The sequence below is a fragment of the Podarcis liolepis genome, assembly GCF_965112155.1.
Source record: "Podarcis liolepis genome assembly, chromosome: 1".
Lineage (NCBI taxonomy): Eukaryota > Metazoa > Chordata > Lepidosauria > Squamata > Lacertidae > Podarcis > Podarcis liolepis.
The window spans coordinates 84903324-85185983 of record NC_139554.1 but is presented as its reverse complement, the minus strand read 5'-3'; the positions used below and the strand labels follow the sequence as shown (position 1 = coordinate 85185983).

At 47.3% G+C, this 282660-nt stretch overlaps 9 protein-coding genes, 2 long non-coding RNA genes and 1 pseudogene across 19 annotated transcripts in view; 7 read left to right on the top strand and 5 right to left on the bottom strand.

Moving 5' to 3' along the window:
* The window catches only part of LOC310705737 (dnaJ homolog subfamily B member 6-like), a 10549-nt gene extending 6511 nt beyond the window's left edge, over nt 1-4038 (top strand). The window contains exons 5-8 of the mRNA XM_083500523.1: nt 1-50; nt 635-737; nt 2340-2410; nt 3313-4038. The exon at nt 1-50 is cut by the window's left edge and continues 61 nt beyond it. Coding sequence (XP_083356649.1) covers nt 1-50; nt 635-737; nt 2340-2410; nt 3313-3581 — 493 coding nt within the window. The 3' untranslated portion in view covers nt 3582-4038. The remainder of the gene's footprint in view (nt 51-634; nt 738-2339; nt 2411-3312) is intronic.
* Nucleotides 4039-6415: 2377 nt separating this feature from the next.
* On the top strand, nt 6416-16001 carry LOC310693259 (uncharacterized protein). 2 transcript variants are annotated; one of them, XM_083475158.1, is made up of 5 exons: nt 6416-6526; nt 8162-8324; nt 9368-9477; nt 10919-10969; nt 14284-16001. In XM_083475158.1, the coding sequence occupies exons 2-5, from the start codon at nt 8200-8202 to the stop codon at nt 15921-15923; spliced, it is 1926 nt and encodes a 641-aa protein (XP_083331284.1). In that variant the 5' UTR covers nt 6416-6526; nt 8162-8199; the 3' UTR covers nt 15924-16001. The 2 variants fall into 2 exon arrangements, with proteins under 2 accessions (XP_083331284.1, XP_083331285.1); XM_083475159.1 differs by lacking the exon at nt 10919-10969.
* A 3083-nt stretch (nt 16002-19084) lies between these two features.
* On the top strand, nt 19085-53314 carry LOC310689515 (uncharacterized protein). The gene is made up of 22 exons (XM_083467310.1): nt 19085-19190; nt 20748-20840; nt 22282-22391; nt 23446-23505; nt 24140-24256; nt 25607-25711; nt 26061-26163; nt 27325-27395; nt 27981-28521; nt 31734-31956; nt 32067-32171; nt 33737-33802; nt 38991-39082; nt 40876-40985; nt 42275-42328; nt 43366-43482; nt 44597-44677; nt 44992-45097; nt 46159-46229; nt 47269-47505; nt 49320-49374; nt 52042-53314. Exons 2-21 carry the CDS (start codon nt 20776-20778, stop codon nt 49346-49348), a joined length of 2463 nt encoding a protein of 820 aa, XP_083323436.1. The 5' UTR covers nt 19085-19190; nt 20748-20775; the 3' UTR covers nt 49349-49374; nt 52042-53314.
* Nucleotides 38151-38753, bottom strand: LOC310693380 (large ribosomal subunit protein eL20-like; annotated as a pseudogene). Its single transcript has one exon. The product of its transcript is annotated as a large ribosomal subunit protein eL20-like (transcript).
* Nucleotides 53315-53669: 355 nt separating the features above from the next.
* Nucleotides 53670-88980, bottom strand: PTPRN (protein tyrosine phosphatase receptor type N). Of its 2 annotated transcripts, none has more exons than XM_083474924.1 (23): nt 88702-88980; nt 79810-79860; nt 79298-79411; nt 78233-78338; nt 77189-77372; nt 76397-76595; nt 75884-76000; nt 75396-75433; nt 74649-74974; nt 73679-73765; nt 70241-70320; nt 69628-69692; nt 68439-68651; nt 68002-68217; nt 66793-66940; nt 66118-66191; nt 64876-64953; nt 63460-63579; nt 61970-62136; nt 57352-57405; nt 57006-57070; nt 56661-56734; nt 53670-54949 (listed from the first exon to the last, which is right to left on the bottom strand). In XM_083474924.1, exons 1-23 carry the CDS (start codon nt 88808-88810, stop codon nt 54878-54880), a joined length of 2757 nt encoding a protein of 918 aa, XP_083331050.1. In that variant the 5' UTR covers nt 88811-88980; the 3' UTR covers nt 53670-54877. The 2 variants fall into 2 exon arrangements, with proteins under 2 accessions (XP_083331050.1, XP_083331049.1); XM_083474923.1 differs by having other exon boundaries at nt 76280-76595; nt 88702-88957.
* A 3911-nt stretch (nt 88981-92891) lies between these two features.
* On the bottom strand, nt 92892-110335 carry DNPEP (aspartyl aminopeptidase). The gene is made up of 15 exons (XM_083474825.1): nt 110198-110335; nt 109976-110042; nt 106523-106611; nt 106239-106352; nt 104867-104992; nt 102016-102146; nt 100684-100768; nt 100414-100518; nt 99878-99955; nt 98032-98115; nt 97091-97251; nt 95917-95956; nt 94747-94848; nt 94009-94176; nt 92892-93309 (listed from the first exon to the last, which is right to left on the bottom strand). Exons 1-15 carry the CDS (start codon nt 110201-110203, stop codon nt 93259-93261), a joined length of 1407 nt encoding a protein of 468 aa, XP_083330951.1. The 5' UTR covers nt 110204-110335; the 3' UTR covers nt 92892-93258.
* A 10199-nt stretch (nt 110336-120534) lies between these two features.
* Nucleotides 120535-129541, bottom strand: LOC310693068. The gene is made up of 3 exons (XR_014518982.1): nt 129437-129541; nt 123326-123467; nt 120535-121377 (listed from the first exon to the last, which is right to left on the bottom strand). It is a non-coding gene; the product is annotated as an uncharacterized lncRNA (long non-coding RNA).
* Nucleotides 128236-142672, top strand: DES (desmin). Its single transcript, XM_083473752.1, has 9 exons — nt 128236-130390; nt 134597-134657; nt 135858-135953; nt 136191-136352; nt 136504-136629; nt 137424-137644; nt 138432-138475; nt 140552-140634; nt 141318-142672. Exons 1-9 carry the CDS (start codon nt 129840-129842, stop codon nt 141357-141359), a joined length of 1386 nt encoding a protein of 461 aa, XP_083329878.1. The 5' UTR covers nt 128236-129839; the 3' UTR covers nt 141360-142672.
* LOC310693042 lies at nt 142415-145099 on the bottom strand. The gene is made up of 2 exons (XR_014518977.1): nt 143713-145099; nt 142415-143452 (listed from the first exon to the last, which is right to left on the bottom strand). It is a non-coding gene; the product is annotated as an uncharacterized lncRNA (long non-coding RNA).
* A 4306-nt stretch (nt 145100-149405) lies between these two features.
* SPEG (striated muscle enriched protein kinase) lies at nt 149406-250588 on the top strand. 4 transcript variants are annotated; one of them, XM_083471271.1, is made up of 43 exons: nt 176747-176933; nt 180005-180044; nt 181796-181825; nt 184344-184433; nt 186365-186539; nt 190132-191525; nt 193193-193336; nt 194438-194620; nt 198302-198510; nt 198815-198903; nt 199554-199729; nt 205656-205916; nt 210779-210937; nt 211767-211956; nt 214077-214306; nt 215000-215119; nt 216155-216259; nt 217222-217428; nt 218399-218522; nt 220511-220683; nt 221093-221205; nt 221845-222013; nt 223266-223359; nt 224290-224490; nt 224678-224738; nt 225148-225225; nt 228600-228772; nt 230757-230783; nt 231138-231290; nt 232512-232554; nt 232849-232917; nt 233303-235526; nt 236331-236486; nt 237152-237268; nt 237821-237988; nt 238506-238628; nt 239578-239742; nt 240248-241019; nt 242144-242383; nt 245124-245347; nt 246536-246611; nt 246883-247032; nt 248579-250588. In XM_083471271.1, exons 1-43 carry the CDS (start codon nt 176901-176903, stop codon nt 248781-248783), a joined length of 9933 nt encoding a protein of 3310 aa, XP_083327397.1. In that variant the 5' UTR covers nt 176747-176900; the 3' UTR covers nt 248784-250588. The 4 variants fall into 4 exon arrangements, with proteins under 4 accessions (XP_083327395.1, XP_083327396.1, XP_083327397.1 ...); XM_083471272.1 differs by lacking the exon at nt 181796-181825; XM_083471269.1 differs by lacking the exons at nt 176747-176933; nt 180005-180044; nt 181796-181825 and adding an exon at nt 149406-151346 and having other exon boundaries at nt 186365-186707.
* Nucleotides 250589-252874: 2286 nt separating this feature from the next.
* Nucleotides 252875-264639, top strand: SPEGNB (SPEG neighbor). 2 transcript variants are annotated; one of them, XM_083474481.1, is made up of 5 exons: nt 252875-252976; nt 258243-258376; nt 261637-261944; nt 262933-263074; nt 264007-264639. In XM_083474481.1, exons 2-5 carry the CDS (start codon nt 258243-258245, stop codon nt 264143-264145), a joined length of 723 nt encoding a protein of 240 aa, XP_083330607.1. In that variant the 5' UTR covers nt 252875-252976; the 3' UTR covers nt 264146-264639. The 2 variants fall into 2 exon arrangements, with proteins under 2 accessions (XP_083330607.1, XP_083330606.1); XM_083474480.1 differs by lacking the exon at nt 252875-252976 and adding an exon at nt 257445-257555.
* Nucleotides 264640-266701: 2062 nt separating this feature from the next.
* On the top strand, nt 266702-281487 carry GMPPA (GDP-mannose pyrophosphorylase A). 2 transcript variants are annotated; one of them, XM_083473079.1, is made up of 12 exons: nt 266705-267167; nt 267944-268041; nt 269421-269524; nt 270223-270415; nt 270775-270834; nt 271164-271294; nt 271846-271980; nt 272903-273000; nt 275620-275666; nt 275854-275946; nt 278250-278418; nt 278984-281487. In XM_083473079.1, exons 1-12 carry the CDS (start codon nt 267128-267130, stop codon nt 279082-279084), a joined length of 1269 nt encoding a protein of 422 aa, XP_083329205.1. In that variant the 5' UTR covers nt 266705-267127; the 3' UTR covers nt 279085-281487. The 2 variants fall into 2 exon arrangements, with proteins under 2 accessions (XP_083329206.1, XP_083329205.1); XM_083473080.1 differs by lacking the exon at nt 275854-275946 and having other exon boundaries at nt 266702-267167.
* The last annotated feature ends 1173 nt before the right edge of the window (nt 281488-282660 follow it).

Here is a 282660-nt window from a genome sequence, read left to right as displayed (position 1 = left end):
TGCCCATGATGTCTTCAGGGACTTCTTTGGAGGACGGGACCCTTTCTTTGGTAAGTGGTGATTCCTCTCAGAGGACTGGAAGGTACCTAAAAGTCAATTGGTCTAACTCTCTGCCTGTCAACTCACATAATCTCTCTGGCCTACAACCTGCCACAAGGAAAGAAAGGGTGCTATATAAGAGGTGTTTCTGGAGAAATAGTTTCAGGTGAGTCAAGAAAGAAAGCCAAGACACACATGGTAGAACCAGGCAAAATAAAAATCTCACTCCAAGTAGCCAGCTGTCAAGGCTGGAGACAGAGGCAGGTCACCACTAAAATAATCAGATGTCTGTTTTCAGTGAAGTTGACTCTTTATTCAAGGAAATGAACATACACTTGGCCTAGTGGCCTCAGCAACACCAGTGGGTCTTGCCCCTATGCAGCAGTTACCAGGATGGAAGGTTCACCCTTTCTGTGGCTCTTCCTCTCCTGGATGTTTCCTAAGCTGTCTCAAACTGCCCGATGGGAAAACTACTCCAAAAGCCAGGCCCAGGAGAGCTGAAGGTCCACTGAAGTATCTACTGTGTTCCTACCTGTGTATCTCTTGGCTTTCATTTCAAGTGCTTGAGGCCTGATGTTGCCATCTTGATTTTCAGGAGACACACTGCCATTTGGTGCATGTGCTGGTGGAGGAAATGGGTTCTGCTTCTACTCTTCATCAACTAATTTCGTCAACGGCAAACAGATCACAACCAAAAGGTGAGGGTGGACTAGTGGACAGCCAAGACTGAACCATTGTAGCTTTCACTCACTAAGTCACATGGTTTCCTTAGGGTGACCAGTTTCCTCGCTAGAACTGTTCCTGTGCCTTGAACAGCAACTTGACATGTATCCATGTGTCAGTCTGTTCTTGAAGGTACTTGAATAGGACAAATTAAAATCTGGCAAGCATTGGCACTCAGGGGAGGGAACAAGAAGATCTATTGTGGGTTGTGGCAGGAGGAGGAGAAGGGGCAAGCCATAGCAAGGGCAGGTGTCATTGGGCTACCGCCAAGGCCCACATCCCTTCTGGGGGCCCATTGCCCAGTCTCTGGAGCCACTGAGGCCTGCTCCTCTTCCTTGCTATTGCAGCCTGTTCACACTAGCCCCTCTACAAGTATGCTGTGACAGGAGCAAGGAGATGGAACAGCAGCTTCCTCTTGACCACTGTTTCCCATACTTGGGTCTGCAACTGTTTTTAGACTACAATTCCCACCACTATTCCTGCTAGCTAGAGATGATGGGAGTTGTAGTTAAAAAAACAACTGGAGAGCCAAGTTTTGGAAACTCTGCTGTGGACAAATGATCAGGGTGGGCCCAGAGAGGAGAAGTAAGTGGGCAACAGTGCCTTGGTGAGGAGAGGGGCTCACTGAGGGCCCCTTGCCCAAGGGGTCACCAGAACCCGGAGCCAGCACTCATTACAGACTTATGGGCGGTATAAACCCAGCCTGTGAATTAGGAGAGTGCAGAATTAAAACCTGACATTTCACTGTTGTAATTCTTGCTTTTGACCATCATTACCATTTTAATTATGTGCGTTGTTGTTGTTTTTAAAAAAATACTATGCAACTGCTTGTTTTTGGAGTGAGAGATATATTTAACAACTTCTGAGAGGTAATGATATGAATATTAGTTAACTACCCAGGTTCAGATTTGATTTCTGTTCTTGAAGACAGGATGTTTATGGTGTGTGTGTGTGTGTGTGTGTGTGTGTGTTTGTGTGACATACAAACGCACAAAAAAGCAATGTACCTGTTTCATTTAAATGCATAATTCTTGTACAACCCATTTAGCCATACATTAAAATCTTTTTATTTTAGAGCTGTGTTGCATACATTGAAATTAATTTTAATATAAAAGAATAATAATTAAAAAGGTACATCAAATATAGTATAAACTTATAAATTACACTTATAAATGATAACTTGATTTACAGTATTGACATTTTACTTCTAGGCCACATCTGGGAAAAGTAACATCACATATGTAGCCAGGTTTTTAGTCACACAAAACTTTCTTAGATGTGAAAGGAGCTGACTCTCCCACCAAGGTTCACTTCTTCCTACAACCAGTTGTCAGCTTATAGGGCAGGGATGCAGAATCAGTGGCCCTCCAGATGTTGTTAGACTCCAGCCTCATCAGCCCCAGCCAACATGGCCAATAGTTGTTGCTGGTGGTGGGAGTTGCAGTTCAGCATCATCTGGAGGGTACCCATTTCTCATCCCTGGTTTGGGAGGCCAACTGGATTTGATTAACCCAGAAAGAGTTTGGCTTTCTCCTCTGCTGGCAGAGTAACTTATTCAGCATTTCTCTCCTTCCCAGGATTGTTGAGGATGGACAGGAGCGAGTAGAAGTTGAAGAGGATGGAGAGCTTAAATCTGTTCTTGTTAATGGTAAGGTTCTGAAGTAGAGAATGGGACTTTTTAAGAAAGCCTCAGGTGCCGTGTGGGGCAGATGTATCTGTGGGTGCCCCAGTGCTCATAGCCACCATGTTATGGAAAGCAGATTTAAGCTATGCAGAGAGACACAGACAAGATAGTCTTGCAGTTTCATGGATGTGATGTCCGATCCTACTGACCTTGTTTGGCACTGATATATCTAACCCAGTGGTTTTCAAACAGTGTGCTGTGGCACTCTGGGGTGTCTTGGATGATGGTCAGGGGTGCCGCAGGCAACACTGGCCTCTGTCCCTCTTTCCTTCCCTTCCTCCTCCGATACTCTCTCGCATCTCTGCCTGCCAAAGGCTTCCACAGCTGTTTATTGCAGCAGCCCTGGGCAGTGGCGAAGCTACCTGCTCTGGCACCGGGAGCGGTGTACATCTGGGGGCGTGGCTGGTGTGCATCCCAGGGGGTGTGACGCGTGTCCCAGGGGGTGTGGCGTGCCGCCCGTGGGGGACATAGCGCTCATCGGGGGGGTGGATGGCATGGGGTGCACGTCCCGGGGTGTGCGTGGTGAGTGGTGTGCGTCCCAGGGGTGCGTGGCAAGTGGTGAGCACCCCGGGGGGCACCGGCTGCGATGTCACCCCCTGGATGGCACCCAGAGCGGACCGTCCCCTCTCCCCTTAGTCTGCCAGTGGCTCTCGGTATTGGCTCCGCAGGCAAATGGTGCCTCTGGGAGGCACCTCTCTTTTGGGTGGGGGGGGGGGCAGCTCAGAGACCAGGGACAGCAGCAGCAGCTGCCCAGAGGACAGGAGAGGAGAGGAGGCTGGGGAACACTCAGTGTAGTTGGTTAAGAGAGCTGTGGACTCAAAAGTGTTGGAAACCTCTGGTCTAACCTGTCTCGCCCTTTCTTGCAGGTGTGCCCACTGAGAGAGCATCCATTAGAGAAGCTGGAGGGCATCATGGTGAGCCCAACAGATACAGGTCCGCACCTCAGTTCGGTTACCATGATGACTCCGATTCTGAACCCATCTATGAGGTGCGCACCATCAGGCATGCGTTCCCCAACCAAAGGAATAAAGGCTACAGAGCAGGAAATATGTCCCCTGCAGAAGACACAGACAGCGAGTCTCATGATGAGTTCCAGACTGAGGATGATGATGAATCCCATATCCCTGAGTTCTAGCAGCATGATGCACATGAATTAAATCCCATATATTGGTGGCAAGTCGGGAGGAACTTGTTGCCACGTGTGCCTGATACAAACACACTGAAGACACTGATAAGAAGAAGTAGGTGCAAAATGGACCCTGGGTGGAGCTAGGCAGCTGCTGAGTGGGGAGAGGCTGGCTGCCAAGAAACATGTCATGACAACTAGGAGGGATGGGCAGAAGGAAGAGGGGGGCAATGCAGTAGTGAATGCCACCCCTCAGGCAGAGAAAAAAACAGTCCCATGCCGAAAGGAATAGCTTCACTCTCACAAGTCACCAATCGACTCCACTATGGTGAAGAAGACTCAGGCAGAAACATGTCCTCTAAGTCTACTTGCTTACCAGTATAGTGAGAACTGAAAATTATGGGATCCATTAGGACGGAGGTTAGCAAAGGGCAATGGGCTGTTTAATAAAGGTTGGGAACAGTGACGTTCGTTTCCATGTTCTTTTCTGATCAGCCATGGATCAGATACTTGTGTTCCTCAAGACGAAAGAATGCAGTATGGTAAAGATTTCTCTGGCTCTGGGGCCTACAGCCTTGTGGTGGGGGCTGCCTGAGAGATGTGATGCATCTTCATTCACAGATCTAGTTCTTTAAACGGGAAAGCTGAAGACATTCAAGAAGAGGCCACACCAGGTCACCTTCCAAGCAAACATCTTTCTGGCAGTTTTTAGCTGTCCAACTTCCTTCAGCTTTGACGATGTCTGGGCATACTTTATGGGTGTTCCAGAGTCATTATCCATAGCAATAAAGAGAACAATAATTTAGGACATGAAGAGACATTGGTCTCTGTAGAGGGTGCTTACTATGGTCCACAAAAATGTGTAGAGAAAGAGTGGCTAACCTGTGGGCTTCTATATGATGTTCGACTCCAACAGCCCCAGCCAGCATGGCCTATGGGTCAAGGTTAGGAATGGGAAGAAATTGGATTTAGTTCTCATTTAAAGCCAAATTTATCAATTTTACACTTTCTGAAACAATATCAGAACCAAAAAACAACCACTCTTTGAAATTTGCTCATATCAGAATTGAGTGATTCACTTCTCCCACCGAACACTGTTTACAAAAATGCATATATTAGATAAAAAGTGTGCATGAAAAAGAATATATTAGGGAAAATAACATGCAGAAATGCATTGTACTGGGAGAAACTGCATACAAAAATGTGTTCCTTGAGAGAAATTTAAAAATCCTGAATTTTTATGAGGATTTTCAAAAGTTAAAATTGAAGATTGCTGCAGAAATGTGCAAAACCAAATTTAAGATTGGAAAAAGGAGAAACTGAAAGATCCATCCACCCAGAATCAAGGATGATTGAGGTTGGAGTTCAAGAGCATTTGGAGAGGCTGAGTTTGGTCCTTGTGGCTCCCTTCTGGAATTCCTGGTTTAGCAGGATCACCTGTATCTTAAAGAAATGGATTAGTATCAGAGCGGAAATAGCTTGTTTGTTAGGAACACTCCTGTCTTGAGTGTCAGTTGTTCAGTTTGGGGGGCTGCACAGAAAGCGGGGTTTGCGGCACACCACTTTGGTACCAGTTTAGAGTCTATAGGACGTGGTTGGGTTTTGGGGTGTCCTTGTGGCCCCCAGGTTTTGGTACTGGTTTGGAGTCGATTGGACAAGGTTGGGATTTTTGGCATCAACTTGTGACCCCAATTTGCTTTGTCAATTACTTGTTTGGGGGTGGCAGCACAAAACGCAGGGTTCGCAGCACAAAACGGCACAAAACTTTGGCATCAGTTTGAGGGGATCCGGAATTTTGGGGTCACATGTTAATGACGCTCTCTCAAACCACTGTTGGAGGTTATGGTGAAATATGAGTCACCTCCTAGCTAGCAACTCCATTACAATCAGCAGAGCTACTGTGTTTTAAGGTTGTTGTGCAACTGTCATAGGTACCTATCAGCACCAGTGACATCATGGATTACAAGGGACACACTTCCCACCTCTGTGTCCAGGTAGTCTGAGGCATTTTTAGTGGGGGTTGCTTTTGTCTTCTTTTTTTATAAAGACTATTTTAGGCTAGATCAGGGTGGTCTAACCTCTTAGACCAAATGGGCTGCAAGAGTGACACACAACCTGCGGGCCACACAGTGAATTAAATTTCCATATCATAAATTAAAGTGTTCACAATATAGTTAATATTATCTTAATATGCACTATTAATGAATTTAATTAAATATATCTATTTAAATATAAACTTAATATATTTAATTAAATACAAAATGTTAAATACACAACATGAATTTATTAAACAGATTTAATACACAAACACATGTATGTACTTTCACTAACAACGCAGACATCTGAGCTAGAGAATTCTTCGCAAATTGATTGATGTCTGCTGTGGTTGGTTTTTGACATCTGCAGGCACCTCTCAAGTGAATTGTCTGCCAAGTTGCTTTGAGTTTTGGAATTTAATGAAGTTTATGTTTGAAAATGCTTGAAGTTAAGCCCCATCACATTTCTGAATCACTATTTTGGTGAATCAACCATATGAATCAACCAATGAATGCTGCTTCTTGCCATCTTTGCCATGGCATCTTGCTACTTGGAACTGGTCCATGGATAGATAGCAAACAGAGTTATTGATAAATTAATTACAGGCTTAAATGTGGAGACTACACCATTTCATTTATGGGCTGTGGCATGTCAATTTGGGTTGTTACAGCTGGTGCGTATTTCTGAGGTTCTGCCCAAGAGCCAGGATGCCCTGGAGCTTACACCATACTTCCTACTGCCTGTTGCCAGCCAACCGCAAATCATGAGTGCAAGTTGCAGAGCCCCTGACATCACAATCAAGCTCCTCTTTTCTTACCCCGGGCAGCAGCTTTGAGTGACTAGGGCTCTGCCTACATGGAAAATGAATATACCAAAGGATGTGTCAATCATCAGGAAAAATCCATTGAGACTGTGAGGTAGGGCCTGGGTTTCAGCTGTTCAGATACTTAGTGGAACTACCCACCAAGCCTTCATCCTGGGTTGACTAGCTCATCTTATGCCACCTGAAAACAATTGCCTTTGATACGTAAGGCCAGGGTCACTGCTGTGCTAAGTATTGTTGGTTCAAGGGGAAAAAATAGGTATAAAAGGAGAATTTCTGGATGCCAAGTTCTACGTTTGGGGCAAATACTCTTTGTTGAGAGAACCACAGCAGAGATTTAAAATCACAAAATATGCAGCAAAGTGAAATGTGGATGTATAGCCTGTTAGACCTTTAAAATATGCCCTTGTGAGTTCCAAAACTTCCAAAGACCACATGTTTGGTAAGTTAAGATTGGTTTACTTACAAATTCTTCAAAGATCTGGTTCATGTACTTTTTTCCCTCCAGCATTCAGAAAAAAGTTGCACTGGCAGTAAAACTTGCCAGTTACAGAGGTGAAAGTTCCTAAGTTATTGGTATAGGAATGCAAAGAGTGGCTTGAGAGAGCTATGCAGCTAAGCTGTAGCAACCAGGTTAGCCTTTTCACTCACTGAGCTTCTCAGAAAGACTGAAGGGGAACAAAGTCTTGATTACCTAGTCCCTCCCACAGTGAACTAAACTTGGCAGGACAGCTTACTCTATGGTCTTAACTCCTTCATGCATTAATTAGACTTACGTATGTTGGTTATATGAGGCTGGTTATCCCACAAATAGGTCATAGACTTGGGCTCTAATCATGTCAAAGGGTCGATTTAAGGCAGCCTTCCACCAGTGCTCTCCAGGTGTTGCTGGACTCTAGTATTTCCCATCCCTGACCACTGAGTTGGAACTCATCAGCACTTGGAGGGCATCAGCTAGAGAACTCTGTTTTAAAGCAACATTTCATTTCAGTGAAGTGTAAACATCTTGTTGCTTGCTCTGGTGGCAAGAAATATTCACTGCATATAAATGTGCGGCTAATTTGACAGTGAAGAAAACTATAGCACAGCACTTACCCTCTGAGGGACTATGTCATTTCTTAGGCCACATCCATACCATACATTTACAGAACTAATATACCACTTTAACATTATGGCTTCCCCCAAAGAATCCTGGGAACTGTAGTTTGTTAAGGGTGCTGAGAGTAATTAGGAGACCTCTATTCCCTTCACAGAGCTTCAATTACTAGAGTGGTTTTACAACCAATTCTTCTTCCCAGGGAACTCTATGAATTGTAGCTATGAAGTGGTATGATACTGATTGAAATGTATACTCTGCATATACTCTGTTTCCTGTAGTGATGCATGTGGCCCTGAAAGGCAAAGACTAATTCTCAGATGCACCCAGCTGAGGTTTAAACCAATGGCTTTTAAATTTTCATTTGTATACCGCTTTTCTACTTTGCTATACACAAAGCAGTTTAAAACCATAGATATGAGAATATATACAGCAAAGATCTCACATCCTATAACAGTCCGATCTAATGCAAATAATTGTTAATTAAAAACACGAGTATAAAAACAAACTTAAACCAATTAAAATAATTGGCATTGATCCAAGATCGAAGCTGGTTTTATAATTTATAGACTAATGTCAAGACAGCAAGCCTGCTCTTTCTGCCTAGTTCTCCTTCTGCTTTCTATTCTGCAGGGCCAGGTACTTACGGCATCTCCTTGTCTCTGCCCTGCATGGGTCAGCCAAGACACACCAGTGTCCCTCCAAGTCTCTCAACAGGACAGACAAAAGATGAGAAGGACTATTATGAAGTCCTGGGCATTCCCCAGGGGGCAACGCATCACGACATTAAAACGGCGTAAGTCAGCCTTCAGAGCATTCCGTTCGCCCGAGGAATCGCCAGCCTTGAGGCAGCTCTGTCTGGCTCACAGCCTCCATTCTTCCCTCCTCATCCCCAGCACCACATTTAGGCTTCAAAAGACTTTCCTACTGAAGCCAATAGGATTTGTTTTCAAGCCTAATTGATTTCTTTTCAAGCCAGAGTCACAGCTAGGGAGGGAAAGGTTAACCTTCCCCCTTGCCAAAAATGCCTTTGCACCATACTTATTTAGGCTGGAGAAACTCTTCTGTTGGCTTCAGTAGGAAGGTTTCGTGAGGCCTAAATGCAGCTAGGGAAGGGGGAGGCAACATTGTGTGTATAGGACAGAGAGGAGGGGCAGACTGAATGAATGGGTTGTGTGGATGAGATAACAAAAGAGTATGTGCTGTTTTCAAAAGAGAAGCCAGCACTGAATCCTGAGTCACCTATTATGAAATGGACAAGTATACTTATATATACTTTTAATGGCTAGGAATGGGGATTTGTTATGTTGGGGCAATGAAGAAGCACTGAATTCTAATACCTTCAGAAGTCAATGAAGTAAGCATTTTCCTTCTTTAGGGTTGGCAAAGTGTTTGATTTTGAGTTGCAGAAATAGATTCCAAAATATACCGGGTATATATTTGCCCAGGTGGTTAACGGGTGGTCCCAAACAGACTAAGTTGTTTCCAGACGGTCAGGAGGTTTGCACAGATCTCTCACCCATTCAGGTAGATACCATCTTATGTCCTTTGTGCAATAAATAACACCTACATAACCCACCTGTGAGGAAGGGGTACAGGGTGATAAGTAGCAAGGAGCACTACAGTACTCTTGTACAACAAACCTGGTTCTATTTGTAGAATTTTGCAGTTAAAAAAAAAGTGATGGGGAAAGCACTGGAAAGTGGGAGATAATTACCAATTGGCAGAGTGGTATAACCTCTGCACAAATTTTGTGCAAACAAATCAGGATGAATTGCTCAAAAAACAAACAGGCCATCAGGAACCTAATTCTTTACATCCTTTTCTTTAACTGAACAGGTACAGAGCGAAACTGAAGATGTGGCATCCTGACAAAAACCCAGATAACAAAAAAGAAGCTGAAGAGAAGTCAAAGGAGATAATGGAAGCATACAAAGTGCTGTCAAACTGTAAGGGCTCAGACTCCTAGACCCTTCTGCTGTTCTCACTTCACTGGGGCCTTGGTTTCCCAATGAGACACAAATTGACCCTAGTTGCTGATCAGCAAGAGAGTGAGGGAGAGTGTCTTTTCAACCTGCCCTATGCACTGAAGCAATCCTGGTTAGAAATCCACACCAGTAATCTTCAGTCTTTTCCCACCTGAGAAGCATCCTTAACCCCAACCTGCAGCATGGGACCCACATTTATTTATTTTCTAACATATATATTCCCCTTCTCCTTCTCTCTGGATCTCTTTAAGAGTCTACGGGCTTAACCGTCTTCTCCCTGGGAAATGCAGTTCTGGGTGGGAACCAGGCGGTGATAGATCTCTCTTAGCCCCTGTGCCAAACTGCAATTCCCAGGCTTGCAGGGGGAGAGGCAAACAAGAAATGGCACCAGTATTTAGAGTGGATATATACCCACACTATTTTCTCTGCCCACTTTTCTTTTTCTTTTAAAGCAAACTTTGTGACGCCATTGCTATAACCCACCTTATGTCAGACTGGTCCAAACCCAATAGATAAAGAGCAGCAGTCTACACACATCTGGAGGCATCGCCCTCTTTGTTTATATGCACAGGAGGCTGGTGTCCCATTCGTGCCTCAATGTTTCCATCCTCCTTTTGGGGAATTGCTTTGGGGTGCTCTTCTGAAGTAGTAGAGCTGCAGGGAAACATGCAGTTTCGCCATCAGTCCAGGTCCTATTAGTAGGTGCCTAGAGCTTCTCTCCTGCAATATGCCTTCTTCTTTAGACGGCTGCCAGCATTTCTGCACATTTTCATGGCTCCCTATGCTGCTGCAATTGACTATAACTAGGGACAGGGGCATAAATTTGTTTCAGCTTGCATTTTAATGCAACTCTACCTTATTCGCGCTTCCCAAACCAAAACACAAACCAAAATGCAGCTGTCCTTCGAAATTCACACTTACCTGAATTTTGCAATGCAGTTCTGAAAACAACAACAACAACCCCTAAACACCTGTGTATACATTAGAGGAAAGTAAAAATGCATATAGCAAAAACAACAAACAAAAATGATTCATGTTAAGAGAAAATAGCTTGCAAAAACTAGGCAAAATTGCATACAGATATTAGAAGAAATGTTGATGAATTTTCACATAGACTTAAAAAAGAAAAGCAAACTGGTGCAGGAATGTGGTGAATTGAATTTAAAGATGGAAAAAACTAAAAAAAAGGGAGAGAAACTGAAACTGGCAGGTTTGTTTATCCCTAACTGTAAGCTTCTTAAAAAGCTGGTTAGTCACCAGGGGGGAGGGGGAATACAATAAGTTTCCGTTTTATGGATGCCTTGTGCCTAGAGGAGTGGTAGTTTTCCAAATCCTGAGCCAAGTGCTTGCAGCTGGCTGCAGCAGGGCTGGAGAACTTTCAGGTATATCTTCTGCCTTTCAGCAAACAAGCGTAACCTGGATTGCTCCCTCCAGAACAGACAGAATGAAAAAGGTGAGTGATTTCACAATTCAGTCTCACGTTCCTGAGAGGAAATGGAGAAAGCCGCCATTAGGAGTGTCTTTGTGGAGTTCTTCTTGATCCGCACAGCTGCAACCATTGGCCAAATAACATGCGATGAGGAATGTGTGGCAGCCAGTGACCTGCCTTTCCTATCTTGCCCCGGTAATATTTAGCTAAAGTAGAGCTCCAGTGCCTTGTCATTGGGTGCTGCTTGCAGGGGTGAGGAAATTCAGAGTGTGATGATGCCACATGGCACTTCTTCTTTAATTACATGTTACCAGGGAGACCGAGATCAGCAGCAGCCACTTGTTCCTTGTAACATGTGTTTGGGACCCAAGGCAGCGGAAGGGAAAGAGTGAAACATCTTTCTAATTGGATCCAGCTTTGACTTAATCCCACTGAGGTTGTCAGCTCAGCTGACCTGCACTGAATCCTGGGTCAGCCAGCCAGAGGCCACACAATTAATATAAGAATGCTGTTTGCCTCTGGTTGACCTGGCAGACAGAGATCAGATCGAGCATAATCAAAATCATTATCTGGTGCATGACAGAAAGTGCTGTATTGACATGCTGGGTGTTAGCTGGCTAGCTCAGTTGTGGGTGCCTTATTCCTGCCCACCACTCTGTTGCAGGTTTATAACCTATTTCAAAGCATGTCATGTACTTTTTAATTTTCATAGCTTTTCAGCTCTCATTAACCTGCACTGCATAGCCTTTTGCGCTTAGCTACTCCAAGTGGAACTTCCCTTGACGACTGTTCCAAAGCTGTAGCTTGTGCAGAATGTGTTGGCTGACTTTTTATAACCTTGGAGCCACGATTCAAGTGCTGGTTCGACCTATAGAAGAGCTAAAAAGCTGGTATCTGGCATATCTAATAAACAGTTTCCACCCCTTCCTTTGCATAATTATTGTTGGCTGCCTTCCCAGTAATGTCCTCCATCCAACAATAGGCCAGGCGCACCATTTGCGGTTGCTGCTCCCCAGAATCTCTCCCTCTGGGATTTGAACATTTAAAGATGGGAAGCACTGTTTTGAGTGAGGCAGGCATCAATAGCTAGGAGATGTTAATGAGCAGTGTCAGGTTTATCTGCATATATTATTTAGAATTTAGTTTTAGTTTTAAAATATGTACAATGGATGTTTCCAAACATGTTTGAAGTCTAAAATAAAAGGGGCAAAAACCCGTTGGCTAATAACACACTTTCTCAGTCAGCTCCTTATGCTTGAAATTTCAACTCCTTCATGGAGAACCAATTACTTAGCTGGCCAGAAGGTTGCTTAAGCAGGTGTTTGCCCAGCCGAGCCCAAACTTGCTTTCCAATTAAGGGTATAACATGCTGTTGAGAACTAGCATTGCTGCAGCTCGTCTGCCTACCCTGCAGCCTGACAGTCTGGCTGGCAGGTGAGTCAAGCAGAGCAAGGTAGCATCACTAAAGCTGTAGGGATGCCTGAACAGCCAGAGAATAAAGGCAGGACTGATGGTGCTCTGAAGTAGGTTAAAGAGAAAGCAGAAGAGACTGGAAGCTAGCAGAGGAGGATAATGGATGCAACTCGGAAGGAGGGAGCTAAAGTAGGAGGCAAGGGAGAGGAGGAAGACTAGGAAGACAGAGAAGATGGAATAAAAAAAATCCTTCCAGTAGCACCTTTAAGACCAACTAAGTTAGTTCTTGGTATGAGCTTTCGTGTGCAAGCACACTTCTTCAGATACACTTTCTCCATCTTCAGAGAAGATGGAGAAAGCAAAGGCAGTATAGAAATAGAGGAGAATGAAAAGGTCAAAGGGGGACAGGGCTCCCTTAGAGGAGCAGGGTACAAGTGGGTAGAAGTGGGTGGAGTTATAGAGCAGAATGCCCCAGTAGTGAGTCAGAAAACAGGAGAAGGAAGTGTAGAGGTTGGCAAGATCCCACCACTACAGAAACCATTGGGATCAATAGGAAAAGTTACCTATTAGAATAAACTTTAACCACCATGATATATTAATTGATGAGTCATCCATTGTTATTTAATCTTTCTTGTCTTCTGTTGCTTGTATTGTCATATATGTTAATTCAATGATCCAGCTATCTATGAATGAACAGAGAACAATTTGGGTCTAATGACGCTAAGAGCCCTGACCACTTCAGAATAATGGGCTCACCAGGTGGTCTCTAAGAGAACCCTGGGGCTCTGAAGACCCTTGGGGTCTTATAGGAAATATGGTGTGGTTCGCACGTGAGCTTTGCTGGTTTTTGCCTTCAAGTAAGTTGGAAGTGCTGAGTATTCCAGGCCACTAACTGAACTGTCCTTTAAATAAACTGTGGCAAATAGGCCCACTTCTGAATTCATTTTTGCATCCATTTTGATTGGTTCTGGAAACACTAGAACATACCCTATAAGCTAATTTACCTCACCATAAGGCTTCACAATTAAAGTTGTAACATGGAAATCAAAGACATCTTTCTGATTTTGTAATATCCTTCAAAGGTAGCCTAGACCTGTGTGTCAAACTAGCACATCACTATTCCCCATTTCCTATCTTGCAACGAAATGCTTTTGTCTCTTTTTAGGAGAAAATATTGAATTAGCCTGACTTAATCAAAACACCTGTATAGATTATTTGAACAAGTTGTGTTCACAGCAATGCTATTTTTATAACTTATACTTTTATTATGCTCAGGTGTGAGCCAAACACATTTTTGTACCAGTTAGGTTTTTATAATACAATATATCTATGTAACTTACATCCATATACACTAAAAAAAGAAAGAAACTGTATTTGATGTAGTTCTATTAGATGTTGCTAAAATTATTTTGCTTTGATGATAGTAAGCTATGTTTAATCAAAATTGTTGCAGAAGTTGCATTGTATGTACTTCGGGCATATGATTATCAGATCCTTTCAAGTTGTATATTTTGTGGAATGCAGTCTTGTTTTTCTTTGATAATTGAGAAAGATTAGAAAAATGCATCTCCTTCAAAGGAAGTTGGATATAAGTATCTTTCTGATACATTAAATTGTGACTTATGCTTTTAATTTCACTTATCTTCTTTTCTGAAATGCTTAAGTTCTACTAACTAAAGGAAATGTATTTGTTATGCGTCTGAAGATTCATCCTTGAACATTAAATTTTCTGTGTGCTTATAAGAAAGGGGACTTATCCCCCCGTTAACATGGCGGTTGTTGCAGAGGGAACCAAGGTGAAAAACCTGTCAGACTACAGTCTGACAGACTACAGACAACTGTTTCCACTGCATAGAAATCAGGCTTAGATTTGTCCTGTGAACAGAGCAAAATAGTCACAAGACTAAAAACTTGGTTTATTGCAGGTGTGATGCCTGCCCATGAGAAACACAAGAGTAATACGGTAGACGAGAAAGACCACACCAAGCCAGACAAACCAAGTTCTCAGGATGACGAGTTGAGTGTGGAGAATGACAAGAGCTCTTGTTCTGAGTATGATGACTCAACATTTGAGTCTGATGATGAGTCGTCGAGTTCAGAGCATTATTCCACCTTGAACTCTGATGAGTCTAATGAATCCAGTTCTGAGTCCAGTTCTGAGTGTAGCAGGTCGAGCTCCAAATCCAGTGAACCGAATTCAGAGTCAGATTCTGAGTCCAACGATCCAGGTCAGAAGCCTAGCAAGCCCCTTCCTTTGCATCCACGTAGAAAGCCTCACAAAAGACAGGGGGCAAAGCATAACCAATTGTCTCCTGAGAAAAAGGATTTTCCAGTCGGGAAGGGTAAGCAGACCCAGGATGGGAGAAAGAGATTGCAGATTAGGGAGAAAAGCCTGCCTGTCGAGAACAGCGCATTGCACACTAGGAGCAGCAAGTCTGGTAAAGAACCTCTTGTGGAGAATAGCGAGAGCACCAATGGGAAGAGGAAAGCCCCAACTGAGAAGAAGGGGGCCTATGCAGAAAAGGCCATGCAACAGAACGAAGATTGGGAGACCCATACGGGGAAGGCTAAGCTTCCCAAGCTAAAAACTGAGCTGCATGGTGAGAATAAGCTTCATACAGGGAAGATGAAACAGCGGCATGAGAAGTCAGAGTCAAGCACCAAGAACAAGCTTCGGAATGGGGAAGCTGATGCCGCCCCTGGAAAGCATGAGATGCAAACTGAGAAATTTTCAGCACAGAAACGTAGATCCCATCCAGGACGTGAACCTGATCATGGGACAGAGCAGTGTGCTGGGCAGAAGGAACGATCTGACAAGCAGGAGCCACGTATTGGACACCTGAGGTACACTAGGAGGAAAACCTCACCAATCAAAAGTAAGGAGATGTCAGGGAGGATGACTAAGTTGATATCGCCAAAGATGAAAGATGGAAAAGCAATACATTCCCAAAAGGGTGAGCTGCAGGCTAGGGAAAACAAGACGCACGCCGGGAAGAGCAAGGCTAATGTCCAAAAGAAGGCACTGAATGATGAGAGGAGTAGGATGAAAGTCCAGAAAAATGAGTTGCATGCTGTGAAGAACAACATGGCAGTCCAGAAGAAGCAGCTGAATGCTGGGAAGAGCAAGGTGCAGGTCCAAAACAGTGATGGGAGAGGTAACAAAGCAGACCCCCAGCACACTGAGAGCACTATGCCTGCTTATACATGGAAGGTGCCAGCTACCGTCTGGCTTGGCCCAGCAGAAAATACAGCAAGGTTTCTCTTTGGTGGGGCCCCCGAGTTCTCTGGTGCTGGCCAAGCCCCACTTCCGGCTAAAAGAAAACCACGTGGAACGAATCAGGCCATGCAAGTAAACCAGTGGGAAAATATCCAAGCCTGGAATAGAATAAACCAGTTAAATCCAAGGAAGAGCATGCTTCTTCCACATATTGACGCTCCAGCTCATAATGGAAAGACTTGGTCTCCATATTTAAGTAGCCAAGGGGAAATGTTTGACCCAAATGCCCCATCTTCCTGCCCACGATGCTCCCAATGCTGGTGCAAGCTCTTTCAAGACAACCTGTGAGTGTGGATGAGTGCTGGGCACCTCCAGGAGTGAGTGTTTGAGAGTACAATAAAGGAAGGGTCAGGAACCCAAATTTTATTTGTTCATACTTGGTGCTTGCTCTTACTCAACAAGATACATGGGAATTATTATGAGGCTACTCAGATGCTGGACTCCCAGAATCCCTCAGCCCCAGCCAGCAAGGGATGATGGGGGTTGTAATCCAGTAACATCGAGAGAGTCACAGGTTTTCCATCCCTGAACTACTGTAACAGATGCAGCAGTGGGAACACTGAGTATCCAGGGGCTGATGTGGAGAGGAACAATAGTGCTTTGGCTCAGGGATCCTTTTGCTGAAATAGTTTTCTGCCCCCAATATCCATGACACTTAAGCCACTTGCAGCTTTGTCTGAATTTATCCCCATAGCATTTACATATCCTCCTCAACACTCTGATAATTTCTGCCCCGATTGCCCATGCCTACATATGAACATCCAAAGACCTCAGCGGAATGAAACTACTGGACAACCTAGTTCAGCACTTGACTTTCCACAGTGGCTAACCATATGTCTTCAGTAAGTTCAAAAATGGGTATGAAGGCAATAGGCCCAGTGCTATTTTTAAAGGAAAAGAGATGTTGGAACTCACCATGAACACCTTATATGGCAATGGCGCCAACCTGAGAGGTGCCAGAACTGAGTTCTGGTGAGTTCCAGCTGGGGGAAAAGCCCTGAGTAGGCCTCTTATGGCATGCACCTCCCAGCCTCAATCAACTGGTATTCAGTTGAATACTGCTCTTGAACATGGAAGCTCTGCTTATCCAGAATTTGTCACACTGAGTTCACTGGAACTTACTTCCCTAGTAAGTGTTTAGAACAACAGAAGTTTTGTTCCCTCCCTGCTTATAAATAAAATGTCCATGACAGGAAGTGAACAATGTAACACCAATTTTTGAGACAGGGATCCAGTGGTGGGGGGGGGGCAGGAAATTATATTATGGTTAGCTTAACATCTATTCTGGGAAAACTAGTGGGAAGCATTATTAAAGACTTAATTACAAAGTATACAGGTGGGCGATTCCACTATCTCTGGCACCACATTAAGGGGCTATTATCCAGGTTTTATTCAGGTTTCATTATTGAAGAGATGGGGGATCAGCCATTAGGAATGCTTATTTTCCCCAGGAGGTCTTAGTGTAACCTGATACCTGGCTAGTACATAACTAGCCTGTTTTGAATGTCTACTGCCACCTCCCCCACTCCATCTTGAGACTGTAATCAGATGATGGTCACATGGCTTTTTCCTACCCTTACTCTGCTTTCTGTCTGCCGTCTAGCCTGATGTAGTTCTGGAGAAGTCGAAGGCTTGTACACCATTTTGGTTGACCTGCTAAAGGTATTTTCCCTAATATGGATTGTGACTGCCATGAGTTGTAACTGAGTGCATGGACATATTTCAAGAGGTTTGTTTTTGTTGTTGCAGATTCCCCCCCCCCCATTTATCACTCTGCAAACAGGAGCAGAGCAGGACAAATCCCTTAGGAGATGTATGTCAATCACGATCATTACTGTTTTATGGCCTGTCTGAAGCTTCCTACCTCAGGAATTACTGGGACACTCTATGCACTACCTATTAATTATATGCACCTATTCATTACATGACATGCATCACTTATTAACAACCATGCCGGCAGTTTGGCTTGAGAAAATTCATGGATTATCTTCCACTGGGATGAGCCAGAACGAAAAACACCACAGGAGGGTACCAAGGCACTCATTGCAGTGTGAACCTTTATAAGCACAAATAGGAACAACTGGTTAGGTTGTTATCCAAAGCAACTTGTCCAACACTCACAGATTTAGCTTTCTATGGCATTGAAAAAAACTGAGATTGTGACAGACTGTGGGGGGCACCTCTGTAATATCAGTTGCTGGCACCACCTCAGCTTTTCCCTAGCTTTGAAGCCCAAAGGCACCTCAAAATTATGGGCTTTCTCATGATCAGGGAAATAACATTCCTCAGCCAACTGATCATCATAATTGGACCGACCTCTGATTCCCATACACCTAACTAAGCAGGCATTTACTGCAGACCCTCAAAGTGTCCCTATTTTCCAGGGTCATTCCTGGATTTACAGAAGCCGTCCCGGTTTCTGATTTGATCCTGGAATGTCCTGCTTTTCCTTAGGACATCCTTATTTTCATTGGAAAAATGTTGGAGGGTGTGGAGTTATGCGACCCTGAGCCAAGAAGACAAGTACAGTGGTACCTCTGGTTACGAACTTAATTTTTTCTGGAGGTCCGTTCTTAACCTGAAACCGTTCTTAACCTGAGGTACCACTTTAGCTAATGGGGCCTCCTGCCTCCGCCATGCAATTTCTGTTCTCATCCTGAGGTAAAGTTCTTAACCCGAGGTACTACTTCCGGGTTAGTGGAGTCTGTAACCCGAAGTGTTTGTAACCTGAGGTGTTTGTAACCCAAGGTACCACTGTAGCTGTACTGTCTTAGAAGACACCTGAAGTCAGCCCTGTATAGGGAAGTTTTTTTAATGTTTAATGTTTTATCATGTTTTTATATATGCTGGAAGTCGTCCAGAGTGCCTGGGGTAACCACGTGTAAAGAAGAGGTTTCTTTCTAAATCCCCATGATGCAACTCAGACTAGCTTGGAAGCCATGTGTTCTGACACATTAATGCCCATTCATCCCAGACACATGGAGATTGATGGTAGTTCCTCAGGGGTGAGCAAAAGAATACTTGACACATGCTCAGACACACACTCTTCTTTATTATTCCTTTGCATGTTCTAGAACTGAGCCCTGTCATGTCTGGCTGCAGGTGGATCCTAGCCAACCCTACACACAATGGGAAGCCAATGACAAAACAGTGTTATTCAGGGACCCACAGAAATGCTGCATGACTTTGTGTTACAGAGATGTTATTTCACAGTTTCATACGTTCATTTTGTACAACAGATCACACACAGTGCCATATATTCCTTACCATTTCCTCTCCGTGTCTGTGATGAATCCCAGCCTCTAGTTGTCACGTGGTGATGCCCTGGCTTGGAGTCCCCCTCCCTCAATTACTAACCCCTCCCAAGTACCATACACCTGGGCCATGACCAAGAGCTTGCAGCCTCACCCCCCTGACATCACAATCTGCAGAAGATTGTCATTGGTTGCAGTATATGCTCATCAAGAGAGGGTAGATGCAAAAGGATGATGGAGAGGTCCTGCTGTCCTTTCCTATGTCCAAGGCAGCCAGAGCAGAAACAGAGGCTTTGGGCAGGTATGAAGAGCCAGAGGTATTGAGTTCATGATGCAGATAGCATGCACCTTCTCCCTCCCTCCTGAAACAATAAGATGAATCCAGAACTCCACAGCAAGAGGGTGGAAGAAGCCAAATGAGGTCTTTGTCTCCAGGGATGCAGATGGAGAAGAGTAAAGTCTAGAGAGACCCTGGAATACAGAGATCAGAATCGGGAGGTTAGACCCTTAAGCACAAAAATGTAAGATGAGCCTGCTGGATCAGGCCAATGGCTCACCTAGTCCAGCATCCTGTTCTCACAATGGCCTTCCTGCTCTTTTATATCTGCATTCTTGAACTACAAGTCCAGATGGCAACTCAGTGGTGGGTGGCTGTGGGTAATCCGTCCAGATATCCGCAAAGCAATTCCACATATCCATAAAGCATGTCCTTGGCATTGCTTAAAAATACATAAAAATATGTAGGTGGGAGAAAACTTAATGGAATTCCCTTCAGAATATGGATCAATGTATTAATATTCCTAATAATCTTTACCTGGCCTTGCAGTGGTATAACCTATTGCTATTATACCACAATGACCCCTTTTGGACATCTCATGTCCTAGTGATCTTGTGTGCATAACATGGATTAGTGCAGGGGTGCCCAAACTTTTTTCAAAGAGGGCCAGATTTGAAGCGTGAGGGCCAACCAAAGTTGTTGAGCTTCTTATAGGATTGAAGTTGCTGAGTGAATATGTGTTGCAGTGCAAATCTTGTAATATTGTCTGCAGTCTGCGCTAAATGAAGGAGATGTTGCCACTGTTTCCACTTGTAAAGATCTAGGGCAATTTACTGCAGGTATATATACTTAATGATTTACAACTTGGTTATCAACACAGGCCAAAGACCTTTTTATTTTACTTAAGTAGAATAATTTGTGCCTTTGTGATGCTTAGCCAGGACCTAAGGCCACTTATTCATTTATAATACTGTATAGTGCAGCGGGCGGTGCTGTGGGTTATACCACAGAGCCTAGGACTTGCCGATCAGAAGGTTGGCGGTTGGAATCCCCGCTCCCATTGCTCAGTCCCTGCTCCTGCCAACCTAGCAGTTCGAAAGCACCTTAAAGTGCAAGTAGATAAATAGATACCCCTCCGGCAGGAAGGTAAACGGTGTCTCCGTGCGCTGCTCTGGTTTGCCAGAAGCGGCTTAGTCATGCTAGCCACATGACCCAGAAGCTGTACACCGGCTCCCTCGGCCAATAAAGCGAGATGAGCGCCGCAACCCCAGAGTCATCCACGACTGGACCTAATGGTCAGGGGTCCCTTTACCCTTTTATAGTGTAAAACAAGGGAGTTGGTCAGCAATGTCCTCCTGAGGTGGAAGCACATGCCACCTGCAACTTATGAGAGGATGGGATAGTGGTGGCTGCACATAAAGCTAAACTGTGTTTTGAACAGACATCTTGTATTAGGTACTTTCAGCAGAAGATGTTTTGCATCTGGCATCATTTGAGTGCTTCTGAGAGCTGGAGTGGGTGAGTGTGGAAGCCTGGCTGGAGGATGATCAATGTCCTACCATGTTCTCCCCTAATTTACAGCTGGCCTCTGCGCTAAACAAGCTGCATCATGGTTGACTACTACCAAACACTGGACATCCCCCAAACGGCCTCCTCAGATGACATTAAGAAGGCGTAAGTAGCACAGTGTGCACCAACCACAAGATGTTATATGGACCTGAATTTGGCACTTCATAAAATAGCCCAGTTTGGCTCAGATCAGTTTGGAGCCTGCCCAGTTCAGCTTGGGAAAGTCTATCTTACCCTGCTTCCTTCTCCTCACCCTTATTCACTATTGGGAATTTTTTTAAATGTCTATGACTTTTTTCACCTTTGACAGAAGTGGATACATAGCAGCCCTTCTAGAGTAGATAAAACTGCCAAATTGCAGGTAAATAGTCCAGGGGCTTTTGTGCTGGGCACATCTAAACTGTGATTCACCCCTATCCCTTTAGGAATATCTGTGCAATCTGCCCTTTATTTATGTTGTTTGGCACATTCAATTTCTAGCCTACCTTTTCCCAAGGATTCCAGGTAGATTACAGTATTGCACTTCAAAGAAATCATACAATAGCTTAGCTAAATAAATTAAAATCATCCCATGCTTTTTAAAAATATCATTTATTGAAAAATAAAAAGGATGTAATTACAAGTGCACAGAGTAATATGACATACACAAACAAAAAGAAGATGAAATAGTACTCATGTAGAAAGCAAAACAAAAAAAGATCACCCCATGCTTGATTAACCCTGGCCACAGAATGCCAGACCAAAGAAAAAAAGTTCTGCAACCATTCTGGAGAGCTTAAAGGCCCAGAATTTGATTGGACAAAGGACTCTAGGACAAAGGAGTTCCGCAATTATAGGTCAGCCACCAAACTCACCTATCTACAGTACATGCCCTTGCTATTTGAATTTGGTGCATGGACAATGTATTCAAGAAGGCACTCAGTAATAATAACGGCCAAAGGGGCTTAAGAGGTCAGATTTAGCACCTTGCATTGTGCATGGAATGCAACAGGACAGGGAGCCAATGCAGATGCTACATCACAGGTGTCATTCATCTTTTGAGGCATACCCCGGCATGGAAGCAGGATCCCACACTGTCTCCTAGCTGAACCCACCAGATAGTAACTGAATGCAACCCAAACAGAGTCCATCATAGTAGCCTATCCTTGAGGTTACAAAGGCATTCCTCCAAATTGGTTGTACGCCGGCTACGTGTTGGTCCTTTCTGTAATATCTGTAATATCTGGGGAATGCAGAAATTACATAATTGCCAATATTAGGGTTTCCATATTTTAAAAAGTAAAAACCAGTACACCCCAAATTTTGTTGAGCTTTCTTGGAAATCCACACCCCCCCCCCAGGATGTCAATTCCGCCTTTGAAATCCCGAATGTATGGCAGCCCTAGCCAATATTGCTTCTTCTAATGTGAAGACACCAACAGATTATGTAGTTTGGGCATGCACCACAGCATGTACTGCTGGTATCGGGGAAGAAATGACACCTCTCCTCTTGACATTCTTTTAATGGTAATCTTACAGTTCAGTCTCTCCTTTTGGACTGCTGTAGGTACAGGAAGAATGCACTGAAATGGCACCCAGACAAAAACCCAGGGAACAAGGAATATGCGGAGAAGAAATTCAAGGAGATAGCAGAAGCATATGAAGTGCTATCAGACAGTAAGACATTGGACCATTCTCACCATTCCCCATCCCAGGGGTCTCCCATCTCTGAGCTGTTCCCTATGTGCCCTATGTGCCTTGTTGTGGTCTTTTAGAGACCTTCCCTATAATGCACACATGCCTCTTCCTGAGCTGCTGCTGGCTCCCAGTTCTCACTCCCTGCAGAAGAAGAAGAAGAGGAGGAGTTTGGATTTGATATCCCGCCTTTCACTCCCTTTAAGGAGTCTCAAAGCAGCTAACATTCTCCTGTCCCTTCCTCCCCCACAACAAACACTCTGTGAGGTGAGTGGGGCTGAGAGACTTCAAAGAAGTGTGACTGGCCCAAGGTCACCCAGCAGCTGCATGTGGAGGAGCGGGGAAGCGAACCCGGTTCCCCAGATTACAAGACTACCGCTCTTAACCACTACACCACACTGGCTCTCCAGTGTGCAGAAGTGAGAGCTCAGCCCAATCACAGTCCACCCAACATGAGTTCCCTGTACAACCCCTTCTCCAGGCACCTGGCATCCCCTTTGGTTCACTGCTAGGCTTGCCGGTTCACTGCCAGTCTGCCTTCCACCCATCTCTTGAAAAGGAAGAACGAGGGGCACTTTTAGCAAGTATATTTTCTGCTACTTTGCTGCTGTTTGGGGCCACAGTGCTTAGCGTTGGAGGGAGAGGTTGTGGTGTCTCAGGGCAGCAGCGGAGCAAGCCGATCGGGCACCTGGGGCGGTGTGCTTGCCCTGTGTCTGGGAGCGGGGCCAGCTGCTTGCAGGGGTGGCGCCATCTGGGGCAAGATGCTCTGCAGGACCTCCAAGGAGTCTGCCTGCCTCCTCCCACTCAGCTGCCCTACAGCTGAGGTGGAGGGCAGACCATTTGGGGAGAGACGTGTGGCTCGGGCACGCTGCAGAACCCGTGATGAGTGCTGCCTGGCATTTTGCCACCACCGCTCCCACCTTGCTCTGCTACTGTCTCAGGAGTCTTGTAGCTAAAGCATATGCACAGGATTGTAGCAAAAGTTGAATGGGCTTCAAGATGGGACTGGCCTCCTCTCATTCCTTATTTCTGGCAGGTTATAAGCGGGACCTTTATGACCTCTACGGACTCGAGGGGCTGATAGGACTAAGCACAGGTGAGTGGAGGTTGGTGTGTAGACATACAGGACATATTATCCATATGCACCTCTGTTCTGGGCTCAGTCCTCACCACAAGCACTTCCTGGTGCTCTCACCAACTGGTGCTCCTCCCTGATACCCTGAAAGCATAGAGTTTGTTTAGCACTGGAGGGCAGGAGCCTACCCTGTGCAGGCTGTCCCAGGCTTGCACTTGGAAATTTTCTTCCCTACTAGAAATCTCACAGGGAGAAAAAATCCCGATGAAAATCTGGGTGGCTCAAAACACATTGTTGCTTCACTGTGTCCTTTACCCCTGCCCCCTATCTCTCTATCTTTGTGTGTTTTCATTTTGGGAGCTGTCCTCTTGCTTGACCACTGTTTGCAAAGGGGTGCATGCATGGAGACCCCTCTTGCATCAAGTGGGAATAATGAACCCTGGGAACTGAATTGTTGTCTTTTGTGGTTTGGGCTGCTTCCTGCTCTGTGTTTCTTCCTTTCTGGCTCTGCATCTTGCTTTGGGCCAAGAGATCATGCCTAGATTCAGCTGTCCTCAGCATATCATCCCCTTTCCCTTCTTCTTTCACCCCCTGAAAGACATCCACAGTGTGCTGAGAAGTGATGGTGACAGATATCTGGTTTGTTTTCTTGAAGGTGCTGGGTTTTATCCAAGCGCCACTGAGACTCCGGACTTCATGTTCGCCTTCCGTGATGCAGATGAGGTCTTCAGAGAATTTTTCGAAGGACAAGATCCCTTCAGTGAACTCTGTGGTATGTGCTGGCACGAGGGGAACAAGGGGTAGGCAACATAAAGCTGCCTTATAATGGTGTCTCTGGCTCACAGCTGTCTCCTCTGGTGGGCAGCAGCTCAGGCCTCAGGCAGAGGGGTCTTCATCAGCCTTTGCACCTGAGACTTCTCTTCATTTAACCTGGAGATGCCAGAGACTAAACGCAATGTGTTCTGCCAAGAGAGATTTATTTTAAAACAGCAGTGCTACACCCCCAATTCCCCAGGCTGCATCCCTTACTGACCCTCCCTTGCACCACCCTCCTTAAGTACTTTCTTCTGGTGGGAAAGTGTCTTTGAACCTTGGTAGTAGCTTTGGCTTGCCGTGACAGAGAGATGTGGAAAGGAGGAGATGCAGAAGCGGCTGAGTTTTGCATGGCTGGGCTGCCGCTTACTATACCAAGGTGAGAGCCGCATTTGTGTCCCTGCCCACTTTGCACCTGGCCCCACCCACCGCTAGAAGTCTGCCTGGGAGGGAATGTGGTCCTTGGGCTGCAAAAGTTTCACCACCCTGCTTAAAAATGTCTATAACTTGCTTCTTCTGCTAAAAAATAAAGGCACTAACACCCTGTTCTCAAGACGCAGTACCTTTCTCAGAGACAAAGGAGCTAGATGTTATTATAGCTTGCAGGATCAAGGTTACAAGACAACGGCCTCACTCACATTTTTCTTATTTGCATTCTTTTTCAACAGTGGAAACAACTAAAATGTTTCCTCCCCTCGCCAACGGTTCATCCCTGTGCATGTTTGCTCAGATAGCGGTCGCACTGTCTTCAGAGGGTCTTGTGCCCAGATAAGTGTGTGTTGGATTGCTGTGTCACCAGGCTGCTGAAACGGAGCCATTTGGAGAGGAACAGGAGTGGACTTTTGAGAGAGAGAGAAGAGAGAGAGAGAGAGAGAGAGAGAGAGAGAGAGAGAGAGAGAGAGGATTGTTTGAGCTCTGTCCTCCCAGCCTGAGCCTGAGCTCAGAGCAGTGTTCTGTGCACCCTAATGAATCAGCCACCACAGCAGTGGATTATATTCATGACCATGATCCACAGGGCTTTTCTACTTTGTGCTTTGACAGAGACAAGGACAGGGGGAAGGTTCCAGGTCTAGCTTGGCTGCAATCTTTCTGCTCTGTCCTCGCTCTTACTGAAGGGGTGCATGTCACATAAGACATCCTCTCTGTGTCTTGGGGTATGGTATAATCATGGATTTGTATTGCATTATATCACCTGATCTGCTTAGGCTCATTGCACCAAACAATGGAACTGAACATGTCCCTGTATTATTTGGGTTATAATGTGTAACTGGAAAGTCTTCCACTTATCAGCCTCCTCCTCCCTTTCCAGAGGAGTTGTCCCCATATACAGATCTTCAAGGAGGAATACCCCAGTGGGTCTTGCCAGGCTGTACCACCTACTCCTATTGCTCCTACAGCTCTCCATTCCAGACAGGTAAGGCAAGGACGCATCACCTTGCAGCCTTGAGCAGCTCAGTGGGCAATCTGCTGCACATGCTCATTGCAGGGCTTGCCTCTGTGCTTCTCCAATACACTTTGCCTCTTCCATATCTGCTTCTCTACCTCATTCTGGCTCTGTCATCTCACAAGGACCCAATTCACCCCTGCTTTTAAATGTCTGAGGAACAATTCTCCTGTTAAGTGTTAGTGCCTCCTTTGTCCAGTCCCTTCATTCCCACTGACATTTGCAGTATGGGAAGGCCTCTGCCATTTGGCTGGTATTGAGGCCTGCGCTAGCTGCCTCCCTCCCCCTCAGCAGTGATGTTGTCACTTTCCCCTCCTAGATTTCTTCACTACGTTTGGGCCTGGTGCTGAATTAGGAATAGGCTTCTGCTCTGTCTCCACATCTACTAAGTACATCAATGGCAAACGGATAACCACCAGGAGGTGAGGTGACAAGGAGGGGCCAGGCGCACGCGAGTTAGCCTGCCCCCTAATCAGATGTAATGGCAAACTATCATTTTCTGCAAAAGCAGAAACAACTCACTAAAGCAAATTGTGCAAAAGGAGAATGGAGAGTGAAGGGGGAAGAGGGAGTTTGTGACTTCGGGACTTTGCCAAACCATCATTTGGCATTTTGTTTGAACTTAGAATATATGTTCCTTTTTTATTACCTGTCCTCCATTAACCCAAATTAATGTGCTGTGCAAATAATACAATAGAAGAGACCTTTAAAAGCACTTCATGTGGGATGAAATGCTCTTACAAATGGGAAATTCTTCCTTATGTTTAACCTAAAACTGCTTCCCTTCAATTATTTTTGCCATGTCCACCTACCTGATCACCGTCTGAGATTTTTAAAATACTATTTAAAACAACCAGTATATTGTCCTTCCTTAATCTGTAGGCGGATCCTTTGCTCAGATTGTTTAACCTTTTATCTTCTTACAGTTCATTTATGAACTGGTATGGGTTTAAAAACCTTTAGTGTCTAAGCCTCAACACAGTACTGCAAATACAGAATTATCCTTGCTGTAACATTTCAGATTTGCCCTTGCTTAATTTCATTTTGTTCCTCTTGACCAGTTCTCATTATTATTGAGACAATTTTGAATGCGTAGCTTGTCCTTTGGATTCCTTGCAAGTCCACTCCATCCCCTGTACATCTGACTCTTCTCACTCTTGCATAATAATACTGGTAACTAATAACTCCTAACCCTGTGGAGTAGATCTTGACAATCGTTTCCTGCTTACTATCTGTGGTTTCCCAATCAATCAGTTTATTTGTTTAGATATATAACTAGCCCCCATGCTGTGCTTGTGTTAGTTAAAAACTGTTAAGGCAGAAAAAAATGAAGTGAAACATTCTCAGTGTTGACGATAAAAATAGCCACTGTATTAACTTTGTCCTAAGTCTTACAGTGCTTCTGAGCAATGCTCAGGTTTGGATTGTGCTGAGCTTCTAGCAAGAGGGAATTTAGGGAAGAAGTCACCGAGAATGCCTCTGTTGGAGTGTGGGTGTGGGGTGGGATGTGGCGACAGCGCATGCTTGACCAGAATGCAATGTGGCAAGTGCTGCAATGCAATGTGGCAAGGCCTCTTTTGCAGGATCCTTGAGAATGGGCAGGAGAGAATGGAGATTGACGCGGACGGGGAGCTCAAAGTGGCAGACGTGCGTGGTAAGAAATCAAACTCAGAGGGCACTAGAGTTGGGCACACATCTAGAAGGGAAGATGGGGGTCTTGGCCTGCATCTCAGTCAGTGGTGACTGGTGTTTACTATGATTGCCAGAGCCAATGGATGACACTGAGCCTAAGTTGAGGAGGAGCAGGAGCAGCTCTATGGCTCACTCTAGGCTGGACAGTCCCTGGAGTAATAAGGGCATCCATTGTACTTCATCTCCCATTAGCGGCTGTGCAAGGATTAAGACTATTTGGGTCCAGGCTTGAACTGGTCCATGTTTCTCCCACATTAAAATAAGCAGAGAAATCCATTGAGGTCAGGATATTCTTTTCACATTGGCAGTGGGTCCTCCTTGATGGAGGGCTGTTGAAGGGGCACTGGGAAGGCTTCCCATTCTATGTTGCTATCTCAGGTGCTAAAGAACCCTGCCCCTGCTCCCATTGTCTCTCATTCCTATCCAAATGACACTGCTGCATGCTGGGGCAGAGCGCAAAGCCCCTTTGAGCCTCAGGGGTGCTGGGCCCACAGAGTGATGCTGAAGGGGCTGCTTCCCCACCCCTTGCTTTGTTCACCTCCTCCAGACCTCACCAACGACAACTTGAAGGCCACGGTGGAGCTCATCCAGCCGGAGCAACACGAGATCCTGCGCTCGTCTGCTACGGACATCCCGACTCCGCCACGCCCGCAGAGCGCAGGGTTCTCTTTCACCCACCCTGAAGACGAAGACAAGGAGCTGCATCGGGCCACCCTGGCCTACAGCCTGTCTGAGATGGAGACCGTGGGGCAGCAGCACCTGGCGGGCGCCTCCCGAGACAGCTCCAGGAAGAGGCGAGGTAGCGCGAGGCGGGCACACAAAAGGACGCCAGGGCCCAGCGAGGAAGTGGCGGGTGCTCCCTTTCCCATTAGAGCCAGGAGCCCGGGCGCAGGAGACAACACAAAGGAGGACAAGCCAGCAGAAGGCCCAAAGGGCAGAGGCTGCACTGAAGAGCCAGAGAGGCAGCAGCTTGCCTTGCCGGCAGCCCCTGAAGAGAATGACTCGGTCCTCAGTGACATGCGGTATGTCTTCCCCGACATTATCCCTTCCCACAGGGAGAGGGAATCCATCATGTGCACTGTCCTCTGAGCCTCACCGACATGCAAGAGAAGAACGCTCCCGTGTCCAATAAAGGTCACAGCCTGGCTGTTGGTCTCCACAGTGGCATTATTCCCCTGAGAGGGGGGCATGCAGGGTACCCCAGCCCAGGCTCTGCCTGAACTGCCAAGCTCAGAGGTGTGCACTTAGTTTATTTAAAACCGTTTACGTATCACATTTTTTTAAAAAAAATCTCTTACGAAAGCAGTGTATCATGAAAACATTAATGATTTTACTACGTGCACTTCATTTGCATAATTCAGACATGGGGAATTAGATCTAGCTGGTAGAATGGATCCTTATTTCCCCCACAGACCAGCTTTGAGCCCTGGGCTCCTTGGGAATGAAGGGTGGGGTACAAATTCAATAAATAATTGAGTCAGTCATTATGATGTCAAGTGACCACTTTGAGGCATCCTACCAGTGCCAAATAATTATTCTGATGTCAGAACTTGGTTTTTCTGGGAGCAGCCTAATTGAAAGTGTGTTGGTGAGGAGAACCAGTCAAACCAGAAAAGAGTGGAGGAGCTTCAAACAGCTGTGGTTGCCTGATAAATGGATCATCTCTAGGATTTGTCCTCTTCCCCTGCCACCATATTACTGGCTTGCAAAATTACGAAGAACTAGAAGGGACCCAAATCCTGTCTTGTTGAAGAAAGGGCAGCCTTCTACCCTACAGCTCACTTACTATTCAGTGTTCTTAGTGAGGAAGGGAGATGTTCAAGCCTAGCTGAAAGCTGCACCCTCTAGTCCAGATGCATGGGAGCAGGTTACAAAGATTCAGTAGCAAGGCAGGTGCTTTGCACATGTAGAGATGCCAATCACCTTTCCATCACTGCCTGCAGACACTGAGAAAGGCTGTCCCAGCAGATACATACAAGATGGATGGTGCATCATGTCAGCAAAAGATCAACCTGTTGAATGAGTTGTGGTTAACACCTGCTCTGCATCATACCCTTGAGTGAAGATAATGGCACCTGGAAAAGGTGTATGCTAGTAGGGTGAGGAACCTGGAGGCAGTTCTTAGAAGCAGGACACCCACACAGATTAATATCCCACTGCATAGGTCCTGTGATGGGGCACTGCTTTTATAAATATATAAACTGTTAGGATCTCACCACAAAGTTAGGAACATAGCACCAAGAGCAGACTCTGGTCCCTCCCATAGCACCGTAAGACACCCTGTCATCCTCCCCCGCCCCCATTTCATTTGTTTTTAAAATAAGCAAGTTTCTACCCTTTGCAAAAACATATGCAGACTTGCCAGGTAAAGACACTGTTACAGTCTCTCTACATTGACCACTATTCTCTCTCACACACAAAAAGACAACAACCTATTTGCGTATGCTAATTTTTAAAATATAAACCAATTTAGCATTGCTAAGCATTAAGCATAAGCAATTAAAGAAAACACAGGTCAGGATGATTTAAGCGTCTACCCTGACACTGTCCTATTGATTTGATGCATAGCCTTACCAATTTTTCTGGATTACTGTAAGAACATGGAATTCCCCATGCATCCAGTAATTCCTTATAACTTTGGGTGTTCACCAGGAAAGCACTCCTTTCTGTGGCTTCCATCCACTAGGGGTGAGTAACACACACTGGGGAATTGGCATCAAGGCCTTCTGCCAGGATGGTTTCTTCTTTGTGTGTTAACTAGCTGGCAAATGCCTGCCTGTGGTAACTATTACTCATGTGATTTGTGTATCTAGCACCACCAGTTACAAACAGCACACAGGACTAGCTGAGAAGCATATGGAATTGAGGGATAGTGCTATAAAAGGTCTCTTACTCATCATTCATAAGAGGTTTTCCATTCTCTCTCTTTCATCCCCCATTGCAAAACAAAGTGTTTCCTTATTCGCTTGCCCCCCTTTTTCTGATCTGTCACATCTCTAGCTCTTTTGCTGCCAAATTCCACCCTTTCATTCTGGGGCCATGCACCCAGGCCCAAGCCAATTATCAGATTCTTATTGTTGTTTTTGAAGACTAGGTAACCCTGTGACATCACCAAGACCCACCTCTTGAGTCTCAGGCCTTAGGATCCTGGTGGAGACCTGGCTGACAAGCTTCTATAATAGCAGCAATATTCCCCTAATGCTGAGTCACTGCAGCTGGCTTCTACCATCCACCCTGCCTGTTCTAAATTGCTACATCATATCTCAGTTGTGCTACCGCTACCACCCACCAGTTTATAACAACAATTATGTTCTGGTATTTTCTCAGCTGACCTGCTGCCTCCATGTTGTGCTCATGTTGACAGAGCTTGCAGCCAACTACCCACCTCACCTCCCTCACACACCATTTCACACAAGTCCTTACTTTCTAAAACAAGAAATTTATAGTGTAAGACACAGCTGGAGATTATCATTCCCCCCCCCCCCATGGAACATCTATATTAGGGAAATTACCTCTACTAGGGTCTTTATGAGGCTGCCTTGTGGGACATCTTTGGGAGAAGGAAAGGCTAAGGAGTAAACCTTACACAAATCCGGAGTAGAGTCCCTAAGGCTGTTGGATGGTGTCTTGTACACCTCTTCCTGGCAACTCCTGCAGCCAAGCTGGTGCCAAACATACCGGTATTACTTTCCTCTCCTTTGGAAAAGGAAAACTTTGTGTTTGCAGGTGTCTGTAAACAGGCAAGACCCCCCCCCCATTTCCTTTGTTGTGTGAGGTAACTTGTGGTACATCATTTATAATTTTACAATTCTATAATTTCACAATTGCACCCAGTTCATTTACTCATGATTTGTTTTTAATCTTTTGACTTGATCATTGAAAGCTCCTTGTGTTGCATTTATATTATTTTGCTGTTAAACCTGTTTTTCTTTTCATGGGTATTTTTATTGTTTAGAAAAAATTAAATACTTAAGTCTGCTACCCTTTATGCAGAGAGGGATGGTAATGTGGCACTAGTACAGAAGGGTTTTAATAATAATAATAATAATAATAATAATAATAATAATAATAATAATAATAATAATAATATAGTTGTTGTTGTTATTGTTATTTTATTAACCGAACACTAGTGGGAATGAAATCCATGTAGCACTGAGCATCAGGTTCAGAGAGAAAAGCTGCAACCTGAGACCCAGGGTTGCCTGACAGTGTAACCCTAGACGTGTCTACTCTGAAGTCAGCCCCAGCGAGTTCGACGAGCCTTACTCCCAGGTAAGAGCGCGTCCTGCACCCGTTGCAGCCTGAGATGCTGCGAGATGTTTCCACGCACAAAAGGGGGGCGGCTTCCCCGGCTGCGCAAGGGGTTCCGCCGGCGTACCAGAGTCGTAGCGCACATCCGCGTGGGGCCGGGAGGGGGCTTCACGCGCCGCCCGTGGCAAGCGCGCTCCAGAGAATTCCACCGGAGCCCCGAGCAGCTGTTGGCCGCGGCCTCCTCGCCTTACCTCACCGGTTCAGAGTGCAGGGTTCGACGTCACAATGGAGGCGCGCGTTCCATTGGCCGGCGCCGGCGCCAGTCCCCGGGGCCGAGCTGGGGCTTGCAGGCCGGGGCCCTCCTCCGCTCTTCCCTTGACAGCCGCAGCAGGAGGCGAGAGCGGCGAAAAACTCGCGTCCCAAGCGAGCGGGGCTGCGGAGCTGCGGAGCATGGTGCAGTCCGCACGGAGCCTCCTCCAGCGCTGAGGTACGATTGCTTGCTGGCTTTGCCTGCTGCCTGCTTGTTTCTTGGAGCATCGGGTGCCATTGCAATAAAACAAAAGCAAGGCAGATGACGGCCAGGGGAGAGCGGCCGCATGAAGAGATCTGGAGATGCAGATCTCTTGTAGGATCCCCGGGATAGGAATGTGGAGCAGCTGGCAGATCCCCTGAGAGAGGCTATCTGCCGACCCACCGACGAGGCTCTAGCAGCTCTGACAAGCAGAAGTGTTTCGAAGTTGCGCTTGCTGTCAATACGATTTAAAAACCGCTTTACCCCTATAGAGGGGTGGGAGGGTATTGTTTTTCCTATTTCGTGTCTTTGCACTGTAAACCGCACTTCTGATCGTCGGGCGAAGGGCGGTATATAAAGTCAACGAATAATAAATAAAAACAACAATTACGATCCTTTGCTATCGCCTTGTCGTCCCCGCATCTAGCAGGACTGAAGGGTCAAAGGGTGGCATCCACCCCTAGTCTCCCTGCTTTCAAGTCACGCTCTTGTGTCGGGTGGGCGTTGCGTGTGTGTATACGTACGTTACGCGGAGAGAGCAGCTGAGTTTCGTTCCGCAGTAACTAACGCGCTGTCCAAAAATAGGGTTTAAGATGCGAGAGGCTGTGGGTAGTTTTAGGCATGCCTGTTTCTTCCCCACCCAAAATGCCATCAGAAAAAGAGGCGTTTGCAACCCGCCGGTGCTGCCCTGCACGGAATGCGTGTTGGTTGTTTTTTCCTGCCGGCACGAAAATGGGTGCTATGGGGAAAGGCGCTGTTAGAACAGTCGAGAAGCTGAAACGCGATCGGTCCCTCGCACCGGCCGGATGTTGTGCTTGTTGTTGATCCGGTGGCGCACCGCAAAACAAAGGGAGAGGCGAGGGCCCAGAGCCAGCCCCGAGAGGGACAAATAAGCATTTTCGCCGAGAAACGGCAACAAAAGCACTCACGCTTTCTAGGAGAACTCGGGAGAAGGCCTGCCCCTGATTGCAGGCTGCTGCAAACAAAATTGCAGGATTCTACCAACGGATGGAGATAAATGGGAAGGGGCGGTGGGAGCTCCTTAGAGGAAGGGCTGTTTTAAAAGATCAGCTTGATGGGATGAGCAAGGGCGAACTGACTACGCAGGGAGTTGGTGACGATTTTATTCAGATTTAATTTGATTCAAACACAAATGTGCACTAGGCGAGGCGGGAAAGAGAATATTATGTTCGAGCAACTTTTGAAGAAGTGAGCTGGTGCCATAAAAAAGTCAAATGAAATGAAAGGTGTAGGAAGGTGCCACCCCCCCCCCAGGGAACTTGATGAGGTTCTGAAGAGTGTCTCAAGTCAAATACTTTGACTTGGAAACCCATCTCCCTGATCTCGGAGTCCTTAATATTACTTAGTATTGGTTTGCATATTTTAGGGTGGTGTTGGAAAGTCATTCTTGACAGAGGGTGACCTCAAATGGAATGTCTCTGCATAACTTGGGGGGGGGGGCAGAAGGGAAATACTTTTAATGTGGAAATGGGGTTAGTGTAACAATGTTAAGGTGGGGTCTTTCTGCTTCTTTCCCAGAGGAGGAGAAAAGAAAACCACCCTATTGCAAAAGGCTTCTCTGCCTCTTCTACTCCAGCAAAGTAGAGGTAAGGAAGGTACCCCTGTCAGAGAGTTTAGGCAGAACCCAGCTCAGAGGAGGATAGCAAGTGAAGGGGCACCCTGTCATCTCCACACCAGCTTCCAAATTTGTTTAAATTTTGGAGGACACGTTGACAGAAGAGTGGATGATCCACAAAGGAAATGGCAACAGGGAGTGGTGTATCATGAATCTGATAAATTGAAAACCCAAGACTGAAGAGCTCAAAGGAGTCAGCACTGATGAGTATCAGCATTAAAAAACAAACAACCCCACAGAGTCAACATCTTTGCATTGTAACTGCAAAGAGCATGGGGTTGTGATTTCATTTCTTATCATTCATATAGCAACTAGCCTGCAGGAGTTCTCCTTGTGAGTTAAATGCCCGAGCATCCATTTGTATGATCCAAACAGGTAAGCAACGATCTGCAGGTCAGCAGGCAAAGCTGAGCTTCAGAACTGGGCTGCAACACTGAGACAGAAAACCCTCCTTGGTCGTTTTCCTGCCTTAGTGTTGTCACAGCAGCTATTCTTGCTCCTCCCGCAGCCTCCTAATCTCTTAAAAACTTAATGGCCACTAAACCGCTTAATGCATAAAGATACTTAATGAGGAAGGCAATGGGCCAGTAGTATCCTTTTGGGTGCACTGGGCCTGGGTCAGCTCAGGTGCTTGTCCAGTGTTGTCTTTGGGTTTCCCCGTGGATCCCAGATTCATAGGCTCCATGGCAAGGGATGGTCAGGGATGATAGATGTTGGGGGTATCTGGAGGCTCACAGATCCCACCCCCCTGCTTTGCTTCATGATCCAAAACCATGGTGCAAGCAACAGTGTTGTGTTCTGGATGCATCTCCACACCAAGGGGCTTTTAGGTTGCAAAGCAGCTCTTTGCTGGCTGGAGGCAATTTCATCCGCAGTCTGTGGTTGACATAACCCAAGCAGCTTCCTATATTTCTTGTGTTTTAAGCAGTACTCTTCATATATGAATCTGGCCTAAGGCTCCAACCAGCAGACAGTTTAGTAGCATGGGCTGCTAAACCTGTCTGGGCTTCAGGAGGCACGGGCCAGGATTGCTATGCACTTGAAGTTTTGTAGGAGGAGTTTTGGAATTGGAACAACTTCCCTTAAATCCTGATGCAACCAAGTAGGGGCCATTCAGAAGCTTTCTTTCAAGCACCACCCTACTTGCATGCATGAATGGGTTTAGCAATAAGCATCCTAAGGTGATTCCTGTAAAACCAGATGTCTTTCTGTCTATCCATCCTGGAAGAAGAGACTTTTCAGTGAGAGGGAGTGTCATCTAACTAGTGTTTATGCAGAGTAGTTGTTTCAAAAGCAGCAGCACCAGGTCATGGCAATTATAGATCCAAGCTAGGAAATGTGTGGACCATGTCTGCTGAAGTCAGGCTTCTTTAGTCAGAGAACAGGAGGCTTGTACCTCCCACGTTATTCTCTGCCCTTTCATAAGGCTATCAGTCCCTGTTAGCAGCACCTTGGGACACCGTGATAAGCACAGAGTAAAAGAGGCACCCCATACAGCTCAGATCCAGGCAGATAGTCGTAGGAAGATGCATGAGATTGGGACCTGCCTGATTTATCCTTGTGGTGGCTTTGTCCCATTCTTGGACTTATGAAGAGTTTTCCGCAGATAGTTTCATAAGATACAAACTTGCAGCATAAGCCTGTTCATGTTTCCATGGAAGTAAGATCTTCCGTGGTACTCTCATGTGAGCATATATATAAGATTGCAGCTGCAATCCATTTATTTTGGAGTAAATTAAAAGACGCCCGCTTCTTGGGAGAAAAGCAATGACAAACCTAGACAGCATCTTAAAAAGCAGAGACATCATCTTGCCAACAAAGGTCCGTATAGTTAAAGCTATGGTTTTCCCAGTAGTGATGTATGGAAGTGAGAGCTGGACCATAAAGAAGGCTGATCGCCGAAGAATTGATGCTTTTGAATTATGATGCTGGAGGAGACTCTTGAGAGTCCCATGGACTGAAAGAAGATCAAACCTATCCATTCTTAAGGAAATCAGCCCTGAGTGGTCACTGGAAGGACAGATCGTGAAGCTGAGGCTCCAATACTTTGGCCACCTCATGAGAAGAGAGGACTCCCTGGAAAAGACCCTGATGTTGGGAAAGATTGAGGGCACAAGAAGAAGGGGACAACAGAGGACGAGATGGTTGGACAGTGTTCTCAAAGCTACCAGCATGAGTTTGACCAAACTGCGGGAGGCAGTGAAAGACAGGAGTGCCTGGCGTGCTCTGGTCCATGGGGTCACGAAGAGTCAGACACGACTAAACGACTAAACAACAACAACAAGAAGAAGTTCCACTGAACTCAATGCTTAACAGGCATGTGTAGGATTGCATATTCAAAGAGTAATCTTAAACCTGTTTCTAAGAACTGCCACTGTGTCAGGCAGGGATTACTCCCAGGGAAGTTGTGCATAGGATTGCAGTTGTAATCTCTTAACTGGGCACTGCTGAATACAGCCCATAATGTGTGCTCTGGTTATTTGAGCTATTTTATTTTTTAAAAATAAATATTTATGAAGCACTTCATGGGCTGGGGAAAAAGCTAACTGTATGCACATCTAAAGCTGTTCAGAGCTTTGAGTGGAAGTCATCGTAGTGCTACATCGCTCATTCTGTAAGTGCAAGGATTTCTCTTTGCTTAGCCGATCTCCCCCATCTTCTCCCTGCCCCCACATGCCCTCTAAATCTCTTTTAGGGGTTCCCTCAGTGCTCTGGAGCAGATTAAAAGAGGACACAGGGCAGGAGGGGTCCTCTTGCCCAAGCAGAAATTGTGGTGCTGACAGGATGCACTGGCTGAATACTACCCCTAATCTAGTAAGATGATAAAAAAAAAATTGCAGTTACAACCCTAAATAAACTTACTAAGAAGTAACCCTTATTGAACCCAGTGGGACTGACTTCTGAGTTCACACTGCATTTCAAACTACCCAGGTTGCAACTCTATGCCACAAAGAGCAGTTTCCTTTGTGACCATTAAGCTTCTCTTGCAGTTTTTGTTGTAAATGTGAAAGATAAAGAGAGGCATTTGGTATGAGAATAAGTCTTCCAGACAATCTAGTTTTTACTTCCACTTTCAGGGAAAATATGCAATACCTTCTCAAGCTGAAATGTGTTTTACTGCTTTTGCAACATAAAATACGTGATGTAATAACTTTGCTTACAAAATTTCACTATTTGACATATTTATGAAAGGTACTGAGGAATCCTATGCATATTTCATAATGCCTACTCTAGTTTAGTCTAGTTTATTCACTTAGGATTGCAGCTTCAAAAACGTTAGGCTGGATTCCTGTTTGCATTTACGTGGAAGTAAGTCCCTTTAAACAATGGTACGTATGTTTGAGTAGATATGCAAAGGTTTGCACTGTTACATCTGTAGCTGGAAGTCTGTGGCACAGTTAGAAGATTGGGACCAGGTCAAAAGGACAGTACACATAGGCTAGTTGCTTCTAGTTTCTCCAAACTAGATCAGATGTCACCAAAAGATTAGCAGCAATTTACCAGCAGGGAAGGCCCTTTCATAAAAGATGACAGCACCCTCTAGGTGTGGAAATGCAGCTTGTATCTGAGTGTTGTATACATCCAAAGCATACACTTCCTTCTCTAATGATGTAGAGAATACATACATAGAAATCCTACATAGAAATCATTACAATACACGTTTTGAGTGGGTAGAAGCTTAAGCATTTCACTCATTCAAATAATGAAACTATTGCATAGGAGCTTCCCCGCCCACACCCCAGTGTTAAGAGAGAGAGAGAGATATGAGAAGGCATTCCCACCCTCCCTGGATATTCACATCTCTATCTATGCACTTTTTAGATCCCTCTTCCTTCTCTTTAAATGACTGGGCATTTATTTACAGTGCAAACATAGCAAGCGCATATGTGGATCTTTCACGTCCCTTACTGTTTTCCTTAGAATGTGCGAATGCCACACCTGTTGCTTTTTATCCATTTGTCTAGGCTTGGGTGGTTGGTTGGTTTTTTTGGTGTGTGTTTTTTATAAGCACTGATTTCTTATGGTGTGTATAGTCAAGGTGTGTGTAGGAGAAGAAAGTATGGTTCTCATAGCATTGGGAACATCACGGTTAGACATGATCAAAATAGCTGTGAATCAACTAATGTCCATTGTGTGTGAAGCAGCTTGGAAAGAAGGAGGACACTGTTGAGATGTGGTGTTTTCTGGCAACTCATAGGAGCCCCTTTTCCAGACATACCTGACTTTGCCAGAGCAGCTCATGGCCTATCCTTGGTTGGCTACGCCTGATGGATTCTGTTTTTCTCACATTAGAGTTGTGCACCCTTCCCTGCTGCAGGTTTTTTTTCTCTCAAAAAGAACTTTATTGAAACTCAGAGCTAATGAACCAAGTCTGCATTTAGAGGAACGTGTTTGGTCTCTTGGTGGTGAAGCGTGGCTTATGTTGATGATGCAGAACTCTATGTGGCAGAGGGAACTTGATTTTGGAATCATGGAACTGCTTGACAGCTGGTCTGTGGCACTTGCTAGCAGCAATCTCTTCAACCTTCATGATCTGAATTGAGTGAGCACGAGCTCTAGGATGGGCTCCCATATTGCGACAGCTCCAGTAGTTATCAAAGCTCCAGCAGTTGTCAAATCCCTGTATTCCCTGTACATGTTATGAGTTCCACTACGAGAATCATAGTGCAGCCAGATATCGAAATTTTTCACCTTCAACGGAGACTTCTCAAAAACCTGTCCACAGTACACAATTTCCCCAGAAGATTTCTTTGTCTTCTTCAGCTGAGAGATAAAGTACCAGAAACGGGGCTTTGCAATGACATGATTAGGAGCAAAGATGTGCATATGATAGAGAGGTGGTGTTGGGCACTTAGGAGTAGGGAGGCATCTCCCAACAACTTCCTCAGGGTGCCTGACGCCTTCATGGTGCTGCCTCTTTCCTTCTCTGCTGCAGTTGTACCAGTTGTTTTAAGGGCTCAGGAACGGCAAAGATCTTGGTCTGGTTGTATCCGTGAACCCTTTTCATGTGTTACGACAAGACTCTTGACACAACCATTCCGCTGTAGTTTCTGACCGGCGATAAAGGGTGGGTGGGAGGGCTATTTTAATTTGGATGGTGTTAGCTTGGGTAATGCCCAACAGAGGTGTGCTATACTAACCTTTCCCTCTTACTCTAGGTTTGCAGCGTAGCACATTTGGGCACCATGGTGGATTACTATGAAGTCCTGGGGGTGCCCCATGGCGCCTCACCGGATGACATCAAAAAGGCGTAAGTGGCATTCTCTTCATTTCTGACTAAGGCTACTGACTGCTAGTCCTGGTGTGGTGGTTATGAGTGTGGCTGTGAGATGTGGAAGTGGTGGCATAGTGTACCTGGCCACAGTTTTGTGGAGGGCAGCCAGTTTAAGTTTGTGACAAGAATAATGAGCACTCAGAACACTGTGTTTCCCAGTGTTAGGGGATACAGGCTGGTTTTGTGGCTGTAAGTTGTATTGCCAATTTTGCCTTGGACTCTGATTAGCCTTGGACACTGCATTTTCCCAGTGCTTTGGGTTTTTTCCTTTCTGCTTCCATCTTTTGGTTCCACTCGAGCTCCTAGTTTTCCTGTGGAGAACATGGTAGCTACTAGTTTCAGGTCTAATGTACTTGATCTGAGAATCTGTTCTAGTTCTTGGGGCTGTTATGCAGGTACTTAGTTGCCAAATACTGAAAATTCACTTTTCTTGCGACTCCTCAATTGAGGGCTTCCTTATATTATGTTTGTCTGATTTCCCTTCACTGCCTAATTAACGTTCACAAACTTTCTGCCTGCAGGAATACTATAGCATATAAAAAGGAGGCTTTAGATTGCCAAGAGAACAGATCAACATAAGTATTTAAATTCAGTTTCCAAACTACATTTTGTATATTTTCCAAAAACCAAAGCACATGCTGATTGGTTGCCATAACCATTAAAGCAGGTTGACGTGCAGAAATAGTGCCTTGGAGACTGATCCAAGCAGGCTGATCCAAAACCTTTGCTTGTGCAGCTTGTGTGAAGATTCAGATTTGATTTGATTTTTAAATGAGAAATCTACTAGAAGTAAAACTAAAAAAAACAAAAAACCAGAATAGCCTTTTTCATGCAAAATTATTGTTTTTAACCCACCTTACAGAAAGATAATTGAATGGGAGAGGGGTGGGCTGTTTGTAGGGCTGCTTTTGTTTTTGGAATGGGCACAGGGAGGTCTGCACTCCAGAGGTGGACAACTTGGGTGTGTCCCCTTGCACAAGAATGAACAGAGGGAGAATGTGTCGACACTTAATGCTGTGCCAGGAGATCTTTGTGGCTTCAGTATAATGAAAGCTGTAGGATCCAAGAGCCTTTTGGCCCAAAATTTCCCCTTAGGGGAATGCCTCCACTCTGCTCCTTGTGTTAGTGCAGGCTGGAGCTGCCCTAAGGTAGCAGCACACCTGTAACAGGAGAGAGGTATTGTAGAAACCCTTGTTCCTCAGCCTCCCATGAAGCAAATTATCAGGTGAGCAAATCTCCAGGCTTGTTGTCTGCTCTTCCTGTGTGAAAGAGACTCTGTGGATCCTGTTTTGGAAGTGCAGCAATCTACTTGCCTTTGAAAAGCCAAGGAACAGTAAATTGGCTTTCAGTTTTCATTTTGTGGGTTTTGTGCTACTGTGGGAGTGAAGTGCCCCCTCGTGGAGGACAGATGGCAGAACAATGACCGATGACCACTCTTGGTTGAGCTGGAGCTTCAGCTGCTATGGCCATCAGCTGCTATCAGCTCCTGTGGGAAGAGAGAGAAGTCTAGTTTCACCTGGAAGCAAACAAGGATCATTTAGTCCCATGTGTTGAAACTCCCTTCCCACAGAAGCAGAATGTCCACATAAGCAGAAAGGGGGAGGTGTAGGGTTGCTGCTAACTACAAGGGGGTGAATGTGTAGGCCAGTATGTGACCTGGGGTGGGGGGGGGGGAGAGAGAAATTGTCTGTGGGCTTGGTTCTTGACAGGGCCTATACTGTAAGAATATACACCAACCAAGCTATCATGGTTGTCTTGTTGTCAAACAGGTACAGGAAGAAAGCTTTGCAGTGGCATCCGGATAAAAACCCAGATAACAAGGAACATGCTGAGCAGAAGTTCAAGGAGATAGCAGAAGCCTACGAAGTGCTATCGGACAGTAAGCATTGACTCTCTCCTCCCCTTTTCTTTTCTTCAGGCTGTTTTGGGTCATGTAGGGTCTTGGCCCTGGTTGTGGGGTGTTTCTGGAGACTGAGGAGATTTCCTGTTCCTTGTAAGAGAAGGGAGAAGAGTTTTATTCACAGGGCTAAGGTGCAGATGTGGGACCTGTGGCCATCAAGATATGGTTGGGCAACAGCTCCTGTAAGCCCAGGCCTTTGGCCATACTGGCTGGGGCTGGTGGGAGGTTCCTCCCTCCCCCCAGCCCCCATTTTTATTTACCAAAATAAAGTGAAGCAGAGAAGGGAGAAAAAGAGGCATGTTTTTCAAGCAGAGGCAGAGCACTAGCAAGCGAAGGCATATAAAAGCACTTAGCAAAAGTGCCCTTTGGAGACGCCTTTAAATGAGTGGGTGGAGGCTGCTTTGAAGGGTGCGTTGCACGTCTCTTCGTGTTCCTGTTTTCCTTGCAGGTTTTTAAGCAGAGGTTGGATGGCCCTCTGTCATGGATGCTTTAGCTGAGATTCCTGCATTGCAGGGGGTTGGACTAGATGACCCTCGGCGTCCCTTCCAACACCTCAATTCTACGATTCTTCTTTTAAACATCCCACACTGTGTTTAAAGGGGAAGTGTGGAATGACTTTCCCAAAGCTCTGGGAAGAATTTTGACAGGTGTTAGCCCCACCCTCCTGTCAGACATGTGATGCCATCATTATGTCATGTGATTGGCTGGCCAGTTGTTCTGCCCACCTGTCCAATTGGGCCCTGTGGCCAAACCTCCTCCAGTGTCTGGCCTCTGGAGCCAAAAAGGTTTCCCATCCCTGTAATAGTGGAACTAGAAGCTGAGAGGTAAAGTCGAGAGCACCCACCTAAGCCTTGTGGGACAACTGGCCATTAGGACAGGCTACTTGAGGAAGATTGGGCTTCCTTTGAAATGAGAGCCTTCTAAGCTAGACTAAATGGAAGGTGTGTTTCATTAACTGTTCTTTCTCTCAGCCCCTAGCTGTAATATGATTCCAATTTTGCTGGCTGACATTTCACAGTTGTTGCAAGTTTTTTCTGAAATAATTCAATGTTTTCTGAGCATGCTATGCAAATTAATACTAATTATTAACCCAAGCAGGACTAGCTTTGGGTAGACAAGGCAAGGACTCAGTAACACTCCCTGCCCCTGCAGTCCATGTGTGTGGGGGGGGCAGCTGTGTCCCAACTAAGTCAATGGCAAACACGTCTGCTTGAGCCTCACCTCTTTTTTGTGGGCAGCTATCTAACCCAGGTGCTTTCTGATTTCAGAGAGCAAGCGTGAAGTCTATGACCGATATGGCAAAGATGGGCTCATGGGTCAAGGTAAGGAGCTTGGTCAAGATCTGGGTTATCCTGACAAATATCATTAAAAACCAGGATCGGTTTCAAAGCAGGTTTCTGCATTGCTAAGAGGGCGAGAGCAAAGACAGCAACAGATAGCTTATGTGCAGCTCCGAAACACACAGGCCTTCTGCATTAGCTACTTTAGCTGTTGTCATAGCAGTGTGATAGAGCGACTTTCACAGGGAGCAATTTCCTGGGAGAAATTTGCAGAGTTGGGTAACTTCTTTGGGAGCAGAATATTACTAAGGTCTTGGCTGCCTTGTCAGTTCCAAACCAAAGCAGCTGTGGCGCAGTTAGGCCTTTCATGGCCCAAACAGCCATTTTTTGTTATTCTTAACAGTTTTGTTTTTCTTTTCTGTAAAATGGGTTTTTCTAGCTCTGTAGCCCTTTTGTGGCTTTTGACCCATGAATCAGTGCTTGATTAAACTATTTCCAGGGGGCGCAGACATAACAAGGCATGGCTGGCTGGCAGGCTGCAGGTTTGCTGGGTCTTGGATGTAAATGATTTTAGTTATCTAGTACCCCTAAGCCAGAGGTTTTCAAGCTTTCTGAGTCCATGGCTCCCTTGACCAGCTACATTATTTCTGCGGCACCCCTGTGGGGCTCAGGAGTCCAGTTATGTCACCCCTTGCCTGCAGAACTGACAGCTTCTCACCCATTTTCAAACACCCTTTCTTCTAGGGTGTTCCCAGGCCACAGCTGCCCCAAAGAGAGGTGCCTTCTCACACTGTCTCACAGGGCCCTGGGAAGCACCCCCTGGCCAGAGGCACCATTTGCCTAAGGAGCTTGTAGCCAGGGCTGCTGCAACAAACAGCTGTGCAAGCCTTTGGTAGGCAAAGACACAAGAGGGCATCAGAGGAGGGAGAGAAGAAAAGAGGGACAGAAACCAACGTTGCTTGTGGCACCCCTGACCATCATTCAAGGCGCTCCAGGGTGCCACAGCCTTAACCTTGGTAAACAGCAAGCCAGTGTCTTGGTGTGAGGAAAATAACATTTGGTCTCTGCTTCCCCCACAGGTGGGCCCTCCGGGTCAAGACCACACCCAGGACCCGAATTCACCTTCACTTTCCGCAGCGCCCACGACGTCTTCCGGGATTTCTTTGGAGGGCATGATCCATTTGCTGACTTTTTTGGTGTGCATTGGGTTTGATCCTCATTTGTTTTGCAAGGGGATTTTGTCTGAGTAGGGAGGGAAGACCCTATTTGCTGTCTCTGGACTTCAAAACTATGAGGACAGTCAGTGGTATCCCAAAGACAACCAGTACCTGAGAGATGGAAGGAACTAGTAACGAAGAATATCATTGCTATCTGGTTGTGTCAGGCCCAGGGTTCCTCTAGCTGGGTTTTCCTTTTACCATATAGGGCACTTCTGTGGAGAGTGCAGTAGGGTTTTGTCACTCATTCCCTGCTCCACCCTGCCCCAATCCTACAGGAAATTCTATTACCTACATGCTACTGTTGTGGTTTGGGTTATGCCAGGTCTGTTGGTGTTTTCTTGTGTGAACTTGGTGTTACTTTATTCTACTTGCATTTAAGTTCCTTCGTGAGGAAGCTCAGAGTGATTAAGCAGTGCAGTCTCCCATCCAGGATTCATGAGGCTGAGACCCAATGTAACCCTGTTGTCCTCCTGGCATTTCTGGACTGCAATTCCCATCATTCTTCCCTCACCATTGAACATGGTGCCTGGTGCTGATGGGAGATGGAGTCCAACGGCATCTGGAGGACTCACAGCCTTAAAGCCACGCTAGAACATTCTCCAGAACTCCCTGTGCAGCTGAGGAGAGTAAAGGGAGAGGAGGGGGGTCTTAGACAGTGAACAGTCCCTCCTTTTTGGATCGTTTCCAGATTACAAGAAACCAGATCCTTTCTGGGAAACCAGATCCCTCCTAGTTAGACATGGGCCAAATGTTGGCACTGGCTTTAGTACAGACCTCGTGCTTATCCAGAACTTCTGTGTTAGGGAAGGGAAATGCTCCCCTCTGTGTGGTGCAATTGGATCAGCTCAGTGGCTGTCCACACCCACTCCTGGCACTGGGTGGTTTCTTGCAGCTCAGGGAGGCTCTGACAAGGCAATAAAGCTTTTGTGTGGAAGGAAGCAGCAGCAATGTGGTGCAAGATACATGAATCAGAACTGCGGGCAGATAATAGGCCAGAAAACAAAGGGTATGGATCTGCATGCTTTTGAGTAGCAGTCTCCCTGCAGAGGAATGTAGTGGTTGATGATCTCTTCTTTGGACCTCTTTCCAGATGATCCATTTGCGGACCTTCGCCCTGGACCACGACACCATGGGGCAGGGCCGTTTTTCTCTCCCTTTGCAGCATCGCCAGGTAAGGAAGGAACAGCTGGAAGGATTTGCCTGCCCACCTGCTCCTCGCTGTGGCCTCCAGCCCCCCCCCCCCGGTTCCAACTGCACGTGGACCCTTGCTGTAGGGTTGACCTCTCCCTTGGACTGTGTGCTTTGCACACTGTGACCTGGTGGCCACTTTTACAAGGCCACATTCTTTCTATTTGCCCCTCCTTGGAATCTCAAAGGAAAGTTTTCCTGCCTGGTATCTCTTTTCCTTTGCTGGTTCATCTCCCCTGGCCTTGGTGCCAGCTGCACCCTTCCTTGTCAGTGATTCTGGCGCACTCTCTCTTTCAGACTTCTTCTCCCCAGGGCTTGGTCCTGCTATGAATGCAGGAATGGGCTTCCGCTCTGTCTCCACCTCCACCAGATTCATTAATGGCAAGCGGATCACTACCAAGAGGTAAGCTTAGGAGGACGTTTTAATCCATTTGCCTACTGTCTTCTGGCCTTGTCACACAGATTTTGGGCCCCCTTGGGGAACGACCAAGCCCATTCTTTCCGTTCTCCATGGCCCTCCTCTCCTGCTCATTTCTGCTATCTTGTATCTGTATGAGGTACAGAGTAAGCTATGGGGAGGAGATCTAGAAGTTTTATATTGACTCAGGCCACTGGTCCATCTAGGTGAAGGGAGGGGAAACCCACACAATCTGTACCAGATTGGGGATGCATTCCTTATTTACGTGTGTGTGTGTGTGTGAGTGAGAGAGAGAGAGAGAGAGAGAGAGCGCACACACACTAGCTCTTTCTTGTTATTGGTTATCTTATCAGGAGCAAGTTGGGGAAATCCCATGGCTCCTGGTATTTTAGACCTTTTAGCAGCTTGCTCACATGTTGTGTCCCAGAGAGTTAGAGGTTACTTGCCTTGTAACTTTTATAAACCCTCTGGTGATCATGTGTTTGCGGTAGATTGTACAGGGTAACACCTCTCTCTCTCTCCCCCCCCCCACTGTCCTACAGCCTAGCTGAAAAGGTTAAAGTGTACAGGAGAAGTCAAATTTGTGCACTGATGCTGACCTTTCTACACCCCAAACCTGTCCCTCAAATCTAGTGGAATGAGGCTGGCCTCATAAAAAACACGAAAGACATAATACATTAAAAAAAATGAGATTCTAAGTTGATGCTTTTGCGCAGAAACCCTCATCTGTAGAACAAAATATATTTATTGGTTTCTCTTCTTCAAAAATAAATTTTAAGAGCAGCTTCAAATAATTTTTTGGTGTTTGTCTTTGAAAAATCTAATGAAGGCGAGCAGGTGCATAATTACAGGTATGGTAGTAAGAGAACTGTGGTTGCTATTATGGGATTAATCATGCACCCAAAATGTAAGCAAAGGCTAAATAATAGACATGTTTGTAGCCATGCAACTTAATGTTTTCTCCAGTTCAGCATTCCATGATTTTATGTGTTCTTCACAAAGTCATTTCACTTTTCTATCCCCTCCCCTTCCCCCCTGTTCTCCAGGATCATCGAAAATGGGCAGGAGAGGGTGGAAGTGGAAGAAAATGGGGAGCTGAAATCCATCCAAATTAATGGTGAGGGACTAAAAGGGGAGAGGTATCCCAAGTTTCTTTTCTCTGTAGTCAGCCATGCACAGCTCTCTCCAGCTGAGAGCAGAAATGTGAGCTTCTCTGGACGCCTGCTGCCTTCTGTGTGATCTCAACCTGTCTCCTGGGAGACAGAGAAAGTAATAGACCCTCATCCCCATGGAGTGCCTCTGACATTTAATCTACAACTTGTGAAAAGCTTTGTGAAAAATGTGCCCTCCCACCAAGCGGTAGGATGCCTGTGTGCCAACGTCTGAGACATTTGGGGGTTGGAAGGGATCTCCCCAGCACTCCTGGCCTCTTTCAGAAACACAGGCAGAAGGAAGGAGGGGGGCTTTTCAGACTTGTGGTGGAACGGCTTAGAGAGGTAAAATAAGAGATGAATGTGATAATAGCATATGCCAGGCTGGTGGCTGAGGAATGGAAGAGAGCTGTGGGAGAGCTAGGAAAGTTTTCACCTGGGCCTTAAGACATCCATTACCCACAAAGTGTGGTGCATATATTGGAGAAGGGAAAGCAGCCTAGGGTAGTCACCTTCCATTTTTTCAGACCCAGATCTTGCCTTTAGTTTCAAAAATGCATTCAGGGATCAACTTCTTCATTATTATTATTATTTTCTAACCATATATTTCTCTGGTGGTAGCATTGCTGTTGCAACCGTCTTTAGGCCAGGCTGCAAATCCTTAGCCACCAGCTGAAGATCTTGGGGCAGGAGTCCTCAACCATTTTGGGTGGTTTTGGAAATTTCAAAAACCGTTGTGGGCACCACAACAACTGGCAATACTCGGGCATAATAGCTGCGTGCCCCCCACAAGTCAATTAAAAATATTGTTTGGAAATGGCAGGCCTCTTGTTGGGTCTCAAGGAGGTGTCTGAGGATGCTGTTGTGTCAGCCGGCACCACGTTGGGGACCCCACATCTAGGGTGCTTGGCCTTTCTGGGCAAGCCCATAGCAATGATGGGAGGGGGAAAGTATACTTGGGGTGCCTTCTTTGGACAACTGATGGCTCAATCCCTTCCCTTTCAGGTGTTCCAGACGACTTGGCCCTCGGCCTGGAGCTGAGCCGGCGGGACCAGCAAGCTGTGCAAAGCCGCAAGCCAGCCCCTTCCTCGCCGGCACCGCAGCACCCGGCCCCCAAGCGCCCCTCCCCCAGTTCGTCCCCTGTGATCGTGTACACCGACAGCGACGAGGACGATGAGGACCTGCAGCTGGCGATGGCCTACAGCCTGTCTGAAATGGAGGCCAAGGGCCAGCACAGAGCAGGTGCGAGAAGCCCCTCGAAAAAGCAGCCCCCTGGAAAAGCGCAGTTGCCACAGGGGAGCCACGCCACGGACAGCCAGGCGGACAGGCTGTCCAAGCCCCCCTCTAAATCCCCCTCGGGGGCCGTGGGAGGGAGCGGACGGGGAAAGGGCAGAGGCAAAGACTCCTCCCCTAAGAAGAAGAAAGATGCGCAGTGCAGCCTCCTCTGAGCCGGCCTGAGACTGGGCTTTCATTGGTTGGTGCGCTTGGGACCCTGGCCAATGGAGGAGCGGGGGGCTGTTCCATCAGGACCGGCTGCCGTGATGCATCACTGGCAGAATTGCCCGAAGGCCCACCCAGTCAGAAGAGGAGGTGCTACTGCTACTGCTGCTACTGAGTAAAGGGCAGGAGCAAATTCTATTAGCTCTATGTGTGTGTAATTTGGCATGGAGAGGCATTGGCCCAGGCAGCTCCTGCACAGCAAAGCCCTGGTGCCTTCAGCAAGTTCAGGCTGCGCTGTCTGCCTTGCTGCTCTAGTGCATGGCTTGGCTGTATGTCCCTGTCGTTCTCCTGTATGCATAGATCCATGAGGGTGGGGGTGGGTGGGAGGGGGCTGTGCTCTTGGCTGCCACTGCTTGCCCTGGGCACTAAAGGAAGTGAATGCATTGCTTCCGCCCCAGGGATTGTATCAGCAATTTGGGGGAGCTGATATATATATATTATTATTATTAATATTTTATTTATTTTTATTTATTTTTATTATTGTTACGTCCCAATTAACAGAATGTGATGGCCTGTGTTGAGGGCCGTCCTCTAAATTTGCCCTGGATCTGAGTGCCTTTTCTGCACTAACATCCCCTCCCATCTCCATGAATTGTACCAAATCCTGTGCCTTTATCCCCCAACCACTGCTACTGGGGGGAGGCAACAAAACAACCCCTATATGCGAAGGGCTAGTGAGAACTCAACCTGCGCTGAAGGTGGTGGCCATCCTACAGTGGCTAGCAGCAGAGCGGTCTGTTGATGGGCTGAGATGTCAGAGAAGGCACAGCTCTGAGAGAAGAATCTGCTCTCTTCCGCTTACTTGGCAGCGCTGCCCGTCTTCAGCCTTTGGGGGGGGGGCAGCCTAGGCATGGAGACTCACGTAGGAACTGCCTTAGGCCCTAACGCTTGAGCACCCAATTTCCTGTGCAGAGGAAGAGAGGGGAGGTACCACAAGGGGGCAGGGAGGTCTGAGCACGGACCAGGCTACGTTAGTTGTGTCTGTCATGACAATGTAGTTGAAAGGCACTTCCTGCTTTTGGAACTTCCTGGGGACTGAGGAATGTGTGAGGCATAACACATGTAGGTTTATACCTCTGTGGAGAACCTGTGGCTCCTCCAGATGGTGCTGGAATGCAACTCCCAGTATCCCTGACTTTTGGCTGAAGCTGATGGGAGCAACATCTGGATGGCTGCAGAGGTTCCCCTTGCCTGCCCTGTAGTTTGCAAGTGCATGCCATCTTCCCCTGCAGCTTTTGCCTGCCCCTAAACCAGCGGTTCTCAACCCTGCTTGCTGGCGTCTTGCACCACTCCCTGCAGCTGTGACCTTCTCCTTTCCCCCTCCCCTGCTTCCCAGGGCCTTTGCACCCTCCTCTTTCTCTCCCTGATCCCTTTTGTGTCTAATGTAACCCCCGGTGGCAGGCCCTGGATAAGGCTTCGGTGGATGCTCGATGTAGGAATGTAACTTGTTGGTGCCCTTTCTCTCTCTCTCTGCTGTTGTTGCTGCTGCTGCCGCTGCCACCACTGCTTGTCTCCTCACCTGCCCATCCCTCCCTCCTGTGCTTCCCATGCCACAGACCCTGATGGACAGGCATACTCTGTCTGATGCCCCTCCATGCTGCCTCTCTGCAGGTAACCCTCAAGTGTTCATTTTGTCCAGTTGGTTGAAATGGCAAAAGATCTGCAGGGTGGTTCTGTTGGTGGTGGTGGTTTTTTTTTTTAAAAAAAAAAATAACAACAGAGCTGTGTATATTTCCTACACAGCCTGGCATTTTGCCATACAAGACTGCTTATCTTTTAAAGTGAGTTTCTGGCTGCTGAGATGCAGCCACCTCCATGTGCTTTTCCCTTCCTCTCTTCTTTTCTATCACCTGTTCCTGGATTCCAAAATATCCAGAGGTTGGGGGTTTTTTTGGGGGGGGGTAGGTGGTGTTAATTGACTTGTAGAGCCAGGGGGGGCAAATGCATTTTTGAAAATGCTTAAATATTTGTTGATAGGAAAGTGCAGTTTAAGTCTATCAACAGACCTTAGATTTGCTGGTTGCAGTGTATTAGTCTGGGTTTGGAGCAGAATGCATGAACCTCAGGCCCATTAGGCCGCTTCCCCCCAAACCATGCTCCTATCAATCTGCTGACATCAGCTGATGAGCCGGGGATGATGTTTTGTTTTGTGTTGGCTGCACATGTCAGTTCCCCACAATGTGTTGTTGTGCAGCCAAAGCAGCAGGATGCAACCCCCTCCCCCAATCAGCTGATGAGAGAGAGGCTAAATCTTGTTCAGAATTCTTCAGTCCTGCTGGGTGCTGCTTTGCCAGTGTCTTTCCTGAGGCAAACATGTTGGCAAAGCAGACCACCCCCATGGGTCAACTTTGACAGGTGAGTGGAATCATCACATGATTGACTGGTGGTCAAAGTTGGCTTGTGGGGTGTGAGGAGATAAAGACCTGGCTGATGGGGCCCAAAGGGTTGTCCACTCCTAGTTTGGCAGTACAGAATATGCACAGCCCTAGTGATTTTGATTGTGGGAATTGATCTGCCCCAAATCTCTCTTGCCTTTGTGTGCACATGCCACACTACAAGATTCCTCATTAGTCCTTGCCCTGGTGTATCCCTGCACTGGGTACCCTTTTTGAGGGAGGGTGATAGATCCCCTCACAGCTGTATCAGCTAGGGGCACCCAACAGTTTCTTGGGCGGATTCACATAATTCAATTGGCAAGGTGAGGACATGGCTTCAGCGTGTGGCTGTGGCAAAGTGGGGCCTAGAAACCGTTTCAATTCATAAGCCTCAGCTGCAGTGCTCTCCCTAATTCATCACATCATTATAGAAGCACCGCATAGCTCAGTTGGTAGAGCAGGAGACTCTTAATCTCAGGGTCGTGGTTTGAGCCCCACGTTGGGTAAAAGAGTCCTGCATTGCAGGAGCTTGGACTGGTTGACCCTTGTGGTCTCTTCCAACTCTACATTTCTATTATTCTGTGTGAAGGCTTCTAAGAGCTCCACTGGTTAATATAGAATTGGGTGTTGAACATTGCCCATATGTGAGGCCACCAAGAGAACACATTTAATCTGCTCTGAGCTCCTTTTGTAGGAAGGATTGCCTATAAATAACAAAAACAGGTGAGTTTGCCTCTCCTTTGTGTACAACCTGGGGCTCCACTTCTCCATAAGCACAGCTTGAACCTAGTGCTCTTCAGCTTTGGAGCCCAAGGTGATGTTGGACTACAACTCCCAACATGCCTGATCATTGGCTAAGCTGGCTGGGGATGATGGGAGTTGTAGTTCAACAACATCCAGGGGCCCAAGGTTGAACAACACTGTGTCTAACCCATGTTCTCCCTGTGCCTACTTAGATTCTCTCATAGATGAAAGCAGCAGCCTCTCACTCAGGAGTGGCTCACCTGTGGCCCTCCAGATGCTGCTGAATCACAACGCCACATCAGCCCTGACCATCCTGGGTGTGAGGCTGATGAAAGTTGGAGTCCAGCAAGTTTTGGAGGGTCACAACTTAGTCACCCATCTTCAGCCTCTTGCTCCAGAAAAGTTTCCTGGAACTGAGTGTTGCATATGACTGCAGTATCCACAGGAATGGTCATTCTCTAAAGCTCTAGGTCCTTTTACGTTTAAAAAAACTTCCAACCACACATTTTCAGCAACTAAAATCAGGTCTTAAAAAAGAATTTCACTCATTCCAAATATTTCATAGAAGGTACATGTGCACCTGCCACACCCCCAAGTTCCCCCAATTTTGTACATTGGAAAAAATGTATCCCCTCGTTTCCCCCCTCCCCAGGTCTTCATACCTCTGGTTCCCTTTTCCCTTCCTTATGAGCAATTTGCAACCAAGCCTTTGCAGGGTGAATATTTTCATGTCATGTTTAACCCTTTAACTGGCAGGGGACCATGGATGGGTGGGAAGGGGATGGTTCTGCAGAGCAACCGGCTACAGTTCCTTATTTTGCATGCTTGGATGCACCCTTTCCTCCCCTGATTTGTTAAAGGCCAGTGGCTCTTTCTTGACCTTATCATTAATCCTGAGCCCACAGCAGCTGTGCCTTGATGCTAGAGCCCCTCACCAGCCCCTCCACCCCACTCCCTCTCAGTACTGCAAGTCTTACTCCTGCTTGGTGAAGCCTGACCTCCGGGGGCGGGGGGGGGGGGATGATGTAGTGCACAGCCCAGGCTCTGCTTGCTGTCACAACACTTTTCACTGCTGTCTGATTCACTCGGTGTCTGTTTTTCTCCCCCCTCCTCCTCCTCCCCCCTCCCTCCTGTCCTGTCTCCTTGCTTGTCTCCCCAGGTGTGTTCTGAGTCTGGAAGAGCCATGGGAGAATTGCCTCTCTAGCACTCTGTGCTCCCAGAAGGCTACTCAAGCCTGGACTTCGCTTTCTGTTCCCTCCCTGAGCCCTGCCTGGGGGAACGATTGATGGGCAGGTGCCGAGTGTGTGACTTCCTCCCCGCTAGTTCTCTCTCTGCTGCGTGTCCTGTAGCACTCAGTAGCTGAAAAGGGTCGGGCTCGGCGCAGCCCATCTTTTTTTAAAACAACAACAATGTACTTGTAGCTATGCTGCTGCTGCTCCTGAGTTAACAGCACCTCTTGGTGGGGTTGGGCGGAGGTATCCCCAAGCTCCCCGCTGCCTGTAGCTCCCTTTTCACCGGTGCCCTGTTCCCTTGCAAGAGAGGACTGTGGCTAAAGGAGCACGATGGACTTTTTTCGCTGGACCATTTTATGAATAAGTTATGAAGGAGACGGCGGTGCTGTGTGAACTGTGGTGGGCACAGGAAGTGATAAGCCTTTCCGATGCAGCTTGGCCTTCTGGTCCTCTTTAGCTCCTGCAGGAACTCTCTGGGCTGCAGCAGAACAACACTCTTCCTGTTTATAGTGTTGACTGACTGACTGGGTGTGGGTAGGTGTGGAAGTGTTGGGACAGAAACCGTGGGAGAAGGGCTTCCAGTTTTAGCATAGAAGACTTTGTGCTCGACAGCAGCTGTGGGCAACTTTTGGCCCTCCAGATATTGCTGGACCACAGTTCTCCTCAGCCCTGGCCAATGGCCCTGATGGGAACTACTGTAGTTCAGCAGCACCTAGAGAGCCAAAGATCCCCCCTCACCTCCACAGCAGCATTTCTCAGCCTGGTAGTCCATCAACATATGGGGAGCAATGGGGGTTGGACTCCCAGCAGCCACCTGCAGACCCAAGGGTGGGGGAGGCTGCTCTAGGGCCAAAGGGCTATAAACCAAATTTTCCCTCAGAGCGGCAGGGATGTCACTTTTCCAGACCAGGCCTTGCAGAGAGAGTGGGCGTGTAGTATAGGCCTCTCATGCCAGGAAGGAGAGGGCTGGGGCTGTCTCTCTCTCTCTCTCTCTCCCCCCCCCCCCATTCTCTCTCTCCCTTTTCTTTTCTCTCCAATCAATCCCTTGGAGGAAATCCTCTCCCAGAAGGTAACAGGGCTGGAGTTAACTTGCTCAGTGTATCTCTTGACTTGGGAGTGAGATTGATCTGTTTTGTAATTCAAAGCACTGGCCTGGTATATTGAGTGGAAAACATTGTCAATAAATTTATTTGCAATGAATGCTGCGTCAGAATTTCATCGCTGGTATCAAGTACTTCAACTAAGTTACAAATGCTGACACGTGCCAGCTAGGAAAGGAAATAAATGGGCCCCCTAGGAGTGGGGTTGTTGTCTGCCGTGACTCAAGCTAACCCCCAGATGCTGAGGATTGAACCTAGAACCTTGTTCATACAATACAAATGCAGCTGAAGGCAAGCAGTCCCCTTTGTATTCCTACCCTTTCAAGGAAGCGGCTCAGGGCAGTGAATGGGTTGTGTGCCTGGCATGCGTTGGGACGCTTTTGCAGCCCACAATGCAAGTAGTGCTGCCCCACCCCCACCCCTTCTGGATGACACACAACATGAGTAGGCTGGGCTGCAGCTGCACAAACGCGACACAAAAACTTTATTCACATCAAATACAAAATTAGATTCTCTAGAAATGTCTCTTGGTGTACATAACATCACAGAGAGAAAGTGAATGGGGCAACATAGTGGAGAGGAGCAGGCATAGGTCCATCTCTCCCAGAGTGACACCCTGCCCCCTTTTTGGGAAAAGGAGGGAAAGGCTGCTAGGCTGTAAGTAACAGGGAATATACATAGGGCAGGCATGGCCAAACTTGGCCCTCCAGTTGTTTTGGGGCTACAATTCCCATCATCCCTGACCACTGGTCCTGTTAGCTAGGGATGATGGGAGTTGTAGTCCCAAAACAGCTGGAGGGCCCAGTTTAGCCATGCCTGACATAGGGGAAAGGAGTGATTGGGGTAGAAGCCTTGTTACGCTTTCCCCACTCTCACCTGTCATAGACCTAGGGACCCTTTGGGGGCTGCTCCAAATCGAGGGTGAGGAGATGATTGGAGGAGGAAGAGATGGAAGGTGCATGAGGACCACATGGTTTAATTAGATAGACTTCCCTAGCAGTGCCTTGTCGTGGATATTACCCCCGATTATGGCACAGGGACAAAGCAGCATTCTGTATAGACGAGGAGCCCACATGCACCCACAAAGTCTACACCTCTCACCTTTGTAGAAGCAGGCACATCTACAGAGGCTGGACACACAAAGGAGGCTCCTTGGAAAACTTGCCTTGAAATATGTCTAACTCGGTGTCTGAGCGCAGAGCCCCTTGTATTGCTCTGTGGCACATCCAGCTATGATTATTAGGGCACAGACAAACCTCCAAAGTGTGTCAAAGTACCCACTTCCCACTAACTAAGGGCTGCGTCCAGAGCAAGGGCAGTCAACCTCCAGAAGTTGCTAGACGACAAACTGGCTAGTTGCAATGCTAGCTCGGGCTCCTGGGAGTTGTAGTTGCCCAGCAGCATGTGGAGGGCACAACACTGGCAACCCCTGTTCCAGGAGAACATGGGCAGGGTAGCACCCCACAGTATGAGGAGGGTTAGGGGCTGAGGGGTGGGGCAGGCAGGTGAGGGGCCACCACCCGTAGCTGAAATTCAGTCATGGTTGATAACATGGAAATAGACTTTATGAAGGAAGAACATCCCAGGCAAGGACACGGCACAGCAGAGGCAAAAGGGATCGAGTTGGGGGGAGTCACAAAGCTGGGGTACGCCGAGTGGGGCATCACTGTGGCAGGGCCTTCAGGATGGCATTCACCTCCTCCGCCACGGCTGTCAGTGCAAACTCAAACTGGTCCTGGGGATACATAAAATCAGTCTGGTTGTCTGCATCCCCCACATCATGTTCTTAATCCCCCTCACCTCAATATTAGAAAAAAGGCAGCAAAGATGGGGAACCTGTGGACTCCAACTCCCATCAGCCGCTGCCAGTCCTGGATGCTGGGAGTTGGAGTCCAGCAACATCTTCTCAACGGAAGGGGGTGGGGAATGTGTGGCACTGTGGCTGGTGCTGCACTCCCATCCGTCCTAGCCAGCATGGTCAATGGGCAGGGATTTGGGAAGTTGCAGATTGGCAACATCAGAGGGACCTCACTTTCCTACCACTGCAGGTGTAAAGAGCTTTAGGGACAGGGAATGGGGTGGGGATGTACCTGGCCCTGCTTCACAGAAGGGGCTTTTGCCTGTTCTTGTTTTGACAATGCTTCTTGCTTGCCCAGATGGAGAATAAAGAGGTAGAGGGTGTGTGTGTGTGTGTGTGTGTGTGTGTGTGTGTGTGTGTGTGTAGAAGCTATCCTACTGTACAAAGGTAGACTTGAGCATCCTCACTCTGCCCACTTTTGTAAGCTTGGCCAGGAAGGAGCACAGCGTCGGCCTGCTCTGGATAGGGTTTGACAACCCAAAAGTCCTTAGTTTCTTCCTTTTTTTTTTTTTTTTTACTTCCATCCTCCTCATTCCAAACCTAGGCACTCTTATCTCCTGGGTAGAAAACCCCTGACCTTTAGTATGCTACCAAGCACCATGTCTGACCCCCCCTCCCCCAATAGGCAGGGACAAAGAGTACAGTGGTGCCTCGCAAGACGAAAAGAATCCGTTCTGTGATTCTCTTCGTCTAGCGGTTTTTTCGTCTTGTGAAGCAAGCCCATTGAAGGATTAGCGGATTAGCGCTATTAGCGGCTTTTAGCGGCTTAGCTGCTGATCGGATCAGCTGATAAGCGGCTTAGCGGCTTAGAAAAAGAGGGGGGGGGGAGAAAAAAATCCAGCAGGAACTCGCAAGACATTGTAGTCTTGCGAAGCAAGCCCATAGGAAATTCGTTTTGCGAAGCACCTCCAAAATGGAAAACTCTTTCGTCTAGCGAGTTTTCCGTCTTGCGAGGCATTCGTCTTGCGGGGCACCACTGTACAATGGTTGCTTGACTTAGGCCTCATCTGCACTACACATACAAAGCCACATCAGACCACTTTAAACCACCACAACTTCCCCCAAAGAATCCCGGGATCTGTAGCTTGTTAAGAGTACTGAGAGCTATAAAGAAGAAAGACCCCCTATTCCCCTCAAAGAGCTATAATTCTCAAAGTGGTTGAACATTCGATCCCTCTTCAAAGGGGCCTCTGAGAATTACAGGTCTGTGAGGGGAATAGTGGTCTCCCAACAATTCTCGGCACCCTTAACAAACTACAGCTCCCAGGATTCTTTGGGGGTTCGTGGCTGCTTGAAGTAATGTGATACCACTTTAAATGCATAGTGCAGGTGGAGCCTACACTTCCCTTCCACCCTGTCACTGCCAGAAGGTCCCAATGCATTCTTATTCCATGCCCTCCAGGAACCAATTATGCCACCAGCAGGCGTTTCAGGTTTTGCCCACAAGTAGTGGGCACAGAGCAGGGATAGCACAGGTGATGCCTGCCAGATGTTGGCCTATGATTCCCATCATCCCTGACCATTGATGATGCTGGCTGGGGCTGCAGAGCCTTACATTGGCTACCTGAAAGCAAGCATCCCAACATACCTTTGTCTGCACCATGCCAGGTCGCTGATCTCGCACGTGCTCCAGGGTGGCTGCGATGTCAATCTCCTTCACACCTAGCAGGCAGGAGGAGAGGTAAAGTCAGAATCGAGTGAAGGGGTAAGAAGCAGTGAAGAGGGAAACTCCATACACCCATGAACGAAATGGTGGCTGTGGAATATGAAGGTAATCGGGGGTAAATGCAGAAGAGACAGGAGGAGATGGTGGGCTGGAGGCCTTCAAACAGCAGGGGCCTGTCTTTGTGCAGTAGTTTGTGCACCTGGAGGCTTGGCCAAGACCAGGTTGTGTGCATGGAATAGAGCTGCCTTCCCTCCCATCCCTTCTCACCTTTGGCCATTCGGTTCAGAACCATGTCGATAAGGATATACGTCCCGGTCCTTCCTGCGCCATCACTGCAAAAAGACAAGAGGTTTGGCACTGCTGCTGAGAACAACACAACAAAAGAGGAGATCCAACTCTGCTGTTTCCCTCAGAAGGGGACCTATTGACCTGACAGTACAATTTAGTTCTATGACATGGGCTGCTTCTGATGGGCAAATCCCCCACCCACCCCAGCAAAATCCATCGCACTTTCCGATGTGCTTCTGAAAAGAACCGGTCTCTGTACCTCAGCGGGGTGGTGTTTCCATGGCAACACCACAACCAATTAGACTCAGCCTTCCCAGGGCATTACCTGCAGTGGATGACGATTGGGCATGAGCGGCCGCGGTAGCACTTGTTCACCTTCCTGCCAGAACAAGGAAAGGTTGGGATCAGAGAGCAGCCCTGCTTTGGGTTTCAACTGATCGCTTAGAAGTCGCAGGGCAGCTGCACAGATTAAGGCAATACCCTCCCCACCTCACTTACCAAGCCAAGGAGAACTAGGCATGGGTGCAAGGATGGTTCTCAACGAGCTCTTGACAGCAGGAGCTCAGCACCAAGTGGGAACAAAACACTTTACTCACAACTATCAGCAGTATACAGGCAGGACACTGTGCACAGATGGAACTTTGCAAAGTCAACTGGCAGAGATCCTCCTACGTGGCCCATGGGACATTTTCCAAATCGTCAAAAAAAAGGTGAAAGTGCAGAAGCCTCCAAGAGGCATGGAGCCTAAAATGCTACTTTGCAGGACAAGTGCCCCTTTTCAAAGCCCGTTCCAAGTGTCTCCCAGTAATCCCCCAAATGGATTTTTCAAATTCGGTTCATCACATTGGATTTTCAATCCTCTTCACCCACCAAAAATGCTATTTTTAAAATCACATATTAATTGATCCACTGGAGAGCAAAATGTCATTCTGTTTAATCCACCCCCTGCAACACACCATTAAATAACCCAAGTATTACCTTCATGAGTGCATTAAAGCAATCCGATTACTATGGTGCACATGGTAAAATGCAGTGAACAAGTGATTGAGATTGCTTGCACCAGTCCATATATTTTTCCTAACAAAAACATTTATTTCACATTTACATATCCAATATGAAATGGGTATCCTTCACATGGCCAGTGTTCCACTGTAGCAACATGAGAGTCCTCTGTTTTGTAATTTGGGGTCCTTTTCGCAGCTATACATCTGATTCCACAAAGCGAGTGATGCTGCTCTCATCACTTCACCTTGATTGCTCTTCTGGAGGTGAAGAGCCTTGTTTTCTTGCTAGTTACAGAACTAGAGTTTTTGCTGGCAAGGGGGAAATTTCTTTATTTCTTGTATCCATGCCATGGGGTGTCACAGATCAGCTAGTCAAATTGTCTGAACAATGAGAAGGAATTATCTCAAATGAATCTAACATATAAATAAGATGATATTCTGGTTATTTGATTGCTGCACATGTTGAAGGGGCTCGGGTTGGATCAAAAAGGACACATTACTCTGCAGAGCATCAGTCAGGCAGCCTGACATTTTGGAGCACTTTGATATATATAAGGTTCCAAAAAGCAGGTGCAGTATGCCAAAATATCTCAGAGGTGGGGAAGAAAGCATATTATTGAAGATGACTGCAGGCTGATTTGCAAAACTTCTGCCTGCAGCATTCAGCTGTGAAAAATACGATCTTATAGCAGGAAAAGGGAACCTGTGACCCTCCAGATGTTGTTGGGCTCCAACTCTCATCAGCCCCACCCAGCAAAGCCAATGGCCAGGAATGATGAGAGCCAGAGGTGTTGCATCCACTGCCTGCAAACTGCAGGTTTAACTGGCAGGCTATGAGCAAGGGACCTGCTCCGTATCAAAGTGCCATTTCCATTTCCATGGGCTCATGGTGGCAGAGAGTCATGGGCTCCTCGCCCTCGTGGATCAAATCCCCTCTCTTGCCTTATGGCACAGACCCTCCATCCACTCACAACCGCCACACACAGCTTCCTTGTTCTCCAATGGCAATCTGCACGTAAGAGACTGGATCTAGTTTTGGGCCTCTTTTGCTCTGGTGGACGAGGGCAGAGCAGGGAGGGAGGGCAGAAGGTGGAGCACGACAGCAGCTGAGGCCCTGTCTCGTTCCATGCAGCCAGCACGGCGGCCAATGATCACTTTTGTGACTATGCAACTGGGCCAGGATTACTAGCTGCAAATCACAAAAATGACACTGGCGGCTGTGAGAGAAAAAAGAGAGAGGAAAAAGGAAGGAAGGAAGAAGAGGAGGAGGAGGAGAGGTGATGGTGAAGAAGAGAGAGAGAGCGCAATGGTGTAATGCAGGCAGAGGAAAGAATTAAGCGAGCTCCATAGGGAACTAGAGAGGCAAAGAGCACCGACAGGACACAGATGGGAGAGAAAGGCAGAGCTGAGAGCAAGCTGGGATCCTCTCGTATTTCAGCTTGCTTAGGTAGCACATGTGCCCTGGGCCCCCAAATGCTGCCCATTGGTGGGGGGAGCTCAGAAGGCCACAGGAACCGTTGAACCCCAAGCCGTGACACCGGGATCCTTTCCTCTCTGTCATCTTCCAAGCCTGAAGCCACACAGAGAGTTTTCCTAATGGATCTGGAAATGCACAGTGGCGATTATCCCACGCCCAGAGATGCCTCTTTTTGCAATGGCTGCCGGGGAAGCTAAGCAGCCCCACGTCCACACCCACCGCCAGCACAGATGTCAAGGCAGCAGGAGTCCCCTTGCGCAAGGAGGATGGGTGAAGGCAGAGAGAGAGAAAGGGAGAGAGGCTTATTGGAGCACGCGGGAGGGACAAGACAGAGGGGATAAAACAGGTTAGAAATAATTCGGAAGCAGGTTGCGTAAGATGGGCCAATCGCTCCAGACACAAACTCTCTATAAGGGGGGGGGGGGGAGGACCCAATTTCGCAGTCTCCCTCTGCTCCTTTACAGTGTTTTCTCCACTTTTTTGCCCCACATAGTGTTTTTATCCATTGGATCTCATCTCACTGTGAGGCTGGGTGGTGGGGAGAACCCACACAACATAGAACCACAGCTGAATTTGGGACCCTCACAAACGTTGATCCTTGCCTGCTGTCAGAAAACATGCAGAATAATGGCACATATTTGCATAGTTACCTTCATTAGACTAAGATAAGTGGGGACCCCCTTTGGCCCTCCAGTTAATGCTGAACAAACAGTTCACATCAACCCCAGCCACTGGCCATGCTTGCTGGGACTGATGGGAGCTGTATTTCAGCAACATCTGGAGGGCCAAAGGGTCCTCACAGCTGGCGTAAGACATCCCACTTGGTTTTCCCCATATGGAAACTGGACTGGGGAGGGAGGCAGCACAGGGGGCCATTTCCAGATCTTGGTAGGAGGTGGGGAGGAAGATGCCCAGCAAAGTCCAAAAGCCCCATTCTTTGAACCCTGCTGTAACTAAAGCAAACATTCGTTGCCTTTCAAAAATGCTCCATAACATTTCTTGTGATTCTGTGTTCATACTTCACAATAATCAGGGGAAATGGCCCGTCCTGAAGAATAAATTGTATCTGGTGTGAACTGTGTTTCATACTGCACCTCAATGGCACCCTTTTGAGTGAGGTGTGTGGAATTCAAAGGGTCCAGCTGCACACAACTCCCCTGTCTATATCTGAAGTGTGTTTTCCAGTCATGAAACTTTTCTCACTTAATTAGAGGCATTCGGAGTCCCCACCCCCCCTCCATCCTTGCCTCTTTTGAAGTCCGCATCTCCCAAAACGCATTCCAGTTAAAGCATTCACAGGACTGCGGTGACGGTGCAGAGAGGCAGTCTCTCTAGTACATGTAAATCCTGATTCATTCGTGACCTTGCAGGGCCTTCGTCATCTGCACTGCAAGTGTGGGCGCATGTGCGCGCACACCCAAAGTATCAAGCATCCTATATTAAATGCCAAATTATGCTTCCCCCACATCAGTACCTTCTGAGGTTACCTTTCTCTAAGGCTGATACTAAAGCTGAAAGGCAAAGGGTTCGTCATCTACGTTAAGCGTCACTACCAGCCCACACGCCACACTCTGACCCACACAAATAATGCAGCACAGTGTGTAATTATGTTACTTCCAGGTAGCCCCTCAGCACTGCAGCCTATATAGTCAGAGCGGATGCTCCACAGAGCTAAAGCCCAGAGGCACACTATTTCCCAACCATTACAGGGACTCCCAGCATGACTCATGCGCCAGAACATTCCTTCCTGCACAAAGTTAACGCCATCGGGCTAAATGCTGACAGTTAAGAGAAAACGACACAGTCGGCATCAATGCAATTTACTTTTGAGTGACACCTCCAGTTCCCAAGTCTGGAGTGATGAAGGTAACTGGTTCTGGGAATGGAGGGGGGAAAAGGCTGCTGAAGAGGACTTTGATGGCTACCTTAGAGCCTTTGGGATGCAAGGAAAATGGAGTGCCTCAACGCATAAAAATCAGCCTTCTCATCTGTATTGCAAAGGGTGGGGAAGGAGATAGTACTGTAAGGGTCATCAGCACACATTATGACTCTGTTTCCACCGATCTTAACTGTGACCTGCCTGTGACACCCATTCTGAGGGGATGTCAAGCTCATGGGGGGGAAAGGCGGAGCTTTTGTCTTGGGTGCCTTCAAATGGCTCCAAGGGGCACAAGTAATGTAGTAGTTAACTTGTGCCTTCTTTCTATGGTACTCAAGTCTTCCTCCCTTTCCCCTGAAGGCTTCCTAGCACTGGTCCTGAAGATCTTCCTCTGGACCAGAATAGCTAGGAAAGATTCGAAACATGGCCTAGCCTATTTCCAGGAACTCAGCTACATAAGCTCTGACTCCTAACCCTCCTCTTTGCCCAGTGCTGTCACAGACACCATGTGCCAGAGCCCCCCCCCCCCCGCAACATCTCATCCTAGTTGACTACTGAGGGGGGGAGGCACGAAATCCCACACCTGCGGAAGTCGAGGAGAGGCCGTGTGGTGGTGGGGATGCCCTCTGCAGGCCAGCTCAGGAAGTGAAACTGTGTCAGAGTTCGTGTCTCCTGAGACTGGACGTTCTTCAGGTAGAAGCTGCGCACCAGGAAATCCTCACACCAGATGTGTTCAGAGACCAGGTTCACCTGTAAGGTGGGGAAAGGGGGAGAGAGGGAGAAAAATAGCATATTAACTGAGAGGCCTTATCCTTCCCTAGCCAACTATACATAAGCCAACCAGCCCCCAGTTTCCCCTGCTGCTATTCCCCCAGCCCAGCCCAGCCCCAATGCTTTATTCTGCTCAGTCAATTGTAATTCCTTTCCTAGCATTCCCCCAAGTGGCTAGAGTGGGAGTAGCTTGCGTGGTTCCTCTCCAGAAGTTGCAGGACTCCAACTCCCATCAGTCCCAGCCAGCGTGGCCAGCAGTCAGGGACCATGGGAGCTGAAGTCCAACAACATCTAGAGATTACCACATTGGCTCTCCCTGGACCAGGGGAAGTGGGACTCTGTTTACCCCTGCAGTTGTCAGGCCCATGTAGGACTTGTCTTGCTCTTCCCTCGTGAGCACTGTGTCCATACAGCCAGCTGACTTGGGGTTTGTCTGCACCATTTGGTTTTCACAGGCAGTTCCTCTCAGGGCTGCAGACCCAGTGAGCGTATCAACCAGGCAGCCCTTGCAGAAGTTACCTTGGGCCAATCACATCACTTCCTGGCCCTTTGCAGGGTTACAGAATTGTGCAAAGCAGTAAGAGTTTGGGTCAGGGATGGCCAACGGTGTTACCTTGCGAGGCCACAAAGCAGTTTAGCACTCCGTGATTCAAGGAGTTTGTTTCCTTATGCTCTTTGTACATAGAGGATGCCTTTTGCGTTGCCCAAGAGGGCTTAAGAACCAAGGATTTGGTGGGTGGTAGGCAGCTAGCTATCCAGGATCAGGGAAGAGATTGTGGCAGGAGGAGGAGGAACTGGCTCCATAGCAGGTAGTTCTCTCTGACGGGGGGAGGGGAGAGGTGCATGTAAATGGTGTGCCCATGTGGGTGGGGCAGATGTCACAAGCCTTTCCCACAGAGCCAGCATCTCTGTGCTTCTCAGTACGGCTGTGCTCAGCTCAGTCACACAGCAGGGAGCTGAATGAAAAGGATGTCACTGCCACTTTGTGAGACAAGAGGAAGCTAGGGAAGGGGCGCAGCTCAGTGGCAGAGCATCCGCCTTGAATGCAGAAGGTCCCTAGTTCAGTCCCCACCATCTCCAGGTAGGACTAGGAGACAGCCACTGCCAGTCACTGTAGTCAGTACTGAGCTAGATGGACCACTGTGACAACTCAGTATGTTCCCTAGATGCCCATAAAAAGAGTGGCAACTTGGGATTCCTTTTCCTTGAATCACGTAAATAGGAGACTGGGACAAGTTCAGGGATGCTGATCACAAAATAACTGTGTCCGCAGGCCCTTGGGCCACCGCTCACCAGACTCACCTCATAGATGTGGTACAGGGAGGAGCCCTCATCAGGCCAGTAGCGGTCACACTGCTTGACGCCGTCCTCCACTAGAGGGCTCAGCATGACAATGACGGTGCAGCCGTTCTCCCACACCATCTATGCACAAGCAACAGACATTGAATTCCCAGCCCTCAAAATGCAAACACCCTTCTTCTCGAGACCAGAAGAAGGCAGAGCCCACAGCAGGTACTAAGGAGCAGGTGTGGGTCGAGGGAAAGGGGCCCAGGTTGTATGTTCTCATAGGACAGAGTCACAGAGGATAAAGCTACCAATGGCTGCTAGTTACAAGGGCTTTGTTCCAAACACTGTTGGAGGCAGCGTGCCTCTGAAGGCCAGACACAAGCTGAGTGCTGTTGTGCTTAGGTCCTGCTCACAGGCTTCCCAGAGGCATCTGGTAGGCCATTGTGAGAAGAGGATGCTAGACTAGGAGGGCCTTTGGCCTGACCCAGCAGTGCTTGTGTTCTTACAGGGCAAGTCAGAGACCAAAACCATCTAGCACACAGGAATGAAGAGGTTGTTCCTCTCCCTCCTGTCCAGGATGGGCCCCACCTCTACTTCATGTCCAGGTAGGATGTGAACCAGAGTGGCCTGAAAGCTACCTCAGGGCTGTGTGTAGGGCCAGACATCCATAGCCACCCCATGAAACTTGGCACTGTGTCAGGCACAGAATTTAGTAAATCTTAGCTTCAGTTTAAAAACAAAGCAAAAGGACAAGTTTCATTCCCTCATGGCTGCAGAGGTAAGCTTGGAAATGTACAGGCCATGGTCTTGCCAAATTAAGAATTTAGAGGGGAGCCAAGGAGGACTTTTACAGATTGAGCTCCAATGCTTTGTGTACCTCCTTCTTCTGGCTAGCAAAAGCAGCATAAAATCACACAAAGGGCAAAACTAATCGTGCAAAAACAAGCCAATATTCAGGACCTTTGCCAATTCACAAAATTTATTCACGGAAGTGCCTCAGCGTGGAGCATGCAGAGCTTCATCCATGGCCAGGATTGAAGCAGGGATGGGGAATCCATGAGCCCCTAGATGAGGTGGCAACCATGAATTGCCTGTAGGGCAAGGACGTAGCTGCTCCTGTTGTTGGACTACAACTCCCATCATCCCTGACCATTAGCCATGGTGGTTGGGGCTGATGGAGTCCCAACAACACCTGAAAGGCCACAGGTTCCCGATCTTTGCCTGCCCTTTGCTATTCATTGCCACCACCTCATCTAAGGGCTCCGTATAGCATGTTAATGCAGACAGCGTGAATCTCTGCCAAACAAGGGTCAGTCAGCTTTCTCACACAGTGCGGGAGTAAGGGCCACATCCTAAATGCCTCTTTGCCCCCACACCACCCTTGAGCAAGGTCTTCCCTGAATAGGCTACCATGAGCCATGCTTGCCTCACCTGCCAGAAGTCAGCGATGGTGTGGGACGGTGGCCCCTGTGTGGCAATGTATGCTGGCATCCGTGGATCATGGTCAATCTGCGGAGAAAATAATATGCATTATACTCATCTTGGAGGGAAGGGGAAGAGTGGAACTAGGGGTAAAAGAGGTCAAGGTCCAAGGGCAGGACTCTAATCTGCCTGAACTTTGCTAACTGCGATAATTCTGGATGGAAATCTTGTGCCAAGACAGCAATCATGCTTAGCTGTACCCTGAACATTAGAAATTAATTCTTTCCCCATGGCGTGCCATTGTCCAGGCTCACAAATCGACAAGCAGCAAACTACCCCACCCTCCCAAATGAATTGTTAGTTAGAAGGATAAGTCACCGTGCCTGGGTGGGTATGGGGGTGAGGGGGAGAAGAGAAAAATTAAACCCAATCTCAACTATATAGGGTTGTACTCAACTAGCTTTTGTTTAGAGCAGACCAGTCAAAATGAATGAACATTACTTAGGTCCATTTATTCCAATGGATCTACTCTGAGTAAAAGTTAGTTAAATACAATTCATATTGTCCAATCTACTGCACTTAAGTCGTACATGTTGCTATTCAAGATAGATCTCCTTTAAGCATCCACGATAGAAGGTTGATTGGCTGAAGGACTTTCTCTAAAGGGGTTACAGTCAGTAGAGCATGAGACTCTTAATTTCATGGTTGGGGGTTTGAGCCCCATGTTGGGCAAAAGTTTCCTGCATTGCAGTGAATTGGACTAGATGATCCACGTGGTCCCTTCCAACTCTACAGTTCTATGAGTCCCCTATGATACACAGACAGTCTGAAAGGGGAGAGTTTAGGTTAGTGGAAGGGCATTTGCCCAGTTTCAACACTAGGAGGAGCCGGGCTGCATGACAAGAGAGCAAGAAAGTTTACCTGATTCTGGAAGGCAGGTAAGATAGCACTTGGGAAAGCATCCAGCTTTTCCCTCCAGTTTGGCAGCACTGGGAGGGCACATTCAGAAAAACAAGTTTGTTGGACTCAGGGAAGAGCTTGTGGCCAGGAGAGGGGGGGAGAGTCTCTGCTTTCATTTATGATGGGTCTGTCGTATTTTAGTGGCTTTGAGGACATCACTTAAAAGTGAGCCACAGTTGATAGACTTGACCGAGCAAAAGGTTGCCTCTTACACGAGGGCAGTGTGACAGACTCAGTGGATTCAAGGGGGCAGTTCAGTGGAGAGTGTGAATCTGAGTTTGTGGCACTCACAATAGGGCTGGCATTGATGAAGTCACTGCGGGAAGGATTGCTCTCTGCCTTCAGCTTGATGCGGGCATGATCGTCTGGAAAAGCAAAAAAGTGCAATGAGTCAATGTAACAGGACCCAACTGAGAAGCCAGGGACCCCTGAAGGGTTCTGGGCCTCAGTCCTGGAGTTCTCAGAGAACTAAGGACAGATGAATCCTTCCATTCCAGTTTCTCTCAGTTTCTCATTTTTCCATTCTTAAGTTCAGCTCTCCACACTGCCACATCAGTTTGCTTTTACAAAAAAAAATCCTTCAAGTCACTAGCATTTTAGTGAAAATTTATCGTAATATACACATTCCCCCTAATACCATTTTAGTATCTTATTTTCAGTAATATATGCATTTCTATGCACACTGGCATATGCATTTTTGTGCACATCCCTTGGTGGGAGAACTCCCCCGGAAACTTTGGAGAAGTCCGAATTTCAAAGAATGGCTGTGCTTCCGTTTGCGGATTGTTTTAGAAAGTGCAAACTAGGCAAATTTGCTTTTAAATGCAAATTGAAACTGGGAAAAAGCAAGTCATTGGTCATGCAATCATTCAACAACCCCCATGCAGAAGAGCCTCAGAACTGGCATGCCAGCAGTGGCCCTGGAAACAGGGATACCAGGAAGAAGCACCGTTCTGTGCTACTCACAGGGCACATAGTCAGGGTTGCGGTTTTTCTTGATGTTTGCTTCACGCTGCGCAGCCTCACAGGCATTAGGTTCAGCCTGGTATGCACACAGCGCCTGCCACTCCTTGGCTAAGCGGTCACGGTTGCGCAGGTGGTCCTCCATGTATGCCTACGGGCGACGGGGGGGGGGGGGCCAGCATCATTACCACCTCCTAAACATGTCCACTTGCACAAGCACATCTGCACATACACTACCCCAGACAAGTAATTTTAAACATGCAATTTTATTACGCAGATGTTGTTTGAAACTGCGGGTTTTATTTATATTATGAAAAAAAATGTTTTTAATGTTCACTCTTACCAGTGTTCTTCATTTATATTTTTGTTAATATTTATTTTACTAACTTTTCAAAGTTTGCAAATTCTTTTAAACAATCATCAGAACAAATCTCTCATTTCCATTGACTTTCTATTAACCTTTCCACGGCAGTTCTTTTCTGACCTTATAAAGCTGCTATATTACTTATATTTTACCCATTATATATGTTAATTATAAATTATTAAACTACAATTCTCATCTGCTGCTATACTTCAAATCCTGCATATGTTTTAACATAACCATGGTATTTATTTTCCAAATGTTACTTTATGTTTCATATTGTTTTATGTAAACCACTTAAGAGGTTCTTGTTGATTAAGCAGAATATCAGTTCTGCCAAATAAAGAAATAAAAGGTCCAGGGGTAGCCAATATGGTGCTGCCCAGATGTTCTGGACTGGAGCTGTGGCCCTAAACATCTGGATGACACTGTGTTGGCTGCCCCAGAAATAGCCAATCATCAAAAAGGAGACTGCTGATATCTATAGGCCAAGATCCATGGGGAGCAAAAGACAGCAGGGGCACTGCTGCGTACTATCTGAAATCAGAAATCTTGTCATTTCATCTACTATCATTTTGCCCACACATAATAATTGTATGTCTAAAGATGGGAACCTGTGTTGCTTCAGATATGGTTGAACTCCACTGTCCCTTTGCCTCAGCCAGTGTGGCCAATGTCCGGGGATGATGGGAGTTGGGGTCCAATGTCACTTTTAAGACCACAGGTTCCCCACCACTAGTCCATAGCACCCCTGGTTGTTGCAAAGCTGTTATCTGGCAACTTTGCACCTCAATAAAGCCTGTACCTCCACACACACACACACACACACACACGGTGCAAACACGCCTCACCAGAATCATGTGCCCAGTAGAGATGTCCATGTTGGATTGCACAGGCTCCTCGCACCAGGATGGTGTGCTGCTATGGGAGCTGGGGCTGGCCTGGGGCGCATCGCTGAACTGTGAGGAGACACTGCTGACGCGGGAATTCTCCGCCGGAGCGGAGGGCGAGGGAGCTTCGGCACGGCCAAACAGTGATTTGGCAGCCATGTGCTGCCGACACAACTCCTGTGGGAAAGACACAGCTGCAGCAGCTAATGCACTAAAGATCTGCCACAGGCAGGGCGAACGTCAGGTCGGAGCTTGGCAGAACGTCAGAGGCAACAAAGCAGTGTCCTTGCAGACAAAGCCCCTCTTCCAGGACAGAAGCTTTGTGGCTCCTCCCAAACTTTGGGGAAACAGCCCCAATTTGCAGCTCTTTGCAAAGGGCAAAATGGGCTGCACCGTACCTGGTATTCAAAGGTGCTGTCAGCCGCTCCCTCAGGCCCCAGCCCTGCCAACCGCTCCTTCTCTCGCTGCTTGGCATGCTGGCGCAGACAGAAGACCACCGCGGCGGCTATCACAATGCCAGCCACGCAGGCCAGCAGGACAAAGGTGAGCAGCACCGAGCGGAAGGTGTCGCCAAAGTGTGTGGGGTGCGGGTAGGTCGCAGCCTCATTGCGCTGTGGGGAAGGAGACGGGAGTCAAGAGCAGCACAGTGAAATAGGAAGGGACTCCTGGGACATGCAAAGGCAGAAGAGGAAGTCAAAATTGGCACATGTGGCAGTCGGTGGCTGCTGGCACTCCCACGATCTTTGTATCATGGAAACCAACCAGGATTTCCTCTGGCTCCTTGAAAAAAAAAGTTCTCATTTCCTTCATCAACTGTGAAAACCCCAGCAGTCCATGGGAGTCCCTGCCGAACTCTTCTTCCCTATGTTACATAACCTGCAGCCAGTACGTTTCCTCCCACTCTGAACCTGCATGCTGGAAGCACCACCACACGTGATCCAATCTTTCGGTTTGTCTCTTGCTGCCAGGGCACTGCAGGGCTGGGGAGCTCCAGGAGCTGTTGGACTACAACTCCCAGCATCCCTGATTACTGGCCACACTGGCTGATGCAAGCTGCGGTCCAATAGCATCTGGAGGGCCCCTGCCCCACTCACTTTCAAATTTGACTTAGGCGATGCTGGGCTGGTAATCCAGGATTCTCCAAGCTCCACTTCTTGACTAATCCCCAGCCCTATTCAGGTACTCGGCCTGCTCACATGTAGATAAACATGCAAGGAAGAGCAGGGCCATGCGGCTAAGCTCCACCCCATCATCTCTACACAGTCTAGAGCCTTCCATGAGTTTTGAAGGTAAATGTCAGAAGCAAGGCGCCTCTTCCACTCCTACAGGCCTCCTGTAAGGATTTAAAGCCAAGCACAACCAGGGATTCAAATTGCACAGGGTGCTTCCACCAAGTTGAGGGCAGATCTCTGCTTTAGAGCTGTGAAGGGCTCTGAACTGTGCAGAGGTGGGTGTGCTTCAGGGGGCAGGTCTGAGCAGCACAACCCACCCTGCTTCTCCGTTATGTTGCTTAAACTCTTAAATAGGGCTATGGTCAAAACCCAAAGAGCACTGCAAATCCCAAGGCCTATGACCCCCCAGCTTTACCTGCCCAACACCTGTCTGTAGGATCTTCACTCCCACCTCCGTCTCCAGCTGTGGCTTCACCAGTGCTAGATGGGAAAGGGGGACAAAAAAGGAGGGACAGCTGGCAAAAGGGCAAAGGCAGGCTGGCAGGCAGTTGCTGGGGGAGTGAAAGCTTTTGAGTGGCCCAGGGAGTGGTGTGCTAAATCTCTGGATCACTGCCATGTTGCATGATAGCCTTCCTTACTTTGTTTACTAAAGGCAGCTGCCTTCACTGATGTTTGCCTATTGCATCTGAAGGAAGAAATGGATACTCTGCACATGGACATTAACTGGGCAGATGGACAGCGGGATAAAGGGTGGCCAAGCATCAAGTCAGGAGGGAGTACAATGTTGTAGGGCAGGAGTGGGGAAGCTGCACTCCTCCCAGCCTTGCTGGTCTACCTCCTCCCTGACTATTGATCATGCTGGCTGCAACTAATGGGATTTGGAGTCCATCTGGAGTATTCTCCAGCCCTCCTGTTCCATATCTAATTGAGAAGAACCACTAGAGTCCTTCTAGATCCAGGATGGCGAAATGAGTCTGTAACCAGATGCATTTTCATATGTTGCAACTATTGTTTCAGAGTCAACTTACCAGCCCTGTTGGCCACATCACCCAGAGACAGGTTTTGGTGGTTTTGACGGATGCGGAAGGTGAGAGCTGGGCCCACAACACTGCAAGGTGAGAGGTTTGAGGTTACAAGGTGTCCCGATTCCATCCTAGCACAAGATACACCCACAAAGCAGGTTGCCTCTGCTGCTTTGTGTATCACCATGTTCAATAATAATAATAATAAATTTTATTTATATCCCGCCCGCCCCAGCCGAAGCCGGGGTCAGGGCGGCTAACAACAATAAAACAGTACAAAAGTACAGCATAAACAACATTCTAAAATCATTCATTATAAAATTAATTAATTCAAGCCACTGGCAACCATTGGGCCAGAGCTCCACGAAGATTGCCGAGGGAGGGAGTCAGGCTGTGCCCTGGCCAAAGGCCTGGTGGAACAGCTCTGTCTTGCAGGCCCTGTGGAAAGATGTTAAGTCCCGCAGGGCCCTGGTCTCTTGTGACAGAGTGTTCCACCAGATCGGAGCCACAGCCGAAAAAGCCCTGGCTCTAGTTGAGGCCAGCCTAACTTCTCTGTGGCCTGGGACCTTCAAGATGTTTTTATTTGAAGACCGTAAGTTTCTATGTGGGACATACCAGGAGAGGCGGTCCCGTAGGTACGAGGGTCCTAGGCCGTATAGGGCTTTAAAGGTTAAAACCAGCACCTTAAACCTGATCCTGTACTCCACCGGGAGCCAGTGCAGCTGGTATAGCACCGGGTGAATGTGATCTCGCAGCGAAGACCTCGTAAGGAGTCTTGCTGCAGCATTCTGCACCCGCTGGAGTTTCTGGGTCAGTCTCAAGGGCAGCCCCACGTAGAGCGAGTTACAATAATCCACTCTGGAGGTGACCGTCGTGTGGATCACAGTGGCTAGGTCAGGGTGAGAGAGGTAAGGAGCCAACTGCTTAGCTTGGCGGAGATGGAAAAATGCCGCCTTTGTTATAGCTGCAATCTGTGCCTCCATGGAAAGGGAGGTGTCGAAGATTACACCCAAACTCTTAACGGACGGTGCTGGCACTAATTGCGCCCCTGCAAGAGAAGGGAGTTGCCCCCCCCCCAATCCCATATCGCCCCGTCCCAGCCACAGGACCTCTGTCTTCGAAGGATTTAGCTTCAACCGGCTCCCACGTAACCATCCAGCCACAGCTTCCAAACATCTGGTCAGGGTGTCTGGGGCCAAGTCAGGATGGCCATCCATCAACAGATAGAGTTGGGAGTCATCGGCATACTGATGGCAACCCAGCCCAAAACTCCGAACAAGCTGGGCGAGGGGGCGCATAAAGATGTTGAAAAGCATCGGGGAGAGTATCGCACCCTGAGGTACTCCACACACCAAGGAGTGGTGCGATGACAATTCCCCCCCAAGCGCCACCCTCTGTCCCCAACCAGAGAGAAACGAGCGCAGCCATTGAAGGACTGTGCCCTGGATCCCCACGTCAGCAAGGCGGTGGTCCAGAAGTTCATGATCGACCATGTCGAAAGCTGCTGACAGATCTAGAAAAATCAGCAGCTCCGACCCGCCTCGATCCAGCTGTCTACGAAGATCATCTGTTAGGGCAACCAGAGCCGTCTCGGTCCCTGACCAGCGTGGAAGCTGGACTGGAATGGATCCAGAGCCGATGTTTCATCCAGAAACCCACCAAGCTGTTCAGTAACCACTCTCTCAATCACCTTACCCAGGAACGGAAGATTCGAAACCGGGCGGTAATTGGATAGATCTAAAGGATCTAATGATGTTTTCTTTAAGAGCGGGCGCACCACTGCCTCCTTCAGTTCCCCTAGGAATGTCCCCATGCCAAGGGACAAATTGATGATATCCCCCAGGAGGACCCGCACCTTGTCTGGACACGCTCTAATCAGCCAAGACGGGCATGGGTCGAGAGGACAGGTGGTGGGCTTTCCAGCTCGGAGGAGTCTGTCCACATCGGCTGGGGATATCCGGTCGAAGTGGTCCAATACTGGACCCGAGGACAGTCGAGGGGCCTCCAGTTCCTTTATTGTATCCAAATTGACAGGGAGGTCATGGCGGAGTAACAAGACCTTCTCCGCAAAAAAGCTCGCAAATGCCTCACAGCTGTGTGCCAAATTGTTATTTAAATTTGGCTGTCCCTCAAGGGACGTTAAAGACCTGATTATACTAAATAATTGCGCTGGGCGAGAGCTAGTGGATGCAATGGAGGCCCAGAAGTATGACTTCTTAGCAGCCTTCACCGCCATCTCGTAGGTTTTCATAAAAGCCCTATAAGATGTTCTTGAGGCTCCGTCACGGGCACCCCGCCATACTCGCTCTAGCCGTCTGAGGTTCCGCTTCATTTTCTGGAGCTCCTCGGTAAACCAGGGAGCCCGGTTTCTGCGGGGTCGCAGAGGGCGCTTAGGTGCGATCTCATCGATGGCTGCCAGGAGCTGGGTATTCCAGCCCTCAACAAGCTCAGTCAATGAGTCGCCAGGGGGAGCAAGGTCCCGCAAGGCTTGGCGGAATCTATCAGGGTCCATCAGCCTCTGCGGGCGAGCCCAAATCGGCTCGCCACCTAAGCAGGGTGGGGGTGGAAAGTCAATCTTGGCTTTCAGAGCGTAGTGATCAGACCATGGCACCTTCATCGAAGGAGATATGATCACATCTATACCTACGCCAGAGATCAAATCCAGCGTGTGGCCTGCTTGATGTGTGGGGCCCGAAACAAAGTGGGACAGTCCTAGTATCGACAACAATATCAACAATATCCAGTGCTATTTTTCTAGAAAAAGATGTGCCAGGACTCAACCTTGTTCTCTTATATTAGCAATGGCACCCACCTGAGGTGCCGGAACTGAGTTTCAGTGATTTCTGGCTTAAAAAAAAAAAAAAAGCCCTGGCAATATCTAATCCTCTAATCTCATGACACCTCCTTTATTTACCAATTAGCAGCTTGGAGTCAGGCACAGTAAAGGCCACCTGTGTTTTGTCTCAGGCCAAGAAGTGATATCACAATCATAATGTTGGGTATGCAGAAGGGTTGGGGCCTAGTTCCAATTTCAATGCAAGCATGCAACAATATGAGAAGGGGAAGGAAAGAGAGACTGTGGCCACAATGTCCTCCAGTTCCTTGCCCATTTTTAATAAAAGTTGTGTCTTCGGGATGAGCCAGCTGACGCAACAACTTCCAATGCCACTTCAGGTAACCGTATTTATATAAATAGGCAAGCACCTTGTGACCATCCAGCAATGGGAACCTACCAGGACAGGATACATTAGCTACTTGAAAAGGATTGTGGAGATCCCAAAAGACCCCTCAGTCTTAGGAAAGGCATCTTCCTCAGGATATGCTTCCAGAACCCTCTCCAGCCTGCCTCACCAGGCTCCTCCCCTTCCTGAGGCGCCAGAGGCAACAACACACTCCAGTTCCTTATGGATCCCCACCTCTCAGTTAAGTCCCAGCAGCACTTGCCTGATGTTGATGAAACTGGCAGTGGACAAGTGCACGTGCTCAGCCAGGATCTCCAGGAGCCGGATGCCAGCAGCAAGACCCAGTGGCCTGCAGGTGGTGGAGACAGAGGAGAGGCCAGGAGCCAATGGGGAAAGCATGCATGGGAGAAACATTGGGAGGCAGAAAGCGGGAGGGCAACACTTTCCTTGTACTGGTATACAAGGAGCAAATGCCACCAACCTCCTGCCACCCACTCTAAGGAAACACCTAAGCAATGTAGCCCATGAGAGCTGTCAAGACAACCCAACAATCTGAACAAGATGGCAAATATGTGTTGGGATTGAAGTCCAGCTTTGCCCAAGTGCAACAGCAAGAAGCCATAGGATTTGAGGGACCAGGTGTTGAGAGAAGAACATTCCTTGTTCTCCGTCACTGAAACCTCATTTCCCCACACGCCTGATGCCCTTCTTCATGTGCCCCCTCCTCCACAAGAGGTCCAGAGGGTGGCAACACAAGAACGGGCCTTTTCTGCAGTGGCTCCCCACTTGTGGAATGCTCTCCCCAGGGAGGCTAGCCTAGCGCCTTCATTACATCTCTTCAGGTGCCATACGAAAACGTTTCTCAATAACTAGGCCTTTGGCTGATTAAGCATTCTATGGCTTTTTAAATGCGCTTATGGGAGCAGGGTTCTTTTTAAATGTATTTTGTGTTATCATTTTGTGCTTTTAAGTTGTGAACTGCCCTGTAATCTTCAGATGAAGGGCAGAATACAAATTTAATGAATAATAATAATAATAATAATAATAATAAATATTAATAGTGTGAGTCTTGATCTCGTGCCTATGTTAGACAAGCACATGCATTTTTACCTCTCAAATAGCATCCTATCTCCCAAATGTTAGAGAGCACACACCTCGCCCCCACTGGCCTAACTCCTATTTCCTTGGCCCTTCCCCTTCCCCTTCCCCCCATGTCCCGCCCCTTCTCTCACTTTTGGTCAGTGACAATGTAGCCGTATTCCTCAGCAGCCAGCGCTGTCTCTGGCCGGTCCTCGTCCTTGCCAGGTCCCCCTACTGATGTGTGGCTCTTCTTCATCACTGCCACCTGCCTCTTGAGGCCAGCTGCTTCCCCCTCACCAGCATGGAGGGGCTCAGGTTGTTCTGGGGAAGCTGTCGTCATGGTTATTTTGGCCTTAGTTGGGCTAAGCGTCTCCCTCTGTGCCTGCACCTGCCCCTCTGTGGGCACGGCACTGACATAGCTCTCTTGAGAGGGGGGTGGCTCCAGCTCCTCCCCATGTTGCATTTCAGCTTCTGTCACCTGAGGAGAGAGAGGCACATCACTCACCAGCACCTCAACACTTCCAATCTGCAACCACCAGCGGTTGGGTGATCCCTCCTGCCCTCTACTCCAACCAAAGCCCCTGAATCGTTAACTGTGCCTGTTCATTATCAGCCGCAGGCTGGCCAACTCTGCCTTCAGGTCTCAGGGGCACACACCCAATCTTCTCCACAGGCTGTCCATCTAGAAACTAGCTGTGGAGGATTGTACTGTAGGGGCTGGAACAGGTTAGGTACAGGCCAAGTCTACTCCTCAGGGCAAGACGTTGTTTCATCAACTCAGGCTTCCCATACCGTTTGCCCCCTGTAAACTGTGTGAAAGCGAATTCCAACAATCTTAAGAGGGCCTTAGGAACTCTGGGCTGGAGACTGCCCCTTGCATCTAGAAGGTGCTGCCTTACCCGCTTAGATTCTGGAGTGTCTGGTCCAAGCCTACCAGCTGGGGAGAGAATTAGAAGAGTATTTAGTTTCTAAGATATGAGATCTTAAATCCTCAAGCCAACCTGGAAATCAAACTACCCACTTTGGAACCTCTCAGGAGGGGGTACGGTTGGCATTTTGATTACATAGCAGTAAAGGTATTCCATACAGCAAGTACATGCTCCCTTTCATTACTACTTCATGGGCTCCACAGCTAAGCACCAACACAGAAAAACAGGTTCTGGATAGAGCTCCAACTCAGATTTATCCCCAGATTGTGAGGAGCAGGGCTGGATCAGCACAATAATAGCACAGCTCGGTCCTTGTCAATGCAGACATAGTCCGGATATTGTTCCATGTTATCCCCAGACACACAGAACCCTCTCTCCATCTCCTCTCCTTCAGCTATAGACATCCCAGCTGCCTCTTCTCCCAGATCCTCTTACATATACCATCTTGCCGATCTTACCTGGACTCCTGAGGAGCCGGAGAAGACCAGTAAGGGAGCTGAGATGCTGGGGAGTGAGATCCTGGGGCCTGATGCCATAGCTGGCAAGCACTGCTGCCAGCCTCTCTAGTGCTCTATCTGTGGAAGGGAAATTGGGGAAACGGGAAGGTGTTGCAACTGCAGCCCCACCAGCACCAAGGCTTCTAGGTTGAGATAACAAGCTACAACAGGGGTGGGGATCCTGCGGCCTCCATAGGCCATTGTACTACAACTCCCATTAATCTTGACCGTTGGCCAAGACTGACTGGAGCAGATGGGAGGAGTCCAACAGCATCCACAACAGCACAGATTCCTCACCCCTGAGCTATAAAGTGCTTGAGGAACCCCTTAGTGAAACACAGGTAGGAACAGTCTCACCTGGCTCTGCCAGGAGTGCCCGGGGCTCTCCTCTGTATTCAGAGCTGTCGCCATAGTCCGGAAAGGGGCCATCCGTCCTGGAATCGTGCTTCTGCTGCGCCATAGTTCTCGATTTACCTGCCTGCTCCTGTGTTAGGTAAAGTGCTCCCAGGTCCTGGAAAAGTTGACCTCCATCCGCTCCCTGCTGCCCCCTATAGGAGGGAGCAGTGCTGGCACCAAACAGGGCCTTAGAAGCAGCAGCTCGGTCCAGCAGAACAGGGTGCTCAGCGCTGTGAGCATTGGGGTTGTCCCGGAAGGTACCATCTGGGTAGCTGAACTGAACACAGGGAAACAGAAAGGCAATCTTGAAGTGTTCACGGCAGAGGGCAGCAGAGTTTGTTCTAACATGCAGCTAGACCCATTTTGTGCAATGTAAAAAAACAAAAGTACAGTGCAAAATACGTTTTTGTGCATTTAGGCATATGGGGTATAATAAGGAGTTGGTGGGTTCCTAAAAACAAATAGATGAGAAAAGGAACTTTTAGGTTGAAAGGATATAGTAAAAAATTAGCAACTGAAGTCACTGATTGGAACTTATGGGTTAAAATAAAACACTATAAGCATCCCACCCCCTCTAAATATCCTTCATCCTAGCCAGCAAGAAACTTTTTCCGAAGGCAAAGTGGTGCAGTTTAGAATTCAGTGGCCTGCAGTCCAAAATCTATCATCAGCAGTTACAGTTCTGCTCAGGCTTTGAAGTGACTCCTTCCTACTCAACGCTTCAGTAAAACTTAGGCCTCCTAAGCACATTCAGTTCTCTCCGTTTGAAGAGGCCACCTTGTAAATCACAGGACAGTCCCTTGACTCTCCTTCCAGCTCTTTGTGCAGACTCCTTGCCCTTACTCTGTATGCAGCACTGCTGAGACACACCTGGTGATGTGGATATGAAGATAAGAAGGGCTCCTTGTAGCCTAGCTCAGGCTGAGAAGCCAACAGCAGCTCCAGGTACCGCTGCAGGAGGACTGGAGGGAGAGGAGGCTGATGAGCTGTCTGGAGGGAGGCAGGCTCTGGTGGCGAAGAGGTTCTCCTTGGAGACAGGTGACTAGGCGGGAACCTGAAAAGAAAACAGTCATAGGCAATGTATTATGCTATCAATATGCAGCTTGGCATCTAGAAGCTCACATTTCCCAGTCCAACAATATTATCAGTGGCAGCGCCTCAAACTCTCTGTAGGGAAATTTTCCCATCCTGATACAGTTAAGTGTTCTTGCATTGATGGCCACTGCTTGGACATCTTGTGGACATCATCACAGGGAGTTTCCGGACCTCATAGTGGGCTGTCTCTGTTTATTTTTAAGTCCTGCCATTTCCAGTCCTCTTCCTGGCACTTTTTGAGTTTGTCTCCGGAATGATTTGCTGCCTTATTTCTTAGGCTCTCAAGAGTATTTGCCTTCAAAACAGTTATGTACAGAAAGAGGGGGGAAAGCACCACAAAGAAGCAAGAGAAAGAGATTTTATAGATGTGGAGAGAATAAAATGTTGCCTTAAGATTTGTTCAAAGGTGGTTCTTACGTTGAGAGTTTAAGAACAAGACATTTCTAAATGTCTTGCAAGCTTTACAAGCTCCTGGAAGAGGAGTGTTCTGCTCTGAAATTAGTGTTGTACTAGTGAGCACTGGAGTCGGATCTCAAACCACCTACAACAGCTTCCTTTCCCTTGAATGTGGATAAGTGGGTCTTGGCTGAGAGAAGCACAGACTTCTCTGTCCTTCCTTTTGTGTTTGAGTTGTCCCTTCTTAAAAATTGTCATTCTGAGTGACAGACAGATGACTATCAGCTAGGAGACAAGCGAGTTCCCATTTATTCTCCAAGAGACGTTTCCCCCCCTCTCAGTTGTGATAAGCAGATATTGGATGAAAATTAATGGCAGCAACTCAAGTAAAAGCTCACATTCCAAATGAACTGTTCCCCTTACCTGTTCTCAGCTACAGACTCCCAAGGAGGTGGAAGGTGAAGTCTGGGGATGCGTTCGATCTCCCGGGAGATCACGTGCTGGGTAAGGTCATCCTGCCACGATAAACCTGCCATGAAGATGGAGAGCTAAGTCAAAGCATGGCCACAATAGCCAAGTATTGAATCCAGCGCTGAAACCTATGAATATCATCCAATCCTTGGGAAGCAGCTGTACTCCAAAGAATGACCAACTGCAGAAACTAAGACTAAAGATTTTAGCACGGCATTCCCAAAATATAGGGACAGGTATTTGCCAGAGACAAATAGTAAAATACAGGGTCCCATCCATTTTATTGTGAATTGTATTGTGGCTGTTATATATGCTTCTCCTTTCAATACTGTTTGCACCTGCAAATGTTTTGGGGAAGATACACTGCTTTGTTTCTAAGTCCTACAACTTCCTGCTGAAATGCTGCACCTATTTATACCATAAATGTTCCCGTTTACTTTTTGTCCTGCTTTTGTTGTGCAATAATGCAGCAATCTTGGGGAAGCATCACAGAACAACTAATAAAGTGGATTGAGGCATGGTTGGTCCAGTATAAGTCCACTTCTAATGCACTATTATTGCCACAATATGTTGCAAAATACACACACCAAAAACAACAACAACAACATCCAGCTTGGAGGAACCCATAGTCTGAGCGTATGTTAGATGTGCCTGACTATAGTATGCATTTATAGCATGATGTCATAGCTCAGTGCTAAAGCATCTGATTTGCATGCAGAAGATCTCAAGTTCAATGCCCAGCATTTCCAGGTGGGGCTGGGAGAGAATTTCGTCTGAAACCCTGAGAGCTGATGCCACTGCCAGTCAGTTCACACAATACTGCACTAAATGGACCAGTGGTCTCACTTGGTAGAAGGTTCTGTGGTACTGGGAGGTTGGACAGACTCCCAAGTAATGTTGCCAAGACTAGAAGAAGGGGCATAGAGTGCTCTTAATTCCCTCTCCTGGTTTGTGGAGAGCTGGCTCATTTCCCTCATCTTACGTTAATTCTCCTCCTCCTCAAGCACGGACACTTACCTTGTGCCATGAGATGCCGTAGCACATCCTGCAAACGCTGGAGCACAGAGGCTGTGACTTGGAAGTACGGCTTATCTCGAAGGGAACCTTCCTGGCACTGACCAAACAATCCATCTGCAAAGATAACATGACTATGAGACAGTGGTCATGCAACTCAGGGCGGAAAGATCGGTGAAAGGAGGGGGAAGAGAAAAGTAGGGTCAGAGAATAACACACAGCTAGGCAGATGAGATGGTGGTTAGTAGGCTGCTGCACAGCTTATGAGAAGCATCGAGGAGGAAACATGCCAACATGGAAAAGAGGCAAGCACTTGTCCCATTCTTGGGGCAGAAAGGCTTCCAGATCAGAGCCTGTTGCACATGTGGTCCTCCCCCCCCCCACTTCATAACAAATGCAGAAAGCATATTTTAACACAGCAGGGGAAATAAGTGTACATCACTCTGCAGCAACAGGTGCTTTTCCACCCTATGGACTTAATGCCCTTAATTCCAATCCACCCCAAGCTTATTTACCTTGCACACAGACTTCCTGTTGGGAGCAGAGTCTCCTGTCAAATAGGCAGCCTGGAAAGAGAGTGACAGAGACACACCAGAGTTTTCCAGAGAGACAGTATTATAATTCATATAAGAGATGCTCCAGCTTGACTGCTTCGCAGGGATGCAAATCTACTTGGCTACTGCAAATAGTATGTATTTCAAGACCTAAATTATATTACAATGTTTCAAATGAATAGAACTCATTTCTTCCTGCCTTCAGGATGTCTTTATGTACGTATGATCTTGTTGGACTCAATTGCCACAGTGCAGTCACTGATGCATGAGTTGTATCCACAAAGAGTGGTGTGCTCCATATTGTGGGCTCAATTTTATGGAATGCCCTTCCAGTAGAGGTCAGACAGGCCTCCTCCCAGTTGGACTTCCAGCACCTACTGATGACTTTTTAAATTATTATTCCAGCAGGCACTTAAACTGAAGTCTGATTTTATACTTTTAATAAGTGTTTACTTTTTTATACAAGGTATTTCTTCTACCCTGCTTAGACGTGACTGTTGTCAAGTGGTAAATGAACTGTTTAAACAATAATAACAAGTTAAATAATAATCTAATCACATGGATCTATATCTAACCCAGCAATAACCATCACCTTCAAGGACAATTCAGGAATACCATAAGCAATGGTCACCATGACTGAATAAAGAAGCTAGTGATTAGCCTTTAAAAAAAAAAAAGGAGGGGGCAGGGTTGACAGAAAATACAGGAATCCAACCTTTTGATAATGACATCGCCTGGATTCCTTTCTAAAGCCTGAGTGAATGAAGGATGCGAAAGCAACTTTTAAACTTGTCAATGGTGCTTTATGGCTGAGCCAAAAGTCAGACTCAAGCTGTCTGCAAGGAGCTAACCATGGTGCTGAAACTTACCAGCCCCAATCTTTGCCACAACTGAGGCAAGGAAATTAAGTCCCCTTGAAGAACAGGCACAGATTCCCTATTCCCCCAAATATTAGAATGGCTTTGCTACAGGGGGTAAAGCTGGAGCACCTCTCTCTCTCATTAGTTGGGCCTTATCACTTAAAATAGTAAATAAACAGAGGAAAGGAATCAGGCAAAATATCTGGGAGAACTGTTTCAGGAATTACCAGATATTGTGTATGGGTGTTAGGATAACCTTTCTGGAGGCAAAACCAACACAAAAAGGGCATTGCAGTGTTTTTTCCTTTGTTAGGCTTTCAGTATTCCCTACTTTTCCCCAACCTGCCCCCCCCCCAAATGGTGGCACCGCTTTCAAACATTTAGAAAATGACATTTAATAGCAAACAAGAGGGAAATGTAGAATGAAGTATATAAACTAAGAACGTTCCCTAAGGGTAGATTCATATTTTATGGAGCAGATGCCTGCCATGTGTGTGTTTGTGTCTTTCAGCAACTACCATGAATCATGAAGAGCAGACCCATCTCTCTAAAGGCACAGGGACACACAGTATGTGCATCAAGGCTTAAACTGGACATTGCTCCCTCCCAGATATCTATCACCTGTGCGCACACACACACACACACACACACACACACTTCATTTTATGGCAATCATCAAGGCAAACACTGCTATATAAGCCGTAGACATGATTGCCGTGTAAAATGTGAAAATCCCCAGAAGCTTCCAGGTGTGGCACTGATTCTCTGGGAGGAGAAAATACTGTTATACAACGTAGCTCACCCATCCAATATGGATACAGATACTGCTAGACTATACCAATAGCCCTGAGCCTACAATATCTACCCAGCCAAGCTAGGCTTGGTATTGGCAACTGACTGAGAACCATCCTTCCTGCTCCTTTGTCCAAGTGTTTATTATCCTCCTTTTTGAACCAAAAGGACAGGGCTTTTCCAGTTACTGCAGTCACAGTTCTGGAGCTCTCTTCCTTGGAAAGCTCACTTAGCTATTTGCTTTTGGTGACTTGTGAATATATCCTTATTTCAGAAGGCATTGAGGGGTGTTTTTTAAGCATGAACAACTGCTGCTTGCATTTCTTTTCTTTTCAGTTTTTGTACTGAAGATCTTACTGCTGTTTTTAGTTACAGTTTTATTGTTAGTTTTATGTACATGTGTCTTCTAAAATTTTAAGAGCTGCCTTCAGTGATTTGTTAAAGCAGAAAGGCATAATAAAAATGTATTTTTAAAATGAATAGAGAAGGTGGCTAACAAGGACAAAATTCAAAGTGGTAATAATTTTTTAAAAAACCCTCAACAATTAAAAGGTCATATACAAGATAATGAAAGAAGTGGCAGAACGAATCATTCCCTGGAAGGCTAGACAGTTATGTTGACCATGTGCCTCACTAAAGACTCCTTAGTAAGGTTAGCAACAGGAAAAACTAAAAAGTGATGTTAATTGCATGAATGCACCCAATGTGTTTTTGCTATATAAAAAGCAGCAGAGAGGGAAATTGAGCTACTGGGGGACAGCGAAGGTGAGGAGGAGACTAGTATGGCTCATAAGCTCCCACTGGCAGGAGTGGATGTTCCCTTGAAATGCAGGTAGCAGTTTGAGCAGCATGGAGACCTTGACAGGAAGATAAGAGAATTAACCCTCCCCAGGCCCTAAATGTTTACCCAGCAGCATAGGCTTCACTCAGCTATTTGTCTAACAAAACCCATGCACATTAACAGCACTCACACAATTAAGGTTGATTCTAGTTTGGCCCTAACAAGTTGGGGACCCGATTCAAAATTCCCTCCCTCCCTGGAACTGTGTGCACCAATTATAATTTCTTATTGTAAGCATCCTTGTGTGGGCTTGCCCTAAAAGATGGGATACAAACAGCTAAAATAAAACAATAAAGCAATTGTCCCAGGGGCCCACCCCACAAGTGGAAAACCCAGGGGTTATCCTATTCATATTCTTACTAAAAGCTACCCAGAGCGGTTCTGAAAATGACGAGCAGTGGGGGGGCACTACCCCCCCCCCCCAGATCTTCTATCAGGAGATAATCAGAGAGGCTATGAATCACACAAAGAAGTCTCTGGAACTGTGACGGATCGTTTGGCATTCCTGGTGTTCCGATGCATCAGAACTACACAGATTAATGCTACCGGTATCAGGACTGGAGAGAAACCTATGGGGGTCATCTGATTCAAAAGCGTGTAATTATAATTTACACAGATGGGGGGCATGGGCATACAATACCCAGCTCTGGCAAATGCTGGGTGCAAGGGACAGCCCATGAAGGCAGGTTGCTAGAAGGCGGTTTCACATCCACAGGGAGAAACGGTCTCAAAAGTAGATACGTAGTTTGTGTCACTCTCTCCTCTTCATTTATAATGCCATGAAATGTAGAAGAAAGCAGTATAGGCTGCAGAGCACCAGAGCACAAAAATAGTAGGTCTCGTTGCCCATCAGCCACATCCACAATGAAGATCACAGCTGCCCAGCCAGTGAGTCAGAGCAGGCCGCGGAAACACACTTGCGTTGCACTACCACTGACGTCTTTGTCGGTGTGAGTCAGAGGCCTCCAGAGGAATGGGATTCTGCAGCCAAGCACAGCAAGGATGGCTCTGGCTCTGTCAGCACACCTGTCCTAGGCAAATTCTAGTTACATGTTCAGCAGAGTCCAATACGGACCTTTCAAAATGAGATTTAAGCAAAAATGTCAAAAGGTGCTGGTTGGGGATAGGTCTCAATCTCTACAGACGGCAGGTGGCAGCTCCTTAGAATCTGTCTACACCACCACCAAGGTGCTAGGCAGCATTGTTCCCCACAAGGGGGAGAAGGAGTACACTCTTAGATGAGGCAGGGCTCCTAATTAGGAAAGGAAGTCCCTTCTACAATCCTCTCTCTGCACATCCTTTCCTATTTATCCCAGTAGAACATTATTTATATTAACCAAGGGTGTCTGCTGCTCCTACGTAGCTAACAGGGCTCAAGATCAGGGTAGTCCAAAAAGACAATGACAGGTTTTCCAAGCCCCTACAATGAAGCAATTTCCAAGTTTCATGGTTTCACCTTAATACCCCTCATTGGTCCAAGGTACTTCCTTTTTTCTTTTTCATCTGCTACAGCACAACCCATTCTTCCTCCTCTTGAGATCCTATGCACAAATGACATGCCAGGGGAAATCCCAGCATGTTTCTTGGCACCTCCAAATGTCCACAGAGAATATATTCAATCAAGAAGGGCTGTGCACTGCAAACCCCAAATACAACCAGGCCGGGGTGGGGCAAGTTTTCAGCTAGTGGCTCTTCCATCATGCCAATATTTTTTGGTTGTTTGTTAACATAACAATTGGCATCTTGGATTAATTTGTCCAGCCTTTGCAACTAACTGCCCCTTGATATTTTTGAAAGGAAGAAATGGGCTAATAGCTTTAGGAAATAGTCACTTGTCATGTTGGGTGGGGTGGGGAAGATGGACAGGAAGAACAGCCTGGTTTTAGGGAAGTTTTTAATATTTAATGCTGTATTGTTTTTAACACTCAACTGGGAGCCACCCAGAGTGGCTGGGGAAAACTCAGCCAGATGGGCGGGGTATAAATAATATTTTTTTATTAATATTATTATTATTATTTCCAAGAATTAAGAAGGGGAGCCAAAAACTTTCCCCATCTGCAGTGAGAGAGAGATCCCAGGATAGACTGCTTGATCATTCTTCCCCAGTTCTGAAATCCATACACATAGAGAAGAACTCTCAAAATGGTTGAATACAAGAAGTTCCATCTGTGTTGCAGCCAGAGTTGGTGTGGTGCAAGCAGTTGTTTAAAATGCCCCTGGCCTTCCTCAATGCTTGGAGCATTCAGGAAGCTACAGACCAAAATATTTATACATTGCAAGGCTGATCTCAAGCCATGAACTGCTGCCTCATTCCTGCACTGTAGCCCGAGTATTCCCTATGAATGCATGCAAGCCAGGATAGCAAAAGGCCTGCAGAAGTCTTTCAGCCAGATTTCTTACCCAACCCCACACACTCCAAACAGACTGAGAAGACTTTGAAGTATTTTTAAAGCCCAGCTTTTCCACTTGACAGACATAGAAGCAAAAGAGCAACATGATGGGAGATAGGGCACTCCAGAACCTGACTGAAAAACAAGTTTATAACAAAGCCACAACATACACATTATGTACACCCAGTATGTATGCCCAACATGCAGAGCTATTTTTAAAATGTATTTCATTAAACCTTGATATATTTTTAATGCTACATTAAAAATACATTTTCTCTCTCATACACACACACACATGCATACACAGAGAGATTAATATCACTGCAGATGCTGTACTGGCAATAGGATTTGGCTTCTAGTCAAAATGTGGAAGGCCGTGAGAAACTTGCTGTTTACAAATGCTTGCTGAAGCTGCAATTGCCTTCCCCCTGTAAACAGTACTTGGTGTTCAATTCCTAGCAGCTAATAAAGATCAGGGAAACAATTCTGCCACATTAGGATTCTCAAAGGGCAAGAAATGGGTTTTAGAAAGTGAATGAGGGAGAAATAGGCTCATGAGCAATATTTTGATTTTTGACCAGGGAAGAGTTCTTTGTCTGCTGCAAGGTTTCTTTAGTGTGTAGATGGACACAAAATGTGCAGCTGGAAAGCTAAGGGGGAAACTAGACACACCAGGTGTTATGTGTTATTCAAGTACTTAAATAACAGGCAATGTCAGGGACAGCATGTACACAAACAATATACGGGCAGAATATGCTCAGTTTCCATTTCTGAGCTGCCCAAACCTCATTAAAATACCTTCACATTTTGGTCACAACCTCTTGTACTTCAGACCCATTTTCAGGCAGGTAATGATGCATAGGTTTTCCTTTTCCACAGACAGCCAAGTCTTTCTTTTACTTCTGAGCACAATGTTTGCGCTCAGAACCAACTCCTCATCAGAACTATGGAGTCTGATAGAGAGTATGCTGGCAAGGATCAAAGAGATGTTCTTGCAAATTGGTGACCAAACAAATAATTTTACCTTTCCATATTTTGGTCTCGCTCTTGTGCAGCCACAGCTCAGTGCCTCTACAATTCTTTTCATCTCCTCAGTTACTGCACAATTTTGCAAGTAGGGCGAGAGAATGTCAAATCTAACCTGGAAAGCACTGTCTCAAACTCTTTACCATATATGCCAGTGCTGAATGGAGTCCGAGTTACATAAATCAGGTGCTATTGTTTTGCTGAGTGAATGAACAAGGCCGACTAAGTTTACAAATAACAACTTGCCACTATATTTAGCAAGCTGGTTGTCTATTGACCTGTTATGTGACAAGAAGAACCTTTCCACTTCCCCTCCTCTTCCCTGGATTTCAGATGATGTGCAGAAGTGTGGAAAGATTTTCCTCAACAGTTGGCACAACAATATAGATGGGTAGCTTGCCATGTGGTTATATGCACATCATGGTAGCTAACCACCGGGTAACTGGTTATCAGTAGCCACCCTTTTTTCTTTATTTCAGGAGTGAAGAATCTGTGGCCTTCCAGCTGTTAGACTCCCAACTCCCATTAGCCACAGCTAGCATGGCCAATGGTCAAGGGTGATGGGAATTGTAGTCCAACAGCATCCAAAGGGCTACCCCTGCTATAAGAGTTGTGCAAATAAGTTCAGAAGAATAGGAAATGCTTCTGCCATCTTCATCCACAGCAATATGAATGCTGACATGTGGATTTTTGGCAGGAAAGAAAGGTACAGATCTACCATACTCTGACACATTATTGTAGGTTGCCAAAAAGCATCCTATTCATTGACACTGATCTAGACTTCTAACATGTCATAGGAGGTAGAAGGAGTGGGAGTTTGGTTGAACAACAAACATCAAGCTCAATATTTTTGCCTTCAAGCCTTCTATGTCTATAAACACACCAGGCAGAATTTTCTAAATGGGCTGGAAATCTCTTAATTTTACCCCCATATTAACCCATGCTCATTACTGTTCAGCCTAGTCTCAGACAGCTTTACCAGCATCCCCACAGGTCAAGGGAAAGCACAAGTCAAGTTTTAAATACAAAAAGGCAGCAAAGTATCCACACGCGGATTACCATCATGGCCTTGGGCTAATGATAAGACCTATCCAACCCTTCCCTTAAATGAGCCAGTTCAGCAGCTCTTTGATTTTATACCATCTGGCCACAACTCAAGCCTCCATGCTGCCACAAGTGTCCTTCGTGGTTCCTGTACATTAAAGGCCCATGGCCGAAGCATTGCACTCATATTCCATGGCCATCACTGGATTCAGTGTGAGGGATTTTGCCCCCCCCCCCTCATTCCAGCATTCCCACTTCCCACCACACAGTCTCTAATGCACCCTCACTGCCAAGCAGGGCAGGAAACTGATCAGCAAAGGAGGGTGGTCCAAGAGCAAACATCCAAAAGATTCATGAACCTTCACATTTGTTCAGTGCATGGCTGAGTTGTGGTTCTGGAAGGGGTTGCTGTACATCCATCCTATTCAGCCAAGTGCTACTGAAGCACTGAACCAAGATGCAGATTTGCTCAAGTTTGAGAGTTGCAAGGAAAAAGGAACGTTGACCTTCCTGCGCCATTTCCTGATGCAACCTCATTAAAAAGAAAAAGTGACCTATGGATTCATTTTGCAAATAAGGAACTGCCAAGAAGGAAGCCGAAATCAATAACCAGGCCCAGAGGGGGTACCAGGCTGAGCTTATTTCTCTGCACTTTTATAGCACTTGATGGAGAGAGCTCTGCTGTTTCCTAGAAGGAATCCCTCTCAGCATCCCAGCTTTCTTCAGCCAGTGAGAGGAAGGAAGGAAGGAAGGAAGGAAGGAAGGAAGGAAGGAAGGAAGGCAGTTTCTAAAGGGGCACAGTGGATGTTTGCAACAGGCAGCTGGGTCAGGGTGGAAAAGGGGAGGGGGTGAAGAGAAAGGCCCAGCGAGAGAGAATGACGTCAGTGACTGAATTGAGGAGGAAAACACGGCGGCGGGGGGGGGGGGAAGAGGTCTACTCTGGAGCTGAACAGAGAAAGGGGAGGCAAAGCCAGCCAAGGCTAACAACGCTGTGACGTGCACATGACAGGCTGCCACGCAAAATGGTGACAATCTCCCTTTGGCGGGGGCTGAAGCCGCACCAGGGAAAAGGAGGAAAACATCCCATGGGAGAGTGGGGTGCGTGTGGGTAGAGAAATACATCGAGAGCTGTGCAAGGAAAAGGGGGCATCGGGGGGAGGTGGGGGGAGGGGGAACCAGCACCAACACCCAGCCAGGACCCTAAAGCCCGAGGGAAAATTCTGGAGGATTCAGAGGCGAAGCAAAATAGGGAAAGGGGGTGGGAAGACAGCATGGGGGGGAGGGGGGAGAGATGCTCCACTCCATGTTTCCAGCGGAACTGATGCAGACGTGTTACATGGGCTGTTTAAAGAAAACAACAACAGCCAAGGGATCCCCACTTCTCACCGCCTCCCACTGGGAAAGAGCAACCTGCGGGAAGGGTAAGAGCCAAGGGGCCGGCATCTCCCTTCGTTTCCACCACCTTTCCGTCTCCAAGAGCGACCTCCCCCTCCCCAACCCCCCACCATATTTAATAGTCGAAACCTAATCCTCCTCCAAGGATACTTTTCCAATCCTCAGGGCGGAAAGAAATACGGATTTATTCGGGGGCGGGGGGAGACCAGGACTAGGGAGCTCCAGCGTGCACGAAAAATAGGAAGCGGAGCTCCAGGCTGCCATATGGAAGCAAAGGGGCTGCCCCTAATCTCTGCCAGCCGGGAAGGAAGGAGCTCCTTGGCTCCTCCAAGACCCCCCCCCCCGTTCACCCCGCCCACTCCAGTTCCGAGCATCCCAAGCGAAGAATCCTTCCCCTTCCCTCTCCGGCGTCCAGAGTCCTACCCTTCTGGCCACCCTCCCTCCTTCCCGCCCGCTTGCATCCTCCTCTTTCTCCTCCTCGCTACCCCCAGGTGATCCATCTCACCGTGCAGCACTTGCAGCGGGCGATCCGCGGCAGCGCCGGCCCCGAGGAGCGGCAGCAGCGAGAGGAAGAAACAGCCGAGCGCCCGGAGCAGGCTCCGCCACCGCCCCATGCCGGCCGGTGCCCCCGCGCTCACAACCCAGGCAGCCGCCGCCTCCACGGCCGCTGCACCATCCTTAACCCGGCAATCAGCGCCCCCTCCAGGCCGAGACAAGGACGCGCACCTCCAACCAGCCAATCTCAATGAGCATGCAAAGCACACTCTGGGGCCCCAGTGACCTATCGCAAAGCAGGGAAAGGACACGCCTCCACAGGGAAAGCCAATAATAAAAAAGCCACGGCCACACCCTGCTTGGGGAAAAAAAGTTACGCCTCCCTATTACACGAGAGGCCACGCCCCTCTCGCCTCGTATTATACTCGCCGCATTCTCAAATCCATGTTCCGCCTCCGACCAGTCGCAACGACTTCGCCAGGCAAGGCTGGCACACACCCCTCGCTGCTGATGCATTAAGCTTCACCAATCGCTCCGTTAGCGGAGGCTGTTGAATTACACCTCCTGCAGGCAGGCGCAGCCACAGTCTGGGGTTTGGCCACATTCCACTGAAATCACCACCACGATCCCCCCAAAGAGAGCGGCAACCAAAAATAGCTGTGTGTGACACGCTCGGTTATAAATCGGCAGTGCCTCTTTTTCTACCTGAATGGGGAAGGGAGGCTAAGAAAACTGAATCCATGGGGGCTTTCCTATACTGTATGTCCTATTTTTCCTATAGATCCAAAGCTCCCGCTCTTCACTCAAAAGGAATGATACAGGGGACTCCGCAAGGCAGCATTATGTCATTCCACTCTCACGTGATCCAGACTTCTGCATATATCATTGAGGATTCCTGCCAGATGGATTGTGCAGAATCGACCCTCTCTCCATTGGTAGGGTAAAGCAGATCTCTAGATGATTTGCAAGCCAGCAAGGAGGTCTGGCTCCCAACTACTTAATAGTAGCTATGGGCAATGAAGGTGTGAGTCTGTGTGTGTGTGTGAGAGAGAGCGAGAGAGTGCGCAGGTGCATTCACTCTTCCAGCAAGACTCTTCTTAATATGCTCTCTGGCTTCTAGAGGCCTGCACAATCATAGTAAACACATTTCCCCTAAAAATGGCCAGTAGTAAAATGGCTTAATAGACCTATTTGCCGCTTTCAGACGGAATGCCACCAACAAAAGTGAGTGGCCCCCTTGCCTTCCTGATGCAACCTCATTAAAAAGAAAAAAGTGACCTATGGATTCATTTTGCAAATAAAAGACTGCACCAGAAACAAGAGCACTTCTCAAAAGCAGAGCATGTGCACTTGATTCAGGCCAGTCATCACACACTCTCCTCACCAGTTCCAATAAAACAGGAAAGGCCCAATGCACTTACTAGAGGGGCTAAGCCAGAACAACAGCTGTTGTATTGAAGAGCCAGTGTTAAGTACTCCTGCCAGCTTTCAATACAGAACAGCTCCAACCCAAAAGATGCAAGTTTAGGCTCTTGTGACAAAATAACCTTAAGCAAATTCACACGGTTCTGCCATATTTTTTGGCATTCCACAACAACAACTTTCATAGGTTAATTTAGTGGTTAAGGGGCAGCAGGAAGAGGGAAATGCTATTTGCTCATTTCAGCTGGTACCTCCTCACATGCTGTAGGAATACAGTGGTACCTCGGGTTACATACGCTTCAGGTTACATACGCTTCAGGTTACAGACTCCGCTAACCCAGAAATAGTACCTTGGGTTAAGAACTTTGCTTCAGGATGAGAACAGAAATCGCGCGGCAGCGGCGGCATGGCAGCAGCGGGAGGCCCCATTAGCTAAAGGGGTGCTTCAGGTTAAGAACAGTTTCAGGTTAAGAACGGACCTCCGGAATGAATTAAGTACTTAACCCGAGGTACCATTGTAAAGCTGTTTACTTTTTCAAACTCCCTGTGTCTTTCTATAGAACTAGAAACTAGAAACTAGGGCAGCATACAACAAGACTGCCTCTCTTTTTTTGTTTCCCTACAATTTTGTTATAGTTGGAAGAACATGTTTCACCATCAACTGGAGGACTATATAGCAGGCAAGAGATTGCTTGTGTGCCATCTAGGAAACGGGGATATGGAAATAGAAGTTAGGGGCACAACAAAAAAGCATGAAGTTTTTGCAAATGGAAATGTTTGATTTTGCCTTGGAAGACAGCGTGTCGACTGCTTGGGTCAAAGGATCAGACAAGAGACCCAATTCTTGCCCAGGGGCTGCCACTGCTGGCATTTGCCAGTGGAAAAAAAGATGTCTTCCACATAGAGCAGTGATAGGTAGGAACCTCAGATTTGGGGGCTGAATGCAGCCCTCCAAGCCTCTTTATCTGGCCCTCCTGATTCTTCTCATGCCACATCCCTCAATGGCTCTGCTCTTTCCTGGCAGCAATGCGTCCCTGACCTGTGACCATGCCCCTGGCTTGTCTGGATGAAGGATACAGATGAGGGATGGGTGGAAGGTGTATGTAAACACTTCTGATTTTACTGTACAAAGGTTAAAAATCACACCTGTTGCTCCCCACACTTTTGCCTCTGACACCACCCATCACAGACACACAGCATCCACAGGTGGCTGCCATTGAGCAAACAGAGGCCTGCAGCTGAAAAGGTTCTTCACTACACCATGCATGGTGACACTGCAGTCAGCTTCTTGTGTTATTCCCTTCCAACAGAACACCTGAAGGAGAAACTATGGGGGTATTAAGCAAATGGTACAAGACTGGAGGAAGGTGACCAGGTTGACAAGGCAGTCATGTCTGTGTCTTTTCTGTCCACTTTTCATTAACACCACTTGTCCAGATTAGAGCTAAAACCACAGGCTCTGCTAAAGACAGGCATGTATTGTTTGATGATGCTTTGAACCTCCAGTCACTATTTTAGATTAGAACGGTCAATCCTCCGCCCTGATATGGAGAGCTGGGAAACCCATATTCCTACTTCCCAGGACCAGGCCTGCATAGGGGCTGAGGGCACTTTCAGACTATCAGTATTTTCAGATTGGATTCAACCAAATAGTGGCAAACTCTGGCTGCACAATTACAGTGGACCAGGACATCCTGCATCACAAACCTCCTTCTCCTAAAGGCTATGCTCTTTGCAATAAGGAAAGTGTGGGATAACACTTGCATTGATGCAATGTCATCTAACCTCCTTGCAAACAATTCAGGAGGAATGCTCAGTGAACAAGTCTTCTGGAGCTCCCCGAGTAAGGAGATTCCATTCATTGGTATCTTATGGCTGCCATACACCCAGAATTTCCTGGAAATTGCTGGGACTTGGCTGTCAAAAACAGTGTCCAGGTGGAATTATCTGGGAAAATCAGAACGTACGTCAACCCAATTTTTGTGTCCGGATTTTCACTTTTGAAATATGGCAACTCTATGGTATCTAGGCAGCCATGTTTCTGGGGATTCCCTCATCCATGGCAAGATAAAATAATCCCCCCCCCCAGCTACTAGAATTATAAATAGAAAATGGTGCTGAACAGCAGTGGCATAGCGTGGGGGGTGCAGGGGGGGCCGGCCGCACCGGGCGCAACAATGGGGGGGGGGGCGCTCGCACTCGCAGCTCTCTGCCCCTACCTGGCTCACTCTCTCTCACTGCAGTGCTGGCTGTGCGAATCCGAGCCGCTGGGTCGCTGCCCACTGTGGAGGGGGTGGGTGGCAGGCGTGCGGTGCGGAGAGAGAGCGAGGGACTATCTGGGGGAGGGACAGTGCAGCGGCCGCCCAGCGCAGCGCTGAGCGCGGAGAGAACCACACCAGACCAGACCAGGCAGCAGCAAGAAGAAGCTGGCAGCGGTGGCAGGTTAGGGGTTAGGGGGCGCAAATTACTTGCCTTGCCCCAGGTTAGGGGGCGCAAATTACTTGCCTTGCCCCGGGTTAGGGGGCGCAAATTACTTGCCTTGCCCCGGGTGCTGACAACCCACGCTACGCCGCTGCTGAACAGTGCATTCCCACAAACGTAATCTACCTGGTGTGATCTTGTGTACTTGCCTGTGTATATAATGCCTCTCAGACATTGCTTGCTTGGCAGCCAGTATCTCTCATTGACATTTTGAGAGAGGCACTTCACACAGGGCGGTAGCTAATTTAGAACCCAACCAAGTGAATGAGCAAAGGATGTGGGAGTGGGATGATCCAATTAAAAGTATGCATCACTTGGCATTTATTCAATGCTGGAATTTCACCCATAATTTCAGTGCCCACTTAAAGCACCACGATGACTGTAGATAGCCCTTTAACATGTCATTATCTTGAATAAAGTTTTCTTTCAGCTATGAAGGAGCGAGGATGAGCTGTTCTATGGCACAGGCTCTCTGGATCAGGCCCTCCTGGCTGTACGCAAGCCTCAAGTGCCCAGCCTCTTTTGGAAAATGACTGTAGAAAGGGGGGAAAAGATGCAACTCTCCAGAAGCAGTCGTTCCATGAGCCGCTGTACAACATGTGCCTTAATTGCTATCTGGCCAGGGAGAGGGGGCGTTAGCCGCTTCCTGTGCTTGAGATGCTCTTCAGTTGCTCAGCAGTCCTTGATCCAGCACTGGGAACAGCTCAAAGAAGGCCTGGGAAAGAAGGAAGGAAGGAAGGAAGGAAGGAAGGAAGGAAGGAAGGAAGGAAGGAAGGAAGGGAGAAAGAGGAGGAAGAGTCAGGTTTGGTGGGGGAAGAACAACCCTCAGGGGGGGGGGAACGGGGCAGCTGTCAAACACACACATATGATGGCGTCACCATGGCAGCAGGAGAATCGTGAGGCACCATGTTGCCACAGAAACCGATCACCGACTGGAGGGCACCATCGTTGCCATGGTAACATACAGACAAGATTACAAGGAAGAGATAGGGAGTGGGCGGCAGCAGGGCTCAACCTGCAACCCGGGGCGGGGAAGATAGTGACCTCGATACGTATGGAAACCTTGTTCCTGTCTGCCAAGCTCTTCTCACACTTTGTGCCCCCCTCCTCCCCAAACAATACATAGGGCCAGAGGGAAAGCTCTCTGTTTACATTGCCCTTCCCTCTTTCCTGGTCTGCTCCCAACCGTACAGCCAAGGCCCATGACAAGAGTGTTTCTTTGCTAAGGGGATACTCCTCTCTCACGCCATTCAGGCTTCCTCAGTCTAGCCTAACTCACAGGGTTGTTGTGAGGACAACCTGGGAAAGGGGTGGGTGGGAGACCAGGGCACACACCCACACCCTGGGAAGCAACAGAAAACAGCTCCGCTCAATGCAAATGCTTTCCCTCTGCCCCACCTGAGCTGCCACCCACCTTGAAGAGAGTGATGGACTGCAGGACGCTGGAAGTGCAGCACATCTCGCGGATGGAGTGCATGGCCAGCTGCGGGGAGCCCATGTCCAGGACACGCAAGCCAAGGCGGGAGGCCAAGATGGGCCCAATGGTGCTGCCGCAGGGAGAGTCATTCCGAACCATGAATTCCTGCAATAGGCAAATGAATTTTCTTTTAAGGCTCCTGAGCAGCTGATTTGGCCTTGACACTGTCCAGGGGTTGGGGACTCCCTTTAGCTGTTGGACGAGGCCATTAAGAAGGGCGGCCAGATATGGATCTACCGAGCGTCGATGATGGGAGTGGAGGAGGTCTTTGGGGAGAAGGTTCTGGGCACCTATGTGCACAGTCCCAGCATCAAGAGACAGCCATGAGGTGGAAATGCTTCAACACTCTACAGACCTTAAAACCCAAGAAGGAACAGCCAGGGGTTGGAGACAGAAGGAAGCGGGGAAAAAACCATCTTCAGATAAGGGGTAAGGCCTTCCCCATAGCATTTAATCCTGAAGGCCCACCATTTCTGGTCCTATCTCCCGCCCCCAATGGCAGATGGGGCATCTTGCCCCATTGGTCCCTGGCTGCAGAATCTACAGTACAGGGACATAGCACTTATGTATTTCCCTATGCTGGCCGATCCAAACTCACCCTCTAGTGGCCACAGTCATTAAGTGCAAGGGGAAAGCTTGGGAATAGCTCTTGAGGTAGAGAGGAACAATGCTTACTTGCAGGGGGACGTCCACACGGCTGGCAATTTCTCGGATCAGGGCCTCAGTGACAGCAGTAGAGGCATAGCGCTGGTTGCTGTTCACTTTTATTGTAGGGCCCTGCATGAGAAACCAGAGGATTCAGAACAAAAAGATGTACTAAGAAAGGAGATGCGGTCTGCATGCATCAAGAACATAAAGCTTTGCTTCCCGAAAGCATGAGCTGCAACAGAGAGAAGGCGGTGTGGAAGCCAAAAGGAACCACTGGAAAGCAGAGACCTACCCCACGGCAATCTTGCCCCAGAATAATGCAGTAGTTCTATGTATCCCCACACAGAAACAAGCGCAGGCCTGAGTCTTCCTTTGGGCTTTCAGACATTCTTCCCTCTGCTTTTCTGGCTTGTGGGATCAGGAGATGAGCAACCACCATGAGCCCCCCAGTCATGGGATGGGACCAATGCTTGCCACCAGACATCCAAAGTCATAGAACAAGCCCGCTGCCCCACTAAATACAACAACAGAAAAATCCACTGGCATAATCATTCCTTCCATCTACCGTAGCTAGGTGTGAGTGACATTGCTTATGTAGGCAAAACAGCACCACTACCCCAATACAAAATCTTAAGGGGCTTAGGCAAGCTCCTAAAGTTTGCAGAAGTGCTACAATATTTTTATTTTGGGGGAGGAATACCCAAAAGCCAAAGGAGGATTGAGCATGCTCAGTGGGCACACGATACTGAATAATGGGCAAGGGGGAATGAAATGAAACACCCTATCAGAATGGCAGGGGCAGTTGGCTGAATCCAGAACAAAAGCACTGCACACTACAATATTCTGTTGCAGCTCCAGCCTGTAAGGTATACATCACAAATATTGAAAAGGACAACATGTTGTTTCCAGCAATTGAATAACCTTTGGCATGCTTCCCAACATCTAGGCTACGGGAGCAAAAGCAAATCCTCCACACACCCCACCAGCATCTCCAAAAGCTCATTCTTGCATTCAGAGGCAAAGTTTTGTGTATTAAAAACCAATGTTATCAGGTCTTAAAGAAGAATTAACTTCAGTTTCAGGAGTAAGTTTTGCTATCTCCCCCGTTCAACTTGCGCTGACGACTCTGCTACTGCTTGCAGAGAGTCTGCCTTAGTTTTCCACATTTTATTGTTGCCACGTGGCCCTGTCACCTACCTTGTGGAACTCTGGACGGTGGTTCTTATCGTGCTTGTCGCTGTAAAAGGGAGCATCAAATTAGACCCTGGCCAAGTAGATCCCAAACTCTTAGAAACATGAGACTGAATTTCGAAGAAGAGACAGTGGAATGAAACTAAGAAGAGATGTGGTGTTATTTCAATGCCTGGGAGCAATTTCAAAAGAAGCAGGTTGTGTTTTTTTGGGGGGGGTGGCAGAGTGGCGCTCCTGATGTGTCAGTAGAACACCTGTACGCAGATTTATGCACAAAGGACTTTTATTAGAGTGGAGACAGGCATTCTGGGGAAGAGGAGCACTGCCATATGCCAGTGGCAGGATGAGAAAGACCCTCTTGACAGTGATGCCTAAGAGCTGCATCTAGCCCAAGGGCACCATTTGCCAGGGGGCAGATTCAGCGCTGGGTACATCATCTGGAACAAGTACAAGCCAAACTCGGAAGGCAGAAGACTTTCTGACTTTCAGCATACGCTGCCTTCGACACTGCCAAACTGTTTTCTAGGACCATGAGGCCTGGGAGAGAGAAAGTGCATTTGTCGGGGAAGGCTGAACATAACTACTGGTTCTGCCTCAATCCGTGTCCTTTGCCAAAACGCTACCCCTGAGGGTGGTTCCAAATGTTGTAGGACGACAACTCCCGTCATCCCTGACCACCGGCCATGCTGGCTGGGGCTAATGGGATTTGGAGTCCAACAATGTCTGCAGAGGTGGGGGGGGGCAGATTCCCCAGTTCTGCTCTGGAGGGGTCCAAGGCCCAGGACCTCTGCTCAACAGTTTAGGGAGCCTTACTCCCTTGTTATAATTGAGGGGAGGGCCTTTAAATTGATGACTTGGATTTTGCAGATTAGCCTAAACTGATAAAGAGATGTTTCTGACCTCAGGATTTTCAAGTTTGAGAGTTGGTAAGTCAGACAGCTTGCATTTCTATCCTACAGTTTTAAGTATCAAACAATTTCGTTTATAAAACCATGGGACTAGATTTTATTTTATTTTTTAATGAAAGCAGAGCCTCTTTGAAAGCCGAATTCCACAACCGATGCCAACTTTTCAGCTTGTACCGCAAGCCAGCAAATTCACAGCAGAATGCCTAATATTTAGTAAAATACTTGCTAAACCCTCGTGCATTTCTTCCTGCTGGGCACAGCAACATACTCACGCATAATTGGGGTGCACGGCATGGGCCATGTCAGCACTGATCATACAGGACTTTGGCACGGCTTCCTCAAAGGCTGTCAAGTTCTGGGGCGAAGCAGAGATGCGCCGAAGGACAAGTTCAGTGAGGAGCGAGCCAGCCCCCTGTGCACTCTGGGAGCCAACCTGCCAGATAAGTCAAGTCAGTAAAGGAGCCAGCAAGAAGAGCCTTTTTAACCCAGAAATATTCCACCTCCCATCTCAGTATGATGTAGCAGTTAGGAATGCTGGCTTATGATGGGTGTGGGGAACCTTTGCCCCTCTAGATGCTGCTGATATACAGCCCCCATCAAGCAGGGGCAACGGTCAAGGACAACAGGAGTCAGCAACAAGGAGCAAACATTTCCCACCCCTGGACTAGGACCTGGAAGACGAGGGCTCAAATCACCGCCCAACCAGCGAGGTTGATGGGTGAGCTTGGGCCAGTCCCTCTCAGCTGAGCCTACTTCACAGGGTTGTTCTGAGGATAAAATGGAGACAGGGAGAAGCAGGAATGCCACCCTTGACCTCCTTAGAAGAAAGGTGTTTCATAAATGAATTAATAATGTTTCAGAGAGCAGACCTGTTCCTGCCCCTTAAATTGTCATAACATTTCCCTTCATCATCTATCAAACCATCAGGTGGAGCCACTCTCCAAATAATAATATTCATCTAATGCTCAGAAAAGGATTTCACTTTCCACTTCTGCAGCAACATAGGAGGCTGCCTTATACCGAGTCAGACCACTGATCCATCTAGCTCAGTATTGTCTACACTGATTAGGAGCAGTTCTCCTACCTGGAGATGCCGGGGATTGAACCTGGGACCTTCTGCATGAAAAGCAGATGCTCTACCCCTGGGCTATGGCCCTTCCCTCTTTTCTACCCAGAATGTAGCCTTGCCCATCCACAACTGTCTCGTACTGACCTCTTCATTGTCATAAAGTGCAACCAGGCGCACATTTGGCTCTTTGGCAAGAGCTCCAGGCTCTTTGCTGGATTCAATCAGAGCCTGTAGAAAAACATAGGGGGAAAAGGTTAGGGAGTGCCTAATGGGGCAGGATAGGGAGTGCCCTGGGACAAAAATATTTGCTACTAGTCTATGCGTTGCTATCTTGTGAGCTGACTTCTTAAAGAAACCATGTCAGCGTCTCCCTTCATGTTCTCAGTACATTAAATTCTGTACTTGCAATTGAACTATTTTTCTTTAGTCTGTAGGTTAGACTGGCCTCCGTGGCCTGAACATTTGCAAAGGTTCTCTACTGAGCCGACTTCTTAAAGAGTCCCAGTTTCTCTGCAATGCTAGATCCCTTCTGGCACCACAGGAAAGACTACTTATGGCTTCTGACTAGATGTCTGCCCCCCCCCCACCTGTGCCCCTCCTAGGTATCTGGGAAAGTATACAAGCTCAGGGACTGTGAGTTTTGTGCTTCCAGCTGTCTTGGGCCTCTAACTACAGCAAATGGAAGGACTCCCTTGGGCTCAACTCTTAAGCTGCAGTCCCATGTCGGAAAGCTGGTGTACTGGGGAGAAGAGTGTCACCAGGGTAGATAACTGGTGCCTTTATAGTCATTTCACAAAAAGGGGAATTTAAAATCACATGCTGCTTCCGCTGTAGTGCAACAGTTCTGGAAAAAGCTGTACCTGGGCTTCTGGGAATTGATATATAATGAGTTGAAAAAGATGTTGAAATATACATTTGTTAAGAAACCAGAGGCTTTTCTTTTAGGAATAGTAGGAAATGAGATAAATAGAAAGGACTGCAAACTTTTCCAATACGCAGTAACTGCAGCGAGAATACTACTGGCCCAAAGATGGAAACAGGAACAACTACCGACGTTAGAAGAATGGAGAATGAAACTGATGGACTATGCAGAACTAGATAAACTAACGGGGAAGATCAGATATCTACGAGACCAAAAGTTCATCGAAGATTGGGGAAAATGTTCAGATTATTTGAAATGTACTTGTGATGAGAAAATAACGCTAGTGGGATTTCAAGAAGCTCTGTGAATGTTTGAGTAATATTGTGTTGAAGAAAAATAAGAGAGTGAAGGTATATAAAATGCAATATAAAAATTAGGAAATGTGTAGTTAAAAAATTGAATAATGGATGATTGTTAGAGAGGCTGAAGGAAGTCCAAAAGAGAAAATATGTGATAAATTTAGGTTGGATATTATAAATGTATGTTGGAAAATTAATAAAAATATTTATTTAAAAAAAGGAAAAAGCTGTACCTGTCAATGCCCTACCTTTTGGCAAATCTTTACAAAAGACCCAAGGCCCATGCCTGATGCTACATAAATAAACACTGCACTTGGCTGCTTCTGACTTTCCCCTCACCTCCCCCCCCCCCCACATGTTTGGTTTACTTCCATGTAAACCACAGTATTCCATTTCATCTGAGCTGGAACCCTTGTGGTTCTGCATAACCCCTCCATTATTTGAAATGCTTCTCTACCTGTTGCTACACACAGAGAGAGCCCCAGAGGTATATTTCTGCACACAGCCATTCCCACAAACATAGGAATAGTTTCACCATGCTGGGTCACCCCACCTTTTGGCTGCAAGAGTGATGGGTGATTTTAGTACATGGGGTGGGGATGGAATGTGAAACAATAGAGCAAGGGTTAGAAGTAGTTTCTAGGTGACTTCTGGGGGAAACACAAGTTATTAGAGCAGATTAGAGGATGGCTCCTTTGCATGGCACTGATGGATCACAGAAGAGGATTCATCTCTGACCCCCCCTCCCCCAACCGTACAAAGTACTTACCTGCAGGGCACAGTAGCTGCTGTGGAGATTGTCCAGGCGAGGGGAGAAAATAAACTCACCGAAGGCGCCACCTAGTGTCTGGAGGAAGATTCACCAGAAAGAAAAAATCCTGAGCTGGGACCAACCTTTCCCTGGTTCAGTCTGTCTGCCACACCACACATTCTCCCTGCAGGTTTTGCAAACGGGTTGGAGAGTGGCAGCTGAGATCTTTCCCCAGGAGATGAATGAGAATCTGGAAGAAGCATCTCTCTCTACGCCTCTCTCTCTCTCAGACCAAAGGGTGGGGGACCTGTGGTTCTCCTGATGTTGCTAGACTACAACCCCCACCACTGACCATGCTGGCTGGTAGGAAGCTCACAGGTTCCCCATTGCTGTGCTAAAGGAAAGTTGCATGGAGCTAGAAAATGTAATGAGTTCAACCATGTGAACCTTAGAAAGCTAGCTCTGTCCAAAACCAAAACCCCACTGCCAACCCCTAATGCACTATCTGTCTGTCTGTCTGTCTGTCTATTTATTTAATAAAAAAGGGCACTCACAGGAGGCTGCGTATCCACCAGGCACAACTCCATCTCCACCACCTGCTCCGGTTTCACCTTCAGCTGGGAGCAGAGGAGGGCCAGCAGGGCTGGAGAGTGACGACTCTGTGAGAAAGAAAAGTTGTGAGAAGGTAAAAGAGACTTACTCCACTCTGGAAAGCTGTCAATTCTCCCCTTTGTTTTGGACCTGCCTACTGCACCTCTCCAGCCAATTCAACAGCATCCTTGTTTCTCTCCCCCCCCCGCCCCCCGCTGCCTCCCCAGCCTTACCTGGAGAGATGAGGTACAAGCTGTGTCTGTCTTGGACGTCTTCTTTTCCAGGGCCTCCTGGACTTCTGTGGCCAGAATCGGGACCCTGGGAACGGCAGGTGTGTTGGCTGTTTAACTGGCTTGCTCATTATTGCTGCTTCCTGTGAAATTTGGCTCCAAGAAGCAACTGGAGCCCACGGAGCCACCAAGACCCAACAGCACAAGACACTTCCAAAGAAGTGAAAGTCAGCCCCCCGGCAGAGCGAGAAACTCCGTAACTATGCCTCACCTTTTTTTCTCAGGGAACATCCCCTCCCATTGCCATCACATCCCTTGCCATCGTATTGGTAGCATGGTCCTGGTACCCAACAGCCAAGTGCTGAGGAACCTGTGGTCCTCTAGACCAAGGGTGGAGAACTGGATCCAGCCAGCAGCCTGGATCCTTATCATCTCCAGGGGCCAAGTTTGACATACTGGCAGGGCCACCCCATTGTCAACCACCTGGTGTCACAACGATGTCAGGTGGGCCACTTTCTTGCTTGAAATCCTGACAATCAGCTGAGTGTCAGGGTTCCAGCACATTATGCACAGCTCTGTGCAAGCACCACCTGATTGTTGGGGCTGGCACAGAGCCATGCAAGGAGCTATGCACAAGGCTTGGCAGGTGATGCTGATCACACAGGCAAGGTGTAGGGCAAGTGGGTATGGCTTGGTTAAAACTTAGACAGGCACGTGACAAAGACCATTATTTCAGCAGGCATTTTCCACTGGTTTTCTGCTTTTATAATGAATTTTAATTATTCTTTTTTCTCTATAAGGTGTAGTTTTTTAAAAAAACAAACTTATGTACGCTGCTTAGGAATTCTGAACATTAAGTGGCCTATAAATATTGGAAGTAAAAAACACACCAAATAAAGATGGGGTGCCAGTAAGCCCTCCAGTCCCAGCCAGTCTGATTCGACTTATACACAGAATCCAGACCAGGGCCTCTCTAGGCAATCCTAGAGCACAGAGTATTGTATCAACATAGAAAGCTGTCATATATACCAAGTCAGGTCTACCTAGCTCGGTGCTGTTCAGACCGGCAGTGGCTCTTCAGGGTTTCAGACAGGGACCATTCCCAGCCCCCACCCCTGGAGATGCTGGGGGGCTTGAGCCTGGAACCTTCTGCATGCCAAGCAGATGGTCTTCCTCTGAGCTAAGGTCATTCCCCATCACCAAAGGGGATCAAACTCTGCAGCTGACTCTCTTGCTGAAAGGCAAATGACAGGAGTGCCAGCCAGGCCTGCTGCCCCTCGCCCCAACCCACCATGGAATATATGAGCACAGAGGAACAGCAGTTTACACACTCACAAGTGCTGCTCTGTGTTTGGCCCGAAGCTCTCATTCACATTGCGCTGGAGGTGGATGGCCAGGTGTGGGATGCGGAGGATGGGCTGCTCCACCCACACCAGCTGCTGCTCCAGGCGCCCTGTGCCCAGGTCCTGAAATGGAAAACAGAAGGGGGACGTCAGTGTAGGGTGTGGGTCATTCTGCCACTTTCACCCACTGGCATAATGTGGGAGAGGGGAGGAACAGGAGAGCGGGATTAAGGCAGCAGCTGGGAGCTAAAGGCTCTCATTGAACCAATGGTCCACCCAGCCTAGTGTTGTCTACACTGACTGGCAGAAGGACTCCTTCACCGCACAACTTGTAAATTCCAGAGATCAAACCAGGGATCTAATTGCAAAGCAGGTGATCTTCCACCAAGATATGGCCCTTCTGGAAAATAGAGCTATCATGAACAATCTAACAAAAGTGCCCGGGGGGGGGGGAGCAGCTTTGCAGGGGGGAGAGGCTGGAAAAGATTGGACCAATAGTGTAACTATGCCCATGGTTTCACCAATACTGACAATTAGCGCTTTCAGAGGTAGAGGTGGGTGGGTGTGTGTGTGTGTGTGTGTGTGTGTGTGTGTGTGTGTATGCTTCCTTCCCCCTATGCTACTGGCTTGGATGAAAATGGGAGATCCTCCCCCCTTTAAAGTTGTTTAAAAACAACAACAAAAAGAAGAAGAGATCTGTTTCAGCCCTGAGCACCTGTCTTTAAGCAACTCAGAAAGAATGCAAAAAAGAGACCCTTGTTCTCAAAATATGCCAACTAAGAGCATTTATGACAGCATTTTAGAACATGAGTTTGGAGGAACTTTTAGAAAGTTTCACATTTCAATTTGGTAAGAGTGTCACCATAACTATGCACGCTTCCATTCCCACTTCCCTAATAAATCTTCTGGCCCACACAGACCATGCACCTATGCTTGCAGGAACCTCATCTCCACTTGGTTTAAATTAATGTTTAATTTTACTCTCAAGTAGGTGTAGGTGTGAACAGAATTCCAGAATGGAACAAAGCCCCCAACATCTTTTTGATCAGAACTTTCATCTCTTCATTGCTTTTGGTTTCAGTCACATTCAAACAAGTACTTTAAAGTATGCAAAGTATGACACACTTTGAACTAGACTACAGTCCTACTCAAGTGTAGCTAGGCAACCAGCTCCACTGAACACACTCATGTTTACCAGGGCAGAAAGCACTGATAGGGTAATTCATTAAACAGAAGATTAAAATCGCTGGTTTTTAATAACACTTTTATGGACTTTGTCTCCAGGGAAGGATATTCGCTGTTGGAACCTTTGTTGTATCTCAGTCTCAATCAAAACAATGCAATGCATGCAGCTTGATTATTCCACATGATAAACACTTCAGTTTCCTTCATCAAGCACCCTCAGAGTATGTCAATTCATGTTAGCATTTAACAAACTACTTAAAAAAAAAACCCAAGACAACCAACTAAAATCTTCAGTTTAACAGCATATAATAGCAAGAACCCCAAACGAAAAAAGCAACAACTGGGCAATAGAGCTATCTAGAGTTTGAACTTGTGGAAACTGAGCTATTTCTCACACCTAACCCAGGGCAGTGGTGGAGAGGAAGTAGCCACATTCAAATTTCAGCCATGTGACTCCAAGGTTCTCACATTACTGGAGTGGCAACCGAAGACGTCATGCTGTAGGACAAGACAACATCTGGCCCTCAGATGTTGTTGGGAGTCTCCCAACTTCCGTCAGCCCCAACCAGTGTGGCCAATGATCAGGAATGATGCATGGTGGGAATCCAATGCCATCTAGAAGGCCAAGTTCACCAGTCCTACTGCAGCAGCTCCCAGGCTGCAGAGCAAATATAAGAATAGGCCTTGATGTGCAGGTGATGGAAACTTCAGGCCAATGCAGCCCACCAAAGCTGCCATATGTCTGGATTTCCCCGGACATTATCTGGATTTCAAAGGGGGGAGAGATTTCCGAAAGGTGGCGCTTTGTCCTGGACCTTAGGCAAGTTCTTTTGGCTCAACAATTTTGGAGGTGTCCTGGTTTTTGAAATATGGCAACCCTACCCACCAAGTCTATCTGGCCCTTGGTACTCTTCCCTCCTCAGCCATACCCTTTAGTAAGTCTACTTCCTGCCCTCCTTGAGTGTTTCTTCCTAACTGGAATATGTCCTTGTCCTTGTCAGTGTTTGTAAAAAAACAAAAAGGGTTCTGACCTCCCTTTGTTGCTTCAGCCTGGTCCTCAGACCCTTGTCGGCATAAAAGAGTCCACGAGAAAAGTATTCTTGCAGAGTTTTATTCTTAAAAGTCTTTCTGCAAAAGCGACTGACCAACTGTACACACATCAACACTACCAGCTTTCACTAACCAACCAACCAACCCAACCAACATTTCTCACTCTATATATACGGTGCAGGCCGCTGACTCATGCTGACCCAGCTTTTTAAGCATTAAAGAAACTGCGGCCAATTTTCAGCTGTGACAGTCCTCTGATAATACCTTGTGGGTGTCTGGATAGAAGATAGAGAGGACTGTGTGTGTGTGCGTGTGTGTGTGTGTAGAAATTACTCAGCTGTCCAAAGATAAAAACTGCATTAGCTTCTTTTGTGCACTTTTTGTCTCTGGCCCTCCCCACCCCCCACTGGCATGTGGCCCCTGGAAGGCTGTCCAGAAATGAATTTGGCTCTTAGGCTGGCAAGTGTTCCTCACCCCTGCCCTAATGTGACATGGCTGCAATATTGGAGGTAAAGCCAGGTCTCTTCCAGTTGGCAAAACCTAAGCATTGAAGAGCTCCTAAAGTCACATAGTATACACCACAGTGCAGGGCCCCGGCCAGGACTAACCTTGACGATGACTCTTCCTGCAACAGAGAGGTCACGGTCGAACCAGGTGCTCCAGATGCCCCCTCCATATGTCTCCACAGCCACCTGGACTGTGCCCTCCTGGCTACGTTTTGAGCAGCGTTTCACCTGGATGACACACAAGGACATTCATATGTATATCCCAACAGCACACACTGAATTAGCTCCTCACATTGTAAGGAACTGACCCAACAACAAGAAATGGGGCCAGAGTTATTGTCATAAGAGTGGGTGGCAGCTTTGGATTTTTTGCAGTTACATTCACCGTATACATATATACCAAGTTGTGCACTCAGTTGGTTGGTATTCTGTATGCATTTATTTGGTCCATTGCTTTTTCTTTAGTGTTAAAAGATGTATTTCAGTAAGTCCAGTTAAAAAATCCCAACCAACAGTTGTTGTTTTTTTAAAAAAGGAGTGGAAGAAGGCAAATCCAAAGGGATGTTGTCCAGACTGCTGCCAGAAGGAGGAAGCAAGTTTATCACAATTCTGCAAACACTGGCAATCCAATAACATAGGCAAAAGGAGCGGCCGAAAACAGTATTTGCAGGGATGGGGAACCTGTGGCCCTCCAGTTTTTGTTGGGAGCCCTACCTCTCACCACGACTACTGGCCATGCTGGTGGGAGTTGGAATTCAACAGCATCTGGGCGGAAATAACTGGCAGAATCCGAGACCAGGGAGAAGAGTCGGTGGAAGAAGATTGGAAGAAATTTAAAGACTACTTACAGAAATATTGTAAAATTAATGAATGTTAGAATGATGTCAGAATGAAGTTAAGTGGTTTTAGCAGTAATGTCATAAAGGTGTATGTAAAAATGGATGGTTAATAGGTGAGAATCTAAAGCTATAATATATTAAGTTAAAGGACTAAGACAAAAACAAAGAGGGAAAGGAATTGCTGAATTAACCAATTGAACTGGAATACAAAAAAGGCAGGTGAGAGGAGGTCAGGAAAGTAAGGAAATGAAATGTAAGATACGGAAGGATTAATTTGTTTTTAAGTGTTTTTTCCAAAAAAAAAATTCTATACATTGTATTTTGTATGTTTTTTCTCTTTTTCCTATATTTTTCCTTGTCTTTTTTATTTTTAACTATGTAATTTTTTTGGTTTCTGAAATTTTAATAAATATCATTTTTTTAAAAAAGGAATTCAGCAGCATCTGGGGGGGGATTGGCTCCCCACACCATCCATATTGGGTATCGGGACAGGCCTGTTCACAGAAAGTCAATGCAAAGGGGAGACAACAAATAATGCAGGACTGAGACAAGAGAGGGCTGCAGGAAGGAAGGAATGCTAAAGAGTACCCAGGGGCATGCTAGGCAGTATTGAGAGGGGGGGGGTTGCTGCTTACCCGCAGACATGGACTGTCTGTGTGGGCTCCGATCAAGCTGAAGCCATTGCCTGGCTGGTACTGTCCCCCAACAGCAAAGGCGATCAATGTCGAGAGGTTTCTGGTCACAAAATACTAATATGGCAGGGGGAGGGGTTAAAGAAAGAGTGGGAGACATCAGTGTTTTACCCAGTTCCCTAGATGGGGTGCCTGGCCGAGGCCTCATCTGGAGCACCCCACTCCTTCTCCCACCACCCCAATTCCCAAATAAGAAAGGGAAGGAAGAAGCCACTCTCTTTCCTCACCTTTCGGTCAGGCTGGATATCCCAGTGTTCAGTTTCCTTCAGCTCCTGGAAACCAGCCTGAAGCAGGCGGCTCCGACATTCGGCCACCACTGCAGGAGAGGAAAACACAAGCAGTCATGGAGGGGGCATGAAGACACTCACCCCCAGCTGGCCAAGCTGCATGCAGAAGCAGGCTTCAAGGAGACATTTGGCTGCCCTGAATAAGGTGGACATTTGTGGGACTGCTTCCCCCTCCCCCAATTTTGGGACAACTGTAATGCTCTTCACTTCGGTATAGCCTAAAGCTTCAGCTGATGCAGAATTCTCCTCCCAGAAATTTAACTGGGGACAAGTGCTGGGATCCTGGGATCTCCTTTATCACATCAGATGCATTGGCTCCTGGTCCATCCCCAAGTTCAATTCACGGGGCTGGCTATTCTTCAAAGCCCTTTATGGCTTGGGAACAGACACCTTCAGGTCTCGCCTCTTCCCAATATGTCTGAGTCCTAAGGTCAGCTTGTAGGTAGTCTTTCACTGGGTGCATTTGTCTTAGAGCCTCCCAGAGTGGCTGGGGAAACCCAGCCAGATGGGCGGGATATAAACAGTAAAATTTATTATTATTATTATTATTATTATTATTATTATTATTATTATTATTATTAGTTTTTAGGAAGGCTTACAAGGTCTTTCTCTGTGGCAGGCTCCCTACTTGGAATTCACTGTCCCACAAGTTTTGATGGCAGAGCTTTGAAAGACTGGGGTATAGGTAGGTAACTGAATTATGAAATTTCCCCTGACACATGAGACTCTGAATGATACCCCGCATCCCTGCCAAAAAAACCCCCCAAAATTAGCATGATGCAGCTTAAACTGCACTCACGGGCCTATTTGTACTCTTGAACCCAAGCGTGAGAGTCATATTGTAATGTTATCACCCTGACTTGCTTACCCTACCCTAGCAGCAAGCATAGCCTCAGCTACAAAGCCTTTTGTGGCTTCCCAGCCACTGCAGGTGAACATCCATGTTACCACACCTTCACAGAAATGATTAGGATTTGCTGCCGCCCCTGCACATGGAAGGATAGGCAGCTGCTCAGAACATCCTCTGGGTTCAGATGTCCACAGAGAGCAAACAAGAAATGTATTAAGGAAAGCAAGATAAACATGTGAGGAAAGGCGAGGCCAGACTGAGCCGAAGAGGGTACAGAGAAAAAGCACTTGTGGTAAATAAATTCTCATCTGCACAGGGCTCAAGCATTTACCCTTCTAAAGTTCCTTCCCTAGAAATGTTTCTTGTGACATCTCTGCACAACAAGCAGAATTAAGTGTGAAACCCTGACAAAGAATGGTGGGTGATATTCAGTGTTAGTCCAGATCAGATCAGATCCACTGAAATTAATGGGCATGACTAACTTGGATTCATTTATTTCAATAGGTTTACTCTGATTAGAATTTAGCGGAATACAAGCCTGAGCTTGTACTTCTGCCCACTGAGCATCCAACACAGTGGAGAAGATAAACCACCCTCCTTGTGCTTTAAAATGCTCCAGTGAACCTCCTTGAATCAAGCAGAACCTGTTTGAGCCTCTACAAGGGAAATGAAACAGATGATTCAATGAATGGCACATTATGCTCACCAAGACTTGCAGATAAGGAACATGTTGCATGCATTAAAGTTCTGCAGAAAATTATGAAAGTGGAATGAAAAGCATCCCATAATCTTCCAAAAGTTTAATTATTAAAAACATTTAAACACCAACTTATTCATAATTTCAAGTAGTGAACAATCAACTGCATCACAGTACAAATACAGTAAGACGAATGAGAATCCTTAAAAGTTACTCAAGTTACAAGTTAGAAATGATTGGGCAAATAACATTTTCCCCCCTGCCTGGTGCCAAAAAGAGAGCATAAGTACCAGGCAAGGCAATTTAGGAAGGTTGCTCCCAGGGGGACTATAGGCTGATAAAAGCCCTTTATTTTGTTGCTGGATGCCAAACATCTGACACAGTAGTCACCTGGAGAGGTTACGTCTACACCATACATTTAAAATATTCATACCACTGTTGTCATTGTAACCCCCTAGGAATCCTGGGAACTGCAATTTGTTAAGGGTGCTGATCTCACAGAACTACAATTCCTAGCACCCATAAACTATAGTTTCCAGGATTCTCCATGTATGTTAAACTGCTATAAGAGTGCTTAATGGTGCAAGTGTGACCACAGTCTCAGCAAAAGATCTTAAAGGTGGGTGCCCTCAGGCTTAAGGGCTGAATGCACCATCCAAGGTCTCTATCTGGCCCTCAGGCCTTTACCCACTCCACAGCCCTAATGGCTCTGCTTTTTCTTGACTAGAATGCATACACCTCACATTTATTTATTTCTAATACAATTTTATTTTTTATTTTGACAGAGTAATAAGAATAAATAAGAATAAAAATGTGCACCCCACCCCCGAGACCATTCCATGGTAACTATCCAACCTCCCAAAATTTCAACACCTCTTGCGATGGTTTGACCCCTTTCCGTTTTAACAGTACGAATTCTACAAACACTTTCCATATCTCCTCAAATTCATTTCTCCTGCATACAACCCGTCTTACCTTAATAGCACATATTAATATATCATTAATGGCTATACAGTGGTGCCTCGCAAGACGAAATTAATCCGTTCCGCGAGTCTCTTCATCTTGCGGTTTTTTCGTCTTGCGAAGCACGGCTATTAGCGGCTTACTGGCTATTAGCGGCTTAGCGGCTATTAACGGCTTAGCGGCTTTAAGAAAAAGGAAACAAACTCGCAAGAACTTGCGAAGCAAGCCCATAGGGAAATTCGTCTTGCGGAACGACTCAAAAAATGGAAAACTCTTTCGTCTAGCGAGTTTTTCGTCTTGCGAGGCATTCATCTTGCGGGGCACCACTGTATCCCACACCACTTTATACCATTTTTCCATTTTATATCCACCTTGCCCCTTTCCACTTCCTAGCCATAGCTGGCAACTTTTCCCTTGTTTAAAGGGAAATTCCCTTATTCCGAATAGGATTCCTCGCAAGAAAAGGGAAAAGTTGACAGCTATGTTCCTAGCTATAATAACTCGTGCAACTGTCAATAAATTTGTGAGCAAGTCCTTCCCAGCCTGTGAACCTTCCACGCCATCATAAATTGATAATAATGGTACTGCTGGACTTTCGGCCAGCTTTAACCCAGTGATTTCTGTTATCTCCTTATGTACCCTCCGCCCCGCCCCCCCAATTGTGCATATTTACATCCCTCACACCGCGCATTTAAAGCACACTGCTTACCCCCCCCCCCGAATCCTGGGAAGTGTAGTTTACTCCTTCGGAAGAGCTACAATTCTCAACACCCAGTTCCTGGGATTCTTCAGGGGGAAGACGTGTGCTTTAAATGCATGGCAGACCTCCCGTTGGAGAAGTACTTCCCGGGCGTGAAGCCCCCGGTCCCGGGCTCCGTCTTACCGTGATAAGGGGAGGGGCTCCGGCTGATAAACTTGAGCAGCTCCTGCGCCGCCTGCTTGGAGCTCGTCTGCGGAAGGAAAGGGAGCGAGTCACCAGGGGGCACCGGAGCAACCCGGCTTCGCCTCTACGCGGACGCCCCAAGGCCACGAGGCCTCCCGAGAGACCCTCCGCGCTCCTGCCGCCCCCGTCCCTCTCAGCAAAGCCCCCTCAAGCTTATACTACCTGCATGGTTGCCCTGCTCCGGCCCGGCCAAAGAACGAAACCCACGCCGCTTCCCTCTCTAGCAAGAACCGGCCCCGCCCCGCCCGGCTGCGCTGGGCCTGCTGGGCCTTGGGAAGGGAAGTGGCGGGCGGAGCCCCCTCTGCAGGCAGCTCTCGGTAGGGCCCGGGACGCAGCTTCAGAGGTCCGCCGCCGGCGCGGAGAGCTGGCCGTACGTTGCAAACGCGATGCTTGCCATAATAAGCCACCTTTTCATAGAATCACAGAACTATAGTTGGAAGGGACCCGAGGGTCATTCTAGTCCAACCCCCTGCAGTTGGCATAAGTGTGTTCCTGCTCTGTGCAACCAAAGGCCTACCAAGTGCCTTTTTCTGGTGGGACGCATACTCCTAAGCATTTTGTGACTCAGTTTGGCCTCATTGAGGGGCAGTATTTCAATATCAGTAGGAAAATGAGAGTACACCTAAACAATTTTTAAAAACACACACAAACCACTGGTCCTACCCATGACTTTTAAGGCTCCGTTTTCAGCGCGTCTGAGTGTTCCACCACTGTAACTTATGTGTGTCGCCGTCGGCATCGCCAGCGTAAGGAGTCTTGCACCATATCCTAAGGCGCAGGGATGGGGAACCTGAAGCCTAGGGTTCATATGCAGCCCTCCAGGTCTCTCTGGCTGGACCCTTCTCACCAATGCCCTCAAGTGCTTTTGCCTTCCAGGAATGTGTCTTTGAATCGTGGTTGCCTAGAGGGAGGATGCAGAGAAAAATTTGGGGAGTGAGCAAACCTCTGGTTTTTGCATTACTGGAACGTACCCTCCTACACAAAGGTAAGAATCACATCTCTTGCCCCACATGTGGTCCCCAGAAAGTTGTCGATGAGAGAATATGGCCTTCCAGCTGAAGATTTCCCAACCCCTCATGCAGCCCATCAGCCAGCACAGCTTCAGTGTAGGATTCTGCCCTAAAGCATAGAACAGGGAATAATCACATTTGCAGGTGAGATCAAACTCTCTGATTCTATATTCTCTGCATAATGAGGTGTTTGTGCCAGGGCAGGGAATTAGAATGTCTGTTTTCACGAGCAGGCTGCGATCCTATGCCCACTTACTTGGGAGAAAGCTCTTTTGAACAAGATGGGGCTTACTTTTGAGTAAATATGCTTTGGCTTGCTAGGTCAGATTCTCACTTTGCAATTCTTTTGGTTGTAAGCATACCTGAATCTGGTGTGGGGACTTGCTTCCTGACAAGTGTTTTTTGCTGATTTTCTTTAAGATAGAAATCAATTTTCCAGTTGTCACGGTTGCGGAAATAGTGCAGCACAGTATGTGCGAAAGGCTGGGGAAACCATACAGAGATGTTAGACATGGTGTACCTACATAATGGCAAGTGGCTTGCCTGACTGTTCTAAACGCGGCTCTCTGTTTAGTTTTGCCTTATCTTAATATCTGTTCCCTCTACTTCAGCACGTATTCCTCTGGCCTTTATAAGCTCATATGAACCTCTCTTTCCTTGTTTACTATCTCGGCATTTGTGAAAACATTGTGCACCCTGCTGTCAGAATAAAATTCATATGCTTTACCAATTAAGTCTATTTCTGAGAAAATAATTCAGCGCCACAGGTTGGAGTGAAGATGAATACTGGATTGAAAATACATGCAAATTACTTCAGAGCCCTTATTTTATTATCACTGTTGCATATAGCAATTGAATCTAGATGTGATGTACAGTATATTTTTACCCTCCTTGTTTCTCACAACATTCCTATGAGGTAGGTCCTTTTCAAAATCCCTATTTTGCAAATAAATAACTTGTTTTGAGCAAGTTGGTGCCTTGAGTAGAACTGAAATCCATGTTTCTCCAAGGTTTTCATCTAGCTCATATCTGCCAGCTCTCCAGCTTTAATGAAGTCACAACACATGTAAGACACGCATGGGTTTCCTTCCCTAAGCAAATGTGCTGGATAGAAGGAGTACCCTTCCCTCAAAGAAGATTTTGACTGATATTGTGGGGCTGAATTCTTGCGACATTCTGTAGCTATTCCAGGGGACTTTTGCTATGATGTGCTTTAGTTTACAGTCCCTCTGAATTGTGTTCTAATGGATCTCTGAAGACCTGGCATAGCTCAGTCGGCAGAGCATGAGACTCTTATTCTCAAGGTTGTGGGTTCAAGCCTCACATTGGGCAAAAGATTCCTGCCTTGCAGGGGGTTGGATTAGATGACCCTCATCGTCTCTTCCAACTCTATGATTCTATGGTCACAAGTACATGTACCTGATTTAACTCTTTACAGCCATTGCATATTGTTTCCTCTATGGCTCTTGGTTCAGAGCCTCGGACTGAGCAAAACATTTTTATATCCTGCCTTTCTTTCAAAGAGCTCAAGGCGGTGTACATGCAGCCTCACAAAAACCTTGTGAGGTAGATTAAGGTGTGTGAGAGAGAAAATAAACAACTGTTTGACTTTTAGAAGACATCTGAAGACAGCCCTGTTCAAGGAAGTTTTTAATGGTTGATGTTTTATTGTGGTTTTTAATATTTTGTTGGAAGCTGCCCTGAGTGGCTGGGACAAACAAACAAACAAACAAACATGACTGGGTCCAAGTTGACTTATTGAGCTTTGTGGCTGTGTGTGGATCTGAACTTGGCTCTCCAAGACCTAGGGATTCTTAGCCACTGGATTGCCTCTTACAAGGGTCAAGTGAACTGCAAGCCATGGCACTGCAGAGTGCTGTATACACTCCTGCTGCATACAGGCTCCTGCTCTTCTGCAGCTTTGCTGTTGGTATTGATTGTTCTCCCACTTGGGGGAGCTGCTGCTGCAGGAATCTCTTGCTAATAAACTCCAGGGACTCTACCCTCTTGCCTGCTCTCTAAATCAACCTACGGTAATTTTGATTTGATTTGTCTAACACACACACATACACACAAAACATAAGGAAGGGCACATCAATGACCAACTCGTGCAGACAGAGCACTGTCAGTGGCCAGAGCAGAGGAAGGGAGGAGATTTACACCAGTGGATCCTGCAAAAACAGAAACAAACAACAACAACAACAAAAGTCAACAGCAAAGTAATTAAAAAGAAGAAGAGAAACAGCCAGCAGGGCTCGTACTTTTCATAGCATCATAGAATTGTAGAGTTGGAAGGGATCGTGTCCAACCCTCTGCAATGCAGGAATGTCAGCTGTTGTTCTCTTGTGAAACTGATGTTGCATATGGAGTCAAAACTTACTATGCTTGTGTCCAGTGCTTTGGTCAAAAGTGTGGCAAGCTTCAAAGGGTGGGCTGTACAGATGGAGACTAACAGCAGTTTCCATATGGCTTGGGTGCCATGGTGCAAGGCAATTCAGCCATTACTATAGGTGCATTGGTTTCTCTTCAAAACCCTTTCCGATTTCTTCAGCAGTTCCCTTTTTGCCAGGCCACTTCAACAGTATCTCTTTTACATTTCCTTAAAGTATCCTCATAAAACAGTGAAAATCTGGATGATCATGGACATGGGCGTAGCCAGGATTTTTGTTAGGGGGGACAGAAACTCAGTTTGCTATGTATTTTTATTGATTTAGGGGGAGGGCAGCTGCCCCCCTACTCCCCCCTAGCTACGCCCATGATCATGGATGTTGCTGCCATGGCCTCCACCCCAGCATAAGATGATCAAAGTTACTACAGTGCGCCTTGTGCAAAGCCTTTATTGCTTTTGCAGTAGATCTCAGTTTTAAGATAAATAAATAAATGCACCCCCCTAAAAAAACCACAACCCTGTTTTTCCTCATTTTAATGCAAGATAACTGTCGTGACTGCTGAAAGGAACAGAAAAACGCAGCCCAAATACAGTCTACCAAACTTCACCCACTGGTGTGTGATGGCCAGCGGCAAAATAACAATCAATATTATAAATGAAGAAGCTGGAATGTGAGGAAGCTAACTTGTCAAATGCTCACACAGAAAAATCAGATCTGAATGACCCACCATTTGTGGAAGCCGCCTCTGTTCACTATGACTTGCCCTATCTAAGAGGTTCTTTCTGTAGTTTACAGGAAAAAATATTTGCTCAGCCAACAGATCAGTGCTACCCCCACCCCCAGTCAACAAGATCAATGCTTTAAAAGCTCATGGTAACAGTTTTTTGCTACCAGCTAATTTTAAATGATATGCATGTACTCTCTGTAAAACAGTGTATAAAATAAGAAAGTACAAAATGTGTTTTTCGGCTGATAAGACAAAGATATTATAAAGTAGGATCCTTGCAAATATATACAGAGTAGTTTTGTACCTTTGCCCAGTATTCTAATGCAGCCATATTAATCCTTTGCAGCCCTATAAACTCTTTGTACTGTATCTCACTTATAGACAAAAAACCTTTTTCCCGTATGAGGCTACATTTCAGGAAATTAGTAAATTTTGCCCCATTTCATATTCTCAGATTATGTGATGCCCATCTAATGTATCATTTGTATGGATATGTTGCATTTTTTATTTTTTTTAAGATTGCAAATATGACAGAAAAAGAAATATGTAACATCAGCTGACATTAGTGATAAGATTAACAAAAATTATATCTTAAAGGAACTCCATGTGTCCAAACAGGTATCTAAATGAGAAAGCAATGCATTTGAATGCATAAAAACTAGCGAGATCTTCAGACCACTTAGTAGGAGATGGTGGGTGTTTATCCTTCAAGTCTTGTAGTAGAAGCATCTTTGGAACCATAATGGCTTGCTGGATTCACTTTTGTTGTTCATCAGTCCCCACACCACAAAAATATAATTAGAGAGTATGTGGATATCTGCAAACACCAAGGATTTTGCAAAAGCAAAGTTAATTTCTGACCAGAAAGAAGACACCATAGGGCATGGCCACATCATATGCTTCAAAGTGGTGTTTTCAGCATTACATTTTATAATTATTTTGAACTACAATCTGTTCCCAAAATTATACAGTGGTACCTCTGATTGTGAATGGGATCCATTCTGGAGGCCCGTTCGCAACATGAGCAGAATGCAACCCGCGTCTGCGCATGCACGGGTCGCAATTCACCGCTTCTTCACATGCATGTGACGTCATTTTGTACGTCTGCACATGCACGAGCGGCAAAACCTGGAAGTAACCCTTTCCGGTACTTCCGGGTCGCTGCGGGACGCAACCTGAAGCAAACGTAACATGAGGTTTGACTGTATTGAGATGAACTATTCTTCTTTTATACAATTCTGTGGCTTCGTTGAATTCTTTTGTGCTTGGTTACTGTTGTAGAATACGTGGATTATGGCCTGATATATGTATGCCCTAAAAGCAAAAGCTAGGAATATTTTCAACAAGAAAACTGCCTATTTGGGAGAAATGATATAAATTCAGACATAGAAGTAAACAATCAACTATTGTGCTTCCATTTTAAGCACTTGAAGGTAGCATTGAGTTTCCACTTGGAAATTAGTGTCACTGCTAAAAATAAACATTTATCGTAATTGTCCTTGATAACTTTGTTATTAGGTGGCCTAAAAATGCAGCAAAATGAATAGTAATTTCATCACTTTTCTGATCCCATTTAAGGCTGTGTATACATAACACAGCTAGGTTGTTCCTTTTCTCAATTCAGATTGAACCAGTTTGGGGGAAATGCATCAAAATGTAGACAGGGTAGATATGAATTATGACTATTGGTTTGTGTATGTCCCACATTACTTCCCAATCCAGTGGTGGGAGCACATTAGGTGCAGGGTAAATAGGCCTAAGAATCATATGTTGGGTACATTAGACTACAAGGGGAGTAGTCACTTTACTAAGGCTACATCCTTTTGTGGCGGTAAGGCCTATCCAATATGGTAGAACTGCACTATGAGGACACCCAATTAAATTATATGTGTGACTAGCTTAGAAAGGCTAAAACGCAATTGCCCACTTTGATCCTCTGTTGACAGTGAAAACTACAATTTGGAAACAAGATCAGCAGAAGACAAATTAAAGTGCAGGTATAAATATGACGAAGATCTGCAGAAGGGACATGGAAAAGAGTTAAGAGCCTCGGATAGAAGATCACCAGGTTGATGGACTAAATGGAATGGATAGAAAGGACTGACAGAACCCGAGACCAGGAAGAAGAGACAGTGGATGAAGATTGGAAGAAAGTTTAAAAATTCATTTAGAGAAATATTGTAAAATTAATGAGTGTTAGAAAAAATGTTGGAATGAATCTATTTGGCTTTAGTAGAAATGCTATAAGGAGTTATGTACAAATAAGTTTTAAGTTTTAGGGCTTTTTATGGTAAGATAAGGTTAAAATAAATTAAGACAATTTAATGACAGAACATAGTGAAAGATGGAAAGGATTTGCTGAGATAATTAATAACTAGAATACAAAAAAGGGAGGTGTGAGGAGGTCGATGAAACGATAACGAAAGATAATGATTTGGGAATATTGGATTTGTTTTTAATTTTTTGTTTGCTTTTGTTTTTGGTTTTGATGTATTTGATGTATTGTGTGTTTTGTTCTCTTCTTTCTTTTTATTGACTTGTATTGTTTAATTTCTTTTTTTTCTTTCTTTTCTTTTTCTTTTTTTCTTTGTAATTTTAAATTCTCAATAAATATCATTTAAAAAAAAAAGAAAACTACAATTTGGGATGGGTGCCAATGACAAAATACTAGAGAATATGGAAAACCTTTGCCCATTGACATTATCTGGGAGCAGCTTACATGGAGCCAGCAATGCTTTTCTGGACCCAGTAGTAAAGGAAGGTTTCACGTGACATTATTCAAGGGCTTATCATCTGGCTTTACCTCCCAGTTCCCTGGCTAGATTGAAGGAGGCAGGCTGCAGCAGGAAAAGACCAGCAGGACCCTGGAACTAGGAGCAATGCAAGGGGCAGATGAACTAGTTTCAGTTCATCTGCCCCTCTCCATCTCCAAGCGCCAGTGACATGTTGTGTGCCACACAGAGGGGAGCAATGCTCAAAAGTGCTTGAACACCCCATCAAGAATTCAGACTAGCAGACCCACCCTGAAATCCAAGCCCTTTCAAGCGGAGAACTGTGAATTCTCACATCAAATGCTGGAGACAGCACCCCCACCAGTACCTCTCAATCTCTGGGACACCCCCTGCTGCCACTCAAAACATCAGTTCAGCTGCCAGATCTCCATGACAACCATAGACAGTCAGGGCAAACATCAAACAGGACAGGAATAGGTCAAGTTACCGTCATTACCCAAGCAACAACTGATATCTCCTCCCTTTCTAAGAAGTAGGGGGTGACAGTGGCAGAAGCCAGAGCTCTTGACAGTAATGTGGTAAGCACTGAAGGGTAGAAAGGCACACCTTATTTCTTCCTCCCCTCCTCTTTGAGCATTTTTGCAGGTGAAGCTAAGAACTGTTTTTAAGTCTTATACTACTTGTAATGAAGACTCGTTTTAAATCTGAGGGCCCAGTTGTAAGGTGAATTTACACACAAAGTATAAATGTTCTCAACCAAATGCCAAGCACAGAGCGAAGAGTTCTGCTCAACTGTGAATGAATGGTACCTTGAAGAGATGTTTTAGCTTCATTACAGGAAGTGATGCACCTGGGGTTAAGAACTTAAGAAGAGCCCTGCTTGGCCAGACTAGTAGCCTACCTCGCTGAGAATTTTGTTCCTATGGTGGCCAACCAGATGCCTAGAAGAAGCTCACAAGCAGAACATGTGGAGTGCAATAGTGCTGCCACCAACTAGTATTCAGAGGCATAGTGACTCCAATATTGTATGCAATATACAGTGGTACCTCGGGTTAAGAACTTAATTCGTTCTGGAGGTCCGTTCTTAACCTGAAACTGTTCTTAACCTGAGGTACCACTTTAGCTAATGGAGCCTCCCACTGCCGCCGTGCCGCCATCGTGCGATTTCTGTTCTCATCCTGAAGCAAAGTTCTTAACCCGAGGTACTATTTCTGAGTTAGCGGAGTCTGTAACCTGAAGTGTCTGTAACCTGAAGCATCTGTAACCCGAGGTACCACTGTATAGCCATCATGACTAACAGCCATGATGACATGGCCTCTTTTGAGTTATTAAAAAAGGCGAGAGGTGGCTGGGGGATGGCCATGCCAGTTGAGGAAAATGGGAAGCAGGCTCCTGGGTCCTCTGCTGACAAGAACTGGGTTGTCATGTTAACTACCCCTACTCTGCAGAGATGATAATCAGATGGTTTTCTTGTGCAGTTGAGATACATACATACATATATATATATATATATATATATATATATATATATATGCAGGTTTTGGTGAAAATCTACGAAAGCATATATATATATATATATATATATATCTTTAAAAATCCATTTTACATGCATTTTTCACAAACTGCTCTGGAAACCCCAATGGGCAGATTTAAACAAAAATAATCAACTTTTTAAAATGTGTGTCTTTCCCCCGTGCTTCAGTTCCAAACTTTGAGTGAGAGGTTAAATCCATTTGGGCTGTGTCAGTGGCAGCACCCATACTAGAAGCAGTTGTCATCTAAAATGTCCTTGAAACTGATCGCTCTGGGCGGGAGGGGATTGGAAGGGTGGGAGAGGCCTCCAGTGGACCTTCGAGAGAGAAAGGGGAACCGATATCTCTCTAAAGGTCTATTCAGTGAAAAGATGGACTGATTCCCCAAGTGTAACAATCCCAATGGGAAATTCTATTTCCGGGACCGTCTCCCATCGTTGTAGGGTGATTGGCAGCAGCTGCTGCAGCCCCTCCCTAGACACCCACACGAGAAGGCCAGGGTGGTCACGGCAGCAGCTATTCTGAGCGCAGGCAACGACAGAGGGGCCGCCAAAAACAGATCATCCCACCCTCACTATCTACGGCTGTTTCCCATCTGTCACTGGTCCAGAATCAGCTACAGGCACTATCACCACCCCACGTTGCGATTGTCTGAAGAAACTAAGTTATCAAAAAAAGAAAAAAGGGAGTGTGTGCAGGGGGAGACACTTCAGAGCTTTAACACGCCCGGAATAAAATAAGCAGCCTCCATTCTAATCTATGGACTTGGTGAAACGAAGAACACCCGCTACAGTCAATAGGAAGGCAATGTCCTGAAATAGGGGATGAGCCTGAAAAATCAAGTGGCAACTCCGACTGCTTATGTGACAATCCCACATAATACATTAAGCAACCCGCTTCCCCAGAACATTGACTCACAACTTTCCCCTGCCCCCCCACCCCCATAGGCTTCCAGGAGTTATATACACCGTTCCCCTAAAAGAAATATATCATTGTTTCGTTTTGCTAATGCGTCACTGCCTGCTGGCTGCGGCTACTTCACCGCCTGATGTCTGTCAACATGAGGAGAGAAAATGTGGTTGACACCCCGCCTTCCCAAACATAATGTGGAATGAATGACAGATATGAAATCTGTATAATTTCTCCCCTCTTGCCAACTACTCACCCTGTGCATAGCCTGCCTCTTGTACTAACTGGGGCAGTGGGGGAGCATTAAACTCACCTGCCATTGATAGCCTAGTACTCAGTAGTACAGCTAGTTCATTTTAGAGCTTTGGTATCATAATGGAGTTATAGAAAGAGGGGACTCCTTTAGAGGGCCATGTGTGTTACTTCAAATATGAAGCACACAATTAACATTTTCCCTCTCTTCGCCACCACTCCCTGCATTACTAATGCTTCTACATTCCCAGTGCGCTAGCACAAAAATGTTTTGCCAACCCTCTTCTATCTATCTATCTATCTATCTATCTATCTATCTATCTATTCACAGCACCATAAACAGGAGCAAAAGGGGGACAGCACCATAAACAGGAGCAAAAGGGGGATTGCTTCTGTTGTCTTGGTGGTAAACACATTTACTTGGGAATAAGCCCCATTTTGTTGTAGAAAAGGATATTCCCTCCCTTCCCTTCTGAACGAACAACATTTTTTAAAGTAAAAATAATGAAATTAATGCCTATAGCCATGTAGATGCCTGGGCAGCCAGTCCAGTTTATAAAATGTTATTAAGAAAAAAAATGATTCTGCAGAGCATCATTCCTGGCAGGTCCCATCATGCCTGTGCTGGGGTAGATGCTGATAGGAAGCCTGCTTGCCACTGTGCCCATCCTTTGCCACTCTCTGCCTGGACTTTGGCCTCAAGGTCCAGCTCTAACTGCCCCACTACTGGCACTAAAAGCCTCCATCTGTCCTTGCAGCTTCTACATATCTGAGGGGCACACATCCTTCCCTTCTCATCTCAAATAGCATTGCTGAGCCCTGCAGATGCTTCTCTGCTTGCCGAAACCTTGACTCCCACCACACCTTGCAAATCTTCCATGAAATGAATGGTTTTTCTCTCAGACCAGACCCATCCAGGCTTCCCTGGAAGAAACATTCCTAAGACCTGTCAGAAATATTTAGGATTTATTGATATCTTGAAGCTCTAGGAGAAAGCAGATCAGAGCTGTTTAAAGTGCTTTAAAGCACAGAGGAAGTGGGGTTTGATATATAAAGTAAAAGCAAATAGTTGCACTGAGGAAATACAAGCTGTAGATCACCACAGATCAGAGAATCTGGTCCAAATGGAGTAATTTCTGCTACTTCGATCACGCCTGGCTGTGACAGCATAAGGCAGCAGGTAGAAAAGGCAGTGTTGAGAGCATTTCTTCTGTAAAGGGCCACATTCCCTTGGGGTAATCTTTTGAAGGCCATACCAGCAAGAAGCAGGGCCAGAACCACACCATAGTCCTCCTCTCTCATCCATGTACAAACACCCACTCACCATTCATTCTCTCACACACCCAGGCAACAACTATTATGGAATTATATTCCATCTGGAATATTTGGTCCATCTGGGACCAAAAACGGAACCCAACCCTTCCTCATCATGGGAGGTGGCTGATGGGAGTTGTAGTCCAAAACTTCTGGTGGGCATCAGTTTGGGGGAAGACTGTGTCAAACCATAGGGACGTCACTCGCACAAGTGCCTCACTGTGTGGAGTTCCATGTTGCCTACTTGCACTGAAGGCCCCTGTTTCTATGGCTGCTTGCATGTAGAAAACGAACCTGTATGTCAAGTGGCAGACAGTCAGAATTAAAGATCTGTTTCTGCAGTGGAGTTTCTCTGTGGATTCTCCCAAGGATCTTCACTGGGATTGGTGCCATTTAGTTTGTTCATAAAAGATCTGGAGTCGAGGTGAGGTGACCCACTTTGTGGATGACATCCAATTCTCCAAGGTGCTGAAATCCTAAGCAGAATTCAAAGAGATTTAAATGTACCCCTCCTAGCTCTGTGATAAGGCAGCTAAACATCCCATGAGAGTCAATAATAAAGTGAGGATCCTGTTCCTTCTTGGCTTCTGACCACTTGGTTAATATTAACTGATATTATGATATATTTATTTATACCCTGCTTTTTCCCCTGATGGGACTCAAGGCAGCTTACAGATAAGAACAAGAACTGGTACAAACATAAGATAAAAACAATTATTTTAAAACAATTAAACATGGATAGAATTATATACATGTATTAAAGTTATATGCTTTGTTACTCAAAACAAGGCAGCTGGTGTTACCCAAGGGCCTAGGCATTAGCCTGAAGAGCCAAAAGGTTTCAATGTCCCATCCCTGGCCATATTCCCTGATGGGGCTTCCTCTGCCTCATTCAAGCTGTATGCATAAGATCAGAGAGAAACACGGGACATCACTTGCCTCCTTTTCAGCTTCTGACTCCCGCTCCTTTTACAGACATGAAACTCCACAGAAAATTTCCCTAAGTTGGAAGTGTCTCTGCTGCCTTGCTCCCTTGCACTCATTGTCTAAATATGAGATTGTTTGGGGCTAGGCTAGGCCAAGCAGGCAACGTAGAACATGGCCTGGCCATTCTTCCCTGCTGGGATAGTCATAAAGGATACCAACCCCACATAGAGCTAAGTGAATGAAAGCAGTAACCACCTTGGAGGAGCCAATAAACACAGTCGTTGAGGAGTGACGTGGGAAAGGCATGCTATAGTCCTGCTTTAGAAAAGGATGGCAGCACCGAATATTGTACAGATTATAAAGGCAGTTGCGTTCCCCCCTCCCCAATAGTTTCTGCGATTGTAACCTTTTATGTTGTGCATTGCTTTGAACTATTTGGGAAATGTGTGCATTTTATACAAATCAGATTTATATTACTGTACTTGGTTTGATGCCAGACTGTCAGTATTTCGTAGGAGGGGAGCTAATGCATATTGGAGATTTAGCTTTGCACAACTGAAGTGAATTAAAGCACTCTCTCTCCCTGGCACAACAAATACACTTAGGAAAGCAATAAGGTAATGCACTGGAAAGTATGGGGTGAACAGATCAGAACCAGGAAGACACCACGGCACAAGCAAATCAGGACAAATGCTCATTTTCATATAACCTCCCTGCAAACGAATCAGAATGAATTCACAATGAAGATCAGACTTCTTTGTGTAAGCAAATCAGGATGAATGCTCAATAAACAGGTCATCTGGAGGAGCCCATTGTCACTTCTATATTCTTTGCACATTAAACAGTTCATACAAGTGGCCTAAATCACAGAAGATGTTGTAATGTGAAATACTGCAGCAGCAGGGTGTGTAGAAGGGTGTAGCAGCTGCTGCCAGAGATTGCAGCAGGACCCCCAAGTTCCACTGCTTATGAGAGTGAGTGCTTGAGTAACCACTAGAGTGAACAGCTAGAGAGGCACACACAAAATCAGAGAAATGTTTCATAAGAGACTCATTCTTATTCTCTGCCCTGCACAGATGAAACGACACTTTAGGTGGATGCTGCCAGGGACTCCCTCTTCTTCCTTGTATGTGAATATTATCAGGAACTTGCCAAGGGGCAACTTGGTTGTGTAGGAAGTCCTTTTATATATTTCTCACATCACATTTGTATCCTCCAGTGAGCTCATGGCAGGATGGGTTGTCCCATTTTATCCACAGGGGGAATATTTAGGATTGCCATACGCCCGGAAATTCCCAGACATATCTGGAATACCGCAGTCAGAAACAGTGTCTGGGAAAATCCGGACGCATGGCAATCCATGTTGGCAGTGTAGTTTTTGGTGATTTCCCATAAAAATAGCTCAAATAAATATGAAGTATTTATTTTGCGCGCGCGCACACACACACACGCACACACACACAGGGTTTCAGCTGTTTTAAGCATACTTTCTCTTACATTCATATCCTGGCTATGACTCTCCCTCCAGATGGCTCCCTTCCTGGTGCACCCATCCATCCACATTGGGGGAGCACGTAGATGGAATGATGGGAGTCAGGAGAAGTGACATGAGTGTAATTAGGGCCCAATTTGGGTCTGTCTTAGGGGAGAAGTCAGTTCTCTCAAGTACATAGAATAGGTTTCTGTCTGGCAGGAAGATAGAGAAATATTGCAGCAGTTAACACCACAATAGCTCATCTCCCAACTTCCAAAAGACATCAAGCCATCTTCTTGATGGAGGTGACTGACTTGTGACTGGCTGGCCACAGTCACCTGTCAATCAAGGCACAGCTGGGTCAGATACTCTAAAAGATGGCTGTTGCCCAACAGTTCTATGCCCCTCAAATTCCCCCTCCCTCATTGACCATCTACACCGATGCACATGAGGAGACCAGAAGCCTATTTGTAAGTAGCTGCATTAGACTTGAAATGAAACAATTTCTTTCTTTTTAAAGTACTATTCTGGTTTTACTATTCTAAATAAACTTCATAACTATGGTGTTTGGGGGTCTTGGGTGCATTTCTGCCAGACTGATAGGCAATTTCCCCCATATCAATTTGGTCCATGGTGTGTGTTTTGTGTGTGTGTGTAAATAGGTTTGAAAGAGAAAAGAAAGCTACCTTGGTCTCTGGGGAGGGACGGGTAAGCAGGATGCTCTCTCTCCTTCCCATCCTAAGGATTTGCCACAGAAAGCACTCTTGAGCCTATCTGAGAGCCCCTGGTGTGACTGGCCTACCCAGCTGGCAAGACCTATTCCTTAGAAGAAGGCTGAAATGAAAGCCATGTAGGCTCATAGGAGATGCTAGTGCTCCACACCCAGGCAGTATTGGCCACCTCTCATTTCATTCCCTTCCCCCCACCTGACCATCCCCAAGATGAACATATGTGGCTGAATCCTTCTCCATAAATCACCCCCCACCCAAACTCCTGGCAGAAACCAGCTTGTCTGCCCCATGTCTCCTTGGCACTGGGATGTACTGCTTGGATGGGGTGTGGCTGACGCCAGCTCTAATTTCAATTCCCCCTTCCCTTCCCCCTGCTCATAACTCGCCCTTTGCCACATATTGAGGTCTCAGCTTTCCAAAACCCAGCAGACAAGGGCGTTGTTAGGGGGTGGCCCATGGCTCCCAAGCCCCAGACCTTTTTGGAACTTAGAAGCTGCCTTTATACTGAATTAGACCATTGGGCTAGATGATACTGAACTATCATCTAGCCCAGTATAGATGATCAGACACTTTCAGATGGTAAAGTAGCAGCTTTCAAGTCTGCTGAAGTCCATACTGGACAATGCAGTTAATTCCAAGAAGCCAAGTCTAAGTCTCCGTTCATGTTCTCAGTATGTTAAATTCTGTACTTGCAATTAAACTATTTTTTCTTTAGTCTGTAGGTCAGATTGGCCTCCATGGCCTGAACATTTGCAAAGGTTCTCATACAGTTAAACAAATACAAGAATGTGCATCATCCAGAAGCTTATGCATGCAGAGCAACAGTGCTCAGTAACATCACAGACAGTTCTTATTCTGCCACTCAATCACCAGCCAACACTGTCATGCATAAATCATAGTGAGAGCTGCAGCAGACGCAAATTACCACCCTTCAACAGTATCTCCCTTGCTTTAGTTACATCTCTTTTGCGTCTACGGGCTCCATTTATGAAAAACACAAGGGAACAAGATTGCTTGTAACTATATAAGGATGCATTTTATTCTAAAGCAAGCAATAAAAAACCCCATCCTTTCTTCAGCTCCCACGTCTTTAACTAGAACCCGAGCTGGCAGGTCTTCTGAAGGATCCATTTTGTTGTCAAAAGCCATATTAAAAACAGTGTCAGTACACTATCTGGTCATTCAGCCCTATAATTCCTTATTAGGGGGCCTTGTGTTTTGGAGGCTAGAAGTGGGAAGGAGAGGAGAGGAAGGGTTAGGAAGGGAGCAAGAAGAGGTCAAGGCTGGAAGAAGGCTGTGGAGGAGGAGGCAGGCATCATGGATGAATGGGAAGGAGGAGGGGAGAGGGAGGGGGGAACGGTGGTTGCTTTGGAGCCTGTGCTTTGTTTTCTTCTCCATCTCCATTATTTCCACCTCCCGCACAGCATTGGGATGAGACAATCCCCATCTGGAAATACCTTCCCTTTTACAGTCAGGCAAGAAGGCGCAGGCTGCAGCAGTGGGATGAGCCCCAGACTTACCCTCTCCTTAGAGGTGCTCCATTTGTGAGGGAGTGGAGGAAGGGAGATCCAGGATGTGAGGAGGCACTGGCAGTCGCAGAGAGGGTCATTGCCTCCAGGGCCACAGCTCCAGGGATGGGGGAAGAATGTGAACCATGCTACCAAGGTCAGGCTGATGCACAGCAGCTTCACTCTAGACTTTTCTCCTCCTTGTGAAAACGGCAGCTTGCAAGACAGAAATGATGGCTGCTCCACCATTGACTGTTCCACTATTACAGTCCGTTCCCTTTCCCTCTCACTTCTGATTGTTGGTTTTATTGAGCAGGGCAGCATGCTTATCCACTTCCTCTGGTCCCACTGCTTTCCCCTAGGGAAATCTGCTCTTTGGTGCTCAATTGGAGCAAATGGCAATTGTATCAGCTTGTGATTATTCCATAGTCAATGTGACAGAGATAATCGAGGTGCTTCCCCATGATTCATGGAGAACCTAGTGCCACTCCACATTCTGTTATTTACCATGGGCATTCACCTCTGTACTTACAAAGCGAGAATGAATACTCGGCATCTCTTAACATTAGAGGCACAAGAAAGCTGTGTTGAGCAATCTGGTGTATGTACTCTTTCTTAAGAGCATGGGGGCCTTGCTGGATCAAACCAAAGTGAACCTTATCTAATTTTCTTTCCAAGAATCCCAGCAACCAGAAATCGAGCAGTGGATCAAGCTCTGCCTTTTGCTTAACCCTGGTCCACCATACCTCTTGCAGCATAGGATGTGGGCTGTGGCTGGCCTTCTTAATCTGTTTCCATCCACTCCCTAAAGACATGCAAAGGGCTTCTCCATCCCAGGCATCCCCTCTCCAATTGCAAGTATTTGGATTCTCATGAGCTTCCTGCTGTGCCAAGTACTGGAATGCACTGTGATGTCATTGAGGGGAGGAGGAGTGTAACACAAAGGTAGAACTGAGCTTGGAAAGACAATGAAATATTACGCTGTCACTTGGGTAAAGGAGGGTGATCACCCAGAAAGGAAATCAGGGCCCCTGCAGTGGTTCAGAATATTGCAGGGGTAGCATTGCACTGTGTGGAAACCTGAACCACACAGTTGGATCCTTGTCCATTGATGTCAGATGATTGTAGGTTTTGTGGGTATGTAAGGAACTGCTTTTCAAGTGTATGTGTGAAACACACATACACACATATTTTAGTGTTACAGTGGTACCTCGGGATGCGAACAGGATCCGTTCCGGAGCTCCGGTCGCATCCCGAACAGAACGTAAGACACGACACACGTCTGCGCTTGCGCAGGTTGCGTCTTGCCACTTCCGCACATGCACGTGATGTCATTTTGACCGTCTGCGCATGCACAAGCGGCGAAACCCAGAAGTAATGCACACCATTACTTCAAGGTCGCCGTGGAGCGCAACCCGAAAACGCTCAACCTGAAGCGTATTTATCCCGAGGTATGACTGTATTCTGACTCTTCATGCTTCTCTCTCATATGAATTTCTTTGCATGTTTAACTTTGGGCTTGTCCACATTGCCACTTGTCCTGTGCCTAGAAAACGTGGGTCCAAGCGGTTATTGTGTCAAGCAAATATTCTCCTCTATTTTTTCTAGTGCATTTTCCTTATCGTAAAAAGTCCAGTCTTATGGGAGGGTAAAACAGGTTTGTTGAGCAAAAGCACCAAATCAGCTTTAATGATACAACCTGAATCAGCTGGCATGTGATTGCATCTCACCTGAAAATGGCAATACCATATATTCCAGTAGTTCTCATAACCTTTTCACCCCTGACTGTGCATTGAGAGATATGAATAGATGCTAGGAGGGGATTTATTTATTAGATATCCTTCCTTCCTCACATTTGTGAGTTCAGCAGAGTGCCATCCCTTTTGCAGCTTAAAAGGGAAGCTTAGATAGGCTAGTTTTAGACATTTAGCTTAAGTAATTTAAGATGCTTTAAAGCAGACTGTATTCTCCTGGTATTCCCCCTTTTCTCCCCCTTAAAGCAATAATCACATAGTCTTGTAAAAGGTAAAATAATATTTGCACACTCAGAATACTTGCTGAAGAGTAACACATACAGCAGCTTTGTTCAGTTAGGCTTAAAATGGTAATTCAGTTATAATGAATACTTAAGTCTTGCTTAAGATGGAGTCTGAGCGTTGGAGCTCAGCAGATGTTCTCACATTTCTGGCAGAGGGGAAAAAGATGGAAAGAGAGGAAGGGGGTGTGCCCAGGCAGGTAGGAAAATAAACAGCTTCCCCTGTCAGGGCACAGTGGGAATGTCTCTCACAGAGTTCTCTCTAGCAAGTTTACAGGAAAACCTTGTGAGCTTCAGTTCCTGTCTTGTGCCTATCTAGCAGAAACATGAATTGTTGGTTTGACTGCATTTTAAATACCACTTGAAAATTGCTGAGGGTCATTAAGTAGTCTACTAACTTTTTATTAATTCAGCGGTGGCATTGAAATCATCATCTTCAGAACCATGGCATCACAGGCCTCTAGGTCAGGGCCTTGTTAGCAAGGAAGGGGACATGACAGAGGTGCATTAAATTATGCACAGTGTGAAGTTTCCCCATTCCTCAGGTCACTTTAAAAGGGGATTGGCCAAATTCATGGAGGATAAAGCTATCAATCACTGTTTCGCCATTCTGGCAATATTCTACCACCAAGATCAGAGGCATTGTGCCTCTAGATATGAGTCACATGGGAGAAGGCTATTGGGCTTATGTCCTCTTTGTGGATTTCCCATAAGCATCTGGTTAGCCATTGTAGGAAACAGGATGCTAGACTAGATTAGGGCTTTGGCCTGGCCCAGCAGGACTCTTCTAATACTCTTATGTCCGCAAGGGCAGAAAGGGTTAATTTCACTTTCACCAGCCCCTCCTCTTCCCCCTGGCTCTGAATAGCACTCTGACAAGCAGGCAGCATAGCAGCAGGGCTATTTAGGTTTAGTGGCTGCCACCTGGGGAATGCAAAGGGGGAGGAGATTCAGGGAGCATAGGCTCTGACATCACTGGCTGGCTCCATTCTGGGCACATGGACAAACAGGGTGATTCACTGCAGGCTGGTATTATCTTGCAAGGAGGTTGCCAGTGACTCAGCCCCCAAAGTGGGAGGCGAAGGAGTACAGGCCAGGATACCTCAGTCTTGTTGGGCATATAGCTTGTTTTTGGTTTCATAATCTAAGCCCAGGAGATTGCAATGCCCTTTGGGTTTTTAGTTTTGGTTTCAAAATATAAGCCTAGGAGACCGTAATTCCCTTTGGGTTTTGTATGAGGTGAGATGAAGGGCACTAGAAGCCTGTGGACATTACAGGCAGTGCTTTTTTTTCTGGGGGTGCACATACACCTAAAAATTCTGTGAATCTTTGTACTTTTGTCCATTTACTATTTATTTTTCCCGATTTGAACTATAAAACGGTGATTTTCTTGAGTCAAAATGAGAGTATCTCTAAACATTTTTAGGAAAAAAAGCAAACAGGCTTATTGACTCCCCTCACTCTCCACAGCTTGGAACTTGCCTGAGGAAATATATAAAGACTAATCCCTGGCATGATAACTGGCTGCACTAAAACCCATAAGTAGGAAATGGTATCCAGAACCCATCTAGTCCATTAGCTAGGAATAAATATCAGGTTAAATATGCTTCAACTACTCTGGGAAAGATTCCTTTTTGCCTCTTTTTGCAAGTTATTTGGCTTCATTCCAAGAACTTGCTTCTCTGCCAAAACCTTTAGGGTTGTGTGTGGTTTTGTACTGAATGTTTGTTTTGTTATGTTTCTCATTGTGGGATTTCAATGTCCTAATATAGCGTTTGCTTCTTTCCCCCTATTCCCAAACCATGGTCCTGGCATAGCTGTTTACATATCCGAAAGTTTTCCCCCGTCATCAAGCCTGACCTATTCTTTCAGTGATCTCACATCCCCTTTCACTTTCCAAAGCTGGTACTTTCCACTTCACCCCCTCCTTCACAGTATCCCTTGACCATCGTCCTCAGGGCCCACGGGCATGATCTGGGCCCACTCCCAGATGAGGCCTAGCCGTTGCCTAGCAGAACGGAACTGTTGCATCCCATGACTGGCTTGTTCCCGCCCCACAAGAGATTTCTCACTGACAAGAGGAATCCACAGCTGTTCCAAAATGGGAGCTGGAGGAGGGCAAGGGGGAAACGGGGAGGGAACAGTGGGATGATGTCAACACTCAGGGATACAAATAGCCAGACCTCAGATCCCCGTCCCGACTCTGACTTGCTCACCCAGAGCAGCTGTTCTCTCTCTGCCTCCGTCCTGTCCAGCCGCCACCATGAGCCAGTCCTACTCCTCCAGCCAGAGACTCTCTTCATACCGCCGCACCTTTGGTGCTGGCTCAGCCTCACCTTCCTTCCCGCGCGCCTCCTTCGGTAGCAAGGGCTCTTCTTCCAGCTCCGTCTCCTCTCGGGTCTACCAAGTGTCCCGCAGCGCCGCACCACCCAGCCTGTCCAGCTTCCGAGCCAGCTACTCGGCCCCACTGCGCTCAGCCTACCAGGGTGCCGGCGAGCTCCTCGACTTCTCCCTGGCCGATGCCATGAACCAGGAGTTCCTGCAGACACGCACCAACGAGAAGGTGGAGCTGCAGGAGCTCAACGACCGCTTCGCCAACTACATTGAGAAGGTGCGTTACCTGGAGCAGCAGAATGCACTCATGGTGGCCGAAGTCAACCGGCTCAAGGGCAAGGAACCCACGAGGGTGGCCGAGATCTATGAAGAGGAGCTGCGGGAGCTGAGGCGCCAGGTGGAGATGCTGACCAACCAGAGAGCACGTGTTGATGTGGAGAGGGACAATCTGCTGGATGACCTCCAGAAGCTGAAGCAGAGGTGAGATTAAGGTGCCAGCAGCCCTTGCTAAGCTCATCCCCTCCCCATGCTTGCTTGAGTAGCTGGGGCTCTTTCCTTGTCCTGAGCAAGAGACCTTCCTTGACCAGAAGCAGAGTGAACAGGGCAAGGCAGGGCATATTCACTTTGCGGTTGTCATCATCTCCCATCCCTGGCCTTTCAAAAAGAAATACAGAGGCTGCGCTACCTTTTGCCACCCTTGACCAGGGCCTTGGCTGGTGATAGTGCCTTGCCTATGCACTGGGCATCCTTCACCCTCATGCTGTCCTTTTCCCCAAACTACCCTACTCTGGCCCAAACTGCCATCAACACTCACCCCAGTCCTTGCCCAAGACTCCAGTCCCTTTCATGGAAGGTATTTAGGCGTTCTCCTTCTTTGTAGAAAGTTGATCTTAAAGGCCTTGACACCCGAAGGCTTCTAGATAACTGATGCCCCAGGACTGTGCTATATCTCAGACAAGTGGGTCATTTTCCTAAGGCACAGCAAAAACCAAGCATCTCTTCCCCATATAGGCTCCAAGACCCCATGCCAAGATGCTTATTCTTAGAACAGGGTTCAGGGTGTGTCAAGTGATGGTCCAGACTCCTCTGCCGCACCAGCCCTGCCTCTCACTTTTAAGCTTCTTTTAAATCTTTATAAACATAAGAAGCCCAGATGGTTTGGTAAAACGTAGACATTTGTTGTAAAGAGGCACAATCAGGTTTAAGTGCAACTATTTCTGTCTAAGATGAAAGGGTCTTCAGAAATTTTTACACTAGTTTAGAGAGTTGTATATTTTAAAGACACAGTGTGCTGATGAGACTGTGCCATCTGTCCCCAAGCCAAGAAACCCCACCACTGCTTTTATTGAGCTAAGGGGACTAAATTGTGTTCGTTAAACACTCTTGTTTTGATTTGGAAGATGTGGATAACTGAACACATGTATGCCTGTATCAGATGCACACACATGCAGGTAGTGTTTAATGCTTCAGTATTAGACACTGAGGTTTGTTCTCTCATGAGAATAAATATTGCCTGAATTCCCAACCAAAAGTGACTGTTATGCCCTCACTATTTGAGACGAAAACCATTTGACACTTGGCCTGCAAATAGCTGCTTACACTTCTTATCAGATCACCACTTATCCTCTCTTTTGATAAGCTGAAGAGACTGAGCACCTTACTCCTAAGCTTATCTCTCATTCCTAAGGTCACTCTTAAGCCTTTTCTCTGTCTGTTGCAAACTGTCCATTTACATCCCAGCTCCAGACAGGATCTACCAACCACAGGCCCATAAAATGGCCATAATAGTAGCCTACCTCAAACAATTGGTGTAAGGACTAATTGAAATAAGAAAACATTGTAACCTTTACCCTGGTCCTTAGGAATAGGGTAGGCTTTAAAAATAACCAGCTCCAAGCTACATGCCCCAAACGTGCACAAATATTTGTGGGATGGTCATAAGATCTTGTTTCCTGATTTTGCTCTCGTCCTTCAATTATTATGCTGAAGAGCTGCAGCAGGTACAGTGGTGAGGATGCTAACATACCCAGCACATCATTAATTGTCTAAGCCAGGGATGGAAAACCTGTAGCCCCCCAGATGAGTTTTTTCTTTCATAGAATTGTAGAGTTGGAAGGTACCACAAGGATCATCCAGTCCAACTCCCTGCAAGGCAGGGATCTTTTGCCCCACATGGGGCTTGAACCCACAACCTTGAGGTTAAGCGTCTCATGTTGTACACCCTGAGCTATATGGGTTGTTGGGCTCCAGTTTCTCAGTCAGTATGGCCCATGATAAGGAGTGATGGGAGAATTTCAACAACATCCAGAGGACCACAGGTCTTCATCCGGTGCCAATCCTGATTTATTTCCTTCTCAGCAATCTCTCTCCTAGCGCTTCAGCGGCAAAGCATTACTTGTTATTGGGAAGGGCACCGTTCCCTGCAGCTCATCCTATTTATTCGGCCTAGTTCCCATCTGTACCAGCCCCCAATACCAAGGGTTGGCTATGCAAGTACAGGAGCAGCTGCCCCTGGTGGGACTTCCACCTTTTTCTCCTGAGGGAAGCTCTATGCCAGCATTCACCAACACCTTTCAGATGTTTGGACTACAATTCTCATCTGCCCCAGGGAGGGTAGTCATGCTGGCTGTGCCTGATAGGAGTTGTAGTTCAAAAATTCTGGTGAAGGTTGCACAGTTTAATTCAAGACCTCTGGTGAAGGTTGCACTATATCTTTAGCAGCTACAGGACACAAGAAATGCAGCTGTTTCGGTGGAGAGATGCAATCACTGAGAAAGCCAGACTTGCTCAGTTTCTGCCTGCCATGCCGGTTTTACACTGTTGCAGCCACAAACCATAAATTCCAGGTCAGGGCAAGAAGAAGCCTATAGATCACTAGGTACAGGACTTCTGAGCATGAGTCAAAATGAAGAAGAATAAAGTCAACTTCAGGCCTGCAAGTGAGTCACAAGCAGCACCAAACAGTGAAGCAAGGACTCCTTCAACACTGCCTCCTCTCCATTAAAGCAGCCTTCTAGGTAGCAATGGATTCTGGGTAATACTGGGTAATAATTCAGGGCCTGGGGTGAGAAAGTTTAAGCAGCCTCTTAGAAATGTAGGCCCTTGAGGGGGAAGCATCTTAGTATCTTCCTTTCATGAAGGATGAGGCCTAGTCCCCCATACCATGGCCAGCTTGAGGGAATCGGACACTTTAGATTTTCTCCTCCTGATTTAGCTCCCTTATGACAGACAGGGCACAACTGGGCACAGCCGGAAACAGGGAATGCTGAGCCATCAAGGCTGGGCACGTTGACAGGAAATCCTGGCATTTCAGAAGGATAAAGAAAGGAGAAATCATGATAGAGGGTCCCGGGGAGCAAAGACCTCTCCCAGGCCACACTGGGGGAAGTTTGCATGACAAAGCTACGCCCGCTGAACTGCCCTCTTCTGTGCAACTTTGAAAGTTGCAAGAGCCCTACTCGTTTTGGTGCCCCAGTTGTGGTCACATCCACACATATTTAGAGCACACTTATACCACTTTCATGGCTTCCCCCAAGGAATCCTGGGAACTGTAGTCTGTCAAGGGTGCTGGGAACTGCACCTCTGTGAGGAGGTCTCTTAACAACTCTCAGCACCCTTAGCAAACTACAGTTGGGGGAAGTCAGACCTGCTATAGTAGTATGAGAGTGCTTTAAATGTATGTTGCAGGCATGGACCGTGATGGAGCACTTTTGCAGTGAACTGGGAACTCCATGGCCCTTTGTAACCACAGGGAAGAAGCTGGTCCCTCTGCTAGAGCACCCACTCTAGTTGGAAGTATAGTAAATCAGCCACATTAGGATAGTCTACCAAGAGTACTACACAAACACTGATGCTGTAGTAGTCATAGGTAGCTGTTTCCAGTCTGGTCCTGAATGTCAGAAGCTTAGAACAGTCTGGGGCCAGGGCCTTGCAGCCGCCACTGTAGAGTATGTGGGGGCTTGGTGTGTGGAGTTCAATAGTAAAGGGGTCAGTATTTGCCAGAAACTGGATCCCAGTGCTGTCTGTGATCAGAGTTTCAGATGCCCACAGCCGGCCCTTAATGTCCAAATCTCCCCCTAGGTGATGTCACGCATCTTCCATGTCAAAACGCCTGGAAGACCATCCCTGGCATTCTGGCACCTCAATGGCATTCCACCTGTCTCCATATCTTTATAGCTCGTGCCATGCCTTTGCCATTTCCCAGTACCCCAGGCTGGGGGTTCACATTATTCCCTGGAATCCCAGTCTGGAGACCCCTCCCCTCTCAGCACTTGTTCCATGATTCTTCTTTGTAGTCTCTGCCCTGTCCCATGCTCTGTGCAGCCAAGCACTGCTACCCTAAAAGGGAAAGGGAAGTGAGCATTATCCACGAGTGAGCTCATGCCTTTTGTGCCTGGGCCTTTGACTATAACAGGCAATGAGAGGACATGTTCCAGCTCCCATCCCTGCCTGGCTCCCAGCCAGATCCCACTCCACCCCCTGGAATGCAAGAGAATCGCTCATTCCAGACACACACATTACTCCTGCTGCTTGGATGGAGTCACAGGTCACGGGCTCTGGGGGAGCCACACACAGGCTTTAGCCCCCTGGGATGTGTGTGTGCAATGCAGTGTTATATATCCAGGCCTTGGAGGGCCTGGTTCATCTGTCAGTCTGACACCCCTCCTTTCTGGCTCACTCTCCCAGGCTGCAGGAGGAGATTCATCTCAAGGAAGAAGCGGAGAACAACTTGGCTGCTTTCCGAGCTGTAAGTCCAGACCTTACCTGGGTTGCCTCTGGTGTGGTCAGTTGGGGTGGGTAAGTGGGTGTGAATGAGAAAAATGCTCATGAAATAGCAGAGCGAGTCTTGCTCCATCGAAAGTCAATGGTCCCACTGTCTGACAGAGGCTGTTTGGGCACCATATTCCAAAGAGCAAAGTTTTCCTTGTAGGAGCATTCGCAAGGTCTGGGGAGAATGTATTGCTTCTCTCGCCCCTTCTGCTCAGCTTCTTCCTAAAGTTTAGTGTCACCGTTAAATTAATGCAGCGCCCTCTACTGTTTTACATTCTCTCTCTCTTTCTCACTGTATAGTGCAACATCAGTTAACAATCCAACATGTATAACCTTTGGGTGTGAAGTTTCGTTCTGGACTGATGTTTTCAGTCATTCTGGGGTACCTATAGCAAAATGGGTGTTGAGGGGCTCCCTCATGGGTACAGATCTTCAGATTAAGGGAGGTACAACAACAACAACAACAACGATATAATAAATGTATCAGCTCCCTTTAAGTGGTGTTCAGTGGGGTCAGGCATGAATGCCAGAAAATGAGTGTCCTGCTCCTAGTTCAGGGATCTCGTCCCACACATTTCCTAAACTTACGATTGGCTAAATTCCCAGATGATGTTAGTTAGCGATCGGAGGGGCAGCTTCATGGTCTTTTCATAAGCAAATAGTTAAACATAAGCATCTTTCCCCGTTAACATATTTGTGCCACTGGGAAAGTATCACTGAGAGGAAGTGCTTGAATAAAGATTTAGTTCAGGCCCAACACATTTTGGAATAATCCTTTGGGAGATTTGCACTCCTGATCAAGTACGTAAACCACTATGATAACTTGTATTGGAAAAAAGCATCCAAAATGACACCTACACAAACTACTAGAACCAGTAGCCTTTGTAGTTGGGTGTTGCTTCTATGCAGGCACCTGTCTGCACAGGCAACTGGTTCTAGTTTCTAAAAAAGGTGCTTTTTGGAAGAGTTACTATGGTGGTTTGATGCACTTCATTGGATTTGCTATTCAGAATGTGCCTCCAAATAAGTATTATTCCAAAACATGTCAGGCCTGAAATAAATGTTTCTTCAAGGACCTGGAGTTCCTTCCTCTCCACCTCACCCCCTAAAATAGTGGCCAGCCTCTATTGCATTTATTACCCTTGAAACCAAGTCTCCTTTTTTTCTGCCATCACAGGATGTTGATGCAGCCACTCTGGCCCGCATTGACTTGGAGAGACGTATTGAGTCACTGCAGGAAGAAATTGCATTCCTCAAAAAGGTGCACGAAGAGGTAAGTGTGTACCTTTGTAAGTGCCTTTACAAAGCACTGCCATAGGGGGAGTGGCAGATGGAAAGAGGGGGAGTCATTGAAGGGGATGGTGACTAAGTAGGAGTGGAGATGGAGGTTTAGCTATAGGGATGTGGGTGGAACATGGGGTTGTATGGGAACATGTTACTATGCTATAAGACTTTCAGTCTAGCCCTACTTGCACTGGTCCTGATCTTCTGCTGCCATTGGTTCCTCCAGGAAATCAGAGAGCTGCAATCACAGCTACAAGAGCAGCAAGTCCAGGTGGAGATGGATGTGTCCAAGCCAGACCTGACAGCAGCACTGCGTGATATCCGTGCCCAGTATGAGACCATTGCTGCAAAGAATATCTCTGAAGCTGAGGAATGGTACAAGTCCAAGGTATGGGACACCCACTCTCCTAAGAAACAAGTTGCATTGGCAGTGGGGTCAGGGGAGCTTTGTGTGGGCTGCTGCTTATGGTATGGTAAAGGTTTGTTTCTTATATTAATCTGCACACACACCTTATCTTATCCCTTCTCTCTGCATATAGGTGTCTGACCTGACCCAGGCGGCAAATAAGAACAATGATGCCCTGCGCCAAGCCAAGCAGGAGATGATGGAATATCGGCACCAGATACAGTCATACACCTGTGAGATTGACGCACTCAAGGGCACGGTGAGGTGCCATGCCAAGTTGATGGCAGAGTCAGATCACGTATTCAAGTATTTCCCATTGAGCAACATTTGCCCCCACAGCAATTGGTGTTAATCACTTTTTACTAATGTCATTAATTAGTGATAGTGAGGTGTAAGAGACCTGTGCAAGACACAAAAAGGACTCTTGATTTTACCAGGCTGCATTTCTGTGTTGATGGCTGATGTGATTGCCATTCGTAGCCCTTTTGAGAGGGCCTGTAGCGCAATGATCAAACACATATTATGCACAACTGAGGTCCCAGCTTCAATCTCGGGCATCTACAGCTAAAGGATCTCATGTGGAAGGACTAGTAAACACCTCTGGATGAGATACTAAAGTCCCTGCCAGTCAAAATAGAGATCGGGGTAGCCAATATGGAGCCCTCCAGATGTTGGAATCTACCTCCCATGTCCAATGGGATATGTCATCCCACAAAATCTGGAGGGTCTGTTTTGCACTTCCTTGAAATTCAGCATACTGGAGGTGGAACAGAGTTGTTCTTTTCTGGGCTTTTGAGGAAGCTCTGGCTTCTTGAGTCCTGCCTCCTTTCTTGATTGCCAATCCTGTCCTTCCACTCTGCAATTTCCCCTCATTCATCAAGTTTAGTTCTTGCTCCTCTAAAATGCTGTAACCCATCCTCATCCTGCTGCTATGGTTTTCATCAGATAACAACTGCAGCTAGAGAACAAAGAATCTGAGACGTGACTATTGTTCTCCTACGCAGACACATACAGAGGTTCTGAAGTGCTTATTTCCCCATCTTATGCTTCCAGAACGACTCCTTGATGAGACAGATGAGGGAGATGGAGGAACGTTTTGCTGGCGAGGCCGGCACTTATCAGGACACCATCCAGAGGCTTGAAGAGGAGATCCGACACTTGAAGGATGAGATGGCAAGGCACCTGCGCGAGTACCAGGACCTGCTCAATGTCAAGATGGCCCTTGATGTTGAGATTGCCACTTACCGCAAGCTGCTGGAGGGTGAAGAAAGCAGGTGAGTGCTCCCCCCCCCACCTGCAATTTTTCAGGCCTGGGACATGCATTTGGGCACTGTCTGACAGTTTAATCCCAGATATATTTGCTCTGAGGCACTGCAAGCAGCAGATTCTGAGCAGCTGACCCTCTGGTCCTAGTGTGGTGGTGAGGCACAAAGGCCCATTATATTCCTTGTGTTTCCTAACAGCAAAGAGGTACCGTAGTTGGGAAGAAAATTTGCTCTTCTATGGTGACATATGATTTAATGCTCATCCAGACTTCTACTTGTCCCACACGTCCCCTGGGAAAACTTGATCTTTACTGTTGAATCAAAGCAAACGTCTGTTGGGTTTTCCTCTGATTCAATGCCAAAGAGCAGGTATTCCTGGAGAAAGCTGTGGGGCAAACAGAAAACCATTCGGATCTGTGTTTTCTAGGCATAGGGCAAGTGGACGTGTGGACAAGCCATAAGTTAACCTTCAGCTGTGAAAGAAAGAGGCTAGCTAGTATCTCAAAGGTCAAATTGCACCTTGTTTTTCCCCTTTTGCTAAATATGTTGGTGTACTGACAACCATGTTTTAGAATGAAGCTGGATGATGTGAGGAGCAGGTTTAGAAATCATGATGAGAGAACTGGAAACGATCTTCCAGTAAATGAGCAAAAGGCACACAATCTGTTCAACTTCATAAAGAGAAGTGGAAGGTGCAGCATAGTGATTGTTGGTTCAGGGCTGTTAGACCAAAGGGAGTCTGAGCAGGAAGATGTCCATGGCTGAACTGACTCTCCTCCTCTCCTTTTCTGTGTAGAATTTCACTGCCCATTCAGACTTTTTCTGCAATCAACTTCCGAGGTACGTTACACAATGCCTGTGTGCATTATGCATTTGGTAAAAGAAAGGGGGACGGGGAATGTTAATGTGTTCACTTAAAAAGAAAAAAAGAGGGGAGCAGCAGTTGAAGAGTCAGTCCCAATTTAGGGAGCGTCAAATGGTGGTGAGTTACATGCTAAATATCCCTGCCAGCACCAGCATATGCAAGGGAATGGAGCCATTTGGAGGGCAAAGTGGGGAGGGAGGGGTGTTTTCTGTTAAAAATTGTGCCTCTCCCAACATGCCCCCCCCAAGTTCCAGACATGCATTTGCAAGGGTAAATGTGGCTGAAAGTACCCAGTAGATGGACTGAAAGTAGTACCTTGGTTAAGGCTAGGGGTTAAGTTTCAGCGGAAGAGAAGGAGGTGGAGGAAGGATGAAGCATTTCCTTCCACCCTCCACTTCTGGATTTCAAATCCACCTCCAAAACGGATTTGCCCTACAGCTGAAAATCCTACAACTAACACTTGGTGTTCTGTTACATGCATTTGTACACAACAAGTAGTTCCACCTGGAGATGTTCTGACTGCCTCCTGAGCTGAACAGACCCCATCTCCCGCTCTGAGTGCCCCCAATGTCCTTCTGACGCATTTGTTCTGCACTGACATCATGAGCTGATGCCAGCAGAGATGACCACTGCTTTTCAAATAATATATCAAAGCAACAACAACTCCCCATGTATAAAACTAAATTATAAAGGCTGAAATTCAATACAATGAAATAGTTACTCAATACCATGACATGTTATTTTAGCTATGTAACAAACTGTTGCAAGTCCATCACATATCATCATTCAATTCTGTGTTCTGAGACTTCTGCTCTTCACGCAAATGCACGTTCCCTTAGAAGATTATTCATTCAATAATAGGTTATTCAAACAGTTCATTTGGCAAAAGTTCAAAGCCAAATCAGTATCATTGTTGTTGTTTCCAATTCTGACTCCGACCTTGGCTTGGAGCTGCTGCTGTAGCTGAGCCAGCAGCTGGGTTTGGAGATGGCTTGCTTTGCCACAAGTGGGTAGTGTTATATTTGGTTGGGAAGGGAAAGAGGAGGTGCACGATGTGGGGGTGACTTACGTTCATGCCAGATTTTTGGACAGTCATGACTTCCCCCTTGATTGGATGATGCCAGAGCCACCTTCTTCAACTTGTGGTCTGGACTACAACTCCCATCACCTCTGATCGTACGCCATGCTAGCTGGAGTTTATGGGAGCTGCAGTCCCAGACTTCTGGAGAGGACATCCTTAGGGAAGACTGTGCTAGAGCAATGCCAAAGGTGGTCTGTGCTTAAATGAATAAATGCACTGTGTGCCAAGGTGGCAAAAGAGTGTTTGCATCAGTGTGTGTGCATCCATAAGATGAAGCTGGGAGAGAACAGGGAAGGAAAGGGACTCCTTTTTGTTCTGCAATTTCCATAATGTGACCGTCTTCTAAGTTAATATACAGTAGTACCTTTGTTCTCCAACTTAATCCATTCTGGGAGTCTGTTCTGAAACTGTTCAAAACCCAAGGTGTAGCTTCCAATTGGATGCAAGAGCTTCCTGCACTCAAGAGGAAGCCGTGTTGGACATTCGGCTTCCAAAAAACGTTCGCAAACCAGAACACTTACTTCCGGGTTTGCAGCATTCAGGAGTCGATTTGTTCGGCAACCAAGCCGTTCGGGAACCAAGGTTTGACTGTACGGGATAAGTGAAAACAAAGGCAGGGTTAAATGGGGGAATATGCACAGTGGTTGTGGGGTACTCACAACTGAATGTGTCTACGCCTACAGAGGCATGTGCCCATGTGGACCGGAGGAAGGTGTGCCTCTCTTAGTGACTTTTGAAACCACAGCGGGAGATGGAACTTGTAGAAAGATGAGCTGGTCTAGGGATGGAAGCTGATACTACCGCCAGGAAGAGGAGGCTTGTGCAAGGACTGGCATGTTATGAAAGAGGTTCTAGGAGGAAGAGGCTCTCAGCCACAGCCTGATGCTTTTTATTGACCTTGCTCCATCTTCATACACCAACCTGAGCACAACCACCAGCAGCTGATGTCTCTTTTCTCTCCTATGTACAGAGACCAGCCCAGAGCAGCGAGGCTCTGAGGTCCACACCAAAAAAACAGTGACCATCAAAACCATTGAGACACGCGATGGGGAGGTGAGTGGGCAGACCTGGAGAAGCCAGGGAGGTGGAATGGGGGAGACATGCCAACCGATGGTCAAAATAGGCTTGCGTTCTGGTTCTCTCTTCCTCCTCCCTCTGGAATTGGGACAGCTGAAGTGAAATCTGCTGAGGGTGCAATATAGGGTAGGGATGGGGAACCTATGGCCCTCTATAGGATGTTGGACTCCCAATATCCATTAGTGCCCTCAGCCAGCATGGCCTGTTCTTAGGAATGCTGCTGCAGTTCAGCAACAAATAGCCATTCCCAACATAGGGAGATATGGGAGTTAGCAGGGACATACCTCTAGCTAGCTTTCTCTTTCCCCAGGAGCTATAGATGCCTAGGCTTGCAGGGAGAGGGAGGTCTGTATGCCAAGGACTCAGTGGCGGTGGGGGGAGCGGGCTCAGGACCTAACTGATTATAAGAGACATGTGAGGTAGCCAGGCTTTTCCTTTGGGCAGATCCACACCATTCATTTAAGGCACACCCAGTGCACATTTAAAGTGCACGACTTCCCCTAAAGAATCCTGGGAACTGTAGTTTAAGGATGCATGGAATTGCAACCCTGTAATACTACAGTTCTCAGGATTCCTTGGGGGAAGTCGCGTTGAATGTGTTTTAAAGATATGGTGTGCATCAGGACTGAATCCCTCTCTCTTTCTCTTCCTTTGTCTAGGTGGTGAGCGAAGCCCTCCAGCAGCAACATGAAATGCTGTAGATCTTTTCATCCCCAGAGAGGCAACTGGCGCATCTCAAAACCCTCTCCCCTACCGCGTGCAAAGGCCCGGGGTCGCTAGCTCCCACGCAGTCTCCCATTCACCCATTCTGTGACGGCACCACTTGGAAAACCTCACACACACAGCCGCACACACACACACGTGTGTGTGTGTGTGTGTGTGTGTGCGTGCCCATGGCTCTCCCTGCACCCCATTTCCCAACGCCTCTCTCTTTCTGCTCCCCTTCTGTTTTTCCTGTCCTAGAAGCTGCAGGTGGATGTGGCTAGGAAGATTGAAAGAGAGGGGCAGCTGTGTATGTGTGTGTGTGTGCATCAATGCGTATGTTCCTGTGCCCTTCCTGTGTTGGGGGTGGGGAGGCTTCCTGCTACATAGGGTCTGAAGCTCCAGCCGCCGCCTGCAGTGTCGATCTCTCACCCATGCACCATGCAGGCACTGACTCCCCACCAACATGCCCAGACAACAGCCATGTGTGAAGCTTCACCCCCAGCCTGAGTGCCGCCACAGGCCCCCTGTCCCCTCAAGGCCCGTCTGCTGCAGCGGAAATGTGCCTGGTCTGCAGGCTATGAGGGGACAGGGGAAGGAGGCAGGGGAAGCTGGCACAGCCCAGAGGACGGAGATGAGCCAATTGCCCAGCCTTGCCTCCGAGACCAAAGCCACAGTGCGCCTCTCCTCACCCCACCTCCTGCAGTGGAGCAGGACTCCTTGCCTGGAGGGTTGTGGGGAGGGGCTTGTTATCTCTAGCTTCCGTGAATGTCAGTCCCTCCAAGGAAGCAGCTCTCCTGATATTCTTAGCTCGCAGTTTTGCAGACAAGCGCTTACCCTCCCACCCATGCTGGGATTTCCTGCCAGGGCAGCGGGCAGAGGGCTGGGAGGGTTGGGCCCCCTTAAAGGAGGAAGTGAGTGGGACTGCTTAGGGTAAATGAACCCACACCTGCTGCAAAGCAAAGTTCCTAGACTTGGGGTGTGAGCCCCAAGCACCAAGGAGGGGAAGAACAGCGCCAACGGGTGCCAGCTAGAGGCATCCCTGTTTTGAGTGTTATCCCCATCCTAGATCCCAATCTCTCTTGTAGGGGCTGCTGCATACAAGGGGCCATTTACAGGAGCTGGAGAAGAGAAGAGAAGGAACTGGCAGGTGATGGATTTGGGGGGAGAGAGAGCAAGAGTGTGAAAATAAATGGTGGGTGTGTGAGTGAAAGAGGAGGGAGGAGATGGAGAGATGCTGTGTGCCCCTGACCCTCCCACCCCAGCACGCCCCTGGCTCTGCCAAGTGATTAATAAACCATGGAGCACAAAACTGGTGGTCTGTGTCTTTTCCCGTCCCATTGCATGCCTTTGGCTGGGCGAGTCTTATCCCATGTGATCACACACAATTCTTTATCAACAATGATGATAAAAGCCTTGTCTGGTCAATGTTCAATCAAAACCGGGCTTCTGTGCCTTCGAGAGCTGTGTGACACACAATGGCTTGATCGAACCACCTCTTCCGTTGGTGGTGCTACAGAGATGGGAGAAGCACATGGATGTGCCTCAAAGTCAGACAGAAGCGACCGTACATGAACCTACACTCTGTACTGCAGCCCAAGGTCTCCTGGATATCCCCATGCCCAGGAAGAAAGGGGTCCATTCCCCCATGAGCCCCACAATACTGGCTTACTTTACAGCAGGGATGGGGAGCCTGTGGTCCTCCAGGTGTTGTTGGACTCCAGCTCCCATCAGCCCCAGCCAGTAGGGCCAATGGTTAGGGGAGATGGGAGTTGTAGTCCAGGAACCTAGAGAGGGCCACAGCCTCCCTGTCCTTGCTTTACAAGGCTGTTGGAAGGATTGCTGCTAAGATAATGCATGGGAAGCACTTCCATTCTTCAAAGTGCTATGCAAATCTTAAGGACTGTTATTTATAACTTCAGGTTTGAGGGTGCTTCATGGCATTCCTGAAATGGGCTCTCCTGTGTGACAAAAGGAATACTTGGAATACTTCTGTGCATAAAAGATGAATCTAGACGTAACCCTTCCCCTCCTGAGTAATCTATTTGCTGATTTTAAAATACGAATGCAGCCCAAGCAGTGGGAGATTTGACTTACCGTATTTTTCGCTCTATAAGACGCACCAGACCACAAGACGCACCTAGTTTTTGGAGGAGGAAAACAAGAAAAAAAATATTCTGAATCTCAGAAGCCAGAACAGCAAGAGGGATCGCTGCGCAGTGAAAGCAGCAATCCTTCTTACTGTTCTGGCTTCTGTGATAGCTGCGCAGCCTGCATTCGCTCCATAAGACGCACACACATTCTTCTTGCTTTTTAAGAGGGAAAAAGTGAGTCTTATAGAACAAAAAATACGGTATATCTGCAAACAAAAGTGGGCTTCACCAAAAGCAGGGAAAACGCAACAGGGAAAGCCAATGGATGCAGTTACAATGTAATGAATAATAATTCCCAGGCTGCTTTGAACATCTTTGTAAGACATGTGTATTGACAACCATATAATTAAAAAAACAACCTTCCAGCATTAATCATCAACAATAAAAGCACCAAATACTTAACATACTGTAGTATCGCTACATTCCTGTAACAAACATGTTCGTTTCTGAAATTGGTCTTGCAATCAACAAGTTACCCTTTCACGACTAACACATAAATATACATCTGTGACAGAAGGCTGTCTCTGCACAGAAATTGCCTTCCTAAGTATTTAGGCACTACAAAAATTCATTTTGACAGTTGAAATATTATCAGTTGCCACTCTGAGAATATTAATAACATGTAATGTTTGTTGATGCATAATATAGTTGCAAAAACTAATGTGACTTTACTTTTAGTGACACTTCTGGAAATTCAAGAGCAAACTATAAGCTTGTCCACTGGCCTGTTGCAGGCCAATGATTCACGGAAGGCGGCCATCATTGACCATGAGCTGAAAATACTCAACAAGTATATGTACATGTATGTGTTTATGCATATATATATGGATACATGCATATGCATATGATCTCTCTCTCTCTCTCTCTCTCTCTCTCTCTCTCACACACACACACACACACACACACACACAAACAAAAACACACACACACACACACAGGGCCAGAAGAGCCACAGTTTTAAAATCAATAGATCACCTGGATTTTGAATCAATAAGAGTCCTTGTATCCATAACTCTCATGTCTTGGATCAACATTAATTTGATTATATGAAATACTACAGATGTTGGGATGCTGCATGGGCTGAGCAGGTAATATTTAATAATTTCTCATATTCTTTATTAAAATGGGTGTATCTTTTGATGAAGCTTTCTTCCCTCCACTTAATATTGTCCGCTATGTACATGAACTAATATATATACTGACAGCTGTGTTGTCTTCTGGATTGCTAAACACAAAACGTCCACTTTGTACCCAGGAATTCTACATCTCCCCTCCCAGTCCAATGTTGTGCACAAAGATGTACCACGGGCAATTGTCGGGTGAATTACACAACCACATTGGTACCCAAAGAAGAATTCTGAGTTCACACACTTGATATTTGCCTTCCCTGCTCTCTTTTGTTCTCTGAGTATGCCAGCTTTCCATGAATGAACTGCCCCACACTCTGGGGATTTTCACTAGCATCCGTTAAGATGGCACTGGCTCTCTAGGGGTTCAGGCAAGGAGTTTTCCCCAGCCCTACTTGAGATGGGTAGAGATTGAGCCAGGGATGCAAAGCAGAAGATCCACCGCTGAGCGATGACCCTTCTTTGTCTGCAGTCAATTAACCTCCCCACAAACAAATCAGAGTGAATGCTAATTAAATAGCTAACATTTTCTAATATACCTGCAAGCAAATCAGAACGAACGCTCAATAAACAGCTTGTCGGGAAGGGCTGATGTTCTGTGGATTCCCTGTAAACAAAAGGAATGAACCACAGAGAAAGGCTATAAAAGGTCCATCTGGCGACACCCTTAGGCACATTGATCTTTTATGCTGCTGCTTTTCTGTAAGAGAAGATTTGTCATTCTTCCCAGAATTGTTTATAAGATTAAACACACACACACACATTTATACTTCTATAATTCCGCACACTGCCTGCATGGGAGAATACTGGGTAATGACACAAACTTTTGTGTGCCTCACACTATGCATAGGTGTCTTCATTACGAGCATGTGTGGCTTCCTTTCAGAGTAATTGTATCATGTGAACCAGCACGTGGTTGATTGCTCAGGGCTAAAAAAGAATATTGGGCAGTTTTTCGTCCATAATAGAATTGCACAGAAACAGAGAATTGTGGAGTTGGCAGGGTCCCTGAGAGTCATCAAGTCCACCCCCTGCAATCATAGGATCGCTTTATTAGCTAAGCTTCCTTCGCTGGTGCAATAACAGCCCCACCAAACACAAACTCTCATTAGCCCCGCATGTAAGCCCGTGATTTCTATCATCTTTATCTAATTTGCCAGAAGGCTCTTTTTCCTCATGCGGAATATCAGCTGCTCTCTGTTAAGAAAAAATAGGAGGGGCAGCTTTGCTCTTAGCATTTCTTGTGGGGGTGTTTGGCATTTTCTGAAGCACTGTTCAGTTTCACCAGGGTTCCCTGGGCCCCACATAGAACTCATCTTTATATTTTCCCTTGCTCTCTCTCTTTTCATTTGCTACACCATCTTCAAAGGCTTAAAGCCCCTGAGATGTGCTCATTTCCTTGACAAGGCTCAATAACAACTTTATTATATAGCACCTTCTGAGTGTTCAAAGCCCTTCACATACATTAGCTCAGAAATCCTTACAAGCCTACAAGGTAGGGTCCTATTGTTGGCATCCGTCTGTCTCAAGAGACAATGGAAGAGTGAGCCATCAAGGGTAAAGTCAAACTGCTGGAGAGTTGCAGTGCCTGCTGTGGAGACCAATATAGGAGAGGCATGTTTTATCGCAGGTAGGGTAGATGAAGGTTTCACTGCTACAGATGCACCAGGACATTTCTTCTTTCTGTGCTCCTCCCAGCAGTCCTTCCTCCTTTGACCACTGCTGTGGACGCACAATCTGAGTGTCTCAAGGCGCTGTGGTTGTCGGAAGGGATGATGTCAGCCTTCATGCCATGTTTGCAGACATCTTTGTAATGCAGAGTTGGTCTGCCAACTCAGCTCCCCGGAAAGCACCTCCTTGGAGATCCTGCCATCTTCCACTCTGTGGACATGACCAAGGCGGCATAAATGTCTTTGAGACAGAAGTGTGAAAATGCTGGAAATGTGGGCTTGGGAGAGCACATCTTTGTTTGAGACTCTTGTCCTGCCTTCCATTCATACCATAGTTCTTGTTACATTACAAGTGTTGTTACAATCCTGCCAAAGTTTTTAATTGTTTTCAGTGTTCTGCAAGGTAACTTATAAATTTTCCCTATTACTTGTTAAAGTTTTTGTTAGCCTACTGTACAAAAGTAAAATTCACCCTATGCTTGTGGCCCTGCCCACCACAGGTATGTGGCCCCCAGAAGGTTGCCCAGGTCAGAATGTGGCCCTTGGGCTGATAAATGTTCCTCGCTCCTGCCCTCAATAGATTGCAGGCAGGGCTTTCACCCAGAACAGAGATGGGAAATCATTCCACCCCTCCCCTCCAGCAAGTCTCTTTGGAAGAGACAAGGTTCTTTGGGGGCCCAAGCAAATAACTTTTAATTCAAAAGGAGTGCAATGTATTCAAAGGATCTGCTTGATCCAATGCAGCACATCCTTTCCCCTTCTTTCATGAGATCAGCTAAACTACCTGGCGCTCTACTTTGCAGTGAAAAAGGCAACTGATATCCAGCAGGTGGCAGCATAGTTCAACCCTTCCCCAGGCCTGGCACCAGGCTATGCAATAGTTCTCCACAATGGATTGAATCCCAGAGCAGGAGGGGCCTTATTTTGATCCTTTGCGTTCATTGCGTTTTATGATTGTTGATTATTGTTATCCATCAATTTCTCTCGGGCTGGTTTTTTACAATTATCCTACATAAGGCTGTGGGCTGCTCCTGGCTCCTCCACCTGTCAGAGCCTTCTGTAGCAAATCATGTAGCTGGAACCTACACTGATTTTACCACTCTGCCAATGTTCCTCCAGTGCAGAGTTTATCCTTCCTGTTTTCTTGGCCCTGGGCTCCCCAGATTTAGCAGATGTCCCCAAATCCTTGAGCCAGCACTATCTGGCTCTATGCCTCCCCTATTCTGTCTCTCTCCCTGCCTCCTTTTTCTTGCACTCTCAGGTCTCTGATCTGGCTTCATCTGCCTGTGCGTCCATAACCTTCCTCTTCCTCCCTCCCCCCTCTCTTCCCATCCAACTTTACCAGCTCTTACCAGCCTCCCTCTCTTAATTCATTACGTTTATGTCATGCCCTTCCTCCAAGGAGCTCATAGTGATGTGCATTGTTCTGCCCCCTCCAATTTAATCTGAACAAAAACCCAGGGAGGTAAGCTAGGCTGAAAGATGACAGCTGCCCCAGGTGAGCATTATGGCCGAGTGGGGACTTGCGCGTTCTCTCCATTCCTTCTCCAACACCTCCTAATTCTTTTTTTTATCTTCCCTGGCTGTGTTTCTTATTTCTCCTCTACCCCACCCACTCCACAAACACAAAACCAGTGCTATCTTCCTTTCTGCCTCCTGCTACAAACCAGATCATATTACCTCCCACTTTCTTAGTGGTATAGTAGTAAACGGTGCTGTGCAAGAGTCCTGAGTCATTTGTAAACCACCTTGTGATTTCTGGATAACCGGTGGTATAGATGTTTAATAAATAATAACAATATCAGTAATGATGATGATGAGGATGATAATGACAGACCCCTCCATAGCCACCTACATCCTCAAGAAGAACCCCAAAAGGCAGAGAGATGTGTTGATCAGTTATTATAGGTGTATATAATCACACACACACCACAAAGAGCAGCAGTACACAGCATGATGCTCAGTTTATTAGGATCAGCATGGTTGCACTCAAATGCAGTTTCCTAGGAGTAAGGAACCCAATAGTACTTATTTCTGACGGCAGAGGTTTAACTCTTAAAACATACTGAGCTTTGACAAAAAATTGTCAGCCGCAGCCAACTAAAATACAATTTTGCAAGGACAATATGTGTTACTGTTTAAACTTCTAGTGTGAAGAAGTAGGAACCCTATCTAAGAAAAGGAAGACCGTACCTAGCATCTAATTTTGTTCTGCATTCACTTTCTTCTTCTGTACTAATCTGTTACAAAACTCTAACACCCTGTGTACACCCATCATCCAGGCACTCTTACATCATTGTTCTTGGATTTTGAATAACTTTACAGACAGCTTTTGGAATATTTCAGTGATATCCCTTACAATATCAAATAAGAGTTTAAAGACAATGTGAATGATAAATTGTACTGTTTATATAGTATGTTTTCAGTGAGATAGTTCATTAGTATTTCAACTTAATTCACTGGGAGGCTCATTATAGATTGATAAAAACCATATTATTGATGTTATGTTATGTTGTTATGTTATGTTATAACATTGTGCAATAAAAAAATCAATATACAGGGAAGCGCAATCTATGGAATTAATGGGCAGAATTCAACATTGCACTGAGATGGACTTTCTCTCTGTGCAAGCATTGCAGCTTGCAAGCTGGAACAATCATCTCACTCTTCTCCCTGTGCTTTGTTTGTGGGGTCCCCCTACCCCGCAGCCAATTTTGGGGAGCATGAGGGTGTGCAGGGGGAGAAGTGGGAAGCCCTGTTGCATGGGGCTCATTGGCTAGGGTTGCCATATTTCAAAAAGTTAAAATAAGACACCCCAAAAATTGTTGAGCTTTTTTTTTACAAAAGCACCAATTTTTCGATTAACTTGCCTATGATCCAGGACGCATGGCAAAATCCAGGTGTATGGCAGCTCTACATTAGCTGAATTCCCCCCCCCCCATACCCAGTGTGGCTGGGGAAACCCAGTCGGATGGGCGGGGTATCAACAACAACAACAACAACAACAACAACAACACATATTGGAATGTATTTTAGAAATATTGGAAGCAGATTTAATGAATTTATATAAATTATTAAAGTAAGATTTTGGTGATTTGGGGGGTATATGACTAGGTCTAAATAGTAGTGGGTTATATAGATTAAGTAGAGTGCTATGCACACATGGTTAAGTAAGTGTGAAGCGTTATTAAATGTAGATATGGATTCTGCAGAGGATGTGAAAAAACTGTTACCAAAGGGTTTTCTATTTTGGGGAGTGGGGGTGGATAATGTTTTGAAAGATATGTACTCCAATATTCTTGTGGCCACTGGGCTACATGGGGAAAGCACACTTCCAAATTGTCACTATTTTGAGGGTGAGATCCCACCATATAATCAGGTGGCACCATTAGAGTGAATGGGGAGCTCTTGCACCACAAGCCCATTTCCCCCAAAGATTGGACTTTTTTTACAGCAGGGAAAGTGGCTGGGGGAAATGCACTGGAACACGTGTGGGATCAAAGGCCAGTGATAGCCATCAACCTAGATGGCTTTAAAAGAAGAATAGACAAATTCAGGGAGGAAAGCGCTACTGAGGGCTGCCAGCCACGGCAGCTATGTTGTGCCTCCACTAGTTCCCAAATGCTAGTTGCTGGAGACCACAGTGGAGGAGAAAGTGTTCCTGCGCTCGGATCCTGCTTGCACTTTCACCACAAGCATCTGGCCGCCCACTGTGAGAACAGGAAGTTGGACCAGGTGGGTCACTGGTCTGATCCAGCCGGGCTCTGTTTCTGTTCTTAAATCAGGACAAACGCTCAAGGAGCAGGCTGGGCCTGGAAGCTCCCATTGTCTCCCCAGCCAGTCTTCCAGGTGTCCCCAGTAGGGACAGGTAAGGGAGGGCTGGGCCTGAGAAGCCCCCAAGGCCTTAATATGGAAAGCCCCATCCTCCCATGTCTATCTTTGCGAGGAAAGCTAAGCCGCTCCAGTCATGCGCTCTGCTCTTCTCAGCTTGGGTCAAGGAATGTGACACATCAGATGGCAGCTGCTATTTGGGAGGAGGAGGAGCAGGGGGAGACGCGGGGGGGCATGTTGGAAACTGCATAGGGGCTGGGGACTCATTGGTCCTGGGCTCCGCAGAAAAGAAAAAATAGGGGGGTCCTTTGGGATAGGGGAGGCACCAAGTTTGCTAACAGGTAGGGAAAGTTTTAGGAGTTGTGGGTTGGGGAGAAGTGAGTGCTGGTGAGCAAACTCAGGAGGGCTGTCTCAGCCTGCACCAACCAGCCCAGCTCTCTTGAAGTGCTGGGATGGGCTGGCTGCAACCTGAGAGCATCCTAAAAATAACCCCCTGCCCGGCAGAGGAATGACCTTCTGGGACTTTGTCCGGCTGGGTGGGCAGGCACCTGGGGCTGCAGCGTCCATGCCCCCTGGCAGGTACCCAGCAGCCGGGGGTGGGAGGTCACATGCGCGCAGAGGGTGAACATCAAGCAAGGGGGACGGCTGCTTGGGGAGTGCTGCCAGGGCCCAGGTGGCCGGTGGGATTCCCAGCCTGCTAGAAGAGGGGCTTTTGTTATGGACTAGATCTGCAAGCCCAGGCAGTACTCGACGTGACAGGGTGTGCAGGCCCCACCGAGCCATGCAGAGATCTCAGGGGCAGAGCAACCTCCATCCGGCTGGGGGGACGGGACGGGGCTCAGGGAGAGCCCCCCCGAGCCCTGCCATCCCTCCCAAAAGAGCCAAAGTTGCGACGACTGAGCAGGGAAGCCCTGCTGCTGCTGCGCCGGTCTTCCTGCAGGAGCTGACGGACACAACGGTCAGCATCGGCCACAGCATCCTACTGAAGGTTGTGGTGGCAGGCAGCCCCCAGCCGCACCTGAGCTGGTACAAGGAGAAAGTGCCCATCGCATCCACCAAGGATCAGGACGGCCAAGAGGAGGAGTATGGCAGCCTCCGGATCTGCAGCTGCAAAGCAGCCGACACCGGGGTCTACAAATGCATGGCCAAGAATGAACATGGCGAAGCGGTCAGCAGCGCCACCGTGACTGTCGCAGATATGGAAGGTACGGGCAAAGTCAGAGGTGGTGGTGGCAGTGGGCAAAAGTGCTCTGCCTGGTCTCTGCACCGGCAGAAAGAAGCTTTCTGAAAGGATCGATGATTGCTGCTCTTCTCAGAGATGGGTGGCTCCAGGTCTTCAGACCTGTTGAGGGTTGAACCACAGCTAGAGCTTCTCCCTCTTTCCAGCACAGCCCTAGAAGTGGTGAAATTATACCTCAGACCATGCACAGAGTGAGTCAACACAGCAGTTTCCAAGGAATGCCTCTGAGATTAGAAGTGCAAGGGGTCCACTCTGGTTGTGGGCTCTTGGGCAGGCTTGAGCCCCTGCACCTCTTTAGAAGTGTATCAGAGGCATGGAACAGCCTCTGCCACAGGTAGAGGCATTGCAGGAAGAATGGGGGCTTCCTGCAGGCCGTGTTGAAGACTTGTCACCCGGTAAGCATCTGGGCCTTTTCCCTTGGATAGAACTGGGCAAAGCAGTGCTGTAGCAGCAGCAGCTATTAGATAGATAGATAGATAGATAGATAGATAGATAGATAGATAGATAGACAGACAGATATTATTAGGACTAAATTGGAAGCAGGAGCCCCAGAATCTATGCACTCCCCATACTTTTTGTCATTGCTGGGGTGCAAATTAAACATAAGGAAGCGAGTGTCTCTGAGCACATACAGAGCGGCAATCCCTATTTACAGAAGGGCCGTAGCTCAGTGGAATTGCACTTGCTTTGCATGCATAAGGTATCTCCATGTAGGAAAGCCCAGCCTGAAATCCCGAAGAGCTGCTGCCAATCAGTGTAGACAACACTGAGCAAGATAGACCACTGGCCTGACTTGTTATAAGGCAGCTCCATGTTGTTCCTAATAACCACAGCTTTCTCTTACATGTCTGCGATAAGGCTTCCCAGCAGCTCTGAATCTGGCTGCTGGTGGAATTTTGATGTTGAAATTAGGTAGCAGACCCCTGGAGGACCTATTAGGGTGCTTTGAAAGCTTGCAGGAGAATTCAGCTTGCGGCGCAGATAGTATCAAAGGCTGTGTTTTTAACTGCAACGCAAACCTGGCAAAGATAAGGGGCTCTAGACAGGCACATCCTTCCTACCCACTACGTGAGCACAGCAATCCGTAGCATCTGAAAGCTGAGTCCTTTCAGGAAATTAAAAATGCCTCACACTCTGCCGGCACCCTGCCACGTAGGTTGCTTCTGGCACCATCTTCTGAATCATCCTTCCCTCCCAGCATCCTCCATAAACTTAATATGATCTGTGGTTCTGCAGTGGCGCTGGGTGCGCAATAGAAGCTGAAGCTTACCAACCGAAGATTCCAGCTTGCGTCACAGATAGGGGAAGGTGGTGGTTTGGGTTAAAGTGGGCCCACTGGGAAGGTGGCAGCAGTACATAGGCCAGGACTGGCGTGTGCAGAGGCAATACATCCTGTTTTTGCATTGCAGTTCTGTGATCTCTGCTCAGATTTAGGGTTAAAGTTGGGCTTACTGGGTTGGAAAACACAGAGAAAACACCCTTTCCCCTTTAACAGTATTAAGAGAGGCGTAGAAGGGAAATACTGCTAGGTGTGGTTCGCTTTTCTGAGTCGGCGTCAAGGACAGGAGAGGCAGAGAAACAACCCTTTCTGGTTTGGCAACTCTACTGTTGATGTGTTAGGGAGGCCCCTGCCATCTTTGCAGCCTTGGGGTCCCCACATTCCTGAAAAATCCCATATTTGTGTTACAAACACATTTGGCGCCATCTCTGGGTTGTGTTCTCTGAGCATCATCCAAACCACCAGAGAATCACATGGCAGCTGTTCCTCTTGGGAAATTGATGGCACTGGCACCCATTTTGTCAGGGAGGTGAAGGTCATAACCTGGATGGATACAGATACATCTGGGCCAGGGGAAAAACAACCCTGGCCCTAATATGGCCCAAAAGTTTCACAGGGAATGTGTGGACGGGAGCCTTGTAAATTTACCACCAACCCCATCCCTTGCCCTCTTCCACATTCAGCATCTGCAGAGAAAACAAATATGTTCAAATCCTCACACTTTGTATAATTTAGACAGTCTGGGGAGGCCTACCTTCTTCCTGGGCCTCCTTTGTTAGACACAGGTCCAGAATGAGCATCTGGAACACTTGGGTAAATGCCAAGCTAAAAAGGCCATGGTAGGATCTGCCCATGTTGAGGCAGATGCCCCTTCAGCCCACTTGCTTGCCTATTTCCTCTGCTCTGAGCTTCCCTGAGTCTGGGAAGCCACCAGCCGTGTTAAACTGCTCAAAATGCACCAGTCCACTCCAAGGCATTCTGGGAAATTCAATATGGCAAGGGATTCCTCAGAGCCAGTTAGCTGCAGCTTAAGAAGCCGACTGACCAGGGGTGGGGATGATGGCACTCAACTTCGCAGCTACTGGTAACAGAGAAGAAACAGAGGAGTTCAGTCTTACCTGGTTGAGTCAGCCATTTTTCTTATGCTGAAGGGTTCCCCACTCACCACTATATAAGATGATGTGAGGCTAACCGAGCATAATGTTGCTTTCCTCCCTGTAAGAGGGAAGGATCGCACGGATTAGGCCTAAGGGTGGAAGGCCCATCTCTAATGTTACCTTATGTGCTTGGTGATGGAGGGTATGAAACCTTTTCCTCCATCACAGGGAGACAACTCCTGCCCACAAAGTTGTTGCTCCTCTGGCTCCCACACATTATGTTCATTTGTTTGTGAACTTGAATGCAGTGTGCAAGGAACAAATGAATGGTTCTTATGGGAAAGAACCTACAGCAGGGATGGGGAATCTGTCGTCCTCTAGACCCTGTGACTGTAATTCCCATCAGTCCTAGCCAGTACAGCCAATGCCCAGGGTTAATGGGAATTGTAGGCTAACAGCCTCTTGGAGGGCTATAGACCCCCCCCCATCGCTGTTTCTCTTAACACAATGTAGGTTTGCAATGCAGATTTAAGGCTGCTCTGTTCCCACTGGAGGAAGGAATTTACTTTGCTTACAGGACAGCTGGGCACACTGCAGACCCCAGGGCTGGTGAGATTACGCCCGCCCACCATCCACATCTGTACTGTACATACAATTTGGCATATAGGTGTTTGTTGTTGTTTGCAAATGTGTGTCATGGGCCTGTGCCCTGAATCTTTTAAATACCGCCTAGCAATGCCCCTGCTTTCAATGTTGCTTAGCAATTATCCCATTCAGGTGTTCTTTATGTGTAGAGAACCTACACACAGAGGAAGAAAGCAACAGGACTGCACTGCTGGCCTCAGCCCCAACATATTGCATGGCTCTGGCCATGCCCTCTGGATACTCGTGCATGGGCTGTCTGCACGGGGAAAGTTCTACACCGTAAGAAACCCTGTGCAGCCAGGGTCTCTGATCACGTGGGAGCCTATGTGTGAACAGCTGTTCGCACATAGGCTTTCCCTAGGCAGGTGTCTGGACTTCCAAGACACATAGAAGGTGCCACATGGATGTTGGGCGTGAGGCCAGCAATGTCATCATGCTCTGACCTCCATGTATATGTTCCTGCATGCAGGCTTCCTATAGGCATCTGGTTGGCTACTGATCCGGCAGGGCTCTACTTAAGCGCGCACAATGTCTGAGGGGGGACAATAAAAAGCAAAAGTGTTGTTGCTGTTAGTATGTGGGTCAATTCAATTCCCACCTCATGCACAATCCTCCCAGGACTGGCCCCGGACATCTTGCCAATTGCAAGTTGCATGAGGTGGAGTGCATGAGGTGGAGGCGGTGCTGCCACTCAGCAGGACCAAGGTGGGGTGAGGTGAGGTGGATTGATGGTGGTGGCAGGCATAAGTGTGCACACACCTGGACCCACAGCTGTCAACTTGGGACATGCCTACCCCTGCTGCTGCCCTGCCACATCCTGGTCCCAGCAAGCAGCATAGAATCATAGAATCATAGAACTGGAAGTGTCATCTTTTTCAATCCCCTGCAGTGCAGAAAGATTTTGCCCAACACGGGGTTCAAACCCACAACCCTGAGCTTCTCATGTTCTACCAGTTGAGCTATTCCAGTAGCCCATTCCATTTCATTACCACAAGCCAACGAGACTGGCAGCTTGATCTTACTTCAGTACTCACAGCACCCTCCCCTGCACCGCAGGGCATCAGGCAGGCAGTGGTGGCTGCTGTCTATTGGTAAGGTGTAATGCAGGAGGCCAGCAGTAGGTGGAGCTAGAGCCAATGACAGTCAGAGCCAGTTAATTCTGTTTTGGACTCCACCTGCTGATTTCTACAAGGGGCAACCATAAGACCAAGGAAGAAGATGGCGCTAGCCAGACCCCTGGACTGGTTGCAAGTAAAAGCAGGCGAGTGCGAGCTCGATAAGGGCAGGCTGAGGTGGGGGGGCAGTTGCCCATTTGACCTAATCATGGACCGGCTTCCACTGGCACCAGGCTAGCTTTTGGGTGCAGAGCAGGACGCAAGGTACACACAGCTCCAATACCTAACCTCTGCTCCCTGCCCTCAGCATCCACTTCTTGGGTAAACCACCCCACTTTGCCTACATCTGATGCTCAAGGTTAGAAGTTGCCCTTTCCTGCCTATTTTCCTTAAGAACAATCATTGTTCAGTGCAGAAGTAGTAATGTAGAACTAGGTGGTGTGGTGCAATGGGTCCATGCATCTGGCTATTAACCAGAAGGCTGGCAGTTCAGGCCCACCCAAGGATGGCTGTGGGCTGGATTCCAGCATTGCAGGGGGCTGGACCAAATAATGACCCTGAGAATCCCTTCCATGATTCTATGATACTAATCCAGGGCTTCTACTAAGAGTATCCCACGGTATTAGGTAGGGGTCTGGTTGGTACTGATAAAACAAGAGCCTTCTGGGGGTGGAGGGAATCCTACTGCTGATGTCAATTAGACCACCTTTATCCAAAATGTACAAGTTACCTTTCTGGATCAGAACCTTTTTCGTTCCTAACCATGACCAGCCAGATGCTATGGATTGTAATAGTCTGAGGAAGAAGAGGATGGACATCTCATTTTGTTTATGCCACCAACCCCACCCCATTTTCAACCCAGAGGCAGGATCCAAGCATGAGGAGGAAAGAAGCACTTTATTGGGGATCAGAGATCCAGGGGACCCCAGCCCAGGTTGCCGGGAAGCTGAAGCTAAATTGTAGATAACGCTTGGCAATGTTTGTGCAAGCTGACTTCCCTGTAGCTGTGCACCTACTGTCCAGATCTTTTGGGGTTTTTACTGGAGCCAATCAAAAGCAGTGCTTGAGCAAAACAAGCAATATTCTGAACAGCGAGTCATGGCCCCATCTCTTCTTTAGAACCGAGTGTGTGCTTGTGCAGTTAAACTAGGAATTCTCATTTGAGAGACAGAGAGATCTGTGCCTGTGTGAAATGCTCTCCCAGGGACTCCCAGTCCCAGAATTTCTTGTTTATCGGCAGAAGGAAGGGGCAGCAGAAAGGAAAGACCAACAGCTAACATGATCACGGACTACATTGGTCACATTCGCACTGTACAGTTAAAGTACATTTAGGGACACTGATAATTCCACATTTGAAGTGATATAATTAAGCTTCATCATGATTTGGGCTGGGTGGGAGATGAGTTTTCATCTAATATCTGCCTGCTTGAAAACCTCCCACAAAATACTGACAGTCTGGAGGCAGCCCCTGTTTTCCCAAAACACAATGCCTCCCCCCAATGCAATTGTTCTGCAGTACAGTGGGGTAGAAGAAGAAAATTATCTGATGGCCACCATGTGCTTTTTACCCAGAATGCCACAGAATGACAAAACACTTGGGCCATCACGATTTGGGAAAATTGCTATGGTGGCTGCCGTTGTAGGTGCAGAAACAAAGGTACTCTTGGGCCTCAGCTGGCATCATTTGCTGTGACGTGGTGTCTCCAGCTGGAGAGAGATGATGGCTTAGGGAGACATAGGAAGCTGCCTTCGACCAGGGCAGGCTATTTGTCCACCCAGCCTGTCTATGTCTGATAATGACTCAGGGTCTCAGATGGAGGCCCTTCCACCACTACCTTCCCCCTGATCCTTTCCAATGGCGATGACAGGGCCTGGACCTAGGACCTTCTGCATGCAAACCAGGTGTCCTGCCATGGAGCTGTGAGGCCACATAAACAAGATCACTGCCTGCACTGAAATTCAAGCCATGGCCTGCTTGGCTCCAGCTGACACTCCTCACCACACTGCTACGCTACCTCTATTCAACGTGGCCAATACCTTATTGGAGTTTTCAGCCAAAGTCCCTCTCTGGAGCCTGGTTTTAATTTTTATTTTAAGCCAGCCCTTTGTGTCCTTGCTATGTGCACCCTTCTCCTTCGGCCCCTTCCCTTTGGCAGCCGTCAACAGTGCTCTCATTCCACCGCCCTTCACTCTCCTCCTCCTGCAGCCTTTCCGCACTAACTCCTCATTTGCCAAGGACTCACCTGGTCCTTTTCATCTCTCTCTCTCTCTTTCTGACTTGGTGCCCAGCCTTTTTGTATCCATGCTGCAGTGCCATCCTTGGGGACAAACCTTGCAAGAACACCTAGTCCTGTGCTCTGCTCTGCCTTGCCAACCTTCACAGGTGCTGACTTCAGGGCTGATTAGCTTAACAAGGGCAGCAGGGAGGGGTTGGCATGCTGCACGACTGTCCCCTTCATAATTATGGGATTGAGGGCCCACTTCCAGTGCCCCCATACGTGGGACAAGACAGCATCATGGCTCTGCAGGAGCAGAGAAAAAACCTAGCAGCGAGCAACATTGCTGGTGAGGCTCAGAGTTTCTGTGCCAGGTGATGATTGATCTCCTGGTACCTTTGCCATTGTCCTACGTAGTTATACTGGGTGGGTGGAGATCCCACATCTGAGATAGTTACTCTTTTAAGGAGGGTGACATGGGGACCTGGATTTTTCAGGTGTCAGCACTGGGACAGCATTTTTTGGGAGCACAGCATCATAGGCAAGTCATTTGCCTGCCTCAAGAGGCTCTACGGAAAGAAGAGGTTTGAAACTGGACAGCTGCCAGGCTGTGGACCACAGCCAGCACAATAAACTGTGCAGGTATTTGCCTGGAAGCAAAGGATCAAAACCAGAATGCTTTAACAAACCCGTATGCACGTTTGCAAATGCATACATATCTATGCATTTGTATTTTCTGGCTAGCCATCTTTATTTGTTCAAATGTACATGTGAAAACAGGGGCAGAAGGGCAGAAAAGGGGCCTTAGGTTGCATTAGAACAGGTGCCAAGTTCTCATTTGGAAAAAAGTGCCTCTGCCTTTCAGTGTTCTGAGGCACCAAAACAGGATGCAGCTGCAGGGCCTTCTGCCCTTTCCCCTCCGCAATCCACATTGCCTATGCCCTGCTCTTCCCTTTCTTGATGTGAGGTAGAATTAGGGTTGAAGCAAATGTGGAAGATCCGTGTGACTAGGTTTCTCATGCTTTCCCTTTAAAGCAAATGTGTATGTACAGGGTATGTACACACGCACACATGCATAGTCTGACTGGAGCAGTTTTAATGCTACCCCTCCCACTGTTTCCCCAGCCTAATGACTCCTCAAAACCCGTAATTGACCCTACAGGGTGGGGGAGGCACCCAACTGACCAGGGATTGCTGTAGCAGATTTTCTACATTGGCAGGGGTTGGACCTTTGATGTCCCTGCCAACTCCATGATTCCAGCATACAGGTACTTGCCTTGTTTCGTTCTGTAGCAAGGGGGGGGGTGAGGTACATATGGGAAATAAGACAAGGGAAGAGCTTAAAGATCCCCACCACTGCGCTGATTGAAAACAGTCCCCCACCAAGCTGTTTTAAAGAGGGTGTGTGTGGAGTGGGAGATCCAATTTCAGATCCTTCTCGGGGAATCCTCTGAGAGGTACCATGGTTGGCACCTGTCTCCAGCGTCTTAAGGCAAGTTTTCTGGTCAAATGGAAACTGGTTTGAAGAAAAAGTGCTTTGAGCTAGAGGATTCATAGGGCTTGTGGCTAAGGTCTTGTAAGTGCGGCTTCACAAACTAGCAGTCGGAGTACAATGGAGGCAGATAAATATTAACATGCTCTCAAAAAGGAGGAGAAGAAGCTGGATCTTCAGAGAGTTGGGCCAAGGCATTTGCTGAAAAGATGAGACAAGGGGCTCACCCACACATTTGCTTGACCCGTATTTTGACTGTATTGTGTATTGATCACTTCTCCCAGCTCGGAGCACGTTTCTCATTGTTCTGAAGCTATGCTTTGTGAAAATCCAATCTTGCCCACTGAAGTGGATCTTATCAGATGCATAGAAAATCCAAAGATTTTGCTTAACTGAGCTTCAGTTCAGCAGCTAAGATAGGATTTTAACAAGGAACAGCTGTGGAGGAATGAGAAAGCTTTATACCTGGGAGAATTGATCAGTACACAAGATGGTCAATATATGGGTCAAGTGATAGTGTGAATAAGTCAGATCATAAGGGGAGGGGGGAGAGAAATAAGAGTATCATATAGTGAATGTGAGGCTAGAATGGCTAAGGAGTGAAGTCTATAAGGTGCAAGAAGTCTGCACTCTGCTAAAGAATGGAAAGACCAAAAGGGGAGTGACCCATGTCTAATCTGCAATGGGTGGAACAAGACTTAAGTGCCAGTAAAACTACCTGGGCAGCCTATTTATGTTGTCCCCCTCCAGGAATGTGGTGAGTCCTCAGATCCTCGGCTTTGAGTTCTCCACACCTGCTTGTTCTGAGGCTTTGACATGAATCACTCACCCACTCTCTCTGCAACAAGAGAGCTGCTAATTGTGAGGAGAAAGTTGAGATTTGCAGGTTTCTGAAAAGGTAGGTCTATTCTATGGTAGGCATGGTGTGCTTTTCTAAGCAGAGACCCCCTCAATTGCTTGGGGGCAATTAACACCAGAATAATGAAAACAATGGAATAATCCAGTCTAATTAGTGTTTTGGTCAAAAGTAAGGTGCTGATACAGATCATGATAAAAGTGTTGTAGGCGCCAGCACAAAATGACTGCCAGAAGCAGGGGGGCAGGGGAGTGGCAGCCTTCACAGAAAAGCATTGAGTTTAATCCAGTGTAGGTCATGCCTTCTCTAGGGCAAACTGAGACAGTGGGCCTCTCTCTTCAGAAGGTAATGTAGATTGACCATGTGAAAAAGAGAACAGGACAATGGCACTCTTTAACATTTAACTTGTCAATCAAGCCCTCAAGGAGCTACAATTCCGCACACCCTTAGCAAACTACAGTTCCCAGGATTCTTTGGGGGAAAGCTATGTTCTTGAAATGTGTATTGAATGTGCTTTAAATGTATGGTGTGGCTCTGCCTGAGTTCACCCTGTTCCCTTGCTGACAAATAACCCCCACCAAACTGTCACTAGAGAATTAAAAGAGAAAATTGGAGGGGTACGAGGTGACAAACTTTCCTTTTCCACCAGAAGGGCCTATCTAACAGAACAGTAAAGCTAAAGGTAAAGGGACCCCTGACTATTAGGTCCAGTCATGACCGACTCTGGGGTTGCGGCGCTCATCTCGCTTTATTGGCCGAGGGAGCCGGCATACAGCTTCTGGGTCATGTGGCCAGCATGACTAAGCCGCTTCTGGCGAACCAGAGCAGCGCACGGAAACACTGTTTACCTTCCCGCCGGAGCGGTACCTATTTATCTACTTGCACTTTGGCATGCTTTTGAACTGCCAGGTTGGCAGAACAGTAGATCTCAATAAATGTGTACCCCAATGGGTGTGTGTTTGTGCATGACCAGGATGTAGGGATCGGGTGGGGGGAGAACATGTGTTTATGTGTGAATATCCTGGCATATGTGCACTGTAATTTTGTGCAAGAGTGAGCAAGTTGTGTGTGCATGTGTTGAAGAAAGGATTAGGAACAATGAAAAAGAGGTGGTGGGTTTGTTGCCGTTTCTGTTACCAAATTTGTGTGTGTGAAAATTCCCATATGTAACATCCTCTCCCTAGAGGCCATGTTTCCTAATCCTAAATGTGTATGGGTTTGTTATAATTATTTAATAGTGAAAGATGCCATATATGCTATTTCACATCCCATTGCAGACTGTATTCCAGTGTTGACCCATGCTGGCAGTCTCTACATTCTTCTCAGTGTTTTTTTTTATTTTTTTTTATTTTTTTAGTACCCAGGACTAGCTGCCTAGACAGGAGATTAGGGTTAGCTCTTCTTTGATCTGCTTTTCCATGCTACAAACACAGATAGGCTTCCCACACGCCTTAGATTATCATTGATCCTCTCTGCACCTGCTGTGCTTGATCACTTTTCTTTGTTTCATATGGTTCATACTGTTAAATGCCAACTCAGCCTCTGAGCAGTAAGAGACTCCAGGAGTTCCACCACTTATCCAGTGTTCAGTTTCCATGGAATGAAGGTCAACTGTGGTGTTTTTAGGCTATATGGTTTGATTTGCACATAAGTGCAACCCGAGCATAAGATGGAGGAGCTCACAGCATTCACACTTGCTTCTCAATTAGTTACAGCTCTGAATCCAACACAGAGCAAAAACATGTCTCTCTCTGCCTCCAGCTCCCAGCTCAGCTCTCACACATTTCTCTGGCTTTTGTTCTTCTTTGTTTATGGCACTTACCTTGACAAAGGAACTGCTTTGGCAAGCTTTCTCTTATACATTCCACCGAATCCCCACACCCAGATCCCAAGATTTGGAAGGAGCCCAGACCGATCCCCCAAACTCCTCATAATATGATTCATTATGTGTTCCCAGCATTGTCCCTACTGATATAATCGGCTCAATTTTGCTTTTGTTGACTAACCAGCATCAGGATGTTTTTCTAGACTGGATGCTCAAAAGTGTCAAAACTCCCCTTGTGGAGACCTCTACTAATAACATGCTGACTTTGATCGAAGGTGGCAGGAGTATGTATGGGCAAACCATACTTACGCCCCTGCTGCAGATGTAGCCTCACTTCTAATGCCCCACAGGTGTTGCATGTCATGTTGTGTTGAAACAGTTTGCTTTCCTCCTCCTTCCCCGAGAGAAAGGAAGCTCCAACCACAATTGGGTGGTATTTAACCTGCTTCACAGGTTTGATGTGAGGATAAAATGGGATAACTCCAAGGTTTCCATTCTCTTTCTTTTAAAAAAAGAAATCAACTTATTACCAAGATGCACAAGGAAATGACATAACAAGAGTGATGATAGATAGATGATAGATAGATAGATAGATAGATAGATAGATAGATAGATAGATAGATAGATAGATGTAGACAGACACACACACACACGTACACACACCCCTTCCCTCTGAGTGTTGTAGACTATATTAAAATCTGCTATTTTTTCCCGTCTTAGATATCCGCAAATTAAAAACAGCAATTTAAATCCTAAACACTTTGGGGAAAGAGTCTGGGTTATAAGGGACTTAGCCCCAGCATTTTGCATTGTGCCCTGTATCTTCTGCCTCTTCCTCCTCTTTTAAAAAGTCAGTGATTCATGTTTTCACTTTGCTTACAGGGAAGCTGGGTGTACTGTAAAGCACAATGTTGGGGGTGGCTGAGCAGACATATAAATTAGCACATGCAAGTGTTAATGCAAATTTGTGTCCTGGGCCTGTGTCCTAAGTCCTGCTTAGGACTGCTGAAATACAAATGCAAAGATGTGGCTAATAAACTAAATAGTTCCAAAGTGATGCAAAGGTTTCGGATCCATCAAGATTCATAGTTCAAAAGGCACAACCTCTTTCCAAACAAGTCACTGACAGGACTTCTATTGTACAGATGTGCATGACTGCCAGGGAGCTATTAACGTAGCTGGAGAACAGGGTTCGGATAGCCTGCTTATTGCATCCTATTGGACACTGAACCCATTTGGGTTCCCACCCTATCAGTTAAGGATCTAATAGCACAGTTGCACCTCAAGACCAAGACAGTCAAAAAGCAGGGAGGGGTGGCTAACACCCCAGAGGACAGGATCACACTTCAAAACGACCTTGACAGATTAGAGAACTGGGCAAAAACAAACAAGATGAATTTTAACAGGGAGAAATGTAAAGTATTGCACTTGGGCAAAAAAAATGAGAGGCACAAATACAAGATGGGTGACACCTGGCTTGAGAGCAGTACATGTGAAAAGGATCTAGGAGTCTTGGTTGACCACAAACTTGACATGAGCCAACAGTGTGACGCAGCAGCTAAAAAAGCCAATGCAATTCTGGGCTGCATCAATAGGAGTATAGCATCTAGATCAAGGGAAGTAATAGTGCCACTGTATTCTGCTCTGGTCAGACCACACCTGGAGTACTGTGTCCAGTTCTGGGCACCACAATTCAAGAAGGACACTGACAAACTGGAACGTGTCCAGAGGAGGGCAACCAAAATGGTAAAAGGCCTGGAAACGATGCCTTATGAGGAACGGCTAAGGGAGCTGGGCATGTTTAGCCTGGAGAAGAGGAGGTTAAGGGGTGATATGATAGCCATGTTCAAATATATAAAAGGATGTCACATAGAGGAAGGAGAAAGGTTGTTTTCTGCTGCTCCAGAGAAGCGGACACGGAGCAATGGATCCAAACTACAAGAAAGAAGATTCCACCTAAACATTAGGAAGAACTTCCTGACAGTAAGAGCTGTTCGACAGTGGAATTTGCTGCCAAGGAGTGTGGTGGAGTCTCCTACTTTGGAGGTCTTTAAGCAGAGGCTTGACAACCATATGTCAGGAGTGCTCTGATGGTGTTTCCTGCTTGGCAGGGGGTTGGACTCGATGGCCCTTGTGGTCTCTTCCAACTCTATGATTCTATGATTCTATGATTCTATGTGCTTTACATTATTGCTCTTTCTCTGCTTTTAAAACGTCTTCATGCCATAGTGCAACCCCCATTTCTCCTCCTCATCAGAAGCACAAGCGGATAAGTGGACTAAAATCCGGCATAAGTGGTAGTCAAAATGGTCTCCTGGCCCTCCAGATGTGTCAAACTGAGTGACTTTGGCGCTGTCCAACTGGAAGCATCCCTGGGCCAAGAACAACCCCTCCACATGCTGCCGGGGGGAGGGGGCGGCACGTCCCAAATGCATTGCTAGTCCCAGTTGCTGTGTGACAGCTCTGTCTGTTGCAGCTGTCCAGTCAGTCAGCCTCTCGCTTGGGGTTTGGTGGCTATTTTTGCGACGGAATGTGCCAGCCCCTCAGATTCTAGCGGGGCAGCCAGAGCTTGTGTTACACACCAGGCAGAGGGCAAGTGCCAGGCCCACAAGGGGAGTAAATATAGTGCTTACACTAGAACATTGCACTGAACCCTCCTCAGGCATCTAGGCTTTTCTCTGAGTGTTGCCGTCTCATGCCTGAGAACATGGCCGCCTTCTTCTCTCTCCCCACTCCCGCTGGCTCCTGACATGTTTCACCACCTTCAGGGCAAGGGGGGGGGGGGAGACGAGGGAGGGTGTCTCCACCAAACACACCCAATGAAGCTGGCAATACTCACCCAGAGCCAGATATTATTATTATTATCATTAGTCAACTTTCACACAAGTCTCAAGGCGACTTACAAACATACAATAAAAACAATTCAGTGCACTTTGAATGGGATTTCAATCACATGTTGGCAAATCCAGGTTGCACAGTTCTAGTTGATTGAGAGGCCTTGACCCAGAAATCCGCTTGCCCTAAAGATAAGACTTTTTCCATCAGGAAAATTGTGGGGGAAAGCCCTGGAAAGTGTTGTGTATCCCTTGTTTTGATACAGAGTTGCCTAACCTCCCTGCAAACAAATTTTAATGAATGTTTATTAAATGGCCAACATTGCCTAATATGCCTGCAAACAAATCAGGATGTATGCTCAATAAACAGGTTGTCTGAAAGTGCCTTTAAAATGGTTTTTAAAACTATGCAAAAGGCATAGATAAGTTTAAAAACAATGCAAAATGAACACCTTAGACCGAGAACTTTTCATGAAAACGCTGTGCAGTCAATTGACAGGGAAAATAAAGTTACATCTCTTGAGTTTCTGAATAGGAGAATCTGGAGAGATTTTGAATAGCAGGCAGGGAAAGTGAGAGCTGAATGAGGTTCTTGTTATAACTAATTATACTCAGAGCATTTCAGAAGTGCAGCACAGCACTCTGGGGATAATCTTTCCCATTCTGCTCTCCAACTCCAAGGTTAGAAAGGTTTTGGTGCTTTGCTTCCTGGGAGTGGAAAAAAAGGCTTCCTCTCTGGCTCAGAAAAGAAAAATATTGGGGCTTGTAGTTCTGGTTCACAAAGCATATTAGAAGCAGAGCAACCAGATGTGGAAGAGGAAGGTGCTCCTGCACCTTTAGTAGTTGTGTAGAAGAGGAAAATTCAGCAGCACCAGTCAGGGTGCAGGAGCCCTGTCCTATATTCCCATCCAGGGCCAGTCCAAGACATTTTGCTGCCTAAGGCAAAGGACAAGATGGTTCCAACTGCCCTTTCACAGCTGACATAGCAGCCTGGCATTGAATTCTACCTCAGCACTGGTGATGAGAGACTGTCCTTCACTGCTCCTGAGAGCAACAGGCTAGTTTCTGGGCAGTGGGGTACACCACATGGCATACATACATCTTAGCCCTCCAGCATCTTGCCATCATTCTCCCCACTCTCTCAGCATCCACTGCCTGAAATGGCTGCTTTTCTCAGCCCAATGGCAGGGCAGGCCCTGCTTCCGACTGGCCACTCTGCTCAGAGGTGGAACTTTCAAATAAGCCCCAGGACTTGAAATGGAGGTGGGGATTGTCCAGAGGCCCTCTGAGTACCTCCAGGGAAGAGAACAACTGCTAGGAAAGGAAGCTGCAAATGGTCCCTTCATCTGAAATGACACTTCAGAAGGGCAATATGAGGTCAGGGGCAACCCTGGGAGGAGGAACAAGGTCCTTGCAGCCAGACATTTTGACTAGCTAACAAAGCAAGTCAAAATTTGCCGACTGGGGTCGCCCCTACAAAGGTAGCAGAAATGAGTTGGGGGCATTGAAAATCTATTGACAGGAAAGCAAATATCACTTCAAGCTGCTCCATGCTCATATTCCATACGTAACCAGTGCGGCATACCTGTTGTGATTCTACATAAGTCCAAAAAAGAGAGGAAAAACTACAGAATGTGGAATTGATTCCCTTTACTAAGGAAAACCTTCCCTCAGCCTTGGGTCAGATGCAACAAAGAAGGACAGGGTCCCTGCACCTTTAATAATTGTGCAGAAGAGAGAATTCAGTAGATGTAAACTTCCACGACAAACCATGGCCACTGAAATTTCGTCTTCTATACCACTATTGGGGGGGGTTTGCTGTATTGTACCATGATATGCAGCACCAACTCAAAGTAGCTTTGATCCTGAATGTATGGAACTGCCAGTACTGTGCTCTCAGGATGGGGGTGGATGGCTGGCATGACCACCTTTTAGGGCTGGGCAGGTCCCACTTGACAGAAAAGGAGAGATGCCGCCTAGCTGCTCAGCTGTTCTTTTTGCAAGCCTCCGGCATTTTGTGTATTGTGTTTCACTGATGTCGTCTTGGTGGTTAGTAATGGTTTGATGATGGTTTTTTTTGTTTTATTGCTGATATTAACACAATATGCGAAATGGAGGGCATTTCTATGGTGGTTAAACTGCATCGAGCACAGTCAGTGTAGAAAATGGCCTGGATAGTTAAATGCTCCCTAACAAAGAAAAGGAAAAAAATGGCTCTGTACACAGGAAAATATGTTTGTTTGTTTGTTTGTTTGTTTGTTTGGGAAGCAGGCTATAGGCTGAGCAATTCTCTCCAGTATTTTCCTTCTCAATGTGCAAAAATTGAAGTATTTTAACAGGAGGTAGTGATTTATTAAACATGTGATTTCTCCACTTGCACCCTGTATGTTCCTGGAAAAAGAGAGAGAAAAGATTTACCATTTGATTATGCCGAAATCAAATGTATAAATTGGCCCCAACACAAACCCCATGGCAGTAGTTTGTGGCAGAGGCTGGCTGAGTATGCTCAGGCAGCAATCAGCGCTCCTGCTGGTTTGATTGAGTGAGAGCACTTAGCTTCACATTCAAAATTAATGAATTTTTTAAAAGCCTTTAGAAGCCATTCAGAACTTTGTGTGTGTGGCCTCTGGTAGCTTGAACTGTTTTGTAAGTTGCAGGCTTGCAGCTGATGAAATTGGTCTTGGTTATGGAATAATAGATGTAGGCTGGGCACACAGCAAAGAGGACAGGCTGCCTGCACCTTTGTGCATAAAAATCTAGCTGAAATTCACTCTTCTACACAGTAGTTAATGCTGGGGAAATCTTGCCCATTCGTTCACCTGGCCACCCTGTGAGATGTATTGGTCTTTAGTGTGTTGAAAGACAGTTTGTTTAGAATGTGTAGTCTTATGTGCACTTTGGCTAATCTTCTGGTTCTAGTGTTTTGTGATTGGTTTGCATATTATATTAAACCATAGTCTAAAACAAACTATTGTTTTATGGGAATAAGGAGCATGATGGTGCATACTGTTCAGAAGCTTCCACGGAGCTCCTTCCCTGCTGTTACTGCTGCAAAGCCATGAATGAAACAGGCCAGAGTCTGCTTTTTTGTGTCGTCTGAACCCAGGCTCATGGTTTGTTTTTCTCCAAACAAACATAAGTGGTAACCAAGGTTTGTTCTTCACTTACTGACAGTTGTTTGTTTGGGAGAAACAAACCACGAGCCCAGGTTTGGACGATGTGATGAGCCATATTGTGACTTGTTTCATTCATGGTGTGGCAGCAGCTGGAATGGGAGAGTAGCGCCAAGGGAACTTCTGAGCATCATGTACCAGCATGCTGCTCTTTCACATTAAAATTATGGTTCATTTTAAGGTTGCCTCTTGTGCAGGTGTTTGTGGCTGGAGATCATTAGTAAATGATACATGCTGGTATCAGGGCTGTCCAATTTCCCCACCCCTTGTGATTTTTTAACTGCTGCATGGCAGCCAGTAAACCAGCAGGTGAAACTTTTTACCTGAAGGGACTGAGCTTTTACTAGCTGAAATTCTACCTACCTGCAGCTGCTAAAGCAGGGATGGGAAGTCCCCACAACAGCTGGAGGGCTTCAAGTTCCCACCCCCGTGTTAAAAGCTCAGGAGCTCTGCCAGAAAAAACACACACAGAGGTGAGCATTATTTGGCACACTCCATCACCTTGTTCTTGTAAAAGCAGCAGGATAGCAGGCTGTTTCTTATAGGCTTGTCTGTTGAACGAAATCTGGTGCCTCCCGGTATTTTTTGTACTTCTACTGTGCTAATGGCTTTCACCTTTTGTTCAGCTTGCGCATATACATGTGTTATGCATGGAGCTTATGCCTTTCTGGGACTCTGGCTCACTCCTACGCTTCAGTGTTTGACAGATGCAAATATGTACACTTTCTTTTACATTACGCAAACCATGAATGAAGCAGCAAGCAAGTGGCATGAGCAAGTACCTAGGCGGTTCTGGGGATGCTGCATGCGCTGCATGCTGAGGAATTTTGGGTACCTTTTCATAATAACATAACCATTTTTGCATTTTCAAAGCGGCATTCAGACCTTAACACCATAGGCTGTGATTGGAGCAGGAGGTACATTTCAAGGCACACTGTTCATTGTAGGTACACATTTGGTAAATGTACACTAGGCATTATTTATATATAGTCTTTAAGTGCAGATAGGAAGTATGCAGACACTTAGCTACACGTGAGGTTTGGGACTCAAAGAGACTCTCCCTTAATGATTGTTGTTGTTATGTCATTTATTGATTTATATACTTCTTATATTCCAAAATGGCTTCTAAGTGGTTTAGAGCTATAAACTCAATACATAATTAAAATGCACAATAGCAAAGCCATTGGGGGTATTAAAGCTTCCCCAGTTAAAATATAGAAAAAATTGAAAACATAACAGTTAAAAAGAGTTAAAACAATAAAGTCAGGAGCTTGCCGCAGCTCCCCTTCCATGTTATTGTTAAACTGCGGCTGGGAAAATGCCAGGCCAGGCCCGTGTCCCTTGAAGGTCATGGCACTGCAGGGAGGAGAAGAGGCTGTGCTGTGAATGACACAGCCTATCTTAAGCAACTTAGCCTTGTGGACAGACACCCAGAGAGCTAAACAAGGGGGGTCAGGTTGCAGTTTGGTCGCTCCCTTCTCCCCTCAAGGCTTCCTAGGCACAAAGCTGGTGATGTCATAGTCAGCACCCTGGCCGGGTCTTTCTCCCCAAGGTGCAGGCCTGTGTACAAGGTGGGACAGGCCACAGCCAGTCTGGGGTCCTTGCCATGATGATGATATCAAAGGAAATCCTGGTGAAGGGAGTGTTCTCCTCGACACTAGTGCTCTCTGCATTAGGCCCTTTTAAAATTCCTGTCAGCTTAGAAAATGTCAGCTGCTTCCTTTTTTAGATGAAAAAACCATGTTCCCCAAAATGTGGAAGGGTGGAGGAAATGAATATCTGCATCCTGTGCACGAATGTGTGAAATATACAGCAAATGTTCCAACTGTTCTTATTTATCAAGAGCAATCTCTGTTTTCAAGTCCCTGGTAAATCGTTGTCACTATTTTGACTGTTTCGGGAGACTGAGGGATGTTTTTCCCCCCCTTAAGAATTGAATAAAGGGGTTTGTGACTAACAGGTTTATTATGGCACCAGCCTTCATGGATCGGAGCCCACGTTTGACAGCTGTATAAAATATCTACGGGTATAGACGGGGGGTGGGGGAGGTGTCTTGTGAACAGCACAACAGCGGGGTAATAAAATACAAAAAGTACAATCTATGTAAAGCTTAATTTATGCAAAATGACCACATTCACAACAGCCATGACTGGTGATAATTCCATCATCATAGCCGAAGAATAAAAATGTAGTCCATGTACGTTGGCCTACTTTCCATTCTGTAGGGTTCAGCTCTCCTCAGGTCACTGGCTACATACACACTCTACATTTAAAGCACATGACTTTCTCCAAAGAATCCTGCCCATATACTTGGGGCTGCCCTTGAAGACGACTCAGAAACTTGAGTTGGTCCACAGTGCAGCAGCCAGATGCTGGTTGGGGTTCCTTCCAGATGCTGTGTTTTAAAACAGCTGCGTTGGTTGCCGGTTCATTTCCAGGCCCGCTTCAAGGTGCTAATGTTGGTGTTGAAAGCCCTAAATGACTCAGGCTCCAAATAATCTGATATTAACTGTTACAGCTTTTGCACCCATAGATCCTGGGGTTTGATTAAAAAACCCAAAGTGGTTCCAGAAAGTCTGGCATCTGCCCACCCCTACTCTAGGGGGAAGGAGTGCCATTGATGGGGTGCCACCACAGATAAGGCCCTTCCCCACATCACTACCCCATGCGCTATGCTTGGTGATGGGATCATGAAGAGGGCTTCCTCTGCAGGCTGCAGCTAATAAAGGAGAGTTTTAAGTGTTTGGGAACAAAGTCATTCAGGGATTTGTAAGTGAGTGACAAAAACCTTGAACTGATCCCAATAGCATATTGGCAAACCAGTGCAGTTTGCACAGGACCACTCACAAAAGTGGCAGCCACCTTCCCCGCTAGCTGCAGGTAGTCGTGCATGGAATGTGTTGCAGCCATCTAAATATGAGGTTACCAGAGCACAGGTAACTGTTGCTGAGCTATTCTAATCCAGGAATGCTGGAATGGTGCTGGAATGCTGACTGAGCATTGAGGGAGGAACAAAACTGGGGAGATGAGAAATGGAATGGCTGGAATGCCAAACAAGAAAATCTCCAGGCTGCACCATTTTGTTGTACTTGTTAACCCACAAAATGCCAGTGCGCTTATTTCTTTGCTCACCCAGCCTCCGCAACAGGGTAGCAAATGTGTCCAGATGTGCTGCTGCTATTCTATAAATTCAACCAGACTTATTCTGAAACTTAATATTTCATTCCAACCTCTTTCAGTTTTCAAAACTATTTCTGGTTACGTACCACAGCATATAAAATCTTCTGGCTGGTTTAGTTTCTGATTTTCTGTGGCTTCTCTTTACTGGATAACCTGGAATCTTTCTTTTTTCTTTGGTGTTCTATATAACGTTGCTCCCTTTGGTGCTGCATTGTGGTTATTATTGTGGGAGGGGTTCTTTTGTCGAATTTGTGATGTTGTATAACTTGCAAGAAGAAAAGCGATAAAATGAAAATAAAATGAGGAACTATTTATAGTCAGTAAACTCTTACAATTGGGTAACTGTTGTGTTCAGTTTCTGAAGCTCATGCTCTGCTTCAAAAACCAGTACCAGGAAGGTGTTTTCAGGGTAAATGGGTCCAGCAAGTCAATGTGTAATGGGGGGAGCAAGTCAATGTGTAATGAGAAGAGAGGTGTTAGTAGGTGCTCCTGCCTTCCTCTGTGAAAGACTGGGTAGTACATAACAGGGCAAATGAGGGCTGCTTGGATCTGAGACTGTGCCCATATTGACGTCTGTGTGGAATTGAAGTGAGCAAGGAGTAGCACAGAGAGGAACTAATGGGGTCTAGACAAACATTGATCATTTGGCTTTATCCCCTTTCCAATTAGTCTGAAAGTGTTGCGTCTTCAGCCCCACTGAGCATTCTCTTGACGGTAGTTTCATCCAGCCCACATTTCTCTTGTGAACATATAAAAATGTCTTATGCAAATGGCCCCCTAAAAGCTTTTCAGCCTGCACCGTTGCTTTCGCCTTCTCCAGTATACTAACCGCCCACAGTTGGGAAAAAACAATGAGTAGGAAAAGGATTAGTTTTGCGGATGTTTTCTTTTTAACAAGTCCGTAGGGATTCCACTGTATGTTATGCTATCTCCTTCCACCCCTATTGCTCCTTAAGAATGCTTCTAGCATCAAGACTCTGGCCCAAAAGCAACCCAACATGGAGATTTCTGAGACATTTACTGTTATCTTTAAAAGGCAGCAGCAACTGCAAATTTAGCTTCCCAGAAAAGAAAAATCACCCACAACCTTGCCTAACTAGAAGATCAGTGAGCATTACTGCCCCTGGCATTTCCTGGTTTCCTTTAGTTTGGGATGAACTTGAGTTGGGTATCCATCCACTTGCTAGATTTGTGTGCGTGCCCCCTTTTTTGCAGTTCTTTTTATTTTTAATAAACCAAAATTGGCCCAGGCATCTGCTGTCATTGTGCAGATGACAGCTTCATTGAATCATAATTTGGGTGAATGGTAGTGGTGGGGGCAGATGGAGAAATAAACCAGGTCATGATGTGTACAGCAATTTTAAAATGCTCCCTCGAACGCAAAGGGTGGGAAGGGGGAACCAACTGCTGTGTTTTAAGCTGCTAATCTGTATATGCCTTGAGCCCAATGAGAAGGAAGCTGGCAGACAGTGCCCCCACCCCCTGGTCTGGCTGTAGGTAAGGAGGCAAGCAGGTGGGGGCTGGCTGAGAGCAGACTGAGGTCGGTGGGGCAGTGCCCCATCTGCCCTAATAGAGCAGACACCACTGGGAATGCACTTGGATTCAGAGGCTTCGTCAGCTCATAAATGACCTCTTTTAAAAAGGGTCACTTTCAGACCTCGGAGTGGATCCATTGTTAATGGACCAGTTATGAATTGGACCCTGGGGAGCCTATGCAGCCATTGGTTTCCCCCACCTCTGCTTATTCCCATTTCTAGCTTCAGAAATGCACGTTTTATACGAATTGCCTCTTGCGTTCTTCCATGAAATATTTTTAAAGAAATGCATATCCATTTAAATTATGGTATTTTTTCCTAGCTTTGCATCTCTCTATATGCAAAATGTATGCAAATCTGCCCCTCCTTTCTCTATTTTTTGTGATGTAGTTCCGCTCTTTTGGTGTTTGCAGAGCTGAAATTCCCTCTTCAGTGCAACTATTAAAGGTGCAGGAGTTCTGTCCTCTCTTTTTTCTGGTGCTAGAAAGGCTCAGAAAGTATGTTTTTAGCTAGATCTTGGCCTATCTTATATCTTGCCAACATGACACCTTCAGATAGGGATCCCATGTGTCCAGGCTCTGGACTGATGTGAAATAACTATTCCTTCTTTTCTTTTGGAAAGTACAAATTTCTTTTCATTCCCTGTGAGGACTGCACAATCAGCTTATCAAAAGCTTGAAGCTGTCGCTGTCTGCCTGCACAAAAGTATCTGAAACGAGGAAGATATGTTTACCCCCCTGTGTGAAATGACGCAGTCAGCCCTCAGATTCTCATATCCCACAGAGTAAGGCCTTGTTTATATTTTCAAGTAGAATTTCCACCTTAAGTGTGCACCGTTTGATCCATTTCAAACTAATGTTCCTTTTCTTTATCTGCTAGTATCCAATTCACACTATTTTTATTTTTTTTACTGATGATAGGAACCATGTTGTGTGACTATGTGCAGCAGGCATATTGTTTCATGCAGACTGCCACTCGCTCCATGCAATTTCAAACCCCCACATCTAATTATGGCCTGCTTTGGTCCTGCAAATCTACAAGAATATTTATTTATATGAAGCTCCCAGAATTTCTTAGTAAGGCCATCCCCTGCCGTCGGGCTTATGAGACCCAGTGTGGTATAGTGATTAGAGTGCTGGACAAGGACCACGGAGACCAGGGTTCAAATTCCCACTCAGCCATGAAGCCTGATTCACAGGGTTGTCGTGAAGATAAAATGGGGAGGAGGAAGAATATGCACATCACCACCGCCTCTCTTTAAAGCAGATACATCTAAGCGGATCCATTTTTGGAAGCAGCCTTTCACACACTTGCAACATGCTAAATATGTAACTGAGGGCACACATTAGATGTGTGTAAAGAATACATTTGAGGGTGGAAGTGGTCTATCCACACTGCCTTGCCTTCAATAGTGCAAACAACAAAGAGTCTTGAGGCATCTTAAAGACTACGGTAACTTTTGTAGGCTTCTTGTAGACTATTGTCCACTTCGTCAGATGCAGGAATCTTTGCTGTTTTTGAAATGTTGAGAGAAAGAGAGAGAGTCATTTGAGGGAAAAGTAAGTTGGTTGGTAGGCTAGAGGGACAACCGAGGGAGAATGAGATGAAGGTGACACTTGAGTATACAGTACTCAAGTTGATAGTTGTTAGATAAGCTAGAGTGGACACACTGGCCACATTCACACCATTCATTTAAAAGCACTAATATAACACTGCAAACATCTATGGTTCCCCCCCCCCCAAAGAATCCTATGAACTGTAATATTTTAAGAGTGCTGAGTGTTAAGGGACACCCCCCCACACACACACTCCCACAATCCCCAGATTTCCATGGGAAGAAGGATTGATTGTTTAATCACTTTGGGATGAGCCATAGCTCAGTGATCCATGCCTTGCACAGACAGATCACAGGTTCAGCATCTCCAGGGAGAGCTAGGAAAGAAACCTTGGAGAGCGACTGTTAGCCCATGCAAGCAATTGACGAATGGTCTGATTCAGCACAAGGCATGACAACCAGAGATTCAATCTCCTCATTCAGGGGAGCTCACAGGTTGGGTATTGCCATTCTGTACTTCTTGTAAGCTTATAAACTTCTCATCTGGAGTCTGTCATTGCACAAGGCAAAATGCTGACCAAGGTGAACCAGCATGAAGTAGTCTGAGTCAGCATGGTGATCCTTCTGTAACAATCCTGAAGTGCTCCCATTTCTCCCTAAGTTTATGCATCTTATGCTGGAGTTAGAGTGTCCTGATTTGACCTTCTTTGCACTGCTTGAGCTGAGCGGCTGTGTTGGTAAAGCCTATCGCTGGAAAGAGGGCCAGGAGTGTCGTCAAGAGTTCTGTATGGTTCTGCTGGGCCCCCAAAGAGGTTGCACAAAGTACCCTCTATGGGGGGATCTTGATCAGCTATGTTTGGTTCACCATTTCTGTTTGGAGGGATTGCTAGGAATGAATGGTTTGGTAGATATGAGGAGTACAATTGACTGAAAGTGGAGATTCAAGGTGTGGAAATTTTGGGCAGGAGGCAGTGAGAGGAGGCATTGTTTGTGAAGCTGGTAGCCTTATATTAGCTGCCATCTGATAGTTAGCCTCTAACCCACACAATGGCAAACTAAAGGCAAGGGGCTGTGCACAGCCCCCAGCCCCATTTTATGTGCTCCCCACCCTATGTCTCCTGAAACTGTCACTCTTCCACTCCATCACAGATGCAATCTTCCTATTCGTTTCCTTCTTATCTTTCCTGGATTGTTAAAGAGTCAGTATTTTATTTGATAAATGTACTTGCTTTCTCCCCTTGTTGCATACCTTGGAGGAAAGAAGGTTTCTCTTACCCCTTCCAGATGTCAAAGAACAAATTTGTAGTCTTCTGTTCTATGTATCAAACCTTGTGGGGTTTACTTCTGCACAAACCTGCACAGGATTGGGCATTTTAATTTGAGGTAGCCATTGTGAAAATTGAAAAGGGTGTTTTTCTTGATTCTGGAGTAGATAATCCCAAACACCTTTGTCTCTGGCTCATGAGGGCTCCAACTGATGACCCCTCCACCAAGGGAATGCAGCCCTTGCCCGCAACCTGCTTTAGCCCTTCTAACCATAAGTATTGTGTGCGCGCGCACGCGCATTGCACACAAACACACCTTCCTGGTCTTTCCCACTTAACCTAAATTGAGCAGGAGTTTTGCTTCTTCTGTGTTGTTCTGTGTTGCACCTAGAGCAAAACTCTTACTACACCCACCCACAAAATGGGGAAGCGTAGTCCTGCTCAGGGTAGTGGGCAGTGTAGTGTGTTTGCATGCATGTGAATGTCACGCTGTGTACTGGCAGATTTTATCCATGGATGGGGAAGGGAGAGAGGGGATGTTGAACCTCACAACTTCAGACAGGAGGAAACAAGGACTGCCTTGTAGAACAGAGGAAAACTGCACCTGGTCCAGCATCCTGCTTTTAACACTGGTTATCTGGATGTCTGTAGGAAGCTCTCAAGCAGGGCAGGAACAAGGCAACAGCCTTTCCTTGTTACCTGTCCCTCGCCCCCCCCCACTTCCTCACTGGGGGTATGCTGCCTTTGAACGTGGAGGTTCTCTTTAGGTACCGTGGGAAACTCCTGTCGAGAGACGCCTCCCTCTGCAAGGGGCTTTCCTCAGGGCGCTCTTGGGATGCAGCCGGGAAGCACCGGGGCAGTGCCGATGCCCACTAGACGGCACCCACGTCCCGATGCCGAGCCTTGGCTTTGCACCGCGGCGCCCTTTCGCCCGTCCCTGCCTCGATCCTTCCCACGAGGCCACCTCGCCATCTTCCAAGATGGGCAGAAACCCTCGCCTACCTCCAAGCCCTCCATGGCAACCGTGGATTGATGGGCGCTGTCGAGGGTGGCTCTGGGAGGGGTAAGCTCTCCACCCCGCCAGGCTTAGAGGGGAGGCAGCCCTTCTGCGGGTTGGGGGGCCACCCCCTCTCATTTCTCCCCCCCAGCTCCTCCCTCCAACCCCTCCCTCCCTCCCTCCGGCCCCTCCTTCCTCCCGCCCCCCCCCACCTCCCCGCCTGCGCTGTCATTGTCTCGGGCGGGCGGGCGGCGGGCGAGGCTCCGGGCTGGCTGGCAGCTCTGCCAGCGCAGGCGAGGCAACGAGCGGAGAGAGGCCGGCGCCCGCTTCCCGCGGAGGGATGCTCCTTCTGCCCCGGCCGCCCCTGCGCTCCGAGCCCGGCCCCGCCGCATCGCGCTGACCGCCGGGGGGTGGGGTGGGGTGGAGGGCGCCCAGGGGGCGACGGAGGGGCGGAGATGAAGAAGATCTGGGTGAAGAAGCGTCTCCAGGTAACGGGTCCGGGCGTGGGACGGGGGGGAGGGGAGGGGCGGGTGCCCAGCAGGCATCATCAGGGCGTTGTGGGCGCTGGAGGGGAAACTGAGGACGCGCACCCCTCGCGGAGCCCCACCCGCCTTTCCCGGAGTAGGATTCCCCGCCGCTGGTCTCGGGATGTGTACCACCTTGTTGCCGGGGTGGGGTTGGCCATGCCAGGGTGGTGGTTGTAGATCGGTGGTCCTCTGCGCTCACCTTCCAAGCCCCTGGGCTCGAGGTGATGATGAGCAAGGTGCTGTCTGGGGCTTTTAAGAAATGCCCGGGATGGGATGGGGGGCGATTAAAAGAGCCGTGCCTGTTCTTCCCCTAAGATGCCCGAGGCGATGGATCCTGGGGGGTCGTGGCTCTTTTTACTCTCCATCCCCAAGCCCGGTGGCCACGGAGGTTGAGCGCCTCTGCGTCATGATCTGGCACTGCGCGTCAGCACCTGGCAGGAGCGCAGCTCCTCGTGGCCTGGACGTCACTCGGGGGCCTCCAAGCAGGGATGATAGAAAGGGGGGGAGGCTCCCCGGTTCAACTAATAGGGGGGAGGGAATCATTCACAGCAGGCATAGCTAGGACATGTCATCACCCCACCACTGCCTGCTCCAGTAATAACGTACCCCACCACTTTCCCAGCCCATCCCACCCTACCCCTCCAGCGCTGATCTTCCAGCCAGGATGCCCCACCAGCTTCCCTCTCTGCAGGGGAGGGACTGGGAAGCAAGGGCACCAGATGAAATAAGGAGGGGGGCGGGGGCAGGGGTTGTCATCTTTCCTGCTTGGTATCTGTCCAGAAGCATCTGTCTGGGCATCCTTGGAAACAGGATGCTTGATCTTTGATCAGATGGCTCAAGGCTCTCCTCCTCTGTTTCTACAGAGGCCTGCGGCCTTGGCAGCCTGAGGGGAGATGAGCTTTCTAGACCTGAGGACAGGGATGCCAGTCTCTCACTTCTGCAGAGCAGAGAGCTGTTGCATCCCAAGCCAGGCAGGCAGGAAACAGACTGAGACACATGGTGGAGTGGGGAGCATACAGCCATCCAAAACATCTCTCCCTCTCCTCCTATATGCAGTTAAGAATGGAGAGTGGCAGAGAAAGAAGGACCCTGCCTGGTAAAGAAGGCTCGAGTCCGGTTAGGCCGTACACCATAGTCAGGGCTATTGTATCCCCATTCATTGCCAAGGCAACAAATCCCCATTGCTAAGAAGGGATTTGCCTCCTGGCAGCCTCCAGCTGCAACACCTTTCTTACTTGGTACTTACCTCATTGTCCAAATGCCATTTCCCCTTTTCCCTACTATCCTAGTGCAACTCATATTGAGCAGGATGTCCAGCAAGGTGGCCACCTTAATTTTTGGGCTGCTTGTGCTATTGGCCACAGAGCAGGGATGCACTTTGCCTGCCTAGATGCCTCTTTGCCCAACGTGCCACAGTAGGAAGCTGCTGGGTATGTGATCCTGGAGCCAGGGCTTGCCCATTGCCATGTGCCCGACAGGGGGGATGCCAGCCAGGTATCCATTACTGCTGTTTTATTGCATTTCCGTTTTCTTAATGGGGGAATTATCCACCAACAGCATAGCTAATCTATTCATACATCTTTCTGGCCTGGCACATGGGCTGCCCGCCAGCGCCAGTCTTGTTTGGGCAAGCTGGCTTGGCTGGAATACAAATCCACCTGGATCAGTTGTTGTTGGGAGCATTTGTTTCTTCTGGCTGGAGTTTATGCCTCTGATACCTCCCACCTCAATGATGTCCAGTACAAAAGAGAAAAGGCCAAACTGGGTGGGGTGGGTGTGTACATCACCCTCTCTCTTGTGCCAGCACCCTGCATCACCACATCTCTTACTTATCACAGAATGATCCTGTCACCTCCATTTATTGCTGCACAAGGTGTTTCACCTCACTATTAGCATTGTGGAAATCTAGCTGGAAGAGCAAATTTTCTGGGAGATGGGACAGCAGGAAATCTGGGAGTGAGGAGTGGGCGACATTGTGCATCAGATGCTCTGTGTGTGTGCGCACACGTAGCAGCTTACACACATACACATGTGCATCTGTTTCACTGGTCCTGAATTCAGAGAGCCGTCCTTCCCTGATGGACGGTATGATTGGCCTGTTCTTGGGCAACCTGTCACCTAGGAATCCAGTTGTAGCTGGATGCATGTGCCAGGAATGATTTCCCACGTGGATCCCGTAAGTCTTGATTGCTGCTCGGAAACACATAGAAGAGCATGATGGAGACGAGAGAGTGAGCAGAGGGGAAAGCCATTGCCAGTGGCAGCACTTCAGCCTGTTACTGTTAGGTTGCTATGCCTGCGTGTGCCTGCGCATTTGGGGCAACTGGACTGGATCTTCATCTGTGATGAAATGCACAAGATGTGCCTCTTCTGAGGGGTCTCACCAAATGCTGCAGACTCCCAGCTGCTCAGGGCTCACCAGAGGGCAGCAAGATGAGAATTTAAACAGTGGAACGCTTATCTTTGGGTTGGGGGCAATCTCTCTGAGGATTTCCTCCCAGCCTCTTCTTTCTTCTGATCTGCCTGGATCACCACAAGCACTCAGGCTCCTGTGCTTCTGACTTTTCCCGACTCTTGGTGGAGCCGGCAGCACATGACCTTGGGTTGCACCCACGTCATATGTTTAATGTATATTGCTTCCTCCAGAGACTCCTGAAATCTGCAGTCTACCTCTCAGAGTGCTACAGTTCCCAGTACCCTGATCAAACTACAGTTCCCAGGAGCCATGCACACTAATTGTATGATGTGGATGTGACCATTGTGCTTGGCTCTGGTGGATCCCATGCCTTGCAAGGCTTGGTGTAGATGGTATAGTAGGGGGCTGATACACTTTTTGCCCTGGTAGCAAGTTCAGAAGTAGGCGGAAGGCCTTTCCCCTGAAGCCTTTCCCCTGGTCTCCTGCTGGGGTTCTGGTCTCTGTGGTGACTGATGACTATATCCCGTGAGCACTGCCCCGTCACCATATTTCCACTATCTCCCTCTCTCCATCTCAATCGGAGGTAATGCTTTTTCCTTTTCTCTTTCCTTTGCAGAAAGGTGGCCACTCGCGGCGTTTTGGGCGCTTCACGCATGGTGCGTTGTATTACTTCTGCCCCTTCCTGCCTGAGGCTTTCCTGATATGTTGAGGGCTGGTGGGGGAGGAGGGAAGACAACAGGCAAATAGAAAAAGGCTCTAGCTGGGGTTGAGGGGGGTATGACTAGCCTATCCCAGGTTATCAATGGCGTAGGGCTGATGGGAGTTGAATTCAGCTGCATCTGGCGGGCCAAAGATTCCCTACACCTGTCCATAGCAACCTCCTCCTGCACCCACTTTGGGAGGTAGATTGCTGGGGTGCGAGGAGCTTAGCGGATAGAAGTTAGAGCTCAGTTTGTAGACCTTGGGAGCCGTACATATTCTACAAAGGCAAAGGTTCCTGTTCCGTTAACAAGTGACATTTTACAGGTATAGTTTCTCCTACAAGGTTGCAATGATGGGAGAAACTACACCTTCGCAAAGTTGACCTGTCTCAGATCTATACAAGGGATGGAAGCCCTGCCCTTTTCAGAATAAGGAGGCAACATTGCCAAAAGGGGGGGATCCAAAGGGAAGCTGTACACTGTGATACGGTGGCATGTTGTGTGTGTTTTATATAAAGAAGGACCAAAAGACAGATATTTCAGACAGTTTGAATTGCTTTGTGCAGAATCACATTTATGACATTTATGACATTTGGATTACCCTTTCTCAGCTGAATCCTATCTCTTGCTCACACACGCAGCCTCTTGGCTCCTCCTTTTATGTTTGAGCAAACAAGCTCGCTACTTAAAGGATTGTTTCCTATTTTGTCCAAACCAGGAAACAATGATTACCAGCTTTGGAACAAGTCAGGATATTAAACCATAGTTTGAAGTTGGTTTAATCACCTGCATTGTTCTGAAGCTAGAAACTTGATGCCACCCATTGGTAATATATTTAGGACAGGCAAGATGATGTCCATATAGAATTCCCTAGGATGGTACATAGTGCTGGTCCGTAACTTAGGTGGCTTTAAGATGCATTCAATAAATTCAGAGAGGGTAGGCCTATCTGTTGCCATTAACTATAATAACTAAATATAAAACGTGCTTGTTCAGAGGCATTGTATCTTTTATTACCAGGTGCTAGGGACAAAATACAGAGGTTGGCCCTCAGGTTAATGTCCTGATTGTGAGTTTTCTGGGGGTGGGTGGTGGAAGGGGGGGATTTGTGGTTAGCTACCATTTGGAAACCGTAAATGCTGGAGTAGGTGGATCTTGATCTGATCCTGCAAGTTAAGCTCTATATAGTCACATAATAGGGGGCTTTTGTTGCCACCCAGCAAGGTTTCCTTTGATCAGCTGGCACTTCAGTTGCTGTGACTTATAGGTGGAGGCTGCAGCTTGCGGGAAAGGGAATGAGAGGGTCGTGGCTTGGGGGAGTGGAGAAGATACTACTGGTGCTGGGCGTTTTGAACCCGGGTCTTGAAACACGTGGGGATTATTCAAGAAATGGCTGTTGCAACCCCACCCACCCCAGCCCAAGTTTTTAATTTAGTTTCCTGCTAGATTTCACTCCCCAGGCAGGTCCTTATGAGTTTCAATGGCGAGCGGTACCTTCTACCATTTAGGTTATGTCCGTATGCCTTGCCTTCTTGTCCACTTTCCCTGCACATGCATTCTCCCAAATTTCAATGGGTTTCATGGGCCAGAGGCTATAAATCCCCTCTTCCATCACATGTTGGAATATTTGAGGGCCTGGGCTGATTTGGGCGATAACGCTTTGTTGACGTGTGTCTCTCTTTCTTGATGCCCCTATGGAAGCGAAGTTTTCCGCTCCTGCAGAAAGCAAAGTTACGGTAGGAAATTGTGCTGCCTCATGCTTTTCTCTTCCCGAGCTGCGTTTCATCCCACACCCCCTCCCCGCCTGCCCTCCTGGCTGTCTCCATGCCTCCTCTTCATCCTGCTGTTGCTGCTTTCTTCCTTTGCAGGGCTCATCCTATTCTAGCAGAATTTGGTGGGCATCCTTTTGCTTCTCTGTATGACTGGCCTGAGCATCTTCCCTTCCCACGCTGCTGCCAGCCCTTCCCTGCGCTACTAGTACATAGCGGAAGGTTCTCTCTGTCTCTCCACGCAAATCTTGCTTATTATGGGCTGACTCGATTTCCCATGGAGATGGACCTGCAACGCTGTACATGGATCCCCTCCTGCCCCCAACATTCTCTCTTTTTAACCGAAAGCAGACTTTGAGGAGGTACGGTTGTGGGAGCAGCTTGACACATTCCCTTCCAGTTATTATTCTGCTCAAATAAAAATAAAATAAATCTCACACACGCACCAGCACTTCAAGTCCTCTCCCCAAAAGGAGCAGGGCTCTCAAAGGCCCAATTTTTTTGTTTGACTTCTGTTCACCTGGCATGGCTGTGTTGTTGGCCTTTCTTCAACCTGCCAGTCGATTTGCTGCCACACTGATCTGTCAAGCGTCACTCACAACTCTCCCTGTGGTTTTCTTAGCTGTGGGGTAAAGGCTCCTATGGAGAGCTGCAGCTGCCAGAAAAATGAGCTTCTTTCTGTCTCTGTCTCTCCCTCCCTTTCCTTTCCTTTCCTTTCCTTTCCTTTCCTTTCCTTTCCTTTCCTTTCCTTTCTTTATGGAGGAGCCACCATGCCCAAGAGGGGCAGACTCCTGGGCTCTCAGTATTAGACTCCAATGACTTACTAATTTATGTATATTTTTATCCCGTCCTTCTTTGGGGATGTGCAATCCAGGCTGTACTTGGGAGCAATCTGCCATGCTTCCATGGAATGTCTCTGAGGTTGCTGTTGAACCAAGGGGGGCAGAATGATAACCTACATGTTAATATGTAGTGGCATGTAACTTTTTAAGATTTCAGGAGGCTGTAATTGGGCGTAAAGGAATGGTGGCTTGGGAAGGCTTAAGGTATTCCCACCAGCGTGTTTTCCCACTCAGATTAGTTCCCATTAAACTACTCTTTCCACCTGCAGGGAAGAAGCTACAGCCCCCCTCCCATATCTTTCTCCCTGTGGAGAGGAAAGCAGCAGGGGGAGGGGAAAGGCAATTATAAGCAGAAAAATGGCTGCCGGGAAAAAGCACCTCCTTCCCACCCACAGGTCTTCTGATCCAGATTGCAGCCTGACATTCATTTTTTAAAAGAGAAAATATGTCTATAATATGAAGTTTTGCCATGAAAGCCCATTTTCCCTTGCAAAGTGTGGCTTCTGAGGCAGTAATTTGCATCTAAGAAAATGCAAGAAGAAAGGGAGGGGGACCCCCCCTTCCACTTGCCTCTTCCAATGTTCAGGGCCCTTGTTTACCTAGCAGACAAAGTTCTGGAATTCCGCAGAGGTAGAATCACAGAGATACAAATCACCTCCTCCCTTGGGCTCTTTTCAAGGGAGAAGGAATGGGCCTTCCAGGCTTCCTTACTTGCAGCTTTGGTATTTGTTTTCCTCTAGGCACTATGGCAGCCCTGAGTATCTAGATCCTGAGAGGGTAGCAAATTATTGAGAGTTGAAACCTGCACTGCAAGGATGCCACTGGTTGTGCAGGGCCCTGGATAATCTGCATATGTTCTTGCACATGGCTGAGTCAACACAGTTTGCCATTTGATGCCTTTCCCTGAGTATGGTAGACTCCAGGTCATTGCTGTTGGGCATACTGCAAATCAGGGGAGCCCTGAAAGAAAATGGAAACTCCACAAAGAGAATGCTTCTTAGAATCAGATTCATTTCATTGTATTTAGTGACCAGCCATCATGTCTTTCATTACATTCAGAGCATTCAAAATGATCTGTGATAAGCCTTAGCCCAAAATAAAACCACACTAATGTAGAAAATGACCTAGAATGCCACAAATAAAACCCTAAAACAAATATTGTTCAATGCCTTTCCAATGCTACAACAATAAAACTGTGAGCATAATAGAACCCTGCTCCAGGATTCTCTAAAACTGGGCATTGGCGGTGGTTTAAGAGCATCTCTGCTGGAGCAGCACATCTGACACCATTTTGTATGTTTTTCCTCTGTGCCCCCCATACGTTAGTAAACACTTATGATAAAAGAATCACCAGAAATATAGACAATTATTTCCAATAATGAGTAATTATTTTATGCAATTCAATTTTTATATTGTACCTTCTCTTCATAACACCAATAAAGGAGTCAATTTTGTCACAATCCAGCCACCCCTTTACTGAGAGCTGAATTTTCAAGATCTTACTTGGGACTTCTAAGTCTCGCGGGATCTGTTTGTGACTCTGCCATACAGTTTTGATGGATGGGTACAAGCACCCAAGGCGAAGGTGTGGACTGACGTGCTGATCAAGGTCCTCCCTCACCTTGTCCTTTCTCTTGCTTCAGACTCGGAGACGGGAGAAGATGATGCCAGCAGCACACAGGTGACCCAACGCAGCCAGCTCCAGGATGAGACCACCTATAGCTCCCCAACAGGTGAGGAGAAGAAGGCAGGTGAATGGAGAGGTTTGGCAAGCACTCTGAGCAGAATGGGCATGGAACTATATTTCAAACCAAAGATGTTGCTGCTGGCGCCCCAGCAATCCTGTCCCCAAATCCCCTCATAATCCTGAGACTGTAGCCTCCCTGCTGCCTGGCCCTTTCTGAGGCAAGAGTGGTATGTCACATATACCATGCCAACACAAATAGCCCCACTCCCCTGTGATTTGTTCACCATGAATCCTATGAGCAGGGTCTTCTTCTGTCCCTGAGTGTCCAGCTTTTTTGGATCATTGGCCAAAGAGTTTAACACTCTCCTCAGGGTTCCTTTTTGCAGGCAGCTACCATTGGAGCATGAGAATTACTGCTCCCTGGAGACATAGCCAACCTGGCATCACCTTTTCCTGGAAGAAGGGCACATATTAACCGACGCAGAACATTAATTTAATAAAGAGGGCAACTTTATATCGGAGGAGGACTCAGCAAAGCATAAAGGTCATTAGATTCCACAGAAATAAAACTGAAAAATCGCAGCCTTTAACTATAGCCTCCTCATGCTGGGTTCCTTCAGTACACGGTCACTTCAGACGGTGCTCATGCAGCTTCCACAGAATGCCTAGGCAAATGGGGCAGGGGGAGATAGAGCCCTTGGTTGATCATGCATCCCAGTTAGCAAATTGTGCTTAATGGGGGCTGTATTCTGAATTGAGCAACACTTGGAATCTTTAATAAGCAGGGTTTAAGTGTCAATGGGTGTATATATGTGTGTGTGTATATATATATATATAATCGTTCTGCATAACGTTATATTGTATAAAAAAGCCAGTCACACTCCCAGGTGACAAAGAAACAGAACTCAGGATGGAGCTGTGCACATGTTTATGCAGATAGGAGCAAGCTGGATTCTCAGAAGTCAGCAGTGTGGGGAGTCAGGTTTATTTCCCTGAGATCACCCACCTAAGCAGGTGAATAGTTTCCATTCATTCTTTTGAGTAAATGTATGAGATTATTCCCCATGCACTTTTCACTGTTAGCAACCTTCTTTGGCTTTCCAACCTCAGTTTTTCATTGGGCAACTTTTAGCCACCTGTTTGCCTTTCCACATTCTCCTTTAGTTTAAATCGTTCTTTCCTCTCGAAGTGTCTCTTTTAAAAAATTGCAGTCCTATTCTCTCACATTCTTTTTACTGAACAAAGAAACAGGTCCCAGTTTTCTGTCACAAAAGAGGTTTCCCATTGTTTTGATCATCCCGGTGCCTCTTTTTGGGTGGTTCTGGGAACAACAACACAAGGCATAAGCTCCCATTTTCAGTTTGAGCAACTTTATACCCAGTGAACTTGTCTTCAGTGCCTGGCACAGAGCACTGTAGTTCTGGCCTTCCATCGCTGCTCTTCCTTCAGTAGGTAGTCTTGGGTAAGCTAGTCTCTAAAAAGTTGGGGGAACAATGATCTACCTTGCAAAGCAGGATAAACAAGTCAATCATTGCAATGCACTGTGCATGTTAAAAGAGCTACATGAATATTCATTTATATCATTGCAATAAGAAATTGTTCGTCTCTCCTTCCTTCACTGCAAATGCCTGACCTTATGTGTTGCATAATTGTGTTTCCCTTCACTCTGGCCGCATCATCTTGGTGGCTGAGTTATTAAGTGACCAACCTGGCCTTGTCTTCTTTTCCTTCTTCGCCCCTCTTCTTTGTCCTTTCCAGCTGAGAGAAAAATGCTTATTCTTAGCCCTCAAGAACACGGCCTGACGCTAACCCATGATATATGCAGTGGCACTGCATGCTCCAAGAAACTGATACTTTACAGCCTCCTAAATTAAACAATATCAATAGAATCTCGGGTTACCAGGCCCCAATCTGATGCAAGGGAGATGGAGGGCTTCCCAGGCCCCTCGATCAGTCCATGTCTGTCTTTCCTTGCAGGGGAGTCGGACACGCTGGTGGATGCCTCCATGAAGACCACGCCGACCTCAGTGCCAGGCCTGTCCCAGACAGATGAGCACTCCAACTGGTCAGGGAGCCAGACCACGGTGTTGGAGAAGGACCCAGAGGCTGGCCCCACGGTGAGGGGACCCTACCTGCACCCCAGCATTCCAAGGCAAGCACCTGCCGAGGCCCGGCACCTGGGGGTGGAGCCGCTGGTGCGGGCATCACGGGCGGAGCTGATTGGTGTGGCCCCGGGGTCCGAGGACAGCCTGTCTCTGGGGAGCGACCCCTACGGCAGTGCCTTCAGCCTGTACCGGGGCCGTGCCCTCTCCTTGCACGTGTAAGTAGCCGTGGGGCCGTGGAGTGGGGTGCAAGGGCCATTATGCTGGGACCATCTCTTCCCCCCTACTCTCCAGTCATAATCCCTCGCTGAACCCTCAACCTCTTAAGTCATTGATTCCGAGGCACCACCGAAACTTTCCCGAGCCCCATCATCACTGTCCCGATCCCTGATGTCATGGCACCCTCCATCCACAGCCCCCGCTGCACTCTCTATACCCTCTGAAGCCACCCACACTATCCTGCCATTGTCTCTCCTACTGCTTCCTCTGCTGCAGTATCTTCCCCCTCCCCATCGCCTCCTGCCTTCGCACTCCTAAAATGTTGCTATGAGGACAATGGGCTGCATAGGTAGGTATCCGCTGCTTGCCCAGGCTTCCCACTCCCTAATGAGCACAGAGAGCAGAGTCTCCATAGCTCCTCCCCTCCCCGGGGTTTGCTGTCTTCCTTTGGCCTGGAGCTGACCCTGTTTCACATAAAGCCAATGGCATCAGTAATAGGCCCTCCAACACCAAACTCTGAGAGATGCCCATTTAATTGGGGCATCAATTGCGGCACTTAAAACAAGAACCCAAGCACAGTGAGCTGCACTCACTCTTCTGACGCATGGCAATATTATTTAAATTGATAGTAAAATAATGCCTATATCACCTTTCATTTCAAAAGGAATACCAGTCCTGGTATGGACTAGTGAAGAAATTGCCATGACCAAGCGAGTAATTTAAGCCCTCCGAATCCTGGATAACCCAAATCCAAATTTATGACTTATGAGTGCAACTGAGCTAATATTAAGTACTTCTGAGTTCCATTTACTTCAAGGGAAGATTAAGCACCTGCTTAAAACGAATCCTTTTGAGATTAGTGGAACATAAAAGTGCTGTACTGAGGCTTGATTGCACTTTATGTAAATTAGCCAAACCGAGACAGGACCATTGGATGGGAAATTGCCGTTTCATCTGAATGTTTGATTTCACCCACACAGAGACGAGACCCCCATAGCTGGCTTGGTGTAGGTAAAGGTGGAGACAGTCACAAGAGGTTGTGATTGTTATATAGACAGGGGCCTATACTGTTCCCACCAAGGCCTAGATTAATGGGGAGAAATAGGAGGGTTTCGATGCCACCATCCGCATTTGGGGATTTTAGTTTAGAAAAGTAAAGTAAAGGGAGCACATCATTCAGGAATATATAATTATGCCTGGTGTAGAGTAAGTGGATACAAATATTTTTTCTCTCTAGCTGACTACTGTGGAGACAGAATGCTGGACTAGATAGGCCATTGGTCTGGCCCAGCTGGGGTCTTCATATGTTCTTATATTCACCTATTCCTGAGGTCAGTGCATCTGACTGTTAACCAGAAGATCGGGGGCTCAAGACCTCCCAGGGATGGCTGGGGGCAGGATTCCTTCATTGCAGGGGGTTGGACTAGATGACCCTCAGGATCCTTTCCAACTCTATGATTCTATGATTATTAAACAACTTCAGGCAGGCAAATCTGGAGAAACTATAGAATACAGAAGCACAATCAGAGGTAGGTAGTAACCTCATCCATAAGGATGACGTGAAAGAGAGACTGGTTGCTGTTGCTTAAGGGAATGGTAATTAAGAACCCAACAAATGATGTAATGATGGTGATGTGATTATCTCTTTGGTAGTGGTGCTTTTGGCTACACTAATGCGACTTTTGATAAATTCAACACACACACATTTTAAAACCCCCCGTTAAGAACCCCTTTTATTCTAGAAATGTAGCGATGCAGGGAGGCAAACAGGGAGAGATGATAAGCCGTGTCGAGTGCCAAATCTCTTCCTCATACCATATATAGATCCATTTCAGTTTCTGAGCCATTAGCAGGCACTGCCCACACATTTTTATTATTTCCCCCCTGTAATAATGGGAAACTGGATACCAGCGGTTTTTCTTAAAAGCGAAAGCTGAAACCCGTCATGCTGTGAAAATGGCAGCACACTCCATGTTAACTGCAGAGGCAGTGAGTGTAGTAAGGATCTTTGAGAGGGCGGGTGCAGAGCTACGTTAGGTCACTTGAGACTCCCTCATCTCCCTCTTCTTTCCTCCTGAGTTTGCTTTCCCAACTTTATCCTCACGCTTATCATCCTCCGGCTATGGTACCTAACTAAGTATACACTTGCATAATTCTCACTGTGTGCGTGTGTGCATGCAGCTGGACACGCATGCCCATTTGTTGTAAGGAACTGAGTTGGCCTTGGAATTAATGTATGTGTGCCAAGTATGTATCTGTTCGTATGTACACATGAATTAGTGTTTGTACCTGTGGGAAACAGCATGTCTGTGTACAGGATGCAGCTCTCTATTCCCCTATCCTCTGCCTTCTGTTGCATTTCTGGCTGCACCAGGGCCTCCCCTTGTCTTCCCCTGCTTCCTCAAGCCAGGCCAGCCTATACTCATCTACCACTGATGCACAGCCCGATGAACTCCCCCCAATCTCTTCCTTTGCCCTAGTGCAGCATCTGGCATGGCTCATTCAGCAGATAAGACCAGGAGTTGGATCTTGCCAGGGAGAGTGGGTATTTTCCCTGGACTTTTGGCGGAGAATCCCAGTTCACCCATCTGGCCAGTCTTGGAATCAAATATGATGATGATTTATTTATATATATGCCACCCATCTGACTGGGTTGCCCCCCAGCCACTCTGGGCAGCTTCCAACAAATTAAAACACAAGTAAGACATCAAACATTAAAAAAATTCCCACATTTTTATGAGGCAAGACCCATCGCAATGCAATCCAGACCACAGTATGCCACAGCACAGAGCAGGGGCACTGTAGAAAGGTCTAGGTGGGGCAAACAGCTTGAGGAGATTCAGATAGTAAGCCAAGCCACACACTGCTGGAGAAGGCAAAAACAAACACACACACCCTCCCCTGTACACATGCACACACATCTTCATCTAAGAACAGAAGTACACGACTGTTGCTCCTTCTCATTGCCTCACCTCTCTCTTCCATGGGTAATTTAAACCCCAGGTCTGCCATTAGGAGGAGTTGGCCACGTGCTTGTTTAACCAGGGGGGGTACTCAAGGGTACGCAGTACCGACACCCCTTTTGTTGTGAGGCACTTACGGTAACAACTTCATGGTGAGTACCAGCACCTATTTTTCTAGAAAAAGAGTACTGGTTCTCCATATTTATTTATTTATTTATTTATTAATGTATAATCCACACTTTCATAAAAACGTAGCAAGACGGAGTAGGAGGATAAAATCAATAAAAGGATAAAATCAGCAAATATAAGGATAAAATCAACAAAAGTTCCGTAAATCAGCATTCAAAACATCAATAAGACATCAGCATAGGCACCTGCTCCCTTGCCGCTCACCTTCTTTTGAGTTTTTCAGGCTGTCCTGCCTTAGCAAACTGTGCCATGTCTTGCCTTCCAACTGCAGCAACCTCCCCCATGGTGGGTACCGGAGGGATGATGCCAACAGCAGCAGCAAAACCAGCACAGATACCCTCCACCCACCAGCACAGAAGCCTCCTCTCCAGCGCCCAGTGTCCCCCAGAGCAGGGCAGTGCCCCGTCCAGCTGCCTGGGGCTGGCCGTGGCCCCACCCCACCTGTGGCTCCCCGCAGGAAGCTGCTGATGCCCCCTGAGTTCCAAGATACGGCATCCGAGGAACAGGACGAGAAGCTGAAGCGCCCCAAGTCATCTGGCTACTCTCAGGCTTGCACAGGAGAGTCCCGGCCCCAGACGCCACTGAGCGAGGCCTCCAGCCGCGTCTCCGTCCTCCGCCCATCGCCCAAGCTGCCGCGGACGGGCTCCAAAATCTTTGACAAGCTGAAGTTCTTTGAGGAGCGGCGCAAAAGCCTGGAGCAGAACGAGAACCCTTTTGCGGGGCACACATGGCTGCCGCTACGCAAGACGCGCTCTTTTGACCAGCCCGGCTTCGACGATGCCAGCCCCTTCCTCTCGGCCGTCTCCCACGAGGACCTGCAAGAGGACACCCGCTCCGAGCTGGGCGGCGTGGCGTTCCGGCGCCGGGCCTTCCACCAGAAGGCGGCCTCCTTGGATGAGCGCGGCCGCTTCTCCAGTCGCGTGCACGACATGGAGCACAAGTTCACGGAGGAGCTGGGCCGCATCAAGCGCACCGTGTCTCAGCAGCAGCTGCGGCGGTCGCAAGAGCTCTTCAGGTCACCGTCGCCACGTTCCTCCGCCGAGCCATCTGCTCCCAGGGTCCCGCCACCACGGAAACTCAAGCCCCTCAAGGCTTTGCCCCTGGCAGAGAATGCCCACGGCGTGCAGCAGCTGGTGTTGTCCAGCGTGGTCCTGGTGGGGCCCAGGGACGAGACCAAGGGGACGCAAAAGCCTCTGGCAAGGAGTGTGGCCACAGCTGAGCAGGTGGCAGAGCCCAGCAGGGGTCAGAAGGAAAGCGAGCTGAATGGGCAGGATCTGCGGAGGAAGGTGGAGCAGTGCCCGCTGACTCTGGCTGCCCCCTTGGGAAGGAGAGACCTCCTGCAGGCTGGGCATCCAGAGAGCAATGACTGCATGGATGGAGGGTCTGTGAACGCGGCGAAAGGGAGCCATGAGCCCAAGGGTCCAAGTGCAGCCTCGCATGCCCGGAAACGGGAATCTGGCCAGAACGGACATTCCCTGCCCTGGGCCAAGACGGAACCAGGAGCAGATAGAAGCAGGGCAGGGACCCACGGTGCAAACAGAGAATTGGAAAGAAAGACTGGGAAAGTGGCAGAGAAAAAGGACAACGCATTGCAGCCTCAGGAAGGGAAGAGCACTCGGAGCAGAGGCAAAGGGCGCCGGACGCGGCGAACGTCGCCTGAATCAGGTATGGAATCAGGGCAAGTGCTGCTGTCTCCTTGGGGAGGAAGCTGGCAAGCTAGGCTGTGCTGTATGCTGTGGGGAGAACTCCACCCAACTTCCCACAGAAATGGAGAGGCCTGTAATGTCCTTTCCTCCACTGTAGGCAAGACCCTTAGGATTCAGGCCAGAGCATCATGCATGCCTGGGATTGTATGAGCTCCTCGAGAGGGTTGGTAAGTGCTCAGTCTTGGCTTGCCCTTATCTGTTCTGACTGCTTCTCACATTTCTGCCCATGTCATCAGCATCTGGGATGTAATCTCAGCCAGGCCTTGTCTGGAAGAGTCATTGGTGCATAAGCTTAGCATAGGGCAGGTGTGGGGATCCTTTGGACCTCCAGATGTTGCTGAACTACAACTCCCATCAGCCCTGGCAAGCATGGGGAAGATGGGGATTGTAGTACAGAAACATCTGGAGGACCAAAGGGTTTCCACACCTGGCATAGGGTGTGGGGAAGAGCAGGTTTTTGCAGGGAAAGCTCTGCAGCAAATACAAACAAATGGCTGGACATGGAGCTTTAAAGCTCAGGTCTGTGCCTGGAAAAAGTGGGGCAAAAGCTAAGTGTGGATAAGCCCCCTCCTCACTATCCTTGGCCCTCTGTCATTTTTGTTCCTTTCCATAAAACAAAGGGACAGCCTCTGATCAATGGAAGTTGGAAAGAGGAGCATGAACTTGAGATCCAGTTTCTGAGGCGGCCGAGTGAGTGTGGCAACTTCATCAGGGCCTTCAAGTAGCTGGCAGATACAAGACATGGTGCAACATGTACAACAGTTAATTAGTTCACAGTTCACTGTGGTTATGTGTATGTTACAGAGAACTGTAGTCTCCTAATGGCTAACACAGGTTTTGTGACAGGATTTTCAGTGCTTCTGAGTCAAGAATGGAAATACGTGCTCTTTAGTGCAGGTTTTGTTCATTTGCTTAGCTTTTAGGTACATTCCTCATGCATTCTTGCTACTGCCTTGTAAGGTAAGTAGGCTGGCCTTAGTATCCCCATTTTACAGACTGGAAGTGAGGCTGAGAAATGCACACATCTTGAATGCACAGAAGTAGTGTATATACCAAGGGGCTGCTTGAGTCTACCAAATTACTGACAGAAAAATAAGTCCTCCAACTTCCTTCCCAGGTAGCCTGACTCAATAAGTGATCATAAATTTAGACACATTTATGACTAGTGTCAGCTTTGAATGCATTGAGCTGTAACAGTAGTTTTATGAGGGTTCTAAATTTCCCCCCTCTCTAAACAAGTGAAATGAAGCTCATCCTCTTTAGTTATTCTTAGAGACCTGTGAAGGTGGCTATCTGCGTCAAGGCAGAGTGAACTGTGCCACTCAGGAGGCTGCTCTAATCCTTTGGACTCAGCAAGGTAGCAATAGATCAAGAATCCACACTGTGCTAGAGAGAGACTTGGGGAGATTAAGGATTTTGAGCAAACTGTAATCATCAGCACATAAAAGGGCTCTCACTCTCTCGGGGCATAACAGAACCAGTGCATGTGAAAAAGAGAGCTTAAGATTTAAACACATTCCTTCCCAGAAGGCAGTGCAAAGTTTTATATCCATGCAAGTTGTGGACCTTTTCCCCTCCTCCACACCACCTCTTTTGCAGCTGCTCTTTCTCCCTCTCTCTGCACAGAATCTTCTGATGATTCCTACATCTCGGCGGGTGAGGACCCACTGGAACGCCCCATCTTTGAGATCCCTATCCAGGATGTAACAGTCGTAGCTGGAACAGAAGTGCTGTTCAAATGCATCATCACAGGCAACCCTTCCCCAGAAGGCAAGTGCATGGAGTACCAGGAAGAGTGTGGGATGAGTGATGATGAGCATGCATAGGCAAACCTGTGGGGTGCCCAGTGCATGTCAGTGTGAGAGGGGCCAGGAGATGGATGGGGGGCCATCTACTCTACCTTTGCTGTTGTCTCTTGGATCACACAGGTGTCTTCATTTCCACAGATCTCTGGGGATAATTGGTTTTATTTGTTTTTGTGTATGTTGGCTAGCTCACATCAGTAAGGATTCTGCTTTGAATATGGTCCAGAGCCATGTGGTCCTGGTGGCAACACTAGGAGGAAAAACACAAGGCTGGGGGAGAGAAATGGTTGCAATTCCAGCTGCCCAATAGTACCAAGTAATGTGACTGGCAAGTAATGGTGCAATTGACTAGAAGGGGGGGGGGGGGAGGGCGGATGGCCTAACCAGGTTTTTTGCTTTTGTTGAAAGAAAAACAAAGGGCAATGCTATTTTATTTTTAGCTGCAATCCTTTGATAGGCAGGCAACAATCCTGCTAGACTTTCCCTCCCTTCGCCTAGCTCTGCTTTCATGCAAATAATTCAACCCTTACCCCTGCACCAGAATGTTCTATTTCAAAAGCTGATAACTTTTACTGTGATGCAGTTTTCCAGCAGCAACACCTGTGGTGCTGCCAAACTGTAGTCCTGTATTATGGCTGGGAAATAACCCAGGGGAAATAACCACCATCCCAGGCCATTACCCTCAGTGGCCCTGCTGCATACCCTCTTCAAGTGTTTTTGCCTGGCTGAAATGTGTCCTTGAATTCTGATCATGCTTCTTATCTGGATGGAGGCCAGAGAGGGGAGTGTGAACGTGTGTAGAAACTAGCCTACTGTACAAAGTGGGGGAGATGCATTTGTTTGGCTGTGGCCCTGCCCACCACTGCCATGTGGCCTCTGGAAGGTTGCTCAGAAGGGAATGTGGCTCTCAGGTTGCAAAAGGTTCCTCACCCCTCCTCTCTGAAAAGGACACCGTTCCAGCAGTCAGTGGATAAAGTGGGAAGTGCCATGTATGGGGGGAGGTGCTGTATGTACAGAAGTGTCCCCACATGCTCTGATCTCCTACCCACTTGCCCCTTCCCCACAGTGTCATGGCGAAAGGATGGCGTCCCCTTTCGGAGCAGCACCACTCGCCCTATCAAAGCAGAGGGGGAACGCCACACCCTGCTGGTCAGGAGTGCCCGTGCGGCTGATGCCGGCCTCTACACAGTTTGTGCCACCAATGAAGTGGGCGAGGCCTGCTGCAGTGCCATCTTGACTGTGCGGCCAGGTAAGTGGCCGGGGAAAGCCAGCCAGATGGGTGGGGTACAAATAATAAATTATTATTATATCATTATAAGTGTGTGATGAACGCAGTGAAGGCAGCCCAGAGAGGACCAGCTGAATCCCTGAAGGCCAAGGGAGGGTTGTAGAGTCATATTCCTTCCCAGGCCAAGTTTGGGGAGAAGCAGTTTCGTGCCTTGGGGCTTAGTTAGCATCCTAGGCTAGGTCTTTTTCTGTCAACCTTGTGGTGCCTCAGGCTGCTGCCGCTGCTATTGCTGAAAGAGAGATGAGGCTGCCTTTACCCTACAAGGCTTGGTTTAGGCCAGCCTGGCTGACAAACAGCCAGCAGCAGTCTTGAATGCGGGGAAGAAGGGAGAGACGGCCTGGACTGCTGGGCTTTCAGCACCAACCCCACGAGGTGGCGGCGGGGGAGGTCGAGCTGGCTGGCGGACCGACTCCGATTCCTGATCCGTGTTCCGGACCACAAACTCCGCAGGGAAACCCGTGTCAGCGGCGCCTGCAGCTTGCAAGCGTTCCTGGGCACGTGCAAATGAATTATCCGAAAGGATGCAAATGAGGTCGCCCGTCTGTTGATCTGAAATGTGAGCCCTGGAGGGGCTGGGGTCGGCGTCTGTCTGGAGCGCAGATGCCTTCCTCGGCTGTGGCTCAAGGGAAGGCGGTTCCGAAGAGGCTCCTGGATTCTGTCCGGCCTATGGCGCCTCCGTTGAGGATCCGTTTGCCCACTCATCTCCTCCGTGTCGGACGCTGTGTTTGAAAATCGGGGATTGAGAGAGAGAGAGAGATCATCCTCGGGAAATGGCTGTAGGATCCTCTTTGCCGCGCCGATTGCAGGCTCGGGAGGGGCGCGCCGTTTGTTCCCTGCGTTCTTGCGCTGCAATCCTATGCATGTTTACTCGGAAGTAAGTCCCGCTGCGTTCAATGGAACTTAAACCCAGGTAAGTGTGTATAGGATTGCAGCTTTAGTGGGTTTGGAACTGGGAACTCGGCAGGGAGAGGGAACGCAACTTTTCAACAACTAGGTGGGCGTTTTGAGAGGAACAGAGATGGGTGAAGCGGAGAAGGGAGAGTGTCTCTTGCTCCCATTAACCCTTTGTTTGTACAACTGAATGGTGTGAAGGGACCCTCCAACTTCACCACATCTGCCCTATAGGTAGGAAGAAATGGGATTCTGCTTTGGGTGCCCCTCTGGGGGCTGAGAATTTATTGGGCTATAACCTCCCAAAGCAATGGGGCTGCAGAAGGGAAAGCCCGCCTCAAATTCTCTCTAGGCCTCTTACCTTGTTGTCCAGAAACTTGGAGGTGAGAGAGACTCTTATACTAAGGTGTTTTACCTTGTCTTTGGGGATAGGGGGAAGCAAGGAACTACAAGGCAGGCCATTCCCATCCACACAAGATAATCTTTCCCTGCCTGCAGCAGAGCATGATGGAAGGCTTTGAAAGACTCACCCTTTTGTCTGGATCGAACACACCTCTGCTTCTTTCTTCTATTTTGTTCAAAGGGCTAAGAAACCTATCCTGTCTCTGTAGATTTTCTTGTAAACACCCCACCCATTCTTACTCAGCTTGAAGGGCAGCATTGCCACAGAAATTGCCACAAGACTATTTCCACTAACTGGCCCCACAACAAGGCCTGCTCTTCTCACAATGCATACACTGCAAGTTGTAGTTGTCCCAGCTACTAATGTCACCTTGGCCCCTTTCAGGGAGAGCAAGCCAGGAACGATGCTGCCAACAAGAAAAAGAGTACTGGCGCCCATGATTGGAGTTGCCTGATTCATGACTGTTTAAAGTCTTTATTTTTACCAGATGGAGATGGCATAGATATATATCAGCCGTGGGCTTCCCTGTATGCCCATGGGACTTGGCAGGGTTACAGGCAGTGTTGGATTTGATATCTTCTAAAGCAGTACTGAGAAAATGACATGTTGTTTCTGTTTCTTCACTCTGCCTCTTTCTGGGTAAGAGGATTGAATATAGACTAGAGCCTAACTGCAAGAAGAGTTTCACAACCCAGATGATCAAATTATTTACATTTATTTATTCTAAACAATGCACTATGCAAATTACACACTAATAGAGATGTTGTTTGTGCAGATTCATATATGCATATTTGAGGTGCCAAACTTTTCACCTCGTGACTTTGCCACAACAGATTTCCACAAAGAGCTGTTTCTCTGAAAGGGCCCCATTATACACAAATGCATGAAAATTAGTCAAAAAATTGTAGGTCATTACTACGTTTATTTATTTGTTAATACACTTTAATCTCACTCCTCCTCCAAGGATTTCAGGAAAACATAATGGTTTCCCCTCAGCCCCAATTTTATTTTGTTTTGTCCTCACAATGACCCTTTGGGGTAGGTAAGACTTGCCCAAGGTGAGCTTCATGGCTGATGAATATCTGAAAACTAACATTCTTTCTTGAACTGATAGTTGTCATATGGGGGTGAGTTTGGATACAAGCCTCTCCATAGAAAACTGAATTGATAAAATCCTTGCAGAAGGATTTTACCATCTCAGTTATGAAGACAAACATAATTCAGAAATGTCACATGGTGCAGTCCTGCCTCTTCAGAATGCAGGAGGAGGGAAGTTCACATGTTTGTCATTAAAAGAAAAACCAAAACAACCTCCATGTCTGTGGAAAGTATGTCAGGAAGAAGGAGGGTTCTGACTTAGTCTCTCTTACTTTTCTACTTACAAAGATAGTTAATTTAATTAAACGGGTAGCATTCAAACATGTGATCCTTCAACTGCATTTTGAATGATACGGGCCTAGGAGGGCTGTATACCATGTGATGTTTCTGATTGTGTGGTTCTGTTCTAAATCAGCCTCTAGGCTCCATTCCACAGAAGCAGCAAAGGTCTGTTTGAGATAACAATGTTCATGCTAGGCTAAGTGCAGTGTCCTAATTGCAAAATAGGGCATAGTGGAACAGTCAAGAGGAAGGATGGAAAGAACTAATGGGGTGTTAGTTGGCTTAGGTAGGGGCAGGAAACTGGAAACTTGCATACATAAGAAGGAGCAGGGGAAAGCAAAGAATGAAAACACTCTAACCATCGCACACCCTTAGGGTCTGTGTTTTTGTTTCAGGGCCAGGGCCACTGTTACATTATATGCTTGCCACTTCCCCAAGTTTCCATCTGGGGCTGCTCTAGTAATGTTTGAATGATGAAAATCATGTATGAAGAGTTGACAATGTGTTACATCCCACATCAGCAGAGTGGGATGGAGCCTGCTAGGAAGCTGGTAGCCATAATGCCCCAGTAAGAGTATCTAAAGATAGCATAAGTAACCAAACATTTCCTGCTGCAATGGATTTCTATTACTATTTTGAAGGAACCAATGTATTCCAATGGTCAATTTGTGTTATTACTTTTTGTATGTGCCCCCTCTTCATGTGCTATTTTTTTTAAAAGCAAAAGCAAATGGGAACCTCATCCCTTAGAATACACTGTAGGTGCACTGGGCTATCATGTAGAAAGCTAGATTATATCATTTACTCTGTGCTTGTGGCTAAACCGTCAACTAAAATCCCTGTATATGAGCCCTGGCTGCTAGGTGGGCGGCTATGTCCTGGTGCTGCTTTCCCCCTTGAGCTGGAGAGCTTTGCTGCTTCAATGTGCTGTGCACAAGCCATGCCCTAACCCTCTTCTGCCTGTCTAGCTCCCGCAGAGTCCCACAGCCGATTGGTACCCCATCACGAGCTCAGCAGCCCTGTCACATCAGATGAAGAGTACCTGAGCCCCTTGGAAGAGTTCCCTGAGTCTGGCACCCCGCGGCACCACCCTGTCATGAAAGTGCAACCCCGATCCGAGATTGGCCCACCCCCGGTGCATGTGGGCATCAACTTCAAGGCAGCCCCGTCCTTTGAGGTGAGCAGGTGGTGAGACTAGCGCAGGAGGGCATGACAGTGGAAAGTAACCTATGGCTTTTGCATACTTGAATGAGGATTCAGCTTATAAACCGGCACTCCCTTGGATTGGGGTTGGGGGCCCTGGGCTTTTGACATGCTCAGACATTTGAGGCAAAAAGTAAATTCCAGCTTTTACTCCACTGAAGGTATTGCACCTAGCAGAGCTTGCCCTGCACTCTGCTTATCCCTGCCCCCTGCCTTAAAGAGAACTTGCTTCCCATCTCCCTTTGCAGTTGGCATGATCCTGACACTCTCTCTTGCAGGTGACACTGAGTGACCAGGAAGTACTGGAGGGGCAGGATGTGGTCCTGCGCATTCGGGTACAGGGAGAGCCAAAGCCCATTGTGCACTGGTGAGTGGGTTTTATGATACAGCATAACTTCACAAGTAGCCATGTTGTCCTGGGATGATATGGGTGGCGAAGCTTTCCCAGTTTTGCAAAATAAGAATCTCTCTCAGGCAACCAGTAAGGGAACTTGCGTACATCAAGAAGAGTGTTGGGTTTATTTTATTTTTTCCTGTCTGGCCTTCAGTACTCCACAACTGACTAACAACTGTGTGATATGTAGACTGGCAAAATATTAAACAGACAAGGCTGCTTTCCAAATGGCACAAGACCCATCCAACCTGAAAATGGTTTGTTTTGTATGTAAGTGGTGGGATGGCAAAAAGAAAGCAGGTCCTCGGCCTTCCAGAATGTATCAAGAATCAGACCTGAGACTGATAGGACTGGATGTAATGGCAAAAAAAAAAAGGGGGATCTCTGATCTTATGGCTTGAACTGCCTTGACTATATTGTACCAAAAGCTATGTTTGTAGTAGCAACAAGGTTGGGGGAAGGCCAATGCAGAATTGACCGTCCAAATGAAGTATGTAGCCTCTTCCTGAGGCATGCTGCTTTGGAGGAGGGATGGTGAGATGAGATGACAGAAGAAGCATTTTGTGAAGTTGGATGGAGTTGCAAGCACTGCAGGCTCTCAGACCCTCTCCTCTGTCCTCTAGGTTGAAGAACAGGCATCCAATAAAGTATGGGCGGCGCATTTCTGCTGTGGAGGAGGACGATGGATCTTTCTGCCTACATATCCGCATGGTGGAGTGCACTGATGCTGGCTATTATGCCTGCAAGGCCATCAATGAGTATGGCACCAAGCAGTGTGAGGCCAAGCTTGATGTACAAGGTACCTTTGGAAGCCACAGAGCATGAAGATTAATGCTTGCCTGCCATGGGCTGTCCCCAGAATATCCTGCTTGCATGCCTATTTCCTTGGTTTACGCACTCATCTAAGCATGCTTCTGACTCCCCCCCCCCCCCAACATCCTGTGACCTATATGAATCCTCTGCCCACAAGTAGCCTGTGGCTCCATGGTTGCTTGTTTCTGGTTGTATTGTAACTCTGTCTCCTGCCCCTAGAATTCATGACAGCCCTTGACTTAATTTTGCCCTTTTTTCATCATGAGTCTAAGAAATTTAGAGCTCCAGTTTAGAACTTCAGCCTAACAGCAGATTATCAAGAGGCACAAGCAATCAGGTTTCTGTGGACTACTCTGGTAAATGGGGCAAGGAGAGGAGAGAGGTTCAGCTGAAAGCAAGAAGGTATCATGAGTTCCTGAACATAAATACTACTTAGGATATCTTTAACACTCTTTGAATGTTGAAAGCATTTCCGAAATCCTTACAGCAGACTTGTATGGTAGTTATACCCGTGTTGCCAAGGTGGGCTTGAGGTTAAGAAGATAGTGGCTTGCTGAGGGCCTCCAGATCAGTGTAGTAAAAGGCAGATTAGAACTGGGGACTTGACTATTTATTTATTTTATTTAGCAAAACTTACACAACTTTATAGTAATAAAACCACAAAGCTGTTTGACCAGAAAAAAAGAAACATTAAAAGTATAAATAAAAGACAGTTAAACAGGTACTTAGAAAACATTTAAAACTAATTAAAATCAACAGTAAGCTAAACCATTATTCTATGCTACAAGCTTATATTGGTTTTTCTTTCATTTTAAGTGGCATGGATAGGGTGAGGTGTGCCACCTCTGGTAGCAGCTATTAAGTAATGTTAAAAAGCAACAAATTAATTAATAGATTTGGATTTCCTGCCTCAGGCACCAAAATGTTTTGGACTGTCACTATTCATGACTTTCATTAGAGAATCCTGGGAATTTTACTTGCCTCCTTAGAACTGGGGACCCCTGGAAGGAGGGAATGGGGCCAAGCTAGATGAGATACTTCGTTTTGGGATAGTGGATGCTTATGATGCTGGGATTGAGATCAGCCTTTGATGCTGGGATTAGGAGTGCTCCCAGTCTATTTTTGGGTGGGATTCAGTCACATACTGGGAAATTTCAGGTTGCACAATTATAGTTGGTTGGGAGGTCTCTACACCCCCCAAAGATAGGACTCTTTCCAATAAGGAAAGTGATGGGAAAGCACACTGGGTAGTATAGGGTAACACTTGCTTAAATGATGCAACATCATTTAACCTCCCACAAACAAATCAGGATGAATGTTCATTAAATAGCCAACATCCTCTAATCTTCCTGTAAACAAATGAGGGTGAATGCTAATTAGCACCAGTCATCTGAAAGCACCCTAGTAAGAACAGCAACAGGAAGGGGATGCTTCTTCATTTTTCTCCATTCCATTTATTTGTACACTCAAAATTTCACCCGCCCATGGGTGGGAAAGCTGTGGGTGGGGACAGTGTGTGTGAATAAACAAAGAGGAAAGGGCTAAGTGGGCCACCCACTTCACTACTCTTCAGCTCTGTGGGCATGCTCTGAGCCACTAGCCACTAGGGCAGTCCAACACAAGCCCGTTTTTTGGCAATCCTCAGCAACATTTGACACCCTCTCACCCTTCCAGCCCTTGCACTGCCTTCCCAAAGGCTCTGGGCTTTGGGAAGGAAGTGTGAGGGCTCTGACAGGGTCAGAAAGTTAGCACTTTCTCAGCTCTGAGAAGAAGCTGGAAGGGCCTTAGGAGACTGCCCAAAGCCTTGCGCCTCCTTCCAGGCAGCATGAGGTTGCGGGGTGAGGTGTCAAATTTTGGCCTTTCGCTCTCCCCCACCCTGGCACAACAAGACAGCGTGCGGCCCGCAGGTTCCGTATTGAAGTAGGTAGGAAAAGTTGGACCGTCCCTGCACTAGGCTAGGCTTGTTCTCCTGAGGAGCCCTCCCTAGGTAGCTGCCTTCTTCTGAGCATGGCAAGCGCAACTGCCTTGAGACCCTTTGGAGGCCTGTTCCAGATGGGAAGAAGAGCATTCAGCTGTTGCTTAGCAACCGAGCACCAACTGCCTGTGTTCTCCCAATCCTCCCCCGTCCCACCTTGAGCTGAAACAGTGGCAGCTGCTGTGGAATTTTGGAGAAAGGAACCGTGAGCCTCTGCTCAGAAAGGAAAGAGACGAGAGAGATAGCCCACTGAGGGGGCCTGATGGCTGTGTATACCAATGTACTGCTCCCACATTCCCATAAAGACAGCCTCTGTCTCTGCCAGTGGCTTCCACGCTAATCATTGGGGCAATGAGCAGCAGCAAGTTTTACCGCCAGCTCTCAGTACTCAGTACTCCTCCCTGACCCCTCAATCCTACTATGCTTTTTTCTTCTTGGCTTGGTTCTGCCTTTCCCCCCCAACCTGTGGTACCCAGAACTGGGTCCCAGTGGTGGTCTGCCACCTTTCCAGTTCATTTCCAGCAGAAACTATACATTCAAAACACTTTAAACAGCCATGGCTTCCCTCAGAGTATCCTGGGAACTGTAGTTTGTCAAGGTTGCTGCGAGGTATTAGGAAACTCTTACTCTCCTCAAGAGAGCTACTATTCCCAGAGTTTGCCAGGAAGAGAGTTCTATTGTTAAGCCACTCTGGGAACTGTTGCTTTGTGAAGGGAATAGAGGTAACAACTCTGAGCACCCTTAATAAATGACACTTCCCAGGATTTTATTTAGGGAAGCTAAGGCTTAAGTGTTATGATACTGCTTTAAATGTATAGTGCAGATGGGGCAATGCGCCAGGCATTGTCACTACCACCAGGTGAAGGAGCAACCCCAGGCATTTTGCTGCCTGAGACAAAAGGCAGGATGTGCCTCCCCATTCCATGTACCGAATCTGACCACTTACAGTAAAATTACTTCTTCAGTACTGATGCTGGGGCAGCATCCTCCACTGTACCTGAGGGCTGCAGGTTGCTTTACAGGGCGCAGAGCAGGCTAGTTGATAGGACTCGGGCAGAATGGTTGTAGTGGGGCTGTTGCCACCCCAGCATTTCCTGCCTGACGTAGCTGCCTCGCTTTGCTTAATGGTAGGACTGGCACTGGAGCAACCAGCTCCTGTCCACATGGGCATCTCTTTACAGTGCCTGTGAGCCTAAATGGGATGCTATCCCCATGCTGGTTACATCTAGTAAAAGGAGAGGCTCCCTTCTCAGCCTCTGTTACCTGACCCCATAATGCCTAATATGGGCCTGAGTGGGATTTGTGTAGGGAGGAACTGGAGCAGGCTGGAAGGAACCAGCACTGTATTTTTCTCTGTCATTGGTAGCTGAGGGCATATGCTAGTATTGGCTCACCTCAGTCTGGCAGGACTTTTGGTTCTTTCCCCTATACCCATTTAAAAGGTGCCCTTTCCACTTTGATCAGCCTCTCTTGCTGCCTCCTTGTTCTGAATGCAAATCCCTCTGATTGGCCTATTGCATCACCTTTTAGGGAAATAGAGGCAGGGCTGTTTTCAGGTCCTGAGTGAACAGGACTTGTAGGGTCTGTTCCTAGGATCACTGGATCTGCAGAATGTTCCCAGGTGGCATGTTTTACCTAGATAGGAAGAAGAGTCTGACACTTCCTATAATGGGTTCTGCCTGGCTTCAGTGTTGGACTGGTTGGCTTGGGAAGAAGGGGACACTGTCAGGCAAATGGGAGTGTGTGTCTGTGTGTAAATGCACTGTGCTTGCTCTTTTGCTTTGCCAGACAGTGTCTACATCTGTGTATCTGCCAGGCAAACCCTTTGCTTTGACCAGGCATGTATGAATTTGTCTGTGCTTTGCCTCTGTGTCCACCATGCTACACTAACCCTTTGCTTGCTGACTGTGTTTTTGTCTGTACAGGGGGAGTGAGCTAAGGTACTGCTTGGCCCCTGGGCCGCTCTAGCCAGACAACTTGGGCAGTTGCCTCTGCTCCCAGCGTTGACTGAACAAACCAGACTGGCAAGGCTTGGCTCCTGCCCCCACCCACTGGATGGCCAGCGCCGAGACTCACCTGGACCCACAGGGCCTGGCTGCAGCTGGAGGAGTGAGCCACTGTGGGTGGGAGAGTAGTTCTGGGCTGCCCTTAGCTGCGTGAGCTGAACCAATCTGTGGCATCTCCTTAGTGCGTGGGCAGGAAGCCTCTCTGTACAATCGAGTCTCCATGTGATCCACTCTAGGGCATATAATCTCAGTGGTGGGCACTGTGCCTGTACCCAGGTGTTACACCTCTAGGTGCTGATGGTGTTTAATCCCCGTGCCGGCATCCATTTCTGTCTGGCCTGAACTGTGGCCAATGTGTGGTGCTCTCTGTTTCTTCCATGTGTCCATGTCTTCTTGCCCCCGTTTCCACACTCCTGTTTCCAGGGGCCTGGGGCAGAGCACTAACTTGTCTGCTCCCTGGCCAGCTTCTCTAGAGGCTTGTGCTGCTCACCCATGGACCACACACACTAAAATGAGGCAGCTTTGGAAGGAGGAGGCCCAATCTAGGCCTTGCTTTCCCTCAAATCCAAGAAGGTGTCTGTGGGCAGAAGACTACATGCTCAGCTTTACGCAAGGCAGCATCCTTATCTGCACGAAGTCTGGACAGCACAAGCTCACTGGGAAGGGACCTTTGCCCCTGAGTTGTGTGGGATGGAGGAGGGCTCAGGGAAATAATGGCACCCCACTAGACTTGAGCCTGCTGGGCTACGGAGCATCTTTAATGAAGGAGGCCAGGGATGCAGTCTCTTACTACCATTGTGCCCACCCCGCTCTGGGAAGGTCTCACAGGGGCTGGGCTACAGTGAACCCCTTTTTTGTAGAAGAAATAAAGTCTGTTTTGTTTGGTAAAAGTGCTGTGTGGTTTGTTCCTAGCGCAGACCCCTGTCTCCCTTTTCCCCACGTCCCCTTCTTACCCCAATATCCTGCTCTTGTGTTCTCCACACCCCATCATTCTTTCATTCACATTTAATTTGCTTCTGAATATGGCTGCCTTCCTCTCTCCTGCTACTCATTCCTGGTTGCAGTGGTTAATGGGTTGCCAGCCTCAAGTAGTATTTTGTTGAAGTATTAAACACAGTACACACAGAAGTATTTGCTCGGATTTGTCTTAACTTGGTAGTTTGAAGTGTGCAAAACTTACAGGCCGTTGGTTCCCTGACGTGTGGAGGAAAGATGACACTGGGCCATGGGGGAAGCAACTTATTCCTTCTCCTTAGTTCTTAGTCTTGCATCCTGGTTTAGCACTAGAACTGGAGTTATTGCATCAGGTTTTTCCATTCAGCATTTATCGTGGCTTTGGGTGTTTGAGATGTAGGGGAGGAACAGGCAGTGCAAGATACATATGCTTCCTCCTCCTTTGCATCTTGAGCAGCTTAAAGTTATTTGTCAAGGTGATGGTATTAGTTACCCCCAGTGAGTTGTGCAGGTCTTGTAGAAAGTTAGCCATGCCTCAGAGCTACTCTGGGAGAGTGCAGAAGCCCTAGGGTTTTTTTGTTTATTATACTTATGCAATTGAAGAAACTAATAGACATTGAACATAGCCAGAAATGCAGTGAGTGAAGTTTCAGCACACTGAAGTCAGTCATTGCTAGTTTAATCTAGCTTAGCATTATTATCCTTATGAGAATATTGAACCAAAGGAGTCAGAGTACTGCATGACACTTAACAGTAGGGATGGGGAAGAGATCACACCCTTTACTCTTGCTGGCAATCAACAAGATGTTGGCCAGCTTGGCAATCTCACTTAGCCATGAATACTCACAACATGCTTCCCCCACCTTGTGCCCTGCATCTTTTCCTGTTTTTGTTCCATTGCTCAGAGACGCATCTTTCTTTCTCTCTCTCTTTTTTTCCGTTTCCTCCTCCCTTCCCCCTCCCCTCCTTTTCCCCAGTGCACCCTGAGACCCAGTCCTTGGCAGTGCTGGCCCCCCTGCAGGACGTGGTGGTGGGGGCTGGGGATGCAGCTCTCTTCGAGTGCCTGGTGTCTGGCCCACCTGATGTGGATGTGGACTGGCTATGGCGGGGGCGCCTGCTCCAGCCTGCTCTGCTCCAGTGCAAGATGCATTTCGATGGGCGCAAGTGCAAGCTACTGCTTACCTCTGTGCATGAGGATGATAGTGGTATCTACACGTGCAAGCTTAGCACAGCTAAAGGTAAGGAAGGAGGAAATGCTGCACTGGGAGAAGTCAAGGTGGTCCAGGAGCAAGAAGGGGGTGCTTGTAACTGGCTGCTCACCTTCAACCAACCATTGTAACAGTGCCTTTAATAGCAGTGTGATGAACATATATAAATAGGTGATGTTTATCTCCATCCCTTGAAACCCTTAACCTGCTTGTTCCTCCATATTCAGGTGCTCTAACAGGCACGAGAGCACGTTGGGCTCAGTTTTTTTTCTGGTCAGCTGGCAACCCTATTTTCAACAGGGTCATCACTGCACTGATATAATTGGGTGGGGGGATGGTGTCTCTGTGATGCTGAAGTTTTAAGATTCCATAATTATTTGACCATTCAAAATAGGCACACATGTTTAAAGTGTTACAATTCATTCCTTATACTAAAGCAGGAAGCATGAATAGCCTGCTGCCTTAGGCCCTGGGGGCTGGCATGCCTCATTAAACCAATGTAAGAACCTTCACATCACCCTATCTGCTTCCCTGCTACCTAGAAAACGCATTGAGACTGCAATCCTAGGCACACATTACTTGGGAGAGCTTTCTATTGAACTTGATGGACTTTCTTCTGCGTAGATTTGTTCAGCTGGATAGCTCAGTTGGTTATAGAGTGTGGTGCTGATAATACCAAGGTTGTAGGTTTGATTCCTGTAAGAGACAATTAAATATTCATGCATTGCAGGGTGTTGGACTAAATGGCCCTCCGGGTCCCTTCCAACTCTGTGTACCCATTTGAGAGAAGGTCCTACAAATTAAACTCAGTGGGACTTGTTTCTGAATAGATGTGTATAGTGTTGTATCCATCACAGATTTAGTAAATCAAATATATATATATATATCAAGGCTGGGGAAGGGCAGCTGGATTGGATAGGGGCAACTGCAGAACAAATTTAGTTTAGTTTACTTATGGACATCCTAAAGTGACTTAAAATACAATAACAAATTCAATAAAAAGAGTACAAATATAAGAATACTAAAAGTGTTCATGCAAAGTGGGTCATGGGAGTGGAGAAATCACCTAACAACATGAAATATGTCACCACTCCTGTACGGGGTGAACAGCAGCCCAGCCTGCTGTCCAAATGGCCAAGGGTTATACAGCACAAGTTAGGGCCAATCCACACTTTTCTTTGTCCCATGATTCTAATCACAGGTCTGAGAGGTTTCATTTTGTCCTCCTACTTTCCCTGGGAAAACCCGCTGTTTCCTGCTGAATCAGAACAAATGTCAATCGACAGAAAACCAAATAAACAGCACAAAAAATATAATGGCATGTTGTGGGAATTCCCTTGCCAGTCTTTTTTCTATGCTACTAGTTCATTACAATTCTCCTGCAAGGACCAAACAGACACCTGGTTGTTTTTAGGGTGTGGGGTAGAGAAGAGCTTCCCCATTTCCTTTCGTATGCAGAGCTATCTAGGGCTCAGTAGTCACCATACATTTAAAGCACATGTATTTCCCCCAAATAATTTTAGGAACTGTAGGTTACCCCCATAGAGCTATAACTCCCAGCACCTTTAACAAACTACAGTTCTCTGGATTCTTGGTGGGAGAGTGAAGTCATTTGCTTTAAATGTGCTTTCACTGTAGAGTGTGTTCTCAAACACAGTGCACTTGAGTTGGTGTTAGATAAAAAGACATTCCAGACTGATGAGCTGAGATAAATTCCTGGGCAATTTATGGGTTGGGGGGCAGGGAGTCAAAGGGGCAAGAGGTATAGTAAAGGATGCAACTGTGTGGTTGCCAGTCCTCTCATGGTTACAATCCTGAATTTGAGTCCCTAGCCCTAGCTAAGAGTTGCTTTCTGGACCTGTATTAAGGGACAAGAAGCTTCAGCAGAGAAGGAAAGGAATATATTAATATAGTAGGCCTTATACCTTAGGTATGTACCGAGCTTCTGAACTGGCAGGATAAATAATACAGCCAAGAATAACCTCCACAGACCTGCTTGCTTGCTTGCTTTTATGTGGCCAGGCTGAAAAGGTCATTTCGTGCATGGAGAGGTTACATGCGGAGCGGCTAGCTTGCAAAAGTGGGCAAAGGGAAAGCCCCCACCCTATGCTCATATGAGCACACAGTTCACATTCAGAAAAGAAGGCTGTGTACAAACCATACTTAAAGCACCTTCCCTTCACCCAAAGAATCCTGAGAACTGTAGTTTGCTAAGGGTACTGGGAATGGTAGCTCTGTGACGGTTCCCTGAATCCTTGGGAAGTGCTTTGAATGTGCTTTAAAGACACGGTGTGTATGTAGCAGAAGACATCCAATCCCTCCTTCTTCTTTTTCCAGGGAAGGGGATCACCATACCCCTAAGAGTTTGCACCCAGTCTTGAACCTGTTTGTCACTCAGATGCTATGTCATTGTCGTGCCCTCTAGCACCCAAGGCCATGTGCAGCTACTCTGCTATCAAACAGTTGCAATAAGGAACTCCACTGGTGCTTTTAGCTAGGCACCAGAGTTCTAGCCCCAGAGCGGGAGTTCCATGAGAGAAAGGAGCTGAGCAATCCTATTTAATTTGCCTCAGACACACCCCAGACCCCTTTGGAATCTGTTCAGTGGCTTGGATGAATTCCCCAAGTGGTGTGGGATTAGGTAGGGCCTGGAATGGCATTGCTTGTTACCCATTTCTTGCCACAATCACCTCTTTGTGGCAGGAGTGGTGGGGCTGGCTTTAAAAACAGCACCTTGTTTGAGTGCAAGCGGCTTAGCAAGGCGAGACAAGTTATATTGGCACCTGAGGGAGAAAATCCCCATAAGCAGTGGAGGGTGGTCCAATAGGGTGAATGGAGCACTGGGCTGCCAGCCTCAGTCCGTCCTCAGCCAATCCCCACTGCTCACTGGCTTGCTTGTCCAGGGGGCAAAATGGTCTGTTGGCTTCCTTCTCCTTAGTCTCCTCCTCCTTAGTCTTAACAGGGTTTCCCTTGCAGAACGAAGCAGGGAGGATGATGGGGGATTTGCTGACTCTGCCTGTTACTGGCTCTGGCTCCACCAATTGCTGGGCCTCCTTCCCGTCTGCCCCATCAATTCCAATGGGAACCAGCCAACACTGCCCAGAAGTGCTTATCACTGGCAACAAAAAATACAATTTTACCTTTCGGGGTTGTACTTATCACCAACAATCTGCTTGCAAATTAAACCCACCTCTGGTAGTGCCCAGTGTCTTAGTAATGATGACGCTACAGTGGCTGTCACTATTAGAGAGGCCTGCACAGTAGTAGTGGCAACCTGATTAGGGAGGCAAATGACTTTTATTTACATTCTCCTCTCTCCTAGTCTCGGACATGCTCAAGTACATCCTCTGACAGCCCTGTCAGATGACAGATTCAAAGCCAATGAACAGATGTTGCAGGGAGCTGCAGAGGAGGGGAGGGAAACTGGCAAACCTGACGCCTACCCATACAAAGGGGCTTAGATTCTGTTACCTTAGTGATTTGAACAGAGGCTGGCAGCTTTTGCAGGAATGTTCTAAGGAGGGTTGTTGCCACTTTCTCCTCTTACCCACACCCTAGCCTGGATCCTGTGCCTTTAACAGCAACCTGACATGCAGAAATTCAGCAGCTGAGGATTTTTGTGCTTTGGAGATAAAGCAGTGTGTGTGTGTGTGTGTGAGAGAGAGAGAGAGAGAGAGAGAGAGAGAGAGAGAGAGAGAGCAAGCGCAAGCACCTTTTCCTGTTTCATTTCTGTGCATCAGAAAGAGTGGCATTCAGTGCAGAAGAGCAGTGTGGGAATGTTCTGGGGTGCAGGAGAGGATATATTGACTAATTATATCCTTATCCAACTTGTGCTAACAAGTTCCCAAAATATCAGCAGAGTTTATAAACATTCCCCTTTAAGTTCGCAACGGTAACGTGTGCACAGGTTCGCTAGAACCTCTATAATAATTACTCTGGTAATTTCCCCTTTGTTCCCTCTTAAAATACAAGACACAACACAGTCTTTATAAAAGTATAAAAGAGTTTACTCACGTTCTGTTCATAACATGATCCCAGAAGGCAGACAGGCTTAAAAAGTTACACATACTTAGAATCTATCTTGTTGCAAGATAGACCTTATCTCCTCTCTTGGCTGAGAGCCAAGAGGGCATCTTTACATGCTTCCTCATCGAAGGAAAATGGCAGAGAGAGAGAGATGGCTGCCTGCCCTGTGCTTTTGTCATTACCTGCACAGGTGAGGCCACACCCACCTCTGGCCACATGCGGAGGAAGTCCGTCCCCAGGAAGTTTACCTGCTTGCTGGACAGACATCCCTCCCCATGTTCTAACATGTACACTCTAGGAATGTTGTCATTGACTGCTCCTGTGTTTACATCCCACAAAGCAGAACCATTTAAAAAGTTGGATAATTCATTCATTCGCCTGCTTATTTGTATGCTGCTTTCTCACAAGATATTAGCCAAACTGGCTCAAGGTGTTATCAAAAGATTAGCAAGAATTTTCACAAGGAAGAATAGCAAATAATTATATTGCATTAATAAGTAAATGAATAATAAAAATAACCTACCTCCAAGCATTAGGATCTAATGGAGAATTGGAAGCCAGGGTCAGCTTTAAGACAGTGCCCAGAAAGAAGCAGGAGCAATTAGCTTATGAACTCTCCTCTTCCTTAATAACTCCAACCCTATGCCCAAAGAACTTCCTTCCTGCTCTTTTGCCCCCTTTTCCCTTGCTCACAACTTCTCACAACCGTCCCATGCCCAAGGGTATAGCAGTCCAGTCACACAATCTGCTGCCAGCTGCTTCCCCTACTGTGCCTTCCATCCATGACACTGAGGCTGCTTTCGGAAGGGAAGGGAAGATTTTTCCAGGGCCCTCCACTGTAGCTGACCCTTCGCTGTGCCTTGCAGATGAGCTGACATGCAGCGCCAAGCTGACGGTCTTGCCCTCGCAGCAGCCACTCTTCACCCGCAAGCTGGAGGCCGTGGCTGTGGTAGAGGGGCGGATGGCACGGTTCGACTGCAAGATCAGCGGCAAACCCACACCAGTTGTTACCTGGACACGTTTCGGTAATAGCCTCCATCTCGCAGTACAGGAGGCTCTGGGTAACAGGGAATTCAAAAATCAGCTTTTGGGGGTTTGGGAGGACAATAGAGTGTGGGATCGGTGCCCAGCTATTCATGGTGGCCTTGATGTTGCAGAGAGATCAGGCCGCAGGGTCAAGCTGCTCCCCACTCCATGTTCCTTTTTGGAAACCATGACAACTGGGAGGAGGGGGCAGGGGCAGACCATCAATCAGCGTCTTGAATTGAAACCAGCACATCTGATTATGGTCAAATGTGTCCACCTAAGGACTGGGCACAGAGTCCCTACCTCTCAGTATCTATGCTGTTTGGCTGGGGTTGCACCCATGTGCATGCCTCTGCAGCGTTCTCTTCACTGTCTTGTTGGAGTGTCCACAGTTCTCAAGTGCACAGCAGGCCTTTCTGCATACTTCCAGCTACGAACTCAGCCGCTGCTCTGGATGACAAAGTTGATCTACAAGTTTTTATTCAGGATCCTGAGCTGTGCTGGATGCCGCCCTCTTCTTCAGACTGGGAGCCGGTTGCTGGCAAAAGAACTCTCCCACATTTGTAGCAAGACTAGCATGTGTAGGGCAGTGTGGCCTACCTACTCCATGTCATAAATTTCAGTATAGCTACTCTTCTGGGGTGGGGCTGGGCAAGGCCTCTCCCTCTTTATTTCCGTTCCCTATCGTGGCCCAAGGGATAGAGGGATGCCATCTCCCCGTTCCAGGCCCTAAACCAGTGGAAGGCTTGGTTTCGTTCAGGATAATGCCTGCCTTGGTTCCTCTTGCTTTCGGACCAGGGCTCTCTGACTGAGATGTGTCTGATGCAGGCCAGCCTGTGCAAGAGGGGGAAACCATGCGCCTGCAGCGGGACGGCGGGCTGTACTCGTTGCTGCTCCTGCACGTGAGCTCCGAGGACGAGGGCCAGTACGGAGTGAGCGCCAGCAACAAACATGGCCGAGCCGAGTGCACCGCTGAGCTGTATGTGGAGGAGCCGAGACCAGCAACCAGCTCTCAGATGTGAGTATGAGGAGAAAGGTAGGGCTGAGGATGGGGCCTAGAGCTGGGTGCCAGGATATCCCATTAAATCAGGGGCAAGGAACCTTTTTTCAGCTCAATGACCACATTAGCACATGGAGTGAAAGGTTCCATGGGTGGTAGGTAACCTTTCTATATATAGTAGGCTTCGTTTCAGCCACAGAAAAGTCAGAGAGTGTTCTCTCTCTTTCTCTCTGCACCCCCAAACACACACCTTTCTCCATCCTCTCTCCAGGCAAGCAAGGGACATTTTTACAGTTCAGGAACATATTCCAGTCAGAGGGGGAAAGCACTTGGGGCCTGAGGAATGGGGTGGTAGTAGTCTGGGGTGAGACCGAAGGGCCAGGTAGAGAACCCGGAGGGCCACATTTGGACCCTGGGCCTAAAGTTCCCTACCACTTGCCTTAGGTGTTGGGTCACAGTCAGTTGTGGGCATTTTAATATTTCTTACAGCCAATGTTCTGGCACCAGCTATCTTCCTGTGCTAATTTGCTTATGTGAATGTACTCCTAATTCAGCTTGCACTGTGCCCTGGCACTGCATCTTTTTTTGTGGGGAGGGCACATCTAAGGCCTGGGCCATTTTTAAACTATCCTGACCAATGGAATAAATGCTGTTTGTTTTCTTTGGCTTTTGACTACACAGTGTGTCTTCACCCCACCCCCAAGTTCCATATTAATGTCAGGCAATAAACAGCCAGAAGTTGTTTGTCTGTGATATTAATTTCTGTGTTTCAAATGCATTGCCTTACTGACATTTGTAAATGAGTGGTGATAGCTGCTCCCCACCCTGGCCCAGCAATCCTAATATGAGGGGGAAACTCCTCAACCTGGGAGTAATTCTGTATTCATGAGAACCAGACCCGGCCTCTGTTCTCACTGACCCAAGCTCACAGGAAGTTCCCTGGAATGCAGGCCCCGTCACAGCCTGGCTCGTTGCCCAAACCAGAGTGGCCCTCAAACACAGTCACTCTCAGAGGGCTCTTGCTGTCTTCTTGTGAGAATCAGCTTTGCCTGTGGCCTTACCAGTCTTTCCCAACATACTCTGCTCTTGTATTCCTGTTCCAGGTCTTATAAGTGCACATGCTCTTTCAGAGCACAAATCCTTCAATGCATCAGCAACTATAATTAGCATGCTTAAAACGAGGGACATTAGCCAGACAAAATAGAGGCATTTTATATTAAGGCCAATTGAACCGATTACATGTAATATAAAAAAGGAGAGTCAATCCGTTGTAGCAGAATAGCAGATATCCCTGGCACTGCATGCAAACAGGCAGTTATCTGGTTATTCCAGGGCAATGAAAAGCATTATCCCTCCCCAGAGCCAAGCTGTTGGATTGATTGCAAAGACATCTCAACTTTAGTTAAAGGCAAATGTTTTTCCATTCCTCTTTAAGCGTGGACAAAACCCTGAAGCGATTGAACTGGGTTGGGTTCAGTACTGTATGTTATTTCCCAGTTTATTATCCAATATATTACCTATTTCATACAACCAGCAGATTTTCCTATGGCTATCAAAAACTGCTCCAAGAAAGTATGGCGTTTCCTGCCTTATACACCTACAGTTTTCTGTTTGTGGAGCAGGAGGAAATATATTCGCCAGCTGCTTTTGCCTGGTTGATTTCTCTTGGCATGGTTCCTTATCTCTGTATAGTCACTATCAAACTCAAGTAGTTAGGGATCCTCATTTCCCAGCCACACACTGGATGATATTGATCTGTAATTTCCCCCTGCAATCACTCCATAATCCACATTTGTTTCATACTTCTGCAGCTCCTTTGGGATCACTTGATCTCCCCTTCGGTAACAATGGAAGCACTTCCCAATCCTCATTTATCTGCTGCTTGTTTTCCCTGGGGAATGTTTGCAAGAAACTCCCCTATGGCTTTTCTCCACCATGCCTGCATCTGTGAAACCTGATCATGGCTTGCCTGCGGAGATGGCTTTTCCTGTTCCAATAGGATACCTCCGACTTATCATATCTGTGGCTGTGATCCTTTGTGAGATGTGGCTGTAGAGTCCCATGAGCAGGGCAGCCCTGCGGCTGGGCTGGCTGCTTTGATTGAGACCTCTCTTTCTTCTCCCTTTTTGGCCTTGCAGCTCCAAGCTGGAGAAGATGCCCTCTATCCCCGAAGAGCCGGAACAAGGGGAGAGCGAAGTGGAGCGCTTCACCATGCCTGACTTTCTGCGGCCGCTGCATGACCTGGACGTGGTGGAATCCAAGGAGGCTGTGCTTGAGTGCCAAGTGGCTGGGCTGCCCTACCCAGCCATCACCTGGTTCCACAAGGGCCGGCGCATCGAGAGCACTGATGATCGCAGGATGATGCAGTGTAGGCTTCTCTCCTTGCATTTCCCCCATGCGCATAAGGGAGCTGCCTCATGAAACAGGGCCAGATCCAGAGCAGGGAGGTCTTGGACCAGGCAGCCTCTGTGCACTCCCATCACCTCTTTCTTCCTCCTCCTCGTTGTTGCGATGATTGTAATTTATCTCATCTGTGAGCTGCTTTGCTCAAGAAACAGGTCCCCTCCAGACTTTTTTTTTGGGGGGGGGATGTACTTCCCCAGTAAAGAGCTGGAGGATAGGTGGCTATGTGAGCAGCTTCTTTTTTTCCTTTCTTGCCACCATTGTTTCCTTGCTCAGCTCACCCCCCTCTGGGCCAGAGGAAGGTTTCTGTGGCAAGGAGGCAAAGGGGAAGGGGCCTGAGTCTCTTGGCAGTGGGACCTCTGCAGAGCCATAGGTCACAGCGGATGCCCGACTGTGCCAGCCTCTGACACTGACCTTGATATAGAAGCACCAGCTGGAGCTGGGGAGGCAATTTGCTGAGCCCTTCCCAGTGAAAATAAGGCAGGGTTGCAGGATTCTAACCCCCCCCCCACATCGCTACACCTTCCCTCCCCATGTCCCTAATATCATTTCCCTAGCAAACATGTCAGTACCTGTATGCTTTGGCTCTCACTGGTTGTTCCTTTGTACAAAGATTGTAACGTGTTCTCTGTTCCCTTCCTTCCGCCGTCCATTGCAGACAAGGATGTGCATCGCTTGGTCTTCATCTCTGTCAGTCACGCCCACGCCGGGGTTTATAAAAGTGTCATTGCCAACAAACTGGGCAAGGCCACCTGCTATGCTCACCTCTACGTCACAGGTAAGGATGGGGAAACAGTGAGAGGAGCTGCTGTTCAGCATCAGCACCCCATGAGGTGCTTTGCCTGGGCCCAGGGATGGCGAACCTTGGGCCTGAGGGCTGACTATGACCCTTTAGACCTCTCTGTCCAACCCTTGGGACACTTCCCAGGCCCCATCCCTCACTTGCCCTGCTCCATACCCTCAAGTGCCTTTGCATGGCTGGAATGTGTCTTTGAACTAGAATATAGTCCTTGAACTATAACAATGCCCGTCACTTGCCTGGAGTTGTGAGGGTGGGTTGGCGTAGAAAGTTCTGACTTTTGCATGGCTGGAACGCAGCCTATTTGACAAAGGTAAGAGCCACATCTGTTGATCTGTCACTTTTGACTCTGGTCCTGTTTTCCTTCTTCCTCTGGTCATGCCCATTGCAGGCATGCAGCCCCACACATCTTCTCAGTGCTAGTGTGGAATGCCCCTCTGTAATATTTTGGATCATTCTCTCCCAGGATGGCAAATGTGAAGTCTAAGGGCCTGATTCCATTCTTAACTGGTCATGGAGCTATCTTCTGGTGGAGCAAGAAAGTCATCTATAGAGGGCTTCAGATGTCTTCCAGCTCTCTGCTGTTTGAACCTTTAACATGTAGGAGACCACATAATATCATTGAGTCCTGGAACTCACTCTAGAAAGAGTGACTTAAGCACCCGCTAATTAAAAACATAGACTAGTACCCAAGCCTCAGAATCCCCTAGGGAAGGAGGCAAAGGTGATCCTGATCAGAAAGCAGAGCATACTGTCTGTGTACACACAATATTTTAAAGCACATTTGAAGCACATTTCCCTGCTCCTCAAAGAATTCTGGGTACTACAGTTTACCCCTCACTTTGTTACAATTCTCAGCAACCCTTAACAAACTACAGGGCTCAGAATTCTTGGAGGGAAATAACATGCTTCAGATGTGCTTTAAAGGAATAATGTGTACATTTACCCCTGTCTCCTCATCTTCCCCTGTGTTCTTGATGGGTCCTCACCCACCTCCATGCTTGCCTTTTACAGATGTGGTGCCCACACCCCCTGATGGCCCGCCAGCCATAGCTGCTGTCACTGGCCGAGCAGTCACTCTGAAATGGAACAAGCCCAAGTGGCTGGATTCAGCTATTGGTAAGCAGGGCCAGGAAGGCAAGTGGCAGTGTAGTGGCAGCCGGGTAGAGAAGGAGCTGGGCTGTGAAGAAATAGCTGCTTGAGGTACCAATTGGGAGAATTTGGTGTCAGATGCAGGAGCTGGTGCCCCAGTCTCTCCTGCTGTAGGGCAAATGCATCTTAGAGGGCAGGCCATTCCACATAACTGGATTCCTCTGCTGGGCAGCCTGGCAGTTGTCACTGGGCAGGTGGGTGCGCAATCTGGTGCTGCGATTGCAAGTGAGGCCCCCGCTCTCACTGACAGCTGCCATTGATGTGTTGTACAGCCCACTCTCTCTGCGTGCTGCTGGCAGGCAAAGGGGGCATTACACATTTGCATACACTGACTGGAAAATGCATTCGCATTAGCACTGGTGGGTTGTTGTTAGGAGTGTATCTGCTTCTCTCTCTCTCACACTCACTCACTCTCACACACACATCCCACACATACAAAGCTGTGCCTCAGAAAAGCTGCATTTTGCAAATTAAGCCAATTTGCACAATTGCTGTTATTTTGTATACTTTATGGTATACAAAATATGTGCAGGCCGGTAAAACAGTTTACCACAAATCTTATACAGCTACCTGAAAATTTCAGGTGGTGTTACTCACACATTTCCAAGCATATCCTACTTAGCCCATAAGGACTAGAAACTTACTTTGCTGTTTTACTTCTGTTGTTGCTGACCAAAAGCTGTTGTTCATGCGAATCTAAAGGGCATCAATTAGCTTTAAGGGCGAGAAACTATCCAGAGGGTGAGTATTATCCAGTTTCCCCAACAGCCTGCCATATCCTTGTTACTCACAGACAGCTGCTTGCCTCCCCACTACTGTAGTATTGAGGGGGGGGGTGGCATACAAACAAAGCACAAAGTCCTGACTCTGGACAAATGATGCATAGCCTCACTAGCTTTCTGCTGGAAGTTCTCTTCTTCTGTTCTCAGACCCTGCAGCTGTGACTTACACCATCCAGCAGCAAGTCCTGGGTAGCAGCCACTGGACTGTGATTGCCACGGGGGTGCATGACACCAGCTACACCGTCCTGGCTCTGAAGAAGGGCATCCGCTACATGTTCCGTGTACTCACAGCTACAGCCAAGGCTAATAGCAAGCCCTCTCCACCCACTGAGGCTGTGCAGCTCCTTGATCGTGGTAAGGCAGCGTCAAAGCAGGGAAAGGGGAAGAGGGCAGGTGGCAGGAGGCGGGGAACTAGGAGGAGGGAAATGGAAAAGAAGCTGGCACTATGGTAGTCTCCTCACACACACATACCCCAAGCCGCAGTGATGATGCCTGAGGGCAAATGAGATTTTCCCAGTCTCAGTCTGATGCTCTGGTGGTTAAACAAGAAACATATTTAGATAGAATCAGACAGAAGCAAATAGCCAAAGGCCCATAACAAAACCGAAGGAAAGGTTGCATTTCTAACTTTCTGCTCCTTTCTAGTCTTATAATTAGGCCGCAGGGTTTACTCGGGTTCTAATCCTAAATATAAAGATTCTGATATAATCAATGTCATTGTTTCTCCAGAGCCCATGGCAGAAAGCCATAAATGCTTTCTCCTTTGGGGGAACTGCTTGCCACCTCCAGCATCTTTGTAGTAGCTCCTCTGTTGAAGTAGAGTTGCTGAATCCTTTGCTTGGCATGTTCTCTATACACATTGAAAATCCCACGAAAGAACTGCTAGAAGTGGGTTTCCCCCTTGCGGCCAAGAGCCCATATCAGAGCACTTTTGGCATAATGCTTATTCTGGGCAAGAGGAGATTCGGCTCCGGGCTCAGTGTCTGGGTACAGTAAATCAGGAATTATTCAGGAATTGCCTCTGGAATGTGAACCCCCAAAGGAAGGGTTCCTGTTTGATGTGTCAAAACAGGAATCTAACCTAGCTAGCTGAGAACTTGGATATCTGTCCACTCCCCTACATACTGATGGTCCAGGGTGGGGAACCTGTGTCTCCTCCAGAAGTTGGCCTCCACTCCCAGCAGTCCCAGCCAGCATTTCCAATGGTGAGGGATTATGGGAGCTGTGGTCTAGCAACCTCTGGAGGACCACAGGTTCCATATTCCCGATCTAGAACAGCAAACTGACCTCCTTGTGTTGTCTGCTATGGTGGCTGTGCTTGCAGGGCCTTACCTAGCGGAGGCCCCCATGATCTTGGACAAGCCGGATGTGGTGTATGCGGTGGAGGGGCAGCCGGCCAGCATCACCGTCACCCTCAACCATGTAGAGGTTGCTGTCACCTGGAGAAGGTAGGGAAGCTCCCAAGTTACACTTCTATAGAATCCAGCTCACAGACTTCTTGGTAGGCGGTTGAGTCAACTGCATGTGCCATGACGATGTTAAGACCTGGGATGAGACCAGCTGCCTTGTATCTTTGGGAAAGGGAGGAGGAGGGTGAAAGGGAAAGAAAAAATAAATGAAGGAGGGACTTTTTCTAAGAGGAAGGTATTTGGCTTTTGCTGTGTTTTATTTCATTGCTTGTTTATAGCCTACCCTAGTCTCCAGGCTCAAGGTGAGGTAGAATAATTTCACCAGAAAATCTGATGTCGCTGAAGGACTCACAATTTAAAGGCCATTTTGTCCTTAGCTTGGAGGGCAAGCCTGGGTTTGCCATCAAATGTTGAAATCAGCAGTGGCAAATCATGTCCTTTTTGGTGAGTCCACCTATCTGATACAGGTCTTTGCAGTGGAGGCTGGTCCATTAGAAGAATGGGATGCTCCTCTGCTGACGGAAGGCATCTGCAAATAGGACAGGGGGTGAAGGCAATTTTGGGCAATTCCTCCTCCCCTTTGGAACCCCCCCTCCACCTAATCTGCTCTATAACCCTCTGGAGAAGATTTTGAGGGGGCGGTTCAGGGAACCGCAAAGGCTCAACCAAATTACCCAAAATTGCCCCACTTCTCAGTTCCTCTGATAGACGCCTTGTGTCAGTGGAGGGAAGCATTGTATATCAACCCATATGTTTAGAAAACTCCTCTTCTGACAAGAAATGGGAATAAAACCAAACAATTTGTAATGGTTAAAAAAAAAAAGGAGAATGGGATGCTGCCCCACAATCCCAGATTGCCATCAATCCCAGCCCCTACTTGTCTGTCTTTGTAGTTACAAACAGTCCAGGAGATGGTACTGGCTCTCAGTTTCTTCCTCCTTAGTCTTTTTACAGGAAGGATGGGTACCAAACTAGGATTAGTTAGCTCTGTCTGTCATTGCCTCTGGCTCCACCCACAGTTTGGACTCCCTGCTTTCTCCCCTAACAGTACCCTAATGGGTCTCTGCAAACACCTGTGCGTCTCATGTTCCCACTTTCAGATATATGGCTGAAATATATTAGGTGGATGCCAAGGATGAAATAGTCACAATTTAAGCAACCTACGGCACTGAGTGGGTTATACAGTGTTTGGCTGAACATTCATTCTCACCATCTTTTAATTTATTGGAATATGCATGAAAAGGAATTATAACACATTTTTTATATTGTATAACTTTAGTTTCAGGTGTGACTCAATAGCTCCTCATGCTGCTAATGTTTATGTTTCAAATTAATCAAAAGAGCTGTGTTATGAGTCACCCCCATGAAATATGTCGTGCTTCTCATCAGGAGCTCAGTGTTAAGATTCTGAACAGAAGCAAGAGCTGTGCTCTTAATTGCTGAGGAACCTGGATTTGGTATGAAGCCACAGAGGCAGTTGGTGAGGCAAGGTGACAAGGAACTGCTAGTGGCAAAAGGGGTGCAACAGAGGAGGCTCCCTTATGCCGAGTCAGACTGGCAATCCATCTGGTTCAGGGTTGTGTATACTACCTGGTTGTGGATCTCTGACAGGGAACATTCCCAGCCCTACCTGGAGACACCAGGGAATGAACCTGGGACCTTCTTCATGCCAAGCAGATGCTCTACCACAGAACTATGTCTCTTCTCCAAAGTAGTGGGATTTATAAGGTGGTCTTCTACTAACTCCCATTGTGCAAGTGGAAATTCTTGAGCTATTAGTAGAATCCCACCCTATGGGTCCTACCACTTTGGGGAAGAGACATAGTTCAGTGGTAGGACACCTGCTTGGCATGCAGAAGGTGCCAGCCTGGGAGAACCCCTAGAACAGATAAAGGGTGAGTGTGCAGGGGGGTAGTCCTTTTGTACTAGCAGTAATCCTTGTGCTGCTAGCAGGCGCCTGACTTAGCACTATGTTGAATACAACCCTGAGCCTCCCATCCCATGCTCTTCTGCCTTGTCCCTGCCAGGTCCGGTGTGGTGTTGAAGGACAGCGATGCCAGCTGGGAGATGAGCATGCCCGATGATGACCAGCACGCCTTGCGATTCTTCCGGGTGGGCAGGGGGGATGTGGGGGAAATGACCTGCGAGGTGAGCAACCAGCATGGATATGACCACTGCTTCATCAGCTTGGAGTTGGCAGGTATGGGATGCCCAGAACCCCTGACATGCTCCAACTTCATCCCCAGTCTTGGCTCTCGGCCGTGTCTCCGCTGACGACCATGCCCCACATCCTTATATATGGGGTCACAGCCTCACTTATTAGGATAGAACTTGCCTTTAAGCTCTTCCCAGAATCTGGAAGCAAACTTAGGACTCACCCAAGCCACAGCCAGGTATCACAAGGGGCAGCAGTCTGCTCTCAGTCCTAGGCTTTCACATAAGCTGGATATCACAAGGCCAGAGGAGAAGGTCTTCCCCAGAGGGAGAGAGGGAGGAAGATATGCAGCTTCTTTAGTGAACTAAGCTGGGAAATTTATTTATTTTGGGGTCACTTAGGGAGGGGAGGGGATCTTCCCTTGCTTCAACAGATTGTGTGTTTCTGTCCCCAGAGGCGCCCCGCTTTGAATCAATCATGGAAGACATTGACATTGGGGTGGGCGAGACGCCACAGTTTTCTGTGGTGGTGGAGGGCAAACCCCTCCCGGACATCATGTGGTACAAGGTGAGTGTGGGTCTTGGTCTTGGGGAGGCTGCCTGTGACTGAAGGATGTTCCTAAGCTTCAGTCTATGTGTCTACTGTGTCCACCCTGTCAGTGGCTCTCAGTTTTAACTCCTAGGGCCCATGATATCTCAGCCATGGCCTTCTCCTCAGTGGAGCAGATTCCTCTCAATCCTAACCAACTCAAGGGCTTCTTGGCCCGACATGAGATAGTCAGGAGTCTCAGTGACTAGGTGCTTGGAAGCGGGGCATGTGCCTTCTGTCCTTTCATGTGAATAGCCAAAGCCCAATGGTGTGGAATTAAGGCCTGCCTAATATTCTCTTTCCCTGCATCTTGAGTAGTACAACTAAGTAGAGACACTTGGGTTTGTTCAGAAAGAGAATCAATTGAGGAAAGGGCCTTGGACAGGGCGTCTCAAAGAGAAGCTCGATCCTTTTACAGTTTCCTGAAGAAAACTGGGCCTGTAACAGCACAGTAAGAAAAAGCCATAAAGGAGATTTCCTCAACCTGTGCTTAGGGAAGATGGGAATTGTAGTCCAAGAACATCGGGAGGGCAACAGGTTGGGGAAGCCTGCCACATGAAATGGTTCCGCCTGCCTGATGTTTGCAAGTGGCTTGTCTTGATGAAACCTCCCCAATAGGATGAGGTGCTCCTGACGGAAAGCAACCACCTGAGCTTTGTGTACGAGGAGAGCGAATGCTCGCTAGTTGTGCTGAACACTACAGAGCAGGACAGTGGGGTCTACACGTGCATCGCCCGCAACCTGGCTGGAGAAGTGTCTTGCAAGGCTGAGCTGGTCGTCCATGCAGGTACGTGATATCGTGCTAGTCATAAGAGCTGCTGGGCTTTAGTTAGGTGCCAGGACTGCAAAAGCAGTGTTGGCTGTGGGTCTCCTACTGGACCATGGTGGGTGTGAAGGCAAGGCTAGAATTGCAACTGGCAATGCTCAAATCTCAAGATGGCATGTGTGCTGTCCAACCCAGTATCTCTGAGGTCAGTTGGTGGAGTTGGAGGCTTTAGTACAAGAGGCAGAAGATTCCATTGACTTGACTAGGCAAGGGCAGAAGGCCACGCTCCTCTCATACTGAGAGTGGTCCTGACCAAACCAGAGACTGCCTGCCCATCACAGGAGCTATATTGACCATCTCTGCTCTGTTCCAGCCTAAGAGCCCTACATGGAACATTGGTAACTGGTTTATACAATCAGACCAGTTTATAAAATCCAGCACAGTATTGTCTACAGAGTTCTAAGCAGGTGTCTCTCCCTGATCTATCTGGGGATGCCAGGAACTGAACCTTGGACCTTTTGCATGTGGAGCACGTACTCTACTGCTGAGCTACAGTGCCCAGTTGGCCACTGTGAGAACAGAGTCCTACCCCAGATGGTCCTTTAGCCTGATTAAGCAGGAGCCTTGTCATGTTCTTACGCTGTCAAATGTGAATTTGGAAACACACCCAGAGTGTGAATGCGGATGCTCATCCCCTCCCTAATGATGTTTAAGCCAGGAATTCACTCATTCAGGTGTGCCCGTGGATTTGCAGTTGAAGATGGGGAATGGCGCACCCATTGCATTAAATAGTGATATTGATTTTTAATTGTATTTGTACTGCTTCTTTTATTTCTCATCTTGTATTTTATTGTATTAAAGTTTGAATTCCATGGAATAACAATATATAAGAAAGACATCATAATTGCTACACGAGGCAGAAAAATGATGTGGTGGTCCAACAAGATGCTCTGAAATTTTCAAATGGTCCATGGTGAAAAGATTTGGGAACCACTAATTTAAACCCAAGTCCATAAGGGAGTCTCTCATAATGGACTTCCTACTAAAGATTTGCACAACCCATAAAGATTTGCACAATCCTTATTCCTCTCATAATATTGTACCAGTGTGGGCCAATAGGATAAGAGTTAGCTCTGCATGAGGATGATGAAGCTTCCCAGGTGAATGTCAAAGGGGGACAGGAGGAGTCATGGTCTTGTGCTGCTTATGCTCCCCCCCCCCACTCTAAATACCCCTGATCTATCACTGCTGCTCCCACTGTTGCTCTCTCTAGCTGTGCCAGATGCTGACGCCGCACGGGCAGAAGAAGCCGCACACACAGCTCGTCGCCTGGCTGAATATTACGATGTCCACGAGGAGATTGGCAGGTGAGGGAGTCCTCAGGGAAGATAAGGCAGGTTATACTGGGCCTTCCTCTTGGTGTGAGGTGGCTCAGGCTTGAAAGCTCCTTAAAAAGGAATGGGAAACCTGTGACCATGGAGATGTTGTTGGGCTCCATCAGTCCCAGCCAACATGGTCAGTGATGGAAACTATAGTAAAACAATGTCTGCAGGGCTACAGGTCAGTCACCCTGACATGCAAAGGAACGGATGCACTACTTGGCCACAGGAGTTTTGTTGGACTTACAAACACAGGTCCACCCATCGGTTGACCAGGTTTGTCCCCAGTTTGCTGATCCCTGGGGCTCAGTGCATTTGTCAGAAGCTCACACAGTAAGGCAGTGGCAGCATCTTGCTGCTTTTCCACCTTTGCTCACATATGGGGATTTAATCTGAATCGATTCTTCTGGGGGAGTGGGGGCAATTACCTCTCACTCCCAGGCACGTGGAAGGACGCAGCAGACACCTGCCTTACTACCACCTTGTCCCTGAACTGTGGCAAAGCCTCCCGGCTTCCAGAACACTCTGCTGGTGATAGTGCCACAGCCTCAACCCTGGGAGTTTGCTCTGGAATTACAGCCTTTCACCGAGACTTCTCATGTTGCTTTGGTAAAAGCCTGTGCTTTACCAGCATTTAATTGATATATTAATTGGAGGCCTCTCCCTTCAGGTTTAGAACAAGTTTTCTAGAGAGGACTAGAAAACAGCAGGGGCTGGGCCTGTTCTCTCGAGAACGCCCTTTGCTTTTCCATCACTCCTCCATCCTCACAGGAGAAGTCACTTTGCCATGCCCTCTGACCTCTTTCCTTGACCAGCTGGGCCAAGGTCAAAACAGGATGACCATAACTCAACAAAACAAGGGGAAGAGCAAGGAATGGGTCTGGGTGGTGCCTCATGATGACCTGTGCTGTTCCTCAGGGGAGCCTTCTCGTACGTTCGGCGAGTGACCCAGAAGAGTTCCGGTTTGGCCTTTGCCGCCAAGTTCATCCCGTGCCGCGCCAAAGCTAAGAAATCAGCACGCCGTGAGCTTGGCATCATAGCTCAGCTGGACCATGAACGCATTGTCTACTTCCATGATGCCTTTGAGAAGAGGAATGCCATCATCATTGTCATGGAGTTGTATCCTCTATTTGGGAGATCTGGTGGTGCTTGGGAGACCCAATATCCAGGGCAGTAGGCCATTTAAAAAATATATTTTTTATTTTTTCGTAATGGTTATGAGGGACTCCTAGGAGGACACTGCTTTTAAGAAGCAGGCAGGGTGGGGTCTCTACTTACATGACATTTCCCTTGACGGACTACACAGCTGCACAGGAGAAGAAGTGCTAGAGCGGATTGCGAGGAAGACCTCTGTGAGCGAATCTGAAGTAAGAGCAGGCTGCTGTCATGGGAACAGGCCCTCAAGGCCATCTTATCTTCATTGTCCTGGGAGAGCTTCATTTCTTAGAAAATGTATTAACGCCCCTTTTTCAACCTGTATGGCTTTCCTATTAGTTTACATGCAATAATAAAAAAACCACAGCAAAAGAAAACAATTGTACAGGCAGTGAAGCAGCAGGTAAAGTAAACTCATAGAGTTTGAAAATGATTGAAAAGCAATAGATAAAAAACCCAAAACCTAGCTAAACAAGTACCAGGGACAAGGACGAGCAGATTTCCATAGCAATGACAAGTTGGTGGTTTGGGCTCCAATCCCACCTTCTGTGTGTGTCTAGTTGGATGCCTCTCTTTTTGACTGTACCTTACTCTGACTGTTGCTGGGTTACTCCCCTGCAGATACGTTGCTACATGCGGCAGGTCCTGGAGGGTGTCAGCTACCTCCACCATCATGGCATCTTGCACCTTGACATTAAGGTGAGTGCACCCTGGCGTGTCCTTCTGTGGTCAGCCTTGGCCCTCATCTGTATTCCCTGAGCATTTGGCTCAGCCGGGTTGGGCTTCAACTCTTCCTTTGTACAGACTGAAATCATGGGTCCCGTCATACATTCAAAGTACTACGATACCACTTTAAACAGTCATGGCTTCCTTCCGAGCAAAGAATCCTGGGGAATGTAGTTTGCTAAGGCTGCTCCCCTCACAGAACTATGATTCCTAGAGTAGTTTAACAACCAGTCCTTCCCAAGGAACCTAGTGTGGTGCAGCAAAATTATTATTCCTTATTATTCTTTATTAAATTTATATACAGTGGTGCCCCGCAAGATGAATGCCTCGCAAGACGGAAAACTCGCTAGACGAAATAGTTTTCTGTTTTGGAGGTGCTTCGCAAAATGAATCTCGTATGGGCTTGCTTTGCAAGACGAAAATGTATTGCGAGTTCCTGCGGGTTTTTTTTCCTCCCCCCCTTTTTCTAAGCCGCTAAGCCGCTTATCAGCTGATCCGATAAGCCGCTAATAGCACTAATCCGCTAATCCATCAATGGGCTTGCTTCGCAAGATGAAAAAATCGCTAGACGAAGAGAATCACAGAACAGATTCTTTTCGTCTTGCGAGGCACCACTGTACCACCCTGTATCCGCAGGTCTCAGGGGAGTTCACAAGATAAAATTACAATATAAAAAACACAAAATACATACCGTATTTTTCTTTCTATAACACTCACATTTTTTCTCCTAAAAAGTAACGGGAAATGCCTGTGCGTGTTATTGAGCGAATGTGTGGTCCCTGGAGCAGACTGGTCCGAGTGCAGAGGCAAAAATCAGGCAAAAATCAGATCCTGCGTCACGGAGGAGGGAAAGCTGTAGAGGAGGCTGCTGCTTTCCTGCATTCTGCCTCAGGGTCACCCCAAATTCACCATCAGATCACATAGCATGTCTATGGCTACAGCCCGCACCAAAAAAATCACGCACCCACTGTTGCCTGGGGCCACAATGGTGCAAAAACGTGGTTACAAAGCACAGATCCACATGGATCCTCAGGATTTTTGCATTGGGCTACCCCAAACTCACCGTCAAATCACAAGTCTGTGGCCACAGCATGAAGCACAAAAATGATACATCCACTGTTTCATTCAGAATATTTTTTCTTGTTTTCCTCCTCTAAAAAATATGTGCGTGTTATGGTCAGGTGCGTGTTATAGAGCGAAAAATACGGTAATCAAAATATCAACAGAAACAGCTGAATAACACACACCCCAACATATAAAAACAGTTAAAAACAATTTACTTTTTAAAATAAAAATAAAAAACACAATTAAAAGCAGTTTTAAAGAATGTAAACAGTACTCTCTGCTGGGCAGCAGCAGTCCTTTTTTCAGGCCCCGCCCTAGGCCTGGTGGAGAGAGGCAGGAGCAGGACCCTCAGACTCTCAGCAGGTGTTCCTTCCTTCCTGGGCAGCAGTCCTTTTGTTGTCTGTCAGGCCCTGCCCTGACAGGGAATGGCTAAACTAATATGATCTTTGATGCTGTGGAATTAGACTTTGCTCAAGAAATGTGTTGGTGAGAACTGCTATCCTGTATTGCAGAAACAATTGGAAGGCCCCGGGCTTGTCTCCCTTGCTTTTCAATTCCCTAACATCCTTGGCTTTCCACCAGATCTCCACTGGGCTAATGAATGGGCTGCAAGGAGGTTCTGGGGAGCTTATGGAGTAAGAACCAGCTTGGGTAGCCAAAGGTGCCACACTGCCTTGTGAGAACAAAAATTCCAAACAACCTGAGGTTGATGGCAGAACCCCCTTATAATATATGCTTGTTAAATAGAGAGAGTGATGTTCTCAAGGTACCTGTAATCGATAGTATGTTGTTGTTTTATACCCTGCCTTTTCCCCTGGTGGGACTCAAGGCACCTTACAGATTAAAAATAAAAAACTGTATGTGTATAGTTTGAATTCTATTAAAACTACAGTAAGGGTGAGCAGAAGGGGAAATGTGATCTACTAGTAGATTTCTGGGTCACTTGATGTAGATTGGCAAGGATTTCTGACTCCCCAATTGTTTAACAATGACAGCAACAAAATTATTATTGCCATCATTGATTTGTCAGTTGCCTTCTGAACAGCTGTCTCAAGACAATGTGCACTAAAGATAATAGGAAACAGTTAAAAACACAAAAAAGCAAACACATTTAAAACAAAACTAAAACCGTATAATGTAGACACTTGTGGTAAAGACCCATTTATCCAGCTGGGAAAGCCTGTCTGAACAAAAATGTCTTCAGTTGTTTCCGGAAAGTGCAGATAATGGGTGCCTGTCGCATCCCTCCCTTAATTATACTGCTGAAATGAAGAAAAAACATTTTTAGGGTGGGAGGATAACCAGGAGTGGATTTTTGTGTGAAAGGATTGTGAGCTCTGTTTTGTTCTCTTACTCAAAACAAATTATTGGGTCTGGTTATTTTATTCTGAGAAACACATTTGAGATTTTTCAAGAACCGTACAATAAAACCAAAACAACATGTAAACCAGCACACATAGTACATAAATGTAAAGAATAGTATACAGAGAACCCCAAACAGGGGAGAAAAGGAAAGAACGAACCCCTCCATCCCCTGTCCAGAATGGGAATAACACCAGGAAGACGACACACCTTGTATACAATCTCACCATTAGGACACATATATCACAAAACAATGAAAGAAAATGGGGGCAGGAGGCATGCACATTCTATGGGACACGATAAGAAATGATGCCGCCCCACCTACGATATCACACTTCACCAAAAGAATTGTTGACAGAGAGGTGGCCTAGGCTCCCCCACCCTGTAATTATTATAAGAGAGAGAAAAGGAACCTGCCACTTTTTATTTCACCTTTGGCTGGGTGCGTTTTTCAGATAAAGGTTCCTGCCATACCTGGTTGTGCCACCTCTGGAGGGTAGGTTGTGGTTCACTTTTCCGATCTCCATCCATACAACCTGGAGGAGATGGATGGCATTGAAAATTTTTATGTGACCTGCTGGTACAGTTCTCTGGATTTGTGCAAATCTAAGCGATCAATAAACACACATGCTCCTCCATTCAGGAGATTGCTGGAAATAGTTACAAGCATGCATGACATTGAGGAAGCAGTAGACATGAAAAGGGGCTAGACACCTTTCTGAAGACCACAGCATAGCTCACTGGTGTGAATAATGCAATGTTGGCTGTAGGGAATCCCCTGGAGAAGGGAATGATTTCTGTAATCTGTGCCTATTGTGGGTGAGTATCTGTCACATTTCAGAGTTGTGAATTATTTCGCTTACTTAGCAGCTTTTTCTCGGGGCACCTCCTTAATACCTCTCCACTTGCCTTTCCCACAGCCTGAAAACTTGCTGCTGGCTGAACCCGGCAGCGATCAGGTGCGGATCTGTGACTTTGGCAATGCCCAAGAGCTGATTCCGGATGAGCTGCAGTACTGCAAGTATGGCACCCCCGAATTTGTGGGCCCCGAGATTGTCAGCCAGAGTCCAGTCTCCGGTGTCACCGATGTCTGGTAAACAGATGCACCTGCACAATATGATGTATGTCTGTGCACACACATCTCTGAAAGGAGCACCAGAAAGGAGAAATTAAAAGCTAAAGGGGAATTCCTGAGCTTGAGTATTGGGCAATTTCAGGGAGGAGGAATTCCTGGGATAGGCCCTTGCTTAACCTGTAGTCCAGAAGATTTTTTCTGGGACTGTGGGATGCCTATTGGAAGAACAAACTCAATTGACCTGGGCTTGCAATTGCTGGTTTGCATGGGGCAGAATCCGCACAAGAGAGGCATCAGGGTTGCTCCCTGTCATGGACTGTGCAGCTTGTTTTGTTGCGTTGACTCTTGCAGATCAGCCCATGCTGTTTCCCTTTAAGGACAGTGCAAAACACTTTTGTATAAGTCTTACTTGGGGAGTGTGAGCATGATGCACTGGCTCATTATTGTCCATTCTACTGTAGTGTATTTGTTTCAACCTTAAGTTGGATCCCGACCTCTTGAAGACGGTTACAAATCCAAACACTGCAGACCCTAGAATGGCCTGGTGCTCTGGACTCCCTGATCATGGAGTCATACCATTTGCTAGCCGGGGCTAATCTAATCTATCTATCGTTACATGCACCCCAAGGCTCAAAGCAGTGAGAACTCCAGGGGTGTGTCATAAACTTGATTTCTGAAGGCTTGCTTTTGTTTTGTGACATATGGTTTATTTTCACATGCATACAGTACAAGTTGAACATAGGTGGAGTTTCAAAGCATTAAACACACTCCAGCAGATGCTTCTCCCTCATCAGATTAGGGGGGCCACTAGCAACATAGTATTCTTGCAGAGAGCAAAAACAGAGGCATATGAGTTAGCACATTTCACAACTGGGAGAGGGAAGGTAAGCCCCCTTCCCAAAAGGCTCTCTTCTGGCAGAGGGGTCTCCAGCCTTTAGCTCCTGTAGAAACAGATCGCTTCTACTTGACCATCTACCGTACAGTGGTGCCTCGCAAGACGAAATTAATTCGTTCCGCAAGTTTTTTCTTCTTGCGAGTTTTTCGTCTTGCGAAGCATGGTTTCCCATAGGAATGCATTGAAAATCAATTAATGCGTTCCTAGGGAAACCGCCTTCAGACCAGGTCCGGGGACAGTCTGTCCCCCGACCTCTTCTGAAGGCTGGGGGGGGGCAAGGGCTTTTCTTCCCACTGCCAGCCTTCAGAAGGCTGTTCTGAAGGCTGGCGGTGGGAAGAAAAGCCCTTCTTCCCACCTCCCGCCCCGCAAGCTCCGGGGACAGGAGGGCTTTGCTGCCGACCGCCAGCATTTTAAAAGCCCCTGCTGTCCCGGGGCGATTTTAAAATGCTGGCGGGCGGGAGTGAAGCCTCCGCTGTCCCGGGGAGATTTTAAAATGCTGGGGGTCGGGAGCGAACGCTTCGCTCCCGCCCGCCAGCATTTTAAGATCGCCCGGGGCAGCGGAGAAGTCTCCGCTGTCCCGGGAAGTCAGGCGGGGGGGGAGCAAAGACTTTTGCCCCCCGCCGGCCTTCAGAAGAGGTCCAGGACCTCTTCTGAAGGCCGGCTGTGGGCAAAAGTCTTTGCTCCCAACCGCCAGCAATTTAAAACAGGTCCCCGGAGATTTCCCTATGGGCTTTCGTCTTGCGAAGCAAGCCCATAGGGAAATTCGTCTTGCGAAGCGCCTCCAAAACAGAAAACCCTTTCGTCTTGCGGGTTTTCCGTCTTGCGAGGCATTCGTCTTGCGGGGTACCACTGTATTTTGCAGAACAAAGCCACCACACCTTAGCTGACAACTGAAATAGCCCTTCTATTGTCCAGACTCTAACCTTACAATCACAGAATCATTGAGTTGGAAAGAACCTCAACCAGCTCAACCCTGATACCATTATCCCATTTAATCTATCTATCCTTAAGATCACTAAGTATAGGTACCACCTGGATCATATAACTTAACTCCTCCTAGAGATGTCCTGTCAAAGCACTGAAATTTTGTCTGTTCTTTTTTTACAGGCCAGTGGGAGTAATCACATATCTATGGTAAGCCTCAGGTTGGAGGACTATGCTAGGACTGTTCAGGTTCTTCCCATCTCCCTTGCAGCTCTACCATATTATGGTAAAGAGAAGGCACAATGAGAAATACCAGGGCTCTTGCTTGTCCTGGAAGCAGATAATTCCACCACTATGCTTTGACATAGTGTTCCCATTCAGCTCTCCAGAGAGCCATGCTCTACTGTCTCCAGGGTGTGAATTATGGCTTGGGGAACCTTGAAAAGCTACCCTGGTAAATTTCCTCACCCCATCACTACATCCTTGCATGCAAGGGCATAGGAAACCCAGAAAGCTTGCCCCAAGCCTGCCAGCCAATGATTTTCTGACTATTCCCTCTCTCAGTCTCACAGGGATCTCACCGTTTGTGGGTGAGAACGACAAGACCACACTCATGAACATCCGCAACTACAACGTGGCTTTTGAGGAGAGTATGTTCACAGGACTGACGAGAGAGGCTAAAGGCTTTGTTATCAAAGTACTGGTTAATGACCGCCTGTAAGTAATAGGGTATATTAAGGGTCTCCCTGAGGATTAGATAGAGGCATTTACCTGTGTGGGATGCAAAGAGGACTCCCCACACACAAACTCCCCGCCCCCATGGCAGAGAGAGTAAAAAAACAACTATAATTATTCCTCCTCTGAGAAAGGGAAAGCTATGTGTCCAGAGGCACAGAAAGAAAAGCCACTTTAGAGTGGGGCCAAAGAGAGTTCCAGGCCTCCCCTACCTTTTTATTGTGTATTGATGATGATTTGTGCTCAGAATGCTCTCAGGGGGGCCACACATGATCCTGTGGCTTCCTGTTGAAATCCTGTGACTTTTTTTATACCACAACGATTCTGGTATACTTTTGTTCAGCTTTTGTAGTCTTATAACCCCTACAGGTGGCAATAATGTGATAGCATTGAGGAAGCATTACAGAAGTCAAAGGAAACCAAAATAAATCTCTAATGGACTGTTATTGTGCCAAGAACATATTGCAGAACACACACACACAACTGCCCAAACAACTGCCCAAAGGGGCCAACACGCACTACATCCACTTTAACACACCTTTTGCACTTAGGAAAATTACAGAGAAATGCACTGGAAAGTGTGGGACGAATGAATGGTTAAGGAGATATAAGAACCCCAAACTAGCAAATGAGGATGAACGATCATTGTTGTATAATCTCCCCACAAACAAATCGGAATGAAGACCAGACATGGCATAACCTCTGTCTATGTAAGCTTTGTTTAAGCAAATCAGGATGACAGCTCAGTAAAGTTGTCTGAAGGAGGCCAAAGACACACAATGCTTGGGGACAACCCCACCCCGCCAAAAAGCAAGAATAGTGTGTTATTTATTTATTTATTTAATGTATTTTAATCCTACCTCTTGGGGGGGGGGAAGGTGATTGTGCAAGAGTGATCCCACTCTTTTTAAGCTGTGAGGTTTGTTAGCTGTTCTAGAAAGCAAGGAAATGCTCTCGCAGTCCTTTGATTCAAGCCTGGGAAGAAGGAGCGTTGGAAGGCAAGTAATCAGAGGAAGCCATTCTGCTTTTGGTGGGAGAGAGGAGAGTGATTGGAGGTGGGCTGGAGGAAGCAGAAGGAAAGGAAAAGGACATGCTGAGGAGCAGTGTATGGAAGTGTGGGGTGTGTGGGCTTTAGCTGCAGCTTTCCTCTACACTAGCAAATGCTGTATCTACATATTGACTCATTCTTGTTTTCCTTCCCAGGAGACCCAATGCAGATCAGACCCTGGAACACCCCTGGTTCAAGGTAAGTCCATTTGCTGATGCCTCTTTAGAAAGAGAAGTGGGGCCCATGTTGGGTGGTGGTGCCTTTCTCCAGGCAGGAAAAAATCTTGGTAGCTCAAAGTGGGAGAGGTTCCTTCAAGCAAAGGCTTCTGCCACACATGCAGGGAGCAAAAGCAACTCTTTCCAGCTGCCTGAGCCAGAGGCATCTCTTTGGCCACTGTGGGAAACAGGCTGGACTAGATAGGCCTTTGTTTTGACCCGGCTACAGAGCTCTGCTTGTTCTTCTGACCCTGCCTGCTTCCACCCTTCCTTTCAGACATTAGCCAAGGGCAAGAGCATCAGTACAGATCATCTCAAGCTCTTCATATCTCGCCGGAAATGGCAGGTAAACTTGGTACCTGTCAGCGTGCTGGCAATTTATTGATTGGTTGATTTGTGGTTGTGAATTCCAGCAGCAAAATTAAGGAGGAGGTGGGTGGTAAGGTGGACACCATTGTGCAGAAAATGCTGCCGTGGAGCACAAGTGGTGTGTGTGTAATTGTGAGTGTCTGTGTGTGCATATGGCCCTGACAGTTTTCCATGGTGCTCTTCAGATGTTGTTGGTCAACCAACGTGTCCAGTGGTCAGGGATGATGGGAGCTACAGTCTGACCTCATCAAGAGGGTGGGCAGCCAAGCCTGTGAAATGAGGTGTGGGTGGAACAGAGGCTCTCTGGGTCTTTGCTTGAGCTCCATCCTATTCTCCCCTCAGTGTGTGCTTTCTTTCCCCAGCGCTCCCAGATCAGCTACAAGTGCAACATGGTGCCACGGCCAATTCCTGAGCTCCTAGAGGACACATCCAGCCACTTGTCTATTGCTGTGCCTCGCCTCCTCAAGGAGACCTCGGTGTTGTCCTCCTCTTCGGATTCTGATGACCCAGAGGAGTTGCCCTACATTCCCATGCCCCATCAGCCTGAATTTTCTGGCTCCCGCATGTCCCTCACTGAGATCCCAACAGATGATGAGCCTCCCAGCCCTGAGGGGGCTCCAGCAGATGAAGAGGGCACATTGATGGAGTGGCAGGATGATGAGGGGCAGGGAGCTGTGGTGGATCCCAAGAGAAAGGAAGAAGCAGAGCTCTCTTTCAGGAGGCAGAAGGGCACGTTGCCACGGAAGCGCTCCACAGAGGCTGAGGAGCCTGGCTCTTCCGACGAGGAGACTCGCGAGGCCCAGAAAAGGCCAGAGTACCCCAGGAAGGCGCTGAAGAAAGGCTCCAGCCTGGATTCCCCAGAAGCATCTGACAAAGCTTCGCGTAAGGGGGAGCTGCGCCGTGGCAGCTCTGCCGACAGCGCCCTGTTGCTTAGTCTCCCCTCGGATGAAGCGGAGCCCCACTCCCGCAAACGCCTGACCAAAGCAGCCTCCATGGAGCTGCCCCGTCGGAGCCCCAGCCCCGGCACGTTGTACCGCAGGAAGGGCGGGCTGCCAGAGGAAGAATACACCCAGCGCCTGGAGGTCATGCGGCAGCGCCTGCTGCACGGCAGCCCCGTGGACGGTAAGCTGAGCGGCTTGCGGGGGCCGCTGCTGGAGACCCTCGGCCTTGAGAAAAAGGGCTTGAGGCCTCCCAGGCTGGAGAAGCAGCTGTCCCCTGGGCACAAGATGGTGCGCGCAGCCTCCATCGAGACGGCTCCGCAGCACATGCCCCCTGAGGGGCGCCTCCTCCAAAAGAGCAGCTCCTTCAGCCAAGGCGACGGGGAGCCTGTCACCCTGCACCGCCGCTCTGGAGCACCGCTGGAAATCCCCTTAGCCCAGGCCGAAGTCCAGAGGCTGAAAGAGACACCGTCCCTCTCCGCTCTGAATGAATCCAGGCCCCACACGCCACACGAGGTTCCCTCCAAGCCACCTACCCCTGAGGCGGAGGTGGGAACAAAGCCCATCAGCAGGGCTAGCTTGAGGAGACCAACCGCCAAGGGACCTGAGGAAAAGGCGTTGGTGAGATTGTCCAAACCTGATGCTCCAGAAGCTGTGAAAGCCATAGGCTCTCCAAGGAAGCCAACAACTCGCACACCCATCTCACCCACCCCAGGCAGCTCGGCCCCCAAGCGTTCGGCCTACGCTGATGTCATGCAGAGCCTGGCTGGCGAGTCATCCCAGGTCCCTCACAGGGAGGCTGCAGAACCTTCTGCGGCTGCCTCAGAAGGTATACCTCAAACCTCTCCAGCTCCAACACAGTCCCACCCCACTGCTGCCTTTGCCAAGAAGGCTGCGCAGACCCCCAGCAAGGAACCCTCCCCCCAAGTTCGCTCCTCCAGCGCTGAGCACATTCTGGACATTGACTCTGAAGAGGTCTTTGAGGCCAAATTCAAGAGGGGCAGGGAAGGCTCCCTCAGCAGGGGCCGCAAGCTGCTCTCCAGGTCTGAGGAGCGGCAGCTGGCCGGGCCGCGGGAAGAGGGCATCTACCGGCCAGGCCCTGTGGGTGCCCCACTGGAGCTGTCCAAGTCTGGGGTCTCTCGACACCTGGGCGAGCGCTCTCGTTCTGTGCAGGACCTGCATGAAGTGGAGAAGGAGGGCGGCTTCATCCGCAGGATGTCAATGCGACTCCGACGCACGCCTCCCGTCGAGAGGAGGAAGGCCAAGGAGGAGGAAGGAGGGGGGGCGAGGCTGTCTGGGGGCCTGGCTTCCAAGGACAAAAAGGACTCGGACAGCCAGCTGTCGGAGCCTGGCTCCAATGAGTCACCCGTCATGGCTGTGCGCAGGAAGATCGGGACCACCATGGGGCGCCTCTCCACGCATCTGCGCAGCCACTCACAACGTGGCGAAGAAGACCAGGCAGCTGCTGCTGGTGGCGACCGTATCAGGCAGCCTGAGAAAAAAGCTCCTTTCCTCTCTCACCTGCGCCGTGCAACTTCAGAGGGGGAAAACCTGCGTCAAGTGGGTATCCCGCAGAACCAGCTGGCAGCCCAGTCTGCAAGTGTCCCTTCCACAGAGTCCTTCCAGTCTGACACATCCACAGGCAGCGGTGAGCAATGGTCTACAACCATTTCCCACCTGGGAAAGCATGTGTGTGTTATGGTTGATGTTTCTCCATTGAGGGAGCATGGCTCCTCTGTGCATGTTTAAAGGCATCCTTTATAATTGCTGTATGACTTTTAATGTGGGGGAGGGAGTGAGGCTTACAAATTGTAGTTCCACCAACTTGTTGGCCACTTTTTTGGTTGTGGTACAAGTTCCAGGAAAATGCTGGAGGAACTAGGGATCAAGGAAGAGAGAAAAAAGAGAGAAGAATAAGTTGGATATTTTAGAGGATGCTAACACAGCTGAGGTGGAAGAGTATGTGTGATCTGAGAGTGACTAATCCTGCTCTGAGCACACCACACATCCAGTAGAAGCTTCTTCTTTGGCGATCACTCATAGCCGAGTAAGATTGTCTTCCATAAACACAGTTTTAACAATGAGTCTGTAAGTGACTGTGGAGGCCAATTCTGGACCCACACATCCTTCCACAGTGAGGACATTGGTTTCCGGGTGGGAGTTGATCACGGTGTGGATTTGCCAAGCGTGCCTTCCTCCTAGCATGTTTCTCCCTTGCGTCCTGAGTTTGAGTGTCTACAAAGCCCGTGACACCTTTGGTAAAGGCTGTTCTCCAGCTGGAGCGCTCGCAAGCCATTGTTTCCCAGTTGTCAGTGTTTATACTACATTTTTAAAGATTTGCCTTGAGACAGTCTTTAAAGCAAGCACTGCGTCAATCAGGCACCCCAACAATTTCCCAGGATTCTCTTGGCTTACGCAAGAAAGAGCCCACCCATATCTGTCATTTTCACAGGTCCTGGTGAAAGCCAGCGGCGCGGTTCTCGCTGGGAACGCTGGAGCTTGTCCAGATCCAAGAAAGACAAGGTTGCTTCACAGCCCAACATTCCTGCCAGCCTGAGAGGGGACGGTGTTGTCATTATGAGCCAACCCTATGTGCTCAGCGAGTCAGGTATGCCCACGAAGAAGTGTGGGGCTGCCATTGAGATAAATTCAGCCTGGTGTGGCTGGCCAGTGGAAGCCAGCCGCCGCCAGAAAGTTCCAGCTGCCGGGGCAATTAGAGCGGGCCGTTCTAGGGAAACGTGATGGCAAAGGACTCCACTCCACTCTATAGGGCAGGGGTGGGAAACCTTTTTCAGTCGGAGGGCCATATTCCCACGTGGGCTGCTTGTCAGTGGTGGGCACAGCCAGGGGCAAAACGGAGTGGAAGAGGTGGGACTCCTTAGAGCAGGCCAGATTCCAGTCATGCAAAAGTCAGAGGTTACTCCTCACACCTCTAAATGACCAGGCAAGCAAGAGGCATTATTACCATTAAGGGACACATTCTAGCTAGGCAAAAACACTCAAGGAAACCATGGAGCAGGACCAGTGAGGGGTGGAGCGTGGGAAAAGGGGGTGGGGCCTATGGAGAGAGGCATTGGCTGTGTAGAATTCTGAGGGCCAGGCAGAGAGTCCTGTGGAGCTGCAATTGGCCCCCAGACCTGGGGTTTCCCCAACCCTGTTGCAGGGGATCATTTCTATGCTGGGGATGGAATTCCTGCCAAGCCTTTTAGCACCATCTATGTGGTACTTGGAAGCAGCCTCGGATTTACCCCTTTTATTCTTTGTCCAACGCAGACTTCCCTCCAGTTTTCCACATAAAATTGAAGGACCAGGTACTGCTGGAGGGAGAGGCAGTGCAGCTCTGCTGCCTTCCTGCAGCCAGCCCTGCCCCTCGCATACTGTGGATGAAAGGTAAGCATTGTGTCACAAGGAGCGCGTGTGTCTGCATGTTGGGAGTGGAAGAAGCAATATAGCTTCTTGACTCTCAAGATCAGAAAGGTGGAGCCTGATACCTGCCGAGTTGTTTCCCAGTGTGTGATTCCTAACAGTTATCTTACCAGACAGCCATGATGCAATGCCACCCAAGGCAGGTTCAGCCACAGAGCTAGGAGAGGTCAAGCCCAGAACTGAGCTGCCATTTGGGCGTCCATGCAGACAGACCTAGCTGTATACCCTTGCATCACCATGATGCAAATTGCGTATCCTTGCACTGGTTGCCATCCAAATGGTTACATTCTCTTGGAACTCAGAAGTGCCGAACTCTGTTGGGATAGGGACCCCTTGGGTTCAGCCAGGCAAAGAGGTGCTCCGACTTCTGATGAAGCTCACATGTTTGAGTAACTGAGTATGAACTCTGTGGCAAAGATGCATTAGAGCACAAGCTACAGGAGGAGGATGTAAGGCAGTGTGCAATATTGATATACCTAGAGTGGTTGTACGGATCGGTTTTCTTGTCCTCTGCAGATAAGAACACCCTGGTATCAGAGGGTGTTCTCAACATTGTGGCATGTAAAGATGGCCGCCAGCTGCTCACCATCTCCAAAGTCTCCAAGAAGGATGCAGGCTTGTATGAATGCAACGCTACCAATGCGCTGGGCACTGCCACCAGTTCCTGCACCCTGGCTGTAGCAAGTAAGGATAGAAAAAGAGTGCGCTGTGGTTCCCCACCACCCCAACCAAACATCTATGAGCGGCAATATATCTCATGTAGCAATGGAAGAGAAATATGACTCAGTGTGCATTGACAACCGAATCTATAAAATTCACCTATTCTGAAACAGCTCTCCCTTTGCATTCACACTCATCTGAATTCTGAAGTGCAGTTCTCCAACCAAATAATCTTTACAAAAATGCATGTATTATAGGAATATATGCATAAAAATGAAGATATTTGTGTAAATACGTGTACCTTAGTTTAAAAAAAAATGCATGCAGAAATTTATCAAGAGAAATTTGTACTGAAATGATGGTACATGAGGTTTTTTTTTAAATCCACAAATTCCTGCAAAATGTGGAGAACTGAATTTAAGACTGGAAAAATTAGAAACTGTGAGAAACGAAATCGACAGATCCTTCCATCCCATATCTCATAGGTTACTATTTCATGCTCTTCCATTTATTTCTCTTTTCTCAAACCTGTTCCTAACAGAGATTCCTGGGAGACCAGGCACCCCAGAAATCCCCCAGAAGTACAGGAACACAGTCCTGGTGCTATGGAGGCCAGCGGATACTCAGGCACCCTGCACGTACACGCTGGAACGGAAGATGGATGGTATGAACTGGTGGGATGTGGAAAATATTGCCAGCTGCTTTCTGCCCTTTCCTTTGCAGAGGCTCTAGTCGTCACATGCATTCCCCTGGTTCTTTATGGACCTTCTGGGGCTCCATATCCACCACCTCCATGTTCACATGTGCAGAATTTTTTATTCTTCTAATAAGGCTACAGTGCAACTCGCAGTCATCTTCTCATTCCTACTCCTTTAGTTGCCTGCCCATTCCCAAACAGCTGGAGGTACAAGACTGAAAAGTATTGCTTCCTAGTAGTTTCCCTTCCCCATCCTCTTGCATTATATGCAGTTCAGTTACAGATTCAGCCCAAATCTGAGGACAAGATACGGAGTTCATCACCTTTCTGTACAGATGGGTGTTTTCAAGACTAGGTTCAATCTTCATGCAAGGCACAGCCTCTTCCAGTGAGCCCCCCCCCCCTCCCTGAGGCAATATCCAGCCACTGTCACACATGTTTTGGTAACATGATCCAGATTAGGCAGATATGGTACACACCCTACGTGGAGCTGATTCCAGAAAAGGTTCAGAAACTTCAGCTGGTGCAGAATTCAGTAGCTAGGATGGTGCTTATCAGAGCATATGACTCCAATATTGTTCATTGGCTAACTGTTCCTAGTTCAAAATCCTGGTTATGACTACAAAGCCCCAAAACAGTTTGGGACCAAGCTATCAACAGTCCTATCTCATTTGCATTCTTCCCCATGCTTTGTGGAGCTCCCTGCTCTGCCCTAATCAACCCTCTCTTTACCTGCGTTTCAGTCTGATGCCAAATCTTTTTTTCTTGCACCATGTTTTCATTTTGATTTTTTCCCTGCATTCTGTGGTTGTTGTTTTTGTTTGTTTGTTTCTGGTTTTCAGCATTGGTTTTGTTTGGTCTTTAATGTGTTATATTTACTGCAGATAGCTTTGATGTTTTCCTTCCCCCGCCCCAGGAGAACATGAGTGGAAGTTGGTAAGCTCAGGCATTGCTGACTGCTACTTCAACGTGACAGATCTCCCCGTTGCGAGCATGGTCAAGTTTCGTGTTGCCTGTGCTAACAAGGCCGGACAAGGCCCCTACAGCAACCCCTCGGGGAAGGTCTTCATTGAGGGTGCAGGTGAGGACGAGGGAGGTGCTCTTAGTCCTGACAGCCTGAACCAACCAATAGGTTGCCGGGGCTGTGTACACACCATACATTGAAAGTACATTCCCACCACTACTAGGAATCCTAGGAGCGGTTGTTTACCCCTCCAGGACCTTTAACAAATTACAGTTCCCAGGATTCTTGAGGGGGGATTTGTTTCAGATATATGGTATGCTTCAAAAACTGAATGGTGTGCATGCAGCCATTGTGCTTGCAAGTACTCCACAAGCCATGTCCTAAATTCTGGCTGCAAGCCCACCAAATGGTATCAAGGTGCAGCTGCCCTCAGTAGAGAGGATATTTCTTTTATTGAGCTGGCTCTGCTATAGTTGGGATTCCCACTGTTTGGTAGCTGAGAGGGGTTCCCTCTATAGATCTGGTAGCTGAGAGGGGTTCCCTCTATAGATTTTCCCTTGCCTTCTGGAAAGAGGCAGGCCCTCCTCTTTTGAGCCTAAATCAGCCTCTTCTCCTCTCCCAGAACCCAAGACTGCCTTCTCAGCTCTCACTGCCAAAAAGAGTACAACTGCCCCGGAGAAAGCCGCTTTCACCAGATCCACCCAGACCCTCACTGACCAGTCTCCGCAACCTGTGCGCAGAAATACAGGTCCCCTGCCATCCTCCCCTCCCAGGAAGCACAAGGGGGCAGTGCAGGCACAGGGGGGCAAGGCTCCTGCTGCCCCAAAATTGACTCAACCTGAGGAAAAGCCTCTGGCCACAGTGAAGGCCAAGCTCCCGATTGCGGCCCTGGTTCCATCCTCCAAGGAGGCCTCGTCTTCCGAACCTCCAGCTGTTGCGCCATCCACCTCTCCAGAGCCAGACTCGAAGCCTTCCAGAACAGCATCTTCTCTCAGCACCCACAGTGCCTCAGTGCCCACCAGGGTCTCACCTGCTGCGGCACCCTCCCCTGGCTCTTCCGTCTCCAAGTTTTCGCCCATCTCTCCTGCCTTACCAACCCCTGCGGCAGACTCGCCAGTGACCGTCTCCCCGAAAGCTGTTCCCTACATGGCCACCTCTTTCATCTCCATCCCACCAAGGGTGCCCAGCACAACGGAAGGTGCACACAGCCAGCCAGTTACCCCCAGCCCAGAAGAGGGGCCTTCTCACACTCGCTTCCTGAGCCGCAGCAGTACCCCTGGCCGGGACGCTGGGAGTGGGGCTCAGGGCAGGCTCACTGCAACTTCCAAGGACGAGTCGTCGTTGCGCCAAGGGGTCCCTCAAAAACCCTACACCTTCTTGGATGAGAAAGCAAGGTAAGAGATCTTTCATAGAGACATAGGAAGCTGACAGCCCGGTGCAGGAAGTGGTCATTCTGGTCCACTATTATCTAGCTGTTGGTGCTCCAGGTTCAAAGGAGAAAACCTTGTTCCCTGCCCTGCACCTGGATATGTCAGGTTCTGAACCTGAGACCTTCTCCTAGATAGCATGCAAAGCAGCACAGAATGATGCCTCCCTCTAGTCCATTTCTGGACCAGGAATTTCTCAGCATTGGGTGCAGCAACCGACCTTCTCTGATCCTGGATGTAACCAAGGCCTCTCATGTTGTGGCCATAGCATTAGCAGCCTCCCTTGCCCCCGTCCACGGCCTCCAATGTATCTTCAGAGATTTAGACCCCACACCAGAAGCCCTCCTTCTCCTCTGTGCCCAAGGGATGCTAAACCCCCTTCCATTTCCTTGTGGTACATTTCAGTCATGCACTTGACTCTCTGACTCTCATCTCCACAGGCCCAATCACAAAACCATGTTTATTGCATGAAAATGGCAAGAATCATATGGCAGCAGTTTCATTTCAACTAAGCCGACGGAGATTAAAGTTGTCAAACAAATTCAAGAGCTCTTTCTACGCATTATGCAGTTTGAAGTAGTAGACCAAAGTGGTAGAATTCTGGATTGCACTACTTCATACTGCTGTGCCTGGGAAACACATATCTTTGAATGTTCCCTCCAGTGCTTTTAAAAAACCTTATATGTACTAAACTAGCTTGTCAGAAACATTTAGTTATAAACTCTCTTCTTAATGTGCTTGCTTACTACATGCAATGAACTTGTTACAAGATGGAGCATTCAAAAATGTGACCCCTTCGCAGCTGTGACCTGGAGTGGTCCTGTCCAAAACTGTACTATCACAGTCTTATAGTCTCACTCTGTAAAGCAGATGGGGAACCTCCAGCCCACAATTGCATCTTGGCCCACTCTGTCTCAGCCAATCCTGGGTAATTTAACTATGTGAAAACTGTTGTCATATCCATTGAACTCTGTGGTTACATGTGCAGTGCTGTGTAACAGAGGCTATGTACACTGTGCCTTAGCTTTTGTTAGGCAGGTCTAGCAAGCGTCCAGATATGCACTTAGCATGCTCCATGTATATATGTGCAGGGGCCGGTTTGGAGTGATTCGGGAATGTAAGGAGAATGCCACGGGCAAGCGATTCATGGCCAAGATTGTGCCCTATGAAACGGAAGGCAAGCAGAGCGTCCTCCAGGAATACGAGATCCTAAAGGGCCTACACCACGATCGCATCATGACTCTGCACGAGGCCTACATCACCCCCCGCTATCTGGTGCTGATAGCTGAACACTGCCCTGGGAAGGAGATCCTCTACCACTTTGTTGACAGGTTTGTTGGGGGTTAGGGGTGGGACTCCAGGATGATAAGAGGAGAAGCTCTGTGTCTGAGAGGGCCAAGCATGGGGCCACAGAGGGGTCTGGCTAACTAGCAAGGTAACAGAGAGTTGCAAACATAAAAACCAGGACGAGACAGAAGTGTTGGTCTAGTCACACGCAATGGGGGCATGAATCAGTTTGTGGGCCTGAATCACTTTTAGTTGACCAGAAAATCCATGGCAGAGGTGATAACTGGGCCAATTCACAACAGGGCAATTGAAGAGGGCAAACTGTGCCACTGAGTCAGAATAGTAGAGCTGAAGGGAAATAAAAGTAACACAGTCCAGATACCTCCGCTCAACCCAAGCATTTGAACCTATTCCTTGTCATCTTCTGCTTTATAATCTGGAACAGCAAAAGACAAGGAAATTATACTATGCTTTAAGACACTGCAGGACACCTTTAGTAAAATACATCTAGATGGTTCAAGGAAGGGCCTGGCTTGAATGAAGAGTGACTGAGGACCACATTATACAGAGGAATTTTTTTTCTGCAATCTTACTTCTGTGAATATGTAAAAGATAAATGGATATAAACCATTCCTACGCTTTGATGTTCATGAGATTGACATGAGCGGATTCCTGTGAATGTGCAACTTGATGGGCTTACAGTCATTAGTGGTTAACCCTTGCCTCTCCTATTCCTTTTGTGGCTGAAATGCATAGTATATGTTCCTTGAGGCAAAGACCTTTTTTGTTGTTGCTTTGCATAAGAAAAGGGGTGAAGGATTCGTGGCGCTCCAGATGCTGTTGAATTCTGCCTCTCATCAGCACAGCCAATGGCTGAGTTGGTGAGAGTTGGGAGTCCCAAAAACATCTAGAGGGCCACTGATTCCCCACCCCTGCTATAAAGCACCATGTAAATTGATGGCACTGCCATCATGATCATATACTGGCAGCTACCTCAGATCTCTGAGTGCCAGTCCTCATGTAGCTAAAACAGTGCCACCCATGAACAAAAGGCTCAGGGAAGCCTCAAGGTTTGCAAAAGTACAAATCATTTGTGGGGGTGGGGAGACCTAAACAGCCCAATAAGAACTGAACGTGCTCAGTGGGCATAGAATGCAGACCGATGGGTAGAAATGGAATGCAGTATCCTGACAGGAGATACTGTATTTTGTCACGTCCCATATATATAAATAGTAGTATACTAATTAGTAGTATATCATGATAATAATGATGATAACAACTACTACTTATTATTATTATTACATTTTATTGTTTCATCGGATCATAAGTGGCTTTCTGTTATGCAACTGATACTCCTTGCAACACTTTTAAGTGGAATTTCTTTTTTCAGAACAGTCTGTATAGAGCACAGATTTCCAGAGCCTCTTATTTTAATTTTAATGCATTTGGTGTTTTTTTATGTTGGCAGCCAAAATTTCTTTGTCTCTGTCCTGGATCTAGCACTGTTCAATATTATGATTAATGACTTCAATAAAACATTAGATTTTGCTGATGATACAGAACCAGAGTGGGTGGGGGAAGGAATTGAAAAATGTTTAGGCTATGATTCAAATCAGAAAGATCACAATCAGTTGGAGCATTGGGTGGGCTGGGGGTAAAACAACTAAACCCAACAAATGGATAAAACATAGGACAGAAAACCCCAAGTGCACACAAGACAACTAGAAGTAACTGCTGCCTATTTCCCTAAAGGGTTGAGGGGCTGCCTCGACTCCATGTTTCAGACTCCATGTGATTCTTCAAACCCTCCTGTGGTTCTAGCAACCTGATAGCCCTCTCCTTCTCCATGAATTTGTCTCATCCTCTTTTCAAGCCATCCAACTTGGTGGCCTTCACTGCCTCCTGTGAGAGCAAGCACCATAGCTTGGCTGGTGCTGCATGAAGAAGTACTTTGTTTTGTCTGTCCTGAATGTTCCAACATTCAGCTTCAGCAGATGTTCACGAGCTCTAGCATTATGAGAGAAGGAATCTGGTGGTGGTATTTAGTCGCGAAAAGTGGAACCTACAGCAACATGCTGCAGTGTGGAGTGCTTCTGTTCAGTCAGCCCCTCGTGCCTTTGTTCCATTTTCCATTCCACCCATTTCTCTGATGTCCCTCCAGCCATCGGTCAAAATTCCATGGCTGCTAAGTCCACTTAATCCTCACTGGGATGTCCTTTGGGGCGTCCCTGTCCAGTCCCTGTCCTCCCTCCTGTGTGGGGGCAGTGCTATTTTGATTGCACGTGCAAAGCCGAAGCAGCAGGAACAAAGGAAATTGCAAAGTAATGTAGAACAGAAACAGGGTGGTGGTGAAGTGACTGAAAGTAAAAATGAAAACAAGAAAATAACATACTGATCAGTCGTTGATCATTTAATGTCCCCCGTTGTCACACAGCAACACACAAGTATGAGGTTGGGGTGGGGTTAAAATTTTAACTTCCGACCACTGTCAGCAAAAGACATCATAGGTGGGCCTTGAATGGGGTTGTACAGACAGGGAAAAGTTTTTAAAGAAAAGATCAGTTCAACAAATGCATGAAACAGAAACAAAAATAGATGTATAAGCTGTTTTTTAAAAATAGAAAATATAATCATGGATTTGCACTGTGTATAACATAAAGTCACCAGTGTGCTTATTTAGGAGTAATGGTACCATATTGTTGTTTAATTGTACCAGTACAAGTGCAAGGGAAGGGTTCTTGTGTCCTTCGCTCTATCCTTTCAATGACATGCTTTACTCTACAGGTTCCGTTACTCAGAGGATGATGTGGTGGGGTACGTAACACAGATCCTCCAAGGACTAGAATATCTGCATGGACGACGCATCATTCATCTCGACCTGAAGCCTGATAACATCATTGTCAGCCCCACAAACACATTAAAAATTATTGACTTTGGCAGTGCCCAGACCTACAACCCACTGGTGTTGCGCCAGCTGGGGCGTCGTGTTGGCACACTGGAGTACATGGGTGAGTATCTTTATGGAACTGGCATACCAGAAGATTGGGTAGGGGAGGATGTATGTGAGATTTTTTGGGCAAGGCAAACTGCTTGTGGAGTAAGTATGCCATGGAATGAACATACATGGTACCTATAGGCTGAGGTAAACATGTGGCTAAAGGGTTGGAGTTGCATACTATTTAATTGACAAAGAGACTAGCACCAAAGAGTGGAGATGGCAGAAATGGGGGAATTCCTCCCTCCCATTTTGCAGGACTCACACTAGGAGATGAGGACAGAACTTTAAATCATAGAGTTGGAAGGGACCCTAAGTATCATCTGGTCCAGCCCCCTGCAATGCAGGAATATGCAGCTGTCCCATACAGGAATCGAACCTGCAACCTTGGCATTATCAGCACCATGCTCTAGGCAACTGAGCTTTCCCCAGACACTTTACTACTAGGTTTTGTGTGTTGTGTGTGTGTGTGTGTGTGTGTGTGTGTGATTTGCTGCTCCAGGCTTAGAGCTGTTCACTTTACACAGTTTTGTTCACCTCCCAGGCTAGACCACAGATGATTCACTTGCATCTTAACCATAGAGTGGCAGAGGATCAATAAACTTAATCCAGTGGGTCTCTCTAGCACAACAAACAGAAGCCCCTCTGGGCTCATTATGGCAATTTATTTATTTATTTATTTTTGTATAAGATTTCTTGCCCACCATTCACCATAAGGTCCCAGGAAAGCTTATAAAAATATAATCATACAGTTATAAAAGCAAGTAAGGCAGTTTATACAACTATTAAAAAAAACACAAATAAAACCAGCAGTGAGGTGGCATGGAGGGGCAGAGACACCTACCTGACTTTCTGGCCTGTGATCCACTGCTGTTTACCAGGAGGGAAAAGGGGGGTGGGAGGGACACTGGCGTGGTGCAAACACACCAACAGGAGACCAGAGTGGCTCTGCCAGTGTGTTTTTTGCTGTGCCAAATTCGCAGCCAGCTCACCTCTCCAAATAAGCAGTAGTGACTGACCTATCAGGAGGCCAGGTAAACATTTCTCCCCCACCCCACCGTCCACCCCTGAGTAAAAGAGTTCCAAATAAAAGCAGCACAGTATAGGTTAAACAAAAAAACCTTTAACTGTCAAAGGCCAGGGTAAAGTGGTGTAGCTTCTGTGCAGGGAAAGAGATGATCCTTCACTGTTTCCTTTGCAGCTCCAGAAATGGTGAAGGGGGATCCCATTGGTTCGGCAGCTGATATCTGGGGCTTGGGAGTCCTCATATACATCATGTAAGTATGGCTGAAGAGGGTGAATGTGGGAATCTGACAAGCAGGGGACAAGAGGTGGAATTAGAAATGGATGTCCAGAGCCGCCTTTTCTGACTCACCTGACCAGATTCACTTGAAGGACAGGATTATCCTAGACTCCTGCCTGCAGTCATATATCTCTGATGCACCATAAAAACTTCTCCATAAAAACTGCTGGGAGTGCTGGTTTGATGGACGAGTGATATTGTGCATGTGTGTGCCCTGCACTTTTATCTTCTATTTTGCTTGTCAGGCTCAGCGGACGCTCCCCATTCTTTGAAATGGATCCCTTGGAAGTAGAGAGCAGGATCCTGGCAGGGCGTTATGATGCCTTCAAGTTGTACCCCAACGTCTCCCAGAGTGCTGCACTCTTCATCCGCAAGGTTCTCTCTGCCCATCCATGGTGAGTGAAAGAAGGGTGAAAGCCCTTGGAGGCAACGCCATGGGATGGGTGGCGAGGAAAAGTTGCCTTTGTAAAGAGCCGTGGAAAAGACAGACCTAGAATCTGGGGGAGCTTCAAGGCAAGACTCAGATTACGGAGGTTTCTCTCTCTGGTGGCATTTGAGCCATGGGAATGGTGCTATGGCCATAGCCCCTGTGTCAAAAAAGCAGGTACTGCTTAGTCTTGGATTAGTCTGGAGTTCAGTAATAAAGTCCTGAGAGCTAAATGAGCTGCTGAGGTTGAGAAATTCCAGAGTAGATCTTTTCAGGAGTAGCAGAATGCAGTCTGAGTCCAGCATCCCTGAGATCACCATCACCCTTCATGTTTAAAGCATCTGTACCAGGGATGGGGAACATCCGGCTCCCATCAGCCCTAGCCTAAGTAGCCAGTGGTCAGGGATGGTGGGATGGTGGGAGTTGCAGTCCATCTGGACTAACAATACTAGGACTTGTAATTCCAAACCAGAGGAAGCTAGGTAGGACTGCACTCAGTCTCTAAAGCAAACTGACCATGCAACCCTAGGCATGTGTGCCTGGAAGTAAATTCCACTGTGCTCAACATGGCGTACTCCCAGGTATGCAGGACTCCTGGTGAGTGAGAATGGGCTGTTCTAGGAGATGAGAGTCCTGAGCTATGTCCTCAGTCCCCAACTTTTCTGCTACAAAGTCTGGTGTGGCCATGTTTGGGGAAGGACTGTTGCCCAGTGATGGAGCTCGTGCTTATATTCTGCATGCAAAAACCATTAGCTTAAGAAAATATAGGTACAAAAGGGAGAATTCCTGGTTGTCAAGATCTAGGTTTGAACCCCAGCAGAGATTTAAAATCACAAAACACGCAGCAAATTAAGGCGTGCCAAGATAGGCTGTTAGAACTTTAAAATGTGCATCCTTTAAAGTGAGTTCCAAAGTTTCCCTCTTCCCCTAACATAGAAAAAGACCACATTTGGTATGTTAAAAATGGTTTACATATAAACTCTTCAACGGTCAGAATCATGTGCTTCAGAAAACTGCACAGGCAGTAAAACTTGGCTTCGTTATAGTGGTGATGGTTCCTAAATTATTGGTATAGGTAGAAGTCAAGAGTGGCTTGTGAGAGCCATTTAGCTAAGCTGGAGCAACCAGGTTAGCCTCTTCTCATGTGGACTGAAGGAGAACAAAGGCTTGAATGCCCAGTTCCTCTCAAGGTGAGCTAAGCCTGGCAGGACAGCTTACTCTATGATCTTAACCCCTTAAGGCATTAATTAGACTTATGCACATTGCCTATATGAGGCTGATTAGCCCGCAAAAACTCCCAGGTTCAGTCACCTGAGTGTCGGGGTAGGGCTGGGAAGGGCTGCTGCTCCTGAGCTAGATGAAGCAATGGCCCAGCTCAGGATAAGGCAGCTTCCTATATGTTATCCACAGCTCATTCCTCCAGTCATGTTCCTACTTAGTCCTTGTTCTTCTGGGTCTGGGGAGGGCTGGGGAGGGAAAAGGCAGCCTCATCCTAATATCCCTTGGCCTTGCAGGAGCCGCCCAGCTCTCAAGGACTGCTTTGCTAACCCTTGGCTCCAGGACGCCTACCTGATGAAGCTGCGTCGGCAGACCCTCACCTTCACCACCAGCCGCCTGAAAGAGTTCTTGGTGGAGCACCAGCGGCAGCGTAACGAGGTGGCCACCAAGCACAAGGTCTTACTGCGCTCCTACCATGGCGCCAGCAGCCACATGCCCTAGCCGCCTGCCCTGCCGGAGGAGCCACAGAACATTCCAGCAGGGGGCGTGATGGGCCAAGCACCCACCCAGCCAGCCAGGGTGGGACTTGTTGATATACCTCATGGATCAAGAAGAGTCGTCAGCACTGGCCGCTGTTCTTCGCTCTACCTACCAGTCCTGGCCCAGAGAGAGGGAGCCTGGGGGCTGAAAATGGCAGATTGACAAGATTCGCTGCCATGGGGTTGGGTTCAGGGAGGTATGAAGCGCAGTGGGCCATGAAGCCATGCTGTTCCCAGGCCAAGGTCAAGGGGGGAGGAGAAAGCCTTGACGTTTCCTTGTCTAAATAAACTCCTCCTCCCCGTGGGGATGCAAAGGGCCCTTCCTGTATTGTGCCTCAAGGGCTGCGTCTGTACCCTGCGTAGGTCAGGTGCAACCAAGCGCTCCCATTGACTTAACAGCAGATGCAAAACATGCCGGCTGCAGCCACTGAGCAATGGGGCATCTCTTCCTTACATGCCAAGCTGAGCTGGGAAGATGACAATGAAGGATCAACCCGGAAGTATTGCAGAGAAGGCATTTCAGCAATGGAAAACTCCAACCCCCCACCTGTATAGCCAACATATGCCCCATAGGGAGTATAATGGAGGTTTCTGGTCCCCAAGGCAGGGGCTGGGAGTGGAGGTGCTGATGGTACTTTCCCTGCGGTTCCTCTCCACTCACCTCTGCTTGGGTATACAGAAGAAGCCAATCATGTGAGGCACTCACCAGTTTTTCCCTGTTTACATACCTACCACCCCACAATGCCTCTTCTTTCTTGCTGCCTTCCTTGTGTTTTTCTGACACAGATACACGCAGCCCCGTCCTACCTTAAGCTTCAGAACAAGTGCAGAAGATAGATGCCTTCTCTCCCTGCATGCCTTTCTGAATCTAGGACATGCTTCAGATACACCGCCCCCTCATACATTTCCCTACATGAACCCTCCTCTCTTTCAGTGCTCTTTTGCCATAGCCCCTTCTGGCACCTACAGAACACTCACGATGGCACAGAGACAGGCAGAGGTCCTCCAAACATAGGCACCTTCTCCTTTTGCAGTCAGGCACACATGTGACCTTACATGGCTTCTGGTGGTGGGTGGGTTGAAGAGGACAACAGGGTGGGTTCTGAGTCTTGGGGTGGGGGTAGTGGCCATTTGTTTCTCTGCTCTTTACCTGTGCAGTGTCCATAGCAAACCAGATCTGACATACCCCACTGAGAAGGGTGGAGGCCATTTTGAAACTGAGAGTCTACAAGTTTTCACAGCTGCGCCTTAGGGCAACCCAGGAGGGACAAACCTGGATTTCGTATGGGTAGGGAATGGAAGAGAATGTACCATTGGCGCAGAGTTGAAAGCAGACCTACCAAATGAAGCAGACCTACCTAACCACCCCCACCTTGGCTGTGTGAATCCATGACCATGGTTCCCCATCTCAGTCTTTTCACCCCATGCCCCAGTGTGTTTTGATTGTGAAGATGCTCGTTTCCCTGTGGCATGGAGCAAGCAAAGCAAACCAAGACTGCTTCCAGATGGGTGGCTTCCTAGCGCTAATAAATCATTGCTCTTCCACTGTAAGGTACAAGAGGAATTGCAGTTGAACTTTGCACACTATCAGGGATATTGCACTTTTCTGTATGTTCATCCTGCTATGTTCCATCCACACCAGTGGGTGTGACAGAGCTGCTGGGTGGGGGAGGGGGAGGGGGAGGAAAGATCTAATTCACCTAAGTGGCCATTTGAAGAAGAAACCTGAGTGATTCTTAAAAAAATAAAATAAAAATCAGTTATTTATTTAGCGCTAAGCACTTCTTCATTAAAGTGTGATCGCCCATGATTGCTATGAAAGTGTTTCATGTTTGTTTTGGACCAGAAGTGAAGATTGGAAGTGTATAATTAGGGGGTAAAGCACATTGCTAAAATGGTGGTGACTAGAAATATTTCACCCCTTTTATTTTTAAAATTAGTGTTATAGCACTGTAGCACTCTTTAAGAAGCATGCCAATATTCACATCCCTATCCTAATACCCCAACAAACCAATAATGTTAACAATACTGACAACATTGTTTAAAAACCTTATGCCCAACACAAGTGCCACAAAGGCGCTTGACACCGTCTCACTGACCCACCCCTATTGCAAGCGAAAGGGAAGATGGTCTGTTTTCAAAGAAGGACCTCCATGCCAGCTGAGACACAGGACCAACTGGCTGGGAGCCAAATGGTCCAAGCAACCCCAAACACCTATATAACTGCTTGTATGCTACTTTCTATAACCTACCCCCCCCCCCAATCTTCAGCTCACCCCTAACTCTAACCCCACCCACCAAACTATATGTCAGCACACTAGGTTCGATAGACAATACAGTGGTACCTCGCAAGACGAATGCCTCGCAAGATGAAAAACGCGCAAGACAAAAGAGTTTTCTGTTTTTTGAGTCGTTCCGCAAGACGAATTTCCCTTTGGGCTTGCTTCGCAAGACGAAACGTCTTGCGAGTTCTTGCGAGTTTGTTTCCTTTTTCTTAAAGCCGCTAAGCCGTTAATAGCCGCTAAGCTGTTAATAGCCGCTAAGCCGCTAATAGCCGTGCTTTGCAAGACGAAAAAACCGCAAGACGAAGAGACTCGCGGAATGGATTAATTTCGTCTTGCGAGGCACCACTGTATAAGGTGAGAGATGCAGGACAACCCAGACAGGTTGGCAGGAAATCATCCTAAAAAATAAACATACCAAATGGCTAGTTTAAAAGCAATTACACTAAATGTGAGGGGATTGGGAAACCCTGTTAAAAGAAAATGCATCACCTTGTATGTAAACACCATGAAACCACACAATACCTTCCTACAGGAAATACACAACCCCCACCCAAAGGAAGCAAACTCCTGAGCAAATCCCACTTCAGTCATGGGTGGCACCTCGCTCAGGAAAGGCCCGCAGAATAGCCATAATACTTAGTAGAGACCTAAATTTCCAAGTCACAACAGTGCTAAAAGACAAAAAAGGCAGATTCATTTTTGCTAAAGGGCTACTAGATGCCAAAACTAAACTGACAATTGGCTCCATATATGCCCCAAACACAAAACAACTGGAGTTCAAAAAGAAAACACTAAACAAATTCCTCTCCTCCTCTGAAGGGGAAGCAATCCAAGTAGGTGACCTCAACCTAAATATGAGAGGCACCTTCCGAAAAGACATCCATCCTACAACCCCCTGGGCAACCTAGTCTCACTGCCAGCCACATCTTTCACTCAAAGTGAGAGGCAACCTTGCTGCCACTAAGGTTGTGGGAGTGTGTACACATCCTAAGACATGCCTTGTTCCACGTTACAATTTATATTTTAATGTCTGCCGCTGAGCAGACAAGCTTCAAGCCTGCCACACAAAACACACACTTTGCATCTGATCTAGTACTACCAGAAGCCATATTTTAAAATAAACAAGGAGTGAAGGGATATCAATCATCCGAGATGAAGCATCAGCAAAGCGCTGCTTAACCTTAACACCCTCCTCCCCAGCATGGGCAGCAAGAGAAGCATTAACAATTCTCTCCTGAAGCACTTCAGCAGCGCTCAGCTTTGTAAGGGTTTTTTTCCAAAGCCTTCCTTCTTAGCTGTTCACAAGGGAGTGGGAGTAGATAAAGAGCCCCTTCTCCTTTCTTTGGAGAAAGGAGTGTGTGTGTGTGTGTGTGTGTGTGTGTGTGTGTGTGTGTAAATATATAAAAAAACCTCAACCCTCACCCAGTTAATTAGCTCCATTCCTTTCTCTAAAGAAAAGGAGAAGGCTCTCTCTCTCCCCCCCTCCCTCCCTCCGTCCGTCCCAGATATTGCTGGACTACAACTCCCATCACTCCTGACCAATTGGCCTCCAGCTCCCACATCCAACAACAACAATATGAGGGGCGCCATTTTCCCCACCTATCCCTGACACATCTGTCTGCAGCTTCTACTCTGCCCCTAGAAATTCAGCATAAACCTCAGATGGGGATAGAAAGATTCCTGACTGAATAGGCACTGCCCTAAAAGATAGATAAAGTCCCCTCCCTGGCAAAGGGGGGGGGGAATCGACGCCTTCAGTTTTCACTGACTGACTCACCGGTGCTAGAGTCAGGGATGGCTGTACTGGTAGGCCGAGCGAAACTTCCTCTCAGGCAGCTGATTCAGAGTTTGCTGAAAGGGCAGCACATTTGTAAGTTCTTTAATTCATTATTGCATTTATTTATTTATTACTGCTAGGGAAGCAGGGAGGTGTAGGTCTGGAAAAGACTCCTGCCTCAAACCCTGGAGAGCCACAACCGCTGCTGGTCAACACATTGAATCCTGAGTTACATAGACTGACCAGTGGTCTGACTCTGTATAAGACAGCTTCCTGGGTTCTGTTGTAATTTATGTTGCAGTACTGAGGTCAGAACTGCTTGTTCGTTTCCTCGCAACAACGTGTGTGTGTGTGTGTGTGTGTGAGAGAGAGAGAGAGAGAGAGAGAGAGAGAGAGAGAGAGAGAGAGAAACCCCAAACTACTGGGATAAGAAATTGGAGATCCTTCTCCCAAGCCCAGGTTGCTGCTGTTAGAACATTCTCTCACATTCCGGGATGGATGCCATTCTGGAAACTGTAGTGCACTTGACACCTCACTAACTCCCCAGGGACACTCGAGCTACTACTGTACGTCCTTCAGGTTTCTCTTTTAAAACAGACATCATACTAGCGAGTACCAAAGTAGCTATGCAGAAGCTGTGAGACTAGAATACAAGTCCTAAAGCATAATTCAAATTCTTTTATCAGGTTAAACGTGAAGGGAAATGCATAATCAATCAGATATTGTAGCCAATCGGCAGTCCAAAGATGTGGCCATGCGAGTCTGTTGCAGTCTTGTGGCACCTTAAAGACTATCACTTTCTTTATGGCATTGGCCAGCTGTGGAGAACCTCATGTCTGGGGGTTGAATGCAATCCTTCAGGTCTCCCTATCTGCCCCTCCTCAGACCACTCCCCTTAGGCCATTCACCTCATCTTTCTTGTCTGGCTGGAATGTGTCCTTGAACTCTGACCATGCCTCTTTACAATAAATGGTCTTTCCCTGGTTACTCATCCTCCATTTTATCATTTTACTGATAAGAAATACATTGGAAAACAAAAAGAAACAATTCCTAGCAGTGCTTGAGTTATGCACAGAACATAGACAGTTGGGGCCCTAACCTGGACTCTGTACCCCACTTATCGATGGCGCTAAGTAAATAAGAAATGTGGCATCATCAACAACAATAATAGTAATAATAATTGAGCAGAATATTTGGGTTTATACAACTGCGCTCCTGCTCTGGATAATCCATATTCAACCTACTTTCCCTATCGGGACAACTGGGCTGTAGGGACAACTGGGCTGTGGTTCAAAGCACATCCACCTTTGGCAGCCAATTGTACAATTGAAATAAACAGAAGTAGCTGCACAGAAGTGGTATGGAAGAAGCTTTCCCAGGCTTGAAACCAGGCAACTGAGGAGATGTGCTATTGCTGCAGCTCTATAGCAGAAGTTAAATAAATCCTAAACTCCAAAGCAAGGCAGCAGTGTTCAGAAAAAGGCAATGTGGAAAACATGCTATGATGGTGGAACCCTTTATAAGAATCTTGAAATAAACAGGGTTTTGTGTGTTTTTTTAAAAAAATATTTAATTAAAGATCAGATCTAATCAGGACATAATATAACCCATGTTAACAAGGAAATTAAACATTTTAAAAAGAAGCTACAGGGAGGATCAATATCTACAACAAGGGAAACAGATTTCCTGTCTTGCACGTCAAACTAGTATTTTAATAAACTAACATTTTAATAAACTAACATTTTAATAGCATTGGGACTTTCCGTGGTGTAGTGATAAATTCTGAACTGCAGGAGCTCTTCATGATAACCACCATAGCCACATCTCTTCAAGATTATACAACAAAAATGAATAATTGGCCAAAGCAGACATAGAATCACAGATCTGGAAGGGACCACGAGGGTCATCTAGTTCAACCCCCTGCAATGCAGGAATCTTTTGCTCAACATGGGGCTCAAACCCACGACCCTGAGATGAAGAGTCTCGTGCTCTACCAACTGATTATGGTTGCAATACCAAGTCTGCCTTTTCTCCTCCTATCCCCCCCACAAAAAAACTACTTTTGCTCAACGTCTAGCTTGAAGATGAGTTCTTCCAGTGGACTCAAAAGCTAGCTCACTATTTTGTGTCCTTTTGATAGCATAATACACTGGTACCTCAGGTTAAGTACTTAATTCGTTCCGGAGGTCCGTACTTAACCTGAAACTGTTCTTAACCTGAAGCACCACTTTAGCTAATGGGGCCTCCCGCTGCTGCCGCGCCACCGGAGCCCGATTTCTGTTCTTATCCTGAAGCAAAGTTCTTAACCTGAAGCACTATTTCTGGGTTAGCAGAGTCTGTAACCTGAAGCGTATGTAACCTGAAGCGTATGTAACCTGAGGTACCACTGTAAAGGAAATCTATTCCCCCCCCCCCCCAAAAAAAATTGAAATGGCCTAAAAGGCCCTCAGTCATGCATGCTAATCAGTGTGACCCACCTCTTTCTCTGCTCAGCTCATTTGGTGGGTTTCTCTCGGAATGGGAAAACCTTATTTATTTGGCACACAGAGGATTGGCAAATAGAGCCTGGGTATAGATTAGAGCCCCAAGAGGTGACATCATTGTCCCTGCTGCGAAACAAGTGGGCAGCAATTTCTGGGGACGTTATTATTTTATTGGTTGAAAAAATAATAACCAGTGCCACCTTTTAATTTAAATTAATAGCATACCCTACCTTTCCGTTCAGAAATTAAACGAAGATGGATAACAAGGCTAATCAGCATTCTGTCTACTCCTGAGCATGTCAGTGCAGTTAAACTGCTTCAGGACCTCATGGTCAAATGGGCCTACTTGGAATGTGGATTGAATAAATCCATAAAGATTTCTGTGCAGTAGAGTTGGCCAGCATTCTGGGGCCTGTGGACACATTTGCAAGCTGGAGAAGGTGAATGATATGTTTAAATTGAAATGTACTATGTAAAACTTAATAAAAAAATATTTAGATAAAAGAAGAAAAGGAAGTGTCTTGAGCACCACACACACACACACCACAACCAAGACAATGGAAAGCTTCTTCCTAACCTAATTTCAGTGGGGAGGAGGATCCTGCAGTGCCACGGAAGGCCTCTGTGGGCACCTGTGCATTGGCAAGCACCACACTGGCATCTCCTGCTGTACTGTACAGTCACATAACTGCTTCAGCACAACCAGGGCTTCCAAGTTGTCCTTGGCCTTTATCCTATGCCAGTAACTACCACCAGAAATGCAGAAATCAAACAGGTGACTTCTCCCCGTTATTCTCTTTTCACAGGCCCTCTTTTCTTCCGTTTAAAAAAGTGCTAAATATCTTCCATGCTATGTAGGACAACTGCGTGTCAGAAGTATACATAAATAGGTACATCCGTCTCAGCAAAAAGCAACCGAATCCAGGGGCATTTTAAGGATTAAGAGCTTTATTTTGGCATAAGTATTCATGGACTATAGTCCATTTCATCAAAAAGTGATAGTCATGCCTGAGGTAAAACGTTTTGCTGGAGAATTCCACAGGAGATATTGGGGAGTGTGTTCACCAACAACGGACATAACTGCTTTTGGTGGACGCTCCTATTTTTCTGTGTGAATCCATATGTAGTCTGCTTAATTTCACTCCTTATTATATGATTTGGAGATGTGTGCAGCTACTGACTGGTGAACTACTGGCTGGTGTCATAGGGATGGGGGAGAATTTTGCTTCTGTTTACATTTTAAGACAAACCTATTTAATTTGCATTTCCTGTAACAACATGCAAAACAAAACGCAGCCATCTTTCCCTGAACTTTGTGGTGAGGTTCTCCACCCAAAAGTGATGTACAAAAATGCTATGAGTTAGGAGAAAATATATGCATATACTCAGGGATAGTGTAAAGAAAAATGCACATATCAGTGAAAAATGACATATAAAAACACAATAGCGAAAAATTGTATGTTAGCCAAAATTGGAAATGAATCAAGTGTTAAAATGCCGTTGGATTTGGTGCGAGAGCAAATTCACGCACTGATACAGAAAATGTGGCAAACTGAATTTAAGATGGTGGAAATGAGGAACTGAGGGAAATTAAAATGGATAGATTTGTTCCTCCCTGGATGAGGGTGTTTTGAGTATACCAAAGGGGTTCATTGTGACGACTGTGGATGATCCACTTGAGCAGTTTGTACTGACAATACAATATCTGCTCATCCGAGCAAAGCTCCAGCTCTTCCCAACTCTTGGGATATCCTCTGATCCTGTTGCTTGCTACTCCAAACTGTTCTCATCCCTTCCAGTCCTCCTAAGGCAGTGTGTGCGTTGGGAACAGCCCAGACAGTGGAGCCTCACCCTGCCACTCTGTCTCTCAGCCAGAGGGCAGGAATGGTTGCAGCTGCTCCATCTGGGTCCCTCTGGGCTGGTCAATGTGATTACACAGCACTGGGCTGCAATCAGTGCAGCCCCAATTCTCACAGGTAGCTGGCAACAGGCTATATAAGGGAGCGCCCAGGATTCCCGTCTGGGCAGGGGGGACGCACCCCCCCGGCCAAAGAAGGAGACGTCAGGGCAGGAATGCAGCTGTGGGCATGGGCAGACCTGGCTTCTCCCCTGCAGAGATATAAATTTGGGTGGGATGGGGGGCCTGTGGCCTTTTCCAACACAGCGGAGCTGCATTGGTGCTGTCTACGGTAAGAGAGCTCAAGCTCATCAGCAGAGAAGGGGGCCCCTGAGAACTCTTGCCCTGTCCCAGCCCTACCACATGCTCCAACAACACCCTACCTCGGGGCACGGCTTGGGGATTGGGAGAGCTGCCTCTTAACTCTCCTTGTCTGAGGTGCCTCAGCCTTCCATGAAAGACATGGATCAAAACAGAACGGCTCAGCTGCTCACCAACTGGACAACCTCTTCCATGGCTCAGTTGGTAGAGCAGGAGACTCTTAATCTCAGGGTCCTTGGTTTGAGCCCCACATTGGGCAAAAGATCCCTTCATTGCAGGGGTTGGACAAGATGACTGTCATGGTCTCTTCCAACTCTATGCTGTGACCCTCACCAGGGTGTGTCTAAAACTGGAGATAGAATAATGAGGGTGTGGGCGAAAGCACAACTTTACTCTCATCCCACTTCAGTGGGTCTGGACTGATTTGCCCTGGAAGAGTGAAGATGACACTCACTGAGGTGTCTTTGCTGTTGTATACATGGAGCAAGACAGCATGGGTCCTCTTGACATGGTTGATGTGTCTCATGTTAGAGTGGTACTGGCGTTGGGTGGAAGCAGGAAGGAAGAGGGTTGGACTCTGTGCTATGTAGGAGCCTGTTTCTCTCCCTCTCTCCCCCGCCCCCAATACTGAACCTGCTACTCCTTCATCTCCCCATAGATGTCAAAAGCTGCACCCAAGAAACCAGCAGCAGGTGCTGCAGCCCCTCCCCCTGCAGGATTTTCCCTGGACATAAATGACCCTCAGGTGCAGAATGCTGCCATCCGCATCCAGGCTTCCTATCGTGGGCACAGGTGAGGGGGATAGCAGGTGGGAGGACGGGACTGTGATCAGGGCTGGGCTGAAAATGCACCTCTTTTGTCCCTGCTTTTGACACCCAAGAATGGGTCCACCCTGCTCTTCTGGTGGTAAATCGTTTTAACTGGTTTTCATCTTGCATGTTCATATTGTTGCAACGCACCCTATGGTAAAGGATGGGTAAAAAATCCAAGTATTATTATTATTATTGGTGGTAGTAGTAGTAGTAATAGTAGTGTCCAGTAGTGTTCAGAGCAGGAGAACTTGTAGAACTGAACTTCAAGACTGATTATGTCTCCAGTAGTATGTGGTATGGCTGTGCAGAGGGGCTCAAACCCATAACATCTCCACCCCATCTGCATACACTATTCACACTTCCTCTTGTTCTGCTGCCCCCCCACCCCCGCTGCTGGGTTATATCACTTAAGAGCACTTAATATATCACTTAAGCTTTTCCCTCAAAAAGGAGCAAGGCAAGCAGAAAACTTGGCCCAGCACAAGTGGAAGGGTAAAAGAGCCCTGACCTTGCTTGGTGGTAAAATCATCAGAGGGAGCTCCCTTGGTTGTTCCACTGTCCTCAGAAGTTCAAGGGGTGGTGGCCTGGAAGAGGACATTTTCTATGTGGGGCATCCCTAAATTTTGGAGTTCCCTCTCCACAGAGGTGTGCACAGCATAATTTTATACTTCCCATCGCATTCTGAAAAGACACCTCTTTACCTTGACCTTTGAATATTTATCTGTCTCTCTGTGTTTCTGACAACCCACCCTTATTCTCGTGACTCTAACTTGTTTTAAACTGCTTTCAATATTGAGTTTTTAAATTGCTGTGGCTCCTCCCTGGGCGCTGGGTAATAAAGCAAATAAATAAGGGCTAGAGCGTGCTCAGGAAGACACAAAGGGCAACCTGAGCAGTATTTTGAGAAGCTGTGGTGGTTCCAAAATATAGTTGTGCAGTGGAAGAGGGTGCAAGAGGCGGCAGTCATGAGATGGATGAGCGAGAAGGGCAAAAACCAAGGAGGAGGTGAGAGAAGCAGCCAGAGACTTTGGGGAGGCAGCAGGTGACCTGGAAGACAAGGCAACAGAGGACTGGCTTTAGGCATGTAGCAATGAGGGGGGAAACAAAACTTCAGCACATGTGAGACCTGCAGGTTTGGACTCTGCCGTTCTTATTACAGCCCAAAATGTTGTCTGGAATTGGGAAGTTTGGCTGCATAAAGATTCCAAAACTTCATGGGAAAGGGGAACTTTGGAGATGGAAAGAAGGTGGACGGATGCCTTGCTTCACTGGGATAGTTTCTCCCTTGCTCTCCCATTTAACTGAAATACTTATAATGTAGCACTCCTGGCCGCACATTTAGGGCTCATCTACACTTACCTTTTGCCGTCTGCTTTCTAGGCACATGTCAACATTTTAAAGCTCCATATATGAGAGCGGTTGTGGGGGTTTTGCCCCCCTCCCCCAATTTCTCCAGGAAAACTTGCTCTTTAATGCTGAATTGGAACAACCAGCCATTTGGAGTTTCCGTAGATTGCTGTTTGCTCCAATTTAGTGCTAAAGAGCAGGTTTTCACAGGGGAAGAACCACAGCAAAAAGGGGGGGGGCTCAGACAAGGAGGTTTAAAGCACGTACACGTGACTAGAAACATAGCACACAAGGAAGTCTGGATGAGCCCTGACTCAGGTGGCCTCAACACAGTCAGCATCTTGCAGGAAGGATTGAGGCACACACAGAAGTTTACACAATGACAGTGCTATGTTGCTGTAGCACAACATACCCACTTTTTAAAATAACTGTCTTTTGTGGTTAGGAAGTACACTGTAAAGTGTGGGCTTAATGTATTGTTAACAGAAAGATGCACACACCCCTCCGAAGTAAATCAGGATGAATGCCCATTGCCATATAGCTACTGCCACAAACAAATCGCCTCAATAAAGATCAGGCATAAGCATTAGCACCTTCAAATGCAGTGAAGTCATTTCCCCTTGCTGCGTTTCTAGGCACTTCTGCACATTGCTGTACACACCAGAGAGGATGCAGGGATGCCTTCACCTGATGTGCATTACCTCTTTGGTTTTCCTGCGTCTGCAACACACCCACCAAACTCCGATTCAATGAAACAGTCGTCTGTGCATGCCATGGGTGTCTCGCATGTTGGTACCTCATGGTTTGAGGGAAAATGCATCCAACAGCAGAATTTCTCCAGAAACTATAGGATAGACATGAATTGTGGCTAACATCATGTGCTGAGGGCTTCAAACACCAGCGGTGCACTGGAGCGCACTGGAGCCAGAGTAAATGATAATGAATACACAGCCATAGTCTAACCACCAGGTGATCTTTGTGCAAGAAGATCAGGTTCACACCTCAGCTCCTCCATTCAATCCAGTTTCTGAACTACTAGCAACCTCGTCATTGAGGATTCATTCGGATTTGGTTTGTGAGCAGCTTATATGGCATTGGCTGTTTATTTAGCATTCATTTTGATTTGTTTGCAGGGAGGTTACATGATGCCATGTCAAGGAATTGTTATCCCATGCTTTCTAGTACATTTTCTTGTCACTTCCCTAACAATAATAATAATAATAACAACCTGGTTTTATTTTATTGGAAGTGGGTTTGTTGCACCAGAGAGCTAAATCCACATCAATTGCACAATCTGAATTTTCTGGCATGCAGTTGACTCTTGTGTGCAAAATAGCGACAGCCTTGGAAGCACCCAAAACTCCCACCACTCTTGCTCACCACTCTCATTTGCCTTGGAACTATTGGCACAAAAAAGGGTGCAGCAGCTATTCAGTTTAAGGAGGTAACGCCAACATCAAAATATAAGCCAATGACTATGTTTTCTTCATTGATTTTACTTGTTTTTATCAATTCTGTGGAGCTGAGGAGAAGAGGGATTGAGTAAGAAGAATTCTGCTGGAATGTCCCATTTCCCCAGTCAATCAGATTCTACCCATTTAGCCACAGAGCATTTACTATCATAATATTGTTGATTAATTAGCTGCAGCTTGATAACATGTGGTTCTGAGTGGTTGGCAGGCTGGTCAGGGGTTGGCTGCTCCTTCCAGGCTGCCCAGTTGTGTCACAGCTGGCGGCGGCGGCTGTTATCTCCTGCTGTTCTTCCGATCTCTGTCTGGTTTGGCCCTGGGTACCATTAGAGGCAGAGCACTTTGCCACCTCATTCATGGGGGAGAGGAGCTCCAAGAGGAGCCTTAAAGGCCTGCTGCTTAACCCCCTCCTCTCCACTACCAGATCCCGCAAGGAAATGAAGGAGAAGGGCCCCCCACGGGTGCTGAAGAACCTCACGGACGTGATGCTGATCGAGGGGAGCGCAGCCAAGCTGGAGTGTCGCATCAGTGCCTTCCCCGACCCCTTCATCCGCTGGTCCAAAGATGGTGCGGAACTCAAGGACGGGCCCAAGTACCGCTATGTCTTTGAGGACCCAGACATTGTCGCCTTGGTGGTCCGTGACGCTGGCCTTCCTGACCTGGGCAAGTACACCATCTCCGTGAAGAACCCCTTCGGAGAGTGCTTCGACTCGGCACGTCTCCTCGTGGAAGGTAATACAGCCTGCCTCCCTTCCTTACATAGCCACACACCCCTTCTAAACTTAGCCACGCACATCCCCTGGGAAGCCAAGCCATTCTTGCAAAGTTCCTCATTACGGGGAGATCTCAATTTGGCACATCTCAGGAGGGGAAGGTAATAGCACTCTCTGCTCTGCTCCTTCAAGTCATCGCCCCCCCCCCCATTCCCTGCCCATTTCTATTCATAGCCTTGCATCTTGCGTAGAGAAAGCCAAGCCCCTTCTAACTTTAGCCATGCCTCGGCCAAGACGTAGCCTTCTTCCTCCCTTCTAGATCTCATCGTGGCCTTACCTAGCTATGATGCCAGACCTGAAGGAAGAGAAGAAAGGCAGGGGGAACCCTCTGATGGCAACTCAGGATAGTTTAGTCAGTCATCAGGAAAGGAGGCTAATCCCCGAGACTGGGGCCCAAGAAGGCAGTCTCCTTTCACAACACCTACTGCCTCTAGGCATGGGTTGGGAAGAGATGCGTTAGTCAGAAATAGGGGTTGCTTTTTGTGTGTGATTATTCAATGAATCTAATCCCTGCAAACGAATGTGTACTGCTCCCCCCCCCCCAGTCCCTAAACCCCTACACAGCAGCTGGGGAAACTGAAAAGTCTGTATCCCTGCACAGTATACAAAAACCTGCATAACAAGAAATTGTTCTGACTCTCAACTTCTGTTCTACAGTGAACCTGGTACCTGGAGAGCTCCTTTGTAGGAATTTATTTCTTTACCTCGTTTGCCAAAGTATACCTATGGTGCAACAGGGTTTGCCAAGTAAATAACTGGAAGATATTCCGTGGCCATCTGATAGAAATTCTAGAACACCTGGAACAGGACACAGCACCATAACAAAACTCGCAGCCCCAGCATTAGGTCCTCATGCCCTAGCAGAGGATTCTGCTACAAGTCCCCTTGGCAAAAGATGGCTAAGGAAGGGCCCTTCTTCTGATCTCACCTGCTCTCTCCCTCTGCAGTGCCTGCCAAGATTCAGAAGGGCCCAGACAGCACAAAAGCCAAGAAAGGCAGCACAGTCAACCTGACAGCCCACATCAGTGGGGAGCCCGCACCTGATGTTGGCTGGGCCAAGGATGGCGAGGATATTGAAGAGGATGATCGGTGAGTGAAATTCACCACTGGTGTAATAAGCTTCATAGCACCAACACTGCTTGGGCAGGTGGGCAGCAAGGGGAGCCCAAGAACCAGGTCCCCCACCCCTTTCTTTCCTGATTCCATAAACGCTACTAGTTCATGTTCAAATCAACAGGGCTGATGCAATAGCTTGAATTCTTGCATGGGGAACGCGATAACATAAGCTTTCTTTTTTGAAAGAAAGAAGAAGGAAGCATGTAGTTCTTCTGGTTATTATAGAGGACCTTAATGTGTAGGAATCAAAGGACACGTGTGTTGAGTTTTCGGTGATGGTCAGGATAAGTGTGATTTCTTCATTTAACACAAGTCCTGTTGATTCCTGTGTTCTCATTTGTGTTGGACCAGGATGGAACTGACCTGGCAGAGCTAAAAGCATCAAGATCAGGGCTTCCTTGCCTAGTAGTTAATGGGGAGGAAGTGAGAGAAAGATCAGCATCTATAATTGCAGTCATTCTGAAATTCTTCAGTTTTGCAGCCCCTCAGCAAACTTTTTCCCCCACTGCAGCATCAGTACCATTCTCAAAGCCAGCACTGCATTTTAAAAACAGACTTTAGTTCAAGCCATCAAGAAAGGTGTTTTTAATTAGTATTTTGTTATGGGGGACAGAATTAGTAGACTGTTCCAGTGCCATAATATAAAAATCATGGGCCCTTCTTTTTGATAAGTCCAGCCCAGGTTAAAACAGCCTTGACCTCCATTGTCAAAAATAAAATAAAATAAATCAAGTGCAAGGCTGTATATTTGCTGGTTCTGCAGCCCAGTTTGTCAGCCTCACCCAAATGGAATTGATGGACTGCCAGCGGTCCATGGGTCAGTTTAGCAGCTTCTGCTTTGTGTCCCAACACCAGCTGCCTCTAAGGGCCCTGACTTGAGATTTCCAACTTTCCCTTCCCTGCAGCATATACTATAACATCGGCAGTGACTCAACAACTCTCACCATCAAAAAGGTGTCGCCGGCGGATGCTGGGAAGTACGAGGTCTTTGTGGAGAACAGCCTGGGCATGGACCAGTCTTTTGCACGCCTTGATGTGATCTGAGCTCCTGCCTCCCCCTGCCTCCTGTACAGTTCCCCCTAAAAAAGAAACTCTCTGTCATTGCAAAGTATGGTCCAGGGCCATTGTCCTGGAGAGATGACTGGGGAAAGCAAATTAAGCCCTGCAATGGCGCTGTAGGGATATCCTGTCCTGTCCCCCCTAAGATGCAATAGGGAGTCCTTCTCTCATTGCCCCTTTGGCTCTCGCCAATGTCATTCTGTCATACCTTTCCTGGCAAGAGTTCCCTACTGTGCTCCAGGGCTGAATCCATTTCTTGGGCAGGTGGGTCCCATCTCCTTGCAGGCTAACCATTTTGTGCAGCCATCGCTGAAATGCCTCCACTCCAAGGACGCAGAGGGGCTGTGCAGTCCTCCCATCGGCAGCATCCGCTTTCCCCCAGCACTTCAGAGATTGTGAACCATCCCAGAAGCCTCCAGATTCTTCCTGACCTGTTTTCTTGCTATATGAACTAAATAAAACCAGCTGGTTGTACAGAGGACTTGTGTGCGCTAAATGCAATTTATCAGCAGGAAATTAAAATCCTGGGAATCTCATTTGTGTGCTGCAAAGGTGGGGCATGGGAAGGGTTTCTAGCTTTTTTCTTTCTTTCTCAGATATTAGCAGGGTTCTGTTGGTTCAGAGAATAGGGGCTCATCCAAACTTTCATCTGTGCCACGTTATCTAGGCACATTATCTGATCCTTGCTCATCCTTGTAATTTCTAGGTCTGGATCTGAAGGGGGTTTTAGTTTGTCCCACCACTTTCCCCAAGTAAACCCAGTTTACTGCTAAATCCTAACAAACAGCAATCCATGCAGTTTGCTCCAGTTCAGTGGTAGGTAAACAGAGGGTTTTCCCAGGGAAAGTGGCCAGACAAAAAACCCCTGCTCCGACATAGGCTTAGATACCACAGGCCTATGCCTTGAAAGCATAGCACAAATGGAAGTGCAGATGATTCCTAGGATTGCTGCAGACTAGAAGGCCCCGTGAGTCAAGCTGGTCCCCTAATGGGTCCTGCTAAAAAAAGAAATAATAATCTTATCCCACAAAGTCCTTCCTCTCCCAGGACCATGTAATCACCCAGCTTCAGGTACAAAAGACTATTTGTGTTCCTGTTCCATATTTGTATTGGTGCTTGGATGGCATCCAGCAATCTTTTCAACCTTTTCCTGCAGAGAACATTAGCTCAGGCGTCTTCATTCTGGGTACCTGGCTGCACTGAACAGTTTGGTCTCTCTCCTCTCACATTGTGTTTCCTGAAATGTAGTTCTTCTCAATAAGTTCTGGAACCAGGACTTTGCCCTTATTCCCTTGGCAACGCTGCCTCCTGCAGGCACTAAAGGGCACTGCAGGACCCCTTTCCCCTGCCCCACAAGCAAGCCGTTCTGGAGATATAAATAGTCCTTCCTGACCATATCAGGGATTGTTTGGGCTACACAGCTGCTCATCTTATTCACATAACAACAGCACACAACGCTGTATGTCTATCTCTCACAAATGATGCCATGCTTGGCAGGACTCAACACTAAAGCATGTACTAGGGAATAGTAATGAAGAGTGCTTCTGGGTATGTGCAGAGTGCTTTCTACAAATGAGCAACTTGATCACAGTCCAGCAAGTGTAGTGGTAAACTGTTAAGTACAGCAGCTCATCACAACAGCCCCGATAGCAAGACATCCCAGGAAAAGTCAAAAAATGGCAGACAAATGTGTTGATCTTGATGGATTATTGTAACACAAACACCAATATAGAACATAATGCAAAAAGTTATTAGGATTAGGATGCAATTCGATGCAGTTTCCTGGGACTAAGCATCATTGGATTCAGTAGTGCTTGCTTGTAACTAACTGCACAGGTTCAGTTTGTAAAACCACAGAAAGCTTTAAGAAAAGATCCTCAATCAGCAGCCCTTTTAATTAAGTGCAAATCATCCTGCAAGTAAGTAAGAAGCCACACTCACCTGCCCCACACCCACTGTGTATTCCAGACCTGGCTTAAAATGTGCTTGTACTTTGCAAGCAAGGCAGGAATTTATACAAGCTCCAATAGGGTTGGCTGCCCTTAGAGCTCCCAAGTGGAGCCGCTCTCTTCCGAAAAGGGGTTTTTGCAGGCTCTGACGATTGGTGGCTAATCCTTGCACTACATTAATGGTGAGGGCTGACTGCACTTACTCAAATGGAAAGAGGAAGCCGCCTACACATGCTCAGTAATCTGCATTCTCTCTAGAATCACTTCGCACGGTTCGAGCCTGCAATCTGAGAACTGATTCTTGGTTCCGCCCTCGAAGTGCCATCCCTTTTAGCCTGGGCAGGCAGAGTAGCAATTCCTGCCCTGTTTTGCAAAAACAGGCTTGGGGCAGGCTGGCGCAATAGCTGTCAACCTCCCCTTTTTTTGCGGGAAATTCCCTTATTTCAGCGCCGATTCCCACTGCTTCCCCGGATTGTTAGATAACCAGTAGACTGTCCCCGGGACAGGTGAGGCTGCTGATCCCTTCTTTTCGAGGCTGAAGATCCCTTATTTTCAAATCTGAAAGTTGACAGCTATGGGCTGTCGCAAAGTGAAGCAGCGTACGAGTCCAGTTGGAGCAGGCCAGCGGCCCATCTGTTCTCAACCTGTGGGAAGAAGCCCGAAAGCGGGACTGCTCTTCTTGGGGCAGCGAGGAAGGGACCAAAACCGCCCCACGGCTTGCAACTTCCTCCCCACCCCAAACGCCCTAGCCTTCCCGGACAGCGAAAACAGCCAATCCAGGAGGATCCGCGTCAGCGCTGCCGGCCGGCTTCTCCCGCGGCGACGCGCCGACTGGATAGCTCAAGGCCCGCCCTGCGCGGACCCGGCCAGCGGTGACGTGGCATTCTCACGTGCTCGGAAGCAGAACTCAGCGAGGAGGGGACGCAGGATCGGCGCTGCGCACGGCTGCCTCTCTCGCCGCGATCCTTCGCGGGACGCCCTGCCTTCCTGTCTGCGCGCCCCCCAGACGAAGAGGGCGATGCTGAAAGCCGTGGTCCTCATCGGCGGCCCCCAAAAAGGTGAGGGCCGCCAGCAACCCTAAAGCGGCTGGCCGAGCTTTGCTTCCCCCCCCCGGCTCGGTGCACCTGCCCATCAGAGTAGACACGCCGCCCCTCGCTTGCCCCACCTGCGGCGCCCATGGGGCTTGCGGGGTCAGGCGGAGGGACGTGGCCTGAGCCTCTGTCTCGAGGGGCGGGGGAGCCGAGTGTAAGGTCAGGGAGAGGAGAAGGGGGGGGCAGGCTTTCCTCCTGGAAGCCGGTTCCCCACATGCTGTGGGTATGCGAGAGGGAGTTGACGATGTCGTCAGGCCTGGGAGACCTGTTTTCGAATTTCCATGCAGCTCACTGGGTGACCTTGGTTCAGTCACTTGCTAAGCTGCCCCACAGGGTTGTTGTGAGGATAAAATGGAGAGGGGGGGGACCATGTATGCCGCCTTGATTTCCCTGGAGGAAAGGTGGGATAGTAACTTGGTGAGGGACTGACACCCTGTGTGTGTTCAGAAGCCTGCTTGTTCCTTATCCCTTCCTGCATGTGAAGGGTGAATTCTGCCCTGCTCTCACATGAATATGCCTTCTCTGCCCCTCCTCTGGCCCACCTGGTGTCACTCCCATTCCTCAGCCTTGGCTTCAGTCATCTGCTGCTCTTCAGGAGCCTCAGAGTGACATTGGCTTCCCTTGTTCCTCTTCTGGTGGCAGCCATTCCTCTCAAGGCAGCCCGTGATTTGCGTGTCTCCTGTCTCGTTGGTGAATTTGGTGAGCGACAGCCTACAGTTCTGTCATAACCTTTTCTCTTGCAGGGACCCGCTTCCGGCCGTTGTCCTTTGAGGTGCCCAAGCCCTTGTTCCCTGTGGCAGGAGTGCCTATGATACAGCACCACATTGAGGCATGCACTAAGGTATGGAAGGGGAATTAAGCTGACACCATGAGGGGAGGAGGGGAGTTCATAAAAACACCAGAGGAGCCCGCTGGATCAGGCCAGTGGCCCATCTGGGCCTCTGTCCTCTTCTCCCAGTGGCTGACCAGATGCCTGTGAGAAGTCTGCAAGATGGACATGAGCACAACAGCACTCTGCCCACCTGTGGTTCCCAGCAACTGGTATTCAGAGGCATAATGTCTCTTGACAGGAGAGGCAGAACGCAGCCATTGTGGCTGGGAGTCCTTGATGTCTTTTCCATGAATTTGACTAATCCTGCCTTAAGGTTGGTGGCTATTACTGCTTCCTGTGGGAGCGAACACCGTTGTTTAACTTTTACGATACGATAATCTTTATTGTGATGCATGAAGGACTTTTGTCTGTCTTGAATCTTCCAACATTCAGCTTCATTGGATGTCTCATCAACCTTTTATTCGACCGTCAGTCAGAAAAAAGTACATTTGTCAATACACAGTTAAAAACTCCAGGAAGATTTTAGAATTTAGCCAACACTAAAATGGGCTAAACAGATAGCCCCATATCAATACAGTCAATTATAGTCTTGCGACGCTTAAAAGCTAAAAAAAGAAATTTGGCCACCAAGGAAGGTATAGCTCTAGTGACGTTATTCAGCAAGTGTAAAACCTGGTTTTCTCCGGGTAGGAAGCTAGATTGACATAGGAGTGGGTCTATAAAATTTTGTCTAAGCTCTGCATAAGAAGGGCAAGTCAAGAGAATGTTTTTGGTGGACTCAACCACACCCATGGCACAATGACAGGTTCTCTGGGCGTATGGTACTCCCCTGTACCTTCCCCACAATATCGCAGAGTCAAGGACATTTAATCTAGCCGCTGTAAGAAGTCTACGGTATTCCACATAGTGAATTTCTGCAAGGTAGGGGGCTGGTATGGTTTGCATTGGATGTCTACAAGTTTTAGTGTTAAGATATGTTACGAAATGTTTCTCTGTCCACTTTCTCCATGCTGTGCAAAATTTTCTAAACTTATTTCAATTTACCTCTTATTCGCCTTTCCTCTAAAAGAAAAAAAAGAGGTCCATAACGCTGCAACCGTTCTTCATAGGGGAGTTGTTCCACCCCCTTGGTAATTTGGGTCGTCCTTTTCTGAACCTTTTCTCACTTTAAAATATTGCTTTTGAGGTGAGCTGACCAGAACTGTACACAGCATTCCAACTAGATTTGTATAGTGGCATTGTGAAACTGACAGGGTTATTTTCAGTCCAGCATGTTGCCTTGTGCTCTAACATGCAATAAATTGAGCAAGTAAGAATATTTTAGCTCTCCTGTCTTGGCTTCATATGCCAACCAGTGGTTGCTCCATCTTCCTTTCCCTTCTCTGCAGGTGCCCAACATGAAGGAGATTCTCCTGATTGGGTTCTATCAGCCCAATGAGGCCCTCAGTCGATTCCTGGTGTCAGCCCAGCAAGAATTCAAAATACCCATCAGGTGGGTGGTCACAGTGCTGGCTCAACCGCTGGACATAATGAGGCGGCCACTTCAGGCAGCTGATGTTGGGTTGCATGAAAGGGCAGCAGATTGTTTGGGTATTTAAATGCATTGATTATTTTTTTCATAATAAATGCAGTGGTGGGGAGGCTTTTGCTGAGGAGGGGTGGTGCTTGTGGGGGTTTTCTGCCTCAGGTACCAAAATAATTTGCTCATACTTGGATGCTGTGCAACAGGACTGAGGAAGAGGAAGTGAGATAGAGCCATTCAGTCCTCCATTTTAAACAGCAAAATGCCTTGGGCTGGTCCTGGGTAGTCAGCCAGCACTGCTAAAGAGAGAGGAAGGGGCTCCATCTTTACAACCTGCCATTCAGGTCCTGATTCTACACAGCCTTTGGAAAAAGGGGGGGTGTAACTCTGGCAGAGCATCTGCTTTGCATTCAGAAGATCCCAGGTTCAACCTCTTCATCTCTAGATAGGGCTGGGAGAAACTCTTGTCTGAAACCCTGGGCACTTGCTGCCAGCCAGTGTAGGCAGTATTATGATTGATGGACTAATGGCCTGACTCTACCTAAGCCAGCTCCCTGGGTCCCTATGCACCTGTTGAAACAGCCAGGCGCATTTCGCCTAGTAGACCTTGGCAAAAGCAATTCCTCCCCCTGCAGTGAAGGGCCTTAGCAGCCTCCCGTTTTGTGTAGGTATCTGCAGGAATATGCTGCGCTTGGCACAGGCGGCGGCATCTATCACTTCCGGGACCAGATCCTCTTGGGTAACCCTGAAGCCTTCTTTGTGCTGAACGCTGACGTCTGCTCCGAATTCCCTCTGGGCGAGATGCTCAGCTTCCACCGGCAACTTGGCAATCCGGACAGCTTCCTCATGCTGGGCACCACGGTAATGGCACAGCCCTGGCCTCTCATGCTGACAGTGCTGTGGGCTTAGAAGGAGGGTGCTGCTTGGCACAGGATTGTGGGACCTTTGGCTCCCTTGATACTTGCTGGGCTACCACTCCTATCATCCCTGACCGCACTGATTTTGCTGGTGGGAGCTGAAATTTGGTCGCTGATGGAGAGGTCCCCTCTCCCCAGCTTTGGGAATGCAGTTCGAGGGCTAGCTGGCCTTTGTGGGGCAAAATGGTTGCCTTGCTAGGATCCCAGTCCCAGTGCTCCTGGCAACCCCTTCCTGCAAATTCTTCTCTAATCCCTCTCACCCCCGGTAATGCTCCTGTGACCATTTTTCTTTTTTGTCCCTAGGCCAACAGAAAGCAGTCTCTGAACTATGGCTGCATTGTGGCGAACACGGAGACGCATGAGGTATGTGGAGGACTGGAGGGAAGACTGGGCAGCAGGCATGTTCCAGTAGAGAGCTGCTCCACCTGGGTTGAGGAACCTGCGCCTTCCAGAGGCTGTCCGACTACAATTCCCATCAGCCTTGAGTGTTGGCCATGCTGGCTGAGGCTGATGGGAGTTGAAGAGCCAAAACTGTCCACAGTCTCCCCTATTCCTGCACCCCATCCAGCACAACCTTCCTGCCTGCTGTTCTCTGGAGCCTGGCTCAAGCAGAGCAATCCCCAGCACTGGATGGTGCAGTTCCCAAGACTCTTCCTTCTCTGCCCCACCTACATGTCCCCTTCCTTCTCCAGGTCCTGCACTACGTGGAGAAGCCCAGCACTTTCGTCAGCGAGCTCATCAACTGTGGCATCTACTTGTTCACGCCGGCCATCTTCCATCACATTGGCGCTGTCTTCCAACGGAACCAGCAGGAGCTGCTTCTGTGAGTGTCTTTCTTAGCTGTTCCTTCCTGCTTCCTGGCAGCAACATCTGGTCACTTATCATCTCTCTCTCTTTCTGTTTCTCTTCCCTCTCTCTGTGTCTCTTCCATCTCCTCCTCGTGCCACCCCTTGCCCACATTTAGGGGTGCATGCCTTGGGTAAGTGTCCATCTCCTCCTTCCTCCTGCATTCCTCGTCTCCCAAGTGCTGTTGTGCTTCTCTGCTCCATGGGACTTGGGCACTTAGGCTTAGAACTAGCTTTTTGGCTTCCCAGGGATGGGCAAACCTCTGTTGCCCTCGGGATGTTGTTGGATGGACTCCAATTCCCAACAGGTCCAATCAGCGTGGCCAAGGACCAGAGATGATGGGAGTTGTAGTCCAGCCACCTCCAGAGTGCTTCAGGTTCCTCATCCTCAGTAGCAGAAGGATCTGCTGTTGCTGTACCTGAGTGCTTGTTTTCCCTGACCTAGAGAAATGCCTTTTCTTGCTGGCCACGCATCATCTTTCCAGTGAGTCATATGCCCCCTAACCCTTTGTATGCCTTGTTCGCACAGGGAGGAGAGCACCAATGGCTGGCAACGAGCTGAAGCCATCAGGCTGGAGCAGGATGTCTTCACAGCCCTTGCTGGGCAAGGACGCCTCTTTGCCTACAGGACAGAGGGGTTCTGGAGCCAGATCAAATCCGCTGGGTAAGGGGAAGTAGAGGGAGATACAAGCCTGGGAGTTGGTTGTAAGCCTGCCTGTGAGATAGCCAAACATTGAAACAAATTTCTCTCTCTCTGGATCCGAGCTTTTCTTACCTTTAGCAGATACCTGCATGCTTTTTTTGGAGGCGGGGGGCCGTAAGAATATGGTGACAATGCAAAAGCCAAAGAGAAACTCCTGAGAGTTATTTCTTATATTGGGAAATGGATGAGTTGAGGGGGGTGGGCTGACCATGGACCCTGATCACAGCCTCTCTTTCTTCCTCCATGACTGTTGTTCTGTAGTCACAAGCCCAGGGATGAGGAATTTGTAGCCTTCCAGAGGTTGCTGGATTCCAGTTCCCATCATCCCTGAGGATTGGCCATGCTGGCTGAGGCTGATGGGCGTTTGAATAAAAAAAAATTGGGGCGGGGGCACAAGTCCTCCACCCTTGCTCTCGTATGTGTGGATCCAAACTCTATATTCCTCCCTCTTTCTCTTTTCTCAAATGTTGTCCCAAAGTCTGCAGGGGGCAGGGATCCAAACTAATAAATATGTAGATCCCTGAAGCAGAACAAGTGCAATTCTAATTTTCCACAATTTAGCTTTTGAGCTTAGAATTTGTGTTTCTGTCGCACGGGTGGCCAGAATCCAATTTTTCAAAAGAAAGGCAAGAAAATTTGAACTCCCTGGGAAGGTGTAGAATTGGGTTTACAGGAGATACTGCCAGCTGAATGAGGCAGGATAAAAATGTCCTGTGCTCCATCCCAGGAAAAAAGGATTCTTCTTTTCATCATAGGCTTTATTTTTTTTAGTGAGGCACTCAGTCATTTTCCTTTGTCCTCAAGAGGACAAAGCATTCACGGACTTGATGCTACATTTGGAGGCAGGTGCCAGGTGTAATTTCTGGCTTGTTCTCTTTGCCAGGTCTGCAATCTATGCCAGTCGCCTGTATCTGAGTTGCTACAGCCAGTGCCACCCAGAAAGACTTGCCCAGAACCAACCTGGTGGACCCACCATCCGAGGTACTGGCTGCTCCCTCTTTCCCCATATGGGAGACGAAAACCACGAATGCATGATGTTGGTAGGATGAGATAATTCTGCTTTTGTTCCACAACATAAAGGGGCCGTAGCATCTGAAAACATGATGTTGGTAGGATGAGATAATTCTGCTTTTGTTCCACAACATAAAGGGGCCGTAGCATCTGAAAACAGGTTTGCTGGGTGGAGACCATATCGGTGGTTCAGTTTCCAAGGGGCTTGGGTCATGCGTGCACATCGCTGGACTCCAGCTGCCATCAGCCACAGCCAGCATGACTAATGGTCAGAAATGATAGAAGTTGTAGTCCAACAGCTTCTAGATGGCACCAGGTTCAGGAAGACTGCTCCAAAGTGTGTGATGTACCTCCTTTAAGTGTTTATCCTTTTTGCATTGCTTTTGAAAAGGTTTACTAAATTGGGAAACGTTTGCCTGTTTTCTGTGTACTTCATGCAACCATCTTCAGCCATCATCTTCTGGTGGCTGACTTGGAGCTCTTAGACCTGGTTTCAGAGCCCGCCAGAATTATACTTGATAAAAAAAAATCACATCGTTCACATCGAAGGCTGTGACAAATACAAAGAACAGCAAATCAGTGCAATAATATAAAGCTAAATTTCCAAATCCTGCATCAATCAATAAATAAATAAATAGGGAGAGTCATATACGTACTCCTCCAATGACTCACCCCTCATTGGGTTATATAGACCCATCTAAAAAAATTGCTATGTAGAACCACATCTCAAATTTTATGTTGTTGTTTTTGTACTGAATGTGCTATGTGTATGGTTATTTTATTGTTCATGTGGTTATATGTTACGACAAATCAGTAAAAATTAGTAAGAAAAGAGGAGATTGCAAGGGTACAAAGGAAGGGGCTTGAATACAAATTAAACATCTGTATCTCCACAGCAATTTTTTCTATCTTGCTCCTTTGTGCTTTACACTGGAATTATTAGAAAACCATCAGTTTTAGCAAGAGCACTCCTTCTCTCCCCATAATTGTGCTTGGTGAGAGTCTTCTTTAGTTTTCAAGCTGCGCAGCTTGCAGACTTAACATATAGAATAAGAGAACAAGAAGAACATACATTTAGAGAAAATTGGAAAACGTTCATTGAATATATGGGGGACATGGTGTACACTTGAAAACGATGGCAGCATTAAGATAAATTCAACTGTGTAAATAAGTTTTGATGGATGTAATAATGGAATACTGAATGGTTTAGTTTTTGTAAAATATGCAGGGATTTATTTTATGCAAAATGAACCTCGGAAAGAGAAGAAGGGAAGTCATTGATATTTTAAGGATTTTTAAATGAGTATTCTAAATTGTAAAACAGAAAATTATATACATTATATGCTCTCTCTTTAGTTTGTCCCAAGCTACTATGGCAAGGCAGTTATCTGTCTTTGTTTTTTTTATAAGATATTTATTAAGATTTTCAAAATATTACAAAATAAAAATAGAAAAAAGAAAAATACAAAATAAAAGTAATTAAAAACAACTCAATCTTTCCATTACTTATTTTTCATTAGCTTGTTTCCCAGACCTCCTCACGCCTCCCTTTTTTGTATTCCAATTCAGTTTGTTGGTTCAGCAAATCCTTCCCCTCTTTGTTTATCCTAATCTTTAATCTTAAAATATTGTAACATTAAATCTTTACCTATTCGTAATCCATTTTTCATATTCCCTTATAGTATTGCAGCTAAAAACCACTTAGTTTCTATCCAACATCATTCTAACATTCATTAATTTTACAATAATTCTGTAAATAGTCTTTAAATTTCTTCCAATCTTCTTCCACCGACTCTTCTCCCTGGTCTCGGATTCTGCCAGTCATTTCTGCCAGTTCCATATAGTCAATCTCCTTCATCTGCCATTCTTCCAGAGTGGGTAAATCTTGTGTCTTCCAATACTTTGCAATGAGTATTCTTGCTGCTGTTGTAGCATACATAAAAAAAGTTCTATCCTTCTTTGGCACCAATTGGCCGACTATGCCCAGGAGAAAGGCCTCTGGTTTCTTCAAGAAAGTATATTTCAATTCCTTATAGATCATCTCCCAGAAAGCCTTAATCCTTGGGCACGTCCACCAAAGGTGAAAGAATGTACATTCAGTTTCTTTACATTTCCAACATTTGTTATCGGGCAAATGATAGATTTTTGCAAGCTTGACTGGGGTCATGTACCACCTCTATACCATTTTCATAATATTCTCTCTTAAGGCATTACATGCCGTAAACTTCATACCTGTGGTCCATAACTGTTCCCAGTCAGCCATCATTATATTATGTCCAACATCTTGTGCCCATTTAATCATAACAGATTTCACCGTTTCATCCTGAGTATTCCATTTCAACAGCAGATTGTACTGGCAGTTATCTGTCTTTGAAAGGAGTCTCTTCCCATCTAGGCTGCAGTGTGTTAGGGTTATTTGCTTTACCGAGTCTGATGTGCACAGAGGTATTCAGCATTGCTGCTGGAAACCCGCATTGTTGTAGAAAAGCAGAATCTCTGCAGTGATGCTTTCAGAGGGGTGGCAATGAATCTTCTCCATTGTGCAGTAAGGAGAAGATCTAACTCTGTTGCTGCTTCTTTTCTATGCAGGGAATGTTTATATCCATCCTGCAGCCTCGGTGGATGCCAGCGCTGTGGTAAGTGTAATGGGCAAGGTGTACTCTGTGCCTGGCTCCAGCATGTGTGGGATAGATTTTAAGGAGCTGTGCATTTTGGTTTAAACTCTGGGCCCCTGAACATACCCTGGACTTAAGAGAGCATACAGATGAAGGGGGCTATTGGCCTGCGCTGGGCCACTGACCACCCTGTGCCTTTTCCCTGTAGCTAGGTCCCAATGTGTCCATCGGGAAGGGGGTGACGATTGGTGCTGGCGTGCGTGTTCGTGAGTCCATTATTCTGCATGGGGCTTCTCTCCAGGTAGGTATTGCTCCCAAGACCCAATGGGTCAAGTTCTAATGTCTTGCATCACCTTAGGGAACTACTCAGACTATTGTTCTTAGTATAACAAATGTGTGGTTTTATGGCTCATTTGTTGCTTGGGATCAAGACACCTTTTCCACAAAGCAGAATTCAAACAGTGGTGTTTCATCACAGGGGAAAAAATAACTTCCTTTCTGCTCCAGCTGGTGCTGCCTGTTGCAGCCATGACTGTGGTTGGATGAGTGTTGCAGCCCACCCATTGGATGTTGTCTGTGACATCACTTTGATAGGGCTTCCTCCCCACTGTCCAGTTGTGCCATTTTGATTTGATTCCTCCCTCCCCGATTTTAGAGACCCACCATCCCGCCACTAAATGTAGGAGTCTGCATGAAACCGTTTAAAATGCTTGCTTAAAAGTGACAGCCAGCAACAAGATCCCTGCAGCGATGCCTAGCAATTTTAGGAACGCTTTTATTATTTTCTCCCCACCCCTCTGCAAACTGCACTTTTTACTTAATTATTTTGGCACTGCGTGTAGGCTCAGCCCACCATCACCCATGTTTTACACAATGGTAGGATCGTTGTACTACTGCTGCCGGATTGGGGTTGGCACTTTGTAGCTCTAATCCAGGGATGGGGAATCTGTGGCCATTCAGATGTTTTCAGGAACGCCATCAGCCTCAGCCAGCATGACCAGTGGTCAGGGATGGCGGGAATCGTCATTGGAGAACACCTGGAGGGCCTCAGAAGTCACATCTCTGATCAGAGGCAGGAGGCTGTTTTTGGCTTTGGACAGCTCTTGCTTTTCTTGTTGTTTTGCTAATGCCCTGCAGGTGGCACTAGTGCACTGCAAAGTCTGGTATTCCCCTGCCCGGTCTGGCCCCCACTTACAGAGGTAATTTCATTTATGTATTATCAACGAAGACATACAAATGCAGCTGAAGCTGTGGATTCATGAGAAATGTAAAAGATTTGTAAAAATCTGTGGTTCTGCATCATTTATAAAAAAAATTTAGCGGGGCTATTAAGAATTTAGGAGGGGAAATTATTGATGCCCTATATCCTCCCCCTATATTTTCTTGGTATGTCCCAGCTCTAAAAGCACCCAGCATCTTGAGGGCTGCAGAAGTCCTGACTGAAATTCTGAATTGGGGTTGCTAGTCAGACAATAGCTGGATCAGTGGCCTGATGTCGTACAAGGCAGCTTCTTCCATACATTTCCCATTAAATGTGCAGTACAACCCTAAGCATGAAATATGTCCTGCTGAATTGAATCAGATTTACTCCTTCGTTAAGGGCCAGAGTAGATGAGAAGTTAAGTGTGTGTTTGCATTTATCATGTGCTTAAAAAAAAGGAAAATGAAACTATCCATGGGAAGGGGGGTGTCATAATGGTTATTGGCATTGTGGCAGGCAGGGAAGTGGAGTTCAGCTCTTTCCCCCCCCTGCTGTGGCCATGATGAAAAAACCCACTCTTCCACAGCTGCTCTTTGCACTGGGAGGGAAAGCGGGGCAGTTTGGGAGGTGCCATTTCCATCACGACCGCAGCAGGGGGGTGGAGAAGGTCAAACTCTCCCTCTGTCTCGATAAACTCTGTTTTTAAAAAGTGCACATTAAATGCAGAGATGCATTTAACACCACTTCTAATTTGGCCCTGTGTTTCGGAGGGCAGTTTTGATATTTTTATGGTGCGGCTTTTAAACGCTGAAAGTGCTCCTCCACACATGCCTCCAGTAATCCTTGTTTAACAGCTCTACAAAGTTCCTGAATAAACAGAGGAGTTGTTTGTTCCTGTAGAAAATCAATTGAGCCAGTAGTTGGGGTTGTTAAAAGTGGAAAAGAAAGTTTGATGTGTGTCTGGGAAAAGCTACACTTCAGATTTCCCCACAGTGATCTCCACTTCCCTTTTAAGTGTTTTATAAGCACCATTTACATCCTGGACTGTCTGAAGGATTAACACCAGTCTTAGTAGCATCCATGGCAAGATTGCTGGATCCCAGGGTGATGCCACCTGCAGCACACGAGGAACTGTATTAGAGCGGTTGGCTTCTCCTTTAAGTAGGAAATGATGGGGGAGAGGAAGAAAAAGCCAGAATTGTACAGGCTCCTTTGTCCTCTCACTTAAAGGAGAAGCTCCTGCTCTCCTTCATCTGACGTCACGGGTGGGTGTGATTTGGGGGACAGTGGCCTTGTGGCCCAAATGGGAACCCTTGGCAGGCCAGGATTGACCCAAGGGCTGGTGGACCCCCCCCTCCCCATGTTAGTGCCTCAGTTCTTTCTTTCCTATCCCCTTTCCCCAGGACCATACATGTGTGCTGAACAGCATTGTGGGCTGGGATAGCACCATTGGACGCTGGGCTCGTGTAGAGGGTACTCCCAGCGACCCCAACCCTAATGATCCCTACGCAAAGATCGACAGCGAGACTCTCTTTCGGGATGGCCGCCTCACCCCATCCATCACCATTCTGGGTAAGCGTCTGCCCACTTTAAACTCTCTTCTTTCCCCTGTACCTCCCTGTAATAATAATAATAATAATAATAATAATAATATAATAATAATAATAATAATAATAATAATTTATTATTTATACCCCGCTCATCTGGCTGAGTTTCCCCAGCCACTCTGGGCGGCTCCCAATCGAGTGTTAAAAACAATACAGCATTAAATATTAAAAACTTCCCTAAACAGGGCTGCCTTCAGATGTCTTTTAAAGATAGGATAGCTGCTTATTTCCTTCACATCTGGTGGGAGGGTGTTCCACAGGGCAGGCGCCACTAGCAAGAAGGCCCTCTGTCTGGTTCACTGTAACCTCACTTCTTGCAATGAGGGAACCGCCAGAAGGCCCTCGGAGCTGGACCTCAGTGTCCGGGCTGAACGATGGAGGTGGAGACTCTCCTTCAGGTATACAGGACCTGAAAGAAGAATACTCAAAAGAAGAAGAATACTCTCTTTCGCTTCTCTCTTTTGTGTTGGCTGCATTTCCCCTCTCACCCACCCACTTGCTGATGCCTCTTGCTGCTCCCTCCTCGACAGGCTGCAACGTGACCATCCCTGCCGAAGTTGTCATCCTCAACTCCATCGTTCTGCCCCACAAGGAACTGAGCCGCAGCTTCAAGAATCAAATCATTCTCTGAATGGGGCAGGCAGGAGGGGAACCTACAGTTGCCCCCAGGTGGCGGAACGGAGGGAAACCTCGGACAGCGCTGCCCCCACCCTCAAGCCATGGCCTCTCTTTGGACGTAGCATGGGTCACAACGGACTTCCCTCCAGGTCTGTTCATGGAAGCGGCAGGATGGGGGATGCGAGCTTCCCTCTTGGGCTGCTGCTGCCATGCCATGTCAGGTGGCTTGCCTACTCCTCCTTCAGCTGCCGCAGAACCTTTCCTGGAAGCAGGAGGCCGCCTCATCCCGAGGCCGCAGTGCTGCCTTGCTACCAGCCAAAGGCACGTGACAAGGAAAGGATGTGTGGATATTCTGGGGAGCCTTTATTAAACCTGAGGGCTGCATTCTCTCATGCACAGTCTTACGGAGGCCGTATGCCAATGGGTGGGGTGCTAGAGCCCAAAGTGGGTGGGGCAACAGAGTCTTGCCTTTTGTACTCCAGCCACGCAGTAAGAGGTTTTCATATACACACACCTGCCTTTATCAAGGCAAGGAAGAGGCAACATCGCAGTCAAAGGACCTGTTCCACCAGGCAAATGTGCTGGTGGAGAGGGCAGAGCAGGGCTGGTGTGCTGTGGGAAGAGTCCCAAGGGGGTGGCTAGAGAGACCTGGAGGGTTCCCTACCCCTGGCCTAGGCCACTGAAGGACCCTGGGGTACATCTGCATGCCACTTGGGCTTCGGATGCATTCGTTCAGCACCCCACATTTCCACTAGCTGCAGTGCATTCTTCCTGATTCCCCTTAGTACAGTGGTACCTCGGGTTACGTACACTTCAGGTTACATACGCTTCAGGTTACAGACTCCGCTAACCCAGAAATACTGTTTCAGGTTAAGAACTTTGCTTCAGGATGAGAACAGAAATCATGCTCCGGCGGCGTGGCAGCAGCAGGAGGCCCCATTAGCTAAAGTGGTGCTTCAGGTTAAGAACAGTTTCAGGTTAAGAATGGACCTCTGGAACGAATTAAGTACTTAACCCGAGGTACCACAGTATGGCAGTGTGTGTCTGTGTGTATCATTTTCCTGCTTGTGCACAAAGGCACCAAACTGGGATTGTGGGGATCTGCCACGGAGACATGCTTTAATCTGTTTGCCAAGCAGCTGCCCCATAGTATGTGCACATAGCCTCATGTTTCTTCCAGAAACTGGATGGTGGCGCCTAGAAGCAATTTGAGTGGGCAGCAGCGTGGTGCGGGCAGAGGGCCGGGAGGACAAACTTACTGCATAGCTTAACCTCTGCTGCAAACTGAAGCTTTGATTTTAAAGCTCCAAGACGAATGAGTAGATATTGGTTGAGGGATCAACTGCAGCTTGTTAGAGTGAGTGCATGTTGAGGAAAGTGCTTGAGTCTGTTAGTTTTTAAGTTAATGGGAACAGCTTTCCACAAGGGCTGGAACGGGAGCCTGTATTCAGCAAGGGGCTCTGGAGATCAGATGCAACAGGGACTCTGGCACATGCAAGCTCCCACACTGCTGTTGCGGTTCATTTGCCCTCAGGCTTTACCTTTCCATCTGCAAGGGCTGAGGTTTCAAGGAGACGGGTTGTCTCTTGCAGAGGTGAAGAACTGGCAGCCCTCTGGGTGATGCTGGACTTGATCTCTCATCACCTCTAACCCTGGGTCTTGCTGGCTAGGAGTAATGGGAGCTGGAATCCAACAACAGTTGGAGGGTCAAATGTTCCTCTATTATACAAAGTGCCCTGATCTGATTAGGTTCTGCTAACCTGTTTTCCTTGCCTTAATGGCAGGATTCCAGCTTGGGGCCTGGGTGTTGGGGGATGCACTAAGCTGCACCTAAGGGAGGTGAAAACCCTGCTCCTGATATAATTCAGCACCAGAGAGGAGGGTTATGTGTTTACATTCTTGCTGTTCGTGAAGCACTTTGAGAACATGTTGGAACATGGATGTATCAATGTAAACAGCTATGGAGGATGTTCAGTTTCCAAAGCAACTCACAGCAAGTTTCCTTTCCAAGGTCTAAAGACTGGCTAAGGTCTGCTGCCTCTCTCCCATGCCAAGTTCAGGAATTAGGACCCTACAGTGAATTGGTAAAAGCATCAGAGGAAACAGCTGACCCAACTCCAGCAGGTAGTGGGGTTGGGGTGAGGGTTATTTGAAACAGGATCTATTGCCTCTCTGTGCTTGCATCCATCTTAACATTGCAAAGGACATATTCTGTGGCTGCAGATCCCTTTCTAATTTGTATTTCTCCTGCCCCCATCAGATTGTGACCTGGGTAAAATTCATACTAATAAAGGCATTAGCAATTCAGCATTTTGGTGGGGGGGCTGGCTGCATTGGTGTGCCTATTTTATCTGCTTGTTTTTTACTTGCAGCTTCTCCCATTTAAAAAATGAAATAAAGAGATCATATTTAAATGTATATATTAATTATTCTTGACCTGCAGCTTTCTGTAAAGTAGGAGGAGTGGATTGTGAGGATGAAGAAGAAGAGGAGGAGGAGGATTGTAAAATGTGTTGCATACTACCAAGATTCAAAGTGCAGGTGTTGTTCAAAAACAGCATCCTTGGCTGGGCTGAGGGACGGGTCCAGGCCCCCCTTTCTCTGAGATGTGTCCTGCATGTCAGGCAGCTTGTTCTATCCAGTGGAACCACCCTGGCTTCTGTTTCTTGGTAATGCTAGAAAGAGATGGAAAGTTGGTTGCTTTTATATATACATGCAGCAGATACTATTTCAGGAACAGAATCAGACATGCAAGAGAAATGCTAGACTACCTCCCAACTCCGCAAAAAAATCGAGAGAGAGAATGTCAGTAAGTAAACGGAGTAAAGATTTGTGTAATTAGACCTTTTTATAACACAGGTTGTAAAGTCCCCAATCAAAGGCTCCTGCAAAAGGTTAAGTAGTCGTGGCATAAGCAGAGACATCCTTTTGTAGATTAGCAAGTGGCTGAGTGATAGGAAATAGCAGGTAGGCATAAATGGTCAATTTGCACAGTGGAAAGAGAGAAACCGCAGGGAGCCTCAAGGATCTATAATGGGGCCGGTGCTTTTTAACATATTCATTAATGAGTTGGAAAAAGGATTGAACGGGAAAGCAGCAAAATTTGCAGATGATAAATTATTCAAGGTAGTTAAATCTAAAGCAGATTGTAAGGAGTTCCACGGGGATCTTATAGCAATGGGAGAGTTGGGTAATGAAATGCAGTGTTGATAAGTGCAACAAAGTACATTTGGGAGAAAATAGCCTCAGCTTTACATACTTGACTCGCTAAGAGTACAGAATTCCATTTAAAGACAACAGTCAAGCAGACTGGCACTAGGCATGCCAACTGGCAAGTCTGTGGCTGGCTCCAGAAGGCAGCAAGGGAGGACATTTGACAAGGCCCCAAGACCAACAGGAGGCCCCTGAGGAAGCTGGACAGACCCTTCAAAGAAAAGCACTGCTCAGTTTTTGCTCTCAGTTTTTGGAGTGGACAACAGCAACTGCTGAGCTCTTGGCTGGCTTTTCTGCCACCTCTGGTCATGATGAAGAGGATCCACCCTGAGCTGGGCTGGGGGAAGGGACACAGGCCCTGCAGAATTCTGGAGCC

Excerpts from the sequence above, each read along its gene's own strand:
- SPEGNB (XM_083474481.1), top strand. The coding sequence starts at position 258,243 with ATGTCAAAAGCTGCACCCAAGAAACCAGCAGCAGGTGCTGCAGCCCCT. Across the intron at positions 261,945-262,932 it reads GGCACGTCTCCTCGTGGAAG|TGCCTGCCAAGATTCAGAAG; the intron begins GTAATACAGCCT and ends CTCCCTCTGCAG. Across the intron at positions 263,075-264,006 it reads GATATTGAAGAGGATGATCG|CATATACTATAACATCGGCA; the intron begins GTGAGTGAAATT and ends CCTTCCCTGCAG.
- DES (XM_083473752.1), top strand. The coding sequence starts at position 129,840 with ATGAGCCAGTCCTACTCCTCCAGCCAGAGACTCTCTTCATACCGCCGC. Across the intron at positions 135,954-136,190 it reads TCAAAAAGGTGCACGAAGAG|GAAATCAGAGAGCTGCAATC; the intron begins GTAAGTGTGTAC and ends TGGTTCCTCCAG. Across the intron at positions 136,353-136,503 it reads AGGAATGGTACAAGTCCAAG|GTGTCTGACCTGACCCAGGC; the intron begins GTATGGGACACC and ends CTCTGCATATAG.
- LOC310689515 (XM_083467310.1), top strand. The coding sequence starts at position 20,776 with ATGGTTGACTACTACCAAACACTGGACATCCCCCAAACGGCCTCCTCA. Across the intron at positions 33,803-38,990 it reads TCTACTCCAGCAAAGTAGAG|GTTTGCAGCGTAGCACATTT; the intron begins GTAAGGAAGGTA and ends CTCTTACTCTAG. Across the intron at positions 39,083-40,875 it reads CCGGATGACATCAAAAAGGC|GTACAGGAAGAAAGCTTTGC; the intron begins GTAAGTGGCATT and ends GTTGTCAAACAG.
- DNPEP (XM_083474825.1), bottom strand. Across the intron at positions 102,147-104,866 it reads CAGGAAGAGTCATCGTCAAG|GACCTGGGCACAGGGCGCCT; the intron begins GTTAGTCCTGGC and ends TTTCCATTTCAG. Across the intron at positions 93,310-94,008 it reads AGTCCATCACTCTCTTCAAG|GCCTTCTTTGAGCTGTTCCC; the intron begins GTGGGTGGCAGC and ends CTTCTTTCCCAG.
- GMPPA (XM_083473079.1), top strand. The coding sequence starts at position 267,128 with ATGCTGAAAGCCGTGGTCCTCATCGGCGGCCCCCAAAAAG. Across the intron at positions 271,981-272,902 it reads AGCCAGATCAAATCCGCTGG|GTCTGCAATCTATGCCAGTC; the intron begins GTAAGGGGAAGT and ends TCTCTTTGCCAG. Across the intron at positions 273,001-275,619 it reads TGGTGGACCCACCATCCGAG|GGAATGTTTATATCCATCCT; the intron begins GTACTGGCTGCT and ends TTTTCTATGCAG.
- SPEG (XM_083471269.1), top strand. The coding sequence starts at position 150,923 with ATGCAGAGATCTCAGGGGCAGAGCAACCTCCATCCGGCTGGGGGGACG. Across the intron at positions 193,337-194,437 it reads AGGCAACCCTTCCCCAGAAG|TGTCATGGCGAAAGGATGGC; the intron begins GCAAGTGCATGG and ends CCTTCCCCACAG. Across the intron at positions 210,938-211,766 it reads TGTTACCTGGACACGTTTCG|GCCAGCCTGTGCAAGAGGGG; the intron begins GTAATAGCCTCC and ends TGTCTGATGCAG.
- LOC310693259 (XM_083475158.1), top strand. The coding sequence starts at position 8,200 with ATGGGTCAGCCAAGACACACCAGTGTCCCTCCAAGTCTCTCAACAGGA. Across the intron at positions 8,325-9,367 it reads CATCACGACATTAAAACGGC|GTACAGAGCGAAACTGAAGA; the intron begins GTAAGTCAGCCT and ends TTAACTGAACAG. Across the intron at positions 9,478-10,918 it reads ATACAAAGTGCTGTCAAACT|CAAACAAGCGTAACCTGGAT; the intron begins GTAAGGGCTCAG and ends TCTGCCTTTCAG.
- PTPRN (XM_083474923.1), bottom strand. The coding sequence starts at position 88,810 with ATGGGGCGGTGGCGGAGCCTGCTCCGGGCGCTCGGCTGTTTCTTCCTC. Across the intron at positions 76,001-76,279 it reads GGCACTCCTGGCAGAGCCAG|ATAGAGCACTAGAGAGGCTG; the intron begins GTGAGACTGTTC and ends TCCCTTCCACAG. Across the intron at positions 63,580-64,875 it reads CCATCGCTGACTTCTGGCAG|ATGGTGTGGGAGAACGGCTG; the intron begins GTGAGGCAAGCA and ends GCTTGTGCATAG.